The sequence below is a fragment of the Marmota flaviventris genome, chromosome 10 (assembly GCF_047511675.1).
Source record: "Marmota flaviventris isolate mMarFla1 chromosome 10, mMarFla1.hap1, whole genome shotgun sequence".
NCBI classification, from domain to species: Eukaryota; Metazoa; Chordata; class Mammalia; order Rodentia; family Sciuridae; genus Marmota; species Marmota flaviventris.
In genome coordinates, this window is record NC_092507.1 from 108,252,947 (window position 1) to 108,541,304 (window position 288,358).

Genomic DNA, 288,358 nt, shown 5'->3' on the forward strand with positions numbered 1-288,358 from the left:
GTTGTGGCTCAGTGGTAGAGTGTTTGCCTCTCATGTTTGAGTCCCTGGGTTCAATCCCCGGCAACACATATAAAAATAAAATAAAAATAGTTAAAAAAAAGACAGGAGGAATTTCTGACTGAAGAGATACAGGAGTTAAGAGAAAAAGAACACGGAGTTGTATGATAGGATTTGAGGTTGATAAGATGAAGTAGGGGTAGACTGTGAAGGATATTTGTACGAAGTTAATCTTAGAAAGGTTAAGTATAGGGGTAGCATAGAGAATAAGTCATAAGAGAAATAGACCAATTAGGTCAACTGGAGAAACACTCATTGAATTCTTGCAATTGTCAGGCAGGGAATAGTGAGAGACTTAGTTTGCTAAAACTGTGGGAATTGAGGTGGGAAGGGAAAGATAGAGATAGGAGATATTAAGTATGTTGAATCTGAGTGACTTATTAGATTAGTTAAAGTAGATGGCAAGGGGAAACAGATTCAAGAAAACCCTTGAGTTTTCTAGTTTTGTTAGGAGATAAATGGTAGCAGCATTAACCAAGATAGGAAATCCAGGGGCATTTATTTGGCCAGAAATTTATTTAATTTTTTTATACAAGTACGGACACTTCCAATTACAGTATGCTTGTTCAGTGGGTAATTGGAAATGAAGCTCTAGAACTTACACTAGGGCGAAGTATATAGAATCAATACTCTGACCAGAATTGGGGAAGTAATTGAAGCCATGAATATGCTCAAAATTTCACAGCAAATGAATATGGAAGGTACATGTCAGCTACTTGAGTTCCTGGCTGTCCATGGTCCAAAGGCAGAATCCAGTCCTGTTTCTGAGAGGTGCAGGGAATTCTGGGAAAAGTGAGAACCACATTTGGCAACTGTCAGATCACATCTGCTTTCTGTGGCATGGTTTCCTCACTGACTGACGATCCCAATACATAAATACATGTAACACATCAAACAGACAAATCCACTCTGCTCCGATCTGCCTAAATATTTAGACACAGCCAAGCAGTGACAGAAATTATTAGGAAATTGAAATTCCAATCACTAAAGGTGATCAGTGAAGCAGAGAACAGCTCTCATTTCAATCCAACTCTCATCTTCAGAACTGTGGTTGGTTCGTCACCTCCAGAATGAAGAAAGGACACAGTTCAACACGTGTGGAAGTTTCTCTGTTTGACTGGTCACATCTAGGTCAGCCTTTAATTCTCCTCTGAGAATCTTCTCATAGTATCCCCCCCCCCATGAGAGTAGATTGGGAAAACAAACAAAGGGTAGGGTATAAGTAAAGTTAAAAGAACACAGAGGGGCTGGGATGGTAGCTCAGTGGTAGAGAGCTTGCACATGCAAGGTACTGGGTTCGATCCTCAGTACCACATTAAAAAAAAAATAAAATGAAGATATTATGTCCATCTGCAACTAAAAACGTTTTTAAAAATACAGAATTCAGCATTTAATGTTGGACTAAATTCAAGTCCCAGATCCACTGGTTCCTACCTATAACAAAACCTTTGCAAATCTATTCTTCTCTATAAAATAAGAACACTAAGTCCTGACCTACCTGCCTCCAAAGGGCTCATGGGAGTCAAGAGCTAATGTATGTCTCTAGGTTTTGAACTGTGTTCTCTGGGGCTCTCATCTCTCAGGACCCACAGCTACAAGGACGAACAAGAGGAAGGAATATCTCCTAGAGCAGGGCTCTGCTGCCCCATGCCTGCTACACCAGAGCAGTTGCACTTTTACTTTCTTTGTATACTGAGTTTCCAAAGGAGATGCTGTTTGAAACTATCTGCTTCTAAAACATCCTTGAAAACCACTGACATGAATTAAAGGGCCATACATAAATATAAATTATTATTATGAGGGAGTAAATTCATTGCCCTGGCTGAATAGATGAAGAAGAACAGGTATCTGCAATGAGCTTTTTGGATTATCTATGCACTGCGATTTCTGGTATCCTCTCTTGACCTTGATTATCAGATAATTAAGAATTCATTCTATGTGCATTTTATTATAATAATAATTATAACTTGGCTCCCAGTACCACCCTAAATTACTTCTCCTTCTATAGGACCACAGACTTTTGTTGGTTGCATCTAAGGATGGGTGCTGAGTAATGGGGATTGCTACCCTCTTTCACCCGTCCTAGTTTAATTACAATCCCTCCCTCAGTCTGCTTCCCAGTAAAATTGTTGGGAAGAGGCAGCACCCCAGCTGTTTCCACTGGAGGAACACAATTCAGGAGACTGCCATCCCCCCCTTCAACCTGGAGTTCCTGTGGGAGAACTCAATTTCTCTCAAAGTTTCAGCACATTATTTCACACCATTAGACCAGACTGAATCACAAAAGAGGGTGCCAGGGAAAAGAAACTGAGCCTAGGTTTTCTGCAGGCAGACCATTAATGACTTTGCTCTGGTGTGTCTTAATAGAGTTCCCAGGAGCTCAGGATCTAAATAGTCTGTAGCGCTAATCTTCCCCGTAATGGGGAATAGGGTTGACAAAGGAAAAATTTCAGATCTGTTCTAGTTTTGAAGAGAGGCATAAGTCCTGATCAGGTATGGTGACCCGAGAAGCTGGGGCTAGTTAATTACTATCCACGTGTAGGAATAATATCAGCTACCCATCAGTCCTTTCTTTCCAGCTATAACATCCAAGAAATGATCGTCAGGAATAAAGGGAGCATTTAAGGAAGCTCTTAAATTCTTGATTATCTTAGCCTCTGAAGACTGCAGGGCTTTCAATCAACATCTCTCCAGGCAGAAGCTTCTGTAGTCAACTCACTGTTTCCAAGGTCTGTTTCTGCCTCCTCAGGGATGTGTCACACAGCAGTTTCTCTCTCCTGGAGTGTTGCTTTCTTGAATGCCACCTGGTCATCCAGCCAGGAGACCGAGAGGAAGCACTGCAAATCTTGTCATTTCTATTCACTGGGGAAAAGGGAGGGATGGACTATTCCGTAAGTTCAGGTACAAGACCTCAGTAACTTCTGGTCATCACAGGAGTGTGAGAAAATGTTTGGGTCTCTCACTATGGTAAGCAGCAATATCGTATGTAGGTACAAAAGTGAGATTCTAGAATCTTCTTTTTACCCCAAGCTGGAGTAGGAAAGAGATTCAGAGCCAGCCCTGCTGCCATCTAGGAGGACCACAGAATCCCAGCTCCCATCAGCTTGTATCATAAAAGGGTTGGAGTGAGAACAGTGTCAACTGAAGGATAGGGCCCAAAGAATAGGGTCCAAACTGTCAGACCTCATTTAGGAGCTTCCAGAACCTTACCGGGGAGCACAGGTCCAGCCACTTCCTCAAAGAGTTGAGGAACACCATTGCCACAGGAGCCCAAAACATGATCCATCCAGTTAGAAGTTGCTTTATCATGAAAACTCCAGAGATGTATCATGGCAGGCATGCTGCCCCCAACCTCAAGCCCCAAATGCTCTTAGTTAGAATATTTCTAAGAGCCAAGTGTCTATCATTCAGAAGAGCCCCCTTTGCAGGATGAGCTGAAGAGGAGAAAAGAAACTAAGAAGAAAACTAATACTTGTGGAAAATCGATTTGTATAAGGCCCGGTGATAGTTGCTTTTACAATGAGCACTTTCAAGACTCTTGGCAACCCTGTGGGCTAGTTCTTATTACTCCCCATTTTTTAAGCGAGGAAACTGAGAGTTGGAAAGGACAGGCACAGTGCCCAAGGCAACATCACTAATAAGGGGGTAGAACTGAGATTTTTTTTTCTCTTGGCCATTATATTTAATTAACTAATGACTAAATCTTCTTGGTTCTGCCTCTTAAATAAGCATTAAATTGGTCTCCTCTTTGCCAACTTTATTACCAGGAGCCTCGCTTAGGCCTTCATCAATGTCTTGTCTTGAGCATAGCAATAACCAATTTACTGGTCTGCCTACATGTCTCACTACTACTGCTAATCCCCTTCCTTCCTGACCCCATCAACCCCATCTCATCATCCTCTACACTGGCCATGTTTTGCCCTTACCAGCTAAACTGAACTGTCTTGGTAAAAAATTTTTTTTCTCCTTTAAATCTCAACTTAGAACATCAGCTCCTCTGTGAATCCTGCTCTCACATCACAAGCAGGCTTATACACTCCACCCACAGCATGGTAGTACCCCATGCCCAAGTCTTTCTTAGCAATGTTTACATGGTGTCAAAATTGGCTCCTGAAGAGTGTGTCTGTATTGTCATCGTCTTCTAAGCGCTTTGTGGATAATGACAACCGCCATTCATTTCTCCCTTGCATTTACAGCGTCTTACCCATAGTAGGCACTAAACGAGAACTTGTTGAACAACGCAAATAAATGAATGAGTGAAATTTTTTAAAAATCCACTGAATGAAACTTTAAACAATAGTTATCTGACTCCAAAGCTGTACCAATAAAAGAGTCTTGAATCAATACTAAAACATTAGATTTCTTTTGTAAACACAAAAGGAAGAAGAAAAATAATTATAGAGTACCCTTCGTAGGTAAAATTTGAATTCAAATCAGAAAGTAATATTATTCGCTTCGCTTGCAAAAAGGACACACACAGAACCATGATAAATTATGTTTATGCAATACTTCACAGTTTTCAAAAGATACTTACAGGCTCTATTTCATTTGAACTTCATAGCAAATCGGAGGGGTAAGACAGTAGATGGGTTTTTTTAATCCCCATTTTTCAGATGATGAAGCTGAGGATCAGCCAGGTTAAAGTGACATACCCACAGTCACACAGAGGCAGAGATAGGACAGAACCCATGAATTCTGAGTGCAAGCCCAGAATTCTTTCCTCTTTACCGGGGCACCTCTTGAAGAAGGCTTTGATCATCCCGTGTGAAAATGTACTGTGATTTGCTAGCTTACTGCACTCACAAACTTCTCACATCCCTTCCTGAAAAAGGCAGTAGAGTCCCAGGTATCTGAGGAGGTCAAAAGACTATAGGTGGACAAAGTCCTTCTGAGTCTAGACTTGGTCCTCCCCAACCTTTCTCAGCCTTCCTGGCCAACCGTTGGCACTGTGTTGCAGCTGCTTTTATCCCAAGCTCTAGACACGCCTTTCTGCAGGCTACAGAGGGTAAACATGCCAGGTACAAGCAGGGTGGGAACCCCGGGTGAATGAGGGGAAGTCGAAAGAGGCAGGCACACCCAGGTTCAAATTCCAGCCCTACCTACTTTTCCATACAGTGTTCTGTTCTTCCAGCACAGTGTTGAACATGCTTTTCTTACCCAGTAAATTGCTGTAGTGCCTTTGTCGAAAATCACATGACTATATGCTTGAGCTGTTTATTCTGTTCCAAAGATGGATTTATTGTTTCACCTGATGCCATACTATCTTAATAGCGTACCTTGACACTAAGTCTTGAAGGTAGGTGGTTTAAGTCCTCCAACTTGGTTCTCTTCCTCCTTTCTTTGGGCATCCTAAGTTCTTGCATATAAGTGAAAATCAGTTTGAGATTTTCTTAAAAATTAGAAGGATTATAACTGGAATTACTTTGAATCTATAGATACATATGGGGAGAACTGACATCTTCTCAATATTGAGTCTTCCAGTGCTTAAGTATGGCATGTCTATCCATTTACTTAGGTCTATTAAGTTTTCTCTTGGCTATCTGTTACAGTTTTCTGTGTAGGCACCTTACAATTCTTTTGTTAGATTTATTTCTAAGAATTGTACATTTTTGCTGTTACTGAAAATGGAATTATAGGTTTAATATTTTTTTTTGTCACTTTCCAATTCTACCTAGTAAAAGGAAGATGAATTTACCTTGGTGTTAATAAGTATTAAGCTTCAGAGTCTTTTTGTACAAAGTCACTTTGTAAAACCTTTAGAGGTGGCCTAGAAGTTTTGTAATCATTATTTTCTGTTATTTGTTTAAAGGGCCCCCAATTTGTAAAAATTTCAGGCCACACAAAACTTAGACCCATCCTCTGCCTGATAGTAATGTTCCTGGCATCTCTTAGAGCCTCAGTCTTTTTATTTACAAAGTTGGGATAATGATCTGTACCTGTTAGGGTCATTTTTAATATGGTAAAGTGCCCAAAACAAAATTCATTATTTTAACCACTTTAAGGTGTAAAGTGCATGACATGAAGCACGAACTGTTGTGCAACCATCACTACTATCTAGTTCAAGGATGTTTCGTGACCCCCAAACATCCTATATGTTAAGCAATCACTTCTCACCCCCAACCCCCACACCTTGGTAACCACTAATCTGGATTTGCCTATTCTGTACATTTCGTATCAATAGAGATACACGCTGTGCCCAGCGGCACACACCTCTAATCCCAGCAACTCATGAGGCTGAGGCAGGAAGACTGCAAATTCATGGCCAGCCTGGGAAAGTCAGCAAGGCCTTCAGCAATTTAGTGTCTAAAAATAAAAAATAAAAGATAAACAGGATTGGGGATGTAGCAAAGTGATAAAGTGCCCCCTGGATACAATCCCCAGTACCTAAATAAATAAATAGAGTCATGCATTATGTGTCCTTTTGCATCTGGCTTCTTTGGCATAACATTTTTCAAGGTTCATTCATGTTGTAACATGAATAAATTCTTCAATGTCTTTTTATGGATGGGTGATATTCTGTTGTAATATACCACATTTTGTTTAACTGCTCATCTGTTGATGTTCATTTGGTTACTCCCATTTTTTTGGCTATTATGAATGGTGTTTCTATGAATATTGTGTACACTTTTTTGTTTAGACACCTGTTTCCAGTTCTTTTGGGTACGTATCCAAGAATGGAATTGCTGGGTCATATGCTAATTCTATGTTTAACTTATTGAGGAAACATCAAACTGTTTTTTCTCCTAGGGTTATTTTGAGGATCCAATGAGCCAACACATTTGTAAAGCTTTTAGTATAGTGTCTGGCACATAGCAGAAATTCAATAAATCATTGCTAAAAGATAGAATTCCACACAAGTTATCAGCAATAGAGTACATCTGTTGCAACATGTGTCATATGTTAGAGGGAACAATTAGTCCCCCTCATCTCTTTGTGTGGCAGGGCCTCCATGAGGCTAGCTTTCCAAGCTTCTCTTTCCATTCCCTCCATTACTTCCTCCAGGAAAAGATGCATGATTTACCATCTGGAAGACCAAACTGCACAAGCTCCTGCCAGCCCACTTCACTCTTCCCTTGGGATCTGCATGTCTGTAGAGAGCATGTAATCTAATCTCTACTCTTCCATGCCATATAGTTTTAAGGGGCACATCCCTATAAACAGAGGGACAAGTCTATTCAGCTCGAAGTCAGGCTGGCATGGCAGAGTGGTGGGGAAATTTAATCTGGGGCATAATACCAGCAACTACACTTGCTGATAGATCCAAGCCACCTTCACTAAACACCTTTTTCCATAAGTAGTAAAGATTACATTTGCAATTTACATCTACTGAGCCCCATATGACTTATACAATTGGTTCTGTCGGCAGTGAGGAAGGGATATTATGTATTACCCACTGATGGGCCAAAATCAAACAAAATGCAACAAAATGAAAAAACTTGAACATACCCAGAAAAGTTAACAAGGCTGTTTCTAATACCCAAATTCTTCTACCTGAAATCTAAGTAGGTTAAAAATAAAAGACTTTGAATTGAGATCAAATATAATGAGTGACTGTTTGTCTTTTCCAGAGGTTTTGTTTGTTTGTTTGTTTGTTCTTTGATCTTAGAAAAGTTGGAATTAATACAGAAAGGCGTTTGGCTATTCTGTAGTGGCATTATAGTAAACCTTGATAGAGAAAAACGCATTGTAAGCTTCATTTCAGAGTCCCTATATTTTTAAATTACCAACCTTGAGATGGCATTTGTTTTCATTTTTGCACTTAATAGAGCATAGCATCCCATTCATTGTTTTTTCTCTCTTGGGGTGAGTGTAGAATTGATAAGTAGTGAATGTCTTCTCTTTAATTCAATTCAATAAACATTTATTGAGCACCTGGTATGTGTTAGGCATTGTGCCAGGCATTTGGGGGGAGACCAAGAAGAGTATCCTTCAGTTTCATATGCAATGAACTTTTAGTCCTGTGAACATAAAGGAAAACACTGCTATGTAAATAAATACAAGGCAAATTTTAACTGATCTGGCTTTAAATGGGTTTTAGCCATTTGGTTTAGATGATTAAAATCTAATACATCTCACCAAAGGAAATTGGATTCAGAATTTTATTTCATTACTATTCCCATGCTAGTTATCCTCCCTTCTGTCAGGCTAAATCCCTCTGTCCCTTTGGAAAATGACATATTTTGCAAACATACTCCAGTCTATTCAACTAGCTAATTAGTTTATTTCCTCTATGAACCAACACTTTAAGTGGCTTAATTGTTTAGTTTTTTTTTTTTTTTTAGCTGTATTTATCAGACAGGTAGCAGGCAACATCAGGTTAATGAATAAACAAATTAATGAAAAATTAAAATCCCAGACTAAAACTTAGAAAGCCTGAATTTCAGTTTTATCTTGGATACATCCCTTGGGAATTCTTTTCCTCAAAGTCACATCCCAGGGTTCTGGATCACACTGAATGTATATGTCAGGTGGATTGAAAGGAATGGAAAACAATGACATCCAAAGAATCTGTGTCCAGGCAAACCAGGACACAGACATATCCGTTAGGACTGGCACAGGGACAGTCAAGGCCAATGAGAGTCAGCTGTAGCAAAGCCATTTTGAATGGGGCTATCAAGCCAGACTGCTCAGCCTTGAATGCTGGCTCTCTTCTCCAAGCTGGGTGTCCTTGGGCACGTAAGGTGACTTAGTTTCCTCATCTGTAAAATGAGAGCACATCATGGCATCTGCTTCATAAGATTGTTGTGAATTAACATCTGCAATGTGCTTGTGTCTGGCAGGTAGGTGGTGAGGATTCTGGCCCATCAGCTGAAACACAGATATGACTGTAAAACACTGAAGAAGCCATGAAAATCAGAACCCCCAAAGCCCCCTTTGCATCCCCCAAAGGATGCAAAGAAGGCAGAATGAGGCTGAATGGAGTGAAATAAAAGTATAGGCAGGATGAAGAGAAAAGTATAAGGTAGAAAAGAATAGATGGCAAATGCTTGGCTCAGAGTGAGACAGTGTCCCTACTGCAAGATGTGGAAAGAAAGCACCAGTGCCTTTCTGCTTCCTGTTCTATGTGACCCTATGCAATTCACCTGACCCCTGCCTCCCATCTCTAATTTCTTTCCTGTAAAACAAATGAGAGGCCATGGAGAGTAGTGGTGAAATACCAGCATGGCCACTGACCAGCTAAGCGGGCAAATAGACCTAACATCTAGATATCCTAGTTTCAACTGCTCTGTGAGGATACTAATAGTTCCACTTTATAGGTATTATGGGGTGGGGGGGTGTGTGTTTAATTCGAGAGGTCTCAGGATATTGACTTGTGCATAAAAAGCACTTTACTAACTTCAAATTCACTCCTTCCAATAAATATAAGGGATTATTATGACCTTCAAATTTATTTACTGTTTTTTCATTTAGATAATGTCATGGCCTAAACATTTTCTTTCTGTCTTCATCCAGCTGATTCTTAAAACTAATGGAGAATCTCGGTCAGTAGAGAGATTTGATAGCTTCTCTCTCTCCTCTTTGTGGGCTGACTTCCTTGCTAATTCCCTCCCTCTGGATAGCTGTAAAAGCAAAAACTACTGCCAGGACAGCTCTTATCAAAATATTTTAGCACTTCTGCATCTGGTCCTGGTCATAAAATAGAAGTGAAGAAACACTTATGTAAAGCTTTCAGAGCTGTGAAGGAAAAAGAGAGCTCTTATTTTATTGGCTCTGGTTCATATATCTCCAGGACAGCAGGGGGAAAAAAATAACTTAAAGATTTAAACCAAAAAGGCATTCAGTGAAAGAAAGTTAAAGATATGACATGAGCACCAGCAACTAAGATAAACAAGGGAGGAAAAAAAGAGTGAATGTTGTCTAGTGAATTATCTCTCTCCTGGGCTCAGTTCAGCTCTGTGTACCAAGTCAACTAATGAGCTGGGCCACTTGGAGAACTCAATGATCCATATGCAAATCAGCTTTCTGTGCTCTCCTTCCCACCCTTGTTCAGTGGCTGGCTGGAGTGGCCGAGGGCATCCATATCAGCAAAGTCTCTCAGGTTTGTGCCTACAAACTTCTTCCTCCTATTTGCTTCTGCAAGGTTAGTTCTTTCTGTCCTGGCCATTCTCATGATCACATAGGAAATGGATAGCAGAGACAGGATTCATTTCACATTTATTGGGCATCTAACATGCTCCAGACACTGAACTCAGGGGATCTGGGGAATACAGATAAATAAGACAAAGGCCCTGAACTCAGGGAGTTCTTTCAATGACAGGAGAGACCACTGCAATGTGATGCAGCAAGAATTAACAGGGTGGGATGCCCTGGGTTTTAGTCAGTATTTGTGCTGCTGTGATTAAAAGATCGGTCCAGAACATTTTTAGGGGAGGAAAAGTTTATTTAGGGGCTCATGGTTTTAGAGGTCTCAATCCATAGACAGTAGTCTCCATTCTTCAGGCTCGAGGTGAGGCTGGACATCATGGCAGAGGAGTGTGGCAGAGGGAAACAGCTCCCATGACGATCAGAAAGCAGAGAGGGAGAGACTCCAATCTCCAGATACAAAATATATACCCCAACGCCACGGCCCAATTCCCACCTCCAGCCACACCTCACCACTTCAGTTACTACTCAGTTAATCCCTATCAAGGGATTAATTCACTGATTGGGTTAAGATGCTCATAACCCCACCATTTCTCCTCTGAACTTTGTTGCATTGTCTCACATGTGAGCTTTTGGGGGACACCTCATATCTGAACCATAACATCCTGGGTGCACAGATGAGGTAGGAAAGACAAAAGCCTGAACTCGGCACGTACTCTATCGATTGTCTCCTATAATCTTCAAGACATCTCTTATGGGAGGGGCATGGTTTCTTTTAATCATTGCATAGATTAGGAAACTGAGGCTCGATGTAATTAAGTAATTCAGATCACAAGAGCCAGAATCTAAATCTGACTCCAAAGCCTATGTTCTTTGCAATAATCTTGCTGGTTTTTGTTTTTTGGGTTTTTTTTTGTTTGTTTGTTTTGTTTTGTTTTTGTTTTTTTTTTTTGCGGTTCGGGGGAGGGAGGTGGGTACTGGGGATTGAACTCAGGGGCACTCGACCCACTGAACCACATCCCAGCCCTATTTTGCATTTTATTTAGAGACAGGGTCTCACTAAGTTGCTTAGCATCTCCCCATTGCTGAGGCTGGCTTTGAACTTGCGATCCTCCTGCCTCAGTTCCCAAACCTCCCAATCCCTGCTCTTGCTGTGTTCTAACACAGGATCATAATGCTGGTGGGATTCAGAGAAAGGTAGGTAGAAAACCCCAAGTGAAATTGTGGGTGATTTAATGGCAGAGAGGGACGGTGATTGGGAGGCACGGGGACGGGTGACAGAGAGGTCAGATGAAGGGAGAGACGGAAGCAGTGGTGTTTCAAAGCCTGACTTTACCCACTCTCACATTCAGGAGTTTTGCTGCCTGTTGTTATACCCTTGGTAGCTCAATCCACCATGGAGGAGTATTTATAGGACAGAAATTGGAAAATGTTACAAATCAGGGTCATTTCCCCCCTAGAGAGTCATTTAAGCTGCAGTCCACTGAGAAAAAGGCCTAGGAGGGAGTGTGGATGGTCCTTGAAGCATTTACAAATAGTAGATGTTTTGGGGGGTAAACCAAAGTCTCAAGGCACCCACATCCCATGCATTCACATCCCTCTAGTTCTAGTGATGAAAGATGCGCGTGCTGCTCAGAGACTCTGGTGTGTGGATGCTAATTAGCTTTCCACTTCCCTCTTTCACGTGCTATAGTAACCAGGATTCTTTGAATTGCAAAAAGAGGATTTATTTGCCCAGGCACTGTAGTCAGGAAGTCCAAAAGGAATTGACCTCAGGGATCCTTGAGAGACAAAAGTGCCATCAGTTGTCAGCAGATTTTTTTTCCTCCTCCATTTTTCACATTTTCTTCTGGGTTTTTGCCTTATTCTTTCCAATCGCATATGGGGCTTTCTATGCAGAGTCTTGACTGGGCAAGGAAGGCAAAGTCCCCAGACATGGTCAAGTTTGCATCATCCCAGCTCAGAAGAAAGAGACAACTTCTTTCCAACACCCAACTCTGACCCAGGGCACAACTGCAATAGTTCTGACTTAAGTCATACCCATGTTTAGGCCAATCACTGTGACTGCAGAGTGGGATACCCTGACTGATGAAACTGAGGTACTCACTCCTGATATCAGGGAAAGCACAATTTGGTTTGACTGTCACTCTGGTTTAGAGTCACCAGAAGTGGGGGAAAGTTAAGTCGACCCAACCAAAGATGTTCCTTATTTCTGCTAAACTTATTTTTGGAAGTACTAGAGGTCCTTAGGTCACTTTAAATGAGACACTTAGGTTACATGGAACAAGAATCATTTGACTTTGAGATCATTCTCCATCAGAGTGAATTTCTTTTCTTTTCTTTCTTTCTTTCTTTCATTTTTTTTTTTTTTTTTTTTTTTGGTACCAGGGATTGAACTCAGGGGTACTTAATCACTGAGCCACATCCCATCCCTTTTTTAATATTTTATTTAGAGACAGGGTCTCACTGAGTTGCTTAGGGCCTTGCTAAGTTACTGAGGCTGGCTTTGAACTCATGATTCTCCTACCTCAGCCTCCCGAGCTGCTGAGATTACAGGTATGCACCTTAGAGTGGATTTCTTTTGGATCAAGTCCCCAATCCTTGTAAGGCCTTGGGAGGTCTGGCCATGCCTACAGCTACTCTGCTAGCCTCCTTCCCTTTTGCCCTTTAGCACCACCCCCCCACGGAAATGTGCCCTGCTTTTACTTCAGGCACGTGGCATTCTTTCCTTTTGCAGAAGGGTTGTCCCTTCCTTCTTGTGGCTTTTCAATTGCTGTTCTGCCAGAATGCTCATCGCCTGGGCATTCCCACGGCTAGCACCTTCTCAAAATTCATGTCAAAGGTCACCTTTCAGAAGGACCTTCCTTACCTGCCACGTGTAAACTAGCTTTTGCCCCAACCCAGAACAACTTCTCATCATTCTCCCTTATTTCCGTTTCACTTGTATTTATCACTATCTCATTGATTGCTTTCTTTCTCATTGATTTGCTTCCTTGTTAATTGACTGTCTTGCTCCACTAGAAGATGAGCTTAATCAGAACAGGAGCCGTGTCTGCCTCACTTGCTGATGTGTCTCCTGACCTGAGTACAGTGCCTCCTACATGATAACACTTAATAAACCCTTGTGGAACCAGTGAGTGAGCAGAATGACACAGGTGTGCTGATGCAACCAGCAAGAACGTGAGGCAAGAGAAGATATCCCGGCCTTAGATGACATTAATTCAATTTCATGGATACCTGCTTCCCTCCCAGTCTTCCATCCCCATTTCTTCTGCTCTTAAACAGCTCAAAAGTAAATGAGGACTGGAGTCATGGCTCAGTGGTAGAGCACTCACCTAGCATGTGCGAGGCCCTGGGTTCAATCCTCAGCACCACCTAAAAATAAATAAAATAAAGGTATTGGGTCCAACTACAACTAAGCAATAAATATTAAAAATGAATAAATAAATGAGTGCCAGGTGTGGTAGTATACACCTGTAATCCCATCAGCTCAGGAAGCTAAGGCAGGAGGATCAAGTTCAAAGTTAGCCTCAGCAACTCAGCAAGGCCCTAAGCAACTTAGTGAGACCCTGTCTCAAGAAAATAAAAATATAAATGAACAAATAAATATAAAACAATTAAAAGGGCTGGGGGTGTGGCTCGGTGGTTAAGTGCCCCTGCGTTCAGTTCCTGGTACAAAAAAAATAAAAAATAAATAAAGAGTAAATAATGATCACTTGATCACTTTCTGTCAAATCTAACGATATCTTTTTAGTTTGTCTCATCTTGGTCTCTCTATTGCCCTTGTCACCATTGTCGAATAATTCATTTGATTTTTTCTAATTTCTACAGTTCTGAGATATCTTCTTTCCCCTTCCCACCTCTTGGGCTCTTCTTTATCTCTCCTTGGCTGACTTCACCTTTTCCCATTAATCCCAGTCATCATCCAGGCCTCAGTCCGGTTTTTTTTTGTATCATACAAACACAGACCCGTCCAAAATAAGCTTCTAGAAGCTGAAAGATTTATAGCAACGAGAATTCAGTAAATCAACCAAGAGTAGGAACCAGAATTCACCAGTGCTATTAACATAAGCTTATAATGATTTTTCTAGGAACTTAACTATTTCAATGATTTATATACTAATAAGCACATAATAGGAACATTACAAAGAAGTTATCAATCTAGCCACAAAATCTGGTGTCAGGATATATGATATTAATGCAAAGGAGAAATTCAAATGTGAAGACAAATATTTATGCCTAAAGTTATTCATTACTGTCTTTTCATCATAATAAAATACTTGCAAGGAAAACCAATGTTCAAAAAAGGGGGAGAAATAAGATGCCCTTAAAATCATGATTGTTATGCAGCCATGGTGGCTCACACCTATAAATCCAGGAGGATCACAAGTTCAAGACCAGCCTGGGCAATGCAGTGAGACCCTGTCTCAAAATACATGAAAAAAAAAAAAAAAGTCTGGTCATGTACTTCAGTGATAGAGCACTTGCCTAGCATGTGTGGTCCCTTGGGTTCTATCCTCAGCAATGAAAAAAAAAATCATGAAAGTTTAATATATTTAATGTGTGAGAAAATAATCATGGTATATTGCTAAATAAAAAAACAAAGGACATAGATAATATAATTATATGATGAAAGAGAAAAACAGGGCTATCTTGTTTATGGGTGATTTTCAGCCATGTTAGTAGATATTTTGATACTTTTAAAATATTACCTAAGTTGTCTACAATAAGCAAATGTGATTTATGACACAAATTTTAACATATGACTTTCCTATATTGTAAGTATCTTATGTAGGTTTATTTGCCTGTGTGGATATTTCACAATGTAATTAAAAGCACAGCTTCTGAATATTTGCAAGAACTGTTGTTGTTGTGTCTTTTTGGATTTTTTTAAAAGACAGAATATTCATAAAATTCTGGGGAACTATGCCCAACACAGAGGTCAGGGATGTGTCAGTCATCACAGAGACAGGTAGAATAACAGTAACTACATCAGGGAGTTGTCTATCCACTGCCCAGGGCAGAAGGAAAAAGTAGCAGCTTGAATTCTGTGATCACCTATTAAGTTTCCGTTACTGAAGCTTGGCCTTATTGAATTAGCGCAGGAGATTGTTTGTCAATAGTGGTTTCCTGAGTTTTATAGGCAAGCCTCAGGATGAGAGAACAACCAAAATTTCAGATGATGTGATGGGCATTTAATAGATAAGAAGAGCTGATATGTAGAAAATGGGAGGCTGATTCATATATTGAAATGCATAATTTAATTATTAGAGATAATCAGTAAATCTTTACATCCACTAATGGAATAAAATCAAATTAAATAGTCAGCACAACTCAGGACTTAACAGGCTATGAGGATAATGCAAAACAATAAAGAACAGCAGCTAAGTAAATTGACCATTTCCATTTTTATTAATTGGGGAACTATCTGGTGATCATTTAAATAAAAAGAACTGGGTTTTACAGAAAATACATATTAACCATTCAGATACTTTCTCCAGTAAGATATTTTCATACTGTTATACTATTTTTATTTTCATTCTTTTAATATTAAAAAATAGAGTATCCCTGGGCCTTAATTCTCTCATCTGTAAAATAAAAGTGTTAGAACAATAGTTCTAATAATTCATGCTATGGGAGTGAGACTGTAGGACTTGCAGAAATGTTTTATTCTCTTCACGGAAGTTGCTGTTGACATCAGACTGTGATTATCATTCCTATTTCTGGATTCCACTTTTTTTTAATAAAACAGGATGACTGATAAGTTTTATAGTAAGTAAATATTATTTATCTGAGCTTATAAATTTATCAGTTTCAAAATCACTTTGCTTGTTGGGGAGACTTCAACATTGGGGAAAACTCCATTTTACAGCTTAAATAACAAAGTTTGAAAACAATGGCGTTTCAGGAGCTCTAAGGTTGTACTGTGACTCAGATGCTGACATTTCATCATAAAAGAGTCCCAAGCTTCTAGTTCCAGGAAGCATCAGGTCCAGGCCTCCGCCCGCAGCCAGCTCATCACCTTGAAATGGTACCCTTGAAGGACATTCCCCGCTGCTACTTTTCACTTTTGAAAAATCAAAGGATCTATTGGTCACTTTGCACTTTTAAAACTGTCTCACAAGGAAGAAGTTCAAGCTATATCATTAAATTTTTTTAAAAAAAGCAGGCAACAACAACAACAACAAAATACTTCCATCCCATCTTATAAAAATACACAACTGAATCTAGATAGATAATGCTAGATACAGGCTGTATTGCTTTTATAGAAGCACCAGGCACTACTTGAACCACTTTGTATACACTCACTCATGTTTTGCCCACAATCATCCAATGAAGTAGATAATATCATAATCATTTTCACTTTGCAAATGAGAAATCCAATGCACAGCAATGAACTGTAAAATCTATCTGAGGTCATATAAATGCATAGAAAAGAATTTCTGGAAGTATGTTCTATAAGTGGTAAAATTATGAGTGATGTTTGCTCTTTTGCCTGCATGTAATTTCCAAAAAGAATCTGTGTTACTTATGTGACAAAATAAAAGTCCTCATGCTCATTTTCCCATGCTCTCATTTAAATGAGTCTGAGTAGAAGAAGGCTCAGGATCAGAGATCTGGCTCAGTTTGGGAATAGGACAATGATCCATTAAGATTTGTGGGTAGTTTTCTGCTCTGTGTAACATGGAACAATAGGAATTTTTATTTAGTTGAAAGGAAGAAGTGGTTCTAATAAAACACCCTTGGTAAGAACCTTTGGCCCTAGGGACTTTCTCTCTTTTACTAAGGTTATCTTCAACTTTCCCTACCAGGCTAGGATCACTCTGTCAGCATCAAGCCCCAGATAAAGCCAAGCTTGCAGAATGTGTTCATCCACTTGGCTCCAAGAGAATCAAGGGTCTGGCGCCAGCTCGTTTGGGTATTCTATTGAACTGCTTATTTTTTATTTGTGTTATTAATCTACTTTAAATCTCTGTGTTTCATTTCCCCAGTGAGACTTTAAACTCCTGAATAGCAGTTATGCTGAGAGAAATACTTTCTCGTTTTCCCCAGAATGAGTTAAACATAGGAAGTGTTTGGGAAAATGACAATTGAATGGATTTGAGTATGCATATAATGGTAGATTCCATTCAACTATTATTTTGTGGTAATTGTTTTGTTTTAGATCAATGAGAGCAACACATTGACAATTAGGTTCACCACTTCAAGATAATGTTCCATTCAAAAATGAAGACTTAGGGCTGGGATTGTGGTTCAGTGGTAGAGTGCTCTCCTAGCATGTGTGAGGCCCTGGGTTCGATCCTCAGCACCACATAAAAAATAAATAAATAAAAATAAAGGTATTGTGTCCAACTACAACTAAAAAATAAATATTAAAAAAATGAAGACTTAGAGATAGATACCTAGATATACCTTGAGGTATGCTATGTCTCATTGTAGTGCTATAAACTACCTTTAAGCACCTATTCTAAAAAGGTAGAATCCATTGGTGCATGTTCAATAAATACAGAATGGAAGAATCTTCCATTTGCCTTCCTTCCCTTCCCTTTTCTGAACAACTCAGTCCTAAATCCACCATATAGGACAGAGCAAGACAAACAGACATCCAGATGGGTGGCCTGACCCAAACAGGATGAAGGCCCTGTTGAGGGAAAGAGGCAGCAGTGGTGATGGAAGATTGGCTGCATACAGGGGAGCTGATTGAATACATTCATTAAAAATAATGGGAGCCAAGTTTCTCTCTATCGTAGAAGAGAGTTATAAAGAAGCAAAGTAAAAGGGCCGGAGATGTACCTCAGTGTTAGAGGCTAGCACATATGAGGCCCAGGGCTTGATCCCAAACAACAACAACAACAAAGAAAAAAAAAGGAGAAAACTAGAACAAAGAGTGTGATGTTGAATTGATATTGGGAGTATCAGTGTAAACACATGGAATTTTGTAAATATACATAGACGGGGCAATAAATTTGATATATATCTATGCCAATGCACATACTAACACACATGTGTTATGTACATGTGCACATATATGTTTCCTACCTAAATTGTTTTTTAACTTTGTTATATTTTCAACGCTACATTTAAATTCATCTGGCATTTATTCCCTGTGCTGCATGAGATGGGGTGCCACATTTTTTTTTTTACTAAATTGCCAGCCAATTTCCCCAACACTATTTATTGAATAATTCATCTCTCCCCATTGATCTGAGACACTTCCATTATCATATATTATGCTGACTGCAAACATCTTAGAAAAGCAACCTTGGTCGTCTGTCTCATTAATGATAGAGCACTGCTGACACATCTCTGTTTCTCCTGCTCTGACATCTTGGGTGTCAAGGGCCTGTTTCCAAATGAGGGTCCAAAAGACATCTTAAGCTCAACACTTCCCAAACTCAACCAATCCTGCTTGTCCTCACGAATTCTTGACCTCCATCAGGATCAACCTAACTGCCCAAACTTCCTTTTGTCTGCCTCTGATTCCTGAGCTCTTGCCCCTCTTCTTTCCCTTGTCTCTCTCTGTAGCTCCTCAGTCCTGACTACATCAGTGACAGCTGATTCCTGAATAATAAATAAAAATAACAAATAAGTAAATACAACATAATAATACAGCCTTTCCCATGGCTCTGCAACTCAAAAACCTTCAAGCTGCATGTTATCTTGAACAGCACAGCAGAACATTCAAGCCACTGTGATAGAGCTTCCAGAGGCTCTTTCTTTTACCTGAGTTGCTCAGCTTTCACTCAGAGTAAGCTCTGGTCTTGGAACATGACAAACACTTCCCCAGTTTTGAACTTGTTTGTCTGGTCTGGAAAGCTGTCTCTTCCTGCTGTATCAATCTATTTTTTAAGACCAACTTAAACATAGCCCTCTTCTATGGAAGTTCCAGTTGGGATTCATTATTTGCCACCTGTCTTTTTTGTCTGTGTCGTATCATACTGAAGGTTTTATTATGCCTTGTGCGTAAGTGCTGTGCCTCTTGGTTTTTAGATCTAGATTTTAACCCCTGAGGGCAGAACCACATCTTTTTACCTCTGACCTTTGCCTATAGCTAGAGCCCACTTATTGAGACACCTTGCTGGGTGCTTTTATTCTTTCCCCCTCCCTCTTTCTCTAGTTCCCTTCTTTCCTTCTTTCAACTCTGATTTGGTAAGTGGCAACGCATACCTAGCACTGTTCAAACACTTGGAATACTGGGATAGGCAAAGTCCTTGTCCTCTGCATTCCATAAGGATTCTTATTTAATCCCATCAGGAACCCTGTAACATAAACGCTATTATTTGACTTCAATAAATTATCCCTCAAGAGTGGCTACATATTTGGTAAGTGTCAGAACTGGAATTCAAGTTCAGGTCTGTATGATGGCACTTTTTTCCTAGCATCATGCTTTGCTACAATGTTTGCAAACTGAAAAGAAAGTTTGGCACCTCAAGAGGGTTAAGTAGGATACCTCTTTAGGCGCTAGTAAAGGAAAACAATTATGTGTCACTGTTGAAAAAGCCAGGACCCCCTTTGCTAGGTGCTTAGGAAGTAAATATACTCACCAAACCTTATTCACAAGTTAGGTCTTTAATTCTGAGGGATGATGTTGCTATACTACAGAAAATTGGAAAGAAAGGGAAACACATTAACTGAGGTAGCTGCATATATGAGTTTTTTTTTTTAATCTTCACAAGAACAATGCAAGATAGATACTGCTCTCTTCATTTTCATGGGGTTTTGGTGGGGGGGGGGGACAAACCTAGGGAAGTTTAACTATCCACAGTCACTATGGCTATTTCTGGCATTATTTTTCAATGAAAATTTTATAGACCCATATAGAACTTACATAAATGGAATCATATTTAAAATGTACATGGAGAAGTTATTATTTAAAGGACTCCTATGATGGTAGATTAATTCAGTAAATGGTAAGGGGAAGTACTAATTGCTGTTTTGAGGTTTCAAAAAAAGACAATAAAACTGGAAGGAAGGAAGGAAGGATGGACAGAGGGTGGTTAACAGGTACAGGGATACAGCTGGACAAGAGAAATAACTTCTTTATATTTTTATTTGTTTGCAATTCTGGGGAAAGAACCCAGAGACTTGCATGTGATAGACAAGTGCTCTACCACTAAGCTATGTCCCCAGCTCAGGAATAGCTTCTACTGTTCTATAACATAGTGTGACAACTATAGTTGACAACAATTAATTGAATATTTCAAAATAACTAGTAGAGTAAAAGGAAAGTGACCACAACACTTGGAGCCACCAAGAGATCTTTTTGGGGTGGTGTCTGATTAACAGGAAAGGAAGAGAAAAAAGAGAGAGAGAGAGAGAGCCCAGCAGGAGAGAGTTTTTATAGCCAAAATCTAATGGGGTCTCTGGGTCTGCAAGCTGCCTTGTTGGCGTACAGTGATTGGATCACACAGTAGTTGCTAAGGGTGTCATCTTCTGCCCTCAGGCAGACCAGGCAGGGGCCAGACGTGGGTTTCCATTGCACCAGATGGGTGAAGGTCGAGTGTTCAGCCTTGAGTAGGGTTGAGTGTTCAGCCTTGAGTGGGGTTGAGTGTTCAGACTTGAGGCAAACAAGCGATAAGGAACCAGATGGACGGGGGTCGAGTGTCCAGGCTACCTGCAGCTAACATTCGTTCAGCCTGCTCCGCAACTAACAGAATTTTGAGTGTTCCCAACCCTAAAAAATGACATATTATGTGATGATAGATGTCAATTACCCTGAACTAATCATTGCACATTATATCCATGTATTGAAATGTCATACTGTACCCCATTAATACGGTTACTATGTATCCATTAAAAATACAATTAAAAAAAAACCTGGATCCCTATTTCATTTCTTATATCAAAATAACTTCAAGATCGATCAAATATTTACATGTAAAACATGAAATCACAGACATCCTAGACAAACACATGCATGGGTATCTTTAAGATCTTAGAATGGGTAAGACTTTTTAAAATATAACATGAAATCCAGCAGATATACAGAAAAAAGATTAATAAATTGTTTATATAAAAATTAGAGTTTGTATATCAAGCTTCAGCCCATTAAACCAGTGGAAAACACAAAGGTATTCAATCAATTAAAGTTAGAGAAATGTTTTCTTTGATTCTAGACACTAGTTAGACCTCACCAAATGACTGCATTGGGGTTTGGAGCCAAATCACCATTAGTAATAGAGGACTGTGTGGTTTGGTTGTATTTTCTACTCTTAGACCTTGCTTGACAAACTTGTGTGATGGTAGATACTAAATCAGAAACAGGACTGGGAATCAATGTTCTGTATCCTAGACCATATGTTTCCTGCCAGTGTCAAATTACAACTAATTCACAAGTTAGTACTAGGAGACTTAATATGCAATGCATTATCTCAGGCTTTCAAAATTGAACACATGAATGTAAAAGTAAAGCATTTGGCTAGTTTGATTGCAAAGGCTGACTTGATGAATCTGGGCGACCAGAGCTGCCTGTCACTCCTTCTTGAAGCACAGTGTTATGGTTTGGATGTGAGGTGTCCCCAAAAAGCTCGCGTATGAAACAATGCAAAAAGGTTCACAGGAGAAATTACTGGGTGGTGAAAGTCTTAACCTAATCAGTGAATTAACCCCCTGATAGGAATTAACTGTAACTGAAGGGGTAGGGTGTGGCTGGAGGAGGTGGGAATTGGGGCATGGTTTGGGGTATATATTTTGTATCTGGAGAGTAGAAACTCTCTCTGCTTCTTGATCACCATGATGTGAGCTTCTTCCCTCTTCCACACACTCTTCCATGATATTCAGCCTGGCCTCTAGCCCCAAGGAATGGAGCCCGCCTTCTATGAACTAAGCCCTCAGAAACTGTGAGGCCTCAAACAAACTTTTCTTCCTCTATAATTGTGATGGTTGGGTCCTTTAGTCATAGCAGCAAAAAAAAAGCTGACTAAAACACAGGGTTTTAATCATAAAGAGAGAAGAAATGTAAGAATGCAAAGATAAGTGAAATCTGTTTGAATCTTGGTGGAACTCGATTTTTCTGTGCAAGGTACTACTTGGCTATTTTTAAAAGACATGTGGTCAAAAGGAACCTGTGAAAGAGTTTATGTGACTTTCTTTAGCAAAGTTATGGAATGTATCAACATAGAAAACATTAGGGATGGTTTAGAGATCTATAGGAGAATTATAGTGTATTCTAATTACATTTTTACTTGTAAAGTACATATCATTTATTAAGCTATTGTTTTGGGGAGTTTTGGCTGTTGGGTTTTTTTCTTTCTTTCTTTCTTTTTTTTTTTTTTTTTGTAGTTCTGGGAATCAAATCCAGGGCCTCATACATACTGGCAAGTACTCTACCGCTAAGCTATATCCTCAGTCTTCTATTATTTCTTAAGCATGACAAACATAAACTTATTGGGGATGAGCAATAGAATTTATTTTTATAACTGTGCTTTTATTCTCCATAGTCATTTGAGTTACTGTGTTTTCTAATGAGATTTCAAAAGATGCTGGAGCTTTACATTAGGAAGATTGGTCTGACCCGCCCCAGCCTAGTTACCTTTGCTTTGTGATAGAACCTCAGTGTTTGTGGGGTGTGTGTGTGTGTGTAAAAGAACCAAGGGGTGGGGAGAAGGGCATATAATTAAAAAGCTTGAGCAGGACTGGGATATAGTTCAGTGATAGAGCACTCACCCAGCATATGAGAGGCACTACACACACACACACACACACACACACACTCACACACACAATCAAACAAACAAACAAAAAACACCTGCAACTCTTTGGGCTCTAGCCAGCTTTGTTGTGGGATATCCTTAACTGATCATGGCTCTGGGAAGATGACTCCCCACTTCCAAAAAGATTACTGAGTTTCATAATGCAAGAATGAGCCATGAGACTAAGGAGAAAACAATGAGGGGAGGTACATCCATCATATCTGCAACCTTGAATAAAAAGGCAAGGGAGACATTCCCAAACACACCTCATCGAGGAAGACAGTTTCTAAGTGCCAGCCTCATTAGCAAGCCAAAGAAGGTGCATGCAAACACTCCTAGGGATTCATGCAAACTTTTTTTTCCAAAACCTTCCATCAAAAAAAAAATTAGTTGTAGTTGGACACAATACCTTTATTTATTTCTATATGGTGCTGCAGATTAAACCCAGTGCCTCACACTTGATAGGAAAGCGCCCCACCACTGAGCTACAACCCCAGTCCCTCATGGAAATTCTTAAAAAGTGCAATCTGGGAATGATTGGACTTAGGGCAAATTAGCCAGGGGATGGAGTAAAGGCAAAGTGTGCTCAAAGTCCTTGTAATTTGGGTATAGATGCCGATTAGGCCTTATAGTGAAGTCTGGATAGTTATATTTTAGTGTTCCTTCCAGGATTTTTGTTAATCCTAATATTGTCATGCCTATAATAGAACTAATTATTTCCTCTAAGAGTTATGGTCAACTGGTATTTGGAAATGGCAGTAGTGATATTGTAGGAGGCCAAATGCGAGGAAATGAATGTGGATTCTCAGTGTCAGCAGCTCAGGAGGCTGAGGCAGGAGAATTGCACGTTCAAAGCCAGCCTCAGCAACTCAGCAAGGCTTTAAGCAACTTAACAAGACCCTTTCTCAAAATAAAGAAATAAAAGGACTGGAGATGTTGCTCAGTGGTTAAGTGCTTCTGAGCTCAGTCCTTTTTACCAAAAAAAAAAAAAACAAGAAAGAAAAAGAAAAGAAAAAAAATCTGGTGTTGTAATTTGTATCTGGAATGTCCTTCAAAGACTTATGTGTTAAAGGTGTGGTAGTCTCTCAACCTGTCCTCCTTACCTTCAATAAAATAATGAATTGCTATATAGTCTGAATCTCCTCCTAGATCAAGAATCAGGCATGACCTTGGTAATGGATTGTCCAGTTAATTTAAAACGAGGCAGATCACATGTCAAATGCACAGGAGATCCTGTTCTGGCACAAACAGTGGTAGAGACCCTGAGGGCCAGGGGCAAGACCTGGGTGTGTTTAAGACCAGTGACACCACAAAAATGACAGATATCAGAAGTGAGACAACAACAGCCCCCAGACACAATCCTGACAATAGCTCACACTTATCAATTGCTTAGTAAGGGTCCAGCGTGGCCCAGACCACTTTGCAAGCATTATCTCATTTAGGAAATTGAAGGGGGGTTGTTGGAAAACTTTAGAGTCTTGATATTTGAGGTCGTATGTATCCTAAGGTATATGGTACTTCAATAAGCGTGTTTAAATGTTTGAGAACCCTTGAGCAATCATTGGGGAGCATCACCAATTATAGAACAACACAGGTAAAACTGCGAGGCTGTGAATGAACTAAGAAAAGGAAAAGCTGACTTTTAAAAGCTGGAGACACTAGGATGGAAGATAGTGGATAGAAAAGCATACACCAGGCTCTCTGTGAACGAGCTCTGGAGCAGAACCCTTCACGATTGCTCCAGCTTCCAGCCCAAGAACAGGCTCCAACTCCCTCCAGCTGCTAAGACCAAGGACAGGCACAAGGAAAGCCTAGCCAAATCAGAAGGAGTCACCAGGACCAATTGGCACAGTCACTAACCTACTAGGAAGGTAAAGGTCTGACCTTAGTCCAGGTCTTCTGTGAAGGCCTATAGGTGGCCTCTTGCCAGCGACAGGAGTCACTTGACCAAGAAAAAAAATGTAGGAAAGCGTACCCAGAAAACTGCTGAACAAAACCACCCCTTTTTTATATCCCAAAATTGGAACAAGATTATATCCAAAAAGATTGTGATCAAGAAGAAAAATCCCTCTTTCGGATTCCCAAGGTAATCAAGCATCACAAAGAGATTTTTTTTTTTTTTTAATTGCTGAGGTTGACATTGAACTTGCAATCCTCCTGCCTCAGCCTCCTGAGCAACTGTGATTACAGGCCTGCACCATTGAGCCCAGCACAAAGAGATGTTTCAACAGGAACTTAGAGAGACTGCTTTTGCTAAAAACAGTGTCTCTTCACTTAGGCCTGCCTGCACATGCCCTGTGGGTAACTGAAAGCAGGATAAAGCTTGGCATCTCTGTCATCATTCTATACATCTTCTTTATTTCTGGAGTCTTTTGTGAATGCATGTAGCCATGTTAATCACTTAAGGAATATTCATCTAAAAACTAGTAGTGCAAGGTTTATCAGCCCTCAGTCTGTCTAACCTATCTCATTCCCTTCAAGATTGAGGCAAGATGTGCAGCATCCTGTTTCAGACCCCTAAGGTAGTGCCTCGAAGCCTTCAGTCATTGTCCTGTATCTTCCAGGAAAGTGGAACACATCACTCCACAAGAAGACTGTCCCCCCACCCCCACCTCCCAGGCAGGAACAATCATCCCTTGGAAACTGAATCTCCCACTTCTAGGATCACAGATCTAATAGATAACCATCCTGAGCAACAAGTAGAACACGCCCCCTCAAATAATAAGTACTTCTCCGGAGCCACCTTGCAGAACCAGAACTGAGATAATGATCAATCAGACCACAGTTTGACTAAGACTGCTTAATCGTGCTTACATCTAGCCCCCTGCCCCAGTTCTTCCTCTTTGTAAACCTAAAACTCCCATTGGCATCTCAAAGACAGAGCAGAGATGCTGGATCTCACCTTGCCTTCCCAACCAACATGGCCATATTGATGAAAGTTCTTTTCTGGCTTTTCACCATGACCTTCTCTGTTTTTTTTTTTTTTTTTTTTTTTGGGGGGGGGGCAGGTGAGTGGCCAGCCTGGTTTATTGGAACGCCAAAATCATGCCTCTGTTCTAGGATTCCACTAACAATATTGAAGTGGCACCCCCTTTCTCCACAGAAAAGCCCTCTTCACCATGGCTGATTTTAGGACTGTCAGAAAAAGAGTCCATTGTAGATAAACTTCCTATTTTCGTGTCACCCTGTTTACTTGGCCACAGGCCGAGAAGATACCAGCACTCCAGGTGCTGGACACCCCCTTACTAGTTTTTCATAAACGTATCCAGTATAGTACTTTGTAGAAATGTGCAAACAAGGCCTCTGGCCTTGAGCTGGGCTTCACAGAGATGTCTACATTTTTAAGATAAGTTACAAATGGGCTCCATGGTAACAGCTGGCAGGGGGAGGAAAGAAAGGGGAGAAGAAGCTCTCCCCTTCTCAGGTGTTGTCCTTGAAGAGTTAACATGTCCAGAACAGTGAAAGAAAAAGCTGCTTTTATGTGAACTTCTGCAGACTGTGAACTTCTGAGCTCCTCCCCTTACACACTGGGTATAAAACTCTGAAACTCCCTGAACTCGGGGTTCAAGGGATTGATTGATTACAGCAAAGGCTGTGCCCTCTGAACCTGGCTACAGCCAAATAAAACTGTTTCCTTCTATCTTCAGTGCCTTGCCTCGTTTGTCCCTACAACAATATGACAATATGGACCAAGATAGAAATTGGTCCAATCACAACAGCAATCTCTAGGCATGCGGAGATTTGATGATTTGAGTAGAGTTGAAAAGAAGCAAGGAGGGATTTGGTGTTTGCACAGAGCAGGAGAGTGGATCCCAAGCATTTATTACATCTCCAGCTCTCCCCATGATCTAATTCTGACCCACTCTTCTTCATGAAAATTGGATGCTTTCAGGGATTCTAGCATACATGATTTACCCCTCCCTACTTTGGAAGTGTGAGTATGAGGCTTGAGTTTTCAGAAGTAAGGGGAAAAGGTAGATATGGATAGCAGCAGCCCTGTCCTTGAAGTGGGAAGGGGGACCAAGGAGAAGCCACATGGGTAAGAACTTGCTCCTGTTTATTCAAAGTACTTTCTGCAGACTGTGGGCAGCAGGTTGGTTATCACAGAGATCTGGATTTTCTCCCGACCCACCCCTCCAGACTGAACCCTCAGAAGACAGGAACAGGAAAGGACCAAAGATATTGACTCTTGAGGATATACCAACTGGATTCCCAGGAATCCACTTAGAAATCTTAAGGAAATCCACTGCTGGATGAAAGAGGTTGAGGGGAGTGTAATTCACACAAAAGAAATGTTCCCCTTTCTTCTGAGAATGGGATTGAGTCATCTTCAGGGAAAGTTAGTACATAGCAGAGCTGTATGACTCTTCTCCCTGAAGGGAGAAGTTCACAAAGATAGCATTGCTTGGGATTAATAAACACCTGACTAATAAATATCAAAGTGGTGATATGTCTTGACTTACATGCTTTCTCAACATGATAAGGGGAAGATGAAGCTTAAAAAAAATAGATGTAGCACTGAGTGCTCCACATAGATGAATTAAACTAGTGCACTGTACACAATACTTTCCACAGATTGTCTTCTAGAAGATCAGTGATTATTGGTATCTATTTGAGGAGAGAACTGTCAAAACATTTTGACTAAGGGAATAAAAAGAGATCATGAGCTCAGCGCAGTACTCCCAGTGACTCAGGAGGCTGAGCCAACAGGATCACAAGTTCAAGGTCAGGCTTAGCAACTTAGTGAGGCACTAAAAAACTTGGCAAGACTCTGTCTCAACATACAAAATAAAAAGGGCTGAGGATGTGGCTCAGAGGTTAAATGCCCCTGGGTTCAATCCCCCAAGCCCTCTACCAAAATAAATAAATAAATAAAAAGATCCTGAGCCAGGAACAGTGGTGGGTGCATAGCTGTAAATCCAGCAGCTCAGGAGACTGAGGCAGGAGGATCCCAGTTCAAGGTAAGCCTGGGAAAGTCAGTGAGACCCTGTCCCAAAATAAAAAAATGAAAAGGGTTGGGGATGTAGCTCAGTGGTACAGCACCCCATCACTCCCCCCACAAAAGACCATGAAATAATGGATGAATAATTTCTATTGGAGAAATTGGAGGTGGAATGATTTATCTTTAGGTCTAGAAGCTATTAACAAATAGGCTCTAAAAATAACATACAGATATAGTAGAGGGAACTGGGACCAAAGACAGAGCAGGCCCAGCGGCCTGCTGAGGGGCAGAGCCGCCCCCCACCCCCCTCGCCTGCCAGGTAGGGGAAGGGTGACCACCGACAGAAAAGGCCCAGTGGCCCAGGGCGGGACAGAGCTTCCAATCACTCCTGCAAGGTAGGCGGGCCTGCGACCCACCGGCAGAAGAGGAGCAGTCGCCTGCTGAGAGGCTGAGCCGCCCCCTCCCCCTGCGCCGGCATAGTAGAGGGAACTGGGACCAAAGACAGAGCAGGCCCAGCGGCCTGCTGAGGGGCAGAGCCGCCCCCCACCCCCCTCGCCTGCCAGGTAGGGGAAGGGTGACCACCGACAGAAAAGGCCCAGTGGCCCAGGGCGGGACAGAGCTTCCAATCACTCCTGCAAGGTAGGCGGGCCTGCGACCCACCGGCAGAAGAGGAGCAGTCGCCTGCTGAGAGGCTGAGCCGCCCCCTCCCCCTGCGCCGGCATAGTAGAGGGAACTGGGACCAAAGACAGAGCAGGCCCAGCGGCCTGCTGAGGGGCAGAGCCGCCCCCCACCCCCCTCGCCTGCCAGGTAGGGGAAGGGTGACCACCGACAGAAAAGGCCCAGTGGCCCAGGGCGGGACAGAGCTTCCAATCACTCCTGCAAGGTAGGCGGGCCTGCGACCCACCGGCAGAAGAGGAGCAGTCGCCTGCTGAGAGGCTGAGCCGCCCCCTCCCCCTGCGCCGGCATAGTAGAAGGAACTGGGACCAAAGACAGAGCAGGCCCAGCGGCCTGCTGAGGGGCAGAGCCGCCCCCCACCCCCCTCGCCTGCCAGGTAGGGGAAGGGTGACCACCGACAGAAAAGGCCCAGTGGCCCAGGGCGGGACAGAGCTTCCAATCACTCCTGCAAGGTAGGCGGGCCTGCGGCCCACCGGCAGAAGAGGAGCAGTCGCCTGCTGAGAGGCTGAGCCGCCCCCTCCCCCTGCGCCGGCATAGTAGAGGGAACTGGGACCAAAGACAGAGCAGGCCCAGCGGCCTGCTGTGGGGCAGAGCCGCCCCCCACCCCCCTCGCCTGCCAGGTAGGGGAAGGGTGACCACCGACAGAAAAGGCCCAGTGGCCCAGGGCGGGACAGAGCTTCCAATCACTCCTGCAAGGTAGGCGGGCCTGCGACCCACCGGCAGAAGAGGAGCAGTCGCCTGCTGAGAGGCTGAGCCGCCCCCTCCCCCTGCGCCGGCATAGTAGAGGGAACTGGGACCAAAGACAGAGCAGGCCCAGCGGCCTGCTGAGGGGCAGAGCCGCCCCCCACCCCCCTCGCCTGCCAGGTAGGGGAAGGGTGACCACCGACAGAAAAGGCCCAGTGGCCCAGGGCGGGACAGAGCTTCCAATCACTCCTGCAAGGTAGGCGGGCCTGCGACCCACTGGCAGAAGAGGAGCAGCCGCCTGCTGAGAGGCTGAGCCGCCCCCTCCCCCTGCGCCGGCATAGTAGAGGGAACTGGGACCAAACACAGAGCAGGCCCAGCGGCCTGCTGAGGGGCAGAGCCGCCCCCCACCCCCCTCGCCTGCCAGGTAGGGGAAGGGTGACCACCGACAGAAAAGGCCCAGTGGCCCGCGGCGGGACAGAGCTTCCAATCACTCCTGCAAGGTAGGCGGGCCTGCGACCCACCGGCAGAAGAGGAGCAGCGGCCTGCTGGGAGGCAGAGCCGCCCCCTCCCCCCCGCGCCTGCAAGGTAGTCGGAACTGAGACCACCATCAGAACAGGTCAGACCTGCAACCGAGAGACAGAACAGGCCCAGTGGCCTGAGGAAGGGTAGAGCCGCCCCCCCCCCACACGCCTGCAAAGTAGGCGGACCTGCGACCCACTGGCAGTACAGCCCCAGAGGCCTGCAGAGGGGCAGTGCCGCTGCCTGCGCCTGCAAAGTAGGCAGAACTGCGACCACCGACAGAACAAGCCTAGCGGCCCGCAGAGGGACAGAGCCGCCGCCCGCGCCTGCAAGGACGGCGGACCTGCTACCGACTGGCAGAGCAGGCCCAGCGGCCTGCTGGCGTGGTAGGCACATTGCCCCAATTGGCGGAGGGGCAGAGCCGCCGCCCGTGCCTGCGAGGGAGACTTTGCAACTATACAAGACCAATATAAATATATAGGGGGAAAATTCAATAGCACAACAGTTTCACCAAGAAGAAAGGAACGCGAACAGTATGAAGAGACAAGGAAAGAAAGGACCACAAGCATTGCAGGTCAACTCAACTTTAGAAGAGGTAATAGCGGCAGCTGATGGAATGTCAGATAAAGAATTCAGGATATACATGCTTCAGATGATCTGGAGTCTCAAGGAAGACATCAGACAGCAAAATCAGACAATGAAAGATCACTTCGACAATGAATTACATAAACAAATCCAAGAAGCAAAAGATCAACTATACAGGGAAATAGAGGTTATAAAAAACAAACAAACAGAAATCCTAGAAATGCAGGAAGCAATAAGCCAACTTAAAAACTCAATTGAGAATACTACCAGCAGAGTAGAACACTTAGAAGACAGAACATCAGACAATGAAGATAAAGTATATCAACTTGAAAAGAACATAGACAGCTCAGCAAGACTGTTAAGAAACCATGAGCAGAACATCCAAGAAATATGGGATAACATCAAGAGACCAAATTTAAGAGTCATTGGGATACAGGAAGGAACAGAGTTTCAAACCAAAGGAATGAGCAATCTATTCAATGAAATAATTCGAGAAAACTTCCCAGATTTGAAGAATGAGACAGAACCCCAAATCCTAGAAGCCTACAGGACGCCGAATGTGCAAAATCATAAGAGACCCACACCTAGACACATTATAATGAAGATGCCCAACATACAGAACAAGGAGAGAATTTTAAAAGCTACAAGAGAAAGGAAGCAGATCACATTTAGGGGTAAGCCAATCAGGATAACAGCTGATCTTTCAACACAGACTCTGAAAGCTAGAAGATCCTGGAATAACATATTTCAAACACTGAAAGAAAATGGGTTCCAACCAAGAATTGTGTTTCCAGCGAAATTAAGCTTCAGGATGGAAGATGAAATTAAAACCTTCCACGATAAACAAAAGTTAAAAGAATTTGCAGCTAGAAAACCATCTCTTCAAAACATCCTTGGCAAAACATTACAGGAAGAGGAAATGGAAAATAACAATGAAAACCAACAGTGGGAGGTAGGACACTAAAGGGGGGAAAATAATCAAAGTGGAAAACAAACCATGTTTAGTAACATAAATAAACAAATATGGCTGGAAGAACAACCCATATCTCAATAATAACCCTAAATGTTAATGGCTTAAACTCACCAATTAAGAGACACAGGCTAGTAGAATGGATCACAAAACAAGACCCAACAATATGCTGCCTACAGGAGACGCATTTGATAGGAAAAGACATACATAGGCTGAAGGTGAAAGGTTGGGAAAAATCATATCACTCATATGGACTTCGGAAACAAGCAGGAGTATCCATACTCATATCAAATAAAATAGATTTTAAGCCAAAGTTAATCAAAAGGGATAAAGAGGGACACTACATACTGCTCAAGGGAACCATACACCAACAAGACATAACAATCATAAATATATATGCCCCAAACAATGGTGCAGCTATGTTCATCAAACAAACTCTTCTCAAGTTCAAGAGTCTAATAGACCACCATACAATAATCATGGGAGACTTCAACACACCTCTCTCACCACTGGACAGATCTTCCAAACAAAAGTTGAATAAGGAAACTATAGAACTCAATAACACAATTAATAACCTAGATTTAATTGACATATATAGAATATACCACCCAACATCAAACAGTTACACTTTTTTCTCAGCAGCACATGGATCCTTCTCAAAAATAGATCATATATTATGTCACAGGGAAACTCTTAGACAATACAAAGGAGTAGAGATAATACCATGCATCCTATCTGATCATAATGGAATGGAACTGAAAATCAACGATAAAAGAAGGAAGGAAAAAGAATATATCACTTGGAGAATGAACAATAGGTTACTGAATGATCAATGGGTTATAGAAGACATCAAGGAGGAAATTAAAAAATTCTTAGAGATTAATGAAAACACAGACACAACATATCGGAATCTATGGGACACATTGAAAGCAGTTCTAAGAGGAAAATTCATTGCTTGGAGTTCATTCCTTAAAAAAAGAAAAAACCAACAAATAAATGATCTCATACTTCATCTCAAAATCCTAGAAAAAGAAGAGCAAAACAACAGCAAAAGAAGTAGAAGGCAAGAAATAATTAAAATCAGAGCTGAAATCAATGAAATCGAAACAAAAGAAACAATTGAAAAAATTGACAAAACTAAAAGTTGGTTCTTTGAAAAAATAAACAAAATCGACAGACCCTTAGCCATGCTAGCGAAGAGAAGAAGAGAGAGAACTCAAATCACTAACATACGGGATGAAAGAGGCAATATCACAACAGACACTTCAGAAATACAGAAGATAATCAAAAATTATTTTGAATCCTTATACTCCAATAAATTAGAAGACAGTGAAGGCATAGATAAATTTCTTAAGTCATATGATCTGCCCAGATTGAGTCAGGAGGATATAGACAACCTAAACAGACCAATATCAATTGAGGAAATAGAAGAAACCATCAAAAGACTACCAACTAAGAAAAGCCCAGGACCGGATGGGTATACAGCAGAGTTTTACAAAACCTTTAAAGAGGAACTAATACCAATACTTTTCAAGCTACTTCGGGAAATAGAAAAAGAGGGAGAACTTCCAAATTCATTCTACGAGGCCAACATCACCCTGATACCTAAACCAGACAAAGACACTTCAAAGAAAGAAAACTACAGACCAATATCTCTAATGAACCTAGATGCAAAAATCCTCAATAAAATTCTGGCCACTCGGATACAAAGGCACATCAAAAAAATTGTGCACCATGATCAAGTAGGATTCATCCCTGGGATGCAAGGCTGGTTCAATATAAGGAAATCAATAAACGTTATTCACCACATCAATAGACTTAAAAATAAGAACCATATGATCATCTCGATAGATGCGGAAAAAGCATTCGACAAAGTACAGCATCCCTTTATGTTCAAAACTCTAGAAAAACTAGGGATAACAGGAACATACCTCAATATTGTAAAAGCAATCTATGCTAAGCCTCAGGCTAGCATCATTCTGAATGGAGAAAAATTGAAGGCATTCCCTCTAAAATCTGGAACAAGACAGGGATGCCCTCTCTCACCACTTCTGTTCAACATAGTTCTCGAAACACTGGCCAGAGCAATTAGACAGACGAAAGAAATTAAAGGCATCAAAATAGGAAAAGAAGAACTTAAATTATCACTATTTGCAGATGACATGATTCTATACCTAGCAGACCCAAAAGGGTCTACAAAGAAACTATTAGAGCTAATAAATGAATTCAGCAAAGTGGCAGGATATAAAATCAACACGCATAAATCAAAGGCATTCCTGTATATCAGCGACAAATCCTCTGAAATGGAAATGAGGACAACCACTCCATTCACAATATCTTCAAAAAAAATAAAATACTTGGGAATCAACCTAACAAAAGAGGTGAAAGACTTATACAATGAAAACTACAGAACCCTTAAGAGAGAAATAGAAGAAGATCTTAGAAGATGGAAAAATATACCCTGTTCATGGATAGGCAGAACTAACATCATCAAAATGGCGATATTACCAAAAGTTCTCTATAGGTTTAATGCAATGCCAATCAAAATCCCAACGGCATTTCTTGTAGAAATAGAGAAAGCAATCATGAAATTCATATGGAAAAATAAAAGACCCAGAATAGCAAAAACAATGCTAAGCAGGAAGTGTGAATCAGGCGGTATAGCGATACCAGACTTCAAACTATATTACAGAGCAATAGTAACAAAAACAGCATGGTACTGGTACCAAAACAGGCGGGTGGACCAATGGTACAGAATAGAGGACACAGAAACCAATCCACAAAACTACAACTATCTTATATTTGATAAAGGGTCTAAAAGCATGCAATGGAGGAAGGATAGCATCTTCAACAAATGGTGCTGGGAAAACTGGAAATCCATATGCAACAAAATGAAACTGAATCCCTTTCTCTCGCCATGCACAAAAGTTAATTCAAAATGGATCAAGGAGCTTGATATCAAATCAGAGACGCGCCGTCTGATAGAAGAGAAAGTTGGCTACGATCTACAGTCGGTGGGGTCGGGCTCCAAATTCCTCAATAGGACACCCATAGCACAAAAGTTAATAACTAGAATCAACAAATGGGACTTACTCAAACTAAAAAGTTTTTTCTCAGCAAAAGATACAATAAGAGAGGTAAATAGAGAGCCTACATCCTGGGAACAAATCTTTACTCCTCACACCTCAGATAGAGCCCTAATATCCAGAGTATACAAAGAGCTCAAAAAATTAGACAATAAGAGAACAAACAACCCAATCAACAAATGGGCCAAGGACCTGAACAGACACTTCTCAGAGGAGGACATACAGTCAATCAACAAGTACATGAAAAAATGCTCACCATCTCTAGCAGTCAGAGAAATGCAAATCAAAACCACCCTAAGATACCATCTCACTCCAGTTAGATTGGCAGCCATTATGAAGTCAAACAACAACAAGTGCTGGCGAGGATGTGGGGAAAAGGGTACACTTGTACATTGCTGGTGGGACTGCAAATTGGTGCAGCCAACTTGGAAAGCAGTATGGAGATTTCTTGGAAAGCTGGGAATGGAGCCACCATTTGACCCAGCTATTCCCCTTCTCGGTCTATTCCCTAAAGACCTAAAAAGAGCATGCTACAGGGACACTGCTACATCGATGTTCATAGCAGCACAATTCACAATAGCTAGACTGTGGAACCAACCTAGATGCCCTTCAATGGATGAATGGATAAAAAAAATGTGGCATTTATACACAATGGAGTATTACTCTGCATTAAAAAATGACAAAATCATAGAATTTACAGGGAAATGGATGGCATTAGAGCAGATTATGCTAAGTGAAGCTAGCCAATCCCTAAAAAACAAATGTCTAATGTCTTCTTTGATATAAGGAGAGTAGCTAAGAACAGAGTAGGGTCGAAGAGCATGAGAAGAAGATTAACATTAAACAGGGATGAGAGGTGGGAGGGAAAGGGAGAGAGAAGGGAAAATGCATGGAAATGGAAGGAGACCCTCAGAGGTATACAAAAGTACATACAAGAGGAAGTGAGGGGAAGGGGAAAAATAATACAAGGGGGACAAACGAATGTCAGTAAAGGGGGCAGAGAGAGAAGAGGGGAGGGGAGGGGAGGGGAGGGGAGGGGGGATAGTAGAGGATAGGAAAGACAGCAGAATACAACAGACACTAGTATGGCAATATGTAAATCAATGGATGTGTAACTGACGTGATTCTGCAATCTGTATATGGGGTAAAAATGGGAGCTCATAACCCACTTGAATCAAATTGTGAAATATGATATATCAAGAACTATGTAATGTTTTGAACAGCCAACAATAAAAAATTAAAAAAAAAAATAAATAAAAATAACATACAATGCTATGAAACAAGAAAAATGGCAAAAGCTGATGGAATGACTCTAGGCAGTTTACTTCCCATCACTCTGGTGATAATACCTTTAACATTTTTTTGTTCTATCCTGTGCTTAATGTTTTTCTTTAAATTGGTGTGCATCTCAAACATGTATTTTTAAAGAAGAAATTTTATATCATGATTGTAAAAAGAAAACAATATCACTTGCCATAAATAAGAGGTAACAATATAAACAAGTACTTAGGTAATAAAAACCAAAACAACATTATAAAACTCTAGCTAGATACTATTACGCTAAAGGCTCTCAGCCTGAGGCCTGCTCTTTTTACAAAAGGGAGATTAGGTAGGAATAGGCCTACAAGGACCAAATGGAAATTTTTACTTGAAATAAAGGGTAGGGCTGAGAGAGAGAATTGGAAAGAGAACTCTTCTCACGGTGTGGTTCAAATCCATTTGAAGGCAGTGTCTGGGTACCACTGATAAACATCTCCAGTGTTACTTAGGCCCAAATCATGACTTGAGGGCTACAGAGTGTAGGAAACATAGTTTTTGGACCCTCCTGAATCAAGTAAAATAAAATGGGAAAACAGAGAAAGAAAGTGTTTGAAAAAGTCTTTTTAAAAAAAAATGGGAAAATTAAGATGCAGAAACTAAGTTGGAGCAAAAGACACACAAACACAAGGCAAAACACAGAAATTGAAGGGTAACCTGATGCTTGGGAGGAAAAAGAGCTCATGAACGAAAGAAGCAATTAAAGACTGAAGGGGTACCATATGCGTCACATCCGATTGACACAGCATGAACAGAGAGATGCAGAAAGTCACCCAAACAAGAGCTGAGTCTGTAGGCCACATGGACAGTCATTCATTGACCTCTGTTCTTGAGGGGAAAGAGAGGAGGTGTGAGAGAGTTGGCTGACACCTCTGTTTGTGCCCAGTGAGATCATCACAAGGCTGAACCAGCTGGCTGAAGTAACAGGACCAACTGGCCCGTCAGGTATTTTAGCTACTCTAAAACAAACACATTCTTCTTTTTCCCCTGGGGGAAAAAATGGGAATTTGTCCAGCTGAGTTTTACTTCTCAACCAGTGGTTTTGCATGTGGAATTTGAATTGCCCATCACTTAATTTGTTTTTCTAGAAGGTAATAAAATGTAATTTATAACTGGTAGGTTCAGTGGCCAGGGAGAGTGATAAAATTCCAAACTCAAAGCATTGGTATTCAGTACCTTTAGCTATTCTACTATATAATCTAGTTTACAGCAAAGCAAAGATGGGTCACTTGGGGCTCCTGTAGTTGCCATTTATACCTCAGAAAATAATTCCTAATGATTGGGGCAGGATAAATAAATAGAAGACCAATAAAGTTCAAGGTGAAAGCTATGTTTAGATCACATCAGAAACTACACATACACACATATGCTACCTAACATAAATTGTGTGATGTTGCCTCAAAAATTCCACCATCTGGATATTAGTGACTCAGACATAATTAACAGAAACATATTAATAAAATACTTAATATGTATAATATAAAACATATTTTAGCATTTTATTTTCATAAAGTTAAATCATATTTTTATAATTGTGTATATTATATATTTGTATATCATACATTTTATACATTGTATAATATATTTTTATATATTTTTTATAACTTCAAAATGGTGTTTCTCAAATACTGTTCCAAATATAGCTTTCTGAATTTTCAGTTTCTTTCAATTTGGGTTTGTTCTCACATAAATGGAACAAAATGGGGAAACAAAACTATGATAAGACTTCCTGGATTTTAGCGTACATTTGAAAAAAAGTTCTTTATATGTATGTGCTGTATTATGGTCTGTAGAATATTTTCACATGCATGACTTCTCCCTGCTCATCTTCACCATGACCCAGCGAGGCAGGTGGACTTTGCAGGGGAGTTACAGGCAGCAAGATTAAATGACTAGCTTAAGCACACATAGCCCATAAAATGCAGGTGACATTTAAAATGAGCCGGTGTTGCAGCTGGCATATTCCTAGAGGAAGAGAGGCTGGCTGTTCCCTCTGAGACTTCACAGGTGGCCTTACTTCACTGGATCTCCAGTTGTGGGATCTGTGTCTAGTTTGTCAGTGTCTCAGAGTGTAACTCTCAAAGTCAACTGAAGCATCCAGACCAAACCCATAAGAGACCAAAGTCTAAACCAGAAGGCTGGTCTATTTATTGAGAGCCATTACTGCCCTGTGAACCAGTCAGAATGCAATTGCTGACACCACCGTGTATTCTCTCCCTGCAGGCAGAATTACATGGGATGGCAAACTACAGTCCTGAGACTGAGTGATCCACGTGATGGGAGGAAAGAAGGCAGATGCTGAGGAGTGAACAAGGAGAAAAATCACATGTCTTGATACTTAACAGTGTGCCTTTCATTACTATCATCAGTGACATTATTACCAGTATTTATTATCATCTGTCCTTTTCTAGAAAGGAAGGATTTCAGACCTGAGGAGTTTAATTAACTTGCCCAAGCATTTGTTTGATTTCATTTCTAGGTACTGCTTTTGAGATGGTGTTCTCACCCTTGGGCCAGAGGCCAGCTACTCTAATTACAGCAGAGGAGAGAGGAAGCTTCTCGTCACTTGCAAGGAGCAGGTCCGTCTATGGATTAAAAACCCCCACATTAAGGGCCAGGTAGATGCACCTTAAGTCTTGGCTCCTGACTGACAGCATCATTGAATTTGTTTGTGAATTTATTAAAATGATATCCCCGGAACTGTGGTTTTCTCTACAGGTGCTCTCATGTAATGGAGCCAGATGAGAGGGGGGTTCACAACTTGAATTTCAAATTCTCAAAAAAATGTTTGAGATTCTTCATTAAAAAGCAGCATAAATACTGTATTACTAATATTTAATTTGATGAGCAGTAACAGGGGACCCTTATCCTTTTTCCTTTTGTGATTTCAAAGCTTCCACATTAATTTTTAGAGGCTTAAATATATCATCTCTCCATGACTCCATAGGTTTTAATTATCAAAGCAGCTACATCAGTTTTCACCAAAAGCAGAGTGACCTTATTTTATAACTGAAACAAAGCCCATAGCTTGGTCCCAGCAGCAGGCAGTTAATAGGTCATTCCATAAAGATTTATATAGACTTTGTGGACAGAGGAGAATTTCAAATAGGGTCAGTTAAACTTACGGGCTCACTATTTTTAATCACTTTAGCAAGTTAGGATTTACTACCATTAAAGGCTGTATCCTGGCCAAACAAGGTTTGTTTTCATGAAGACTTCTCCCCCACAAAATCTCAAAACAAAATAAACAACAACAACAAAAACACTGACATTAAACCACTTAGAGAATAGTAAATTCAGCAACTAATTTTAACATTCCTTTGGGGGAAACAAAAATAACCACCAAGTTTTCTTTTGTTTCAGCACGAAGGTGGCTTCACTGTGGACTAGAGAAACAGGCAGTGTTTCATAATTGTGTTTATGCACCTGACATAAGAACATATTCTTCCAAAATGAAAGCAAAACTAGGGCAGAAATAGCTGGGTGTTGGAGGGAGGTGGGCATATGTGTAGGAGAAGGCGAGGAAACTCTTCTATTGTCTTTTAGATTTAGTAATATCAGTATCAACTTATCTTCTAGCTCACTTTGTTGTTTTGAAATTCTCCAGAAAAACAATATGTGATGAAAATGCTCAATTCTGCACCCCATTCCCACACTCACGATCCTCTCCCCAACAGAATCTGTCACCAGTGCCTTTCCTGCGATCCTTTCCTGCGTGTGTTTTCTCTCTGGAATAACAGCTAAATCTGGAAAAGGTCTTGGCCACAGCTCACTGCTTCAGTGACTACCTCAAGGCCAGCTGGGGACTGACAGTCTCAGACCCCGACCAGTTGCCACAGACGCAATTGCTTTGAAAAGCAGATTCTCTTCTGTGCTAACCTCATGCAGAAAAATGAAAATGGGAAATGCAGTGATATTTTATTCAGTTTCCTTCTGCTCATTCTAGGAAATAGAACCAAGGGGATACATGATTGGAACAAGACATGGCTTTTCTTAGCAAATCAACACTCCACATGCAGAATCAGTACAAAATGTGGGTTAGAGAGTTTTCTACAAACACATTAAATGGCCATTCTTCATCTTCCTATCACTGAGGGACTGGGGTGGTGGCACAGGGGGAGGCTGGAGGCTAAATAGGTGACATTTAGAGAATAGGCCTCATTATCCTCATTTTACAACTGACAATCAAACACACATAAGCTTTATAAATTATAATTTTGTCATTACAGACAGAAGTATCCTTTTAAGCATGTTTTGGATGAGCTATGAAAAATGTGATTGTTGTGGTACAGAGATATGTTAATTAAGACTTAGAATTTTCGGTAATGTAGGGTATCCTTTATTGGCATCCAGAGTCCAGAGCGTCTGTCCTCACAGGTGAAGACATGAGAGGCTGCCCCTCAAAATGGGCAAGATCCAAGCCAAAATGGAATGGAAGCAACATCTTGCTACCAAATAGAATGCACATCGTGCAGCCCTGACACAAGGAACGCAAGCCTCTAATAGCCTGCCTTGTTCCTGGCTCTCTTTCCCCCACAAGCTCATACTTTCGGTTAGTGGTTTTTGCACCTGCTTGAGTGGCTGTGTCCCTCAGATGAGCTTGCTGGGGTCGTGTGAGTAAATGAGCAGACAGGAGATCCCTCCTCCCCCGTGTAATCCCACCATGTTGTCACTGCATTCTCTTCACTGTGGGAAGGAAAGATCCTGGCTCCCCACAGCCCAGACATCATGTGAACCAGCAGTAAATACCATCCAGATTTATCAGTCTGAGAGAGATGCTGCTGATCTCAGGGATGACAAGAGCTCAGCCTCGGGGAACCAGACTCCAGAATGGGCATCAGACGGCGGGGGATTCAGGGCGGGACCAGACCTGCCTCATCAGTGGCCCAGAAAGCTGGCATCTTGAGAGGGAGGCAAGTTCCTCTGAGGCTGTCCAATCAATTTGGCTTCCTACTACCCCATTGTTCTAGGGGACATTTCTAAATTTCTGCAGTTGCAATGGCAGCCTTGAGTTTCCTTATCTCTAAAATGAAAATAACTATGTTCTAAAAATTTTAAGAGATAACGTATGTAAATTGCCTTGTGTACAGTAACTCAATAAATGTCAGATATTATCCTCAAAGATAGACATGGATTTTTTTTAAAAAAATTATTAATGTATTTAATTGTTTAGAAAAACAGATTTCATTGTCACATATTCATACAAGCAAATAGTATAGTGTGGTCATATTTGTCCCCTATTATTCTCCCTTACCCCCATCCTCTTTCTCTAATAGACAGACATGGATTTTTCAAATAACAGCTGGTGTGTGGCATGTTTCTTGTGTCTCTGAACCCAGGCTCTTGGGTGGGCAAGTGGAGGGACACTTTTGGCTTGTCTTTAAATTATGTCTTTTATTTCAGTTCTGCAAATGTTGATTTTTGTGTTGGGTTAATTTCTGTGCGATGAAGCTGGCATGAAGGCAAGATGAGCTCCCAGTTGAGCATTTTCCCTTTATACTCTGCCTGGTCTCTACAAGTTGTCTAATGAATATTTATGAATCAGTATTAATACATGTCTACCTGAGAGAATTGCAGAGTAGTAACATCTGACCTTTCATCCTGTCTCCCCTGTTTTCTGGGGTTTCGATAGCAACAATTATGGTTGTAACATCTATTTTTATTAAATAAGGAAAGGGACAAAATTAGGAAAATGAAAGGCTTGGGTGCATTTGGTGGTGCTGCCTTTTTAAACGTGTATTAACTATTAACGTTAACTTTGTTCTGGGCACTCTGCCAGCTGCTTTCCTCATGTTCCATCTTTTAGTCATTGCAAAAACCCACAAGGAAGTTATTTTAGCTTTGCTGAGGATCTAAGAAGTTACGCAGCTCACTTCAAGTTACAGATCTGCAAGTGATAGAGTCCTAATCTATCGATAGCGACAGCTATCTATTCACCTCTCAAAAATTTTTGGAATACCTAATATGTGTTATTCACTTTGCTAGATGCTGAGAGCATAATGGTGAGCAAAGACAGACCCTGTTCTGGTCTTCACAGGGAGGCTGACAAGTTAATAGGCCAATACTCAATGTCAAGGTAGAGAGGATAAGGTGGCATATGTACTCCAGACAGGAAGTACAAAGGCCAGGGGTAGGTAAAAGCAAGAGTCTTCTGGGAATCTGCAAGGAGTATGTTATGGAATTTAGTGCTATATAATAAATAAAGGCACAGGCAGAGTCCTGTGGGCTCTTAGGGGAAGGAGCCACTATCTCTGCCTGGGGAGAGTTAGGTTGAATATGATTTTATATATACATATATATTTAGTTGTAGATGAACACAATACCTTTATTTTCTTTCTGTATTTTTATGTGGTGCTGAGGATGGAACCCAGTGCCTCACACATGGTAAGCAAGCACTCTACCACTGAGCTAATACTGCAGCCCCAGGTTGAACATGATTATATTAGAGAAATTTGTGTTGTCAGACTGATGTTTGGCAAAGGAGTAACAATAGGCTCTGGAGATAGTTATGTTCATTTCTTTGATTAGAGTTTTCCAAAAAGCAATGGAACTCAAGATTTCTCTAGGTTTGTTCCAATTCTTGTGCCCTAACATGAGCTGAGGGGCAGCAATGACCAGATCAAATAAGACATATTATGTGTGTATGTGTGTGTGTGTGTGTGTGTGTGTGTGTACATATGTTAGTATATGATGCATACGGGACCCCAGTGTAAGATCTTGAGTCCCAGAGGAGCAAAACATCCTTTTTTAATAATATCAGTTAACCCTGTAGGCCTAACATCCTGTGACAGACTGTGTTCTTAAGCCATGCAGGTACCAACTCATCAAATCTTCAAAATAACCCTAGGAAGCAGGACCAATTACTTCTAATGCTTCAGAGGAGGAAACCAAGGCACTGAGCTGTCAAGTAAGAGAAGACCCATGCTCACACAATGAGTAGGTCATAAGAGCCTGCCTGTAAACCCAGGGCAGTGTGGTCCTCCAGGCTGTGCTCTTATTTGCCACCCTGTAATCCCTCCTGCCTTGGAAATACACTAGCACTGTCAGAAGTCCTTGAAATCACATATGTAAATTATGAAAGATAAGTTCTGTTCTCTGGCAGTGTATGAATTAAAATCGTATATGGGCAACATTGTGGATAAACCTACCACCACTCACACCTGCCCCAGAGTGTTTGACACTTTACCTTTGCTCAAAGCAGGTGTTGCAAAGGCTGTGACCTTTGGTCGAGCAATCAGCAAAGGCACCTACTCAAACCTGGTGCACTGTTGTGGAAGTGGAGTCGCTGCCAGTAGGGGGTGAGTTTTTTCTCCCATACCTAAATGCTGGCTTCTCCTCAGAGAGATTCAAAAAGGCTCTGCCTAAGGTGGATAAAGCAATGACACAGTGGCAGTCATTTGTTCCCAACAAAGCACCGTAGGGTTCGTTATGTGGACAGGTTCCACCCCAGAGGATTGTAATTTAGTGGTTCACAAAAGGGGCTAGGGCACACAGATTTAAAAGAAATGCCACATGTGATTCTGCTATGCAGAAGGAAGAGAGAACCACTAGAATCGGTGAATCTGTCATTAAGAGAGAACAGTAAAGAATGCCTGACACCATGGTGATGATAATAATAACACATTAAGACAGTTGAATCAGTGAATGATTGCTTCCATAAACCCCTGAAACAAACCCATTTGAGGGTCTAGAGTTCCCAGCTTCTGCTCTGCCGCAGGGTTGTTAAGAGACCCATCTTTTATAGGAAGTGGTGACCTGCCTTAGATTAGTTCTTCTGTGTCTCTCACTCATACTTGACTCTCAACCTTGTGCCCTCTGGTCCATCTTCCCTACAGGCTTTATTCAGAGTCCTCCCTGATGTTCCTTTATCTATACTTAAGCAGTGCATAGTTTGATTGATTACCTCCAATTCCTCAGCTCTGCTGTGCGTGTGTGTGTGTGTGTGTGTGTGTGTGTGTGTATAACTAATTTTTACTGCTATATTCACCTAAGTGATCCTGATGTCCAGCAGCTACTGTGACTACCATTTCCCCTGCTACCTGTGGGATTCACTGATGCAGGAGGTAAGTCAGAAGAGAAATTCAGTTTAGATGCAGAAAATAACTTTGCATGAAATAGCATGACACATATTTGAGGAGCCTTCATTTTCCCCAAATTCATAGAAATAAGATATTGTCTTGTGGAGACACTAGACATTTTGCTGAAAAATAAGAGAAAAAGACCTCTCTTGTTATTAAATTATTATAATGATTAAATTTCTGCTGTGGAAGTGATACAGGTAATTTTGTTTCCTGTTTGTTGCTGAGTCTATCTTCAAATAGAAGATTTGGTGAATCCTTCTGGATAGCATATGTGAATCCTGAGCTTTATTCACATCTATTGGTAAACTGGTTTCTTCCTTCCTTCCTTGTATATACATTTCTAGGAAGCACAAAGATCAGAAGGAAAAACTATCAGCAATATAAAAACAATAACAAAAGAAAACACCCCAAATTTATTACATTTTGGGCTCGCTTAAAAATACAAAGGGCTAAAACTTTATTCTTGTGGTCTGATTTTTTTTCTGTGCTGTTTAAAACCAGTAAATTATTATGATTTTGAAAAATACCAGTAGAGTTGTAGTGCATCCATTCTTCAGCTTACCTTATAGGGAAGAAGAATCCCACAGTATCTTATTAGTAGGACCTCTGTGTTTTTAGCATTTCTTCATTAAGGGTGATATGTCTATATAGCAGATGATAATCAAATAACACTTTGGGTTAGGTAACACAACATGGTGACTGGCCCTAAAGGAGAGGAGCCCACTGTATTATTTTGTTTTCACTGACCTGAATGAAAAGGGACACAATTGAAGGTGATCACAAGTGAAGTTCTGTGATAATGACTCAAAATAAGAAGCAGACTATAGTGTGAGGAATTTAATATAATACGAGACCTCAAATAAGTATTAACTTTAAAAATGAAGTACAAAAAATGTTTTTGTCTTTGAAAAACACATCCAGAGTCACACATATTATTATTGCTCTTTACTACCAGGAAATTTCTGGTCTGCAGATTTTCAAGCAAGTTCCCTTTAATGGTTCCAAATATTTTGTGTCTGTTAGAGCAGTCCTATTCTGGATTAGGCTGAAATTGCGCAGCACATTTAGAACTTTAAAATCTACATCTCATTTGCATTTTGGAATTGCTGTAAATACAAAACTTTAAAATTCATAATTGGAAATCTGTAAGTCCTTTATACCTTTTTCACGCTTGAAGCTACTAAGTAAAGTGACTTTGGAATAATAGCTCCTTAATTTCCAGCATTTGTGCCTCAGTTTGGTTGTATAATATGTGCCCACTCCTTAGCCCAGTACCTACAAAATCATTGTTCTCTGAAGGATAAACACACATTGTAACTCAAACATTGGTTTAAGGTAATGCAACCAGGGAAAGGAAAGGAATGTTTGTGCTGTGAAATTTGAGTGTAAGAATTCACAGGTCAACCTATTGGCCTTACTTTTTTTTTTTTTTTTTTTTTGATGTTGGGGATCGAACCTAGGGACCTGTGCATTTGGCATGTGCTGTACTCTGAGCCACACTCCCAGCCCTGGATTTACTTGTTCTCAATAGCAGTGCGCTCTAATGAGAGTCACAACTTCTTTATTTCTGCAGTTAGTCACATGGGTGTGTGAAAATCCATTATGTATAGAAGTGTGTGAAAATCTGCCATAAAATATAAATAATCTTGAAGGACTAGCATTATTATATGAAAAATGATTATTTAGGACACACACACTTTTCTGGCATTATTAAAGACTTCTCTCAGATTATTGAAGGTTTCCAAAGAAGTTCTTTTGGCAGGGGTTGGGGGGGGATTGGGAATTGAACTCAGAGGCACTCGACCCACATTCCCAGTCCTATTTTGTATTTTATTTAGAGACAGGGTCTTACTGAGTAGCTTAGTGCTTAGCTTTTTGCTGAGGCTGGCTTTGAACTGGTGATCCTTCTGCCTCCGCCTACTGAGCTGCTGGCATTACAGGTGTGCGACTCAGCGCCTGGCTAGAAGTACTTTTTGATGGGTATTTTAAAAAAATCGATAAACCTACTCTTTATATATTAAATATAATTTAACTTTTTAATGAACCAGTTTGTGAAAAGTGAGGGGAGGGGAGTTCAAGGGTTATAATCAGAGAGTGAAAACAATATCTCCTCCTGCCTACCAAAAAGAAAATCTGCTTTTCTTTATTGCCATGCATCAAGTTGTCTAGCAGGATTATGATTGTTATCTTTGATCTCCTCCCCTGCCATCCAATCAACTATGCTATCCAAGTGCTTTTTAAATGCCTGCTCATCTTTGCCAATGGTTCTACTATAGTTCAGGCCATTAATATCATTCTGCTCTGTAGTAGAAATGGTTTTCTAACCAGTTTCTCTGCCTTTATGTAGTCTGACCATCTTGAAGCCCATTCTCCATTTTATAGTCAAAGTTCTAAAACTGGATATCTGATCTAATCATATCTGTGCTTGGAATCCTTTAACGGCTTCCTACAGCTCTCAGGAAAAAAACCTCAATTACTTAATGAGGCCTCCTTAGAGGCTCTTCATGATTCAGTCTCTTGGTTTTTGTCTACTTGATCCAGCTGTTTCTGATTGTCAAAATCTCCCATTCCCATGGTGGGCTTGTCAATCTCTCCTTGCGGGTCTGGTGGTTCTGCTTTCTATAAGTGAAAACCACGTTGTTTAGGTATTTAAAATCTCATGATAATGACCTTATTCATTTCTATCAATATACTTGATTTAAAAGAATATTTTTTGTCTGACATTAATAATGTTCCATTGCCTCTCTTTATGTTAGTATTTTGATAGACTTTTTATCCCATCACATTGCCTTTTGGTAATTTAGTTTTGCATGTCCCTTTCTAACATTATATACCTTGACTATTATTTTAAAACCAAGAAGATCATCACTGTCTTTTACAAATTAATCTAAATCTGTCCTTACTAATATATATTTGGATTTAATTCTATTATTTTATATTGTGTGTATTTTGTTTCCTATACCTTTATTTTCTTTATTCTGCTCTTCTGTTTTCTGTTGAATTATCAGTTTTTTTTTTAATATTAAATTTCTTAAACTCGTGGCCATTCTTTTCTCTTTGCTGCTTTAGAAGCTTTGGGTTAGATTTTAATTAATATAAAATATCTTAAATACAAAATATTCAGATAAAGCCATTGTTTCTAGCCCTCTCTCAAACATGAAAAAGGCCTTAGCTTGCTTTAATTACCCATTTTACACTCACATTTGTATGCTTTTTATTTGTTCTTTTTAGTTATACATGGCAGTACAACATATGTTGGCAGATTATACATACATAGAGTATAATTTACTCTATTTATGATCCCACTCTTGTGGTTGTACATGATATGGAGTTACCCTGGTCATGTATACAAATACAAAGGTAGGAAAGTTATAACCATTTAATTCTACTGATTTTGCACATTTATATATTTTTTGGTGTTAAAAATAGCATAAAAGTGGGTATTTTTTAAAATTCAACTATACATTTTATTAATTTCTTCTTCACCAGTTTCTCTTATCTCCTATGCTTTCCCCCAGGCTTTTATATTTTTTTCCCTTAGTCCGGTTCTTTTGATGTGAGTCTGTGGGTGGTAAACTCTCTTAATTGTTTACAATTGAAAGTGTCTCTTTTACCTTCCTTAAAATGACAGTTTATGTGGAAATCAAATTCGTGGTTTAGAGTATTAATTCAGCACTTCTAAGTTATCATTTATTTGTCTTCTTATTTCTGTTGTCACTTTTGAGAACTCTAGTTACACTATCTTTGCAGATAACCAAAATTTTCCCTTTGATAAATTAAGATTTCATTTTTATCCTATTGTCCCATAATTTCACTGTAATATGATGAAAGTTAGTTTTCCTTATATGTGTAGTACACATAATGTTCTGATGTTTTCATGAGGAACTTTCAGCTTTCTTCTCTTCTCCCTCCTTCTCCTTCTTCCTCAAGCATAGCTTCTCTACTCTTGCAATTTTTCCTTCTGGAATTCCTATTAGATGTATGTTGGAGTCGCTCAACCTAACCCCATGAATATGAAATTTTCTTCCATATTGGAAAATCAGTTTTTCTAAACTCTCCTCTGGTCTGGGTGAATTCTTTAGTACATCCCTTTAACCCGCTACCTTTTCTCTTCAACTTTAGATAGCTCCAGAGACCTTTTAATTTCAGTGACCACATTTTTGTTTTCCGAGATTTCAGTTAGTACTTTTTCATATTTACCTGCTCTTTATTCAGCTTTAATTTGTTCCCTAATTTCTTGTCTTTTAAAAATAAGTATTATACCATCATTTATTGATTTGAGAATGCAAAAATACAAAGTTTATAAATCTTTGTCAGACAGTTCTGTAGTTACTTTTATCTAGAGTAAACTCACGTTCAGAGTGTTCATTTTGATGGTTATCTTTCTTAGTGTGAGATATCTTTATATGTTTGGAATCTAGATCATGGTTAGGTTCATTTTGAGGGGGAATTTTCTATTTGCTTTTTTATCTCTTTTGCTTCAACTGTTTTGTTTTCTTTCTTCTTTTTCTCTCACTTCCTCTGTGCTCACTTCTCCATGTTTAGTAATTTTACCTCCCCAGACCTCCTTTCTAGGATCAGGCCTTGCCTAATGTTGGCACTTTGATGTTCCTACCCCACAGTGATGTTGGGACTACCACAGAATTAGTCAGGTGGTCAGCTGCTTGGCTTGGTTCCTGGTTCCAAGTCTGAGTCTTTGTCCTTCTGCTTCCCAAGCAGTGGGTGGCAGCAGTTATTTTTGACCTTCTTTCAGGAGCTCTTGGCTTCAAGAACTCAGTCTGGCTCCTGTCCTCCACCTCGTTACCTTACACTTTGAGCTTGAGATCCTGGTGGGCCTGTGGCTTCAGCCTGCTAAATACTTTGTGTTTCAGTTCCATTTTGGGGTCCATGGAAGTGTTTATTTTGTCTCTGAGCCTGGTTTTATATATATACATATACATATATATATATATATATATATTTTTTTTTTTTTTGCTTTTCTTTAGATATTTTAGTCATCATTCATTGCTAATTGTGTGAGAATGGATAAAACATGACCAGTGCACCAACTTGAGCAGAAATATTTCTATGAGTACCTCTCTTTTTCTCTCTCTAGCTTCCCTTACAATCTACGTTCTAGCCTATGAACTACTTTCAGTTTCTAGAAGGTCTTCAAGTTGCATGGCCTTCCTTCAAACACCAAGTTTGAATGAAATAAAGCACAGAAAACAAGCAAATGGAGATTTTTTTTAAACAGTCAGCTTTATTACAGATAGCCTAATAAAAAACTAGTTTCTAGATCTGTAACCCAAAAGGACTTGGCAACACTCTCAACCCCTATGGAATATAGCCACCATACAGGAAAATTGGGTCTGCAGAGCAAATATGTACACCAAAATTATTGTCTGTAGCAGACTAGGGCAGAAAGGGAAAAAGAGAAATCTTTAGTACTGGGCCTTTTTGCTAAGTTTACTTCACCCAGTCAAGAACTACTAACTAATGCATGGAACAGTACTCATTAGTCAAGCAACTCCTGAGTGTGAAGAATATTGGTGTAAGGAGCCAGACATGGCACTCCAGTAAAATTTCCTCTTTCCCCCCATGAAAACTTGGGAGTTCCTCTAACAATGCTGTGCACTCTTTTCCTCCCTTAAGTCTTTTCAAAGACTCTTCCCACTTCTTTTCTCTTTGCCAACTCTTACTTATTCTGATGTCTATAATAGAATAATGCCACTCCCGATCTGTGCGGGCAGCTGAACTTAAGGTTGCTCGTGTGAATTTCTTGGGACACCAAATAAAACACAGACACACACTTTACCTTTACACCATGCTTCAGGACAGCTTGTCCGTTCTCGGTTTCAAGCTCCCCAAATGGGAGAGAGAGGAAAAGTCACAAGAGGCTGGCAAGAGAGAGCGAGCATGTTTGGAAGTGCGCTTTTATTGGCGGGGGGGGGGGGGGGGGGACCCTCATTCTTAGAAAGTTCCATCCAAAAAAGGTCAGGAGGGGCAGGGTTACAAAGGACAGGTGAGTGTAATTCGATCCAAGGACAGTAGGACGACATGCCTAGGTCTGAAGACACATCCTCAACTTCCAGGACCGGGGCAATGTCCAGGTCACTATGGTAGTGACAGTCAGAGCCTCTCCACTCTCAGGAAGGAGAATGCAAATCATTCAGAGTGGCTGCCTCCTACAGAATAAGGCTAATATTTACTAAATCTCTATTATCTCATTTAATCCTCACAACAACCTGATGAGGTTGTTTTATTTTAATCTTGTGGATGAAGAAACTGAGGACAAGGAAGATTTCCAAGATCACACAGGTAAATAGTGAAGATAAGATTAAGCCTGAGTTCCTCCAGTCCCAGAGCCCGTGTTCTTTTAGTCATATGCAACTGACTCCCATAATTTTCTCATCTTTGATGCTTACAAGCACAGGATAACATCTGGCAGAGAGTGGATGCTCAATAATATTTAATGAGTGAATATATATAATCAAAGAAACATATTCTCAAGCTAACTGCCCAGAGTGAATTTACAACAACTTTAATATAAGGATTTACAAAGAATATGCATCCTCTTTTGGCACCAGATTCCTCTTTATAAAGGTAGAGATGAGCACCCAAGTTTGAAGGTGTCTGTAGTGGGTGCTAGATTCAATATACCTCTGCTGTCACTTCTGTCTAGCTGTTTCAATTTTAGGTTTATCCCCCTGGTTGTCCAAGCAGACAGTTGTTCTCTACTGTCCACCCTGCTTATGACCCTGGTATAAGCTTGTTCATCAACTGAAAGAATGAGTTACTTCTGGTTCCTGATCATTTACACTTGTAAACCTACTGATGTTTCACATATAGTTACAGACACAGGACCAGCATGCAGAGACATGCTGTGTGTTAGTCAATATTTGTTGTTGCAAGTCATAGAAACTAATTTAAACTGCAAAAATAAATAAATAAATACATAAATATTCATAGGCATTGTTAATCAGCTTTCTGTCACTATAACAAATACCTGAGATAATCAAGTTACAAAGGAAAAAAAAAAAGGCTTAGTTTGGCTTCCAAAGTAAAGGCTACAGACCATGGCCAAGCAAATCCATTGTCTTTTAGTTCTCTGGAGGGGTAGTAGATGGCAATGGCAGGGAGGAGATGGTGAAGTAAAACCACTCTCTTTTTGGCCAGGGAGTGAAAGAGAAAAAGAAGAGACTAGTATCCTACAATCCCTCTTGAAGATTCCTAATGATCTAAAAACCTCTCACTGGGCCTCATCTCTCAACATTTCCACTGTTTCCCAATGGTGCCATGGTCTCAGGATCAGTTCTTTATTATGTGGGTTCTTGGGAGACATTCCAAATCCAAACTATATCATTCTTCCTCTGAGCCCCAAAGCCCATGTCCATCTCATGATACAAAATGCATTCACTCCATCTCCAAGCGTGCCCATAGTCTTAACTCTTTTAGCATTGTTCAAAAGTCCAAATCCAAAGTCTCTTATGAGATTCCAAGGCTAAACTCAGCTATAAGTCCTAATACAAATCAAAAAAACAAGAGACAAGCTTCCCAAACACAATGGCACAGAGTAAACATCACCAAAGTAGCAAGGTGTTGAGGGCCATGGCCGAGTCGGGATGACGCATGGCATTTTTGCCAGAAGTAGTGGTTGAGAGGTGACGCCAGCGAGCCATTAAGATTCGTAATGTTTTGAACAGCCAACAATAAAAAATTAAAAAAAAAAAAAAAAAAGATGATGACTTTTGAGTTCTCGCGGAGTTCCCGTTGAGCTCTCGCAGGGATTCCTGAAGAGTTCCCATTGGTTGGGGAAGTGCCGGAGGAGGGATTTCCGGTTGGTGGTTCCTGGAGGAGCCATGTGGCGTTGGGGAGAGTTCCCGGGGAGCGTGTGTGGAGTGTGCTGGTGGAGTTCAGAAATAAAGTTTGTTCCTGCTTGAGTGGCTCATGATTTGTGTCCAGCCAGACTGCGGCAGCAAGGAAGGATCAGATCAAAACAAGACTGAAACCCAGCAAGATAAACATTAAATCCTACAAGTCAAGTGTCCAGGACACACTGTGTGCAATGTGGACTCCTAAGGACTTGAGCAGCTCCACCCCTGTGGCTTTGTTGGCAGCTCCAGCCCCTGTGACCACTCTCTTGGGTTGACTCTGCCCACTGCCTGAAGCTTTCCTTAGGAGGCATTCTCATATTGCTGGGCTTTCTGTCTTCCTGGAATCTTCAATACAGCTTTGGCTTGGCTCTCACAGCTCCACACATTACCTTACCAGAGGCTGCTTATAGAGATTCCAAACCTGCCACACACTACCTGGCCTCCCAGATTTTCTTTTGACGTTTCAGTGCAAGTCTCCATGACCCAGTAACTCTTGCATTCTGTGTGCCTGCAAATCAGATTCACATGGATGAATGCCAAGGTCTGCCACCAATATGATCTGTATTAGGGCTTGCTTGAACCATGGCTGCTGCAACTTCTGAGGCCTTGCTGGCTGGACATGAGGAAATGAATTCCTAGACACTTTTGGGAACAGAGTGCACTCATAAAAATCCCTTATCCACCCTGGAGCCAAGCACTCAAGGGAGGATGCTTTCTCTTCCTGTGCTCTTCTCTGTTTCATTCGCAGGCATCCTAATCCTGACCTATTAAGATTGGGAAAGGATAGTTCTCCAAAGGAATGCTAGGCACATTTCATGTCTCCATGTTATACAAACACTATCACCAACAAACAATCTATTATTTTGTATAGAGTTAATAAATTTTTTAGAATGTTTTAGAATTTATAATAAGTTTGATCCTTAAATAACAAAATTTGATCCTTAAACAACAAAATGAAAAAAAAATTATATAAATAAGGGAACTCAGTAAGGGATAGAACTAAGTTTGAAATCCATGTATTTTGACTACTAGTTCAATACTCTGTAATTTGTGGTATCTCTTATATATGTGTGAATAGCCTCATTTTGTTAATAAGTTTAAATAGGTAGAATATTTCCCTGAACTAACAGAGTACTGCCTGTGAAAGCAAGATACCATCTAAGTCTTTTGATTATTGAAACAGGTTTATACCTGTAAGTCATTCTGAACTCATTTTATTCGTAATGTAGGTAAAAGCATTACCCCACCATTTTAATTTTTCCAGCTCAAGAGTATGGAGGGATCAGGTCCAAGCAAGCTATTTACTGGAAGAATAAAGTAGAAAGGTTCTAGGTAAGTGGCAGGAAATCCCAGCTGTTGACCTGTGCATGTTCTGTTCTCTAGGTTAGAAAACAACCCTTCTCTTCTAGCTAATCAAAGGCTCAGTTCAGGTGATTCCTGAGCAAGAAAACTTCCCTGACCCAATCCCCACCCACCTCCCCTCACTCTGCTGTCCTGTCAGTGTCCCCATAACCCGTGGCACTATATTCTAACAGTATTCTTCCCATTGTTTTTTAATTGTTAGTGTCATTTATTTCTTCGCACCAGACTGTATGCTCAGTAAGCATGAAGATTCTGTTTTATTTCTCCACATCTCTGGCACATAGTAGATGATTTGTCACATACTAGTCCTTCAACTAATGTGTCTCTTATAAGTAAATGAACCTCAAATACTTTGGTTCAGAGAAGCAACTGAGGTTTTTTTCTTTTTTGGCTTTGCTGACTTTCATGAAACTAACTTTATAAATTCCTTTTGTATTTAAAAATTGTAATTATTAACTCATATTAATTGTATAGATTAGTGGATTTCTCTGAGACATTTCCAAACATGTATATATTATGCTTTATTCAAATCCATCCTCCTTAATCCCTCCTCTTAATGTTCCCTCAGTCCCCTTACCCTTATTAGTCCCTCTTCTACTTTCAGGTCATCTTTTTTGTTTGTACAGATAAATGAAAATGTGATTCTTGTCTTTCTGTGTCTGGCTTATTTAGCTTAATTTGATATCCTCTAGTCCAGTTCATTTTCCTGCAAATGACAGGATTTTATTCTTCTTTATGACTAAATAATACTCCATTGTGTATATATGCCATATTTTCTTTATCCATTCACCACCTAGGTGGATTCCAAAACTTGGCTATTGTGAATAGAGCTTCAATAAAAATTGACATGCAGCTCTTTTGTATGTTGACTTCGTTTCCTTAAATATATACACAGGAGTTGTATAGCTGTATCATATGGTAGTTCTATTTTGAGTTTTTTAAGGAATCTCCATACTGTTTTCACATTGCCTATTCTAATTTACATTTTATCCAACATAATGTAAAGATTCTGTGTTCTCCATATCTGTGCCATCATTTGTTGTTGTTGTTATTATTATTTTTGATAATAGCCATTTTGACTGGGGTGGAATGGAATCTCAATGTAGTTTTGATTTGCATGTCCCTGATGGTTAAAGATGATGAACATTTATTCTTGTGCCCATTGGCCATTTCTATTTCTTCTTTTGAGAAGAAATTCTTCTATTGAGATCTTTAGCCCATTTATTGATTGGATTACTTCATAGCTTTGAGCTATAAATTATCCCTGACCTTTGAGGAAAATGCTTCATAAAGAAACCAAGAGTGGAAGAAGTAGGACTAGAGCCTGGTTCTTCCCCTACATGTTCAGTGGTCATGTCTGATAATTTCTCCTCTAAATCTTCCTTGGACACTTTGGGAACCAATTTAAGCTATGAAGGAAGAGGATAGTAAGTAAATAGTAAATAGTAAGTAAATCAAAAGCCTTTTTTGCTTACAGCTATTTATGTTTTTCTTTCACTCTATGACTTCAGTTTTGCTTAAAACAGGGGCAGACTGTGTGTGTGTGTGTGTGTGTGTGTGTGTATACAAGGTGTTAAAATTATTTTAAAAATGGATGATTCAATGTATGATTAAACCAATATAAGTAACTTTTACATTGCAATACATGAGTGGATTCTGAAATCTGTAGGACTAAATTTTTTGTTAATAATTTAGTAACTCTAATCTCCTACGATATTAACTAATTTATATAGTTTTGTAAAAGGGAAATCACCACTTTATCTGCTACTTTGGAATCCTGTCTGCACCTTTGATCAAAGTATTACTACTCTTTGAAAATGAAATATTCTCTTTAGACCCTCTGAAATGAAATCCTTCTCTGTTATATGTGATTACACAGACACACCAGTTCACACACTGTTTTCTGTTGATTGCTCTCAGAGGGACTGGTGTGTATGTTTACCTAATATGACTAACTTCACCTCTTGAAATCAGACCTTAACTTTTTCAAGTACCAGTTCTTTACATATTTTTAACTTATTTAATTATAAATGTAACATAAAGAGAACACATGGGGGGAAATTATATGTAATATCAGCTATAATTTTTTCAAATATTCTCTTTTATTCCTTTTATGTGCATATTTTTATATACTTATAATTAATGAATGAATTTGCAACTTGCTCTTTTATTTTAACAGTACTGATTCTTTATTCAGTCTTGGCTCTAGAAGAATGTGTGTGTGAGTGCATGTATAAATGGTTCTGATGCTGGTGTAGGAGTATAATAAAATAACTGATGGTATCAATGGCCTTAGAATTGCAGACTACAGTTGGACATCTGCAATAATCACTAATTTAAATAACTGTGCATACTCTCATGATGGAAAAATAATTTTGCAAAACAGGCAAGGGCAAAAAGAGAAAGAGGACTGTATGACCATTGTGATTCTGCAACCTGTACAATCAGAAAAATGAGAAATTATACCCCATTTGATTCAAATGAAAAAAAAAAGAGAAAGAGGGACATATAAGATTTCTTTTAAATTATGAGGTTGAATTTGCAGATGTCACACTTGTCAGCTAGATTATGGAAGGTTTCATATGATTGCTGACGTCAACCTAGATAATATTTACTTTTCAAGGTTTATATAACTTGCTATTTATCAGATCAATATTTATTTCCTCTGAATTTCTCATGGAAAATAATAACCTCAATAGTAGGAAACCAAAGTGTTTCTTTTCCTTTCGCTCTTAGTTTTAACAGTAGAGACTTAAGACACTTTGGGAAGGCACTTTTTTTAACCTATGTCCAAACAAAGCTCACTTTGGATAGGGCACTCTTAAGAGGTGGCCCTTAACATTCTTAGATGTCTTTATTTGGTGAAGCAGGGTCAATGACAATAACTTCTTTTGTCATGTGGTAGGTAGTTAGATATGCAGAGCTTCTAGAAATCCTGCAGACTGGAATGTAATTATGAATTGTGCCATTGAACATGAGACTTTTTTGCTTGATTTTTAATCTAAGGCTGATATTTTTCCCCACCCCTGCTATTTAAGGGCCTCCTCTCAAATCCCCAGTCACCAGTAAGGATGTGTACAGGGAATGACAACTTAATATTGGAATAAAAATCCGAAAGTAATTGGACACGTGTGTGTGTGTGTGTGTGTGTGTGTGTGTATATATATATATATATATATGTCAGAAAACTTTTGGCTAAATCACAACATGGTTCTTCTCAATTACATGGGTAAGAGAACAATCTGTTGTTTTTAAGCCTGAATTAAAACCATACTGTGTTTTGAGTCTTAGCACCTTCAGATTCATCCCTATTAGCTCTTATGGGGAAGGGTGGTGGTAAGGAGCTTGAAGGAGATGACAGGAGAACATGCTCTAGAACTTGAACCATGAGGAAGGTGTTCTCACACGGGGTGGGCAGTGGAGGTAACTGGGTTTCTGAGAAGGGAACCTAACTGGAAGGACAAGGTTGCCATTTTACTTTTAACACAGAACCTGGCACGTGGCTGGTGCTTTCTATGAACTGAGCCTCGGGTGCCCAAAAAACGTGCCCATAGACTGTATGGAAGAAGTTTGAGACCCTTTTCCTGAACCCTGGGGACCAATGGTCTATAACCCCAGACAGGACTTCGACACTGGAAGAGTAAACGTTAACCTCCGCCATGAGCATCCGTCAATCTCAGGACCCCTAGATTCCAGCAAAACCTTGGTCACCTGCCTCGCACCCACTCGCCCCAATGCCGGTCAACCCCACCGGAAGGCGGGGGCAAACTCCGGGTTCCGGAGAAGCTCTCGGTCCAGCGCGGTGGACAACCGTCCGGCTCCCGCCCCCAGATCCCGGCGGCAGGACGCTCCGGGGCGCGGGCGGGCTGGCGGCAGAGCCCGCAGCGGCGCGAGGCCGGAGCGACGGCCCGGCGGGGCGGGGGAGGGGCGGCGGCGGCGCCGGGGCCGGGAGCGTGCGCGCGCACCTCACACTCCGCCGCCCGGGGACGCCCACTCGCCAGTCGGGGCCGGCAGGCCGGTCCGCGCCCCGTCGCCCGCTCCCCCGCCCGACTGCTCTACGGCGTGCGCCCAACGGGTGTCGGCCCCGCGGCGGTTCAGCTCCCTCTGGGCCTACGGAGACAGGGACGAGGCCCGGGCCGCAGCCCCGCCCGCGTGGGAGCGCCGCCTCTCCCGCCGCCGCCAGCGCGAGCGGCTACGAGCTACCGGAGGCAGCGCGGAGGAGGGCCCCGCGGCGGCCGGCGGCCGGGCAGGAAGGAGCCGGAGCCGGAGCCGACCCTCTTCCCGCTGAGGCGCGGTAGCTCCCGCGCGCCCGCGGCCGCCCGCCTCCCCAGGGCGGAGCGAGGAATGAGCAGGCGCCCGCCCCGGGCTCTCGGACCGAGGGCCGGGGCCCGGCTTCCTCCCACGCCGCGGAGGCGCGGGAGTCCGGTCGCTGCGACCGGGCACGGCAGGGGCGGCGGCAGCCTCGCTCGGGGAGCAGGCGCTTGGGTCGACTGAACCGGCCGCGGTGAGGAGGAGGAGGAGCCGGGTGGAGGCGGCCGCCGCGCCTCCCCTCCCCCGCACACGCCGGGGTCGCTCAGTGGCCGCCGGAGGAGGAAGTTCCGCTCCCTGACAGACCGTGCAGCGGCGGCTCCCGGGGCTCAGGTATTGGAGGCGCGATTGCCCTTCGGGCCGACCGTCGAGGGTGCAGCATCGGAGCTGCGCCCGGCGCCCGGAGCCTGCGGGGCGGCGTGGCGAGGCGCGGGCGACCGCCTGCTCCAGCCTGCTGGCTTCACCCGCCGCCGCTGCCTCGGCTTTCCCGCGAGGTGAGATCTTCCTCCCTTTTGGGAGACTTGCGAGGAGACCTGCATTTTCTCTCCCGCCACCGCGAAGGTTAAGAGCCCGTTGAATAGAGACGTCAGAGGAGATTAAGTGGACCTTGCACAACTCCTCGGACCTCGCCAGCCTCCCCTTTGGGGAGGGAGACCACATTTGAGCATCTCACTGGGGTGCGGGGATGGAAGAACCCACCTTGCAGCTTTTCTGCAGTGTGGTTTGCCCGATCTCCTCCCAGGAATGAAGAGGAGACTTCTGATAACCTGATGAAGTCCTCAGAGCCTAATGGCAGGAAGATATCACAGGACATAAAACTAACGATCGTTTGGGAGGCCACCCAGGTTTCCGGATGTAGTTGGACGAGCGTGAAAGAGATACCCTTTTTAAAAAGCACAACACTCCTGTGAAAGGAGAAACATTGAGTTTATTCTTTTTTTTTTTTTTTTTTTTTGGCCAAGATTTTGAAAACGGTTCGATGTCTTGTACATTTGGTGTAAGATGAGAACTTTATAAAGTATTCCGTCCGAGAGCCTAAACGATGACTACCCCAGCCCTGCTGCCCCTGTCTGGACGCCGGATTCCACCTCTGAACCTGGGGCCGCCCTCCTTCCCACATCACAGGGCCACCTTGAGACTTTCCGAGAAGTTTATCCTTCTCCTTATTCTTAGTGCCTTCATCACCCTGTGTTTTGGGGCATTTTTCTTCCTTCCAGACTCTTCCAAACACAAACGCTTTGACCTGGGTTTAGAAGATGTGTTAATTCCTCACGTAGATGCCGGCAAAGGGGCTAAAAACCCTGGAGTCTTCCTGATCCATGGACCTGATGAACATAGACACAGGTTTGTTTATTTCAGAAATTCTGGTGTTCACATTTGGCAGAGCAAGGTACAGTCATTGCATGTAATATGGTGGTGCTTTTTTTTTTTTTTTTCTTTCTTTTTTTCTTTTTGGGCAGTAAAATGTAAAAGAGTCCTAAGAGTTGCATTGCTAGTTTAAAACTGAGTGGAATCGTGGACTGGAAAGATTGCTAGAGTCCCATTTCAAATCCAGCTCCTTTGTTTATTTTTTAATAAGAGTAATGCTTGTGTTCAGTGTTGTTTGATGTTGACAATTGGGAATGGAGGTTTGAAAACAACCTAGAGAAATAATGGCATATGCTGTGCCTACAGTTTATCAAGAACGTATTGCATTCACTCATCATGTCACCATGTGGAATCAGTACATTGACAGCTCCCATGTGTTTGCTCTCCCAAAGGGCTCTAAATCTCTGGCTTACAGTTTAAAACTTAGTAGTGAATCTTAGCTTTGTAAATGACTAACATGGGAAGAATATCCGGAATATAACATGGTAAAAAAAAAAAAAATCCTGCTTTTTGTTATTTTCAGGGACTGTGTGTTGGTGTTTCATATGGAATCAGTTTAGTTAGCTATTATCAAGTCATTCACTTTGGGAATCTTGTGGATAGATTTAGGTTTTTCCCTCCCTCATAATTTATTTTTTTCTCTGATCTTTTTGTTTCAGTATAAGAGATGGACTGTTAAGCCTTAACTATTGGTCAGTTAAGGGGTTCACATTCTTTCAGATCACCAAATATGAAGCGAGCTCTTGGAGATTGTAGCCAAATTAGGATGAATTCAAAGCCTTAGTTACAATCCCTTTAAATCATTTATATATTTTTACTCAAAAGAAGACTTTGGGAAGTAGTTTACTTTTTCTAAACCTATCCCATTTATTTTTGAAAATAATTTTTGAGTATGAAGAAAAGTCACATGCTTGAATTCAGTTTTCAGCTTATGTTAAGTTTTAACTTTTAATCGAGCATGATGATTTTGAAAAAGTGTGAGTCCAAGTTCAATACTTGGGAAAATACACTGTTGTAATGTTGTTTTTCCCGTTTCTTAAACTATTTAATTCATTACTTGATTGATGATTCTTTGACTTTTAGTTGAACCTTTTGGAGTAGTTCTACATTTTTCATACCATTCTTCTATAACTAAGTTATTTGGGGATTTTTGCTATTTTCAACTTTTGTATTCTTGTAGATTGTTTCTTTCATTTTGCTTTTTGTGACTTCGAGAAAAGTCTAATGTGATCTATGAAATGTTACTGAAAAATTAGCAAAGTAGTTTTCCTTGAAGATCTTATTTCCCATTTTATTTATATAAACTATGATGAATGTTTTTAAAATATATATTATTTAGGACTAGCATCCAAGCTCTTTGTCACAGCCATGCATTAACATTATTTTTTATTAACAGTAAGCTGTCATAAACTAAGCGGTTTCCTTTATATTGTGTGATCTAAAAGTTTAAATAAATATGGGCAATTTTCAGTTTAAAACATCACATAGTAGTTGAAATTAAAAATTTGAGTGAAATATATTTGCATTTATTCAGGTTTAAAAAGTTTGCTTAAATTGTATAAGTAAGAATTCTTTAATTTATATAGCCCATGCATACATGTATATATATTCTTGCTATCTAAAATTCCTAGGTTCCTAAATTTGGAGATTGGATGTAGAGTTCTGATGGCAAAGGGTGGTTTGTGACCCAAATTCTGATTTTTGGAGAGTAAGAACTCAGATAGCAAATGATGCATGTGAAAATTTATTGGAATCTTTTTGGTTCTTGAATTTTGGAAAGTGAGAATTTGAATAGAGTTCAGTTAGTGAAGGATCTCTGTATTAGCTTATATATATATATATATATATATATATATATATATATATATAATTTCTGTGGTTATATAATTTTATTTTTTTAGTGTGTTTTTTTATGCTTACTCTCATCTGGAAATGTAGCCCATAGTGATAAAAATTCTGTGAGAAGGAAATGAATTTTAAATTAAGTTTAAAATGTGGAAACACAAAACATCAAATTAATATGTAAATATTAACTTAATTAAAATATTTCAGAAAGATGACATCCCCACAGAATTGGTTGGTACTGGGATCATCCATATTTTGGGTGTGGATAAAAAGCTTAATTTAGAAGGCATAAATTGACAATTTATCTTAATTTTGTGTGTGTGTGGAAGTGTTTGGGGAGAGGCATGAGGAACCTTACTTTAATAAGCATGGTCCTTATTCCTTATTAACAGTACTTAGGAGATACTTCTTGGACTGGTGTTTCTTTACTAATGGATCATTTAGTATAGTAGCTTGATGTTTACTCTCTGGAACACATGGGTTCATACTATAGTTTGCAACTGATTAGATGTGGGATCTTTTTAAACTCTATGCCTAAGTTGTTTCCTCTGTATGACAGTAGCATCTATTTTGTAGGTTGTCATATTGAATCAAATAATACATGCAAAGCACTCAACGTAGTTCCTAGCATTTATTTAATTAACCATACATTTTTAGCTATTATTATCAGTAATCATAATTATAGTTGAATATTTTAATTTGGACTCTGCTTTAAATATTGTATATGTTCCTGAAAAGTTGGGTGTCGTTTGGTTTATATCTTAAAAGTACACTAGAATCTTATTGTCTAAAGGAACATTTTATAACCATACCACTGTTAGCAGCAAATGTATATTGCATGTGAGCTGCCAGGCCCTATTTATATGGAGCTTCCTTATTTAGGAGGGATGATGGGCATTAAATAAATAATGTTGGTTTCGAAGCATAATGAGTGCAGTGAAGTTGTGATCACAGCACATAATGGAGTTAGAGTTACTTAATATATGGAGTGGGAGTACAGGGCAGTGACAATTAGGGAGGCTTCATTGGGAAGCAAGGGCTCAGAAACTTTGAGTAGGAAATCACTAAATGAAGTATAAAGAGGGGAGGGGGGAGGGGAGAAGTGGCCAAAGAGGTGACACTTGTGAGACCCCTAAGGTAAAACAGCTTAAGGTCATTGAGGATCTGCTCAGTGTTAAAGTATGGTTGATGTAGAGAGGGACTGTGTGGGGCCAAGTGAGGAGACTAGATGAGAGGTGTGATTTGGCTTGTGTGCATGTTTTTTGGGCCTCTTTAACATTACAGAAGTTTGAAGTAGTTGCCAGCATTCTCAGATCAGGAGATTTCACATGAAATTCTGGGTTTCTGATTTCTTTTAAAAGATTAGATAGAGGACTGGGTAGCATCCAAGTTTGCATATTCTGATGGTAACTCTCAGCTCAAATCTGGCAGCAACTGCTCCCTCTAGAGGGGCACGTGCTCTTCATTTTATGCCACTCAATTAAGGTGTCAAATAAGTAAATGAAACGAATCAATATTTAACCTGGTTGTTTTTGAGTTTGTAATCCCTAGGCAGTAACCTGGAAGGTTTTCTATTTAGTATTTTGGTCTTTATCACAAGTGTATTAATGGGAAGATATTGATGCAAGGGTATGACATGCTCATTTTATATTTTTTTAAAAAGTAAACAATCTCTTTTGTTCAGGAGGGCAACCAGATAGGAGGGGTTAGGTCACAGAGGATATTGACTTAAACTACAGTGGTGATGTGGGGAGGTGAGAAATTAGTGAAGAAAAGAGATTAATTTAAGAGATGTTAAATTGTTCGGTTTTGTAGAAAGTCGTGGTTGGTGGGAATATGGGGACTGAGGGAGGAGGAGGAGGTAGTCCAGGTTAACTTAGAGGTTTCTGGGTTGTATGGCCATGGGCTATATTTATTTATATTACTTATATTTTATATATCTATGTCATATTTGTACTATATTTAGCACCTGAATTTATTCAATTGATAGTATATTTTTATGAGGAAACAAGTATGTTTCCTTCTGTTAAGTAGTATACAAATAACCCAGAGTTTTCAAACTGTATTTTATATATTATGTATAATATATATTACCACCTTGAAGGTGGTAATGACATGTAATTTGGGTTGATTATGGTCATTTGTAGCATTTGTGACTTAAAGTACCTCATATGGGAATTGGTTATAATATACATCAATGTTGTTGCAATATCATCATAATTTGTGTATGTAAAAGACATAATTATAATTTTCATTTTTGAAAGTGGCATTTGTTTATATAATGGCTTTATATAATAAACTCTGTGTATGTGCATGTGAGTGTATGTGTGTGTTTCAAAAAAAAACTTATTTGAACATCCAGTAAGTTTCCTCTTCTAGTCAGAATTTTGTTAGTCTAAATTGAATATTTGAGGTTCAGGAATATGAGTACCTCTGTTAGTTTCCTCCAAGGGAAGAACATATAGGCTTTGGTGTAAGGAGGACCTAAAGTTGCATCTTGGTTCTACTAATTAGTTAAGTTGCTTTGTTCTAGACATAATTGTTCTAAACCGGGGCTGGCCAACGCAGTAGCTTTTAGTCACCTAAGACTTCTGCATTTTTAAAGTGGCTGGTACAGATTGCACTGAATTTTAGTGAGTTTTTTAAGTTCTTTATACCATGATTTGGAGTTTTGTCTTTTATTACAAGAGTACAGATTTTGTGGCTCCGGAAACTGAGGCAGGAGGATTGCAAAAGCAAGTTGCTAAGCATTTCTGTGATACCCTGTCTCTAAATAAATACACAAAATAGGGCTGGGGATATAGCTCAGTGGTTCAATTCCTGAGTTCAATCCCTGGTACCAAAAAAGGAAAAAAAAAAAAAAAAGTACAGATTTTAAATCTGACTGTTGCAATTTTAGTTTTCATGCCATCTTTCCTTATCTCATTTCTCTTCTGTGCCTTTCCCCCCGCCTCTATCCTGTTCTCAACTTAAGACTTTCTGCTCCTTGGTTTCATTGTTTTATTCTCTAATAAGTCTTTTGGATATTATATTTCCCTTGTAATTTATTGCCCCCACTTGGCTCTTGAGTATTTTCCTATTTCTCTTTACTTAGATTTGAATTATTTACTATTTGTTTATACTTGACATTTGTCAACAACAGAGTGGTGTAGATGCCTTTGCTATATTATTTATTGATTTTTAAATATAGTATTGAGTGAATACCTTTCTAGCTTTGTAGTTGGAGAAAAGTTGATCTTTCAGCTCTCAGTCTGTTTGCCTCTGTTCTGTCGATGATAAGTAGCATTTTTAGTAGTCTCAACTCTTTTGGTACTAGAGTAGGTTTTATGTAATTTCCAAAGTTAGAGTAGAGTTCGCAGGATAGATGGTCACTAAGATTTTTTTTTTTGTCTTGTCCTTCTGTTTGCAGGATAGACAGTCACTAAGATTCTTTTTGTCTTGTCTGTCACCACCCAGATTGTGGTGGTTCTTCCTTTTGTCCTCCCACAAGAACATAGTTAGGTTTGGAATGGACTAAGTGGAAAAGAAAGTTCAACAGTGCTCTGACTGCATAGAGGTCTCTTTTCCATCTTCTCATTGGGACAGACCAGTGACTGAGATAAGGAACAACTGGGATAGTGTAGTAGTTTAGGCTTTCTTTCTTTTCTCTCTCTCTTTTTTTTTTTTTAGTGCTGAACCAAGGGCCTCACGCATGCTAGGCAAGCACTCTGCCACTGTATATCCCCAGTCCATAGTCAGGTATTTTTTGTTCTATGAAGATAAAGTAAGGCTTGGTTTTTGTGAAAGTTATGGGTTAGTGGAGAGTTCTTCCAGATTCTGATGTAAAAATTCATAATGGCTATTGTTTTGATAGTTTTTAGGTTTTTTTTTTTAAACATTATTTTCTGTGCCTTTTGCAAATATTATGATAATCTGGAGGAAGCTGTATTTGAGAACTACTCATTAGATGACATTTCGCATACTCTATATTTAAAGTCAAATTTTGATCCAAAACAAAATAACCATGACTTTGCTATTTTATTTGTTCAGCAGTTTTTTAATAAAATGCCAAATTTATTAGTATGTATTTCATTCTTCTCCTTAGGAATAGACTATTAGTGTGGCATGGTTAAAATGCAAAATGCCAGGGTATAAGTTCTGATTTTCATGTTGGTTATAGTGAGTATTGGATATTCTAGGAATTAACAATATAAAATGCCCATAATAGGTGAACAGTATTTATTGAATGTAGTTAAATAATTCAAGGAAATAAAATTTGTTCAAATAGTTTGTTTACTCTAAAAGCTATAATAGCCTCTATATAATTTCCATTGGATTTCATAAGAAGAGTTGTAGAGTTAGAAATATTTACTTTCTCTTATTTACTAATATTTACTTGGCTCTCTTATTAAAGTATTAATAGTCCAAAATATTAACATTGCTTTGTATTGATTATATAACTTCTATAGCATAGTTTAAGATTTTATTTTTAATCGTCACTTTTTATTGTAAATCTGTACTTTAATATTGTAAATCTGTACTGAAATATTTTGAGTTATTTTTGTTTAATATCGATTCCTAATAGTATATTTTGACCTTCAGCATTCTTGTTAATATAATTTTAGTTATTAATAGCTGAAATAGCCCAAATTCACATATAGATGAATTACTTTAGCTTGCCTGCCATTCTGTAGTCTTTTTTTAAATTAAATGTTTCATATGTATCATCTGTGATTACACATGTAAAGCATTTTATAGTCATTTGCTTACTTATCTGTCTCCCTTAATAGGACATGAATTCTTTTGAGAACAAATGACTATATTTATTTATCTTTGTTTTTCTAATGCTTGAAGTACATTTGATCCTTAATAAAAGTATATTTCTACTGAATAAATATTGTCTGCAGTAAGATGACAGATTCCCTGAGTATAAAAGAATTGCAAGAAAGCATTGAGAGAGAAAATGCAAAAGTAGGAAGAATGATGCCTGAAATTGATAATACAGTCTTTAATAAAGGCCCTTTATACAAAAGAATAACAGATTAGAAATAATTAATTTTGGCCCTATCCATGACAAATTTATTTCTGTAAATGTATCTGAAACATTCTGCATGACCCTACAGTGAATTTCTGCCACTTCAAGAAAAAAGGAAAACAATAGAGAATATGTGATGAGTTTTTCATATATTTAATCCTCTTTAAACTTCATATGAGATCTATAAATTAGGTATCATTGATTTCATTTTTATAGGTATGAATGCTGTAAAATTTTTATAGGTATGAAAAGCTGAGTTGTTCACATTGAAGTTAATTGTCTACTAGGAATCAGTAGTATATGATAAGCATTAATTGATTTTTTAATGGGAAAACGTTATGTTCACTGTTGTTTTGAACATTATAAAAATATTTAACTTATAGTTTGGACTGAATTTACATATTTTTTGGCTAGGAAAATCATTTTGCTACTTTAATTTTCCCTAACTCTGCAAATTCTGTCAGAAAAGTTATTTTTGCTTGCCATTGAATTTTTTCCCATTTTTTTTGATTGGTGCATTATAGTTGTAAATAATGGTGATTATTTGAATTTTTGCTGGAAATTTTTTCCTATTGGAACATGGTTGAAATGAAACCTGAACTGGAGATTCATTATTCAGACTGGGTTTTAGGATTTATCATTCTTTATGATAAATCATCTTGAAAGGTTATGTTTTCCATTGATCTGTCTTGGAATGTAATATGGTCCAGAGGGACGGCATCATTATATATTTAAAAGAACATTGGGTTCAGTGTTAAAGAGTTAGGTAGGGGCTCTAGTTTCAGCCTGGTCCTTTGTTGTTGAAGTGTATTTAGATAAGCTGTTAAATTTTCCTATACCTTAATATCCTTATTTATGAAATGAGGGAATTGATTAAGTCTTTTCTTTCAGTTCATGCATATGAAACAAATAATTTTATGAAATAGGGAACTCTGATGAGTGTGTGGTAATTTAGTTCAACATCACAAATACTGTGAAGATAGAATGTAGTCTACTAAATAGGAATTAATGTCATTTTGTATAAAAATTGTTTCAAAATCATTTTAGAATTACTAAAATTTATATGTTATCTGATTATTTACATAATGAAATTGTACAGATTTAAAAAGTGGAAATGAATGAAAAGACTGTTTATATATTCTTATTTCTCATTAGTTTAAAAGTATAATTTATTAAGCATTTTATTTGCAAGCCTGAAGGTAAAGGGTGTTTTTACAAAAGTGTTTCTAGATATTATTTTGAGCTCTGGTTAGCAAGCATACTTTTTCATTTGTTACCTAACATGTTAGGATAGATTCTGTGGAAAATGGGGTCCTTGAGTAATTGAGGCCTCAGGCCCTGTGGAGACTCATACTACTCCTGAGGCACAATTTTCTTTGATTTAAGACTTTAATTTTCTAACTTTAATATTGAGAGATACCATTAAAAGTGTTCTTTTCTATTCTTCATGTTTTAACAAGAACTTTTTGGATAAGTTATACAAATATGGCATTAATAAACATTTACCTTTTCATGACCTTGATTTTTTTCTTCTCCAGTTAAATAGGCGAAGAAGGTGAACATTAAGTAGTTGTCTTCTCTTGTGAACTCTTATAAATATAAATTAATAGAATTTTCATGAAGAGCAGTGTAGCTATATCAACTAATTTAAAGTGAATATTTTTTTAAAAATTATTATTATTTTATTTGTGGATAGACATAATACATTTATTTATTTATGTGGTGCTGAAGATTGAACCTAATGCCCCATGCATGTGAGGCAAATGCTCTACTACTGAGACACAACCCCAGCCCCTAAAGTGCATATTCTTTAGATTTAATAATTCTTCCAGGAACTTATCCTTGGGAAAGTACATCAGTGCACAAAGAAATGTTCCGGAATATCCCTTGAAGCTGTAACATGACATGTTGTAAATGATCCAAATGTCTGTCAACAGAAGATTAAATAAATGTTCCTGATATGTCAGAGATTTTTTGCTTTGCCGGTTTTAATAGTTTTATAATAGTGTATTTTAATATATCATAGGTTAAGTCCTCTGTGTCATTTTTTAATAAAAGTTGTAAGCATCTATAAAACATCAACAGAAAATTAGTGAAGGTTGATGCACTATTTAGCTTTGTTATATACAAACATTTCCTTATGTTAGCTGAAGATTAACCTTCTTGCTTTCTCAAAGTAAATCTTTATCCTCATTTGGACAGTCATTTTTAGTACATGTTCTTAAACATAATAAATTATCCTACAGGGTTTTTTTTTCCAGCGGCATCTTTGCTGCTTGTGTATGTTAATGTTAGTTTATATTCATTTAGGTTGTTCCACTATATGAGTGAACTTCAAAATATCTGTATGTTCTACTAATGATGGATCATTTTAGGTTTATTTCTTTGCTTTTTCTTTTTTTTTTTTTTCCTCCCTGCAAAACCATTTCTTTACATGTATTCTTAGGCACATGTGTTTTCTGCCAAGTTGCAAACGTAGAATTCATTACTGGATTATAGGTTATGTTCAGCATTGACTCTAAATTTTGTTACTAATAAACCGTGACACTTCAGAGCTATCATTTTCACTGCTACCCATATCTCACAAACCATAGTATTACTAGATTTTAAAACTCTTTGCCAATTTTAGTTTACATTTCCCTAGTTATTAATGAGGTGAGAATTTCTTTTAATATACTTACTGGTTGTTTAGGTTTTTTAATCTCTTAGTTGCTTTTTTACTTTTTTTTTGCTAATTTTTCTCTTGGGTTGTTTTGCTTTTTCCTTATTCATTTGTAGAAATTGCTTCGACATTCTGGATAAATTCTCCTTGCTATAGGTATTTCATTTTTATATTTTGTGTCTTTAGTTTTACGAAAGTTTTAAATTTTAATATAATTGCAACTGTCAATATTTTCTTTTATGGTCTTACTATTTTTTTTCTTTTTTTTTTTAAGGTAGGGAAAATGTTCCAGGAATTATAGTCTCCCATGTTTTTAGTGCTAGTAGTTTAAATTTTTTTTTTTTAATATTTAGGGATTTAATCTATTTGGTATTGATTTTTGTTTATGGTGAATTAGGGACTGAATTTATATTTTTCCACATGGGCATCCATTTGTCTCTGTGTTACTTAACGAAGAGTCTTTCCTTTTCCATGAATTTGTTTTGCCGTTTCTACTATATAATATTTTCCATATATTTCTATGTTTTCTAATCTCTTTGTTCTTTCATATATTTCCTTTTGAACAACATGTTATGTTTTGATAAGGATAGCTTTAGATAAGTTCATATTAGATAAACTGCATTTTTCTGTCTTATTCTTCAAAGTTGTTTTTGACCTTCTTAATTCTTAAGCTCTTTCATAGTATTTTATTTTTATCAGTTAAATCCCCCCCCCAACCCCTTCTTACCCCCCACCCCCAAAACAGGGATTGAACCCAGGGTTTTTAACCAGTGAACCACATCCCTAATACCCCACCCCTCTTTTTTTAATAGCAGAAATGCTCTCATCCTGCCAGTATTTAAATTTTTTTTTTTAGTTATTGATGGACCTTTTTTATTTATTTATATGTGGTGCTGCAAATTGAACCCAGTGCCTCATGTGTGCCAGGCAAGCACTCCACCACTGAGCCATAATCCCAGCCCATTTGAGACAGAGTCATGTTAAGGTGCTTAGGGCCTTGCTAAGTTGCTAAGGCTGGCTTTGAACTTGCCATCCTACTGCCTCAGCCTCACAAGCTGCTGGGATTATAGGTATGTGCCACTGTGCCCAGCTATCAGGTAAAATTTTCTTAATTTAAAATAACCATTTTAAAGTGACTATTTTAGTATATTCACAATATTGTGCAACTATTGAAACAATTTCATCACCTCAAAAGGAAACATCATTTCCATTGATCAATACTCCTCACTCTTTCTCCTCACTACCCCTGCCCTCTTCAGTCCTGGCAACCACTGGTTTAATTTTTGTTTGTATGGATTTTTGTGGTCTGTGTATTGCATGTAAATGGAATCATGTGATGTAAGACCCTTTGTGTCTGAATTTTTTCAGTTAGCATGTTTTTGAGGTTCATATACATTGTTCCATCTCTTTATTTCTTCATTCCTTTTTATGGCAAAATAATATTTCACTTTGTATATATATATATACAGTTTGTTGGTGCAGTCATCTGCTGATGGACATTTGGGTTGTTATCACCTTTTTGACAATGATAAGTAGTGTTGTGAACATGTTCACAAATGGATTTAAATACTTATTTTTAGTTTTATTGGGTGTTTCCCTAGGAGTGGAATTGCTGGATCATATGGTAATTCTTGTTTAACTTTTTGAGAAACTGCCAAACTGTTTTCCACAGCAGATGAACTATTTTTCATTTCTACCAGCAATGTACAAAGATTCTAATTTCCTTTTTTATACCCTCTTTGATACTTGTTATTACCCAGTTTTAAAAATGTTCATTATATCCGTTCCAGGGTTATGAAATGGTATCTCATTGTGGTTCTGACTTGCAAATCCCTAATGACTAATGAGGTGATAACATTTTTCCCCCATGTATTTGCTTGCCATTGTATATCTTTTTTTTTGAGAAATGTCCATTCAAGTTCTTTGTCCATTTTTTGAATTGGGTGGTTTTTCCTTATTGAGTTGTAAGAGTTCTTTATGTCTTTGGGACTATGGATCCTTATTAGATATGTGATTTGCAAGTATTTCTTCCCTTTCTGCTGTCTTTTTACTTTTTTGGGGGGCGGGGGGAGATCACAGGGATTGAACCCAGGGTTGCTTAACCACCTAGCCACATCCAGTTTGTATTTTTTTATTTTGAGACAAGGTCTCACTTAGTTGCTTAAGTGACTTATTAAGTTGCTGAGGCTGGCCTCAAACTTGCAATCCTCTTGCTTCAGCCTCCTGAGCTTCTGGGATGACAGTCCCCATTTTGCAAAAAGAATGGAATCAGAGGACATAATGTTACGTGTAATAAGCCAGGTGAAGTAAAATAAACATTACATATTTTCTCTCTTGTGGAAATTACAAGGAAAGAAAAACAAAAACAAAACCAAAACGACTTGGAAGTAGAAGTGGGACTTTTAGGGAAGGAAAAATAGATTGGGGAGAGGAGGACAAGAGGGTTGTAAGGAGGGTAGATATGATCAAAGCTCTGTATGTATGAGAATGTCACAGTGAAAAACATTAATTTGTACAATTAAAACTCATTAATTAAGAATAATAAAAGAATGCAAGATAATTTTGATGACCATTTTAGAAACTGGTTTCCCCGTTGAATGGATTTGCATGCAACCTTGTTGAAAATCAGTTGGCTATATAGAAGTAGATTTTATTTCTGGACTCTGTTCTGTTCCATTTCTGTTCCATGTCTGTTTTTATACACAATAGTTTTCATTATTGTAACTTTGTAGTAAGTTTTGAAATTGGTAAGTGTGGATATTCTAGCTTTGTTACTCTTTCAGTATTGTTTTGGTTATTTGGGACTGCTGGCAGTCCCTTATGAATTTGAAGGTAGACTTTGAAGTTCTGCAAAGATAGCTGTTGGAATTTTGATAAGGAATTACTCTGAATTTGTGGATTGCTTTGGGTACTATTATCATCTTGACAATATGACCAGAAGAGGTCTTTCTATTATTTAGGCCTTCTTTAGTTTAGTTTCTTTCAGCAGTGATTGTAGTTTTCAGTCTCAAATGTTTCATTACCTTTTTTTATTAAATGTATTCCTAGGTGTGCTACTCTTTTTGCATACTATTGTAAATGTGACTTTTTCTCCCCACATTTTTTAATTGGTCAATTGTAGTTGTACATAATGATGGGATTTGTTGTTACATATTTATACCTGCACACAGTGTAACAGTAGCATTTGTCCAGTATCACTCCTCAGTACTTCCTCCCTCCCTCACTCCCTCCCCAACTCCTTGCCCTTGGTCTCTTTCCTCTGCTGATTTCCCTTTGATTTTCATGAGATCCCTAACCCTCTTGCCCCCACCCCCACCACCCCATTCTTTTTCTTTTTCCTCTCCAGCTTCCACATATGAGATAAAGCATATGATCCTTGACCTGCTTATTTTACTTAACATAATGGTCTCTAGTCCTGTCTGTTTTCCTGCAAATGACAATTTCATTTCTCTTTATGGCTGGATAAAATTCCATTGTGTATATATGCCACATTTTCTTTATCCATTCTTTTGTTGATGGACACCTAGGCTGGTTCCATAGTTCGGCTATTGTGAATTGTGCAAATATGACTTTTAAATCCCCTTTTTGATTTTTCATTTTTGGTATGTAGAAACACAACTAATTTCTGGGTGTTGGTTATATACCCAGCAACTTTGCTCAACTCATTTATTAACTCTAATAGTTATTTTGTAGATTCTGTGGGGTTTTCTATATAATCTGTGAATAATTTTAGTTCTTCCTTTCCAATTTAGAGGCCTTTTTTTCTTGACTGATTACTCTGGTATTAAATAGCAGTGGTAAAAGTGAATATCTGTCTTATTCTTCATCTTAGGAAGAGAATTTGTTGTCAGTCTTTTATTGTTAGGGATAATATTAGCTTCTTTGTGGTGAAGAAGTTTCTTTTTATTTCTGGTTTGTTGAGTATATTTATTATGAAAGGATATAGGATTTTGTCAGATGTTTTTAAAAAATTTATTTGTTTACTTATTTGTGTCAATTCAGATGCTGCTGTGTTTTATTCCCTTCATTGTATTAATGTGTTGCATTACATTTGTTGATTTTCTTATATTGAGTCATTCCTGGATTTCTGGAATAAAGTCCACTTGCTCATGGTGTATAATGCTGTTGGAATCAGTTGCTGGTATTTTAATGAGGATTTTTGCACTTGTAAGAGATTTGTCTTTAGTTTTCCTTTTCTTGGAATGCATTTGGGTGGCTTTGGTGTCAGGATAATAATGGCTCCATAGAATGAATTAGGAAGTGTTCCCTTTTCTTTTATTTTAATGACAAGTTTAAGACTGATTGGTGTTAATTCTTTAAATGTTTGGTGGAGTTCACTTGTGAAGCCTTCTGGTTCAGGGTTTTGCAGAATTTTATTTATGACTTGCAGTCTCCTCAGGTAGATGAACAGGAGGGTTTCTTCCCAGAAGTGACCAAGACAGACTTTTTTAGCCTGTGCTGGAGCACATACCAGTTTTTAACCCAGGTGTATAAATAGAAGAAAACAGTAGACTATGTAGCTGAGTGCCTTGCTAGATGCCAGATCTCTTCCCAGATGCTTGGAAGTGCCTTCTTTTTGAGTATGTAATAGTAAATAGTAATTATGGGCTGGTTGACTACCTTCCTACATGTCACCTTGTTATCTGTGCCATATTCAGAATAACTTGGGGTTTTAAGCATATAGGTGGGATTCTTCTCAGTTTTTTAGTGGTATTGGTAGGTCAGCATTTTCCATTTTATTTTAATTGTATTGCCTTAGCAAGTGCTGGTGGGGCGGGGAGTCAAAAGCCTGGTTTTATTCCTAGAATATTTTCCATTCACAGTATAAGAATTACAGAAAGGAATCTTTTTGATACAAATAGTAGAAATCAACTGTAACACGTGCAAAAAATGTATTTATTGGAAGGATATTGGGTGGCTTTCAGAGTTGAATTTAAAGTCTGGAGAACTAGGTTTAGAAAATAGTTATTAAGTAAAGCCAGACTTCATTAAACAAAGCCAGACAGAACCACAGTGAAGTTTAAGGAATAATTAGGTTCCATTGTCATTGTTGCTAATCACCAAGCACTGGTTATGGCATTGCTACCTCATGACACTGGATACCTCTATTTCCAGAGTGATTTCTGAAATTAAGTTTTAATAATATTGGAAAACCTAGAGAATTCTGGATAGTGATAACATGAATGGAATTCTTAAGATATGAACATAAACTCATCAAGGTAGAAGTAAAGGAGATTCCAGGGTTTAATGTGCATAGTCTGGAAGGTATGAAAATACAGAATCTATTTAGAGGGTGGTCAGAGTTGCATGGGGTATTTTTAAAGGCATCAGGGCTGGTAAGGGAGGCTGGGTCTTTAATTTAAATAGGGATTGCCTAAGAAGAGAAGATAATTTGTTTTCCCATTTTTATAGGCGAAAGGTACACAGCTATGATAGAGTAGAAAAACATTAGAGAACCAGTGTTACTGATCCTAATACATTTCTAGCCTAAAGAAGTAGGAAGGAGACCTGATACTGATCTGTTTGAGTTGCTAGATGCTTTTAAAGATGAAGAAGAATGTGCTTCTGTCCCAGAGTATAATTCCCCCAAAGTGCAAGATAGTCACTCTTTAGAAGTTAAGGTATTTGACATTTAGTTCTATATAGGAGATATTGTTTACATTTTACAGCCCAGCAGACGGAGGTATAGAATTTAACTTGTTCCAGATCATGTAAATTTCAAATTTCTCTGACCCTACAGATCATTAAGCAGAATTCACTGATGTTTATCAGTTAATCTGTAGATTATAGCCTAAGTAAATAAAAGATTATCACTAGACTTTTGAAACATCATCCTTACTCTCAGGGAATCTTAAAACTGGATCCCGATTGGAGCCATTCTTTTTCACCGCAACTTTTTTTTTTTTTTGATTGTCAATGGACATTTATTTATTTATTCATTTATATGTGATGCTGAGAATCAAACCCAGTGCCTCACACATGCTAGGCAAGTGCTCTACCACTGAGCCACAGTCCTAGCCCAACACTGTAACTTAATTGTTTTTTTTTTTTTTAGTTCACTATACAAGATAATTTCCTTTGTGAATTGCACACAGTATTATATTGTATAGATATTTAGTTGTTTCAACACCATTTGTGAAAATGAAGACTTTTTCTGTTGAATTTTCTTTGCACCTTTGTTTAAAACTAAATGACCATATATGAATGAATCTGTTTTTGTACTTAATTGTGCATTTTTATGCTACTACTGCATTGTCTTTTTAACTGTAACTTTATACTAAGTCTTGAAATCAGGTAGCTTAAGCCTCCAGTTTATTTTCTCTTTTAAAAGTTGGCTATTCTTGGTTGCATTTCTATATAAATTTAAAATCATCTTTCTAATTTTTCTGAAAAAGCCTGCTGATACTTTTGTTTGGATTGCATCAAATCTGTAGATTAATTTTGGGAGAATTTTTATCCTAACAGTATCGAGTCTTCAGTTTACAAACATGCTATGTAACTTTTTACTTATTTGGATTTTCTGTAATTTCTTTTCAGCCGTGTTTCATAGTTTTCAACATATAGGTCTTAACACATCTTTCTTAAACTTTTTAAAGCAATTCACATTTTTTAATGCTATTTTAAGTGATATTTTTAAAATTTTGCTTTTTTTTTCCTTTGCTGGTAAATAGAAATACATCTGATTTGTTAATATTGACTGTTGTTCAATGATCTATCTTACAAAACTAACTTACTGTATTTTATGGCTTTGTTTTTTAAATTTTTTTTGTAGATTCCACAGAATTTTTACATAATCATCTTTCCTATCAACGAATACAGCTTTATTCTTTCCTTTGTAATCTACATGCTTTTATTTTATTTTTTTGTGCTCTATTACACTTTCCATAGAGTGTCTGATGTGTTATTGAGTTGATGTGGTGAGAGTGGGTATCTTTCCCTTGGTCTTGATTCTAGCAAGAAATTGTTCTGTTTTTCACCAGTAACTTTGATGTCAGCCATAGATTTTATACAGATGCTTATATCAGTTCACTGGTATTCTTAGTTTGATGAGTTTTTTTTTTTTTTTTTTTAAAGTCGGGTGAATATTTAATTTTTCTCAAGTGTGTTTTCTGCCTCAGTTGGGGTGATGATATTATCATTTTTCTAAGTCTGCTACATTGTTTGATATTTGACTATTAAACACCATTTGGGTCATTGTTTATTATATAATTCCACTAGTGGATTTCTCTGTTCATGAGGGATATTAATTAGTTTCTAATTTTATTTACTCTATCTGTCTGATTCTGTATCAAGGTAAAGTGGTCTCATAAAATGAGTTGGGAAGTTTTCTGAAAGAGTTTCTGTGTAACTGCTATTAATTTTGACCAAAATCATTGGTATACTTCACTAGTGAAATAATATGAACTAGAAGTGGATTTTTTTTTTTTTTGGTGTATATGAGAAAAGTTTTTATACATTCAGTTTTTTAAAATAGATTATAGGCTGTTGACTATTGAGGTAATCTATTTCTTGAGTTTATTTGAATAGGATTTTTTTAAACAAGGGATATAAATTGATGAATTTTGGTATAAAGTTGATATACTTTCTTTCACTTTAATATTTGTCAGATTATAGTTATGTCATTTCTCTCATTCCTAATATTGATAATTTGTGATAATTTCAATGCCATTCACTCAAGAATTGGAAAAAAAAAGTAGAAGGAAAATATGTAAGAATATAAAGGACTTTAACATTATCAACCAGCTTGACCTAATGGATGTTTATGAAGCACTCTACCCAAAAGCAAAATTCATGTTCATATTCAAATGAAGATGTACGTTCATAGACCATTTTGTGGGCCATAAAACAAGTGAAGGACTCAAACAATATAAAGTATGTTCTTTGTTACAATGGAATTAAAATAAAGATCAATGAGATGAAGATACTGAATAATCTCCAGATATCTGGAAATTTAAAACACTTAAAATCATAATTTGACCCAATAATCATGGGTGAAAGAAGTCAAAAGTATAATCAAATGAGTGGTCATTCTTCCAATATATCAACAGCCGCTGAATTGTATGCTTTAAATCAGTAAACAGTATGTGTTGTATAAAATGGTCATCTTTACCCCTACTCTTATGAACTACTGCCTCATATTAATATAGCTGCTCCCACGTTCATAATGAAACATCTTTCTTGAGGTATGCCTTATACAACATAAAATTCACCCTTGTTAAGTATATAGTTAGGTGAGAGCTTCATCTGTCTTCCATAGGCTGATGATTTCCAAATCCTCCTTGTCAGCCTTGTACATCTGAACCTATGTGCATTGTAGACTTTTTAACTTAGCATGTCTCAAGTCATAGTAGTTTGTCTCTCTTTGTCCAAATAACTTTTTTCTTCTTTATTCTCTGTCTAGTTAATGGTACCCCTTTTTTCTAGTCAGTACAGTGAAAAACCTACTATTTTAACTTCTTTTCCCTTTCGTATTTACTAACTTGCCTTAAACTGGTTCTGCCTTTCTGAGGTCTCTGATATTCAGTCCTCCTTCTTCATACCTATTTTAGATACAAATTATTAGGTGATTGTCTTTTTATTTTTTATTTTTTGGAACCCAGGGGCAGTTAAACACCCAGCTCTTTTTTATATTTTATTTTGAAACATGGTCTCACTCATTTGCTTAGGGACTCTCTAAGTTGCTGAGGCTGGCTTTGAACCAACAATCCTCCTGCCTCAGCTTCCCGAACCACTGGGATTATAGGCATGTGCTTGTGCCTGGTGACTATTTTCATTTTTTGCCTGCATGCCTGCTTCTAGTCTTTTTTTTTTTTTTTAATTTTTATTGTTGGTTGTTCAAAACATTACATAGTTCTTGACATATCATATTTCACACTTTGATTCAAGTGGGTTATGAACTCCCATTTTTACCCCGTATACAGATTGCAGAATCACATCGGTTACACATCCACTGTTTTACATATTGCCATACTAGTGTCTGTTGTATTCTGCTGCCTTTCCTATCCTCTACGTTCCCCCCTCCCCTCCCTTACCCTCCTATCTTCTCTCTCTACCCCATCTACTGTAATTCATTTCTTCCCCTTGTTTTTTTTTTTTTTTTCCCTTTCCCCTCACTTCCTCTTGTATGTAATTTTGTATAACCATGAGGGTCTCCTTCCAATTCCATGCAATTTCCCTTCTCTCTCCCTTTCCCTCCCACCTCTCATCCCTGTTTAATGTTAATCTTCTTCTCATGCTGTTCCTCCCTACTCTGTTCTTAGTCACTCTCCTTATATCAAAGAAGACATTTGGCATTTGTTTTTTAGGGATTGGCCAGCTTCACTTAGCATAATCTGCTCTAATGCCATCCATTTCCCTGCAAATTCCATGATTTTGTCATTTTTTAATGCAGAGTAATACTCCATTGTGTATAAATGCCACATTTTTTTTATCCATTCGTCTATTGAAGGGCATCTAGGTTGGTTCCACAGTCTTGCTATTGTGAATTGTGCTGCTATGAACATCGATGTAGCAGTGTCCCTATAGTATGCTCTTTTTAGGTCTTTAGGGAATAGACCGAGAAGGGGAATAGCTGGGTCAAATGGTGGTTCCATTCCCAGCTTTCCAAGAAATCTCCATACTGCTTTCCAAATTGGCTGCACCAATTTGCAGTCCCACCAGCAATGTACAAGTGTACCCTTTTCCCCACATCCTCGCCAGCACTTGTTGTTTGACTTCATAATGGCTGCCAATCTCACTGGAGTGAGATGGTACCATAGGGTGGTTTTGATTTGCATTTCTCTGACTGCTAGAGATGGTGAGCATTTTTTCATGTACTTGTTGATTGATTGTATGTCCTCCTCTGAGAAGTGTCTGTTCAGGTCCTTGGCCCATTTGTTGATTGGGTTATTTGTTTTCTTATTGTTTAATTTTTTTGAGTTCTTTGTATACTCTGGATATTAGGGCTCTATCTGAAGTGTGAGGAGTAAAGATTTGTTCCCAGGGTGTAGGCTCCCTATTTACCTCTCTTATTGTTTCTTTTGCTGAGAAAAAACTTTTTAGTTTGAGTAAGTCCCATTTGTTGATTCTAGTTATTAACTCTTGTGCTATGGGTGTCCTATTGAGGAATTTGGAGCCCGACCCCACAGTATGTAGATCATAGCCAACTTTTTCTTCTATCAGACACTGTGTCTCTGATTTGATATCAAGCTCCTTGATCCATTTTGAGTTAACTTTTGTGCATGGCGAGAGAAAGGGGTTCAGCTTCATTTTGTTGCATATGGATTTCCAGTTTTCCCAGCACCATTTGTTGAAGATGCTATCCTTGCTTCATTGCATGCTTTTAGCCCCTTTATCAAATATAAGATAGTTGTAATTTTGTGGATTGGTTTCTGTGTCCTCTATTTTGTACCATTGGTCCGCCTGCCTGTTTTGGTACCAGTACCATGCTGTTTTTGTTACTATTGCTCTGTAGTACAGTTTGAAGTCTGGTATTGCTATACCGCCTGATTCACACTTCCTGCTTAGAGTTGTTTTTGCTATTTTGGGTCTTTTATTTTTCCATATGAATTTCATGATTGCTTTATCTATTTCTACAAGAAATGCTGTTGGGATTTTGATTGGCATTGCATTGAACCTATAGAGAACTTTTGGTAATATCGCCATTTTGATGATGTTAGTTCTGCCTATCCATGAACAGGGTATGTTTTTCCATGTTCTAAGATCCTCTTCTATTTTTCTCTTTAGGGTTCTGTAGTTTTCATTGTATAAGTCTTTCACCTCTTTTGTTAGGTTGATTCCCAAGTATTTTATTTTTTTTTTGAGGATATTGTGAATGGAGTGGTTGTCCTCATTTCCATTTCAGAAGATTTCTCGCTGATATACAGGAATGCCTTTGATTTATGCGTGTTGATTTTATATCCTGCCACTTTGCTGAATTCATTTATTAGCTCTAATAGTTTCTTTGTAGACCCTTTTGGGTCTTCTAGGGATAGAATCATGTCAGATGCAAATAGTGATAATTTAAGTTCTTCTTTTCCTATTTTTATGCCTTTAATTTCTTTCATCTGTCTAATTGCTCTGGCCAGTGTTTCGAGAACTATGTTGAACAGAAGTGGTAAGAGAGGGCATCCCTGTCTTGTTCCAGATTTTAGAGGGAATGCCTTGAATTTTTCTCCGTTCAGAATGATGCTAGCCTGAGGCTTAGCATAGATAGCTTTTACAATATTGAGGTATGTTCCTGTTATCCCTAGTTTTTCTAGAGTTTTGAACATAAAGGGATGCTGTACTTTGTCAAATGCTTTTTCTGCATCTATCGAGATGATCATATGGTTCTTATCTTTAAGTCTATTGATGTGGTGAATAACATTTATTGATTTCCGTATATTGAACCAGCCTTGCATCCCACGGATGAATCCTACTTGATCATGGTGCACAATTTTTTTGATATGTTTTTGTATCCAATTCGCCAAAATTTTATTGAGGATTTTTGCATCTAGGTTTATTAGAGATATTGGTCTGTAGTTTTCTTTCTTTGAAGTGTCTTTGTCTGGTTTAGGAATCAGGGTGATGTTGGCCTCGTAGAATGAATTTGGAAGTTCTCCCTCTTTTTCTATTTCCTGAAATAGCTTGAAAATTATTGGTATTAGTTCTTCTTTAAAGGTTTTGTAAAACTCTGCTGTATACCCATCCGGTCCTGGGCTTTTCTTAGTTGGTAGTCTTTTGATGGCTTCTTCTATTTCCTCAGTTGATATTGTTCTGTTTAGGTTGTCTATATCCTCCTGACTCAATCTGGGCAGATCATATGACTTAAGAAATTTATTGATGCCTTCATTATCCTCTATTTTATTGGAGTATAAGGATCAAAATAATTTCTAATTATCTTCTGTATTTCTGAAGTGTCTGTTGTGATATTGCCTTTTTCATCCCGTATGCTAGTAATTTGAGTTCTCTCTCTTCTTCTCTTCGTTAGCATGGCTAAGGGTCTGTCGATCTTATTTATTTTTTCAAAGATCCAACTTTTAGTTTTGTCAATTTTTTCAATTATTTCTTTTGTTTCGATTTCATTAATTTCAGCTCTGATTTTAATTATTTCTTGCCTTCTATTTCTTTTGCTGTTGTTATGCTCTTCTTTTTCTATGATTTTGAGATGAAGTGTGAGATAATTTATTTGTTGGTTTTTTTCTTTTTTTAAGGAATGAACTCTAAGCAATGAATTTTCCTCTTAGAACTGCTTTCATTGTGTCCCATAGATTCCGATATGTTGTGTCTGTGTTTTCATTTATCTCTAAGAATTTTTTAATTTCCTCCTTGATGTCTTCTATAACCCATTGATCATTCAGTAACCTATTGTTCATTCTCCAAGTGATGCATGATTTTTCCTTCCTTCTTTTATCGTTGATTTCCAGTTTCATTCCATTGTGATCAGATAAGATGCATGGTATTATCTCTACTCCTTTATAATGTCTAAGAGTTTCCCTGTGACATAATATATGATCTATTTTTGAGAAGGATCTATGTGCTGCTGAGAAAAAAGTGTAACTGCTTGTTGTTGGGTGGTATATTCTATATATGTCAATTAATTCTAGGTTATTAATTGTATTATTGAGTTCTATAGTTTCTTTATTCAACTTTTGTTTGGAAGATCTGTCCAGTGGTGAGAGAGGTGTGTTGAAGTCTCCCATAATTATTGTATGGTGGTCTATTAGACTCTTGAACTTTTGAAGAGTTTGTTTGATGAACATAGCTGCACCATTGTTTGGGGCATATATATTTATGATTGTTATGTCTTGTTGGTGTATGTTTCCCTTGAGCAGTATGTAGTGTCCCTCTTTATCCCTTTTGATTAACTTTGGCTTGAAATCTATTTTATTTGATATGAGTATGGACACTCCTGCTTGTTTCCGAAGTCCATATGAGTGAGATGATTTTTCCCAACCTTTCACCTTCAGTCTATGTATGTCTTTTCCTATCAAATGCGTCTCCTGTAGGCAGCATATTGTTGGATCTTTTTTTTTTTTTTTTGATCCATTCTACTAGCCTGTGTCTCTTAATTGGTGAGTTTAAGCCATTAACATTTAGGGTTATTATTGAGATATGGATTGTTCTTCCAGCCATATTTGTTTATTTATGTTACTTAACATGGTTTGTTTTTCCTCTTTGATTATTTTTTCCCTTTACTGTACTACCTCCCACTGTTGGTTTTCATTGTTATTTTCCATTTCCTCTTCCTGTAATGTTTTGCCGAGGATGTTTTGAAGAGATGGTTTTCTAGCTGCAAATTCTTTTAACTTTTGTTTATCGTGGAAGGTTTTAATTTCATCCTCCATCCTGAAGCTTAATTTCGCTGGATACACAATTCTTGGTTGGAACCCATTTTCTTTCAGCGTTTGAAATATGTTGTTCCAGGATCTTCTAGCTTTCAGAGTCTGTGTTGAAAGATCAGCTGTTATCCTGATTGGTTTACCCCTAAATGTAATCTGCTTCCTTTCTCTTGTAGCTTTTAAAATTCTCTCCTTATTCTCTATGTTGGGCATCTTGATTATAATGTGTCTAGGTGTGGATCTCTTATGATTTTGCACATTCAGCGTCCTGTAGGCTTCTAGGATTTGGGATTCTGTCTCATTCTTCAAGTCTGGAAAGTTTTCTCGTATTATTTCGTTGAACAGATTGCTCATTCCTTTGGTTTGGACCTCTGTACCTTCCTGTATCCCAATGACTCTTAAGTTTGGTCTCTTTATGTTATCCCATATTTCTTGGATGTTCTGCTCATGGTTTCTTAACAGTCTCGCTGAGCTGTCTATGTTCTTTTCAAGTTGAAATACTTTGTCTTCATTGTCTGATATTCTATCTTTTAAGTGTTCTACTCTGCTGGTAGTATTCTCATTTGAGTTTTTAATTTGGTTTATTGCTTCCTGCATTTCTAGGATTTCTGTTTGATTGTTTTTTATAACCTCTATCTCCCTGTATAGTTGATCTTTTGCTTCTTGGATTTGTTTATGTAATTCATTGTCGAAGTGATCTTTCATTGTCTGATTTTGCTGTCTGATGTCTTCCTTGAGACTCCAGATCATCTGAAGCATGTATATCCTGAATTCTTTATCTGACATTCCATCTGCTGCAGATATTACCTCTTCTAAATTTGAGTTGACCTGCATTGCTTGTGGTCCTTTCTTTCCTTATCTTTTCATACTGTTCGTGTTTCTTCCTGCTTGGTGAAACTGTTGTGTTATTGAATTTTCCCCCTATATATTTATATTTCTCTTGTATAGTTGCAAAGTTTCCCTTGCAGGCGCGGGTGGCGGCTGTGCTCCTCCTCCAATTGGGGTGATCTGTCTATCACACTGTCGGGCCTCTGGGCCCCTTCTCCGGGTTGTGTGGTCTGCCTACCTTGCGGGCAACAGCTGGGCCCCTCCTCCAATTGGGGTGATCTGTCTACCACGCTGGCAGGCTGCTGGGCCTGTTCTCCAGGTTGCAGGTCTGCCTACCTTGCAGGCACAGGCGGCGGTGTGCCCCTCCTCCAATTGGGGTGATCTTTCAACTAGGCCGGCAGGCTGCTGGGCCCCTTCTCTGGGACACGCGGTCTGCCTACCTTGCGGGGGGCAGCTGGGCCCTTCCTCCAATTGGGGTGATGTGTCTACCTTGCAGGCGCAGGTGGCGGCTCTGCCCCTCCTCCAATTGCGGTGATGTGTCTACCAGGCCTGCGGGCCGCTGGGCCTGTTCTGTCGGTCCGTCGCAGGTCTCCTGTCTCTAGTCTTGTATCATCTCCCTTCTCTCCTCCACTCCCAAGTCAATTTTGAGGGGGTCCTCTTTTCAAAATTTAAGTACAATTATGACACTTTCAAGTTGAAGTCCTTCAGTGACTTGCTTTTGTCCGTAGAATGCACTGTAAGCTCTCTTCATAATTGAGCTTTTGCTTTCTCTGGTTTCCTTGTTAAGCTTAGCATATCCTACTTTACTGTACCCTCTTCCACCCTACATACTATACTTTAGTGGTTGTATTAAATTAATTTGCTATCTGATATGTTGTATAACTTCTTCATTGCCTTTGTACAATCTGCTTTCTATCCCTAGAATGTCCTAATTTTTGTTATCTGCCTGGCAAACTCCTGTTCTCCCCTTTCTGTTTGAAGATCATGTATTTTTTTCTGCCATTTCTCTCTGTAAATGTGCTTTCCAGTCATACTGGTATGCTTAGAAAATGGCTATTCTTTTTCCATGTATATTTTTCCTTTCCTATGATAGTCACTGTTTTGATTCACACATTTTGTGCCTATTTTATTTATGAGAACCCTTTGAGGAAATAAGGTGTCATATTTTTCTGTGTATTTCCTGCACCAGTTTCAGGGCCCCTCATGTTTGGAATATGATGGTTGATCATCATTGAGTTAAGCTAAAATTAATTTAATAACTTATCACCATTGATTTAAACTGAAATTACTATTAACTCAAATCCTATTAAAGTTCCAGTTAGAATAATCTATGGTTGTTCTCAATGTAAATGAAATCTTTGAGTAGCCAAACAAATGGTCAACCAAACTTTAGAGACAGTGAGTTACTGTTGGTGTCCAGGGGCTGCATTATTAAAATGGAAGCATTTTGGTGTTATATGGGAATCATGTGATCAAAGCAGTTGGATTTAGTGTTGAAAGTTGAGGTTCAGTGGATTTTTCAGTGTTTGACATTGAGTATTTTTTAGACTTTTTTATGTGGCTGACCAATTACCTCTGTTGAGAAATGGTTGTTCTTTTCTATTAAGCTATCTTAAGAATAGTAGGATTCGTTCTTATGAAATGGGGAGCCCAAATGTGATACAGTTTGTGCTGTTCATTCTTACCTACAATCAGTATACTGGAAAACACACGATTTGGCTTAAAATGATAACATTCTGAAAGTTCTTTGTTGTTTATATAACTGTATTATTCTGAGCAGATAGAGTACATTCAGTTGCTGCTGAGAATCATCTTAGGCAGAATTTGTGAACAGTTCCATTATGATAGTTGACATCTTGGTTACCTCCAAGTTTAAGGAGTTATTTCATGACCTTGAAGGTCATGATTAGCATTTCTTTTTGGAAAGGCTTAAATTCCTTCAGACACTTAGCCACCAAGCTCTATAGAATGCTTCTGTTTTAGTGTTTTCTGTACTAGTTGCTGACTGACCTGTAGACATTTCTTAAAACCATTTTTGGCCTATGTTGTATATAGGTAGCTGTTTACATAACTGCTTCTACTGTTTTTATTGTGCTTTCCTGGATTCTCTGAAATTTCTCTTGAATATTATGAAAATATAGGATATTTGAGAAGGTTGTTTAATATCTAGCATTATTTAAAAATTTATGGTATTAGCTGTCATTTATCTTTTAAAAGATCATATTACATTATTGATTCTTTCTTTTTGTTAGCACATAAGGGTAAGGGTAAATTATTCATGAGTTTGGGGGAGTAATAAGAAAAAATTTAGTACAGTCTATAATGGTTGACAATAGTTATCTTAAAGTCCATATGGGCTCACATATTTCTTAAAACTTTAGTCAAAAGAACAAGGCCTGGAACTCTTAGCAAGAGGAAATGGATGTGTAATGGTGTTGGTATTGCCATAGAAGAAAGTAAGTATCAGTGGAAGTTTGAAGACTTGGAATCTAGAAAGATGGGATCCAGTAGGTAGGAAGAGAAGAAATTACATTACTGAGTATATGCTGTCTGCTAGGTAGTTTTGTTCCCTGACTTCTTGCACTCTTATTTATAACTATTCTTTGGCTATTTTGGGTTTTCTCTGTAGAAGTGATATTGCTTGTGACAGAATTTTTTTTAAACTTTCTTTTCCTTATATTTACATATTTTGTTTAATTTTATTGACTAGGACTTATACTACAACCAAATAGAAGCTGTGATGATGAGCATTCTTATTTGTTTCCCTCATTTGGGAGGGAATTGCTTCTGTAGTTTCATTATTAAAAATTATACTTGCTGTCATTTTGAGAAGACATCTTTTATATAGTTAAAATTCTCTTTTTCTTCTTTGCTGTTAGGTTTTGGTATCAGAAATGGTGTGTGTGTTTTTTTTTTCTTTTTTCTTTTTGGCTTGTTTGTTTTTGTTTTTGGTGGTACTAGGAATTGAACTCAAGGCCATTCACATGCTAGACAAAGTACCCTACCACTGAGCTACCTCTCCATTAGTCCTGGGTGTTGAATTTTACCACTGTCTTTGTCAGATTCTATTTTTCTTATTTTACCTATTAGTAGATAAGTTATATTGATAGTATGAAGCATACTGGGAAAAATCCAGTTAGTTTTGATGAATTGTCTTTTTTCTGATTCCTAATATTGCTGATTTGCTTTGCTACAATATTGATTTTTAATTTTGATATTGTGTTCATGAACAAGCTTAGCCCGTGATTTTCCTTTACCATATGAATTATTCAATCTTGTTTGGAGATGTTGAATTGGAGGTATCTGGCAAATATTCAATGGTGATAACCTATGTAGTGTTAGTCATTTGGATCTGGAGTACTTAGTTACCTGATGAAGGCTGAACATATGTGTTTTGATATAATTAAGAAAGTACAGTTGGTTGATGTTAATAGGAGGAGTATGTTGGGGAAGAACAGAAGTGGCCCAGAGAATGGAATACAGTTTTGGTGTTAATTGAAGATGGTAAAGCCAGGTGGTAAGCTTATTGGAAAGGCATGTTTGAGGAAAAGAGAATTTTGAAGAAAGGATAAGCTTAGCTATCAATTTTTCACTGTGGTGTATAGAAGAATTACGTAAGGTCTAGGAAATAGAAACAAGTGTAGTACTCTTTAAAAAGGTATAATGGTGAGAGGAAGGAAGAGGAAAACAGTGAAGGTAGAGTTAGAGGCAGTTAGGAGGGAGGTTTTTATTTATCTACTATTTTTTAATTGTTCTAATTACTTATACATATGACAGCAGATGAATTTTGATTCATTGTACACAAATAAAGCACAACTTTTCATTTCTCTGATTGTACACAATGTAGAGTCACACCATTTCTGCAATCATACATGTACCTAGGGTAATGATGTCCATCTTATTACACCATCTTTCCTACTCCCATATCTACTTATTTTAAAAGAATGAGTGAGACTTCATGTTTCTAGGTGAAGGTTAAAAGTTCTAATTGAAAGTGACTACAAAAGGAAATAGTTTTGCCAAATAAGATCTCAGTGTAATTTTTATGTATCCCTGTGTAATTTAGCATCATTTTTGTTCTTCAGAGTGCCTCCACACATGGTTTATTTAAATATTCTAATTGGACAAGGAAATATATTGGTAGTTCATCCCTGTCAAGTCAACACTCAAAATACTAACTAAAAAGAGCTTCAGGAAAGTAGACCAAATAGGATGGATAATGTCTCAGTTAAGATTAGGTAGGTTACTTATCAATTACAAAAATCACAAAGTAACAGTGGCTTAACCAAGATAGAGGTTAATTTCTGATCAGACACAAAAATTTTGTAGGACAGTATCAACAAGAGAGGCTAATAGTTTTTATTTAGTAGGAACATTTACCTTACAAAACAATTGAGGGCTCTAAGGCTAAGGAAGAAGTAGTATCTATTGGGAGACAGTTATTAATATCTGTGCAATCAGTAAGAGACAATCTCTTACATAAAATTCCTCTCATATAGAAAGCAGCATTTGTATGGTGTTTAAGAAGTCAAAATGCATTTGTTTATATCCAGGCTTTCTACTTTCTAGCTCTGTGACCCTGAACAAGTCACTTAATTTTTCTCTTTGTGCCTTGTTATTTTCACAATAAGAAAAAGAAAGGTTTTTAATAGAGGGTTAAATTAGTACAAGTAATTGGTAAGAGTATTAAATAAGGTAATCTAAGTAATTGACTAAACCAGTTGCCTGGTGTATGTAAGCCATAATTATTAGTTTTGTTGGTGTTTGCCTTTGCATAGTGTGTTTTCCCATCATCAGTGTGTGACAGTGTGCTTGGAATATTGCCAATCTTGATAAACTCACCTAATCCTCAGGGTCCAGAATTTTTACGGGGGCTTCGTTCTGTAGACAATATTGTTTTCTTGTCTAAATTGTTGAACTCAGTCTCTGGATGAACTATGTGACCCAGAGCCTTCGCCCAAAGTTACATTGTTGGTGTTTCTGTCAGAGCTGTCTTCTATCCTAAGACTGTCAGGTGAGGCCAATCCCACTGTGGATAGACAGAGATACTTTATCACATTTGGCAGATTACTTCCCAGAAACCAAAGAAAATAGCCAAACTTTAATTTGGGGAGGGACAGATTCTTTACTACACAGGCAGATAAAAGCACTGATGAAAAAGAAAATAAGAGATGTTTACAGATGAATCTGTTGAAGTTTGTTATTGTTTGGATATAAGGTGTCCCCCCAAAGCTCCTATTGATACAGGAATATACAGAGATGAAATGATTAGACTATGAGAGCTATGACCTAATCATTCAATCCTAGTTTGAATGGACTGACTGGGTGGTAACTGTAGATAGGTGGGGCACAGCTGGAGGAAGTGGGTTACTGGGGAATGCCCTGGAAGGGATGTTCTTCTCTGTGGCCACTTATACCTCCCCTCCACCCCCATGTCTTGACCTCACTATGAGCTGAGCAGCTTTCCTTTGATGGGCCCTACCCCATGACATGCTGCCTCACCTTGGGCCCAGAGCAATGGAGTTGGCCATTGTGGACTGAGAGCTTTGAAACTGTGAGCCCCAAATGAATTTTTCCCCCTCACAGTTGTTCTTGTCAGGTATTTTGGTCATAGTGATGCAAAAGCTGGTTAAAACAAAGTTGTCAAAGTTAAAAATCTGGAAAAGAAAGATAATCTAAGTGAAATAAAGGTTCAAAAGAAATGACCCACCAGGCATGGTGGCAAAAGCCTGTAATCCTGGCTACTCAATTGGCCCAGTCAGGAGGAGCTCAAGTTTGAGTCTTACTTGAAAAACAGTAAGATCTTATCTCAAAATTCAAAAAAAGGAAAAAAGGACCGACCGGTACCCCTGGGTTTCATTCCTAGTACCATCAAGAAGAAGAAGAGAAAAGGGGTGACCCAATTGATGATCTAGAAATTGGCTGTTGAAATGAAATTTGAGGAGCCAGTTGAATGAAGATCAAAATGAAAATAAATTTTTGCAGTATATAATAATACTAATTATACTGTACTATTTATTAAAAAAAAAACAGAAAGAGTTTGAATGTTTTCATCATAAAGAAATGATTAGTATTTGAGGAGATAGGTTTACTCTGATCTGATTAGTGCACAATGTATACACATGTAGAAACAATGAAACATCACATGGTGTCTAATAAATGGGTATAACTTTAATATATTAGCTAGAAATGTTTTAGTGCCACTAAGTGGTTATTTAGAAAAATACTGTTAAGGAAGAAAGGAAATAAAGTGCTTTCTTTCCTGTGACAGTTGGAAGGTTTGCTGTCATCCCTTGTATTTTGGAGGAGAGGTTAGAAGGAGGGTTGAAATAATTAATGACTTAATGTGTGTATAGAATATTACTGAGCTCATTTAGTTACCTTGGATCTCCTAGGTCAGTGGATCCAATGTAAGTGAAAGTAATTAGTAAAAAGCACTATTTAAAAGTGATATAGTCAGGGTAGTATCATCTGTTTTCTTGTCTCTATTGATGAAGGTCCTGATCTTGAAGGTTTTTTTTTTTTTTTTTTTTTTTTTTTTAGTGGTTATGCCAGGTTGCAGAGTGAGTTGGTAGGGCTGGAGCTAAAATGTTTGTCTCCTGACTTTGGGTTAAGTAAAATCCCCCCAGGCCCTTTAATTACAAAATGATTCTTTTTGGAATACAGTTCTCAGGAGTTCTAATTGAATTCCTGAAATTCTGCATTTCCTCTTAAGTACTAGGTGATTGGTCTTTGAACTCTAGTTGATGTTGGTTTTTCTGAAATGGTGAGTATGCTTTCTAGACTCTTAAATAAGTAGTGCTTTTTGAGGGACAAGTGCAAATGTATTTATAGATGGTTTAGATTTTCAACAGGTCTTTGAATAAAACTCTTCACAATATTTCAGTAGTACAAGTTCTGATGGAAAAGTTAAACTGTCAGTTCAATAAAGTGAGATAATATGACTGGAGCTTTTTTCTAGAACATTAAAATTTAATTTTTTTATTTCTATAAAAGTTATATAATTTTTAACACATGTTGCTATTAAGTGTACTTCTTGTGGAGGAACAATTGATTCTAGCATTAACATTTAGTTAATAAAAATAATAAATAGGAAGCTATCACATGGTGGTGTTATTAACACCTAAATGTTACCATATTACCATGTCATGAATTTTAATATGTATTTGAGGGTGCATTTGGATTGCTTACCCTGAAGTCAGATTTTCTATGTATAGCTCTTGATCATTTATAGCCTTATGGTGGTCCATAAATGTTTATCTCATAATCACTTTAGATGAGGGTCTTGAAATCTGTGTTTGTTTGTATTTAATATTTTTGAGTGCCTATTATATTCCAGGTATTGGACTAGATATTGAGGGATACATAAGTAGAGGGCACATTATATAGGATTTTTTAATAGGCCAGAATATAATTCCTAAGGATAAGGGATGAGAGAATGATATAATCAGTGTAATTTCAGAAAGTTCATTAGTTCTGTCATGTAGATTGGCAGAAAAGTGAGTGTTGGGTACTGGAATCAACTATTCCGCTTTGGATTGTGAATTGGAGACCTCAGGTAAGGCAGTTAGATATACTGTTTTGGAGCCTGGGTTAAAAGTCAGATTTGAATAATACTGTTTTTATTATCTGCATATTACCTTTGAGTTCTTACTAACATGTGTACCTTAAAATATGTGTAACTATAACCACAACTTCTGAAATAGTAATTTTTTCTATATTTCTTTTGAAGCTGTTAGTCTGTGAAAGAAGACTATGGTTCAGGAGTTAGTCTCTGTTCTTGTATGATGTGGTTCAGGCCTTGAAGGAGGACTTTTTCAGAAAGTCCTGCTCAGCTCATGCTCTGGGGGGAGGTCATGTGAGCCATATGGTCAGGGCAGAGCCTCTGGAGGTCATAGTGAAGCAGCTGAACTAGAGTAGACTCTAGGTTGTAGGGCTCTCTGGGAGTTTGAACTTGGTTAGCTTGTTTCCAGGGACTCCTGTATTGACCAGTTTTTAAACCACCCAGAAACAAAAGAAAGAGCCCTGAACAGATAACCTATTCTTACCTCTACTTCTTCAGAGAACCAGGGCTCATGGCTCAGTAGGGTTTGAGGGCTCAATAAGGTTTACCAGCCTTTAAGTTTGGGTATCATATGATGAGCTCAGGAGTTATAATCTATCTTTAAAGGTGGCCTTAGAAATTAAAGATGCAATGGGAATGAGTGTTATTCTAGACACAGTGATGTCTGTGCACATATTTTAAAACATGAAACCCTATCAAATCAGAAACACTTCTGATCTCAAGTATTTAGGATAAGGAACACTCGTACAGATCCATAGGTTTTAAATGGACATATTAACTTGGAGTCTGTATTTTCAATGGTAACCAAGGAGGGTTTTAAGTGATCGTGTCCACATCAGTTGAACCATCGCACTATGAAATCTTAGTTCCAAAATTTTAAAGTTTTAGAAGCATATGCTGTACTTACAACAAATGAAATTTATTTTTTTCCCTTTGTATTTTTTCCCCTTTGTCCTTGTATTTATATTTTTGTTCCATCTCTGACACTTAATTCTGTTTTACTTTATCTCCTCCCTTAATTTTTTCACTGCTTTCTGCTTTTTTCATGTACCCATAAGTTACTAACTGCCATTTTCTCTATTCTGACTTAACCTTGAACTTGGAACTTTGTTTCTAGGTTTCCTCTTTCCCTACTATGTAAAGTCCTTACTCTTCAGCAAAGTTCATTTTCTTACTCATATCAAGTTATATTTATCCTATTCTTTTAGGCAAATCTGAGTCTTTCTCACTGATCATTCTTGTCTTTCAATGTCAGGATTAGAAAACAGTGATCAGTTTGATGAGGAACTTTATTCTTGTTTAAAGATTGATTTTCTTAAGAATGCTCACTCTTACCAGTCTTCTTGTTGTTGTTTTTCTTTCCTCCTAGGGAAGAAGAAGAACGTTTGAGAAATAAAATTCGAGCAGACCATGAGAAGGCCCTGGAAGAAGCAAAAGAAAAATTAAGGAAGTCAAAAGAGGAAATACGTGCAGAAATTCAGACAGAGAAAAACAAGGTAGCTCAAGAAATGAAGATAAAAGAGAACAAGCCTCTGCCACCAGTCCCTATTCCAAACCTTGTAGGAATCAGTGGTGGAGAACCAGAAGATAGTGACATAAGAAAGAAAAGGGAAAAAATTAAAGAGGTAATAAGCTGAGATTTGTGACATGGACTGGTTATGGACATGTGTTTACCGGGCTGGTTACAGAAGTGTGTGGATATAAATATATATATTTATACCATCTGTGTTGCCATATTTTGATATTTTTTGTTCTTGGGTCATAGTTGTATTTCAGTTTCTAGGTTGGCAGTAAAGACTAGAGCTCTGTCTCTTTCTTAGTTGATTGTAATATAATTATGTACAATCACAAATTTGATACAAGGTTGTTTTCTTTTCTTTTTTTTTTTTTTTTGGTACAAGGGATTGAACTCAGGGGTACCACTGAGCCACATCCCCAGTCCTGGTTTGTATTTTATTTAGATCCAGGGTCTCATTGAATTGCTTAGCTAATGTCTTGCTGTTGCTGAGGCTGGCTTTGAACTCCTGCTCCTTCTGCCTCTACCTCCCGAACTGGGGGGATTATAGGCATGTGCCTCCGTGCCTGGCACAAGGTTGTTTTGATGGTTTTAGCATTCTCATTGTGTTCAGATATCTTATGAAATTTAGCATTTTATAAATAATATAGAATAGAATCCATTTATAATTTTTCTACAGCATAATCAATTTTAAGTCTTTAGTTATTAAGAATCTTTGCTTGTGCAAATCTTTTCATAAACAAGTAAGCATAATATCAACTATTTTTAAGGCGTTATTATGGTACCTCTAAACTGTACTACACATTAAGAACATATTTCTTCCACAGAGTCTCTATGAATTGAAGAATGGGGAAAGATTTATCTAAAAATTTTTTATATTTATTTAGTCTCAGGGGCCTTTAATTCAACCTATTATTCTAGGACTTACTTACAGATAAAAGAGAGTAACTGAGGGAGGAAAATCCAGTATATTTGAGATGAACTTTGTTGGTTAGAACTTATGATAATTTTGCATGGAGTTTGTACTTGTACAGCCTCTGAAGGAAAAGATTTTGTCAGAATATGATAGTATGGACAATATTTCAGAAAGCTTATTTATCTTAAAATAAAGCATTTAATTTAAATGGCCAAATATCTATTTGCATATATTCTAGTAATGGATATAAAAGGTTTATTAGATATTTTAAAGTTGGACTTATAAATTATTATAAAACCTGGACCTTGATGGAGTGAAAATAGAGCTGTACTCTAATTTTTACCTCATCTTTAGAGGTTTTGTTATATATACAGAGACTGCTTAAGATACTTTCTTTGACAGTGTTGGAGGGAAGAACAGTGATAGATTTTTTTTTAGATGCCACTACAATTTTTTGAAATAACTTTTCATATATATACTAATTTCAGATAAATAACCATGTGTGTTCAGGGGACCCCCAAGGTGACCCTGAGGCTCAGTGAATTGCTAGAAATACAAACAGAATTCATTTTACAGAAATATAACTGATTTTAGTTTGCTGAACTTGTAGCCTGTTAACTTTGCTAAGATCATTTACTGATTCTAGTGGCTCTTTTGTAGATTGCTTAGGATTTTCCTTCTACATAGACATGTCCTATAGGAATAGAAGTACGTTCCCTTTTCCCTTATTTCTCTTTCTTGTCTTTATTGCACTGGCAAGGCCTTCCAGTACATTGTTTGAAAGAAATGCTGAGAAAGAACAAACTTGATTTGTTCCTAACTACAGGTTTAATCATTTAGGGTTTTATTATTACATATGTTGTGTTAGCAGTAGGTTTTTTTGAAGATGCTTTTGTTAGGTTGAAGATGTTTCCTTGTAGTTACAGCTTACTAAATTTCTGTTGTGAATGAGTGTTGAATTTTGTCAAATAGTCTGTATTTTTGTCTATACAGAAATGATCACAATTCCCCCACCCTTTATTTTGTTAATATGGTGAATTATATTAACTATTTTTTTAGTTAAATTAGTCTTCTAGTCTTGGGTTAAACTCTACTTGCTCACGGTATGGTATTTTCCTTATCTATTGCTACTTTTTTAAAAGAATTTTTTTTCTGTGTGAAATATATTGTCCCAGAGTATATTTCTTATAAAGTCTTTGTCTATTTTAGATGTAGGAGCATGCTGCCTGCATTAAACAAATTGGAAAATGTTTTAATGAATAGTATGCTATTAAATGAATAGATTTTTGATACACCATAGCTAGTATTATATAATTCTGCTGATATATAATTAAATACTTTGTTACCGAATTTCTTGAGTTGTAAGAAACTCAGTTCAAACTAACTCATATAAAAATGTTTATTAGCCTAATGAATTTAAACTATGGATTTAGAATTAACTCAATCTAAGTATGTAGATATAATTGTCAGTAGTATGCATTTATCTCTATTTCCTTTTGCTATCTAGTTTTTCCATGATAGGAGAGCTAGTCATTTTCAGCTCCAGGATTCTATATTATATAGGCCTTGTGATCACAAAATGAAAGTCTCCCTGTTTCCCAGTGTCTATAATAGTATGTTTAAAAAGGATATGATTGTCCCTACTTAAGTCACATAACCCAGTCACTCTGTCTAAGGATTGGCAAACTATAACATGTGTGCCAAATTCTAAAAAGCTGCTTGTTTTTGTTTTTTAAACAAACTGTGTTGTTTTGGTTATATATTATCTAGTACTGCTTTTGTGCTACCTCAGCAGAGTAAAGTTTTCTGACTTCTGATTGAAGGGTAAGAAATTTTCTCGCCATGCTGAATTAATTAGAGATAGAAGCAAAGCCCTGTGACTGACACCTCTGATACAATCACAATGAGGGCAGGGTAGCTGTTCTCAAAAGGATTGGCAGTTCTTAAAAGTAAAGAATGCCAAACACCTTGCTCCTCAAGAAAAATTGTTGATTACACATAATTTTTTTCTGTTACATAGATTAACATAGTTATGTATAGATTGAGATTAACATAGTTATGAGTTTTTTCACACTGATACAAGTGTTAATTGAATCATATGCTTATGTAGGGAGACCTAGAAGAATGTATAAGAATATGGTAATAGAACCCTGAATTACATGAAATATAAAAATAATGGTCTGCGAATATTTTAATTTGATGAATTATAATTTTTTCTTCTCAGATGATGAAACATGCCTGGGATAATTATAGGACATATGGATGGGGTCATAACGAACTCAGACCTATTGCAAGGAAAGGACACTCCACTAACATATTTGGTAAATTTACTTTTCTCTAATTAACTGTTTCCATATTTTAAAACAAGATTAATTTTTTTAAAAGTACTTTGTAAAATCTGAGTGTTTCTGTGGAACTGTAAACGTATATTTTTTTGCAAGCATGTCAAGATTTAGTTCTAGTTACTTTGGAATGCTTTGTATTCCAAATACTATTTGTAGTTTTTCTTCTTCAACACAATACCATTTGCGTATGTAGAGGAAGAGGGAAGAGATAGGAAATTCCGTTAGTACTATATACATTGAAAAAAATAAAAGCAATACATCCAGGCTTGGTTGGTAAATTGAGTTATGTTGTAAATTCATAATTCTTAAGGAAAAATTAACAGTTTGTGTGTTAATGGAGGTTTGAGGAAGAGTTGTATTAATCTTGAGTTTTGTTTTTCCTACCTCTTTTTAGCTCAGTTCACTTGTTGAACTTTTCTGTTTGTTGGTTATCCAATTTGACTGAACAGGTTTTATTAAACTCAAGTTTAAGTCTTGAGAATTGTTGATCTACTCCTTTTTGCCTTTACTCCTTAACCCCATTTTAAATGATTTTTGATGTGATGGATTTTTTTTTTTTTTTAAACAATGATAGGTGAAGGCAAGAAAATTTTAATGGGGATCAGAAGGTACTATACTTCTATATTGGTCACATGCAATGAAGTTTCTTTATTAATCAAAGTATATCTTCACAATAATTCAAATGACAGTATTTTTCCTTGTGACACTATGAAAACATTTTTCTTTTTTTATTCCTGAGATTTTTTATTTTTATTTGTTCTTTTTGGTTATATGTGATAGTAGAATATATTTTGAAGTATTTATACAAACATGGACTACTTCTTATTCTAATTAGAATCCCAGTCTTGTGATTGCACATGATGTGGAGATTCACTGTAGTGTAGTTATATATATACATAGGAAAGTTAAGTCAGATTTGTTCCACTGTCTTTTCTATTCCTGTTCCCCCTCCTTCCCTTCATTCTGCTTTATCTAATATACTGAATTTCTGTTCTTCCCCTCTCCCCCTTGTTGTTTGTTAACATCTACATATCAGAGAGAACATTTGACCTTGGGGTTTGGGGATTGGCTTAATAGTCTCCAGATCCATCCATTTTCTGTTAAATGTCATAAAGTTATTTTTTTTTATGGAAACATTTTTTTCTAATGCTGTAATTTGCCTCATAATGTGTGTGTGTATGTGTGTGTGTGTGTGAGAATTACTGGAGATTGAACTCAGGAGAATTCAACCCCTGAGCTATATCCCAAATCCTTTTTTGTTTTTGTTTTTGAAACAAAGAACTTTGGTCTTGCTAAGTTGCTTAAGTCAGGGTTCAAACTTGGGATTCCCCAGCCTCAGTCTCACAGTAACTGAGATTATAGTTGTGCATCATTGTCATTGCTCGTCATCATGTAACTTGTTTTCTGTCAAAAATAAAATGTCTTAAAAATTAATTTTCCCTGGCTTTGAGAGATGATGTGGTAGAAGAGGAAAAAAAATCTCCTTTATGTAGATAATCAGTAACTACCAAGAATCTGATACTATATTTAATTTGGTAGCTGTCATTTAATGAAATAAAGTATATTTCCTTTGCAGAGGTTACGCGTTGAGAAGTTCCCGTTGCTTTGTAGATATCAGAAAATGAGACATTAATGTAAAAAAATACATTATACTTACTGGTTAATTAAATTAAATTCTTCCCTCAAGTATCCCTTTATAATAAGTTCAGTGGTTAATTGAGCCTTTTTAAAGGATTGGAGTTTAAACATGAATTGAAAATAAGAAGTAAATGTTGATTTTCTACTTTTTTCAAACTACATTTCTTAGTACATCTGTTGTATTTTCATGTATCTAATAGGTACTGGTTCTGATATTTTAAAGAAAGAGAAATATTAATTTTATCTCATGGAAAACATATATTGTGTGAAGAAAATTTACAGTGAAATGGTGGAAAAAGCAAAACCACAGTCTGCAGAATTTTCAGTAGTCAAAATTAGGTGTTTTGTCTTTTTTAAACTTTTTTAGTGCTTAATTTTTTTCCAGCCAAATAAGCTAAATGGGAACAGATCCTTGATTATGATCAGTCTTTTGTATGTAGTTGGTTTATTAAAGGATACATTTTTAAAGTTTAAAACTTTGTTTCCTACTTTGTTCCTTCTGCTTATCTCATATTCTCAGTGGTTTGAGAATTTTTATACATCTGTTTTTTTACCCTCCCCCCTTTTAATAAAAAGCCTTAAGGGAAGTGTAGAACTTCTCTGTGCCTCATTTGACATACCCAATTCAGTATACCTGTATTGAACCAGAATCTTAAAAGTTAGCAGAAACTTGTAAAAGTCCATCTTCTATAACATAGGAACATATAAATAGATATGGAAATTTTATTTTAGGCTACAGGGGAAAAATTGACCAAAAACAGGTTCTTTTTCCTAGCTTTGATTATTAAACAATTCTTTCATATTAGTAACTGAAATTAGTGTTCCTCTGACTTCTGTGTAATTCATCCATGGCATCAGAAGATTCTTTATGTGGAGATAATTGAAAATGCATATCAAAATGACTTAAATTAAAAAGGAAATGCAGTCAATTCAATGAAGTCCTGAAACAGACTTGATTCCAACTAAACTTTTTTTCTTTAACTCTTTCTTTTATTTATCTCTTTGTGTTCATATCTTTACCTGGCTTATTAGCGGGATGGTTGCAGCATTTGAAATTTCATGTCTTCATAGTGCTCCATCTGTGGAAAAGAGAACACTGTAGAAAAGAAATAGTTTGGTTTCTTAGATGTTTCAGTGAAAGATTCATTGTTTCATGCTTTTTTTAAAATTGGATCTTGTGCCCATGGTTGAACCATGTGCTATACCTAAAAGGTAAAATATGTTCATTTGGTTTTGCCCAAATAGGACCTGCCCTTGAGGCACATGATTGAGGAGAGTTAGTACTGATACTAATTATTAAACCAGTGATAAGTAGAATGAATTCTTAGTTTTGTTAGGGAAGGGTCTTTTTTGCACATAAAAAAGGAATTTTGAATTGGAAAAGAGTATTCTTTGACTTTGTAATGCTTTTTGAAAGGTACTTTTTATTTTTCATGTGCATTTATGTAGGTATTTAATTAAATTATTTTCATTATTTCTAACTTAACTAGGGTTTGATTTGCTAATATAGTGATGATTTTGGCTTTCTTGTTTTAGAGGGATATTGGTTTGTATTTTTCTTGAAGTGTCTTTGTCTTGCTTTGGTATCAGGTTAATACTGGTCTTATAAAAGAACCAGTATGAAACTGTGAAGCACTTACAGTAATCAAAATAATTTTTAAAAAAAGAAGAGCAGAGCTGAAGAATTTATATCACTTGATTTTATGATTGGCTGTAGAATTCTCATAATGAGGACAGTAGGGTTTTAGTCTAATGTAAACAAAGAGATCAGTGAAACTGATCAACATACATTGTTAAGTGATTTTCAACAAAAATGATAATTCAGTGGGCAAAAGGATAGTCTTTCCCACAAATGGTGCTGGATCAACTTGAGGTGTACTTGGAAAAGTAATGAAATTTGACTCTTTCTTAAACATTGTAGAAAACATATGAGAAAACCTTTGTGACCTTTAAGTAAGTAACTTTTTTTTTCTTTTTAGAATATAGAATACATTAACTATAAAATTGGAGAGGTATTGGGAACTGAATTAGAACAAATTATATTCCATGCTTTTATAGTTATGTCAAAATGAATCCTATTGTTATGTATACTTAAAACAACAAGTAAAAACATAAAATTCATACCACAAAATAATATCTTCACATATCCATTAAAATGTCTGAAATTTGAAAGACCCAACAGTACCAAATATTGACAAGGATGGTGGAACAACTGGAACTGTCATATTGCTGCTAGGGGTATAAAATTGTGCACTCTGGAAAGCAGTTTGTTAGTTTCTTATAAAGTTAGACTTACCATATTGCCCAACAATTTGACTCCTCACTGTTTTCATCATACAATGAAATCAGATAGTTACTTTATTTTCTTTTTTTTAAAAATTTTAATCTTATTCTATAAACATTTTATGAAAATAAAATATACAGACCAAAAGCACACAAACCACAAATGTGTACAAGCTAATTTAACAAACAGGAAGAGTCAGCAATTTACACTGCTATAGAAGTAGATCACTATCAGTATCTAAAAGCCTACATCCCAGTCACCATTTCCTAAAAAATGGTTATGATTATTCTGACATCTCATTCCATGTATTTTGCCACTTAGTGACATTTCCTTAATAGAATCATGTTGTGCCAATATTGATCTGCACTTTAATTATTCTGCTGAAAAATTGTATTTTTGAAATTTATCTATTTTTATGAGTAGTAACTTTTTTCATTATATTTGCATTTCAAAACATTAGCTGTTATTAGTAATGCTGCTATGAACATACTTGTACATGTTTATTTTTTTCCATTTTTTAAAATTTTTATTATTAGTTGTTCAAAACATTACATAGCTCTTGACATATCATATTTCATACATTTGATTCAAGTGGGTTATGAACTCCCATTTTTACCCCGTATACAGATTGCAGAATCACATCGGTTACACATCCATGTTTTTCCATACTGCCATACTAGTGTCTGTTGTATTCTGTTGCCTTTCCTATCCTCTACTATCCCCCCTCCCCTCCCCTCCCATCTTCTCTCTCTACCCCATCTACTGTACTTCATTTCTCTCCCTTGTTTTTTTTTTTTCCCTTTCCCCTCACTTCCTCTTATATGTAATTTTGTATAACAATGAGGGTCTCCTTCCATTTCCATGTAATTTCCCTTCTCTCTCCCTTTCCTTCCCACCTCTCATCCCTGTTTAATGTTAATCTTCTTCTCATGCTCTTCCTCCCTGCTGTGTTCTTAGTTGTTCTCCTTATATCAAAGAAGACATTTGGCATTTGTTTTTTAGGGATTGGCTAGCTTCACTTAGCATAATCTGCTCTAATTATTTTCCTTAGTAAATTATATTTTTTCATTAATTTGTATACAAAATTTATACATTAGATTTTAAGTCCTTTTTTCCCTATGTTTAATAAAGGTTTATGCAGAATAAGAGGTAGTCAGCCTTAAAATTAAAGTAGAAATTTATTCTATGAAACTTCTGGAATGTGGTACTTTTTAGTGGTTAGCTCTTTGAAAACTTTTCATTTTCTTCTGCTTCCTTTTCTGTTAAGAATTTCTGTTTTTTTTTCCTTTGATAAGTCAAAATAATGCAATATTTTCATAGAAAGATCCCAATTCCATTTGTTTATTTTCCAAATTTGTTAAAACATGAATAAAATGAGCTACTTATAATTATCTTTATTTTTTCTGTATTTATTTGTTGTTGCATTTTTACTCCTTTTGTTTTGTATTTTGTTACTTGCTTTTGAAAAATTAGGTTAGAGGTAGATTTACCATGTGATTCTTTTCAAGGAACCATCTTTAATATATTATTCTGATAGTTTTCTTCATTCTAATTCATTAATTTCTGCCTTTAGCTTTTTCTAATTCTGCTTTGTTTCTCGGATTTATTGTTCTTTCTTACTTGCATGATAAGTTCAATTATTTTCATTTGTTCCTTTATTTTATTATTATTATTTTTTACTCAGGAAAAAAATGTACCATTCACATTTCTTTTTTTTTTAAAGCAAATGACAAAGACCCAGCTTACTAGCTTTTAAAAACTAAGCTAAAAACAATTGTCAAAACTTATACTAAGTTGCCAGCATTCATGCACAACGAGAAAGCCTTCTTAAATTTTTATTCAACTAGAAATGCATTACCATTAATATATTAATATCTTTAATTATAAACTACTGAAAAAAAATCCAGTATACAATCTTGTCCTAGCAGTACTCAAAAGTCAAGACTCACCTTGGATTACATTTATTAAAAAAGAAAAGTGCATATAGATACTATAACAGTTTTAAAAACACACACAAAAAATGGTCCTATCGTGTGGTCCCAACAATAAACTCAAAAGTCTGTGACAAATATGGGCTCAGATGAGCTGTGTATAAATATATTAGATTAGATACAATTATACTGAAAGTTGAGTTTGCTTGAAATCTTAAAAAAAAAGTTCCTGTTAATGTTAAAATGGTGCATGTTATAGTTCAACATTTGTGTAAAATGTGGGCATTGAATTACTTATTATCCAAGTGTAGCACTATTTTTTTTTACCATTTATTGTTAAGGACTGTAACTGACAGTCTTCTTCAGTCTTCTACTCTTTATTGACCATTCTCAACATTTTGTAGTGATTTTTATGCCATTTACTATTTTAATAGAAGTTGATATAGATTTGAAGTTGCCCATCCCACTGCTGCCAAATAATGTTGCAAAGAATGAAGGGGTTGCCCTGTGAACTAGTGACCCAGATGAAGTAAATCTTATATCAAATGAAGAAAATAATCCAGCTCTGAATAATAGAAATCCACTGAAAGCGGAGAAAAATGAGCATGCATCTCAGTTTCTGCTTCCTTGGGGACCCCCGCTTTGGTTCCCAAAGAAGTCTTTAAATCTGTGTTCAAAGAAGTTGAACAAAAATGAGTTTATTACACCAGAAAATTCTCTGAGGACATCATCCGGATTGTGGAATGTGAAACCAAACTAAAACAGAGTATCAAAATGACTTACACCTCCTCCTCCACCATTTAATCCTTCTTAGCTACACTTGTCATAGATGTCCTGTTTTTTAGCATCTGATAATACCTTGTATGCCACAGCTACTTGATTGAATTTTCTCTGTTGCCTTTTTTTCCCCATTTTTTATTGGTGCATTATAGTTGTGCATATGATGGGATTTGTTGTCACATATTCATACATGGACACAATATACCAATATAATTTGGCCAGCACCATTCCCACGCCTTTATTTTCAGAATTTTTATCTGGATGCAACTGTAGTGCCAGTTTCTGATATGTCTTTTTGATATCTTTGGATGAGGCATTGTCTCTGCACTCCATGTTTTAACGTAGTAACCCACCATGTTTTAACAGATTGTTGGAAAAAGTCCCAGGCCACATTGTCCAGTTTAGGACTGGGTAGGGCTGCTGGCTGAGCTTTTCATGGTCTTCAAGGCTGTGCTGGTTTGGTGGCAGCAAAAGTTCTTTTCTTATTTTTTTCCTTTTAAGTGGCACAAAAATTTCAAGTTGTGCCTTTTTCTTTCTAGTTAATTTCCCTAATAATTTTGTATGAATGTTTTATATATTGTGCAATGAATATTTTGCTGCTTTTTTGACTCTGCAATTTTAAGCCTTTTCTTTCTTTCTTTCTTTTTAACCAGTTGAAATCTTCAGTGTTTTAGGTAAAAAATCATAATGCTCATCAGTAATTTCAAGTTAGCTCTTCTCTTCCATGAACTTTTAGCTTGTGACACAAACCTGTCCCTATGGAGATAACCAGATCAATATGGAATAGTGGGATAGAGCTTTTTATTCCTCAAATACTTTAGGAAATGTGCATTATGGGACTAAATTTATAATTAGATAACAGAGAAGCATAATTACCTACAAAAATTGAATGAACAAAATAGTAATTTTAAGGATTTCAAATAGGTTTGATAAATATTTTTGGTTGTATACTAAAATAAAAATACATATTCAAGCAATTGTACAGGAGATAGGGATATGTAGATGATTAAAAATCTTGATAAAATTTTTATCTTGTACAAAGCTGAGCAGCAAGAAAAGTGAAAGGAAATTTCACATGTAACTCAGAAATTACATTCAAGATCAATGTGAAGAGAACTAAATAGGGAAAAAAACACCAAAGAATTTTTCAGAGTGTGTTGGGAGTAGTTGTCTTTTTAGTGAGAAGACATACTTATTGATAAGTGGAAAAAATTATTAGGAACATAGGAGCAAGAAAATGACATGTAAGTTAAGGACAGCTGTCAAAAGAATTAATCTATTAAACCATCAGAAGAAAATAGTTTTTACTCAGTAGAAACTGGGTAAGAGAAATAGAAGATCAAAAGAAAAGTAAGAACGGTAAATGAAAATATGAGCCAAGTAATGTTGAATGCTGGTTCACCAAGAACACCTCTTGATAAGACTAAGTTGGTTAATGTGACAAAATTGTTGATGGTTACTGTAGTTTGGAGATGACTGGGCCTTAGTACTTAGTAGCCTTTCAGAAAGGGAAGGACAGAGATGAGATATTTATTGAGTGTGTTGGAGTAGTTGTCTTTTTAGTGAGAAGACATACTTAAAGGGATTTTCAATGAGGCAGGGCTTCTTGGTTATGGTCAAGTAAGGATCATGTTATAATAGTTTAGGAATATAAAGGAGAATTTGAGGGCAAAGGGTTCTGAGTTTTGGGATGTAAATCATCATTTGATATTTTCTGTTGAAGACTTAATAGGTTTTTCAGTAATTTTCTGGAATGAACCATAAATCATTTTTTTTCGTGGCGTTAATCTTTCTGGATAAGAGTATCCCATGGAACAATAATCTTATGTTGTTGAATAGTAAAGCCATGTTAATGTAGGCAATGAACTGTGCGAATGATTTCCATTCTTTGAGGACAGAGAAAATTGCATTTGTGGGCTTGGAGAGCACGCCTTCACTCTCTTTTATTTATGGTTTTATTACACTACTAGATTTGTTTTGCTAGCATTTTATTTAGGATTTTTGCAATTATATTCATTAATAAGAGAGACCTGTTTTGTTCTCCTATGTTTTTTTTTTAATTTTTTATTGTTGGTTGTTCAAAACATTACAAATTTCTTGACATATCATATTCCACACTTTGATTCAAGTGGGTTATGAACTCCCACCTTCACCCCATACACAGATTGCAGAATCACATCAGTTACACATCCATTGATTTACATATTGCCATACTAGTGTCTGTTGTGCTCCACTGCCTTTCCCATCCTCCACCATCCCCCCTCCCCTCCCCTCCCCTCCTCTCTCTCTACCCCCTCCACTGTATAACCCTTTACTCAAACTAAAAAGTTTTTTCTCAGCAAAAGAAACAATAAGAGAGGTAAATAGGGAGCCTACACCCTGGGAACAAATCTTTACTCCTCACACTTCAGATAGAGCCCTAATATCCAGAGTATACAAAGAACTCAAAAAATTAGACAATAAGAGAACAAACAACCCAATCAACAAATGGGCCAAGGACCTGAACAGACACTTCTCAGAGGAGGACATACAGTCAATCAACAAGTACATGAAAAAATGCTCACCATCTCTAGCAGTCAGAGAAATGCAAATCAAAACCACCCTAAGATACCATCTCACTCCAGTAAGATTGGCAGCCATTAGGAAGTCAAACAACAACAAGTGCTGGCGAGGATGTGGGGAAAAGGGTACACTTGTACATTGCTGGTGGGACTGCAAATTGGTGCAGCCAATTTGGAAAGCAGTATGGAGATTTCTTGGAAAGCTGGGAATGGAACCACCATTTGACCCAGCTATTCCCCTTCTTGGTCTATTCCCTAAAGACCTAAAAAGAGCATGCTACAGGGACACTGCTACATCGATGTTCATAGCAGCACAATTCACAATAACAAGACTGTGGAACCAACCTAGATGCCCTTCAATAGACGAATGGATAAAAAAAAATGTGGCATTTATACACAATGGAGTATTACTCTGCATTAAAAAATGACAAAATCATAGAATTTGCAGGGAAATGGATGGCATTAGAGCAGATTATGCTAAGTGAAGCTAGCCAATCCCTAAAAAACAAATGCCAAATGTCTTCTTTGATATAAGGAGAGTAACTAAGAACAGAGTAGGGACGAAGAGCATGAGAAGAAGATTAACATTTAACAGGGATGAGAGGTGGGAGGGAAAGGGAGAGAGAAGGGAAATTGCTTGGAAATGGAAGGAGACTCTCCTATGTTTTTAAAATCTAGTTTTAGTGTTAGGCTGGCTTTGTTGAATTAATTCATCTCTCCTTCCCTCTCTCTCTGAAACATTTTTTTTTTTTTTTTTGTTCAGGATTTTCTCTTTGTTATGGACAGGTTTTATTTTTAAATTTTCTCTAGCTCATATTTCGTTATTTTTTTTAGTATGATTTAACTGGCTTTTGATTACCAAGGGTTGTTATATTTCTATTCCACTATGGTTATCTAGCCTTGTTACACATTTTATTATTGTTTTAAATATGTTTTGCATTTTCTGACGATTTGAACCAGATGTGCATGGTTGTGTTATGACTTAGCTCTCATCTTGAACAACACTTGCCTTTTAAAATTAATCCTCCTTTTTCTTTTCTTCTTTTTCCTATCTCAGTTAAGTAGATAGGTATCTTATATTCTGACCAGACAAAAATTAAGGAGAATTATATTTTCAGTTTCCCTTTATTTTTCTATTAGTTATCAACGTGCCATCTTCAGTAAAATATTGTAAACTATATTATCTATTCTAAGCGAATGGTGAACAGTCTTGGGTATTCTGTTTTGGTCCTTATAGTCTTTAATTTACTTTTAATATATACATGTAAAATAAAATAGACCTAATATGAAGGGGATCTTTTAATGAATTATTTCCCCTCCCCCAATATAGGAAGTTCACAGATGGGTGCTACTATAGTAGATGCTTTGGATACCCTTTATATCATGGGACTTCATGATGAATTTCTAGATGGACAAAGATGGATTGAAGACAACCTTGATTTCAGTGTGGTGAGTATACAATTGATAATTAATCTCCTAGGTTGACTAGGAAAAGGCATATTTTTCTTTGCTATAGAACATAGCAGAATATTTGTATTTTTCCAAAATTCATATATTGAAACCTAATCATTAATGATGGAGCCCTTGGGAGGTGATTGAGACATCAGGATAAAGCCCTCCTGAATGAAATTAGTGCCCTTATAAAATAAGCCCCTGGAGAGCTGCCTTGCCCCTTGGACACAGTTAGAAGGTACCATCTATGAATCAGAAAGTGGGCACTCACCAGACACTGAATCTCTGACATCTATATCTTGGACTTCCAGAACTGTGAATTTCTGTTGTTTATTAGCTACTCAGTTTATAGTGTTTTGTTATAGTGGTGCCAGTGGTCTGTGAGGCTAAGCATGATAGTAGCAGTTTAAAGAAATGTTAATACTAAGTCCTCTTTCTTCTTTGGGGATCATCAGCTGTTACTTATTTTTTGCATAAAATACACACCTTTTGGTAGCATCTTTTTTTTTTTTTTACTTTTCTTGCCCTTATCATTTGAGGTATTGTGTAAGTGTGTTAGAGCAATAATTGGAGTGGGGAAAACAATGAATTAGATACATCAGGAAATTAAAAAGTGCTTTGTAAATAATAAGTGGGTTTTGGGTTTCTTTTTTCTTTAGAAAATATTTAATGATTTGGTACAACTCTAAGTTGTTATAATCAGGCTTACATGCATCCTTCCAATACTTTGCCTAGCACAATTAATTCTAGCTATGTGGCTCAGGAATTTTATTTATTCTTTTTAAACTTATGATAAAATAGTTATCTTATTGTAATATTATGAGGATTATTTGACATAATCTGATACATTTTGGATGCTTAGTGAAAAATCATTATTTTCATAAGACCAGTACCTAAAAGGCATGTGGGCTGTTTTGTCATATTCGCTGTTATATTCCATGATATTTCCATGTGTTTGCTGTGTTCCTTTTGACTCTAGTGTCCTTCACTTCTTCTCTTATGTTTTTCTCTGTGACACTCATTGATAGTTAAATTGTGATTTAAATCAATATTTATTTCCTTTCTAATGATTTTCCTTGTGCTAACCAGAAAAAACTGTTTATCTTCTATTATGTTATTCTAACATTAAAAATGCTGGATCTATTTATTGACATATCTTAATTAGAATAATTTTATTATCTGTTAGGTTTAGGTTTGGCTATGGGTGGCAGAAAAACCTAAAATAAAATAACTAAAACAAGATGTTTATTTCTATTTCATGCAAGTCAGATACTGAGATGAAAAGTTCAGGGCTGCTTTGGATAGCTCCTTGGATCATCAAGATCTTAGGATCCTTTGTCTCAATTGCTCTATTAAATTCAGTATATATATAGCTTTGACCTCATTGGTATGAGATGGCTTCATAAGATCCAGGATCTTATCTACCTTCCAGATGGCATAAAGAAAGAAAAGCGAGGATAGATATGTAACTAATCTTTCAGAATACTTCTTGGGAGTTGGTTACTCTATTTTTGTGTCCATGCTGTTGGGTAGATTTTACTCATATGGTTCCATCTAACTACACAAAAGTTGAGAAATGTCGTGTTTTTTTTTCCCCCTTTGTAGCTAGGCAGATTTTTTTTTTTTTGTATATCTAGTATATAAAATTCCTACTATAAGGCCATAAGGATATATAGGAGATACGTGTGTGTATACATGCATATATGTGTGTGTGTATGTGTGTGTGTGTTTATTTTGTTTTGTTTTGTACCAGAGATTGAACCCAGTGCAATCAATCACTAATCTATATCCCCAGTCCTATTTTGTATTTTGTTTAAAAACAGTGTATCACTGAGTTGCTTAGCGCCTTGCTGTTGCGGAGGCTGGCTTTGAACTCATGATCCTCCTAGAGCTGCTGGGATTATAGGTGTGTGCCACCATGCCTGGCCAGCATATATTTTTTATTCCAAACCTTTTAAAGTTTTGCTTTTGTGTTTTATCTTTAATCCATATGGATTTTTTTTTGTATGTAGTACAAATAGGCAACTATCAAGTGATATTAGCACCATTCATTTATACATAAATAACACCCTACTATTTATGTATGCCATTATTAGTCATATGTTGGTCATATTAATTTGTTCTTTTCCATTGTCTGTTTTACTTATCCCTTCTTCAATACTAAACTATCATAATATTTTTATAAGAAGTTAATATCTGTATCTGAATCATAATATCTAATCTTGGTCTGTGAGGAAATTATTTTAGTTCTCATTTTTTTCTTTTAAGTTCTGGAAACGTCTCTTGAAATTTTGATGAGGATTGCATTTAATTTATAGTTTAATTTGAAGAGAATTGACATCTGTGTAATGTCAAATACTCCTGTTCATTTACATGGCAGCTTTATTATGTCTGATAATTTCCTTGAAAGATCATTGTACCAGTCAGGCTCGAAAAGGAAGCAGAACTATACCATTTTTTTTTTTTTTCAAATAGAGAATTTTTTTGTTTAGAATTGCTAGCCAAGTAATGGGGAACTAAAAAGGGAAAAAGTATTATGGTGTCTCCAGAAGTAGTAATTACAGGAAGCAGCTAACACATGTGGCTCTCTGAGAACTGTGGGAAGAGTTTGGAATCATTAAAATTTAGTAGCTTGAAACCTGAGGAGCCAGTACCCAGAGCTGCTCAGATGTGGCTGGTCTTTAGGAACTCTTAAAAGACTCTCTTGATGGTGAAACTCTGGCCTCTGAGGAGGATACCCTGTAAGTGCTTGGTATGTTTTACCAAGTGAGGGGTGGCCAAATGCCTGTAATCTTAGTAGCTCGGGATCAGGAGCCTGAGGCAGGAGGATTGGAGTTCAAAGCCAGACTCAGCAAGTTAGGGAGGCCCTAAGTAACTCAGTAAGACCCTGTCTCTAAATGAAATATAAAAAAAAGCACTGGGGATGTGGCTCAGTGGTTAAGTGCCTCTGGGTTCAATCACTGGTACCAAAAAAGAAAAAAAAAAAAAAGAAAGAAAGAAAAGAAAAATAGGCACAGTGAGATTGGTTTGGGGATGTGTGTATATGACAGGATAATGCCTTGGAACCAACTGCCACTACTAGGGTGAAGAATCATGGCTTGTGTGATGCTGTTAGAAACTAGAAGTAAACAGGAAGGAGTAAGTCCCTTCTTCTTCCTCTAGTCTTGTATTTTGTTTTTATAATTGCCTAATGGTAGAGCCTAAACAGGAACCAGCTGGTGAAAGAGAAATCTATTTTCATTTCCTTTATATCAAAGTTAAAGAAGAATGAATTTGAACCTGAGAGAAAATAGTTGATGGTATAGTTGTTTTCTGTCCCTTTATTTTTAACCTATATCCTTATGTTTTAGCTAATTTGCACAGTGTGTATTTGAATTTTGTTATCTTTATGCAGTCTTTTATTTTAACAATTAAATTTGAAATATTTACATTTATTATGATAAAATATAATTAGGGTTGGGTTTTCCATCTTTGTTTTGCTACTTACATTACAGTATTATACTTTTCATTTAATTTTATTTTCTGTTGTCTTTTCATAATTTGAATTAAATTGCTTTTTTTAAAAAATTATTTTTTAGGTTTAGGTGGATACAATATTTTTATTTTATTTTTATGTGATGCTGAGGATTGAATTCAGTGCTTCATGCATGCTAGGTGAGCAATATACCACTGAGCCACAATCCCAGCCCTAAATTACTTTTTTGTCCCTTTTCCTCAACTAGATTGACATTAGACTTTCCACTTCCATCCATTTTGGGGTTACCCTTTAAATTTTACTACTTATCAAAGGTTGAAATTAATCAATTTTTTAATCCTTCTGTAGGACATAAGAATCTTCGAATGCAGCTCAACTCCTTCTTATGTGTAATTGTTTATTTGGTCCCAATTTATATTTCAAACTGCAGATTAAGTAATGATAAAATAGGTAATTTATCATTAATGCCTCTTCTACAACAGACAGTGTTCTGAATTCTGTGGATATGTAATTAACAGAAACAGAATCTTGCCAGTTCCAGTGGCACATCGCTGTAATCCCAGCAGCTCCGGAGGCTGAGGCAGGAAATTCACAAGTTCAAAGCCAGCCTCAGCATCTTAACGAGGCCCTATGCAACTTAGCAAGACTCTGTCTTTAAATAAATATAGAAAAGGGCTGAGGATGTGGCTCAGTGGTTAAGTGCCCCTGGGCTCAGTCTTTGGTACCCCCAAAAACTAATAAACAAAAAAACCCAAAATGGAATCATCTCTTTCTTGGTTTTACATTCTGGTGTTGGGAGAAAAGCAGTAAATAGTTATTTAAATTATGTATGGTTATGTCAGAAAGTAGAAAGTGCTGTGAAGAATGATAAACAAGAGTAGATAGAATTAGAGTAAGTAGTGGTGGGGCATTGCTATTTGACCTGGGGTGGCTATTGAAGAGCTGTTTGATAAGATGGTATTTCTGAAATGAGACCCAAGGGAAGTCCTGTGCATGTGGGTAAAAGGACCTCTGTTAATAGATATAGCTGAGGATAGAATGAGAGCTCAGTTATTTTCTCAGTCTTTTAGAGTGGGATGGTTCCATTGTCATCAACTTCTGTACTATTGTAAAGTATGCTCATCAGTCTAAATTTTAACAGTAATCTTTCTTTTCCTCCCATGTTTCTGTATTTTCTTTTACGTTTTGTGTGTGTGTGTGTGTGTGTGTGTGTGTGAGTGTGTGTTATACTGTGAATTGAACCCAGGGGTACGCTTCTACTGACCTACTTTCCAACCGTTTTTATTTTTAAAAATTTTGAGATAGGGTCTTGCTAGTCGCCCAGGTGGCCTCCAACTTGTGACCCTCCTGCCTTAGGCTCCTGAATAGATAAGATTAGAGGCATGTGCCACTGGGCCTGGCTTCATTGTGTTGTTCTATAATTATATTACCATGTGTCTATGTTATTATTTTTTAAAGGAGTCACAGTGTTTCATAAAGCTGAGGATTTATGTTTTTATCAATGTTAAAAGATTTTCAGTTATTACTCCTTTCAATAATGTCTCTCTCACATTTCTCCCTTCTTTCCTTCCAGAACTTCTTTTATCTTCTGTCTAGAGAAGGTCAAGATAGGAATTTTATAAGTGGTTATAAATAATTAGATGATAATAAATGTTAATTGGGGAACTAATGCAGAGTAAAGGATATTAGTGATGGATGATTACAACATTTTATATTGGGTGGTCAGCAAAAGTTTCTGATGTAACATTTGTTGACATCTGTAGAAAGTGATAGAGTGAGTGATTTATCTAGATGAAGGGAAAGCACCCAGACAAGAAGGTAACAAATGTAGAAAACTCAAGATTGGCAGTTCTGAGAATACCAGGTAGGCCTATATAGTGAAACTGAATCAAAGGAGTTATGCTAGGAGAGATGTCAGAAAAGTTGTGGGGATGAGCATATTGATATTTATTTACTCTAAGTGTAACCAGAAGCCATTGTGTAGTGACCTAACTCTAAGATTTAAAATGCCCACTCTAGCTATATGGTACTGAGTGGAGTGTAGGAAGTAGGACATGGATGAAAGCAAGGAAAATGATTTGAGGGTTCTTGTTGCAGTTCCAGTGAGTGTTGGAGGCTCTTCCTCCCTGTATTTAGTAATGTCTGCTGTATGCCCTGCAGTATGCTAAATTTTGGGAGTACATGAATTAACATTAGTCCTTTGCAGTCTTGTTAGGAAAAAATTACATTGTATTATCATAGTTCTATATTGGAAAACTATATTTATGTTAGCAAGCAGTGTGTTCTGCCTGTGAATGTCAGAAAAACTTCAGAGTAATCCATTTTTCCCTTTAATTTTTTATTTTATTTACTTATTTAAATTTTTAAAAATATTTATGTGTGTGTGTGTGTGAGTGTTGTTTTAGTTGTAGTTGGACACAATACCTTTGTTTTATTTGTTTATGAGGTGCTGAGGATCGAACCCAGGGCTTTGCACACACTAGGCAAGTGCTCTACCACTGAGCCACGACCCCAGCCCTTTAATTTTTTAAATTAATTATCCATGTTATTATTTTTATATGAGTCACATATACTCTGGATTCTTTGGTTATACTCTTTGCCAGTTTTACTTTTCTTTCCAGGTGTTAGAATTTTTCTAGCAGCATAGCCATACTTATAGACTCTGTCTATCTAGTCCATTACATATGTATATGTAATTAATATTGTTATATTTGTGCCAAATATCCTTCAGTTTGTTTGCTTTTTAATTTTAAGATTTTTATTCTTATAATTTGTTGTGTTAGGGATATTTCATGTCTATTATAAATTTGTTATGAAAACTACTGATTTTATACTTGCATAGTACCTGATTTCATAAGGAGATTTATGAATTATAGTATTCAATTCTTTCTTCAATTTCTTTGTTTTTTGATATTTATAAATAATTTGTTTTTCATTTTGATATATATTGCAATGTGAATATATACATGAATTTCTTACCTGTTACACCAAGTTTTCTCAGCATTATTATTTTGGTAATCCACAATTTCATCATTTTTTGGTGCCTCGTTTAACATTTCATTAAGTTACTATATATACATTAGGAAAATAATTAAAATTCATGAGAAGAGATAGAAATAAAAATTGTGGTGTAGTGATTAGAACAGAAATAAAGGGATTAGTAAGGAGAATGATGTTCAATACTCCAAGATCTAGTATTCAAGAGAGACTTGAAAGAGGAAGGGACAATAGTCAACAGAATTGAATATCTTGGTAATTTTACAGTAAGGTACATGGAAATGGTCCATTGGTTTCAGCAATTAGAAGTTATGTAATAGAGGAGTTTAAAAAAGATTAACAAATGGAAGATGAGATTGCAGTTTCAGAGAAGTAAAGATAGAGAAAGTGAAAACACATTCTTATAGACTGTTAGAAACACATGAATGTTTTGAAAGCTGTAAAGCAATATGTATATGTGACTATTTTCAATATGTTTTCACAGAATTCAGAAGTATCTGTGTTTGAAGTTAACATTCGATTTATTGGAGGCCTGCTTGCAGCATATTACCTTTCAGGAGAAGAGGTGAGTAAAGTTAAGTAATAAATACATTGTTTTGTGGGGAGGGGTTATGAATGGAATTTAATCAAATGAAAGACTTCCCTAGCAGCATGTTGTTTTTTAAAAAACTTGAATATTATTGAACTCATCTAAAGGTTTGCCAAAAGAACTAGATGCTTCAGGTGGAAATGTTCCTTAGAATGATAATTTTTCTGTTTTTGAGAATCTCAGTAAAATATAATTTTATCACAGATTCTAGCTTTATTTAGATCAAGTGTCCTTTACAAAAGTCATCTTTCTCTAGGATTTTGCCATTATAATTAATTGCATGGTTCAACAATTGGGAAAAGAAACCAAGAACAAAATTAAGGAATAAATCAGGAAGAATTTAATACAGATGCTCCTAATACCAAATATTAATTATTAAAACTTATTGTTTGGAAATTAAATGCAAATTTATTCATAAGATATTTTTAAATTTAAGAAAATTCATCTTTGGTTACGTATGTATATTGTAAAGACATATTTCTATTTATGTTGTCTTTGGGGTTGCTTGTTAATTTTTGCTGTGAACTTTAGTTATTTTTAGAATTTTTTTCCTCCGGTGTGGCTTCTAGATTTTGATTCTTAAAAAACTTTCCCTGTATCTTGAGTTATAAAATAAAATTTCCCATTTTGACTTTATATGCTTATATTTAAATATTTGTCTCTGTGTGCTTGTGAGTGAGCTATTCATGTACTGCTGTTTTTTAAGAAGAAATGTGTTTGAAGATGCTGGTATTTAGTATTTAATATATAAATCATTTAGTATGTAATTTTACTGTAAAATTTTATTATGCAACTTGGATATACCTCCAATTTACATTTCCTTAGAACACTTCAGTTCAGATTTAATAGAATAGAAAAAAGTGACTTGTACTTGGTCCAAGAAGTTTTCAAAGTGTGTATTAGAATCACATAGGGTGGTTTTTATGAATGAAGGTCCAAGCTCTGTCCACAGGACTGATGTAGTGGTTTTAGTATAGAGAACACAATTACGTTTTTTTGGGTAAGTATTCTTTGATAAATGTGATTTTGCAAATGGTGGTTCTGTATTTTGTGAACCTCTGATCTAGCTTATGAATAAAATCATTGTAAATTAATTAACTAGGATTTCGAAATCAGTTTTATCAAGGTACATTCACATACAGTTAAAGTTACCTATTTTAGAATATAATCTGTGAGCTTCGACAGTGTATATGGTTGTAACCACCAACAAAAATAAGATACAGAATTTGATCTTAGAAAATTTCCCTATACCATTTTATAGTAACTTTACCATTTACTGTCAGCCTCTTTTATAAGATTTTTTTACTATTTCCATATGGTGTTCATTATTATGGCTTTATGGAAAATCTTGAAATCAGGGTGTATGTGTTCTTTTAACTATTGTTTTGTCTATTTTAGTTACTTTAGCTTTTTATATAAACTTTAGAATCAGCTTGCTGTTAAAGATCCTCCTATTGTTTTTATAGGAATTATAACTTTAGAGACAATAAACATCTTAACAACATTGAGTGTTCTAATCCATGAATATGGTATATCTTTTCGTTTGGTTATTTAAAAATTTTTCTCCATTGGTGTTTCTAATTTTTAGCATATAAATGGACCTTGCACATATTTTGATATTTAACTGAATGTTTCTAATAATAGTGTATATTTTCAGTTTCCATTTGTTTATTATAAATGTATATAAATCCTATTTATTTTAAACATCTTTTAATAAAGACTTAAATTATTAACTGTTTCAGGACATCTTAGTTCTCTTTAGATAACTTTCTGATGCTATATCATTGTTGAAAAATTGTGGTAGATGTGTATTAAACAAGATTTGCCCTTTTTAAGTGTACAGTTGCACTTAAAAAAAATTCAGATTGTTGTTTAATATATAATGAGTTTTACATTGACCTTGTACCCTGAGATTTTTCTAACTTCATTAATTTTAATAGCTTTTACATAGATTTTAATGGATTCTTAGGAATTTTCATTGTAAATAATTAAATCATTACTAAAGAGGTGAGTTTATTTTTCCACAGAGAAGAATTTTCTTTGCTTTGCTTTAGTGCATTACCTAGGACTTCCATTACAAAGTTGAATAGGAGTTGTGAGAGTGAGCATCCTTGCCTGGTTCCGGAATCAGGGGAAAAGCATTTAGTCTTTCACTATTAAGCATAATGTTTGCTATAAGTATTTTGTAGATACCCTTTATCATCTTCTGGAAGTTTCATTATATTCTTAATTTACTGATAATTCTTATCATGAATGGATGTTGGATGTTATAAAAAATGGCTATAATAAAATAATTATATAATAGTTCTTTTTCCAGTCTATTGATATGGTGAATTATATTGGTTACTTTTTAAATATCAAACCAGTCTTGCATTGTTTTGCTAAAAAAAACCCTACTTGGTTATGGTATATTATTTTTATATATCACTGGATTTGGTTTAATACTACATTGTTTAGAATTTTTTGCATCTGTGTTCATGTGGATATCTGTAATCTTTTAATACCTTTGTGTGTGTGTTTGCAGTAGATATGTGGAAGCTAATAAACAATAAGGGGAAAGGGGAAGAATGGAGTTAAGTAGATTAGACAAAGGGGAATGAAGAGAAGGATGGGATAGAAAAAGGAAAGACAGTGGAATGAATCTGACATTATTTTCTTATGTAAAATATGAATACACCACAGTGAATCTCACATTGTATACATCCACAAAAATGGGGTCCTATAGAATAAGACATATTTCATGTTTATATAATTATATCAAAATGGATTCTATTATCATGTATAACTAAAAAGAATCAATTTAAACAATAAGAAATAAAGAAAAAGAATGTAAAAGTAACAAACTTCCTGTGGTGGGGGAAGAGTAACACTGCCCTTAAAATGAATTGCCAAGTGTTTGCTCTTTTATCTCTAGAAGTTTGTATATAATTGGCATTATGTTTTTCCTTAAATGTTTGAGTTGTGTGATACAACTTCCCAGTGAGGCAACTTGGGAGTTGTTTTTCTAAACTACCAGGAATTGAACCTTATGTACATACATAATTGAGTACATTGTTGTTATTATTTTTAAGTATTATCTGTAGAGCAAGAAAAATAAAAGTTTTTAATTTTACTGATTTATTTTCTGATTCTCTCCTTTATGTAGATCCAAATTTCTGACCTATATAATCTTATTTCTGAAGATTATTTTAACATTTATACCAAAGCAGCCTTCTGGCAACGTATTATCTTTCTTTTCTTTACTAGAGAAAGTGCTAAAGTAAATAAAACAGAAAAATAATTTGAATATGACATTTTTCTGATATTTAATGGGCAATAAATTCCTTTATTTCAGTATGAACCAGAAAATTACTTGTGATTTATAATCTAACAAAGTGCTTTCTTGTAGTAAGGAAATATGTAACTATAAATAAAAACATGTTACATGCACTCTGTTCTCTGGTATAAGGAACCAAGTGAGAGTTACATGCCATTCTAACAAAGTGTTCCTCTCTCCTATTGATTTATTAATATTATAGATGTGAAGTTTTATCATTTTATTTTCTCAAAAAGCACTAGTTATATTAAATATTCACAGGTTAAAAACCTTGATGATTTAGTATTTTACTTGATGCCAGCTTCAAATTTATGGCATTTCTTTAACAGGATTGTCTCTGTTCATGTTTTATAATAGTTATCAAAATGGTGTTCCTTCCTACGATAACATGATTTATGTGGATAACAGTACCAGAAATCTGTCAGTTAAAATATAGAAGTTGTTATGTGGAGTTTAATATATAATCACAGATAATAAAAACAAAAGAAACAACAGCAGTAAAATTTTTCTTTACCAAAATGCAAATGTACTATGTTGCTTGTAGGTAAGATCATTCAGGGATATTATCCCTGAACTATGTAAGTTTTTAACTTAAAGTCCTCTTAGTGAAGTTATGAATAAAGAAAACAATTTTAGACTGCTAATTTTTTCAGTCTTAATACCAGAAATTATTGCCCTTTTTGGCATTAATTCTCAGTTTAATTTTGGAAAGCCTGATTTCACTCCAGAAATTAATATTCCCATTGAAAATTTGACCTCTTAATTTTTTTTGCAGGTGTTCTGGTAGTTAGGCAAAACATTTCACTAAGTTCTGGTGACTTAGAAAATATTTTAAAATTTATTCTCTTAACATTTTTTCTTAAATGTGTGAGGTCCTACTACTTTTGTACATATTTATGTTTAAAGTCAAAATGTCTTCCCCAAGTCATAGTTGATGGTTTTGGTTATTATTACTGATGTGATGAATTTATCGCTACCATGGAAGTAGAAATTTGAGGGTAAAATGTGGGATAGAAGAGTACCACAGAAAAGAAGCCCCAAGTGCTGCATATAACTGCCCATTTATTTGGCTAACCCTGTACTATGTGTGAGTGGGAGAAACACTGAGCATCCTAGCCATCACTAAAGGAACTGAACACCTATTGCAGCTTCTTCCTGCTGTAAGGAGAGACAGTTGTATTTTGAGTTAGAGTGCCTCATAAAACAAAAAATGGTGTAAGAGAATATAACAGAATCAATAGTCTCTGAAGAATATCAATCACAGTGACCAATACAATTCAAAATTACTCAGTGTATGAAAACAACAAGGGACAATGTGGCCCATACATTTTTAAAAAGTCAATGGTAACCTGTCTTGAAGTAACCCAGATATTGAATTGGCTGAAAAGGATTTTATATCAGCTTCTACAAAGTATTTTTGAAATGACTGTATAGATGAAAAATCTAAGCAGAAATGAAGTCTGTGACAAAGAATAACATTGGAAATTTTAGAAATGAAAATTCAGTATCTGAAATAAAAGATTTATTGTTTAATAACATCATTGGAAATGGTAATAGTAAACTTGAAGATAGATTTAAATTATTTAGTGTGAAGAGAACGAAATCGTTAAAAAAGTGAACATAGCTTTAGAAACTTGTGAGACAATATTTAAAAAGTCTAGCATACATACAATTTGGAGTCCTAGATGGAGAGAGAAAATGCCTGGAAAATTTTTTGAAGAAACAAGGGCCATATTTGTAGGTATAGTAGTGTACCTCTGTAATCCTAGAAACTCAAGAGGTTCAGTCAGGATTACAAGTTCAAGGCCAGCCTCAGCAACTGAGCCCCTGTTCCAAATAATAAGAAAGGGTTAGGGATGTAGCTCAGTGAAAAAAAATCACACCTTTGTTCAGTCTCAGTACCTGGAACAAAGGTGGACATGATTTACCCATATTTGATGACAAACCTGAATTTCAAGAGGTAGATTCTTAACATGATATATACCAACCATACCTAGGCATATTGGTCAAATAGCTGAAAAGCAAATACAAAAAGATAACTTTGAAAAACATACAGGGAAAACTAGTACTCATCAGAAACCACAGAGATTTTTTTTTTTTTTAATGTCTTTAAGTTTACATCCTTCTTTTAAAGCAAAAAATAATACTTTATATTGGGGTTATATAAATATAGTACATTATAGGTGTGGAATAAAAGGAGGAGGAAGACATGAACTTATACAGTTGTAAGGTTTTACAGTTTACAGGAAGTCTTATGGTATTACTCTAAGTAGACTCTGACAAATTAAAGGATTTGTTTGAATCCCTAGAGCAAACACTGAACAAAATAATGCAAACATGTATAGCTCGCAGCAATAAATAAACTGGAATTATAGAAAATATTCATTCACATAAACAGAAAGGAAGAAGGGACTAAAGGGACCAAAAGAAAAAAAAAATGGAGATGACAAACAGAAAACAAAGGAGAACTGGGAGTTTCATTCAGTGGTAGAATGTATGCCTAGCATGTGCAATGGACTGGGTTAGAACTCCAGCACCAGAAAAAGTTAAAATACATATACATACATACATACATCTATGCCCAATAATATCAACACTACCTTTACATTTTAGTTTAAGGTAAAAGTAGTCAAGATGGGCCTAATAAAAGCAAGATCTAACTATGCTGTATTTGTAAGAGAGCTTCTTTAGACAGAGTATAAGAGTTTGAAAGTAAATGGATGAAAAAAATGATTCAAAATATATAAATGGTAAGCACAGAAAGTCTGGAGTGACTGTATCAATATCAGACAAAGTAAATTTCAAGATAAAAATATTACTGGATAATGATAAAAAGTTTAATTCATTAGGAAAGTTTGTAATATGAATGTGTAGGCCTCTGCTTACAGAGCTCTGAAGTGCAGAAATAAAAAAAAGGACAGGTTTCATTTAATTGTGATTGCCTTTAAAAAAGGGATGATGGTGCACATCTGTACTCCCAGGACTCAGGAGGCTGAGGCAGGAGATTGCAAATTAGATGACAGCCTTGACAATTTAGCAAGACCTTGTCTAAAAATGCAAAATAAAAAGGGCTGGGGATGTAGCTCAGTGGTAGGCACCTAGGGTTCAATCCATAGTACCAGAAAAAAAGAAAAAGGCAATTACAAAAGATGTAGCAATCTTTCAACATTTCTTTCATAGTAACTTGTTAGGACAAGTAGATAGAAAGAAGTAGTGTTGTAGTTGTCCCAAATGACACTCTTAAATGAATGTCATTATCTTAAATGAATTGATATTTTATTGAACACTCTATAAACTGTAGAATACATGTTCTTTTCAAGTGCACATGATGTATTTATCAAGATAAATCATAGGTTGGACTGTAAAACAAGTTTCAATCAATTAAAAATGTTTGAAATAATATTGGATATATTATTGGACCACAGTGGGACTAAGTTAGGAATCAATGATAGTCATCAATAAAACGTTCAAATATTTGAAAGTTAACAACACACTTCTAGGTAATAAATATATCAAGTATGTGATCACAAGGGAAATTGAAAATATTACAAAGTTGATTTATGGAAAGTATCAACAAAATCGATAAGCTCTTTTAGCTAAATTGATAAGACAGATCACCAATATTAAGAACAAATGATAGGTCCATTGTCAAGCTATCATTGCAAATTCCATACACATTAAAGCATAGTAATGGATTTTATTTTTTGCAAAAAATTTGAACAACTGAGACAATGGACAAATTTTCTTAAAAATGATTTTATCAAGATTAACTTAAAGTAAAAAATATGAATAACCTCCTGTATAGTATTATTTGAATTCATAATAAAACTTATAAAATTAATTCCAAGGTAAATAATTTTATTGATTAGTTCTGTCAGATAAGAGGTAAAAGACCCCCATCAATCTTCCATAAATTCTTTAAGTAACCAGAGGAACAGGGAGCATATCTCAGTTCTTCTGAGGCCAGTGTAACACTAATACCATAACATGAAATATCAGCCAAGAAAGAGAAAATTGCAGACCAGTATACCTTGTGAACACATAGTTCTGAGCAAACTATCAGTAAAGCATAACCAGTAAGAATATGATTATATATATATATAGTTATATTTATACATATGTATATATTTTATGTATGTGTATATATACCTACATTTACTCCATATATAAATCTTACAATTTGATTTTATCCTAGTAGAGCAATATTGGGTTAACATTTGAAAAAGCAGTGAATGTAATTTACCATATTAATTGACAAAAGAAAAATTATGTAATTTTTGTGGTTAATTCACTAAAAACATTTGATAAATCAACCCATTAGTGTTTAAAACTGAGTAAATTAGTACTAGGAGTTTCTTTCCCCCCCCCCCCCCATTCTGATAAGAGACACCTACAAAAATTTTACAGCAAATCATATCCTGATTAATTTTTTTTATTCAAGGATTGAAAATAAAGAGGTCCATTCTTACTACTTATATTTATCATTATACTGGAGGCTCTAGCATTGCAATAAAAAAAGAAAGAGACTGTGGTTTCGCTATTTTTTTTGTAGATTCCTTTAGATTTTCTAGATATACAATTATGTCATCTGCAAATAAAGACAATTTTACTTACTCTCCTTCCTGTCTAATCTCTATGTAGTGGTAAAAACCATCACAGTACCGATTCACTGTAGACTTTGCTGCACACACATTGTGGTTTGGATTGATGGTCCCACTGATATTGTAAACTGTTCTTCACAGTTTCTAGACACTTGACATGAGGTATTGAATGAATTCTCCACCATCTGTGGTCCCTAGCTGCTTCTCTCCGCCTAATTTGTATACTTCTCAGTTGCAAAACTAAGGTCATATTCACTTACTGCCTTAGCTGCAGAGGAGGCTTAGAAAAGTGATTATATGGCATTTGCAGCTTCTTTAAGTTCATAAGATAGAATGGGGTTTCTTTTTTATCAGGCAGGTAGAATGACAGTTCCTATAAAAAGTAGAGGAGTACTTTCTAAAACTTTATTTCCCCTGAGCAGCATTTTTGAAGACTGTCTTTTCTCTAATGCATGTTCTTCTCCCCTTTTTTGAAAATCAGTTGACTGTAGATCTGTGGGCTTCAGGGCTCTCTATTCTCTTTAGTTGGTATATGCTTCTGTTTTTCTGGTGATAGTATGCTACTTTGATTACTATAGCTTTTTTTTTTTTTTTGAAGTCAGGTAATACAATGCCTCTTTTTTTTTCCCCCTCAAGATGTTTTTTTTTTTTTTTTTTTTTTTTTTATTGTTCCTTCTTTACAAACTTTTGATTTTTTTTTTTTTTTGGTAGTTCTGTGAAGAATGTCACTGGTATTTTGAAAGGAATTGCATCGAACCTGTGATCACTTTGGGCAGTATAGATAGTAAACAATATTAATTTTTCTAATCCATGAACACAGGATGTCCTCCCCCTACCCCATTCCCCCCCCCCTTTTTTTTTTGCGTGTGTGTGTGTATGTATGTATATCTTCAATTATTTTAATCAATATCTGGTAAAATTTATTCCTAGGTGGTAGTGGTGGTGGTTGTTAACCATTGTAAATATTGACTAGAGATATAAATTTGGGAGTCCAGGTGCTGTGTACCTGATAATTGAAAACAAAGACCTTAAAGTGATATCTTTAAACTACTGAGGTAAAAATGGCTGCCAACCCAGAATTTTATAATAGCCAGAGTATCTTTCAAGAGGGAGAATGTAAGATACAGTAAAGAGGTATACACATAAAAATAAAGACATATGAAATTGTCTGGGGAGACAATTTAGGGTAGGAAGAGAAGGGGACATAGAATCAGGCCTTAAGAAGCACAACATTCGAGGCCAAATAGAGGAAAAATTTAGTGACTGTAAAAATTAATGTTAAGTAATGCAAATTGAAAGCATGTGTATGTGGTCAAGAACATGGACTCTCAAGTTGGACTGCCTAGGTTTAAATTCAGACTAACCATTTACTAGCTTTATGACTTTCGGACACATGTTATTTTTTCACTTTATACCTCAGTTTCTAAGACAGTAAAATGTGAGAGTCTGGGGAAATTTTTTGTATAGTTTTCTGTCCTCTGCAGTACACAAAGTTATGCTTGAAAAGGGTTTTGAATGGATATGGAGTATCTCCCACATTCATAAGCAAAGAAATGGATATAAAAATAACAATAGAATATTTTTTCAACATCAGATTAGTAGAATAGAAAATTAGAAAACTTTGTGTTGTGAGTGGGAAACAGCCACTCACAAATTGCTGATGGGAGTATAAATTAGTAAAACATGTATGGAGGACAAATTGATAATAACTTATCACAATTGCCAATGCACATGCTAGTTTATATATTTCTACTTTGAAATTGCCCATAGCCACATAGTGATACATCACATAGCTACATAGTGTAGAAACAAATTAAATGTTCATCAGTAGGAGTCTGATGAAATAAATTGCAATATATACATACTAAAGGAAATTCTGCGGCCACTAAAGAGAACAAGGTGGTAGTCTTTTGTGGACTGATTTAAAAAGATCTCCAAGGTACAACAGTGAGGGAAGGAAATAAGTTCACAATATGATAATCTGTGGTGGAGATTCTGTGCATGAAAATGCAACAGAATTTATTTTTCAAGGAGGGCTCAGACTTAAAGTATTTGATGTTTGTAATGGTTAAGAACCATGCATACCATGGAACTGGTTAAATACAAAATATTTACTAGATATTTAAGAAGCTGGTAACTGGTTGAATTATAGAAGGAACTGTGTGGTTGAGGGGCAGAACTGTATAATTATTTCTACTTTTGAAATTTACTAGATTTTATGTTATTTGCCTGTGTTGCATGTTAAAATATAATGTTTTAAATTAGCTGTTCTGTTGTCTTAATCTTATCAAACTATTTTTCTGAAATAGAAAGTACAAATCAGTTAAACGACTGGGGTCTGTCAGGAAACTGAGGCAGTGCACAGACAACCCTCGCCTCCTTCAAGCCCTAATTCTTTTGATCAGTTCAGAAAGATTTCAGACATATTGCTAAGAGTAACAGGCATGAGTTTATTAGAAGGGATAGGGAAAAAGAGGATATGCTTGCTCTAGGGAGAGAGTAGATCCTCTCAGAGAGGGGAGGAACAGTGTGCCTCTCCTGACTTCCAGTTTTATTGGGGGTTCCAAGAAAGTTTTCAGAGAGTCCTAACCAGATCTACCTCTTGACCTATGATCAACAGCAGGATGATATCAGACTTTTAAGTTCCTACTACCATAACAACTCTCAGTCACTTTGGCCCATGCTAACCAGTTCTAATTGGAACCTGTTCTTACAGATTTTATGGTTAGTAGAAATTATCCTTATTTCCTTGAGTTGTGGGATCTGCTCTGTATTAGGAGTCACAAAAGTTCCTGGGCTTCTCTTATTGGCATTATTTCAGTCCTGCATTTCCTGTGCAGATAACAGGTAGTTTTCCTGAGGTATGTAACATGTCAGTTTAAGCCAGAAGGGGCTGAAGATAAATTGCTTTTTAAAAGAAAACGTGGGGTCAGCATGGTGGGCCCAATTAATAGAATTATTAACATGTAATTTTAAATATTTAAAATTGTATATAAAATATGTAATTTGGGGGGAGTGTTCCCCCCAATCCTTCTTAGCCTTTATTACTTTTTGTATTCTTAATGATTTTGCAGAACATCTTAATGTTTGTCCACTTGTACAATGTTTCCTACCCTGAATAATTTTGGGATGCTTGGTTTAATATAATCTCAAATCAAAACTTTTATCTGTTTCAGGCTGTCAACTACTAGTTATTTGGAGATCAAAATTATTTGGCATCAGTGAGAAAGTAGTATCCTAAATAATTCATCAATTTGGAATTGTTTTGAAAGAGGATAGGCTTAAGGAATATAGGAGAACACGCCACTTTTCCTACTAGAACATTCTGAAACAGTCTTAGTTTAGAGTGTCTGAGTCAGTAGTGTTCAGAATAGAGTACCCAAATCTATTTATTAGAATATGCTAAGCAAATAATAGAAATTTTACCTTATACTTCTTGATAATAGTATATGTTTTTAAAAGTTCAGAAATCACTGATATTACGTTTTTTTTTGTTTGTTTGTTTGTTTGTTTTTAACTTTGGGAACCAAAAAAGCAGCAAGTGGGACTGAAGGTTGAAAATTGGAATGTGAACTCAAATTTTTTTTTTCCTTTTATAACATGATTAGGTCTTAATGGAAAATGTTGAAATAGAAACGTGTTTATAGTAATCCAAGGCCAGTTATCCAAATTGGATTACATCTTTCTTTTACTTCTGTTTTAATTTTAATTTATCATCGAAATTAAGTTTGAATATCTTGAATGAAAATTTTACAGCCTCATTTTTTTTTCTGTTTTCTTTTTCTTTTGGTAATGGTGCTCAAACCCCAGGGCACTTTCCCACTGAAGCTACAACCTCAGTCCTTTTGGGTTTTATGTTGAGACGGGGTCTCACTAAGTGGTTTAGAGCCTTCCTTGTTGCTGGAATTATAGGCATGGGCTACCATTCCCTGCCATAGCCTAATGTTTTAGATTTTTTTTCCAGCTAAAAATAGAGATAATATTGATACCTGACCTGTATCTTTCTTTTCAATTAATTGTAGTTTTAGGGTTTTCCATGCTGCGTACCTTTCCTCAGTTTGCAAACATTTTCTCTGATTAAAATAGTCTCCATGATAACAATAGGTTGCCCTCCGCCCCATGGACCTAATACATTGTGGAATGCATACTGTGAGAAATAACAATTTGCAAATACTTATTGGTGTCTGTAACTTGTGATCATTCATATTTTTGTCTTAGATATTCAAGATTAAAGCAGTACAGTTGGCTGAAAAACTCCTACCTGCTTTTAACACACCTACTGGGATTCCCTGGGCCATGGTGAATCTGAAAAGGTAAATTCTATTTTATTGGTTATTTCTATTCTGGAAGATTAAATTAACAGATTTTTTTGTTTATTTGTTTTTACCTGATTAGTCTTAGAAATTTCTTATGATCTTCTCCCACCATGCTTTTCAAGACATAAATTGTTTTTCTTTGCTTTTTAAATATATGTCCTTCACTTTAAAACAGGTCACCTGCTCTAACTTCATTCCACTTTCTACTACTTGTTTCTCTCAGATTTTTTTTCCTTATGTATATGGTTACATAATATTTATTGTTCATTTCCATTTAGTGCTGTAATAGATTCAAAATACATTTTCTCTTTTTCTTTTTACATATCACATGCTTTTTTCTGAGTCAAAATGGAAAACAGTGTGCCTAGAAATTGGTTTTTCTATTGTTGACTCATATTAATAGTAAAACTACACCTAATTCATGATGTTGGCTGAAGGGTCTTTATTATTTATGTTCTTCTTTTGGGGGTGGGTACTGGGGATATAACCCAGAGGTGCTTTACAACTGAGCTATGTCCCTAGTCCTTTTCATTTTTTATTTTGAGCAGAGTCTTGCTAAGTTGCTGAGGATCTAAGTTACTGAGGCTGGTCTTGGACTTGAAATCCTCCTGCCTCAGTGTCCTGAGTCACTGGGATTACAGGCTTGTGCCACCACACCTGGCAATAATATCTACACTCTTGAAAATCAAAGTAAACTCTAAAGGATTATTCTTTGCAATCTATTTCATTCTAAAACACTACCTTTTACTTAGAAATAGACAAAATGTCTTCTTCATATAACTTTCAAACAAAGGTACAAAATTAAAATTTGAATGATGTTAACATTTTAACTGGTGTTTAAATTATTCATGCTGACTGAAATTTTTGCTGCTCATTTCCAAGTAATATTTATTTTAATGTTGAAGTTTATAAATTATGTGAAAATTTGACAGTTGATCCCCTTTTATCCAAGCTCTTTAGAATAAATGTTAGGAACATTTATTTTTCTCCAGGTGTGAATCTGTGAATTTATTTGAAAAAATAATCTATTTTAGTCATTTCTTTTTAATGAAGAACTGATGATAGAGTTTAAATTTACATTAAGAATCAGCATTTAAATAATGAACTTTATATCTAAATTTACTATTATTTAATTTTATGTACTATACATAATGTAGATTACTTCCTTTGTGAGAGAAGTGCTGACTAGAGTTCCAGAGCAATCTCTCTTGAAAGAACGTAGCCAAATGATGTACACACACTTCTCTTTTCCTTAGCTTCATCATAGATTTTCTGATATTTCCTTCAGTAACTTTACAGAATCATGCAGACTTCTTAGATAATAATTAAAACTTAATTCTGAAAGAAGAAAGACTTTTTTTTTTTTTTGCTACATAGAAAAAAAGAACTGAAAAATAAAGATGAAATTGTAAAACTTCAAATTTAAGATTGAGAATAAAGTAGAAAAGTTTTCAAGGACTGTCGGGGTTTTTAGCACGCCCCCCCCCCCTCCTTTCCCTCCTGACCTGCGGGAGAGATTGGGGGAGCATGCCCTGACCAGGATGAACCAAGAAAGGTCCACTGGCCTCCCGCACCCAGCCCTCCCTTGCAGGAGAACAATCAGAAGCGCCAGGGAGAACAGTCAAAGCGGGATCTCGTTTATTGAGAAAACACACACAGCTAATATAATGTACAGGAACCAATCAGGGTAAAGGTCAGCAGGGGGGGAGAATTTATATCTACACCTATCCTACAGGCAGTAATGGGAGACACGAGCTGTCCATGAGGGCAGAAGGGTTCTGAGCCTATCCTAAAGGTGATCCGATGCCTTCTGGCTAATCGCTAGGTGCTCTCTTAGCCACATGTGGCCCCAGGACTGGGAAGCGGATAGCAGCCAGCAAGTTAGGTTTCCTCTTTTCTGATGCAACATGTCCCACGTTACATCATGCCCTACAAAGGACCCTGTCATGAGCATTTTATAAGTTTAATTTTCATTTAGTTTCTTTGTATATATTTATATAAATGATTTACTTAAGTTTATGTTTCATAAAATTTGTTATTTCCCTACTTTTAAGTTATTTTCCCCCCTTTTGGATGGGATCTGATCATTTCCAACATGGCCTTCCCACATTCTTGCTGCTCAAAACCCAACCCGTGGTAACAATATGATATAGCATACAGAAACTCAAACATATATACCTGGCAGGGCTTTTTTTTTTTTTTTCAAGAGCTTATTTGAATGCTTGATTTCCCACTTCTTATTTTCTTATTCAGTGATACTCTTTTCAAAATACTCTTCCAGGTCATCTAAACCTTTCTGTTGAATAATACATAGTGAGACCTGGAATAGTTTCATTCATTTATATATCAGTGGCATTTGTTTCCATTATTTTCGTTCTATCATAAATACTGCTTGGATAGCATCCTGTTAAGATCCTTGTGTTAGTGGGCATTTTATTTCTCTAGAAATGATTCTCAAGAATATGATTGCTGGGTCAGATGTCTTTTTTGATTTTTTTGGTACAGATTCCCAGGTTTGGGTTTATCAGATCAAAGGTATACATATGTTTAAATTTAATGAATACTGCTGAAATATTTTCCAAATAGGCTGTAGTACATCATTTTTCTACCACCAGTGTGTGGGAGCATCCAAATGTTTGCAGATATCAGTATTTTAGTAAATTTGATGAACTAGTGGTTGAAAAATGTTACTCATTGTTATTTTAATTTGTATTTTCTGACTAGTGAATTTGATCATCCTTATAAATTTATTGGACATTTAAATTTACTTTTTTGTGAGTTGTCTTTTTCTAATTAATTTGTAAAGTTATTTGTAGATTGTAAAATTTCTGTCTCTCTGCCTTACTGTTATCGGTATAATATTTTTTCATTTATATATTTAAAATTTTCCCACATTCAGATATACTTTCTATAACTTTTTGGGTTTTTGATCTTATCTGAAGAGATTTTCTTTATTTTTTGTATTCTTTTGAATTCCTATGAAAGCTTTTGACATATGGCTTTAATTGTTTTTTTTCAAGTATGATGTTAGTTGTACAGTCTTTATCAGTGCCTTTATCAGATTGAGGAACTTGTCTCTTCCTATTTCACTGAGAGTTTGCTAATTTGCTTTGTAAATCATGAAAGAGTGTTGAATGTGGCCAGATACATTTTCTTTATCTAGAGAAATAACCATAAGTTTTTTTGCCTTTATTAGTATGGTAAATTACTTGTAAAATTTTCATATGGTAAGTCAATCTTGAATTCCTTGGGTATTTCTTGGCCATAATATATTATTGTCTTTATATTTTGCAATATTTGATTTTCTAGCACTTTTTGAAACTATCTGTTTCTGTAGTGATAACCCCTTCATTTATTACTTTATGAAACTATGTTTATGATGAATTTTGGTAAGAAATTTACTTTTTAGTGCTACTTTTGATAGGTTTTTATGTTATTTGGCCTTATAAAATAAAATGGAATTAGTCTCACCTTCTTCTGAAATATTTATGTTATACTGGTGTTACTTCTTCCCTAAAGTTTCTTTTCTTTTATCTTTTTTTGGTACCAGGGATTAAACCTAAGGGCACTTAACCACTGAGCCACATACCCAGCCCTCCTGGTTGTTTTGTTTTTTTTTTTTACTATTCATATTTAGAGACAGGGTCTTGCTCAGTTGCTTAAAGCCTCTCTTAAGTTGCTGAGACTGGCTTTGAACTCAGGATCCTCCTGCCTCAACCTCCTGAGCTGGTGGGATTACAGGTGTGCATCCCCATGCCTGGCCTCTTCCCTAAATAGTTGATGGATTCACTTATGTAACTGTCTGGGTCAGAAATTTCCTTTGTGAGATTTTTTCCCCCATGAGTATTCTTTTTTTAATGTAATTTTTTAATTTATATATGGCAGTAGGATGCATTACAAATCTTATTACATATATAGAGCACAATTTTTCATATCTCTGATTGTATACATAATATATTCACACCAATTTGTGTCTTCATACATGTACTTTAGATAGTAATGATCATCACATTCCACCATCATTAGTTACCCCATGCCCCACCCCTTTCCCCTCCAACTTCTCTGCCCTATCTAGAGATCTTCTATTTCTCCCATGCTCCTGCCTCTATCCCACTATGAATCAGCCTCCTTATATCAAAAAAAAAAAAAAAAAAAAAAATCGGCATATTTTTGGGGGATTGGCTAACTTAGCATTATGTGAGAAGATTTTTAATAATTCATTTAAAAAATAAATGTATTTATATATATATGACAATTCAGATTTTATTTTCATTTTCTGTCACTTTTACTTAATTATATTTTTAAGAAATTTCTCCATTTCATCTAAATTATTTAGTTCCTGTTACTTTATTATGCCTGATGTGTTTGTAGGTTCTGTAGTAAATAATCCCTTCATTTATTACTGATACAATGCTCTTAATTGGTATTCTCTTTTTATTTTGATCAATCTAACTAGGCATTTATCCATTTTATTATTATTTTTAAAGGGGTACTTTTTGTCTTCACTGATTTTTCACTTGATTGTCTTTTCTGTTTCATTGATTTCTGCTTTATTTCTCTTATTCCCTTCCCTTTCCTTACTTGGAGTTACTTTATTCTTTTTAGCTTTTTACATTGGAAACAGGTAATTAACTTTAGACGTTTTCTTCCTTATAAGCTATTATTTTCCTATAAAGCTATACGTTTTCCTCTAAGGAAAGAATTTTAATGTATCACTTTTCATTATCATTCAGTTTAAAATATTTTAAAATTTCTCGGTGAGTTTTTCCTTGATGAATCAGTAGTTTATAATTGTATTGTTTAATTGCCCTGCTTTTGTTTTTTTACAGAGATCTTATTTAGTTTTTAATTCAGTTTCATTGTGCTCACATAGAACTCTTGAATTTGAACCTTGAACATTTTTTGCAACTTATTTATGGCTCAATATATGGCCTTTTGGGGGGGGTGAATACACTTGAAAAGAAGGTGTGTTCTACCTACAATGTGTATAATGTTTTACATATATCAGGTATCACTTCAGGTGATTTATGGTATTGTTCAGGTTCTCTGGGTGTGTCTTGATTTTGTTTAATTTTTGTGTGATTGTTCTATGAATAGCTGAGATGATGTGTGTTAAAATATTCCAAGTGTGATTGTTTAATTGTCTGTTTCTGGCAAACTTTGTGTTTATGAACTTTGATATACATATTTATGATATACTTTTCTGGTGGTTAGCTCATTTTATCATTAATGATGTGTCCTTCATCTCTGGTAATATTTTTCTCTTAATACTTATCAAATTTAATGTAGCTGTTCTACCCTTACATTATCTATGATTTTTTAACCTGTGTTTCAATTATAGTATTTCTTTTGGAGATAGTATGTAATTGGATTTTGCTTTTGGTATCTTATATGACAATATCTACCCTTTGGTTGAAATGTCTAGTACATTAACATTAATGCAATTACTGATACAGTAAAGTTCTGTTTTTTCTTCCTGTCTTTTCTTGACTTCCTTATGTATTTTAGAATTCTGTTTTAGTTTATTAATTTCCCCTATTAATTTTGTTAGTGATTACTACTCTAGCAACCATTAAATGTATGTATACATATATATGTAAGTGTATATATACTGATTCCTTTAGCAACCATGATATATACATACACACAGATATATATATATATATATACACACACACACACACACACACACACACACTGTGATTCCTTTAGCAGCCTAAAAAAGTTAATATATAATTAATTTATCTGTTAAGTTAGAATTAATGTTGTAATATTGTGCTGTTTAATAATACTGGAGACACATTGAAACTATGCCTCTCCATATACATCTTCCCTCCCATTGCTTATATGGTATACTATAAATCTCAAAATACATTTTTAAAATATTAGCTTTGAATTAAAGATAATATTTATTTATTTCAATGAAATTAAAAGGGGAGGAAATATTCTAATATCTAGATGTTTAATATATCCATTTATCTGTTCTTCATTCCTTTTTGAAGATCAGGGTTTTCATCTGGTATTACTTCACTTAATCTTGAAGACTTTGTTTTAGCATTTCCTACAGTGCTTGTCCATTGGGATGTATTCCTATAATTTTCTTTGTTTGAAAAAGTATTTTGCATTCATTTTAAAAGGATATGTTCAATGTATATAAAATTCTGGTTTGATTTTTGTTTGTTTCCTTGCACTTTAAAGATGTTATTTCTGTCTGTCTTAGCTTTCATTGTTTCTGATCAGTGAGAATTTGAATTGTTGTCTTTTTTATATAAAGTGTTTTTTTCCCCTCTTAATGCTTTATTTCTTCTTTATTTGATTCTCAGAAGTTTAATTAAGATGTGCTCCAGCATGGTTCTATTATTTTTTGTTCCCCACTCTTTATTTCCTTCTGAAATTTTTATATAAAAGAATTTTTATTACTGTTCCACATTTTTCAAAGCTCTTGTTTGTGGCTGTCAATACTGTTTTCTTTGTTCTTCAGATTGAATAATTTCCATTGGTTTATCTTCATGTTCACTTACTATTTTCTATATTATTCTAACTTGCTCTTAAGCCCATCCAGTGAATTTTTAAAGATTTTTATTTGAGTTTTTCTAGTTCAATAATGATTTCTTTTTTTTTTTTCATAGCTTTGATCTAGAATTTATTATGGTATAAAAAGGAAGATAGAAATTGATCTTTTTTCTTAAAGATGTTTGGATTACTGCATGGATATTACTTATGAAGCAATCTCGCTCAGTGAAATTTTAATTTTATGTAAATATAATAAAATATAAAAGGTATTTCCATATACATATGAATCCATTTTCCAGACTGTCTTCTTTCGCATCATTTTGGTTAGCTGGACCTGGTTGCACACCTCTATAATATAGCGACTTGGGAGGCTGAGGCAGGAGGATTGCAAGACCAGCCTCAGAAACTTAGTGAGGTCCTAAACAACTTAGCAAAACTTTGTCTTAAAATAAAATATAAAAAGGACTCAGGGTGTGACTCAGTGGTTAAAAATTCTGGGTTCAATCTTCAGTACCCCCAAAACAAACAAAAACCCAAATAAGCAAAATTAGTGTGTTTATTTTAACTCTACTTTATGAATTTAATTATAACATTGTAATAACTTTTGTGTCTGATACTAGAAGTTCTTTCAGTACCCTGTTTTTTCAGAATTTTCTTAGTTCTTACATATTTATTCTTTTTATATAAAGTTTAGAATTATTTGGCCTAGTTTTTTTTCTGTTATATTTTAGTTGGATTTGCATTAAATTTAGATATTAATTTAGGGAACATTATTATATTACATTTCTTTCTTTTAATAAGTTATGCCTTTTTAAGTATTTAAATTTTGTATCAATTCAGGTATAGCTTTATTTTACATAGTTTCTGAACATTTCTTAAACGTGTTTAATAACCTGTATTATATTTATTGTTTTTCTTTTACTTAATAACCAGAGGAAAAGATGGAGAATGCTTTTATGTATTTAATGTAGGAGTTCAAAGGCTTTCTAAATGTGATTCAAAGCCCGGAAGTTGTATAGCTTTTATTAAACCAAAGATTTAATGAAATATTAGAGATTTTCCACTAAAATCAAGACAGTACATTTTTTTGCAAAGGTCATAAAAGTGTAACAAAATAGGAAAAATGAATAAAGAATGGATTGGAGGCAAAACTATAATTAATTTTAGATCATATGATTGCTTTCCTGGAAAACATATGTTTTAATTTATAAAATTAAAATCAGAAACAAGTAGAATAAAATAGCCAAATGGGAAGTAACAAAAATCTTTCTGAACACCAGTAACGTTGAATGGACGTTCCTGAAGGGTCATGTCTTAGTGAAGAACTAAATTAGCCACAGAATAAACATAACTGTATGTCTATGACAGCATATCCCAAAACACAATTCTTGAAACAACTGAACAGCCTAGAAGTTATTTAACTGCCTTTCAAGAGAAAATTGAGCACAGAATTGAGCATTCATTGTTGGGGGAAACCTGGAGGTAGAAGCAATGGCAGAAAAACTATTTGAAGAAGCAGTGTCTACATTTTTTCCAAATTTGAGTGAACAATATAAACCTGCAGACTCTAACACTTGATGAAACTTAGCAGGATACCTATAAAGAAATTTAGCAGGATAAACAGAAAGATAACAGTCTTTCATGAAAATTAATGAAAGGAAAAAACATCGAAGACCAGCCAGAGGAAAAATTACATTATACACAGGAAAACAAAAATAGAAGTATTGCTTTCTTTTTATCAGAAGCAGTATAATCCCCAAAACAATGGGCATGCATCTTTTCTTTCTTTTTCAAATTCCTGGCATCCAAGTGATTCTTCCTCCTCAGCCTCCTGAATATCTGGGACTAACAGGTATGCACCTCTGTTCCTGTTATTAGAATGCATTTTATAATACATTGAGAGAAAAGTCAATCTAAAATTACATGACCCTTAATAACATTCTTCAAAATGAAGATGAAATTAAGCCATTTTTAGGCAAATGAAATCATAGGGAATTTGTTGCCAGCAGGTTTCTGTTAGTAGGAATGTTAAAGGAAATTTTTAATGACATAAAAATGGAAAGACAGATCTGTAAAAAGAAATGAGAAGCAGTGGAAATGGTAAATAGTCAAATGAATATAAAAGGTTTATTTTTTCTAGGTTAGTCTTAGAATTTTCTTCTAAAGGTAATTAAAGCAAAAGTAATAACTTGCTATTATTTAAAATAATCGTGTGGTCTATAATATATAAGTAGAAGAAAAGGTATGACCACAGTAGCACAAAGGATTGTATGCAGATTGCATTGCAAGTTCAGATGCTTTTCAACTCATAATGGGGTTACATACTGATAAACCCATCATAGGTCAAAAATGCATTTAATGTACCTAACATATCAAATGTTATGGCTTAACAACAGAATACACAGTCTTAAGAGTATCAACTTTTTATTCTTGTAATTGAATGGCTGACTGGCATCTGGTTCACTGCCACTTCCCAGCATCTCCAGAGAGTGTAGGAGGCCAAGTTACGAGTGACTGAGTTACACTCCACAGCTGGGTGCTGAGGTGCTCAATCACAGAAATGGGTTTGTCTTGCTACAGCCCCATGGGTGAAGCTGTGCTCACCTGTTCCTTTGTAATATAACCCCTTGCCCTTTTTAGGATAGAATCTTCCATGGAAGTGCCTTGTGTGTGTCCCCTCCTCTTACTGTGCCCTTGGGTGTGGCCTACCCAGGTGTCAGTCAACCTGCTGACAGTGGACATCATGAAGATAGACTCAGTCCCCTAAAACTTGACCCCTTGCCTCATTTGAATAGCTTCTCCTCAATAAAAGGGGTCAGCACGTGTTCTAGCTCTCTCTCTCTTTCTGCGGACCCTTAAGGTCAGAGGATCCGTCACAGCAACCCCAAAGAAAAAGGTATTTGTGTCTCTTGTATGGTTATTTCGTGCAGCCCAGTTAGCCCAGTTCAACTAGAGTGACCCCTGAGCCTTTTAGTCGTGAGAACAGAAACCTGGCAAGAGAGTTTGTCTGTTTGTGACTGTCTGTATGTCATAGACATACATACAGATAGCCCAGGAAAAGATCAAAATTCAAAGTATGATTTTTACTGATCCTATATTGTTTTTGTAACATTATAAAGTAAAAAAAAAAAAAATGTAAGTTCAGCAGGGTGTAGTGGCACATACCTATAATCCTGGTGCCAGGAGGATCACAAGTTCAAAGCCAGCCTCAGGAACTTTAGTGAGGCCCTAAGCAACTTAGTGAGACCTTGTCTCAGAATAAAAAATAAGAAGCGCTGGGGATGTGAGTAGTTAAACACCCCTTAGTTCAATTCCTGGTACAAAAAAAAAAAAAAAAAAAAAACTATCAAAAAAATTGTAAGTTGAACTGTTTATTGTAAGTCATGGTGTTGTAGTATTTTTTCATTATATGGAAATAGTGTAATAGTTGATTATATATTGTATAAATTAACAGTCAGTGCTGTAATCCCTAAAGCAGCCATACACACAGTAAAAGTCTCAGTAGAGAAATTGAAATACTAAAAAAATAGTCAATATTGGATAAGAAAAGTAAAGAATTGATCGGGAAAATTGAAAACAAAAGGCTAGATAGTATACTTATGTTGTGATGTGAAGTTGTATAGTCACTTTGGAAAACAGTTTAGCAGTTTTGTATAAAGTTAAAATAGAATTAGCATAGGATTAAGAAATTATCCTTCTAAGGTATTTATATGCCCAAGAGAAATTAAAATAAACGTCCATTCAAAGGTTGTTTGTAACAACCTTATTCATAATAGCCCAGAACCATGAACAATCCAAATTGTGTATCAAAAGGTGCATAGCTCAGTAGTTATTATAGTCATATCATGGAACACCAGTTAGCAATAAAAAGAATTAAACTATTGGGTAATACAGCAATATAGATGGATCTCAAAGACATATTGAGCAAAAGATCTAGTCTTAAAAAAAAAGTAAAGTGTGAGGATGTTCATAGTGGATTTTTGCATGTAAATTATACCCCAATATTGTTTATTTAAAAGGAAAATTAAACCAGATTCTAGGTGTGGCTATAGGGATGATATAATAAAAAAGCAAAAGCAACAGCAACAACAAAATAACATGAACTAATAATTGAAAGACAACTTTAAGTTTAAAAATATATTTAGAAAATATGTTTGAAAAAATATAGAGTTAAGGGCTGGGTTTGTAGCTCAGCGGTGAAGCACTTGCCTTGCATGTGTAAAGCACTCAGTTCAATCATCAGAACCAAAAAAATAATCCTCAGAACATAAAAAAATAAAATAAAATAAAGGTAGTGTGTCCGTCTACAACTAAAAAATATTTCTTAAAAAATAGGATTAAAATTAGAAACGACCAAGAGACATTTAAAATTATGTTAAATACTATTGTAAGAAGCAGTTCAAATTATGCTTAAATAGTCACAAAGTTTTCCAAAAGGGTAGATGAAAATATGACCATAGACTGGCTTTCAGATCAGGATGTTATTGGGAAAGAGACAAAACTTAGACATAAGTCTTTATATTTTGGGGGGTATACTTTGAATTTTATGTCTTCTGAATATATTATCTCCCTAATTTAAATGAAAATAAAACAAAAGTCAGATTTCATATTATTTTAAAATAAAGTTGTTACATTCTGTCAAACAGGGAATTTTTTTTTTAAATTTTAAAAATTTTGCCTTCTGTTGTAGATCAGGTGAGAAGTAGTTCATTCTTACATTGTAGTTTTACTTGTAGACAAGTTTATCGTTATCTGTCAAAAGCCTCTAAAACTTTATATTACTTTTGACACAGCATTTTACCCTAAGGAAATAAGAGAGGTGTGGGCTAAGGAAGACATATACAAAACCATATTTTTCATAGCATATTTCCTAAAAACAAAAGATATAGGTTAAACTTCCTAAGTATAGATTAAACCTCCAGTGGGAAGGACAAACAACTCAGTACTTTTTTTTCGTACTCTAAAAGATAATATGCTGCCCTGTAAGTTATATCATAGGGAAAATAATTAATTTATACTAGAAAAATGTAAAAATCAGGTTATGATATCTTATAAGGGAGAACATACAACATGTTAGTCATAAGTATACAATTTAAGAATGAAAGTGCTAAAATATTTAAAATTATTTATTTTTACAGTATTTAATGATAAATTTGTTTTATTTTTACTAGATGTACTGTGAAACAGTTCTATTTAAAAACTATTTTCCAAATATTCAAATTGGAATAATTTCTTAAAAAAAAAACAAGTACACCTTCATGTATGTTTATAGAATTTTAAAATTATTAATATCTATGACCTTTGTCTGCTTTTATTTGAGAAGGTATTTCCTGAACAGTTGCTTATATCAAATTCTGCTTAACTGCCAGGTATTCTAAATTCTAAAAGTTTGCATATTAAAATGTGTAACTATTTTGAACCACTTATTTTTAAAAATGCATCCTTTTACTTTCATTCAGAATGCCTTCTACAAGTACTGTATATTTTTACATTGAAAATAAGACTTCTGCTTTTAGTTGTTTTTTTTTTTAAATAATTTTTCCAATTTAGTTAATCCAAAATCATGGGGCTTCTTCATTTCATCGATGTCTAGAATTTAAATACGTCTAATTGAAAATAAGAGCTCCATCAAATCATTATTTTGTAGGTCAAGATATTGCAACTTAAACTTACACATTGTTTGAGTGCTTTAATTTATTAGTTCATACTTTGTTTTGGAACAACTTTTAACATCAATTGTTTGCAAACTTCTTTTCTGATAACCACATTTCACTAGAAGCTTTGTTCTTTGAATATACCAGAGAAATATTTTCAATGGACTTTGGACAAAATATAATTCAAATTTATTATCAAAATAATGAGTATGATTGTAGGACACTTAGATTTACCTTGAAAATTATTAAAAGTTTATCAAACATTTCTAAAATTCTGTTGTTGGTAATCAGCCAAGAGAGAAATCATGTTTTTTACTTATTTTATTGTTATTCATTGTAAATGTATTCATGTACTTATTATGTATAAAAACATATGTACATTTAGATATCTATACTTCTTATTTTGATCATCTGAAAAATCATAACAAGCAGAAATTATTATTTACTTGGTTTTTGGCAGCTTTTTTATATTTGGAACTTTTCTGTCCTTGACAGTTTTATTTCTTGTTCTTGAAGATTTCCTTATTTTTCTGAGTTGTTATTTTCTCAGCGCTGTGTGTATGAAATTTAATATTTTAGACTCTTCTTGTGAGACATTATATAAAATAAAAGATGACAAACCTTGTATATAATTTAATATTTTGAAAGGTATTTCAGTGTATTGTGACTGAAGCTTAACTTCATGACTTTTGCCAGAAAGTTTCGACAGAGAAGGGTAAATTGTTGAACTTCCTGGGCTATATTTGACAACACTGCAATTTATTCACTACACCAAGACCTAGCTAATCTTTCTAAATGGTATGTTTTTCTTCCTAAAGCATTATGCTCAGTTATCCATGACCTTTTATCACACTTAAAATGAAAATTCTGAAATTGTACCAGAGCCTACAGAATTCTTATGGAGTTTAGATTATACTAACTCTCTAACCTCATCCTATATCATTGACTTTCTTACTTTCTGAGCTCTAGCCACACTAGTCCCCCTTAATTTCCATCAGCCCCATTGCCATTACCTTTGCTGTTTCCCCTCCTAGGAATTCTCTTCTTCCAGATCTATTCATGAGTATCTCCTTCTCATTCAGGTCTTAGTTCAGACTGATTCATTTCAGAAATATGTTGTCTTTCATCTAACATGCTTTCTTTCTTAGTAAATTTTTCAGATTTCTATTTTCTTATTTAATTTTCTTTATAACAACTGTAACTATTTAAATGATCTTTTTTTATTGTGGAAGCATGAATAAACTTGACATAGGTTTACCAGTGTCTCTCCCACAGTATAGTAGGCACTTATTATTTGTGAGATGAATGACTGTCCTGTGTAGTTACTGTATTTATATGCTTTCTTTGGTTTAGCCTATAGTCATTAAAACTACATTAGTGATATTGGCCTTCCATAATTTAAAGATATTATAAAAATAATATTTAACAATGAAGGAACTTTAAGCAAGGTACTGATATGTTCTGGTATAGATTTTGATGTTTTAGCACTGATCAATAAAATATAAAGGATATTGAATTCTCATTTTACATCCATTTATCCAGAAGACAAATGGATGTAAAATGAGAAAATATTGATAATTTTACTTCTAAAAGTAAGAAAAGACCCCATAGAATGGTTTAGAATTCTAGTAAGAAGAATCCATGAACTCTACTGCTTGAATAATTAATCTAGACTTCCATTTCTAACCATGGAAGGGCTTTTATCAGACTACCTTCTTACCAAAAGCAAACATAAAAACTAGAAGTATATAAGACCAAATTGATTGAAGATTTCAGAGAACAACTAACTCAATTCTTGAAGTGACTATGATCTTAAGTTCATCTCTATACTGGCGTTTTTTCCTAAGGGATTGTTCCCGTCAATGGAATAGGGCAGTAGAGGCCAAACTCAAACTGATAGTCTATTATTATTATTATTATTATTATTATAATTATTATTATATATGGCAGCAGAATGCATTTGGATTCATTGTACACAATTTACAGTACAACTTTACATTTCTATGGTTGTACACGATGTAGCGTTGCACCTTATATGCAGTCATACATGTACCTAGGATAATGATGTCCGTCTCATTCCATCATCTTTCCTACCCCCATTTCCCTTCCCCACCCCTCCCCTGCTTCCCCTTTGCCCCATCAAAGTTCTTCCATTTTTCCCATGTTCCCCCCATTATGGATCAGCATCCACTTATCAGAGAGAACATTCGGCCTTTGATTTTTTTGGGGATTGGCTGGCTTCACTTAGCATAATATTCTCTAATTCTATCCATTTACCTGCAAATGTCATAATTTTATTCTTTTTTAATGCTGAGTAATATTCCATTATGTAAGTCAGGTTTTGTAACTGCTAAAATGACTGAGACATGATGACATTTTCTCAGACAGGAAGGGCTTAAGAAAAACTCAAAAAATTTCTTAGAAATTTTCCTCATGTCATTGGTGACTCTGTGTATGTATGACTGTCAAGACTCAATGAATCACAACAGAAAATTACAGAAGACAAAATGACTAAAGAAAGAGTTTAATAGTCATACCATACTGAGGAGCCCAGAGATTAGTGTTTACATCTGCTAAGGTGAAGAAACCTTGGTAAAGATAACTTGAGATCTCAGGGCAACTATATAAAAGGTAGAGGTAAATGTGAAATAGATTACCATAAAGCTTGAAACCAAGGTAATCTGCCTGTATTCAAACTGCATTTCAGGAGAAATTTAACCTTTTAAAAAGATAATGTCATCTAAGCTGGGTATGGTGGCACATGCAAGGAATCCTAGCAGGAAGATTTTGAGTTCAAAGCCAGCCTCAGCAAAAGCAAGGCGCTAAGCAATTCAGTGAGACCTCATCTCTAAATAAATACAAAATAGGACTGGGGATCTGGCTCAATGGTTGAGTGCCCCTGAGTTCAATCCCAGGTACCACCCCACCCCCCCCCCCCAAAAAAAAAAAAAAAAAACCCATCATCTAAAGTCTCTATAATTTTTCTCTTATATGATAATGTTTCAAATAAAAAATTATAGAGCAGGCTGGGAAAAAAGGGCAGGAACATATCCTAGAGATTGTTTCTACAAAACTGAAATACACTGAAATTTATTTTCTTTAAGTTTATATGATAAACTTAATAAAATATTGGAAATATTTCTAGGGACCATCAATAGGGTATTGATTAAATAAATTACATCTATTTATATAATGTGATAGACGTTACTCAAGCACTGTCAGTATTTGGAGCAGGATAGTTCTTTATGGTATGATAATGTTCTAACCATTTAGGACGTTTTATACCTTTGGTCCTCTTGTCGTAAATGCAAGTTGTACACTTACAGTTTGAGACAAGTTGAAATGCACACATGGTTATATGGCCCTGGGATGGGATATTTCAACGGAGAATCAACAATATCATTGAATTCTGTGCAGATCAAAAAGAAACCAAGGAGGAGAAAGCTGTGATAACAGAAGGACCATGAAGGTGCATTGTAGAATAAAATGCAAGATACAGAGGAGTTAGTATAGTTGGCTATATTTGTTCTAGGAAAAGAGGAAAATATGAATATATATTTAGATTGCTTATATATGCATGAAAATTTGAATTGATATGTAATGAAAGTTATTGTGGAGCCTGGCAGTGTGAAAGGAGTTGAGACTAGATAAAATATATTTAATGTATACTTTTTTATAATTTTAAAACGTGGATGTATTACCTATACAAAATTTTTAGTCATCAGAGTTTTAGATATAAATTAACTGTTGTTAGATATAATACTTTTTACGGGATTTATTTAAAATTCATGTATTCATTAGATTTTTTTGTTGTTATTGTTGTTGTCCCCCTTCCCCCAATCTTTTCCTTTCATTCAGTGGAGTAGGGCGAAACTGGGGCTGGGCATCTGCAGGTAGCAGTATTCTGGCTGAATTTGGTACACTACATATGGAATTTGTCCACCTCAGCTACTTGACCGGGGACCTGGTTTACTATAAAAAGGTTAGTTTTCTTTCTTTTTTTGTTTGTTATAAAAGACTTCTTTAAAATTTGTTCAAAGACTTGATTAGTGCTTAATATGTTTATCAGGGCTCTGGATATTATTATTTTTTCTTTTTACCTTAAACATAGCTTTTCAATTTAAAACATTTAAAATATTTATTATTATTTTAAAAGTTTTTAAAAATACAAAAATTTATTGTCATTTCAATTGTGCTGAAGTTCTTAGCCAGCATGGTAAGATAAGAAAAATGAACAAAAGGTTTAAGAATTGAAAAGGAAGAAAGAACATACTGATTATTCACAGATTACATGGTTATCTATTATATAGATATATACTATATTAAGGTAGTCTAAATTTTTCTTTTTGGGGGAGCGGGGTAGGAAGGGTAAATGGATTGAACCCAGGGCATTGCACATGTTTATGCACTTTGCCACAGAGCCGTATCTTCAACCTGAACAGTCTTTTTCAATGACTAAACCAAGAGCTTAATGTGGGTTTATTTTTTGTATAAAAGACTTATATCGACATTAAAAGTCAACAATATTTCTCTGAACCAGCTACAAAAGGGAAGAAAATGTCATTTTATAAAAAGATGCCTTATGATGATAGCAACAAAAGTATGTTTCCCACAAAAAGTAAAGTTCGATACTTTATTAAATGACATTGGAGAAGACTTAAATAAGTGAGAGTAGGATCACAGACTGATGGTTAATACTTCTTTGGACTGCAAGTAATGTGCGAGAAGCTAGACAAATAACAAAGAATTTTACAGACAAGCTATGTTTGTGTCTGCAAACTTGGGCAAGAAAAGAGAATCCGTGACAGATATTCTGTCCTGAGCAGTGAGTGCTGCATTGAAAATCACAGTTGACTAGGGGAAAGCAAAGGGCATAAAAACATATTTACATCTGGACTCTTGTCTAGTCTTATATGAAAGCTTTCTTGTGAATAGCTGAGTCAAGAAAAATAGTAATGAGTAGTTCATCAACAAAGAACAAGTACAAAATTTATACAAAAATCTTCCAGAATAAAAGAATGAAATGCACATGAGAAATACTGGCCAAAAAATATTTATCAGAGAATAGCAGTCGAAAATTCTGAGCAAACATTACCATAGCAAAGAGATAAGACCTCATTTGTATAGAACAGAATATGTAGTTACAAGTGCTCAGAGAAGATAAGATGTGATATCAGTAACAAAGTATAAGATAGAATTATTACCAAAATGAAGGCCAAAATGGAAACAATGCAAAGAAAGACAGGGTTCAAAATATAGCAAAGAAAAAAAAAAGAAGTCAAAATTGAGAAAAGTTAATGTATAGAAATTAAAAAGAAAGGAAATGATAGGGAAAAGAGGCTAAGATAATTCAATATTATACATAATTTTCAGATAACAAAAAGTTGCTAGTTTTCTCATGTTACATAATATCCTTCAGAACTATCTAAAACTGGTTCATGGAATTATTCAGATTGAAATTATTATACATAATGGTGCTTTCAAATATGAAAGGACACAGGAAATATAGACAGCGTTTTTGAACCTATTCCTAAAGCTATTTGATGATGACATTCAGCCAAATAAGAAATGATGGAAGACCTTGCAGAGAAAGGATTAGAATTATGCCCAAATCCAGAAAAAGCAAGTATGTGCAAGGTCCTGTGAAAAATAGAATGTTTTCCCAACCAGTTAGAAATAATTAATACCAGCCAGATACCCATAAAATATAAACATAATATTCTCAAATAAAGAATACTAGAAATAAAGCACCTTTACTGCTGTATTGTTTAAACACTCCCCCAGCCAAAGCACTTATAAAATCCAACCAATCTAGAAATAAATAAAAATAAATCCCTGGAGAATCTCTAGCCTCTTAATATATTTTGTGATTTAATTTCCCCCTTAACCTCTTGGAGATCCCTTAGGAATTGGAATTTTAGGAATTTAGGGATATGTACTATGGGGCCAGTATTTAAAGTTAAACCATTTGGTTTTACTTCATTGTTTTTTTTTTTAATTCATTAAATTCAAATTAATGTAATACTTTCTAATGTTTTGCCTCCATTTCTATGAAATTATTAATGTTCTCATGTTAAATATGTACATATTAAATATGTCTGGAATGATATTTATCAACAGTGTTTCTGATGTCTATTTCTGGACAGTAGAATGTAGAAATTTAAAATGGTATCACAGGGCTGACAATGTGTAGTTCAGTAGTAGAGTAATTGCATAGCATACAAGGGACCCAGGGTTATATTCCAATACCACTTACATATATACATCAGTGTGTGTGTGTGTGTGTGTGTGTGTGTGTACATACATATATGTGTGTGTGTGTATATATATGTATATAAGTAAATAATTATATACTTAAAAATTATTTCTATCTGAGCTACTTTTCTTTGTATCACTTTTATTATTGCTTGATTTTTAAAATAACAATCTTGTAAGAATAATGAGTCATTTAAGAAATAGCAGGCTTTCCTGACCATCACACACACAAAAAGCAGGGAGTGGGTTATAGGTTCTTAAATGACAGAAAAAAAAAAAGAAAAAGGAAGAAAGAAAACAAAGACTAGACTAATACCAAACCTTGATAACCTTTATTTTTGTTCATTACATTCTTAATTTTAAATTATTTTGCTTAGGTCATGCATATTCGGAAACTACTTCAGCAAATGGATCGTCCAAATGGCCTTTATCCAAATTATTTGAACCCAAGAACAGGGCGCTGGGGTCAGTGTAAGTATTTCTAGTATAACTGATATTTTGTTAAGAGGTTAATTGTCTGAAAACTCATGCTTGATGTAGTGAAAGGTACACTGTAAGAATTAGAACCCTCAGTTCATGTCTAACTCTGTGACCTATTAGTGCTGTTAACTTTGATGAGTTTCTAATCACAAAGCTTGTTTTCTTCTCGTAAAATGCAAACATTAATAACCTGTCCCACAAAAATATTTTAATTCATGTATTTTAAGTACTTTGCTAAAATACTGTGTGGCAGTTTGAAGGGTCATACTTACTATTAGCACATCTTTGAGCACCGCTTGAAAGGATTTTGAAACACAAATAAGTTAAACTAGGAAAGGAGGCAGTTTCTCTTGGACAAACAATGTGTAATTTAAGGAAAAGATATCATGACATCCATAATTTACTGAGCTCTGTGCCAAGTTTTTGGATGTAACTAAAGGTGGGGAAAGAATATTACTGGGCTTGACATGAATTTAGGGAGCTCCCAGCCTTAGCAGAATACACTTAGAAGTAGTTGGAATATGATATGATAATGATAAATGTTGCAGTAGAGGAATATACCAGTTGTTAATGTGAAACTGTGATAGAAGTGATTCCTCTGCCTGACAGTTTCATGTTTGTTTTGGGTGGTGCTGATTTTTATTATTAGAGCTTTAGAATATTTCTTTAAAGGAACTAATTTTTTTGGAAGGAGGGTGGGGTACCAGGGATTGAACACAGGGGCACTCGATCACTGAGCCACATCCTATTTTGTATTTTATTTAGAGACAGGGTCTCACAGAGTTGCTTAGTGCCTCACTTTTGCTGAAGCTGGCTTTGAACTTGTGATCCTCCTACCTCAGCCTCCAGAGCCACTGGGATTACAGGCATGCACCATGGCCCTGGGCAGGAACTGATTTTTAAAAAATAATAAATAATGAATATTCATGTGGAATTGTGGAACTTAAGGAATGTTAACAATTATGGATTTACCAATGTTGTTCTCTTTAAAAAGAGTCTATTTTAAAACTAAAACCATAGAAGTTGCAACTTCACTCCTAATAAAACATTTGAGTTATTTTTGAGACTAATAAAATCATAATGAAGTAATAAGAGTCAAAAATAACAATCATAGCAATCATTATTAAATTTTATGTATTGAAACACTCGTAAATTTGCTAGTGAAAAACTTTGCCAATATGAGTATAAAGAGTGGGAAAATTTTTGCCTCAGAATTGTCTTTTAGGCTCCTTTTTAGGAGTTTATTGTAATTTTGTGAAAGACAGGCAGATTGGTCCATATAGGTCTTTCAGAGACTAGATCTCACTTTTTTGGTACTACTTCTTTATTGTTGTTATAACTGAGGATTGAACGTGGGGCGCTCTACCATAGACGTGTACCCCAAGCCCTTTTTATTTTTTTGTTTTGAGACAGGATCCTAGATTACTGAGACTGGTATCAAACTTGGGATCTTCCTGCTTCAATATCCTAAGTTGCTGGAATTATAAGTTTTTGGTACTTCTACATACTTTTTCTCTATCCAAAAATTCTTTGCATATAGCTCACTTTTCTCTTCATTTTGAAAATAAGGTCTAATTCCTGGGCTGAATGGAAATTATATTATCTGAGAAAGCAAAATCTTAAAAGCCACATTTCTAAATATAAGAGTGCAGTCTTTTTCTAAAATATAAAAGTGGCACACACCTGTGATCCCAGCTGTTTGGGAGGATAAGAAAGGAGAATCACAAATTTCAGGTCTCAAAATAAAAAATAAAAAGGAGTGACGAAAAAGCAAAGGCACGAGTGGTGTGACTGTACTTTGTGTACAATCAGAGACATGAAAATTCATGCTCTATATGTGTAATATAAATTGAATCTCATTCTGCTGTCATATATAACAAATTAGAATAAATAAAAAATAAATAAATAAAAAGGACTGGGTGATTGATTGATTCAATGGATTCAATTCCCAGTACTGCAATAAATAATTAAATAATAAATAAATGAAAGAAAAAATGCAGTTTTTGTGTTCCCACATAAAAGTGATTGGATTGAATTGGATCTCTACTTGGTATCTACTTGGTAGATTTTGTTGTAAGTTTTTATCCCTTAGAATTGTATTGAGATTGGAAATATTCTAACATTGGAGAAAAATATGACTAGTTTCTGCCTTATACCATATGCCAGTATATATTCTATGTAGCATAACTATTTAAATGTATAAAATGAAACAAACAAACAAATGGTTGAACATATAACCAGGAAAACTTTCTAAGCATATCACTTAAAGCAGAAACAAAGGTGTCTATTTTACAATATATAAATGTTAACCTACATTTCATAACAAATAAAAGGCAAGTTATGAACTAAAGAAATATTTAAACATATTTGGAAAACAAAGTATTCATATCCTTTCTTTATTAAAAACTTTTAGAGGATCATAAGCAAAGAAAAATTAATTCTTAAAAACAAACACAAATGGACAATAAACAAATATTCATATTTAATCCCAAGAATAGTGTTAGTAAAAATAAGTAGTAGTTGGAAATAATGTAATGTGACAACATCTGTTTCTGTACAGACTACTGCTTCTACACTAGTATTTACAAAGCCTGTAATACTTGTAGCATCTCTGGACTGGTCCCCAGAGATCTTTGTCTCTTCTATTTCACCATGCCCATAAGCAAATCAATGCAGCTTTAACATCTATACATTAACGTTTATTTACTTTAACTAACTCAGGAGTTATTTATAATAGTGACAATTTTAAACATTTTAAAACAACTTTTGTCCAACAGAATTTGCTATGATGAGCAAAGTGTTCTGTATTTCTTTTGACCCATATAATAGTCACTAGCCAGACAGGGTTATAAGCACTTGCTGTCTTGTGAGCACTGTTTGGAACTTTATTTTTTATTGTATTTACTTTCAATTAATTTAAATTTAAATAGCTTTTTGTGCCTAATGCACTGCCATTGGACATTGGTATTTTTTTAACATTCTTTTTTTTGGCGGGGTGGGGGGCGGTTATTCAGGATCGAACTTGGGCACTGAATCACTGAACCACATCCCCAGCCCTATTTTTTATTTTATTTAGAGACTTTAATATGTTTGGTTAAATAAAAATTTTGGTTCCTCCATATACACAGCCATTAAAATTTGTAGTATACTTGACATGGATAAATATAACAAATCTAGAAAGACATTTAGAAAGAGAGAAAAGAATTACTTTAATAATAGAAAGTAGAATGTTCTATTTCTTCTGAATGTTTGTTTTTATTTTCTCCTTTTTGTTTTCCTAGTTATCCAAATTTGATAGTAAACATTAATTACTTTTGAAGTAGGGTTAAAAATATTTTAAAATAAAAACCAGGATGCCTTTATTTACAAAAAAAAATATTAAGATACTGGAAAAAATAAATTACAATTTGAGAATTGCTAGCCTTTAAATGAACAACAGTATAGTATAAATTAGCATCTCAATTATTGAAAAGATAACTTTTTTCCTTCAACATTGTTGAGAAAACATGAAAAAGAATGAAGTTGAACCCTTACCTTATGCCATTTACAAAAATTATCTCAAAATAGATTTTAAAAACCCTAAATTTAAGAGCCTAAACTTTAAATCTCTTAGAATTCTTAGTGGCAAATCTTCATTTCTTTTGATTTATCAGTGGACTCTTTATTATGACAAACAGATAACAATAGTTTTTTAAAAAGATAAATTAGATTTTATTATATTTAAGAACTTTTGTGCACCAAATGATACAATCATGAGAGTAAAAGACCACTCACAGAATGAGAATATTTGAAAATTGTGTATTTGATGAGGGAACACGTAAAATATATATATATATATATATATATGAATATATAAAGAAGCCCTACAACTAAACAGGAATATGATGATACAATCGAAAAACAGACAAAGAACTTGGAAAGTCATTTCTTCAAAGTACATATGCAAATGGAAAATAAGTTCATGAAAAAATGGTTATTATTATTAATTATTAGGAAAATGCAAATCAAAACCACAGTGTACCACTTTACATCTACCCAGATGGCTATAATCCAAAGAAGAGAATATACGTACTGGGAAAGATGTGGAAAAATTGGAACCCTTGTCGTTGCTGGTGGAAAAATGATGTGTTGTAGCCACTTGTGAAAACTATTTGGCAGTTCCTCAAAAAGTTAAACATAGAATTACCATGTGAATGCAATTCAATTTCTACATATATATTCAAGTGATTTGAAAACAAAGATTCAAACAGATACTTCTGAGCTAATATCCATAGCGACATTATTCACAATAGCTAAGAGGTGAAAACAGTTTGTGATGGTCTGAATGTGGTTTGTCCCCCTAGAGGTTTATGTACTAGAAACTTGGTACTGAGTGGTTGTGTTGAGGTTTTGGAACCTTTATGAGGTAAGGGGCTAGATCAAGGTAATTGGAGGGTTGTGCCCTCAGAGGGGATTCTTATTGGTCTTGTGGAGTGAGTGAGTTCTTGTGGATTGTTATAAAGCAAAGCTATTCCACATGCTTGGTCCTTTCTGCATATGGCTGGTTATCCTTGTTCTCTACCATGTTGTGTTATAGCCAGAAGTCCCTCACTAGAAAAAATGTTGGCATGTTGATCTTGAATCTCCAAAACTGTAAGCTAAATAAACCTTTTTTCTTCATAAGTACCTAGCTTCAGGTATTTTGTTACAGCAGCAGAAAAATGGACTGATACATAGCCCAGGTATCCAATAGTGAATGGATTAAAAATTATATACATAGTGGAATATTACTTAACTATTAAAAGGAACGAAACTCTGAATCATGTCACAACATAAATAAACCTTGAAAATAGCCATAAAAAGACAAATATTGTACGATTCTACTGTCACATATCTAGAGTAGTCACATTCATAGAGCCTAGCAGAGGCTTGAGAGAGAGAGAGGAATGGAGAGTTACTACTACAGAGTTCCTCTCTCTGGTCACAGAAAAGTTTTGGAAATATGTAGTGGTTATGGTTATACATCACTATGAATGTAACTAATGCCACTCAAAGATACACTTAAAAATAGTTAAAATTCCAACTTTTATGTATAATTTACAATAAAAATTCCATTCAGTAAAGATAACTCATGTTCCTTTATTTTTCCCTACAAACTAAATTCAAATTACTTTTTGATGTGTTCACTCTCAGCAGTTATTAATTTTGAAAATGTTATAGAAAGAGCTATTCATTGGTTATTTTGGCAAAGGTTTTTAAAATCCTAGGGAGCTGCCCTGATATTGCTTTAGCAGCTGCAGTCCTTACTAAATTGTCCAATTTGTCCTTTTTAATGTTTTTGTATATTTTATATCAGCTTCTGAAAAGTATATCAAATTCCATTATTATCTTTGAGCAGTATACATCTGTCATATCTATAAATAGACTGCAAAACAAACATTTAATTGAACTGAAATTTAACAATTCAGCATTGGCTAACTGTATTATAATTAGAGTAATGATAATGTCTGACATGCACATAGCAATCACAGAGAGTAATTACCAGTAATTACCTTCAGGAAAAGTACTTGGCAACAGATATAAAAGAATATAGTAAGGAACCTAGAGTTAAAGGCAAAGTTCTTTTTCTTTTTTACTTTGGTTTTTTTCCCCCACAAGTTTCCTAAGTACAATGCTTAACCTATGCCAGTTGATGGTTAAAGTGAAGAAAATATAAAGAATTAGTTGTTATAATTCACTAATGTTTTTTGCTCCCAAGTTTAAAATTGTGGAAAAATAAGAATGGGTATATTATTTGGAGTTAGAAGACTAATCCTGGCTTTCCTGATTACTAAATTAGATAAAATATTGAACTTCTCTATGCCTCTGTTTCTTCTTTTGGCTGAAAGTTTTTAGAAGGATGATCATGCGGATCATATTTGTAAGGTAATATATTTGAAAATGCTTTAATATTAGCTTTTATTCTAAAATTTCCTGTATGAATATTTCAAAAAGTAGCTTCTGTTAGAATCTTTCCATCATTAACTGTATGACACGCTGAAATAGAAGTGAATTATTGATATTTAGGAGTGCTTTAAAATACATTATCAATTTGTGAAAATCAAAAGGACCTTGGAGTGAAATCAGACTTGACATGTAGGTAGTCACGGTTCAGTGGTTCAAATAAGAACATCAGGCTGCTGGGTGATAAACTCTATAGTTATCTTGGCTTTCAGGCTTCTACATACAATCTTCTCCCGGACCAATTCCTAGAAGCGCTTGAGTGAACTTGTCAGGAAGGAGGAGGGACTGAGACTAAGTTTTGTAAACTAAGTAAGTTACCACTAAGTCTGTCAACCCTAACAATTATTAAGAGATACAGAAAACATTTTCCCCCACCATAATGCTAACACTTGACTTTCCCCTGCCCTTTCCTCCTTTATTCATTTTTATTTAAAATTCTCTTCATATATTGTTTTCTTTTCTACTCATTTGTTAATCCTTTCTTAGGTCTACAATGTATCTAAGAATAGATGCCTGAAACAAGATACAAAAAAGAAAGAAAGAAAGCCCCACCACCACCACCACCACCACCACCCGCCATTATCTTAATGACTCTTACTTATAAATATGTTGTGTCAGGGCTGTTTTGCCTGTTTTTCTACTTCTATTTATACCTTTAAAGAGACACCTCCTGACTACAAAGATTAGCTCTTGATACTTCTTATACCTTCCTAACCATTGAGTTACAAATTATCATTTTATACTGTTATTTCCTGATCTAAATATTTTTTCTTCATTCAGTCTCTATCACATTTATTTAAGTGTAAATTTAGTAAATAAAACTGTATCTTTTAGTTTTTGCACTGTTCAGTAACAATTCCCTATTTTTTTAAATAAAAGTTATTATGTTATGAACATAACATAAGAATGATATGAATAGGGAAGTAATTTACTGTGGAAGAATTTGGTTGATTCTGTTCTTGGTCTTTCCTGGTTTAAATATGTAGAGAGAGTGGATATGTGAAATGATAAGAATATATGGATTCCACAAAAGCATATCTCAGTGAAAGTATTAGAGGTAAAATTAGTGTTGAATTAGTAGCCTTCTAATCAAGCAGTTTCTATCATTTAAGGAGTTGGTATAAGAAATTGTAAATACAGGATTAGATTATGTATAGGCAATCCTTCAGAGTGATTGGGTTCTTCTACTGTTTTTTCTTTCTTTCTTTTTTTTTTTTTTAGAGAGAGAGAATTTTAATATTTATTTTTTAGTTTTCGGTGGACACAACATCTTTGTTGGTATGTGGTGCTGAGGATCGAACCCGGGCCGCACGCATGCCAGGCGAGCGCGCTACCGCTTGAGCCACATCCCCAGCCCTCTTCTACTGTTTTAACATTATTGGAATGGGTCTGGCCTACTCACCTTACTTATATAAACTTTCCCCACTATTGTATAAACTACAGTAAAATAATGATCTATTCTTATCAAACAGATACTGTGTTCCCATGATAAAGGTAGTTATTTCAATACAAATGTTTACAAGGAATAAATATCATCAGTATTTTCTTTGTTGAAATACACTGTACAGGAAAGAGAAATGACTTCTTGGTCTTCAGTAGCATTCTTTTACGTTAATGTAATTTCACATGGTCTCTAAATCAAGATCGACAGAATTCTTGCTTGACATATATTTTTGGTTGTTGTATATTTTATTTTGAGTGGAGGTAATTGATTATTTTTTACAAGAAAATGTAATATTCTCTCTACTACTTAATAATAAGGTTAATTTTAATATGATTCATTACTGTTACTTTTCCAATTTCCGTTCTTCCTTCTTAGAGAATATATACTCTGTTAAAGGTTAAATAGTTAAGGCACATACCATCAGGTTTCATTTTCAGAAACTTGACAAGAAACAATCAGGTTTTAAGAAAACTCCAACGAGGAAACAATTACTTTTATTCTGACAAAACTGTCTATAAATTAAGTAAAACAAAAGACCTTAAAGCAAGAAGGTCTACTAGAAAGTTATCATAATAAGCATGTGGATCCAAGGTAGTTATATGTGAGAATGGTAACCATCCTAGCTTTTTATCCTCTTCTTTTTACCATTCATCCTTCACTAAGTCTTAGCAGTTATATTTTCAAAATATTATTTTCCTCATTTTAGTTGTCACTTTTTCTATTTATAATACCTTCCTCCTTATTTATGTTCTCTTATCAATAAATTTGTACCTATTTGATTAAAATAGAAAAAGAAAATTTAAATGAAGTCTTCAAATTCAGTAGTCTCCAACAGAAAACTATCTGATAGGTGTATATCTTGGCTTTTTTTTTTTTTTTTTTTTTTTTTGCTATGTGTTAAAGGCTTGGCTCTCAGCTTGATGCTGTAGGAAGGTAGTAGAAGTCTTTATGAAGCAGTCCAGTGGGAGGTTTTAGATCATTAGTCTGTGCCCTCAAAAGGGAACTTGTGGAACTTGGATTTCTTGTGATCTTTCTTTCCTTCTTTTGTTTTCTGGCCACCATGAGGTAAGCAGCTTGCTCCATTACACATTCCCTGCTGTGATTGCTGCCTTGTCACAGGTCCAAAGACAATGGAACAATAATGGACTCAAATCTCCAAAATTGTGAGCCAAAATAAGCCTTTTCTTTTTATAAGCTGATTGTCTCAGATATTTGATATAATAGCAGCCGGCTAATGCATTCATTAAAAAATTAATATCAGTTTTGTTTTGGTGCTAAAGTTATAGGATAGGTTTTCTCTCATTTACAGTATTTTTGCATTCATGAATTGCACAAATTCTTACTGAACTACCAATTAACAACTACTGTTGTAGATACTGGGTGTATAGATATGAACAAATAGACAATGACCTTAAATTAACCCGTTTTTTCCTTCATTCCAGATGTGGAACACCTATAAAAACTTAAGTAGAATAACAAATATTCCACTTATGATAACATTGAATAATATTTGGGTATATATTATGTTTGCAGAATTGAAAACTTGGGACTTAATGGGTTAATACCTTTGTAGAACTTGTGTTCTACAGAAGAAACATACAATAAACAAACATATAATGTGTTGTCATCTAATGATTAAGAATTTTACCACAACTCTTCTGGTCATAGTCACGAAGATTCTCCATATTGCTGAATATAGTGGGGTCAATTCTTAGGTCTTATCTTTCTGAATTCATCAGCATCTCAATTTCAGTTTCCTTGAAGTACTTTTGGTTTCTACAATAACATATTGTTTTGCTTTTTTTTTTGTCTTTTTTAACTACCTTCAGTTTTCTTAACATTTGTTTTTCTTTACTCCTACTGTCTTGGAATGCTTTAAAGCTTAGTCCGCTTCTCTGTCTTCACCCTAGTATCATGATTTTAAATGCTGTCTATTACACAACATGATAGATCTCAAATTTAGAACTCCTGTCCCCACCTTGTCCTTGCTCTTTATACTCAGATATCCAATTATCTATTGGACATCTTTACTTAAAATCTTATAGACATCTCAAACTTAATATAACTGAGCTCTTTATAATTCTTTCCACCTCATCACTTGTTATTCCTCCAGCCTTTCTCATTTCAGTTAATGGTAGCTCCATTCTTGCTTATGCCATGTATCTTGGTGTCATCCTTTATGTCATACTCAACCTCCAGTTCCTCAGCAAATTCTATTCTTTTTGCCCTTGTAACATACCTGGAATATAATTGTCACTATCCTGAGGCAGTTACCATCTCTTGCCTGGATTATTGTAACAGCATTCTAATTGGTCTTCCTATTTCCAACCACTCCCCTCACCCCCAGTCTATTCTTAAAACAGGAGCTAGTAATTGTAACAATATAAGTCACATTGTGCCACTTTGTATAATTCTCCAGTGGCTTTCTATCTTATTTGGAGTAGAAATCAAAGGCCTTATGAACCCTTTTTGATCTAGCTTTTATATCTCTTCTCCCTTATTTATTCTGTTCCAACTGCCTTGGCCTACTCTCAGCCCTTGAGTCCACAGGCACATTTTTCCCACACAGCTATTATTATACCTTCTGTTCCCTCTGCTTAGAATAATCTTCCTAGAGATATTCACATGCTTTCTTTATTCAGATTTTTTTTTTACTTAAAAATTAACTTGTTAATGAAAGTTTTTCCTGGTCACTTTATCTAAAAAATCTATAGTACTATGATCCCCAAATATCCAAATATATACTTTATATGTCCCTTCCAAGAACACAGAATCGAAAGTCAGAATATCTGGGGTATGAATCCTGTATCTGCTACATTCTAGCTTTGTGACCTGCAGATTATACTTGGTACCTGAGTATCCTTATCTGTACAATGGGATAATAATAGAACATACCTCATAAAGTTACTGTGAAGATTAGGTATTTTAATATATATATATAGTCCTCAAAATAGTATCTGTTACATATGACTATATAATTGCTTGCTTTTCTTAGTATCAGTAATACTTACTAACCACGTGTGCAGGAAGCCATCCATGATTTACATGAGGGTCTTCTCTCCGTATGGTAGCCGGGGAGATTTAGGTTTGGCATTGCAAACTATCCATGGCTCTCCCTCTGCAATAGATTGCCCGATACACATGACCTTTATCTCCTTTCTGCTAGGAAGATATCTCATAGTAGCTCTGTCTGATCACTTGCCCATCCTGCCCCTGCTTTTGAAATTATTTTCTGTGTCCTGTAATTTTTTCATCCTTCTATTTTTTCCTAGCTTTTATTTCTCAGCCACCCCATTCCACCAAGGGAAACCCCATTTCCACCACCTGTGCCAGACTTGGGCAGGACATGTGTTTTGCATCTCTCCATACTTTTTACTACCACTATTTATTTTACTCATTACTTTATTTATCTTGCTTGTTTTTCATCTCTCATAGCAAAATACAAGACACTTAAAGGCAGACAGTTTTCTCAGTTTTGTTCAACGCTATATCCCACGTGCTTAGAACAGTGCCTAGCACATTGAGTGTACTTGATAAATATATTGATCCATCTGTAGATTTTTAAATGACGGTGATTCTCTCATCTTCTCATCTTTTGTTGTTGTTGTTATTGTTGTTGTTGTACAGCTTCATTATTTCTTTATGAAGTGATTTTTAAAGAGTCTTTCTTTTGTGTGTGTGTGTCTTCATACATGTACTTTGGATAATGATGTTCATCACATTTCACCATCGTTATTAACCCCCTGCTCCCTCTCTTCCCCTTCCACCCCTCTATCCTATCTAGAGTTTGTCTATTTCTCCCATGCTCCCCATTCCTACCCCACTATGAATCAGACTTCTTAGAGAAAACATTCGGCATTTGTTTTTTTCTTTTTTTTTTTTTGGAATTGGCTAATTTCACTTAGCATTCTCTTTTCCAACTCCATCCATTTACCTGCAAATGCCATGATTTTATTCTCTTTCATTGCTGAGTAATATTCCATTGTGTATATATGCCACATTTTTTTATCCATTCCTCTATTAGAGGGCATCTAGGTTGGTTCCACAGTTTAGCTATTGTGAATTGTGCTGCTGTAAACATTGATGTGGCTGTGTCCCTATAAGTATGCTGTTTTTTAAGTCCATTGGGTATAGACCTAGGAAAGGAATAACTGGATCAAATGGTGGTTCCATTTCAAGTTTTCCAAGGAATCTCCATACTGCTTTCCATATTGGCTGCACCAGTTTGCCCTCCCACCAGCAATGTATGAGTGTGCCTTTTTCTCCACATCCTTGCCAACACTTATTGTTGTTTGTCTTCAACAATAAGTGACATGAGGGAGATGAAATCTTAGAGTAGTTTTGATTTGCATTTCTCTAATTGCTAGAGATGATGAACATTTTTTCATATATTTGTTGATTGATTGTATATCCTCATCTTGTAAAAATGTTACCTTTTACTTACTTACTAACTTTTGTATCATGTTTTTATATACATGTCATATTTCTAAGTGCTTTACACTTACTGATTTGTTGGATTTGCAAGTTAATATATAGCCTTATGAGATAGGTACTAGTTTTTATTCCCTTTATATATATGGGGAAAAATGAAATACAAAGAAAGTAGTTTGTATAAAGTTATACTTCTAGCAAGTAACAGCAGAGCCCTAGGGTTCAGACTTAGGCAATCTGGCTGCAGAGCTCAAGCTCTTACTCACCGCCCTGTCCTACCTCCCGTGACTTTTGTAACACCACTCTCTCCTCATCCTTTTGCTTGTATGCTGACCTATTCTCAGTGTCTCTTGTGCTCCCCCCCCCCCCCCCCCGCAACTTATTCTTGAATTTTTCATATTTTCTAAAATACTATTTATGTCCATTGATCACTCTGTGTGTTCTCCTAGTAAACTCCCTTGGCTCCATTCCATTTTATATATTGATAGATATCAAATGAATACCCCCAAATTAGCTCTTCTCTGGATCACCACATATCTGACTGCTTGTTTGTCATATCCATGTAGATGTCCACTAGCACTTCACATTTAACATGCCCCAAATTCAGATGCCTTCCACTCCAAGCCATTTTCCCCCTCCAGTATTCCCAGTTTCAGTGAAGAGCACCACTTGTTCACTCATTTGCTCTAGTTAGAAATCTAGGTATCATCTATAGTTTTTTCCTCTTTCCTTTCACTAAACACCTGGTAGATGTCAAACTAAAAGAATATAACAGAGCCAGACAGGATTATTAAATTATTTTAGGAATTATCAATAAGCGTTCAAATGCTAAGAGGTCAGTTCAATTGAATGATAAATATTAGAAATAAACTAAGAAGGAGATGACTCTGAGAGGGAAGCTGTAGGAGATAGGGTCCAGAGCCAGGATTATATACCATGTAAAACAGACAGTTCTCCCTCTATAACAAGCAAAGGAAACAGATAAATTGACAGGTAGGGATATAGAAAATTAAAAGATATGAGGATTTTGCCCCTTCGCCCACCAAGTGGTCTGTATTTTCTCTATGAATTAGAGGGGACTTTGAAGAAGAGATTTCAAATACTTGCTTTAGTTAATGGGAAAAAGGAACACTAATTAAGACATCATAGAAAAGGTGATAGGCACTGTTGAGGTTCTTGTTGATGGTGAACTTTGGGCTTAGAGGAGACTGACAGCTCATTTGATACAAAGTTGGTATTTTATTGGTTGAACACAATAGAAGAACAAATGGAGCAAAGGTCTTAAATGTTTGGATGAGAGGAATTACCTGTTGTTTTCTTTCCTAACCAGCCTAGACTACATAGGATCCTAAGTAATATAAGAAAAACTGTGTGCATTTATCCTTCTGTTTCTTCTGTTCAGCAAATTCCCAAACTTGCATCAGCCCAGCCATCGACTTTTTCCCATTCATGTGCAGTCAACTGAGCATTGCGGTTGATAATCATTAATTAAAATTGTCAATTAAAAATTACAATAAATGTATAGCTTCTATTCCAGTTGGATCACTAGTATCTGTTGACAATTCTTTTATTTTGATCAGTTTACTTTCCTGTTCTTTGTTTGCCTTCTTCTGTATAAACCTTTTATATCTCCTCAACTCTCTTTTGACTATTTTCAATTTAGGGGGCAATTTTAGTTCAGTATATGTTTAGTAAAAAAGTATTTACATGCATTTTTAAAAGTTTGGGAGTTTATATTTTTAAAAACTGAATTAAAATAAGTTAAATTTATTGGGTTACTAATAGGTTTGGGTTAACTCCAAAACCTTTTTGAATTTTGTTTATTATATTAAAAATTGTTTTTATCAATGTACAGTTGACATACAATAAAGTGTATATATTAAAATGTATTATTTGATAAATTTTGAAATCTGTATATACCTGTGAGAACCTCACAACAATCAAAATAAGGAACACCTATCATATTCTTTTGTGTTCCCTTCATCAGTCTCCTCTTCACCCTCTCTAGGAAACCATCCATCTGCTTTTTATATTTGTTTTTTGTGTGGCTTCTGTAATTCAGCATGATTATTTTGAGATTCATTCGTGTTGTATATCAGTGGTTCTCAGTAGAATTCTTTTGTGTGGAATACCAGTTTGTATCTATCTGCACACTGGTTGATCAACAGTTGCGTTTGCTTTCCTACCCACCCTCCCCACCTCTTTTGGTCTGTTACAACCATAGCTGCTGTGATCATTTATGTACAAAATGTCACAGGTTCTCATTTCCCTGAGTAAGTACCTAGGAGTATAGTTGATGTATATGTTTAACTTTTTAAGGAACTGCCAAATTATTTTTCAAAGTGGGTGTGTCATTTTGCATTTCCTTCAGTAGTGTTCCTCTACATACTCCCAACGGTCTTTTAATTTTAGTTATTTATGTATGTAGTGGCAACTCATTCTAGTTTTAATTAGCACTTCCAAAATGACTAATAATATTAAACAACTTTTCATTTATTTACCTTCTTTGGTGAATTGTTCGATCAAATCTCTTGCCCATTGTCCATTAAGATAATGGATTGTTTATTTTCTTAATTGCTAAGTTCTCAGATTTTAGTACATATTTTAGATGCAGGTCCTTTTTTAGATATATTCTTGGCAAATATTTTTTCCCGGCCTACGACTTGTCTTTTCATTCTCCTAATGAAAGCACTGAAGAGCAAAATAATCTAATTATGAAGTCCATTTTTATCAATTTGATTTTTCATGATTTTGTTTTTTGGTGTCATATCTAAGAATTCTTTGCCTAACCCTTTGTAAACTTCGTAAGATTTCTTCTAAAAGTTTATAGATATAGATTTTATGTTTTGGCCTGTGATTAGTTTTGAGTTGATTTTTGTATAAGACTCAAAGTTTATTTTTGTGTATGTATATCTGATTATTTCAATACCATTTTTAGAATAGCCTTTCTTTTCTTCACTGTATTACCTTTGTACCTTTGTTAAAAATCACTTGTATTATAGGTATGGGTATATTTTAGGGTTCTATTCTATTCTGTTGATTTGTTTTACTATGCCAGTGCCATAGTGGTTTAATTAGTATAGCTTTATTGAAAGTCTTAAAATAATGCAGTGGTTGACGTAGTGAACCAACCTCTAATTTTCTTGTTTTTAAAATTGTTTTTGCTACCTAGGCTCTTTGAATTTTCATGTTTGTTTTATTTTATTATTTATTTTTCTTATCATCATCATTATTTATAGTACTTGGGGTTGGACCCAGGGCTTTACTCATGTCAGGCAAGTGCTCTACCACTGAGCCACATTCCCAGCCCTTCCATATTAATTTCAGATTCATCTTGCCAATCTGTAGAAGTCTTCTGGGAATTTTTTTTTTTTTGTGTGTGTGTGTGTGTGTGTGTGATTATATTGAATAGATAGGTCAATTCGGGGAGAATTGACATGTTCATAACTACTAATTCTTCCAGTCCACAAGCAAAGTATATCTATCTCTACATTTATTTGGTATTTCTTTATAATTCCTCAAAAATATTTTGTACCTTTGAAGGCACAGGTCTTATATGTTTTGTCAGATTTCTCTGTAAATATGCTATATTTTATGCTCTTATAAGTGATTTTACATTTAAATATTTTGTAGCTAATTTATAGAAATAAATTGATCTTAATATAATAAGCTTTTATCTGCAGCTTGCTGAACTTATTATAGTAACTGTAAATTCCACTAAATTTTCTATACGCATGATCATGTTATATCTAAATAAAGACAGTTTTACTTCTTTGTTTCCAATATGGATGCTAATGTTGAAGAAAAGTAGTGAAAGTGAATATTCTTGTCTTGTTCCTGATCTTTGGAAGAAAGCATCCAGTCTTTCATCATTAAGTATGATGGTAGCTGTGGGCTGTATCTGTTTGTTTGATCAGGCGTGATTGTCGAATTTTGTTACATGCTGTTTCTGCCTCTTTCTTTGTTTGTTAATGTGTTGGTCACCTTTATGTTGTTGTGATCAAAAATACCTGACAAGATCAAATTAGAGGAAGAAAAGTGGACCCACAGTTTCAGAGGTTTAGTCCCTGGTCAACTGATTCCGTAGTTTTAGGCCCATGGTGAGGCAGAACACATGGCACAATAGAGGAAAATTGCTCTTTTCATGGCTGCTGGAAAACAGAGAGAGTGGTGAAGGGGCTATAGGAAAGATGAATCCTTCCAGTGATGGATTACATACCTCCAGTGATGTACCTCCTCAAGCCATGCTGCATCTGCCTATTGTTAACACCGAGTCAGTCCATTAAACTAGATGGACAACTGTTATAATCTAATCATTTTACCTCCAAATATTCCTGTGTTAATACAGGAGCTTTTGAGGGAATCATCATACTCAAACCATAATATTCTGTTCCTGTTCCCCAAAATCTCACGTTCATCTTACAATAAAAAATGCATCCAAGAATTCTCATAGTCGTAAGTGTTCCAGTGTTACCCAAAAGTCCAAGTTCAAAGTCTCCTCTGAAGCTCAAGGCAAACTCTTGACTGTGAGCCCCTATAAAAATTAAAATCAGGTTATACATATGTAGTATATGAGACATAGGAAGAAGAAATGAGACCAAAGCAAAATCTAAACCCAATGTGGCAAACATTTTTCATAGCTCCACCTCTGGCATCAAAGACACAATGTGGCAAGGTGTTTTCTCCAAAATAACTTAGGCATCCCTCCCTTTTGGCCTTGTCAGTTGCAGTGTTAGCTTGACTTTCTCTGCAGCCAGCAGCTTTCCTAAGTAGAGAGTCCATATTATTATCATCTCTTAATTCCTGAGGTCCCCATTCCAGCTTTGACTTCACCTTCACAGCTTCACACATTGTCCTCTCAAGGGTGGCCTGCAGGGATTCCAACCCTACTACACTTTTCCTGGCCTCCCAGGCCTTCCTTATTGATGAAAGCCTCCATGAACCCTACTAATGTAGCATCCTGCATTTCTACCCCAACTCAGTAGCATCATGTGGAAGATGCAGCTGGGATGACAAAACAACTTGCTAGACCCTCTGTACAAGCAGGGTTCCTTCACTGTTTCTTCTCAAAGAATTTTTACACTGGGCATAGTGGCACATGCCTATTATCCCAGCAACTTGGAAGGGTAGGGCAGAAGGATTACAAATTCAACACCAACCTAAGCAACTTGGCAAGACTCTATCTAAATAAATAAGTAAATACAAGGGGCTGGGGTTGTGGCTCAGTACTTAAACACTGATAGGTTCAATTCCCAGCACCAAAAAAAAAAAAAAGAAGAAGAAAATTTTCTTTACAGGTATATCTTTGAGGCTGCAATGAGTGTGGTCTTGCCAGTTCCTGAGACACTCTCAAGGCATCTTTCCTATTGTCTCTGTGCAAAATACTTAACACCTGTTTAGTGCCCATAATCATTTCAACAATCATACCTTCCTTGGCCTCAGTTTTACACACTTTTTAGGCCAAACTGCAAGTTTTTAAAATGTATCTGTCATGTTTTCCACCCCCGGTTCTCAAAGTAAACTTGGCTGAAAGCCAATAACAATATCCGTGTCACTGCCTAAATGCTGTGCTGCCTTAAAATAGCCACCACCAAATCAATTAATTAGCCCATTGCCTTTAAATTTGGCCTCAGAAAGTCTAAGGACATGGGCAAAATGTAGACTAAGTTCTTTGCCAGAATATTGCATGAATGGCCTCTAATCCACTTTCCAGGAGAATCCTTGTTCTCCACTGAAACCTCACAGTCTTTACTGCCCTGCATTCCTATCAGTATTCTGGTTTTCTGAATCACCACCAGAATTACCTGTTAAGCTCCACTTACATCATTTTAAGTCTTCTTTATCCTGCGTCTCCAAGCTTTTCCAAACTCTTCCCACAAACCAGTTCCAAGGGCTTCTATACCATATGGTCAGATTAGTCATAGCAGTGACCTCACTTCTTGATGTCAATTTTTGTGTTGGTCAGCTTTTCATCACTGTGACCAAAATACCTCACAAGAGCAACTTGGAGGAGGAAAAGTTTATTTTGGACTCACGGTTTCAGAAGTTCAGTCCACAGTCAGCTGGTTCCATCCCTCTGGAGCATCATGACCAAAGGGCAGAGGAAAGCTACTTGGCTCATGGTGACAAGGATGTTGAGAGATAGGGGAAGGGACCACAGGAAAGATGAGCCCTTCCTGAGCATGCCCCCAGTGAGACTTCCTCCAACCATGCCCCTCCTGCCTACAGTTACCACCCAGTTAGTACATTCAAATTAGAATGGACTGATTAGGCTATAGGTCTCATGTCTAATCATTTTGATACTTAAAGTGGGGTCCTTGTCCCTGATGCTAATCCAATACAGGACCAAGACGTCGAGGAAGAGGAAAAGTTGTATTGCTTTGCTAGCAGAAGAGAAAGGCAACAGATTCACATCACAGACTGCCAGTTAAGTTACTAGAGGGAACAGAGGGTTTTTAAGGGGGGTATATCAGGGCTGTTTTCCAGATATTATCAGTAGAAATAATCAATGTTCAAATTTATCCTTAAGAAAAGCTGTTTCCCCATTGGCAGGTCCAGAATTTTTTTTTTTTTTTTTATGTTCAGGTAGGCAGTAAATAGAAGGACAGATAACTTAGATTTAAGACATGAAGAATGTTAATCTTGTTTTCCTTGCAGTTAGGGACAGAAAGAGGGAAAGGGGAAAGGAAAAAAATAAAAGTCAATTTTAAAATAAGCTGCCAGTGGTCGAGTATCAAGATTTACATTCAAAACATAAAGTGGACTTCTGTTTCGTAAAAAAAGACCCCTGTAACAATTTCACTCTTGAATATTCCTACATTAACAGAGGAGCTTTGTGTGGGTGCCTGATATCCAAACTGTAACAGATAATACAGTGAATTAATTAATTTTGAATATTTAATCTGTATTGCATTCCTAGTATAAAGCACACTTAACTAATTATGTTATCTTTTTAATATTTTGTGGGATTTGATTTTGTTAAATGAGAGATATTATGCTATAGAATTTTTTTTTTTTTTGTATTTGCCTTATTTTGATAAGGTCATTATAATGACATCATAGAATTAGTTGTGAAGCATGCTTTCACCCTCAGATTTTTGGTGAGAGTTTGTGCAGAACCAATACTGTTTCTTCTTTAGTGTTTAGTATAATTTACCAGTATAACCGTGTGACCTGGAGTTCTCTTTTGGGAGAGTTTTTAACTTCTTTGGCAGAGAAAGTATTGTTCAGTTTATCTCTTTCTTGAGTGAGTTTTGGTAATTTCTGTCTTTCATAGAATTTTTCCATTTTGTCCAATTTTCCTAATTTATTGATATGAAGTTGTTTATAATTTATTTCCTTATTAGTATCTACAGAATTTTTCTTTGATTTTTGCCCTAACCTTTATTATTTGCTTTCTTTTTATGTTGCTTTGGACTTAATTTGCTCTTCCTTTTTTAGTTTTTTCAGGTTAAAGCTAAATCCTTCCCAGCCATTTTATTTATTTATTTTTTTTTTATTTGGAGACAGGGTCTCATTAAGAGATCTTGCTAAATTAGGGCCTTGCTAGATTACCTTGGCTGGTCTCAAACTTAGTATCTCTTCCTCTCAGCCTTCTGAGTCACTGGGATTTACAGGCATGTGTCGCTACACCTGGTGAATCTTCAGGTTCTTGATAAGAACTTTTCTCTTACCTAATAGTTTCATATATTAATTTCTCCCTAAGTACTACTTTAGTAGCATCCCACAAATTTTAGTATATTATGTTTTCGTTTTCATGTGAGTTTATAACTGTCATCAAATTTGGAAAGTCTTTGGCCAATATTTCTTCTAATAAATTTTATTTTTTCTTCAGAGATTCTGCATAGCTTACTGATTCCTTCTCTCTTTTTTAACTTTTTTTGTGGTATTAGGGATTGAACCCAGGGCCTTGCAGATAATAAGCAAGCACTCTACCACTGACCTAAAACCCAACCCTACTTTTTTTCTGTTTGTTTTTTTAATAGTTTTTATCACAAGCTTTCAAGTTCACTCATCTTTTCTAATGCATTGTGTAATCTACCTTTAGTACCAGCCAGTATATTAAAAACAAACAAACAAACAAAAAACTTCTTGACAGGGCTGGGGTTGTAGCTCAGTGGTAGAGCTCTTGCCTAGCATGTGTGAAGCACTGGGTTCGACTCTCAGCACCCCAAACAAATAAAATAAAGATCCAACCAAATACAGTAAAAAAAAAAAGAATTGCTGAGGCTTTTAAAAAAAACTCTGACATTGTAGTTTTTATCTTTAGAAGTTCAGTTTGAATCTTTTTTGTATCTTCCTTGTTACTTAACTTTTTGAGCACATGTGATGTAGTTATAACTGTTTTAATGTTCCTCTCTGATAATTGAACCATCTGTGTCAGTTCTGGATCAGTTTTGACTGAAATCTTAATCTTACTGTGGGTTGTTTTTCCTGGTAGATGTCACACACTGTAAATTTTATCTTCCTGGGTGCTGGATATTTCATTATGAACTTGTGGTTCAAAGAGATTCTGTGTGCTACTGCGTCTTGAATATCTCATTCTTTTCTACTAGGTGATTGTTTTCTCCTTTAGGTTCTGAGAACAACTTTTCTGGTAGTTTTTTTGTTGTTCGTCTTCATACCTCTTTCTCTCACTCCCACTGAGATGACCTTGCTTCTTAAAGTGAAAGATGAGGCTGGGGATATAGCTTCATGGTACACAGCTTACCTAACATGCTTAAGGCTGTGAGTTGAATCTCCAGCACCCCCCAAAATAAAGAGAAAGATAAAAGGAGGATGTAGAGAAAGAAGAGGAAAGGGAAGAAAGGAAATGAATCTAACTCAGGAAATCTCTTTATAAATTAATTTATTTACTTTGTTTCACCTGTTTTTTCTGATCTCAGAGAATGCAGCATCCAATGTACGGACTAGTGTTTGTCCTTTGAACTATGTTCTGGATATCATCTTTTTTGGTGTTCTTATTTAATTATGCTACATATTAAATTTTATGATTCTTTTCTCACTTGCTGTCTTTTTAGATGCTATTGCCCACTTCTGATGAATGTTCTACATCTCTTCTTATGATAAAGTCTTTTGCAGTATTAGTTTAATATTTATTGATATAGTTCATGTTTTTTCCTATTTCTGTTCACTTCTCAATGAATCATTGCCTTTTGGGTTCTGCTTCCCACAACCCCTTTAAAAGTAATTTCTTCTGTTTTCTGTTGACTGTCCTGTAAACTAGTCAAAAAAAGACAGTATATTAGTTAGCTATTGCTACACAACACAAACTAGCATGGCCCCATTTGGGAAGACTCAGCTGTGCTTCATGTGATCTTCATCATCTATGAGAATGTGTCACAGCTTACTTCTTTACTTAGCAGTAGCAGAATCCCCAAAAAGAAGTTGGAACATGCAAGGCTTCTTGAGGGTTAAGCTGGAAACTGGCACACTGTTAGATTTTACTACATTCATTTAAACAAAGCAAGATACAGGTTGTTTGCTAATCTTCTTTTATTGCTGTGACCAAATAATTGACAATAACAAAACTTAACAGAAGAAAGATTTATTTTGGTTAAGGTTTCAGTGGTCTCAGTCCGTGGTTGGCTGACTCCATTTTTCTGGGTCTATAGTGAGGCAGAACATCCTCGTGGAAGTGCATGGTGGAGGAAAGCTTCTTTGCTTATGACAGTTAGGAAGCGTAGTGTGAGACAGAAGCAGAAAAAGAAGAGGTTTGGGGAAAAGATAACTCTTCCAGGGAATGACCACAGTGTCCTACTTCCTCTAACTAGGTCCTACCTCCCAGTAGTCCATACACCTAGGTCAGAGCCCTCATGGTCCAATCATTGCTTAAAATCTCTATATCTGAACCTTGCTGCATTGGAGACGATGACTTCAACACATGAGCTATTGAGGGACATTCCAGATCCAAACCATATCACAAGTCCAGTTCAATTTCAAGGACTGGGAATTTATTTCATATTCTTCTTCATGCAGCTTTTTAAATATTTATATTCCTAGGAATACCTACTTCTTACCCTTTCCATTTTGCTTCTCAAGCCTTATCACTTTCTTCTTCTATTATGAACTATGTCCTATAATATTGATGAGATCCAAATTGAGCAAACTGAGGCAGGCCTGTGACCTGTTTTGTATTTTACATTTTTAAAGGATTATTTAAGCACATATCATCAGCACACATCATCATCAACAACAACAACACAAAACAGGAATATGCAACAGAGGCTATATGTTAGCTGGCCTTTTATAGGACCCCCCGGCCCCGGTTTAATCCAGTATTTCATTATTGCTCTTCTTTGGGCTTTAAACTTGTATCGCCACATGTTGTACAGGATATTTGTGCCTGAGTATATTACAGGTACCCTAGACTCCATAGATACAGAACTGAGTTTAGTATTAAAATTTTCTCTTCTTGATTTCTTGTCTTGCCCGCATTCTATCTGGTAGAACCTGTGTTAGAAACCTGACAGTTTGACCTAGGTGCTGTGGGGTATATGAAGACACAAGTAGGTTATGGTTTAGCAGAGAATCTACTTGTCTTTAAGGCAATTCAGACTTCTTAGCCTGTTAAATAAGACTTTTCAGATTCGTTTTCTACTTTTTTTCTGATTGAGTTTTCAGTTAAAAATAGGTATATTAAAATATTATTTGTCAATTTTTTAATGTAATTTTACTGGTTTTGCTTTAAAGATTTATTTTTTCTCTTAGGACACTCAGCTTTCTGTTACTATAATAAAATACCTAAGAGAATTAGCTTATAAAGAGGAAAGGTTTATTTTGTATCAGTTTTGTAGATCCTAGTTCATGACTCATTGGACTCATTGCTTTGGGCCAGTGTGGCCCAGAACATCGTGGTGAGAGCACATGTTTACTTCATGTGAGCAAAAAAAGAGGGAAGAGATCAGGGTCCCACAGTGCCCTTCAAGATTATGCCAACCATTGACTTAACACCTCCCCAGGCCCTACCTTTTTAAGGTTTCACTGCTTCCCAGTTTGTGTTAACTTTTATGATTTTTATTATTATAAAATGTTTTGTATCTTAGAATTTAGTATCTTAAATATAACTTAACCTGTAAACCCATTATCATATATGGCCATAATTATAAAATTATTAACTGTAAATGTGTTGGGTATTTAAAGCTATTAGAAATTTAGTTGTTGATTTCTGATATGGTACAAGATTTAAAGAAAGGGATCATATTGTAGCCCTGTCTTCTCCAGGTGTCTTCCAATATACCAAATCACTTTGAATTAGAGACTCAGAAGCCTACCTTAGGTAAAAACAAAGTAGAACAGCATTAAGTTAACAAATCTTAGTGAAAAGTAAACAACCACTTTATATGAAGATCAGAACCTTATAAAACAAATCTGTGGTGCTAGAGATCAGAAAAATGACTATCTTTTGGGATTGAGTCATTGACTGAAGGCCATGTGAAGGAGGAAACTGGAAATTTTCTATATGTTTTTACTTGGTAGTGGTTTTACTGGTGTAAACATATAAAAATTCATTAGCATGTACACTTAAGATTTCACAAAAAAAATAAGAAGCATTTGAGCTGCAAGCTTTTTAAGGTATATGTGAATTACTGGGTTATTAGCAGATGTATTGCTGAAGGTAATTTACCCATTTATTATTTTCTACAAGATATGGTTTTTAGTTATATATAGTTACATGTATTCAGTTAATATAATTAAGTATATAAAGTTAAAATTTAAGGATTCCTTCTTTAAAAATAATTATTTTATAGCTGTTTTTTCAGATCCTTTCTATATCTATGCTAACATTCTTTAAGCATATAAATCAAATATTTAGTGTTGTCAAACTGTATTATTCTGCTCCCTCCCCACCACTCAATAGCATATGGATATCATACAGAGTTAGAATACAGATGAGCCTGATTCTTTTTAATGACTGTATAGGTCTCTATAGTATGTTCATATTGCAATTTATTTAGCAACTTTAGGTTTAGTTTTTAACTAATGGAAGTAATTCTGTGATCAGCTGTTTTATTTTTCACATCTGTATTTATATTTTTCTGTGAATATTGTTAAAGGATAATTCCAGAACTAGAATTTCTAGATTACATTTTATTTATTTATTTTTATGTGGTGCTGAGGATCGAACCCACTGCCTCATGTGCTAGGCAAGAGCTCTACTACTGAGCTACAATCCCAACCCTCTGGGTTACATTTTGATAGCTACCACAAAATTGCCCTTCAGTCCCAACAGCTGTGAACCATAGTTCTTATCAACATTGAGTTTTATTAATCTTTGAAAATGTTTGTGGTTCTGACAACAGTGGAATCTCATTTTTATAAAATGCTTTTCTTTCTTTTTTTTTTTTTTTTTTATTCTTTCCCTCCGCCCCCCATTCTTTTTTGGTACTGGGAATTGAGCCCAGTATACTTTACCACTGATCTACATCCCTTGTCCTTTATTTATTTATTTTTTGAGACAGAGTTTTGCTAAATTTCTGAGACTGGTCTCTGAGGTGATCTCCCTCCCTCAGCTTCCTGAGTTGCTGGGAGTATAGGGTATGTGATTTCTTGTATGGATTATTTTTTGTTTATTGTGTGTATCCTGTTTCAGTTTGCCTCATTTTTTGTCAGAGGTCTTTGTTTAGGGGAATCACCTTTTTCCTGTTACATACATTGCAAATATTTTCTTCCATTTAATTCTTTAATCTTGTGGACTTACTTGTATTTTGCTTGTATCATATGAAGATATAAGCTTGTCCTTTATGGGCTTTCTCATTTTGAATTTGCTTAAATCATTTACTTAGGAAGACCAGATGTGTTCTTATATTTTCATCTGGTTCACTTGTAGTTTTACTCTGAAATTATTAATTAACCACAAATTTAATTTGTAAGACAAAGATACATATTAACATACATTTTTCCCAAAATGGGAGTCATTTTTTCTCATAAACCACTAAATGGTCTATCCTTTACTTATAATTTAAAAAAACAAGTGAATATGAGCAAATTGAAGGGTTATAAAAAATGTAATATTTTTCTTGCATGAAAATGCAAGGAGGGTGTTGAGTTTTGAGACAAAGTTTAAGAATGTAGGACAGAGTTTGGTGAAAGTCAGGGATGAAAGAGTGTGGTTGCCTCAGGAACTATTGTACTAAATGAGATAGGATTAAAAGAATAGATGGCCATAAAAAAAGAACTATACCTAGGATAAACATATATATATATATATATATATATATATATATATATATATATTTATCCTAGGTATAATTATATATATATTAATAGTTGTATAGACAGTAATTAAGGATGGCAATTTCACAGCTAATTTTGCAGAGTTGTATTATAAAGGAACTTTTGAGTTTTTAAAAAATTGACATATTTTAATTTACTGTCTGGCCCAGGACTCACCATTAATCATCATATAAAAAAATATTAAAGAGTGACCTCTTTTGGGTTAACATCAAATTTAAGGATATCTCTCATATTTAATGTAGCTTTATATTTAAAGCTATTAATATACATAAGGTAATTATTTGAATTTATGTGAAAGTTTGGATGTATGACAAGGTATAAAAGTAATTCAAGACAAAGGCTCCTAAATATGTAAAATATCAGATCCAGAGGAAATGATTTTCTAGAAACCTGGATACATGTATAGAGAGGAGTTATTATGCTATATTCTTTTTTTTTAAGTAGTTGGGCACAATACCTTTATTTTATTTATTTATTATATGTGGTGTTCAGGATCGAACCGAGGGCCTCACATGTTCTAGACCAGCGCTCTACCGCTAAGCCACAATCCCAGTCCCTTATGCTATATTCTTACTGGACAAAATTTGAAGTTTGTTGGAAATATAATGTTTAAATTGATCTGTAAAACAGTCATTATGATTGAAAAATAGTACTTTGCCTTCCGTTTTTCTCTTTACTTCATCTGTATCCTTCTCTTTTCTTTCTTTCTGTTTTTTTTTTTTTTTTTTTTTACAGATCATACATCAGTTGGTGGTCTGGGCGACAGTTTCTATGAATACTTACTGAAAGCTTGGTTGATGTCAGATAAAACAGATCATGAAGCAAGGAAGATGTATGATGATGCTATTGAGGTGATTATTTTCAGAATATTTTCCTGCTTAACATATTGAATGTACAATTATTTGATAGTGACTCAAAAAATAGTATTTTATTATATGCTTTCAGGAATAACCATTTTGTTATGCATTCAGGAAATAAATATGTAAACATTTTATTATGTGCATTTACTATAGAGCTTTTTAGTGTTTTAATAGCAAATCCTTATACCAAGTGTTCTTTTATCTGTAACATTTTAGAGAAATTGAAGGTTAGTATAGATACTTTGGGAGAATTTATTTTAGTTTAGTTAACATCTATAAGACTGGAAAAACTTATGACTTCACATTTATTTCCATAAACATTTCTTCTTGGGGGGCGGGTGGAGTAAACTCAAGGGCACCTGGCCACTGAGCCACATCCCCAGCCCTGTGAGACAGGGTCTCATTGAGTTGCTTAGTGCTTCCCTTTTGTGGAAGCTGGCTTTGAGCTCCAGGTCCTCCTGCCTCAGCCTCCCAAACCACTGGGATTACAGGTGTGCGCCACTGCACCCAGCTTAAACATTTCTTCTTTAAATGACTGTTTAAACCTATATGCTGAGATCCTTGTGAGTAAATAATTATAATATCACACTTATATAAGTACTTTCCATGTGCCAAGCACTGTTCTAGCCCTCACTTTGTATATGAGGACCTTAAGGCACCATGAGGTTAATGTTGAAGGTCATATACTGGTAAGTTATGGAGCCTGGAACTGAACAGTCTGGTTGCAGAGCTCGTTCTCTTCGTCACTTGTTTCATACTTGTATAATTTCATACTTCAGTGTTGTGATCTAGTGTTGAAATTTAGAACAAGTCATTCTAGGGAGCATTTATATGGGAAATTTCCAGGCAAAAATTGTGAAATTAAAAAATGTGTTAACCATTTAATAAGTTCCTGGCTTTCAGATCTATTAAAAACCCACATCTTTCTAATGATTTTAATTACTTTTTGTGTATTTTGTATAATCACACCATTCTGAGATAATCAGTGATCAGTTTTCAGCATTGTAGTTTTTTAACTTAAAGCAAGGCTCTTATTACTCATTTTATATCCTTATTTTTAAGGACCTAATACCCTTCATTTGCTGTTTGAAATACACAGGAGTTGACCTTAATGTGTGTAACATAGTGTTTTACCCATTAAAGTCACTCAATGAATGGTTGTGGAAGGATTAACTAAAAAAGTGAGACAAATTAAGGTGTAATCAAGAATTTAAATTTTTATATGTTACTTCTAAAAAATTTTATGAAGTCTTAAATTTTTGAAAAGTTGGAGAGTTTCGCTCTTTGTTGGCACGATTAAAAAAAACTGGATATTTTTATGATTCAAGAATAATCATTAACTAGGAAGAATTATTTAAGACTATTCTTAGGATCATAGTACTAGAAATAGCCCTTTTTCATTTCCACTAAACTTCAGGTTCCTTTGAAGGCAGAGACTAATTTGTTTGTCATTATCTCAGCATGAAGCATACTAACCAAAACATGAAAAATGTCCAATATATGATAAATGTATGACTGAATTTAATATTTTTATTTTTAAAATATGACATGTCATTTACCATGTAATATCATCTTTTCTTCATAATTGGCTGTTTCTTGTAATAATCTAAAACCATTTTCTTCTTTTTTTCTTAATTCTTACCTAAATGACCACAAAATTATTTCATATTTGTTATTACCTTTTTAATTGTATATACTTTGAAAGAAGTAATAATCATTTTGAAAGTTAATCTTATAATTTAAAATTATTTTCATCTACATTAGGTGTTTTATAAATGTTTCTGTATTTGTTTTCTATGTCCTATTTTTATTAGTTCTTAAGTCTGGAATGGACTCCTACTGAGTAATTGCTTAATAAAAATTGGTCACCTTTTTTTTTTTGAGCCATGATCTCAAGTTTGTAATTTCTTCAGTGTCAGTTTATCTTTAATAACTGTTCATTCTGTAAGGAGACAGAGTATATATAAATTGTAAAATAAAAAACATATTAAATGCATGCAAGAGATAGGTATGGCACTTATTTTTAAATTTATTCAAATTTGAAATAAATCATTTCTAAAATTTGTCTTTCTGAGCTATTCTATTTAGATTCTTTCCATCTGTATCTTAACCTCCTCTACCCTTACAAATTCCCATATCCTTGGTTCCTGTATCTTAATTTTCTTAATCACAGCTTTTATACTTTGATCAAATTTATGTTTTGTCATTAATTTTTAAAGGTGAACAAAATGTGATTTTTCGAAAGTCCTTTGGAACATGACATAATGCCAATATTAGTGACAATTTAACACATTTTAATTGAAGAGCAATAATGTTACTAACTGCCATTCAGCAGTTTGGTATTTTATTTAAGTTGCATTCTTAGGTATTTGTCATATTTTTAGAAGAAGGCCATACAAACAATTTTACAAATCCAAAAGTAAATTACTGGTGAAAGCTTATACTAACCTAACCTATTTCTGTAGTCCTAGTAAATTCATGAAGTTATGTTTGGATATCTTTTAATTATAACATGATAAAATTTATATTGTAGTCAACAGAAATGACAAACTGTCAAAAAACACTATGTAAAAATGTATAAACCAAAACATGGATTATTATTAGGCATTGGTGGAGTAACTTTAATGCAGAAAACCTGCTAGTATCATGAGGTCCACAAGGATGAAAAACATTGCCCCTTCATTTAAAAGATTAATCTTTTTTTATATGTGCTTCAGAGTATTATGATCAAAAGAAAACAACAACCACAACAACAAAGCTTATAATCTACTCTTAGTTCTTTAGCATTTTGGTTATCAGCTGTGTCTCACTCCCCTAACAGGTCAAATACAACTATTAAGAGCATTATTCATTTATTAAATTATTTACTTACTAAACTTTTAGTGAGTGCAGAGTACATTATAGACCTTCTGGAGTATAAGATGATGAAAAAGGCATAGCCTTCCCCTGCAATTTTATAAAACTTATATATTATTGCCAAGAATACAGAATACATTTTTACCAAGTTAATTTGTTATTCAGATGGTCACAGAACAGTACACAATTAAAATGAGAATTCTTCAAAGAAATATTTCTTTGTTTCATCAGAAAGTGGAGTCATTAATCATATACAATTATTTCTACCAAATAGAACTGAATTAATGCAATTTCTTATACTTTTCCATAGAAATGCCTCTAAACAACAACAGAAAATTAATCCCTAGCCTTCCTTGCAAAGTTTGAGATCATAGTCCAAAGGAACAAAGTGCTTAAAAACTTCACTTTAAAATGAAATGTGATTTTTATATTCTAATTCTTTGTATATTTCAGTTTGGTGTAAAATATTTCCCTCACTGTCCCCATGTCTTTTTAGAAAAACTGATATTCCATAAGGATGGACTCTTTATTATGTGTCCTCTCATCCATGACGCAATATCCCAGACAGATGCCTAAGTTTGAGAGTAAAGGACAAGTAAGGGATAAATATTTAACTTTCAACTAGTTTTGAAAGCCTTGTAATGTGTTAGGTGGCTTACCTAATGGTGCCTTTTTAAAGTATTTTTCCAAGTGACATGGTTGCATGGAAAATGAAGAACCATTTTAACTAATTATTAAAATCATTTTTTTATTAACTTGGATATTCTTCCTGTTCAGATTTTGTTATATGAAATAGAAATGATACAACCTTTTTGGTGTAGGTTCTCATTACAATCAGTTGACTGATTATTATTAATTTCATTTAGCCCCAAAGACAAAGGTGTAATGGTTAATATTATATATAAAGGAACTCTTTTCAGCCAACTCTCACCTCTCCCACTCTTTTTGTTTGTTTTTAATTCTTTTTAGTTATACATAACAGTAGGGTATTCTACATATTATACATACATGAAGTATATCATTCTAATAAGGATTCCCATTCTGTCTTACAGAAGTGATTATAGAATATTTGTTACAAGTTGTGTTCAATTTGGTTACTCCTTCCAAAACTTATTATAAATTATGTCTTTCAATGTGGGAAAACTACTGCTTTATAGATTATTATATTGCAATCATTTTATGATAGCCAGAAATATATATTTGAGCTAATAGATTGCTTTTAGAATTTTGAATATCTGTTCTTTTTTACAGGCTATAGAAAAACACCTTATTAAGAAGTCCCGGGGTGGTCTTATCTTTATTGGAGAATGGAAGAATGGACACTTGGAAAAGAAGATGGGACATTTGGCTTGCTTTGCTGGGGGAATGTTTGCACTAGGAGCAGATGGTTCCAGAAAGGATAAAGCTGGTCATTATTTAGAGTTAGGGGCAGAAATTGCACGTACATGTCATGAGTCTTATGACAGAACTGGTAAGAATATTAATAAAACTAATTACTGGTCTAAAATAACATCTAAGTTAAAAAGTATATTTTGAAATTAGAAAATATATAGGTACTTTTCATTTCAAAATAGTTTACAAATAACACAGTAAATCATTCTATTAAGAACTTTAATTTTAATTTCAGAAATGTGTTTCTGCATTATTTTATAAAATTCAAAATTCAAGATTTTGAACTAATTGTTTTAAAGACAAGAGAGTGTGTGGGGGTGTAAGGAACAGCATTATTCATTTTAATATAAGAATCTATTTTAGCCATTCATTTCAGAGTCAATAAACCAGTTACTCAAAAGAACATAAGAAATGACTGATTTCAAGGTTATCCTGTCTTACCTATATACTTGTGAAAATAGGAATAACCAAAAGAGAATAGTAGTTATCTTGGATGTGTAATTGGTATTAGGTAGCTTGTCTTTTACATAATTTGCCAAACATTTTTTGGAGTTTTGTGCCTTTAACTAAAAAGACATTCCTTTGGGAAAATGTGTAATATTTTCTGAACTTCAGTTTCTTTACTTGGAATGTGAAACGATGGTCTTAATGGTGACAAAAATTGGCTTTTGGGGAGGTGAAAAAATTTTTTTTTCCTGTTTTGTAGAATAGATTATGCATAGTCATAAATAGACATTGAGTATATATTTGCTATCAAATTTCCATGGAAGGAAAAAGCAATTTTTTTTTAAGCCTAAAATGGCTCATTGAGAGTCCAGTAATGAAAAGGGGTTGAGAAATACTGGACTAGAACCCCACAGTTTTCTTTAGCTTTAAAAATGTATATTTCTATAAAAAAAATAAGTAATGGGCTGAAAGCCTAAAACCTCGTAATTTCTCTTTGATTTCAGAAGTGGAATTGTTGCTTTTATAAAATAACTGAATTTCTGCTTTAAGATTAATTTGTCATTAGGTACCATGACACAAATATGATTATTGGCTTAAAATTTATCCTAGTTCATAAATCTGTCAGGTTATTTTTATATAGTAAGAAATTAAAATTATGGTGAAATTGATCTTCAGTTCTCTCATTAACTAATAAGTGGTTCCATTTCTTTAAAAAATATATATATATGTATGTATGTATGTATGTATATATTAAACTCAGGAGGACATTGAAGCAATATTAGTTTTGGGTAGTTTCAAATTGGTATATGATACAAAATAAGTGATTTGTTATAAATAAAAGGTAAATTAAGTCATGTTGATAATATGGAGTATCATTATATACTTAAATTTTATACTTAAATTACATATTTACAATTGTTTACTTAAATTTTAGGATATATATACTAAAGCTGGTAAAACATTGAGGACCAGAATGGATATTCAGTGTGTATATTAGGACCCATGATAATTAGGCTTATGGTTGTACGGATTTTGACCATAAATAAAAAAATAGATCTAAAATAGAATTTAATATAGCAAACCTACCAAAAATATGAGAGCATAATTGTTATAATTAATTAAGGAACACCCATTACATGAAGAACCTTATCTGAATGCTTATAAGTTCAAGTGTGAACAAGATATATCCCCTACCCTAGAGAAATTCATAAACTACCAGAGGTACAAAAGGATTCCCTTATAATTCTAACATTTACATTTTATAACAACATTGCTGATTCTTCTTCTGATTGTCATTTTCACATTGCAAGTTGAACCTGTGACCCTCTTTGTCATGCTATAACCAGAAAAGATTACTATTTAATTTGTGTCCTGTATTTTCAGGTCTTTCAATGTTTTTACTTGTCTTTAATCTTAATTTAGATCCTTTAATTAAAAGGTGTAATTCTACTAAGTATAATTTTGCTAACTTCCCAGCAGGTTATTATATCCTCTGCTATATTTTCTTGCAGCTCTGCTATAATTTTTGGCTACCACATTTAAAAATACCCATCTACTTCTCCTTCATTATTTCAGCTAAATTCCCCATACTGTAATTATTGCCTTGGGATGTCACTTTCATCTGTTGTTGGAATTAGAATTAATATTAATTCCGATTTAGTAATCTTAATTCATTCCACCATTTGGTGAACATGGACTATTTTAATAGTTACTGAGTTTGTGGAAACATTACTGAATCTGTTTATGACACCTAGCATGAAACTTGGTGGTTTCAAACATTATCTACATGGCATACTAGGTTAGTTATTAATATATCATTTCAGTTTATTCTGAGGCATAATGCAGGACTGGTTCCAAACCTAATATTAGACTTCTAAAATATAATACTTTCTTTTTCTAGGTTTCTGGATTTTTTAAAAAACTCCTGAACATCAGTAAAATATCAGCTATTAGATTTAATTTAGTTCATATAGAAGTTTAGTAAACTATCTTCTCTAGATTTTATGCTGTCACAGTTGAAGAGAAATTTTTTAATCTATTTAGATCCATATCACATGGAATATTAGACATATTTGAAGAGTTTCTATAACTGTTCCTTATAATAAGAGAGAATAATACAGGAAAATAGTTTCTTTCCTTACTCTTTGCTCATCTGATTGTAGTCAGATTACATGTCCTAGAATATTCCTTATATTTATTATTAGTGTTGAATTTTTTTGTTATTCACTCAATTGTGCTTATTTTTTCCAAATCTCTAGATTCTCCCCAACTTGGAAGATGTGTATGAATTGCTTTTTTCCATGACTTTATAAAATAATTTTTGCCCTCTTAAACTTCCCTATATATATTTTTTGGCTTTATACGGATTTTCATCATATTTGCTATTTTGCTCTGATTTTTAGTTTTGCAAATCTCTTATTTGCCTACAGTATATAAATACTTGAAGTTTTGTATCTTGAAGTTTTGTATTTTCATCCAGGCACTAAATTATTTTTTGTTTTTACTCCGTTGGTACTTGCTTGGTTATTTTCCTTTTAGAAACAAAATATCAAATGTAAAAGGGGAATTTAAGATTCGGGTGTAGTGGCCTATGCCTATAACCCCACTTGATCGGGAGGCTAAAGTAGGAAGATCGAGAGTTCAAGCAACATAGCAAGATCTTGTCCCAAAAAGTGGGGAGATTGAAAGCCAGCCTGAATAACTTGTTGAGGCCCTGAGCAACTTAGCGAAGCCCTGTCTCCAAATAAAAATTTTTAAAAAAAAAAAGGGCTGGGAATGTGGCTCAGTGGTTAAGCATTCCTGGGTTCAATTCCTGGTTCCTGTTCCCCACCCAAAAACAAGGAAAAAAAAAAAAGTGAGGAGAGATTTAAGATGGAGAATAGCAATTAAGCACAAGATAGAATGTTATGATAGAATGTTATCTTTAAAAATAGTACAAAATAAATAATACCCTCAGAATTGTGCAACCCATAATTTGGCCAAAATAATGGATGGGATATGTATATAATATAGGCTTATCAATTTTTATAGGACAAATCTGTTATCTTTCTAATATGCTGATTTTTGTGAAGTTAGCAATAAGCAAATAGTAATTTTCAGTGGGAAGCTTAAAATACATGTGACTTTTTTTTTTTTTGCAGTTCAGGTGGTTTTATCACCATAATTATAGAATTTATTATCTGAAGTTAGGTATTGGCTTTATTTTGTTATCTAATTTAAATTTAGCCTTAATATTCACTTTTAAAAATCTGATTATCTCTAGTACCAATAGTTTTTTTATTTTTTTAAATTTATATATGACAGCAGAAGGTATTACAATTCCTATTATACATATACAGAACAACTTTCATATCTCTGGTTGTATACAAAAGATATTCACACCAATTCATGTCTTCATACATGTATTTTGGATAATAATGATCATCATATTCCACCATCATTTATAACCCCATGCCCCCTCCCTTTCCCTCCCACCCCTCTGCCCTATCTAGAATTCGTCTATTCTTCCCATGCTCCCCCTCCCTATCCCACTATGAATCAGCCTCCCTATATCAAAGAAAACATTTGGCATTTGGTTTTATGGGATTGGCTGACTTCACTTAGCATTATCTTCTCTAACTCCATCTATTTACCTACAGATGCCATGATTTTATTCTTTTATTGCTGAGTAATATTCCATTGAGTATATATACCACATTTTTTTAATCCATTCATCTATTGAAGGGCATCTAGGTTGGTTCCAGAGTTTAGCTATTATGAATTGTGCTGCTATAACCAATGATGTGGCTGTGTCCCTGTAGTATGCTGTTTTTAAGTCCTTTGGGTATAGACTGAGGAGAGGGATAGCTGGGTAAAATGGTGGTTCCATTCCCAATTTTCCAAGAAGTCTCCATACTGTTTTCCATATTGGCTGCATCAGTTTGCAGTCCCACCAGCAGTGTATAAGTATACCTTTTTCCCCACATCCTCGCCAACACTTATTGCTGTTTGTCTTCATAATAGCTGCCATTCTGACTGAAGTGAGGTGAAATCTTCAGAGTAGTTTTGATTTGCATTTCTCTAATTGCTAGAGATGATGAATATTTTTTCATATATTTGTTGATTGATTGTATATCATCTTCTGAGAAGTGTCTCTTCAGGTCCTTGGCCCATGTTTTGATTGGGTTATTTGTTTTTCTCGTGCTTAGCTTTTTGAGTTCTTTATATACCCTAGAGATTAATGCTCTATCTGATGTGTGAGGGGTAAAGATTTGCTCCTAAGATGTAGGCTTTCTATTCGCATCACAGATTGTTTCTTTTGCTGAGAAGAAACTTTTTAGTTTGAGTCCATCCCATTTATTGATTCTTGATTTTAATCCTTGTGTTAGAGGTGTCTTATTAAGAAAATTGGGGCCTAATCTCTCATGATGGAGATTAGGGCCTACTTTTTATTCTATTAGATGCAGAGTGTCTGGTTTTATTTCTAAGTCCTTGATCCATCTTGAATGGAGTTTTGTGCATGGTGAGAGAGAGGGGTTTAATTTCATTTTGTTGCATGTGGATTTCCAGTTTTCCCAGCACCATTTGTTGAAGAGGCTATCTTTTCTCCAATGCATGTTCTTGGCACCTTTGTCTAATATAAGATAATTGTAATCTTGTGGGTTAGTCTCTGTGGCCTCTATTCTGTACCATTGGTCTGACAATCTGTTTTGGTGCCAATACCATGCTGTTTTTGTTACTGTTGCTCTGTAGTATAGTTTAAGGTCTGGTATAGTGATGCCACCTGCTTCACTATTCCTGCTAAAGATTGCTTTAGCTATTCTGGGTCTGTTATTTTTCCAGATAAATTTCATGATTGCTTTTTCTATTTCTATGAGGAATGTCATTGGGATATTGATAGGAATTGCATTAAATCTGTATAGTGCTTTTAGAAGTATGGTCATTTTGATAATGTTAATTCTGCCTATACAAGAGCAAGGTAGACCTTTTTGTCTTCTAAGGTCTTCTTTGACTTCTTTCTTTAGGGTTCTGTAATTTTCATTATATAGATCTTTCGCCTCTTCCGTTAAGTTGATTCTCAAGTATTTTATTTTATTTTGAGGCTATTGTAAATGTGGTAGTTTTCCTCGTTTCCACTTCTGAGGATTTATCACTGATATACAGAAAGGCTTTTGATTTATGGGTGTTGATTGTATATCCTGATACTTTGCTGAATTCATTTCCTAGTTCTAGAAGTTTTCTGGTGGAACTTTTAGGGTCTTCTAGGTATAGAATCATATCATCAGCAAATCGTGCCAGTTTGAGTTCTTCTTTTCTTATGTGTATTCCTTTAATTTCTTTCTTTTGCCCTGGCCAGTGTTTCAAGAACTATGTTAAATAAAAGTGGTGAAAGAGGGCATCCCTGTCTTGTTCTAGTTTTTAGAGGAAATGCCTTCAATTTTTCTCCATTTAGAATGATGTTGGCTATCTGGGGTTTAGCACAGATAGCCTTTATGATGTTGAGATATGTTCCTGTTGTCTCTAATTTTTTCTAGTGTTTTGAACATAAAGTGGTGCTGTATTTTGTCAAATGCTTTTTCTGCATCTGTTGAGATGATCATATGAATTCTTATCTTTAAGTCCATTGATATGAGGAATTACATTTATTGATTTCCGTATGTTGAACCAACCTTGCATCAATGGGATGAATCTCACTTGATCATGGTGCATGATCTTTTTGATATTTTTTTACATTTGATTTGCCAGAATTTTATTGAGAATTTTTGCATCTATGTTCATTAGAGATATTGGTCTGAAGTACTGGTATTAGTTCTTCTTTAAAGGTCTTGTAGAACTCGGCTGTGTATCCATCTGGTTCTGGGCTTTTCTTGGTTGTTGACTTTTGATGACATCTGCTGTTTCGTCACTTGAAATTGATCTGTTTAAATTGTGTATATCATTCTGATTCAATTTAGGTAGATTATATGACTCTAGAAATTTATCAATGCCTTCGATATTTTCTATTTTATTGGAGTACAAGTTTTCAAAATAATTTCTAATTATCTTCTGTATTTCTGTAGAGTCTGTCATGATATTTCCTTTTTCATCACGTATGTTAGTAATTTGAGTTTTCTCTCTCCTTCTCTTTGTTAGCATGGCTAAGAGTTTGTCGATTTTATTTATTTTTTCAAAGAACCAATTTTGTGTCTTGTCAGTTTTTTTTAATTGTTTTGTTTGTTTGTTTTCAATTTCACTGATTTCAATTATTTCCTGTTTTCTGCTTTGGGGGTTGATTTGTTCTTTTTCTGAGACTTTGAGATGTAATGTTAGGTCATTTATTTGTTGACTTTTTCTTCTTCGAAGGAATGAACTCCATGCAGTGAACTTTCCTCTTAGAATTGTTTTCATAGTGTCCCAGAGATTTTGATATGTTTTATCTGTGTTCTCATTCATCTCTAAAAATTTTGTAATCTCCTCCTTGATGTCTTGTGCGACCCATTGTTCATTCAGTAGCATATTATTTAGTCTTCAGGTGTTGGAGTGGATTTTATTTCTGATTTTATCATTGATTTCTAATTTTATTCCATTATGATCTGATAGAATGCAGGGTAGTATCTCTACTTTTTTTAATATTTGCTAGGAGTTGCTTTGTGGCATAGTATATGGTCTGTTTTAGAGAAGGACCCATGTGCTGCTGAGAAGAAAGTGTATTCTCTTGTTGAAGTATGAAATATTCTTTATATGTCAGTTAAGTCTAAGTTATTGATTATATTATTGCATTCTATAGTTTCTTTGTTCAGCTTTTGTTTGGAAGATCTATCTAGTGATGAAAGAGGTGTGTTAACGTCACCCAGAATTATTGTGTTGTGGTCTATTTGACTCTTGAACTTCAGAAGAGTTTGTTTGATGAACGTAGGTGATCCATTGTTTGGGGCATATATATTTATGATTGTGGAGTCTTATTCGTGTATAGTTCCCTTGAGCGGTATGTAGTGTTCTTCTTTATCTTTTTTGATTGATTTTAGTTTGAAGTCTAGTTTATTTGATATGAGGATGGAAACCCCTGCTTGCTTCTGCAGTCTATGTGAGTGATATGATTTTTCCCAACCCTTCACCTTCAGTCTGTGGATGTCTTTTTCTATTAGATGAGTCTCTTGGAGGCAGCATATTGTTGGGTCTTTTTTTTATTATTATTTTATCAAATCTGCTAGTCTATGTCTTTTGATTGGTGAGTTTAGGCCGTTAACATTCAGGGTTATTATTGAGACATGATTTTTATTCCCAGCCATTTTTGTTTATTTTCGGTATTTATTGTGACTTGTTTTCTCCTCTTGATTAGATTTTCCTTTAGTGTAATCCCTCTCTCTGCTGATTTTCATCATTGTTTTTCATTTTCTCTTCTTGGATTATTTTGCTGAGGATGTTTTGTAGTGCAGGCTTTCTAGTTGTAAATTCTTTCTTAACTTTTGTTTATCATAAAGGTTTTTATTTCATCATCAAATCTAAAGCTTAGTTTTGCTAGATTAAGATTCTTGGTTGGCATCCATTTTCTTTCAAAGCTTGATATATGTTCTTCCACAATTTCCTGGCTTTGAGGGTCTGGGTTGAAAAATCTGCTGATATATAAATTGGTCTCTCTCTATATGTGATCTGATTCCTCTCTCTTGCAGCTTTTAAGATTCTATCCTTATTCTGTATGCTAGGCATTTTCATTATAATGTGCCTTGGTGTAGCTCTGTTGTAATTTTGTACATATGGTGTCCTGTAAGCTTCTTGAATTTGGTTTTCCAATTCGTTCTTCATGCTTGGGAAATTTTCTGATATTATTTCATTGAAGGGATTGTGCATTCCTTTGGTTTGAAACTCTTTGCCTTTTTCCATCCCAATAACTCTTAGATTTGGTCTTTTGATGCTGTCCCATAATTCTTGGATGTTCTGTTCATGGTTTCTAACTTTCTTCACTGTGTGATCAACTTTATTTTCCAGATTGTATACTTTGTCTTAATTATCTGACGTTCTTTCTTTTAAATGATCTAGTCTGTTGATTATGCTTTCTATTGAGTTTTTTATTTGGATTATTGTATTCTTCATTTCAAGGATTTCTGACTGGTTTGTTTTCAGAGTCTCTAGCTCTCTCGAAGTAATCTTTTGCTACCTCTATTTGCTCTCTTATCTCATTGTTGGAGTGATCAGTTGTTGCTCATTTAGGTCATTTTTCATTCACAGATCATTTTAATTATGAACCTTCTGAAGTCCTTCTCTGACATTTCATAAACTTTGCTGTCCATGGATTCTGTTATTATAGTGTCCTGGTTTTGGGGGGGTCACTTTCCTTCCTTGTTTTTTTATGTTGTCTATGTGTCTTTCCTCCTTGCAGATATTACAGTTATATTCCTTATATTCTTGTAGTACCCGTGCAGATTGCCTGTACCTCATCTTGATGTTGGGCTTCCAGACCCTGCTGGTGTCCCTCAATGAATGCTACTGCATCCTGGATCTGGGTCCTGTGCAAGTTGGTGTAGGTGGATCCAAGCCACTGGGCTTGACCTCCCTGGTAGTCTGCTGGTCAGAAGGAGTGGTCCCAGCAGAGGCTAGGCTCTGGCGGGTGCCAGCCCCACTGTGTGAAGGGTGGACCCAGCCTGCTGTGAGCCTGGGACCTGCACAGGCCGGTGTAGGTGGATCTGGGCCTGGGCTGCAGGACTGGACCTCACATGGTAGTCTGATGGTCAGAAGGGGTGGTCCTGTGCCAGAGGCTAGGCTCTGGCGAGTGTCTGTCCCCTGGGGGAGGGATGAACCAGGGCTACTTAGAGCCTGGGTTCCTCGCGGGCTGGAGTGTAGTAGTACAAAATAGTTTTTGAGGAGGGAAAAAACACAAGAAATCCACACCAAAGGAAAGCTTATTAGTTTGATATAGTTTCACTTAATTATTTTTGCTTTTGTTGTCTTCATTTTTGTGTGACATCCAAAATATCATTTCCAAAGATGGTATCATGGTACTTTTCCCTATTTTCAGGAATTCTACAGTTTCAAGTCTTCCTTATCTTTAAGTCTGTAATCCATTTTGAATTCATATTGTGTGTGGTAAAAGGATTCATTTTGTTCTTTTTCATTGAATATCCACTTTTCCCAGCACTACTAATTGAAGAGACTATCCTTTCGCCATTTGTGTTCTTGGTGGCCTGTAAAAACAATTCTTGATTCTATATACTTGGGTGTTTCTGGGCTCTCTGTTCTGTTTCGTTGATCTATGTGCCTGTTTTATGATAATGTCTCAGAATACAGAAAAGGCATTTTACAATGTTCAGCATCCTTTCATAATTAAATCTCTCAACAAAATGGCATAGAAAGAAATTTCTTCAACATATTAAAGACCAAGTATGAAAAGCCCATACCTAACTTTTCTCTAAGATTTGGTACAAAGCAAGAATGCATTTCCTGCTACTTTTGTCCCACCTAGTACTGGAAATACTAGTGAGCTCAAACAAACAAGAAAAAGAAAGAAAAGACATCTAAATTAGAAAGGAAGAAGTAAAAATTTTCCTGTTTGCAAATGACCTGATCTTACAGGTAGAAAACCTTAAAGATGCTCCCTCCCCACAAACACCTGATAAAATTAATTAATGAATTTAGTAAAGTAGCAGGACACAAAATCATATGTCAGTTTTTTCTTTACATTTCTTTATACTAATAACAGTCTATGAAAGAAATAGAGAAAATAATCCTGTTTATGATAGCATCAAAAATAATCAAATACTTGAATTAATTTAACCAAAGAAGTAAAAGATCTGTGTGCTTTAAGCTATAAAACATAAATTGAAGCAGATGAAAATGGACATATCATGTGTTCATGGGTTGGAAAAGAATTAATATGATTAAAATGTCCAGCAATCTATAGCTTCTGTGCAATCCCTACCAAAATTCCTGTGGCATTTTTCACAGAAATTGAAAAGTCAATTATGAAATTCTTGTAGTACCACAAAAGGCCCTCAATAGCCAAAGCAATCTTTTTGTTGTGGTGGTTGTGGTTGCTCATCTATTTGTTTTGTTTTGTTGGTACCAGGGATGAAACCCAGGAGGTTTAACCACTTAACCACTAAGCCACATCCCCAGCCTTATTTATTTATTGAGGCAGGGTCCTGCTAAGTTTATTAGGGCCTTGCTAAGTTGTTTAGGCTAATCTCGAACATGCAATTCTCCTGCCTCAGCTTCCCAAGTTGCTAGGATTGTAGACATGTACCACTGTGCCTGGCTAGCCAAAGCATTCTTTTTTAAAAAAATTACTTATTTCTTATTTGTTCTATGTAGTTATACATGACAGTAGAAATCATTTTGATACATCTTATATAGATCAAGTATAATTTCTCATTCTTCTGTTTGTACATGATGTAGAATCACACCCGTCTTATAGTTATCTATGTATGTAGGATAATAATATCTGATTCGTTCTACTATCGTTTCTATACCCATATCCTCTTCCTTCCCTTCACTCCCCTCTATCTAATCTAAAGTAACTGTATTCTTCCCTAGCTTTCCCCCTTATTGTGAATTAACATCCTCATATTAGAGAAAACGTTCAGCCTTTGTTTTTTGGGGATTGGCTTATTTCACTTAGCATGAGATTCCCCAGCTCCAACTATTTACTGGCAAATGCCCCAGCTCCAACTATTTACTGGCAAATGCTCAGTAATATTCCATCATATATATATATATATATATATATATATATATATCACATTTTCTTTATCCATTCATCTGTTGAAGGGCACCTAGGTTGGTTTCATAGTTTAACTATTGTGAGTGGAGCTGCTATAAACATTAATGTGGCTGCATCACTGTAATATGCTGATTTTAAGTCCATTGGGTATAAACCAAGGAGTAGGATAACTGGATTAAATGGTGGTTCCATTCTAAGTTTTCTGAGGAATCTCCATACCATGCTTTCTATAATGGTTGCACCAATTTGCATTTCCACCAGCAGTTTATTAGTGTACCTTTTTCCCCACATCCTTGCCATTCTTGAGAAAGGAAAAAAAAAAGTTGGAAGCATCATATTTTCTAATGTCAAATTAAATTACAAAGCTGTGGTAACCAAAACAGTGAGATATTGGTATAAAAACAAACATACAGACTTTAATCACCATTTTAAAAAACACATATTAAATGCCAAATCATATTTCATCCTATACCAGACTTTAACAATAAGCTGGATAAAAGTAGGGGTTTTTTCCCCAAAATAGTGATAATTTTTTTATTACCCCTTTGAGGAGCCGGTTAAAACTTCATATGCACACAGTTTTGCTTATAATTTCAAAGGCTTTTTGAAACACTCTATTTTTTTTTTTTTTGCAACACTCTATTTTCTAAGCCTACCATAGTTTTCATGTCCCTCAGGTTAAGAAATTCCTGCTTGAGTTTTACTCTAGTTCTCCAAGACTTGTCAGTAACAAAATGTGGTTATTAATTCTTCTGGATCATGTTTTGATTTTAAAGAACTAACTGCTGTTACTACAGTGGTTTTGATTTCTTTTTTATTTTTTTTAGGGGGTTTAGGAGTACATAAGAAAGGTCTGCTTTCACCTCCTTTGAGTTGTGATTATTTGGAGCATACATTACCACTTTTGTAAGGCTGAAATTTGGCCATTGCTAGAGTATTATTTTATTTATGTTCTGTCTCCATAGTAGTTCTTGTGCTATACTTTATATATAAAAAAAGAGAGAAAAATGTTATTATTTCTCAAAAGAGGTAAAACTTCTCCAAAGAGGTAAAACTCTTGAAACTTTTAACTTTTGCCATCAGTACAACCTAATAACCAGAAAGAAAGGTGGGAGTGGAAAGTTGTAGTTGTGTTATGACTCCAGCATCTCAATGGAAGATGACTTTATACTGCCCAGGTTTAGAATCGTAGGTGTGATTAGGAAGAGGTCTGTCTTAATCCATTTTGTGTTTTTATAACAGAATACTTAAGATGGGGTAATTTATAAGAACAGACATTTATTTTATAATTTATTATAAAATTTATTAGACATTTATTTTATATTTTAAAATTTATTAAAATTTATTAGACATTTATTTTATATTTTAAAATTTATTAGACATTTATTTTATATTTTATTATTCTGGCTACTAGAAAGTCAAAACAAGGAAATAGCATTTGGAGATATAGTGAGGGGTCTGCTTGCTGCATTTTTACATGGAAGAACATGGAAAGAAGAGTTAAACAAATGTTGTAGGAATGAATATTTATAAATCTGTTACAAGAAAATCAAATTTGGATCTTTTAAAGTGACTCATTTTGCACAACAGCAACAATAAAAATAAAACAAACATTTCTTCAAATCCCAGTCTTTTGGTGGGAGGGAAAAAAGCTCTTGCAAAGAACACAGTGGTTTATTTGGTTCATTTACTTTATCTATTTATTTTTGTCATGTTACAGCATTAAAGCTAGGTCCTGAATCATTCAAGTTTGATGGTGCAGTGGAGGCTGTGGCTGTCCGACAGGCTGAAAAGTATTATATCCTCCGACCAGAAGTAATTGAAACCTATTGGTACCTATGGCGATTTACTCATGATCCAAGATACAGGCAGTGGGGCTGGGAAGCAGCACTGGTAAATAAGCCAACATTTTATTTTATCTGTAAGAATATGAAACCAAGCCCTCTTATAGTGCCATGTATTCTTATCTGTGTTAACCTCAGTTTGAGAAACTATAGTATGATTTTTATTTTTCTAATGAAGAAACTATTAGTTCATTTAAATTTCTTGAGCAGTAGATAAAACCTTGAAATCCTGTTTTATTTTCTAGTGAGAGTAGTTTCCTGCCAGTATTTACTTACTATCCTTATTGAATAATATAGGAATTATTTAAAAGGCAATTTTCCAATATAATTGTTATATAAGTAATTTAATTTTTACATGTCCTCTTAATGCTTAACCACCGGAGGGGGGAAAAGTCATAAAATTAATCAAGTGTATAACTTGGGTAGATGACCCCGTTCATTTTACCTTGAGATATGAAAGATACCTAATAGATCACATGAAGGATCAGTAAATTTTTTTAAATTTTCTAGGTTGAAAAATAAACTATGTATATTTAAAATTAGGAAATTTTAATTATAAGTTAAAGAAGCAAATGATTTACTCTTAAAATACTAGACTTTCAGGAAACCTCATGGCTATCAGTACCTGGGGAAGAAAAAAATTAGACTTTTATAAAAATATAGCTTATTCCTGGAGTGGGGGATGTTTTATTCTCTGAGATTCACTAGTTATGATGAATAGTATTAATTGTGAATATTTATATTCAGACAAATTAACTTAAACTTGTAATCTGATAAAATGACTAATGAACATCCGAGGCAAGATAAGGAATGCTAGTAAATTGCCCAACCAAGAATGTGCAAGGTGTATTTTAGGGCAGAATGTACACTGATTTATGTACAGAAAACATTCCACAGTGGCAAAGTTGGAGCCCTTATGTGTCAAATCAAGGGTACTTCATTTAGTTGTTCAGGAATAAGACACAAAAACATACATACACACACCCTCACTAAGTTTTGTTAATCACTTTCTTATGTTTTCATATGCAAAGTAATGATAAAAAGTTGTTTGGTAATCTAAAAAGTCCTTCAGATCTTCTTTTTTTCCCTCACTATTTTTTATTTTAAGAATCTGGGGGCTGGGGATATAGCTCAATTGATAGAGTGCTTGCCTGGCATGCACAAGGCCCTGGGTTCAATCCCCAGAACAGAGAGGGAGGGAGGGAAGGGAAGGGAAGGGAAGGAAGGAAGGATGGATCTGTTATAGAACTACTAAAAGTTTTTAAAGGGTTAGGGACTACTTAAAGCTTTTTTTCATTGGGGAACAACAAAGCAAAGGGATCTGATTATAATTCACACATTGATGAATCTAGGAATAGGGTGATATCTTAAACTAAGGTAAAACACTTAAGGGTCTTTTGTCATTCAGGTTTGGGTAATCCTTTGGACAGGAGAGTGTTAGAAGGAAGGTAGTTTCACAGAGCAGAAACAGGCACAGCACTTATTGATGCTGCTTTCCCCTGGCCCCATGAGTCCAAGATTAGGTAGGTAGTACAGCTCTACCAGCAGGTCCTGCCACAGCTGAGAGGACAGCCAAACTGTTGTCACAGTGGTTAGGGAATAGGCACTCATACACATTTATACACTCCCATGCACATACACTTATTTTGTTAGTGGTGGCTTACTAGTGCTTGCATAGGTAGGTAAAGTAGTTCTGTAATGAGTCTATTTGACTTGAATGTTTCCTAATATTTAATGATTCTTATTTAGAAAAACGAGGGAGATGTTTCTCAATCATGTGGAATGGGGAGTTGGGTAAAAAGTGATGGTGGATACACATCTTATCATTAGGAAATGCTATATAATAAATTATTCTTTTCCTAAAGTCCTTTTTTCCTGTGTGTTATCTTAAAGTATGGCCCCACATTTACCTGTTAGAAGAGGTTTGACAGGATTCAACTTTAGCCTACAGCTGTCCAAATTTGAATTATAGGAGTTAGGATTTTACTTTTATAGACTATATAGACACATACAGATTCAAAGTGTAATCTGTCAAGAACAAGAACAAAACAACTATGCTACAAATTAAGGTTTGGAAAGTGTGCCATGATGAGAACTGGAAAAATAGAGGCAAAGAGGAAGCTTCATAACTTAAAAAGAATTTCTTTGTGCATCATAATTGGCCCCTCCTATTGGAGGTGAAGAAAGTAAAGAGAAGGTGTAATTGGACAATAGTGATGAGTCTGTCTTCTGAAGCCTTAGCTGTTTTGTTTACATATTCAGTCTTCTAAACTGGAATAAATTATACATGGAAACTTTCTCTCAGGAAATGACTCTAAATGGTTTAAGGATTAGTCACACCTCCCTCCTGTTCCTCAGTATTCCTAAATAGCTGTGGTAGTTCATATAGTCCTGAAGATATGATCATTGTGGGATCCAGTACTTAAAAACTCTTGAATTTGAAATGTTTAAAATATTGATAGGTATAAGGAAAAAAACCCAGCTGTAATCAAAATGGAACAATAAAATGGAACAAGTTGACTATAGTCTTTTCAGTGTTAATTAACTTTTTATTAGAAAAGAAGACCAGAAGAGAAAGAAAAATTGCAAGACTAGGAATAAGCCATGGTAGCCATGATTAAATAAGAGGAGAGTTAGATAGAACAAAGAATGAAAAGAACCATAAATAATTCCAACTTTTCACAAACAGTTTAATTCTGTACGTGATATACCTGCATAAGCAAGATATTTGATTGCTTTGAATTAGAAGTAGAATTGTGAACAGATAGCATTTGATTGGATTGAATTCAGAATTCAGTTTTATTTAGGCATGTTCATGGATGCAAAAGGAGATAAAAATTTAGAATCTTAATTTCCAGCCAAGCAATAAAGCACATTAGTTAATATTATAGAGCAAATTACTCTGCTTAGTTTTTCCATCTGAAAAGTGAAGCTATCAAACTCAGGGTTGTTGTGAAATTTAAATGTTGGTGCCTTCAGCACATAGTAAGTACTTCATGTTAGCCCTTAAATTTTAAGTATTATATAGAAGGTATATAGATGAGCTTTCTGCTAGTTTGTATCGAAATCATAGTTTGTATCTAAATCATACAATGTCTGGCAAGAATTTATTTGCAGTGAATATATACTAGTAAATCTCTTATTAATATTACTATAGAAAGCTCCTAAGAAATACTTTAATATATTATGGACTATTGTTTGTTCTTGGAAGTGATAAAATTTAAATTCGTAATTTGAGTTCACGCTGACCTCTAATTTTCCAAGAATGAGAAATTTCCATTTGATAATGTATTATTTTTAGGCTGAATATATTATTAATTAATTAAAGAATAATTAATATTGTCAAATTTTTATACAGATTTTTAGGAACTTTTGATTTTGATTCTTAGCCTTCAAAATTTGAAATTATGTGGAATTGTTTCTCTTATTGATTTCGTTTACAGGCTATTGAAAAGTACTGCCGGGTCAGTGGTGGATTTTCTGGAGTCAAGGATGTATATTCCTCTACTCCTACACATGATGATGTACAGCAGAGCTTCTTTCTTGCTGAAACATTAAAGTGAGTAAATACTTTTAAAATGCTTTTAAAAAGTAAATTTATCTTCTAACCAGTATATCAAAACACAGAAATCTTACATATTAAGCAGTAAGGTAATTACAGTGTTTTGATATATATATCATGTAATGTTTAAATGAGGTTAAACATATCTGTGTCTTCAGATATTTGTCAGTTCTTTGTGGTGACAATTTTCAAAATCCTTTCTTCTTTTTGAAATATACAATACATTATTGTTATCTATAATGATGCTATTGTACTATATATACACCAGAACTTCTTTCTTCTGTCCAGCTGTAATTTAGTACTCTTTGATCAAGTTCTGTCCCTCTCTCTTACCCCTAGTCTCTCATAGCCTCTGGTAACCACCATTCTATTCTCAACATCTATGTGATTAACTTTTTTAGATTTTACATATGAATGAAATTACATGATCCTTGTCTTTCTGTGCCCGGCTTATTTCCTTTAATATAATGATCTTTGCTTCTGTCTGTGTTACAAATAACAGGATCTCATTGTTTTTTTATGGCTGAAGAGTATTCCATTGTGAACCACATTTTCTTTATCCATTCATTAAAAATTTTTATTGTATATTAGTTGTATGATTGCTAGATGATGCATTAGGACTGTGTGATATGTTACACTAAATTTTATTATGAATATCTTTTTATGTAATTGGGTCCATTAACCTTCACCTACATCTCAAGAAGAATGACTTAGACCATAAGGCAGATATTTTATCAAATATGTAATTACTACCTTTATTTTTTTGTTGTTGTTGTTGTTCTTAGTTCTTTAGAGTGCATTACAATCACTTGGAAGGCTTCTTAAAACACAGATAAATAAATGGGCTCATACCCATAGAATTTTAGTAAATCTGGGGTGGAGTCTAAGAATTTACGTTTCTGACAAGCTCCTGGTGATACTGATGGTGCTGATCCTGGGACCACACCCGACCTCTCTGCTATAGCTAATTAAATTTTAGGAATAATCATGAAGTTTTGATGGTACCAAATGATATAAAGCCATAGTCAACCATTTCCCAAAGAGGGTTTTCATAAAGATACACATAAAAGGAATAATGGAGGGTGGGGGGGAGATAATTTTTGACGTATACTCAAAATCCCAGATAGAAAACTCTGTAAACCACCATAGGAGAAGGTGGAAACCTTAAGCCTTACTTTGCTAAAGACTTGAGAGATTTCTTGAATATTAAATTTATAAAATATTTATATCTAAATATTTTGAGAGGAGATTTAGTTAATTAGTGAATATTTTAGGTGAATTGTTAGTATAATGAATATACAACAGCCTGATTTTTATGTAAGGGGAAGAATTATACAAGAAAGGAAGACCTTTGAATAGTCTCTATTAACATGAAAATGCTTGAAGATATTTATTGAATCTTGATTGTTTTCTAAAAATAGGTAAATGCTATCACTCTACCAAATTTCTCCAGTTGCAATAAAAAGAAATATGTTCTTTGGCAATGGTTTTCATTACTCCAGGAATTGTTAGTTCACTGGTCTTATTGAAATAGCAGTTATTCAAAAACCCTTTAAGCTAAAAGATGCCAAGGAACCAAGATTCCTGGGAATATTTCTGTAAGCAGCAGTCTGTGACTGTCTACTGAGTATATTCTATTTGGATTCTCAATAGTTTTATTTATGTGGATGTGTATCACTTACTAGCATTAATCAATTCCTCTTAAATAAAACTTTGAAAGAAGCTAGGCATGCATGCCTGTAATCCCAGCAGCTCCAGAGTCAGAGGCAAGAGGATCACAAGTTCAAAACCAGCCTCAGCAATTTAGCAAGACCCTAAGCAACTTAGGGAGACCCTGTCTCAAAAGAACAAATAAAAGGATGTGGCTTAATGTTAATCACCCTTAAGGTTAAATCTCTGGTATAAAACGAAACACAACAAAATTTGAGAATGTGTTATTTTATATCTGTTTCTCAGTACCCGACTTCTATTCATCTAAATCTTTCATGTAATTAGGTTTTTATTGACTCTTAGCACAGTTGTTGTATATTTATTTGAAGTTCTGACAGAAAAAAAATTATATATGTTAAGGATTCATTTCAACCACTTTTTTTGAGTTCATATATATCAGGCATTAAATGACTAAGAGTAGAAATCAGAAGTCAAGTCTTTTCATTAAATTTATTATTAAAGAGAGGTAGCATAAGACCAAGTTTACCACCACAGCTTGTCTGCTTTCTCCAACACTGTAGTCTCTGTGCCAGAAAGTATGTCTGTATATCTGTAGGTCTTGCTTGTATAGTTTTTTCCTCTCTCTCTTAAAAATTGAAACTTTGAATATAATGGCAAAGTTCTGGAAAGTTATGTAAGAGTATGTCAAACATCTTAAATGCAGTCTTTCACTGCTAGTGACAGGAATATGTTCTGAGAAATACATTGTTGTGCAAATATCATAAAATGTACTTACATAAACCTAGGTTGTATAGCCTACTACACATCTAGGCAATATGGGATAGCCATAATTTATTAAAAATATTTTTCTCTCTTCAATAGTAAATTAGCCTGAGATTACTGTAACAATTTTTACTTTCTAAGTTTAATTTTTCAAAACATTTTTACTATTTTGTGATAATATTTAGCTTAAAGCACACATTGTATAGCTGTACAAAGTATTGGGACTTTTTACTGTTCTTATCATGTAAGCTTTTCCATTGTATACCACATTTTTTCTATTTTAAAATTTTTATTTTATTTTATTTTATTTCAAAAACTGTTTTGTAAAAAACTAGGAAACAAGCATACAATAGCCTGGGCCTACCCAGGTCAGTATTGTCATCCACTGTCCCACTGGCAGGTCTTCAGGGACAGCAATGCACATGGAACTGTCATCTTCTATGATAATAGTACTTTCCTCTGGAATCCCCCTGAAGGAGCTGCCTGAGGCTGTTTTATAGTTATCTTTCTATGTAGGAGGAATATAGTTAATACATAAACCAGTAATGTAGTCACTTATTATCAAATGTTATGTACTGTACGTAATTGTATGTGCTGTATTTTTATATAGCTGAAAGTACAGTAGGTTTTTTACACCAACATCACCACAAATATGAGTAATACATTATACTATGACTATCTCACTAGGCAGTCGGAATTTTTCAGCTCTATTATAGTATTATGGGAGTACTGTTATATATGTGATCCATTGTTGACCAAAATATTGTTATGTGGTATGACACTATGATCAGCTATAGAAAAGGATTTATGTACAAGACATTTACTGCTGTTACAAAAATAAGAGTTATTACATGTTCAGTAACAGTTGAATGGTTAAATAAATTGTTACATCCGCAGTAGATGTTACTATGGAGACAATAGCAGTTGTTTATAAGGCTTTTCACAGTAGCAGATAGGATATTAAGTGCATGTATATATACACACACATACATGCATACACACATATATGTAAAATACATAGGTGAAAATGTTTCTAGGATTTCAGAATATAAAGATGTGAACTGAAGATCATAATGTGTTCTAATAATAAAAAATGTGAACTGTGGGTTGGCTTAATTGGCTTTTTCAAAGAATGCTTTTTGGTTTTGCTTTATATTTTAAATAAATGAATTTATTGTCTACTTATAAAAATATAATAAAGCTGGATCCCTGATAAACATCAAACTCATTTTATATAGAACAAAGCTTTAAATATAAAAAAGGAAAGAAAATCATGAAAAAAAATGGATTCCCCCCTCCCCCAGTGCTGGGGATTAACATGACATGATATAAAAATCAAGAAACCATAGAAGAAAAGATAAAATTTTAATTGCATAAAAGTAGAAAACTTCTACAACAAGAAAAGAACATTAAATAAAGTAAAGAGCCGGATGTGGTGGCACACACCTGTAATTCTAGCAGCTCCAGAGGCTCAGGCAGGAGGATCACAAGTTCAAAGCCAGTCTCAGCAACTTAGTGAGGCTTTAAGCAAAGTAAAACTTTAAAAGGGGTTGGGATGTGGTTCAGTGGCTAAATGCCTCTGAGTTCAATTCCTGGCATCAAAAACAAAAGACAAACACTGGATAAACAGTGGATTACTTAGAACAGGGAGAGAATGGAAGAGATGGAGGAAACCTAATAATCAGATACCATGTTTTACTGTCAGAAGACTTAAAATTTGAAAAACACCCGTGTTCTGGTGTTGGAAAAATAGAGTTGAGAGTGTGTTGTTTAGTATGGGAGTGAAATTGTTGGAAAAGAACCTATTGAAATATTGAGTGTACATTAATTTTGCTCCTGTGGATCAACTCCTACCACTTATCCTATAGGTATATTCTCCCAATTAAGAAAGATAAATGTAGAAAGGTGTATTTCATTTCATTGATGTTAATATTTTTTGCTCTTATATTGAATAATTAAGATTTAATGCCATTTTTCCCTTTTCAGTCACATCTTCAGAACTTATCATTTTAAGGCAAATTGTATAAACATCTGTCCCCTCTGGTAAAGAAATCTCATTTCCTAAAGATAATTATTAAACCAGTTCTTGATGTATTTTTTGGAAGTTTTCTGGGTATATACAAACATAAAAGTATGTGTTCGTATGTCCTCTTAATGACCTTTTATTTTTTTGCCATAGATAGGATTATATACACCTATTGTTCTAACACTTGTATTTTTCATCTTAATTTATACCTAGAGAAAATTTCCACATTATCACATATAAATCCACTGAGGAATGTATCATAATTTATACTTATAATTAGTACCCTGTTATTAAATATATAAGTTGGTTCTAGATGTTTGCTGTTATAAACGATATTGCAGGAATGCCTGTCTATCTCTGTCTATGCTGCTTCCTGTGTGAATATAAATACTGATTAGATTTCTAGAAATAAATGTCTGTTTCAAAAGGCATATGCATTTGAATTATGGTAACTTTAATTAAATAGAATTAACCAAGAGTGGTAACTATTCACAAAACTTGTTACACATAGACAGCTCTGGAAGTTCATGGGGAGAAAATGGTGTTTAGAAAATTAATTTAAAATGGCTAGAATCAAGAGGGTACACTGAGAAGTACTCAAAATACTTAGGTGTGGTACCTGATAACATGAGGTAAGGTTTGAATAGTTAGCTTAAAAAAAAAAAAGTCAGAATTTTTTTAAAGTCAGTATTAAAGTTTTTAAAATCTCAAGTGACTTAAACTCACTCACGATTCAAATGACAGAATAAATTACTCAGGTCTTTTTTTCTATAGGTAAAATGTTATTCTTAGGATTAGTGTGATAAAATTTTAGCATTTAATCACCCTTTAAACCATCCTTAGAAGTGGATCCTTTATTCTATCTCTTTGGTCTTTAAGTAGATCTGTTTCTTTATCTACTAAATTAATGATCACCAAAATATAGAAAAGATACAGTGTAATATATGGAGCAGTTCACCCAACACATGCTTATTGTTTAGTGCCTAATAAGTGCCAGCTTGTATATCATGTGCTGGGGATGTGTCCTGAGTATATCAGGAATATCCTGACATCAAGGAACTCACAATCTAAGTCTCACGCACACTCTTCCTAACATATAATTGCTATATGTTTTGAGAGTCTGCCTGTAAAAATACACCCTATGTATGTTATCTGTGCTTGCCATCATTGTCTCCCTTTGCCCTGCTTTATTTCTCTTCTTAGCACTATCATCACCTGATATAGGTTTGCCTGTTTTGTCTCTACTAGCACATTGTGTGCTTCAAAACAACAGTGTTTTCATTTTAACTCCTGATCTTCTCAGCACTTAGCACATGGCACTCAGTAAATAAGTGTTGGATTTGTCAAATCAGCTCTGTTATGCAAGGGAAAAAAGGCTATTTGCCTCTCCATTCTGGCTACTCTTAAGTAGTAGTTTTTAATGGTGTAGTTTGTCATTTTCAATTGTATTTTTAAGGCATTCTTTATCATCCTATGTAAAATTTAAATTTCTCCTTTAGTCCCTATCTTTTTCCCCACTTTGCTTCATTGCACCTATCTTCTAACATGCCATATAATTTTCTTAAACATTCCACAACTAGAGTACAATTTACAAGATTTTGTAAAGATTGGTTACTCTATCATATGTCATCCACAGTGGTGCTACACATATAATACATGTTTCAATATTAAATAATTTGTCAAATAAAGGATTGAGTCATTTGATTCCAAGAGAGACATCTGAATAAATGGCAGTTTTATAAGATCTTACAAAAGTAAGAGTGGGAATAAGAAAATAATAGAACTATGTAATTTCCTGATAGAGTCTTAGGGTTTCAGAATTCATTTAGTGCCAATCGGTGGTAATAATGGACTAAGGAATTGACAAAGCAAGAAGAAAGGGCAAGGTGTGAAAACTGGAGGAGTCAGGGCTGTACAGCTGAAGGTTCAGATGTCTACATGAAGAAAAAGCAGAAATGGTACAAATTAATAGTTTTTGTTAGAAGTTACACAAAATTGGTGACTTGAAAAGTTGTTTTCAGATTTGAGTATATGTCAGAATCACCTGGAAAGATTCTTAAACCATGGATTGCTGGGCTCCATTGACAGAGTTTCTTATTAATGAGTCTAGGATGGGGCTTGAGAAGTAGCATTTCTAACAAGTTCCTAAGTGATGCTATTGCTTCTAATCTGGGAGAATCACTCCTTGAGAACCATTAGCATCTGTGGCTCTGTTGTAAAACATTTATGGATGCAATTAGGGATTAAGAGATTAACTCTATGGATACAGAAGCTAGCACACCAGAAAGGTAGGCAAATTTTGCATAACTGCTATATTCACGTGGTCTGGTCTCTTTGAATAGATATGCTGGAGGAACAGAACTACTCATATTTCCTCTCTATCACTGTAGGTTTAATACCTCTTAGGACCTGACATAGTACAATCCAAATATTTGGCACTGGGGTGGGCACACACATACAAACCCAATGGGTTTTATGTCTGTCATTTCATTATAAGCATTTTTTCAGTTTCAAAAATGCTTTGAAATATCCTTGCCAGTTTCTTTCGCTACAGTAGAGGGAGCTACAACCTAAATTGTAATACAACAAGGTTATTTTGCTTTTCCATTTTTGTCCATTAGTCTTTTTTTTTTAAAGGTTTTAAAATCAGATTTATTGAAGTATTTTAAGTGTATACGTCATTGTATTTTGACATACACATAAGCCTGGAGAACTGCCACCTCAGTTAAGTTAGTTGTGTGCTGTATGATCACATTTTCGTCAACATTTGAACACGTGTCCAACAGTGGTTCCTTAAGATTATATCACCTGGCTGCATTGTGGATATCTTAGTTTATGTTCAGTACACTCTTAATGTTCACACAACAAAAAAATCATGTAAGTGCATTTCTCAAAACACAAGTGAAATGTGACTACGTATGGAAGATTTCCATATACAGTGTAAGTTATCTCTTATAAAATTTCATGTAGTTTGAATCATTTGGGGATAATATTTTCAGAGTAATCCATGTTACATTTATTAGTAATTCATTTTTTCTGTTGATAAGTAGTAGTCTGTTTTTTGTGCATATATATTTTGTTTGTTTACTCACATGTTTTTGAAAGAAATCAGGGGAAAAAATGGTTTGTTTCTTGACCATTTGACTATATTTAAATATCTTGTACTTAATTTTTTCTTTGTAATTATGTTTTCCCTTAAAATAACTAAATTTCATCTAATCTTCTATTGTTAACAAAGTGATTATCAAATAGTTGGCTAATAAAGAAAATTCTAAATGGTTTTCATCTGGTGCTTTTAATGCAGAATGTCATAACTAAAAAGCTAGAGTGGTTATGAAAAAAGACTGAAATGATTTTAAATGATACATGAGATATTATTAGGCAAAGTAAAATGGAAAGTCACTTTGTGAAAAGAAAGATCCAGCTGGAGAAAGTATCTTTAAAAACATACTAAGAAAACTAGAGTGCACCAAAGTACATTCACTGAAAGTAACGCGAAATAGGATTTTAGAATCAAAACCAGGGAATTAACATGGATGAACTTTGAGGACATTATGCCAAATGAAATATTAGTCACAAAAGGATAAATACTATATGATTCTACTTATATAAGGTATCTAAAGTAGTCAAAGTGATAGAAACAGTTACTAGTGACTTAGGAAAGGCAAAAAGGAAAGATATTAAAGGGTATAGAATTACAGTTTTTAGATTTAAAAGTTTTAGAGGTATGTCTCAGAAAAGTATGGATTATATACTGTTGAAGTGTGCACTTAAAAATGTTATGTGTTGTTACCACAGTGAAAAAACACCAGGGAAGCAATGACATGCTGAAAAGGGAATCATAAGATAAAATGCAAAATGCCCACACTATAACTCCAGCCTCGTCTCCTAGCCCCTTCAATTCTACTTTTTTCCTTCTCTAAAATTCTCTCTCTTCTGTTCTGCTTTTTCTATCATTCCTAAAATATTGACTACCAAATCACACTTGTGGTTGTACCTTCATGTATAACTTATTACAAGGTGTGCAGTAATTTAATATAACAGATTATATTCCTGGTAAACAAATAGGGTGAAAATGAAACTTAGAGACCCAAAGGAAGGAAAGCATTTTTTTTTTTCTTTTTTGGTGGTACTGAGAATTGAACCCAGGACTGCTATAACACTGAGCTACATCCCCAATTGTTTTTAATTTTTTTTATTTTTGAGATAGGTTATTGCTAAGCTGCTGAAGGTCTCATTAAATACCCAAGGCTGGCCTCAAATTTACCATCCTGCCTCAACCTCCCTAGTCTTCTGGATTATAGGCATCCCTAGCTAATAATTTGTTTTTAACAAGTGAATATAGTTGGATTGAAGAAAATGTTGATGAATTTAATGTCCATTTTAACAAAATTCTAGAAGTCATATAATGATGACTTCAGTGAACTGATCATGAAGAGTCAGAAAGGGTTTCTAAGAAAATGTTCTTGGTGGACTGACTCTGTTTTGAGGGGGTTAATAATAGAAATGAGGACAGGGAGTCCATGAGACAATTACATTCAGCAAATTATTTGGTAAAGTCTCCTGAAGTGCATAAGCAGGACTTCTGCTAACTCCAAAGATGCAACCAGATTGCACTCTTCCACCTGAAGTCAACAGAAAAACTATATATATGAAGTAGTGGGTTTCAAAACACTGCACGGAGACAATGAAAGATAGGGATCCCTGAGAGAAGGAAAACAAAGAAGGTGAGCCCTATGGCCCAAATAACTGTCTCCATAGAGTTTCCAGGACTTGGTTGGGAGGCAGGGAGGACAACTTGAGGTAGAGCACGGCCACTTCCCTTAGGAGGACAGTACCAGAGGGGTGAAAGTGGCTTAAAGAACTCAAGGGAACACCCTTGAATATTCAGCAGAGTGCCCCTCAACACTAAGGAACCTCCCTGAGGTGAGGGAAGAATTATCTGAAAACAGAAAAGGGAAAATCAATTCAAGTATTACTAAAGTGGGATGGTTCTACCTCAGTAGTGGGAAGTAATGGTGCTTTGGATCTACACAATAATGAAAGCAACACCTAAAAGTATCAAACTGTTTTCCAAATAACCCAATAACATCCCATAACAAAACATAAAAAAATTTATAGGAATATAAAATATCTAGCACCTAACAAAGGAAAATCAACAATGTGTATCATTCAGCCAGAAAGTTTTCCATTTATGCAGAGGCTGGAAGATATGGCCAATAATGAGAAGACACAATAGAAACTTAGAACTGATACAGATGTTGAAATTGGCATTGATATTATAATGGTTATAATTACGTTTCATATATTCAGAAAGTTAAGACATAGAAGACATAAAAAAAAATCAAACTTCTTGAATCAAAAACTACAATGTCTGAGTTGAAAATACATTGGATATGATTAATAGCACATTAGACATTTCAGAAGTAAAAATTAGTGAACTTAAAAAATATGCGAGTAGAAACTGCCTAAAAGGAAACAAGAGAAAAACAAAAGAAACTTATAAAAATGAAAAGAATGTTAGTAAGCTATGTGACATCTTGAAGTGGTTTAAAATATATGATACTGGAGTTTTCAAAGGGAAGGACAAAGATGATAGACCAAAAATATTTGAAGAAATAATGGCCAAACTTTTTCAAAACTCATAATATAATAATAATCTACATACCTTCAGATAATCTACATACCTTCAGATCCAAGAAGCTTAACAAACCCCAAGCATAAGAAACATGCAGAAAACCCCACCAAGGTTCATTATATCAATTATTCAAAATGAGTGATAAAGAAAAATCTTAAAAGCAACCAGAGGGGGGCGGGAACAAGTTAGATGAAAAGGAGCATATATAAGAATGACAGCAGGGTAATAATGGTGAAATTTTGTAAATCTCCTCTAGTAAAAGAAATTGAAGGGCTTGGAGTAGTTTTACAGAAGATCTTTATATTGTGGCAGCTTACGAATTTGGTAAAAACAAAACTATTTGTCACCTAGGATTGATTGAGAGTGCTGAAGAAACAAAAATGTATCATATAATGACAATAACAACAACAAAAGCAACAAGGAAGCTTATCTGATTACCCAATGAAATACACAATAAAAAACCAGAAGGTGCCCACATGAACTAGAACTACCTGAGTTTGAAAAATCCTTGGCAGCAAATAGCAATGAGTACTAGAGAAAATATAAATTATTTGTATTTTTCACATTATTCTTAGAAAATCATCATTTAAATCACTTTTCCAAGTATATATTCAGTAATTAAAAAGAGATTGGGATATATTAGATTTATATAACAAATAAGGAAAAAGTAAGACCTGAAAGGATCAAACTGTTTTCAAGTAACTCAGCTACTTTTACCTTTGGAGAATGATTTCCCCTCACAGAGAATGTAGCCCAGCCTTTATACTTCATCATTTTAAAAAAATGCATCAAATCTTAACACAAGAAACAAAGTTGATAAAAATAAAATAATAGAGGAGAAATATTTTTTAATGATGGTAGAGTTCTCGTTGGAAGCAAAAATCAGTATTTCTTATGAATATAGATACAAAAGATGTAAACAAGATTTTGACAAGTCAGATTTAACGGCATGTTAAATAGAGAATACATCATGACAGAGTAAGTTTATCCTAGCTATGGAGGGTTAACATTTGAAAATCAAGGAATGAGCTAAAAAAGAAAAACCATATGACCCCCTTCAATAGATGCAGAAAAATCCTTTAACAAAATTCAATATCTACTTCTGATAAACTTTCTGAGCTAATAGGGAATAGAAGGAAACCTTGTCAGTCTGATAAAGGACATATATGAAAACCTACAGCTAGCATCATTCTGAAAAACTGAATGTGTTCCATTCTCCCTAAGATCAGGAACAATACAAGGATATCTCTTCACTTCTGCCTAGTATTGTATAGGAGGTTGTAGCCAGTGCAGTGTGGACCAATCTGAAAAAGAAAGACATCCAGACTAGAAAGGAAAAAGTGAAACTATCTTTTTTTTCATTGGGAATATGGTAATCCATGCAGACAATCCTATGAAATTTATCCCCAAAATTACTAGATTAAGTGAATTTAGCAAGGTTGCAGATAGGAGATCAGTATATTCAAATGAATTGTGTATACCAACAATGAACAATCAGAAATTGAAACTAAGAAGGAATATCATTTATAATAGCATAAAGATAATGGGATATTTGGGACATGGGGGTAGGAAAGATGGTGGAATGAGGTGGACTTCATTACCCTAGGAGTAAATCTTAATAAAACATGTGTGAGACGTACATACTGGAAATTATTGCTAAGAGATATAAAGAAGACCTAAAAGAATATTCATGGTTCTGAAGGGTTGATGTTGTTAATTCTCCTCAAATTAATTTTAGATTCTGCAATTCTATTCAAAATTCCAACAGTCTTTTTTTTTAATAGAAATTGACAAGCTGTTTTTAAACTTCTTATGGAAATGCAGAGGACCTAGGATAACCAAAACAAATTATAAAAAGAACAAAGTTAAAAGCCTAATGCTACCTAATTTCAAGACTTATTATTCAGCTGTGATAATCAAAATAGTGTGACACATCAGGGGAACAGAATATTGAGTTCACGATTGTGGGTTCAGGAATACCATACCTATGGTCATCTGATGTTTGACCAAAGCACAAAGGTAATGCAATGAAAAAGGAAAGACTTGGCTACAAAAGGTGCAGGAACAACTGGATTTCTGTATTTATATATATAAAAATCAACTCACAGTGGGTCACAGTCCTAAATTTAAAGCCTAAATATGTACAACTTAGAAGAAAACATAGGAGGAAGTCCATAAAAAAAAATTAGTGGTTAGATTTAAAATTTAAATTGTCTACTCTTTGAAAGATATTACTAAGAGAATGAAAACACAAGCCACACACTGAGGAAATCTTTGCAAATCTTATATCTGATAAAAGACTTGCATTAAGAATACATGGAAAATCTCAAATTTCACCTGTAATATAACAAGCAGTCCAATTGAAAATTGGGTTTTAAGAGTATTGCTTGTTGGATTTTACAATAAGATTAAGAGAAGCCATGCAACCCAGCTATCCCATTCCAAATCAGCATACTGTAGTGATAAATAAATATCAATATGTACAGAAACGCAGTACAAAATAGCCAAGATGTAGAACCAGCCTACATGTCTATCAACAGATGAATAGGTAAAACAAATGTGGTATGTGTACACAGTGCAAACTCAGCCCTAAAGAAGAATGAAATTGTCATTTGCTGGTAAATGAATGGAACTGGAAAACATCATCATGCCAGTCTCAGAAAGTCAAGAGTCAAATGTTTTCTCTTTCATGTGGAAACTAGAGAGAAAGGAAAGAAGAAAAAAAAAAAAAAGAATAAAAAAGTTGTCTCAAAAATGGAAAGGAGACCCAAGAGTAGATGAAGGATATAGAAAGGGAGGGAGGACATGGGAAGAAGAGTGATCAAATTATGTGCATATATGAATATGTCATAACCCATCCCATTGTTATGCATAATTATAATGCACCAATAAAAAAAAACATTTAAAAAAAGCACCTGACATTTTTTAGCACCAATCTGATCAAAAGGAATGGGTGCCACACCAAGAACACTAAAAGCTTGGCCCTCTGGTCTCTGTAGAGTAAGCAGAACATGTAGAGTCTTTTGCTGTGTCCAACCAAATCTCTTAGTTCCAACTTCTCTACCTCCAACCTGGTCAGCAAATCTCTCAAGCAGGTCTAGTGATCCAGGGTTGAAGAGGGAGATAGGAAGCACAGTTAACTCTTCATTCCAGCTTTATCAGTTATAAAGTTTATGCGCTGTTCTTGTTTACCTCAGTGTTGTGTTTTTACTCTTATCCAGAACTGTAACCATAATCCAAGAAGATACTGATATGCCTATTTTAAAAATAAAGAAATTCTTTACTGAAACTTTGTAAGACCTAGCTAGTTACTGCTAAGATCAAGAGTTAGAATTCAGATTTTCTGACTTTATAGTGTTTTTGGTTTTGGTTTTGGTTTGGTTTGGTATGGTTTGGTTTTTATCAGGTGCTGGGATTCAACCGAGGCCTTACACATGTTAAATAAGTGCTCTGCCACTGAACCACACCCCCAGCCTGACACTTTGATGACATGATCTACCCCCCAAATTAGGATTCATAGAGGATTTTTTCTGTTATTATAGATAAGGATCATTGTTTTTGTTGACTCATTTTTAATTTTTAAGTGACTACTGTGGCTTGCAGTTCCATGGAGAAGTCAAGACCCTTGTCTTCATGTGCATAGTGCTCTCATCCATTAAGGGCAATTATTAAACCTCCTGCAAATCCAAAATGTGTATGAAACTTAACAGCTTGCAGTACCAAGAACTGTGAAAACTACAACATTAACATATTAGGAGTAGTATAAGTCCTTTCTGTATCCAAACACTATAATTATTTCTCTCAGTGTTCATTACTAAGTGTGAACTAATTTCTGTCTCCGTGAGCTCTGTAAGCTGTCAAAACATGATTGGTATTATGTGTGATTTTTAAAAGAATGTCTTTGAAAAATTATGAATTTGTTTTATGTGCTACAGACAGATATGTGGAATTTTCCTTAAAACCCATTATTTCAGCAGATCTAGTTGTACATCTTACTGGATTTTCTTATGCTCTAATTTGAAGCACATTCTTTTTGTGTTTTATATCATCTGTGTAACTGAGGTTTATTTCTATAATGTGTTTTTCATCAAAGATTCTCAAAATAAGTTATTGGTTCTTTCTGCTGTTGTGACTGAGTTCACTTGGTCTTCTGGCTGAATTCTAATTGAAGCTCATTTCTCCCCCTTTTATTTTCAGATATTTGTATCTGCTCTTTTCTGGTGATGACCTTTTACCTTTAGACCACTGGGTGTTTAACACAGAAGCTCACCCTCTGCCTGTGTTACATTTAGCCAACATCACACTTTCAGGTAATCCTGCTGTTCGATGAAAGCAGCTCCAGAATGAACAGTCTTACCTGTGTTTTGTTTACATGGACCACTACAGAAACTAGCTTGGAGAGGCGGCTTTTGAAAATCTGGACCTCTAAGTCAACATGACAGGGTGAAACTTCCCCACAAGACTTTTCAACTTGTAGATATATCAACTTTGAAATTATTCCATTTTATACCTGACCAAAACATGTTCTGGTACATGTAGGACAGAGACCTGATGTGCTTTGATTCTTAATGAGATGGTCACACAAGAAGCAATGCCCATTACTGCTATATTACAAGAGCAAGCCAAGGACATAGAGCACCTTGCAGGAATTAGAGATGGCTTTTGGAACCAATTATATAATTTGTTTCCTCTCACAGTGGAGCAGCTTTCAAATCAGATATTTACACATTGATTATCCCTTTTTCTCCATTTTAATAATGGAATAAACTAAGATAAACAAAAACAAAAGAACAGTGTAACTGCATCAGTAGCAAGAAGACTCAAAAAAGAAACAGAAGTACCTATCCCTGTCTGAATTTTGAAGTTCCCCATTGGATGAACAGACTGGCAACCATTTCAATCCCAATGTTTTCATTGAAATTTCTTGGTTAAATTTAATTTTTCCTGGGGCATGATCTCACAAAGAATACTCTTCAAGTCTTTTTCTCTATCTGGTATCACTGAAATTGCTATTTATCATAACCACTACTTATGAGCCTGGGTTTGGGATTTTGTGCATGTAGTTCAGTCTAGTGTTGGTAGCATGACAAAAAGAGATGGAAGTGCCAGTGTGTTGCCTTGACACCTGTTCTTAGAGAAATTTTTGGTTTTGTTGGTAAGAAATTATTCTTCTAAACCAACACATCTACCAACTAAATTTTATTCACTTTAATCTCAGAGTCAGTCAGCTTACAACTTTACGTGGCTTGACAAAATTCACTCTAATATTATGCAGCTCTGAATTTGCTATGTTACTTTTACAATTTAGAAAAACAAAAACAAAACACAGTGAAACTCCTTAAATGTTCTATCAGGAATGGGGACAGGGGACCCTTTATTTATTATTTCATCAAATGAGTGAGCTGTTCACAAATATTTTTGTTTTTTTTAGTTTTTCCAAGAATATTTATAGACTCCAAAGAGTTAATCAGAATAACTTCAAAATAATTTTTGGTGAAAAGAGTGTAATTAGTAATATTACACTGAAATTGGGATATATCTAAAGGTCTTTCTTTTACTATTAGTAGATTTTGCATTGATTAAAAAAAAAAAACTATTTCTTTATATATTGGCAGAAGAAACAAATTTTATCAAGAATTATATAGTATAAGGTAAATATTAATACTTATAAATTTTCTGTCCCTTGAATTTCTGTGACAGTGCAAGACACTTTTTTCCTCTTGATTTTATATATTTTCCACTGACATTAATAAAAGTTGGAAACAATATTATTAGTATTTACTCTGAATATTTTATGAAACAAGTTTGTACAGGAAGTCCACCTTGGAATTCTGAAAGCTTATTCCTTATTCAGTAGCTTGACTTTTTAACCCTCTAATTAGCATGTAGTATATTTAAATTGGGAAAAAATTTAATAAATTAATTAAACATTTTCTAAGGGTGATCATTTTATACCACAATCATCAGACAATCCTCATAGTTCAGCCAATGATTCATAAATGATAGCCATTCCAAAATTGTTTAGTGTACATAGAAAATAAGGATGTAGAGCCAGTTATATTAAGTTTCTAAGAGGGTTAAATTTATTATCTTTTACTATTTGAAAACTTAAAAGTTCTTGCAAAGGGTAGATGACGTAATTTTAGAAGAGAAAGGGAGTATTTGATTCTCAGAAAAAATTAGCCTTCCTCCTAAAATTAGCACAAGCCCACTTATGAGTCACTGAAAAAAAGTAAAAATCTTGAGTTGGCAAAGACCCCGCATATGTGTGCAGATAGCAGCAATCTCCCCTGCCCCTCCCCCTTCTTTCTAGAAGAGTGCAGAGTAAAGGGACCATGCTGACTCCCTAGGTACTCCTCACCAGAGAAGACAGAACCCCTAACCCAAGTGCCCTATATTACTTGGATGACTGGAGTTTAAGAGAAGGCAAGGAAGTGTATAAGCAGAGCCAGTTCCGTTACAAAGAATTTGAGAGGGACCATGGAAGGGTCTTCTTCACCACTCCCTACCTTCTTTGTGATGATAAGTCTAGAGCTTACAACAGTGCTTTTTCTTCTCTGAATACCAAAGGCAATTAAAGTCAGATACAAATGACTTGCCAGTGTCATGTTTTGTTTTTGTTAAAGATTTTGTAAATAACTTCCACTGAGATCAATCTTTACCCCATATTTTGCTTAGTTTCCAAGAGTATTCTTTACTCTCTTCTGTCCTTATTGCCCTTTGCATTTTGTAGATTTTATTACTCAGGTTCAGAACTCATTACATTTATAAGACCTCCTGCAAAGATCCCAGAAATGTTCCTTTTCAGGTGCCTCCTCAAAGAGCTGACCCCTCACTTTGTGCCTGTGGCACAGTTGTGCAGAACAGCTAGATGGGTTGGTACATAAAAAAAGAAAAGAAACAGAGATATTGGACACCTTCTACATTTATCTCTCTTTATCTTAGAATCACACTTTTTGGTTCAAACCAGATTTTTTGTTTTGTTTTATTGTTTTCTATTCAACCAGTTGAAGTTGTTAAAACCAAGGGAATGGGCCCTAACCAAAAAGAGTCTCAGTGCAGAAAAATAAGTCCCCAGTCAGGGGGTTGTTACTTTCTGGTGGGTTGCACATGTTATGTCTAATGCCAACTCATTCCTGTCTTTGAGCAGATGTGTCACTATGTGAAATCTTATCAACCTCTCACCTTCTCCATTCTCCATTGCCAAAGTATTTTATCAAAACTCAAAATTTGTTCATAAAAGATTACGCTTGCCATTCTCATTATAATGCAGTTTATCCTTAAGCCTGAGTTTATTTGAATGAATGCATGAGTAAATGAGAGAATGAGTGGGAACTTGGGACAGAGTACTGAATATGTGCCAGCATTGTGTCTGGCACTTCCAAGCATTATAACATTTTGTGTGATTCTAGTGGCATTTTCTGTATGAGAGTAGATAATACCATTTTAAGTGTTTTCCAATATGAATCATGTTACAAAATCCTTAATTTTATATTTCATTTAAATTAAAGAGGAAAAGAAAGGTTTATAATATATTTTAAACAATGTGTTACTATATAATACTAACAACTATAATTGTAGCTAATAACTAAAGTCTTGGAAAATATCAAAGAAATATTTGATTTCTGATGCAATTTTGACTAAAATATTTACTTTAGAAATAAATAAAAACATTCTTATTTTGCTATATCACTATAATTACATAATTAAAATCAATATTTTATAGAAGTGCTGGTTATTTTATATTCAAAGGTTTTGTCACTTCATTCATGGGTAAAACTTGTAGGTGTAAATTGTCTTTGCTCTGGTATGCTTCCTACTAGTGGTAGTACCCATGTTCTTAAATATAAAGAAAAATATACTAAGATATTTCTTAAGTTCCAAGTAATGGTTCCTAGTAATACTATTTGGAGTTCTTACTTTTCTTTAGGTTCCTTTACTCTGAAATTGGCTAGCTTCTTAGGCAGTCTTTACATAAATATGTACACATATCCATAAATACAGTTATAAAGATTTTTAATACTGTCAGTTACACATACAGTTGTAACTTGTTTTGGCCTCACAGATTATCAGCAGAATCTTTAAGTAACCACAGATGATACGGAATTATTTTCATCCACTTATCTGTTTCAAGAATTGTGATGAAGATGATTTTCTGCTACTTCAGCTCATTCAGATCATGATGGAGATGTTCTTTTTTGATTCATATGTAGTTGAGAAGCTTTTCTGTAAAGGGCCACATAATAAATACTCGAGGCTATGTAATCCATAAAGTCTCTTTTATTACTTAATGCTGCAGTTGAAGTGTGAAAGCAGCTATAGATAATATGTAAATGAATGGTGGTAGCTGTGTTCTAATAAAGCATTACTTACAGAAACAGATGGAGGGCTGGATTTGGCCTGTGGGTCATAGTTGCTGGCCCTGATCCCAAGCCTAATTTGTGTAAGACCATCTAACCTTTGGTCTGTATCTTTTCTATGTGTTTTGACCTATATATTATTCATTTTTAAAGCAAAAAGATGTGTGTATGTTCACTTGTCTGTGTTTTGTTACCCAAAGCTGTATCTTTCATTGTCTTTACTCTTCTGGAGTCTGTTCAGGTTTCAAGATAATATGACTATACTCAAGAGGCGGAATGGGGTGGGGAGTATGCTATCAACCATTATCTTCACTTGTTATTTTAATGCCATATGTCCAGATTCCCTATGTAGAAAAGGTATGTGTGGCATAAAAATACTCTTTTCTTTGAAGTTCCGCCTATTCGTTGACCCTTGGACCAGGATTGCTGGAGCTGCAGAAATGTATCCACTTGAGTACTCAGAACAAAAATATGATAGAATTCCTAATCTTGGTGCTGCAGAAACTAATCTTTTGAAAATTTTTAGGCAACAGAAAATGGGTTATGTGCCTCATTTAAGGGTATTACTCCTGTTACCTCGAGAACAGCCTGAGTTTGAGGAGTATGGAGAAAAATGTATCTAAAAGAAGTGCTTTCTTCCATCCTTGTATACCTCTCCACAGTACCTTTCCAAGTCACTAACACTATTTCAGAATATCAGTATGCATCATTTTTCAATTAAAGCATTCCCCAGCTTCAACTTTATACTTCCACTACTTAACAGCTAATCTATTTCAAACTTGGTTTGAGCCCAGCAATTGAAGAACTCATAAAATTGCTCACAAAATTACATAACATTATATTAACTAGCCACATACGTTCAATATACCAATCATCCTGACAGATAATAGATTTTTTACTGAAAGTTTATTAAATATTTCACTTTTTTTTTTAATTCTAGGGGAGGGAAAGATGATTCAGACTGAAAGAGCACAGAGATGTCTCTCTTCTGCATTATAAATATGCTGCCCTTTCAGGTCCATCCTACTATAAGGTTGCTTCAGCTCAGCGTGAATGTAAATTTGATACTAAAACACATACACCCACATACATTCATATTAATATGCACAGGCTTTTAAACAATTTCAAATATCTTGCAGCTATTTGAATGCTACAGAATTCTGTTGCAAATTGCATACCAGAAATTTTCATGAAGATAAGCTTAGCTCTTTGGGAAAAATTATTTTTTTAGAAAATTTAGGGATTAGTTTTTGCTGGATTAATTGAAATGCCCCAAATTTTAATTACTGGTTTTGAAAATTGAAATGCTATTCTTTAATCTTTCTGTTGTCAAATTCACTGATAAACTTGTTCCTTAAACTAATAAGTGGGGTAAGTATAACCTCCTAAATTGGAACCCACTGGCTGCCCCTGAATTGGTTTCCAATCATGTCCTCCATAATGTGATTTTTACAAATCAAAGGTAATATTGTATATTAAAGATCAAATAAAGATGTTCTTTAAGTGAAAAGTCTTTGTTTACCTTTCATTTTTACCCACTGGTAACAGTCAATCTTCCTGTATAAAGAAGAGCAACTTCAGGTTTTATAATAACTGGCAGTCCTTAGTATCTCACATTCCAAGATTATTTCTTTTGGCTCAGCCAGTTTTCACATCCCTTGATATTATAGAAAGATGAAGAGAGCTTTCTGGAAGGGTAATTTGTTTGTTTGTTTGATACCAGGAATTGAACTCAGACACTTGGCCACTGAGCCACATCCCCAAGCCGTATTTTGTATTTAGAGACAGGGTCTCACTGAGTTGCTTAGGACCTTGCTTTTGCTGAGGCTGGCTTTAAACTCGCGATCCTCCTTACTCAGCCTCCTGAGCTTCTGGGCTTACAGGCATGCAACAGGTTTTAAGAAAACAAACTTTAGACCTATGTGGCAGCCTTATAGTATTCCTATGTGTGTTGTTCCTAAAGCTTTGTTTAGTCCAGCCTCTGAGATCACCAAGCTTAAAAAATGTCTCTATTACTGGACCTTATCCTGTCACATTAAAATCTGATCTAGCTCTGCCAATGTAGATCTTGGACAAATACAGAATAAGGGGCATAAGGTGGTTTAGTCTAACAATACTGTCAAAGCACAGGATATTTCAAACTCTGTATCCACAAAGCATCAAAGTTTTGATAAAACCTGAAGTAGCAACCGGTATACATTTTTGAGGTCTGATTCTTTCTAGTACTCTGAATTTCAACTTGATCAAAATTTTAGACTAGGAAATTACATTGTGGATGTACCAAAATCAGTTATGGATTTAAATTTTGAGGAACACCTAAAGCAGAACCAGTTAAGAATAAAAGAATATGGATCTTTTAAGTGAACATAATCTGTGAAAACCTGGACCTCTCTCTGCTAGATACCTCAAATTTACATAATTTCATTGGGTTACAAAGGAGTGTCAACATGCAAACAACTTCCATGTTAAGAATGGGTTTCAAAGTGAGTGAGCCTGTACCATAACTTGTCGGATGGTCTAATACAAATTTCACTTAATTTTTTAAATTGGAAACATATATTACATGAAATCAACTATTTTGACCACTTTAAAGTATACAATTCCGCATTTATTATATTGACAGTGTTGTGCAATCATTGCCAGTATCTATTTCCAAAATGTTTTCATCATTTCAAACAGGAACTTCTCTTTGAGTAATAATTCCCTTTTCCTCCCTCCTCTCAACCCCCGGTAATCTCTATTCTACTTTCTAAGATAAGTCCCTCCAAGTCTCAGGCTGGCCAGTATTTTGTCACCCACCTCTCTAGTCAGTTGTCCTTTGACTGTAAAGGAGTAAGTTGCTGCCTAGATCCACTCCACCATCTGTCTTCTACTTTCTAAGATAAATTTCTTAACCCCACTGAGTCTCAATTTTCTGGTAGAGGAGAGATAATATAGAATTCTTAGACTGAAAGTTCATGTGCCTAGCCCAGATGAAGTCCACAACTTCAGTTGTTTTTAATTATTTTTGTTGGCTGCAGGTTAGAATGATCATTCTTACATAGAAAGAAAAAACAAAGGGAAAGGCCAAGAAAACCATCAGTTCTACCTCAAATTTAATGAATGTAAGTGCATTGATGATGCATACGAACCAAGCAATTTTAAAACTTGTAGAATTGACTTTTGCTAGAGATACAGCAAAAACAAAAGCTTCAAAGTTAATACAGGTTATTTTTGTGGGATAAGGATATAAGAGACTCCATATATAACTTTTTGTACAAAGTTTTATTGAGGCATGATTTACATAAAATGTTTCTATTGCAAGTACACAATTCAGTGATTTCTAGTAAGTTTATAAGATGTTACCATCCCACAATTTATAAAGGTAGATAAATAAATGCTTAGAAATTGGGTTTTTGAGTTACATGGTATACTATATATACTTTTTTGAAAAAATATATATACCACACTGTCTTCAGAGGGACTGCTTTTACATTCCTACTAGCAATGCATGAATATACACGTACCACATACCCACTAATGTTTGCTACTGTATCTTTTTACTGCCTGCTTTTTTTTATTATAGTCATTCTAATGGGTATGAAGTTGTATTTCAGTTGAGTTTTAATTTGCTTTTCTGTAATGACTGATATTGACCATCTATGCTATGAGCCAGTGTACATGTATTTGATTGTCTATTCAAATATTTTGTTCATTTTCAGCTTTTACTGAGTTTAAGAGTTATTTACATATTTTACATTTATTTTACTAAGATGGCTATTTGTCTTTAGCTTTTTTTTTTTTTTTTTTTTTTTTTGGTACTAGGGATTGATACCACTGAGCCACATCCACAGCCCTTTTCGTTTTATTGATTGATTGATTGATTGATTGATTGAGATGTGGGCTCACCAAGTTGCCTAAGGTCTTGCTTAATTGCAGAGGCTGGCTTTGAACTCCCAATCCTGCCTCAGACTCCAGTGCCACTTGGGATTATAGGTGTATACCACCACACCCACCTGTCTTTAGTTTTAAATGGTATTTTAGGAAGTGCAAAAGATTTTAATTTTTTGAGGAAGTATAGTTAATCAGTGTTTTCTTTTATGGACTATGCTTTCCTAGCTAATACAAGGTTCACCAAGAGTTTAAACTTGTTTTCTTCTAAAAGTTCTGTAGTTTTAGTTCTTACATTGAGGTCTATAATCCATTTTGAGTTAATTTCTCATGTGTGATAGAGATCTGATGGCAGTATTGTATGCAGGTATCCAATTATCACATGTGTTTTATTGAAAAGACTATCCTTTTCATTTGAAATTGTTCTGGCCCCTTTGTGAAATATCAATTGATCATTAATGTGATCTGGACCCTTAATTCTGTTCCGTTGATGTATGTCTTTCCTATTGGGGTACCATGTTATGTTAGTAATAGATTAAGAGCAGTGGTTCTCAACCAAGGGATGAGTTTGCCTTTCCTCCCTCCAGAGACATTTAGCAATATCTGAAGACATTTTTATGTCATGACTGGGGGAGGAGAAATTACTACAGCATCTAGTGGGGTAGAAGTTCAGAACAGAGATGGTTTTTATCAGCTACTTTTTTTCTGAAAATTGGTCACTCCCATCTCTTTGCACAGCTTATAATTTTTGGTTGAAAGCTGAGCATTTTAGAAAAACCTTTTGTAACCCTCTGGATTCTGATCTGATCTTCCTAACCCAGAAAGGTGGTGGTTGCTGCTATTTTTGTTTGGGGGGGTTTGTTTGTTCAGTGATTTGCCTGGACTTACTCTGTGGAGGTTATCTCAATACATAGTGTGCAATCACTGATACCTTTGCTCAGTTTTGTACTTTTAAGATCCTGTGTGCATTTTTAAGCCTGGCTTCCTAGGAGCCAGCACTGTGGCAGCATAGCTTAGTGTTCTTTCAGAGGCTGGACCCAAATGCCTTTAGCCAGTGCACTGCTTCTCCGCTTTACCTGTGGGTCCATGTGTGGATGGAGAACACGCTCAAGATTTAGTTACATGTCTTCCCCAGCTTCTAATCTCCAGGCCCTTTCCTGTGTTTTCTGTCTATCTCCAAGGGCTTGTGCTCAGTCGGGAATGTGTGGAGGTAGCTAGAGTTTTCAGTGTCTCCTGAATGTATGCTCAACCTTGCTCTTGCCTGCAGTTTTGCAAGCCACCAAGGATATGAGGCAAGGAGACATGATTATCTCATTCCACTCTCTCCCTGTTAAATTTCTGACTTGTATGCCAATGTATTGCTTTGTCTGCCAACATATTGCTTGCCTCAACCAGAACCACAACCTCACACTGGCTACATTGACCTTTCCTATTCATTTGCTATTGAGATTGTATCTGTTTTATGTTTTGTGTTTTGTTTTTGCTGGGGATCAAACCCAGGGCTTGTGCCTATGCAAGCACTCTACCACTGAGTTACATCCCTGACCTGCATCTGTCTGTAACTATGCCCAGCAGCATGGTATTTTTCTGTGCTTTGTTCAAGATCAAATCACCCCCTCTTAGCTTGGCCTGTCCTGGTAGAATTGCCTTGCTGATGGAGCTGAAAGGGGAAGGGAGCAGCCCTGGGCCAAAACACCACAGATGCACTGTTCTTACTCAAGGTTCAGTAGTTTTTGTTTTGTTTTTGTTTTTTAAGAAATAACATCCCAATTTGTTATATGTCTTTAGCAAAATTTTTAGAATCCTAAAGTGACTTTTTAGTTTTTTTTAATGTGTTATTTCATACCTTTGGAGGGGGAAGAATTTCTTGAACTCTAAAGATTAGCTCATTTTTTCCTATTCTCACAACTAAAACTTTCACAAGACCCTTCTGTGGCTTCCCCATCTTTGGTTTTCCACATTTGCATATCCATACTTCTTGTTCATAACTCATGCTATTCTTGCATTTTGTCATATATTACACTCATTTGTGAACACATCTTTATCTCCTCTACTAGATTGTTAGCTGCTTCATAGTATGCTAGTTATCTTTTTATTATTTTTAAATGTTTATTTAATAGACACCCCAATTCTTAGAGCCCTGTGCTCTTTCCACCAGCCCTGGCGGCCCCACTGAAGGGTAATCACAGTCCATTTCTCGTGATCTGAGTTTTCTGTCAACAAAAACTTTATCAAAACCATTATCACCAAAAAAAAGCCTATTATAAAGGGGCATGGATTGAGACCTTTCTCTGCAAATATAGGAAATACACAATGCCGCTGGTGCATAGGTGGTCTGGAAGACCTAGTGGAAAGAAGAGTGATCCTTGACTAGTGAGGAAGTTCACTAGTGCTTGATCTCTGACTGTGAGGCCTTAGGCACATTGTTCACCTTCTCTCTACCTCAGTTTGTTTCCTATAAAATAGGGCGAGACTAGAAGATCTGAATGTGATTCTTGATATAATATGGTTGTTAGTTCCACAATTTATTGAAATTTCAAAGCTTTAGTAGGCCTCTTGTATATAGAAGTCAAAATAAAATCTATCCTCAAATAGAGACTGTCCTGCTTAATACTGTGGTTGAGTACTGTCATCAAGATATGCTTCAATATTACAAGGGTAGGGTCCTAATCAAGCTTAGCTTAGAAGTGGGAGGAGAGAGAATAATTAGGAAGTAAACAGAAACTGGATCTGAATTTTAAAAGGTGGTCAAATTTGAAGATAAGAGGAAAGAGATATTTGATAAGGCAAATTCACCTGAAGAAACAGGAATTTGAGATTCAGAGCACAGGTAGGAAGACTGGCCTTGAACTTGAGAAGGGGAAAACATAAAACAGTCCTCTCATGCAGTCCCTTGTCAGGCTCTGGGACTGCATTTTCCTTGACCAAGGGGAAGGGAAGAAATAGGGGACCCAACCAAGATCCTCAAGGGTGGGGATGAGGGTAGTTTTCCTTTCTGAAAGTTGGGTTCAGTCCTCTACTAGTATCAAGGAGTCCATGAGATAGAAAGAATGAATGTCAAGAAGAGACTAAGGGACTTGATTATCCATAGTTTACTATGATTCAAAAATACTAAAAAAATTCCAGAATGAGAAAACTTATAATTTTTAAATTACATGCCATTCCGAATACCATGTTGAAATCTCCCTGTTCTGCTGTGTCCTGACCAGCATATGAGTCATTACTTGGTCCCACATTCCTTGTAGACATTAACAACTCAGCCACTCAGTAATCCTTTCAGGTATCCTATTAGCTGTCACAGTATCACAGTGTATTTAAGTAACCCTTATTTTATTTGTCCCAGAGTGCAAGGAAGTGATGGTAACAGTTTAGCTGTGCCAAAGAGGAGCTATGAAGTGCTTCCTTTAAGTGAAAAAGCAAAATGCTCACCACTTCATAAGGGTTTGGGAAATCTCTATTTTGAGGTTGCTAAGAACTATGATAAATTATTGTTAATATCTTATTGAGTCTAATTTATAATCAAACTTTGTCATGAGTGTGTAGAGGGAAAAAATCATCGTTCAGTACTATCTGTAGTATCAGCATTTAATGGGGGTCTTGGGCTGTATGGCCTGTGGATAAGGGGGAGGGGCTGCTGTAGTTTCAAACAGTTCAGCCGAAAGAATTCAGAAATTACAGAAGCCTATAATCTCAATTTTTTTTTTTTTTATCTTCAACTTGTTGAAGCCTAGAAAGCTAGGCAAGCAGTGAAAACCCTTGAGTTTTTTATACATCACGACATTGGCTGGTGGGAGGGTGCCATTGCTCTTTGTTGCTCAGGCAAACCTGCTACATCAAGAGTTTTCTAGCCCTACAGCAGCGTCAGCATGGGATTCTGATGAAATGTGTCCCAAACAGATGACAAATACTTCCTAAAAAAGACTTTTCCTTTTCTCTCAAAACATGGCTACCCTTCCTTTAAAGGCTTTGAGCTTTGTACAAGTTATTAGAAGATTAAAAATATAGGGACTAGGGTTGTGGCTCAGCGGTAGAGTGCTCACCTAGCTGGTGCAAGGTGCTGGGTTCGATCCTCAGCACCACACAAAAATAAATAAAGGGATTGTGTCCAACTACAACTGAAAAATAAATATTTTAAAAATTAATGTATAATATCAGAAGGTAGACTAAGAAAAGTTCTAATTTGAACCCTACACATGATTTTAGCTCGCATAGAACAACTAGGTTGTGGAGTGTGTGTGTGTGTGTGTGTGTGGCATTGCTGGAGTTCAAACCCAGGCCTTAGAGCATGCTAGGCAAGTTCTCTACCATTGAACTATACCCTCAGCCCATGGAAGAGTATATTTAATGACAAATAAAGTTGTAATTGCTCATAGTCTTTGTTGTTAATACAATTCTTGTTGAGTCCTTTGGGAATTATTTTTTTCTGTATAGATTTATGGAACATCTGCTCTGTGCCAAGGAGAGTGCAAGGCACAGGAAATAGAGCCAGCCATGCTGCCTAACTTATGGAGATTCTGTGCTAGAATAGGGCATAGGCAAGACAAAAAGTATGTTTTGCTAGTAAAGATACGTACAAAATGTTTAGGGCACAGAAGAGAAGAGTAGAAAGCAAGGGGATATGACAGCAAATTAATTAGTAGTGAAGAGTGTGATCGAAACTCTTCCCCATCTACAAAGCAGAGGAAGTGAGTTTGCCTAAGCAAAAATGAGGTTTAGGGACTGGAGTGGAATGTTTTGAAGTGGCAAAGGCCTACAGTGGAGAAGGAATCCAAACCATCCTCATTCAAGCTTTCAGAGAGGAAATATTCATTTGACTAAAATTTGAGGGATGAGAAGTCTGTTGAATGTGGCAGGTATCTGGCTGCAACCACACAGGGAAGACACTAGGAAAAGGAAACATTCAAGGCAAGGAGGTGAAGCAGGCACTGCAGTGCACAGCAGCCAGTCCTTCCAGGGAGGGCTGTAGTTGGAGGGGCACAGCAGGGTGAGCTGGGGCAGAGTAGGAGCCCAGGAGAGCAGAGGTAACAGGATTCCAGTCACTCAAGACCGTTGTCTCTGGAAAGGGGTTTGGCTCTTATCTTGAGTGAGGTAAAGGCCTCCTGGCATGATCATCCCTGTTTTCGAAGGGTAGCTCTGGCTTCCATGTAGAGGACAGAGTGTAGGAGAGTCACAGCAGGAGAGGGGAGACCATCTACAAGACTGCTGAAATAATACAGCTGAGGAGGAGTGACAATAGTAGTGAAAGTGGGACAGAGATCGGGTCTGTATTTTGAAGGCAAAGCTAACATGATTGTATATGGGTAAGAAAGAGAAAAGTCAAGGTTGGACTCCAAACCTTTTGACCCGAGAAACTGGAGGAATGGGAATTCCTGTTTACTGAATGGGGAGGATTAAGATTTAAGAGAAGTGCAGTGAGGGATTTGTCCGTGAACATGCCAGTTTATCATTTCCTATTAGATGTCTGACTCATTAGTGCTCAGCCCTGTAGACTTATTGGGATGACTGAGAGACGGTTGGTAAAGATGGAGAAAAGAAATGATCCAACGGCTGAGCCCTGAGGCCCTCCAATGTTCAGACGTCCATGGGTGAGAAGGAAGCAGCAAGGAGACTAAAGAGCAGCTGGAGAGGTGGGAGGAGAACCCAGAAACCAAGAAGGAGGTGAGCCACCACCTCCCTGAGAGATGGAGTAAAATGAGTCCAAGAATGGACTGGATTTAGCAACATGATGCTGAGTGACCTTGACAAAAGCGCTTCTGTGGGATGGCAGGGACAAAAGCCAAACCAGGGAAGGTTCAAAGGAAGTGGAAGCCGAGGCAGAGACAAGAGTAACATCTCTGTGCAGGAGTTTTGTTACAGGAGGTGACCAGATCCAGGGGTCCTGCGACCTAAAGGAACACCCCTGACAGGTAGCACTGCGACCGGGTTCTGTTCCCATGGGAGAGATCCCTAGAGAGGGAAAGGCCCATGCTATAGGAGAGGGTGGATGTCCATGGGGATGTGACGGGCACAGCCTACACAGCCTGTGGGAGTCACCATCGCTCGCTGTGGGAGTCACCATCACTGGCTGTGGGAGTTGCAGCTGAGAGAGCGAAGAAGAGCATGTGGGAGCTCTCCTCAGGCTCTGCTTTCCCGGTGACAGGAGGAGGTACATTATCAGGAATAGAAAGGGGCAAAGAGGTGAGGGTTTAGGGACAGAGGAAGAGAGAATGTAAAGGATAAGGAATGTGGGAGTCTGAAGGACCAGGGAAGCGGCCTCAGTTTTACCATCTGTCACAATGGACTTGCTACCAACCCTCCCACCACTGACAGCTTAGAAAGCCAAATGAAAGTTTAAAAAGAAATAAAAATCATTTTTTAAAGCACTGAAGAACTAAAACCTTGTAAAGGATCATCACACCAAAACCTAGGAGGCGTGAACCTGAAGTAGTAAGCCCAGCTTTCCAGGCCACCTTTGATCCAGGGGCATTTGCTAATGAGATAGAATATCTGGGACACTGGGTTCTGGAGCTGCACCTTAAGGGGAGCATGGAGATCAGTCACCCACTGGATTCCCACCTGCAATTCCACATGTGCTTTTAGGCCACAAGGGCAAGAATAAAACAGTCTCTGCCTTACAACATAGTGGGCTTGCGGAAGCGGGTGCAGTTTGCGGTCCCCGAAGGCCCAAGTGTATGTGCCCATGTAACCTGGAGACTGGACCATATGTGCCATCTCATCCACCTTGAGAAATAGCTCTGTGTCAAAAGGAGAGAATATTACTTCCTTCATCACTGAAAAAAAGAGAAGTAATCAAAAGGAGAGGACCCTAGATGAGGAAGGAAAAGAAGACAGGCTTAGGGTGGAGAGGCAGGGGGTCACCCAGGGCTACTGCATGCAGACTCCAGACCCTCCCCAGCTCCACTGTGCTAACCTGTAGCAGCAGGAAGCTGCATGGCACAGTGACTTCAGCCAGCACCCACCGTCTTGTATAGGACCCTGAACTTCAGAGGACAGGACACACCCTCCAGCATAACCTACCTGCCCCTCTGAGCTCTGGCCAATTCTGCTTGGTTTTTCTAACCTCATCATCCATTACTCCCTATTTCATAACTCAAACTGTACCCAGAACCAAAATGGGCAGCTTAGCTTGCTAATGTATAAGAGAAATAAAAGGGGTCATAGGGACAATTCTTTGTACACTTGTGGGTATACATGCGGGATAAGGAGGGGCTGTGGTGAGGCAGATATCGCTTGTATGTAAGAGTATGCAAGTGTATGTGGGTACACATTTCACTTTGTGCAACCAGAGAGGGGTTATATGATTGAGTGCAAGCCGAGAGTGACCCCCATCCAGGTGCTGGAATTCCTGCCGAGCTCAGCTGATGGGGGCAACAGAAACCCTCACACTTCTGTGCTTAGTAAAGGGCCTTTCAAGGCAGAAAGGGCAAGACTGTAGGTAGCCAGCTCACCCTGGCCTGCATGCAGGGCCCTAGGCAGCACTGACCTCCTTTGCCTAGTAAAGATAGGCAGCAGTGTTCTTCAGTGCAAAGAGCAAAACAACTCTGGTTACTCAAGCAAAAGAGACTCATGAGAAGGTTATTTGGGAACTCAGCCAAAGGCTGGAGGCCTAGGCTTGGGAATTGAGTACAGCCCAGGCACTCAGGAAGCCAGGCCACAGAACCCTTGGGCAAAAGCCCCTGCCTGCATTGTTGGCCCCACCCCATACCCACCCGTTCTCAGCAGCCCCTTTCTTGCTGCCTATGCAGGGTGTGAAGCTGTTTTATTTGAGCAGTGAGAAGGATCCAGTTGCTAACTCTGGCTGCCCAGGAGAGGGAGCTTTCTGCCCACTAAGGCTCATTTAGAAAGCAAAATCCCTGAAACATAGAAGGCAGTTTCAGGGCTGGCCAGCAGCAACAACCCCGACAAAGACAAGCATTCCTTGTGCAGTCACACGTAGGGTTCAAGCTCCAGGCCTGTTGTATATTCACTGTGAGACCCTGAGCCACACATATGACTTCTCTAAGCCTCAATTTTCTCCTCTGAAAGTGGGATGATAATACACCTCCTACCAGTGATTGTGGAGATTAGATAGATTGTCCACATGCCTCCTTAGACAAGGCCACTTGAGGTTCAGACCTCCCCTCCTTCCCGACTATGCTGTTGGACAGGAGTCAGGACAGAGGGTGCAGGACCTCGCTCAGTCTCCCTGCTCCGCCCCAGCCTCACTCACCTCCCAGCCTACCGCCTTGTGCAGCTGTAGAAAGTAGTTGCGACACATCCTGTGACGATTATAAATCCCTCTACCATTTAGGCTCTTGTCATTCAGCTTCACAATAATACCCTTGTGTTCCAGGCCCTTCTAAAAATGCCAGGGACTCTGCTAATCACATCATAAACAACGTCTCATGCTGTCCTCATCACAAACCGTGAGTTAGGTCTTGGCCTTGCTCCCACTTTCAGATGAGCCTCAGAGGCTGGGTGGCTTCCCATGGGTTCCTTGGAATAAAGAACATGGGCTCCTACCCACTGGGCAACCCACCCCTCAGAACAGCCAACAGTCAGCCCGTGGGCCCAGCCCTGGCCACTGCAGCTTACAATCAAAAGCCGACCTTTCCTGAGGCCAGTGTCCACTCGAGAAATTACAGGGATCCTGCCCTTCCCTCCAGAGGTGGGTGGGCTGCTTCTTCCACACTTCCACAATGGTCTGAGCTTGTTACCTGGGCTAGATAAGTCCAGTTGGAGCTCTCGGCTGCCCACCAGGGTCTGTACCTGACCGGATCTCGGAAGCCTGGCCAGCCTTCTGCCCACGGCTCACAGGAAGGAGCACGAGGGGAGGTACAATCAAAGAAGCGTGGCCCTGAAGTCACTCTGCCCTAGATAGGGCCCCGGAGCCATGCAGGACCAGCTCTTACCAGTGTTGTCCTTGGTGCACTCTCTAAAGACACAGAGGAGAGGACTGCAGCCTCCTGGGGCTTGATGAGGATGTTCCCTTGAAAATGGCATCAGTGCGATGTGATTTCAGTTAGTCCCCTCTGGGCATACACGGCCCAGAGCTCTTCAGATCAAGTACTGGGAAATGGCAGCCCTGCATACCGAGGACAGAGAAGCAGAGCACACCTGTCTCAGATGGAGAGGGCTTGGTGTGTTTCACTTTACCCCTTTAATGAAATGTTTCTAAGAACAAAAGGAAACATTCTGAGGGGTTGGTACTTTTCCCCTTGGCAATCATCCGTGATTTGCGGACACTGGTGTTCCTTGCTTACTCTATTTCTGTTCTTCCTCTACCCACATTCTCTGTCAGCCCAGCTGGGGTAGAAGGCCTACATCACCTGTGCACACTCTCCTCCCATGGCTTGTCCTGTGGTAGTGGGGCCCAGGGAGGCGGCCCGGGGAGCTTTAGCGGCCTTGCTTAGCCAGAGCTCCCAGGTGTGGCTCAGGGACTAGCAGAGTGTCTCAGAAGGTAAAAGCAGAGAGTGGGGAGTATTCCTCAGCCTCTCCAGGAACCACTGGGTGTCACATGGAAAACTAGTTGAAACGGTTCTTAGTTTTTTCACCCACATTGGCGAGTAGAAGATGCAAAAGACAAGAGTTCACCACAGCCACAGAGAAAGGCTTCCCAGTTTCATCTTCTTGGTTTTAAGGACCACCAGCTCCTCCTCTAGGAAGCCAGAACTTTTTAATCTAGCTTGAAGCAGTTCTGGAGACCATCAGTAAGAAACAACAACAAAGTGAAAACAAAAAACAGAGAAGGAGAGGCTTTTTTCAAAAATTCATCCTTAAAATGTTTATTTACAAAGCATATTCCATAATCTTTAGTGCTGAGTTACAAAGATTTAGTTCTATATAGCCCCTGTCACTAGGAGCTGTCAGTATATTGTCACTTCTGCTTTGCCATCAATCTGCTTTGAATCAGGAAAATTGCTCTGGAAAAGGCTGCATTTCATTTAGCCCTTTTGTCAATAATTTTTAAATCTGGTTCAGGTTGGTGACAATGACCCAACTAACATTAGGCTAAAGACATTTCAGCTGGAGTTAGTGTGGCTCGTATGGATTTATTTCAATGGGTCAACCTCAAGGGAGCATCCGTCTATGGCAGGTGAGGGCATTGGCACTGGGGGCCCAGGAGTAAAAGACATACACTGCTGTGGTCTCTGTGCTCAAGGAGATCAGAGTCTATACAACTCATAGTACAAGGTATGATCAGAGTCATCAAAAAGGCCTTTCATGGAGTGGGCAGAGAGCTGGAGATCAGGAAGCTTCATGAAGAAGGTAGTATTGTAGAGTCAAACAGCCTTCCTCAGTTTCAACCCTTTCTATGCACATATCCTATGCATTATTTCTCTTGCTAACTTATTCATTCATTCATGTAATCATTCATTCAGTTGTTCACCAAATATTTATGAAGTCTTAGGATGTCCCAGGCACAGTGCTAGACATGGGGGATACACTGGTAAGACAGAGCTCCAATCTGTGTACTTTCCATCAGGGTGTGGATGGAGGACAGATGCTGACAAACAAATAAGAAAATATAATGTCAATGATGGTGAGTACTGTAAACAAAAGAAAGATGGGCTGAAGGGGACAAGTAGTGGATGAAGATAGGGAAGGTGTGCGTGTCCGATTTTAAATATAGCGTGAAGGAGGCTCTCACTGAGGTGGAGACATTTGAACAAAGATCTTAGTGGAGGGACACAGTGAGCCATGGAGCTGTGGACAAAGAGTTTTGCAGACAGAGGGAATGGCGAGCACAAAGGCCCTGAGTTACAAACATGTCTGATGGCCACGGTGACAGGGCATAGTGAATGAGCAAGAGAAGGAATGAACTTGGGTGAAAAGACAAGCAGGGCCAGATCACCAAGGACCAGGGTGGGAGTTTGGATTTGATTCTAAGGGTGGTCAGAGCCACTGGAGACTTTGACCTGGAAGTCCCATGATCTGATTTATGATCACTTTAGAAGTATAGGGTATAGAACAGAATCAAGGAGGTCAATAAGAGAAGCCAAGAGAATTTGTGGAATAGTTTCATTTTAAGAAATAAAAAATAGAGTTGGCATTTCTGATGTAATGAAATTAGCTGGAGGAATAAGGCTGGGGAGTGGAACTTCAGGGGCTCAACTTTGGACATGTCAGGTAGCTGAGGGGACAGATGGAGCAGGTGGTAGGCAATAGGGATATCTGAAGCTCAAATTCAGGGGATAGTCAAAAATTCCCTCATCACCTGGAAGGCAAGTTATATGAGTATAATAGCATGATATACAGGAAGTCATCACACTCTCCTTTGCTAGAGTAACATCAGTGGAACTGTGGGGGCGAGGACAGTGAATATACATTATTCTTTCAAAAGAATGAGTGTTTGGCTTTGTTAATTCTATTTTTCTTTGTTTTCTACTTCATTAATTTCTATCCTTCATTATTTGATTCTGTCAACTTTTTTCAGAGGTTTGTGTTCTTTTTCTAATTTAGGGTAGGATAAAGAATTAATTTTTTGCTTTTCTTCTTTTGTAACACAGGTTTTTAAGAGTATAAAAATGTCAAATATCACATTCACTGCCTTCCACAAATTTTGACATCCAGTGATTTGACAATCATTTAGTTCGAAATCTTTTAAATTTTTCATTTTGAATTCTTTTTGGACCCTGCCTCGTTTCTTACCTTAAAGAAGGAGGCAATTACAAAGATGGGTTTACTGCAGAAAACCAATGAAGAGGACAGGCAGACATGAATAATAAGCAAATGGAAATGTTAGGAATGAAAACTATAACCACTGAATGGAAAACAGTCAATATATTTTTAAAGAGACCAGACACACTGAAAGAGAACACACCCAGAATGCAACAAAGATGTCCATGGTAGTCAGCTTCCCATTGCTGTGAAAAATACCTGAGATAAACTTCTTAGAAGGAATAAAGTCTTTATTTTGGCTTACAGTTGCAGAGGTTTCTGTCCATGGTTGGAGGCCCCATCACTTTGGGCATGTGGTGAGGGAGAACATCATGGCAGGGAGCACTTGGTGGAACAAAGTGTCTCACCTCATGGTGGATGGGAAGCAAAGAAAACAAGAAAGAAGCTGGGTCCCAATATCCCCCTCAAAGCCACGCCCCCAATGACCTAACTTCCTTCCCTTAAGCCTCACCTTTTAAAGGTTCCACCACCTCTTAATGGTACCTCAGGCTGGCAGCCAAGCCCTTAACTTTTGGACCTTGGGGAGGCATTTAAGATTCAAACCATGACAAAATGTAAGAATAAGAAAAAAATGATAGAGAAAAGGAAGCCAAGATAGAAGAAGATGTGACACATCTGATTGGAGTTCTGAAAGGAGAAATAGAATGGAGGGAAGGTACTGTTTAGGGAGATTCTAAACATGTTTAAAAACACATGTGAATCCTCAAATCCAGCAAGCATAATCATGTCCTAAATGGGAAAAATAAAAAGAAGACCATGCCTATATACACTGTGGTGAAAAGGAAAAAAGTCAAGACAGAGGGAAGACCTGAGAGCAGCCAGAAAGAAAATATAGATCACTTACAAAGGACATTAGGATGATAGTCTCCTCTCCTCCCAACACTATGAAGTGTTGGGAAAAAATGGCTGCTAACGTAGAATTGTGTACCCGGGAAAAGAATTGTGTGATAATATTGATGAAATATTTATAGGAAACCAAATCCAGGGCCTTTACTACCAATAGAACTTTACCAAAAGATAAACTTCAAGGAAGAAAATGATGCCAACAGCATGGGATCATATGAAAGAAACTAAATGGTAACTCTCAATAAATGCAAGCATTTTTTGTTGGGTTAAAAAGTCAGAAATAAAATATTTTAAATGATACTATGAGTTCAGAGGTGCTAAATTCTAAGAAAGGGATGAACATCCAGATTACTTTTAAGATTTAGGATAAAGACTTCTTAGGTAAAATTGGAAGGTGACCACCAATAGAATCGAAATAGCATGCAAACATCCCCAAATCTGTAGAGAGAGAAAGGGGGAAAAAATATAGGAAATAACTTGCTAATTTTTATAAAAGGCAAGAATGAGGAAAGACAGAAATTTTCTGGTTAAAATAAAACAGTGATGTGCATAAATGATATGCATGAATAGCACCTCACTGTCTACCATGTAATAGTACTGATGTGCTATTTTGCGCATTTATGTATTATTCGAGGCATAAATAAATACAAGGATGTGGAACTCTCACCCCCACAGAGGATTTGACACAGAGAGACATATGTCTCTCTGGGATCCACTCTGGCAGGGAGGGTACTCTCTGGAGAACAAGATGGAAGGTAGTTATAGTACTTGGAGGCTTCTCCAAGGTCTGCGCTAGATGTGAGGAGGATCTGAGAGAGGCTGAGGAATGATGGAGGACAGGCAAGATGGGCAGGGGAGAAGAAAAACCCATCAGTCTTCCTGAGGTGAAGACAAAAGCTGTGCTCTTCATGTTAAAATGCCACCCAGACTTCTGGTCTCAACTTATAAGTCCTTCCACTCAACCCAGGTCAGAATTGTGAACCCAACGTCAAGGGCTTGGGAAGAGCAAGGGCCTGACCTTTGCCCACATTCAAGTGACACTGGCAGGACTCCAGTCTCTGGGCCTTCTCTTCCTGCTGTTGAGGGAGGTGGTTGTCATTGTGAGGCTCTGCTCCCTCAGAAAGTAGGGGAAGAGAGAAGAGAAAAGCAGCACAGCCTACGTGAGATTCACCAGCCTTGTGTTACTGCAGTGGAAACAACTTCTCCCACTCAAATAGAGCTTGGTTGGTTTCAGATCCCACTTTCAGAACTCACAGGTTCATCATCCCTCACTAGATGAGGGGCAGCTCTCCTTTTGTTAGGCTGGGCAGGCATCATTTCCCCCAATTCTTTTGACTGAAAAAGAGACAAGGACTTAGAGTTGATGTGAGTGGCCCCAGATCACTGGATGGCAAAAGCTGAGAATGGAAACCCACTGTGGGAACAGTTGCTGCCTTTGCTGTCAGGCCTGAACTGGTTTTGGTGAGAAGCAGGAGTCAGTAGAACAGAAATCAGCCAACTCCAGTCTGTATTTCCATCCCCGCACCCACCCACTGCTCTCTCATTTTTATGTACAGAGTTTTGTTTTTTTCCAAAACATAAGAAAATTTTTGAAACCAATATAACAGCCTGCTTTTAGATTTTAACAGATTTTTCAAATTTAAGCTGAAAGAGAAAGTTCCTGGGGAAAAAGGCCAACACCTAAATAATAGTGCTCCTAAAAGAGATATAGAAGCAGAAATGAAATCCAAGAAAAGGTTTAGGTACCATAAAAACATGAACATCCACATTGAATTCACTAAGAAGAGGCCCTGGTAAAGATTCCATCACAAAGAATGAGAATATCTGAAGCCGTGACATTCTATCAACAGTGTCGCTGTGGCTTGAATGTATCTCCCAGAGCTCATGTGTTGGAATTTTATATTCAGCCATACTTGGGAGCATCCTCTGCATGCTATGCACCATTTCTTAGGGGGTCTTCTAGTAATGCAGAAGTGTAAACCAAGAAAGAAGAAAACCTGGAATTCAGGAAACAAGAGTTCCACCTTAACAGCAGGAAGAAAACCTCAAATGATGGTGAAAGGAGATTTTAGGATGCAAGCTATGCACCAGGTGAGCGCTGGCAATCAGTCCAGAGTGGCCCAGATCAGATGCTCCAGGAAGTTGAAAGTGATAGAAAACCCCCACGCACTTGAACTATCAAGAGGAGTTTCAGATGGGTAAGTGAGAGCTCAGGTTGTTATTAGTGAGAATTGTATGGAAAACTGTGCCAGTACAAATTCTGAGCATCTTCTAGCTACTCCTGCAGCTGGGCCCACTAGCCATTCCCTTCACTTCTGGTGTTAGATGAAACACTACAGCACGGGGTTGAGATCTGGTATCCCAGCGGGCAGTCCATCGGGGCTGGCTAATGTAATCTGTAAGTGCAAGGGAATAAAGTCACACAGGACAGATTTAGCCAAATGAGAAACCAGACCTGAGGAGATACGTCACTTTCCGTCTTCTCTTCTATGGAGCACTGAGGCCTGGCTTCTCGGCAGCCCATCTGGAGAAGTCTCAGGTGCCCCAGGGACCCTGTAGGAAGCAGCAGCCGTGTGTGGTAGAGCAACATTCTGCATTGCTCCTTTCCTTACCTGCATTCCTTTTTCCTCTCCTCACTGACCTGGGTTTGCAACTCCCAAATAAAGTAACAGCTCTTCAATTTGTGCTTCAGTCTCTCCTTTTTGGAGCATCTGGGCTGAGGTTAAAACTAAGCAAATAATTAAACAAGAAACTTGAAGGAAAACTAAAATAATTCAAGAAAGGAAAACTAAGAATAGTACATGGCTCTGCCCTTAATAGCATCTAGTCATGACCTAAATACTAAGTATCCAGCAAAAATTGAGACACAGCTGTCCTGGAAGGATAGTCTATGTGGAAGTCGTGCTTAAGGAGTGCTAAATCCTCATGTTCCCTCCTGACAAGCCAATCAGATCAAAAAAATTTGAAAAAGTGAAAATTAGAAAAACTGATAGAATTGAAAATGATTGTTGTCTTGGGAAAGAGACGAAGGGAATTGGAGATAATTCTTCATTTTCAAGGCATACTGAATCATTGAATCTTCTACCATGGACACTTATAACATTGATTTTATTCTATTTTATTTTATTTTACTTTTTTGGTAACCAGGGATTGAACTCAGAGGTGCTTAACCACTGAGCCACATCCCCAGCCCTTTTTTATATTTTATTTAGAGGCAGGGCCTCACTAAGTTGCTGAGGCTGGCTTGGAACTCACAATCCTCCTGCCTCAGCCTCCTAAGACACTAGGGTGACAGGTGTGCATCCACTGAGCCACATCCCCAGCCCTTTTTTATATTTTATTTAGAGGCAGGGCCTCACTAAGTTGCTGAGGCTGGCTTGGAACTCACAATCCTCCTGCCTCAGCCTCCTAAGACACTAGGGTGACAGGTGTGCATCACTGAGCCCGGCTTATGACATTGATTTTAAAAGACACATATCAAATGCTAGTTGTGATGAAGTCATCTGGTTTAATTGTAAACTTCAAAGACAAATTAAGAAGGATGAAGGATTTGTCTCTGTGTCTTCTATTCTATACAGTGATGCAGCCACATCAATGTTTATAGCAGCTCAACTCACAACAGCTAAACTATGGAACCAACCTAGGTGCCCTTCAACAGATGAATACATTAAAAAAACATGATGAATGTTTTCTCTAATATGCTGGTGCTAATTCATAGTGGGGTGTGTAGGAAGAATAGAGGTAAAAGGAAGGGAAGGGAAGGGAGGGGGTCTGGGGGTAGGAAAGATAGTAGAATGAATCAGACATTATTCCCTGTGTGCATATATAACTACATGACCAGTGGGATTCTACATGATGTACAACCAGAAGAATGAGAAATTATACTCCATCTATATATGATGTAGCAAAATGCATTCTACTGTCATGTATAATTAATTAAAATAAAATTAAAAAAATAAATAAGAAGAAGGATGAAGTAACGTAGGGTTTTCTGCAATGACCGTGCTACTTACACCCCCTTAGTGCCATGAGAGCCTTCTAGTTGCTCTGCAGCCTCTCCACCATGGGTTGTTGTCAGCCTCTCTGTTTAGCCTCCGGCACTGTCTTTTTCACTGGTGTGCAGTGGTGTCTCCTTGTGGTTTAAATTTGCATTTTTCCTGATGACTAATGAGGTGAGGCACTCCGTCATGGACTCAGGGGCTTACTGGCCATTTGTACGTCTTCTTTTGTTTTCTTTTTAATTGATTTCTTTGATTTGGTCATTTTGTATATATTGGATCCAAGTCCTTTGTCCATTTTTTTGTGTTGCAGACATTGTCTCCCAGCCTTGACTTGCGTATTTTTTTTTTCTGTGATGATTTTCACTTAACAAAATTTTATTTGGCTCCAATCTCATTTACACTTTTTTTCCTTGAATGGTCGCTATTTTGAGTCCTCTCTAGGAAATCATTTCCTTTTCCAAGGTCATAGAGACTTTATTCAGTGGTTTTTTTCTAGTCACTTCGTGGCTTTCACGTTGACGGCCACGGACCACTTGCTGAAGTGATCTTCTTTCCTGACCACTGTGGTTCCAACACCCCTCCAAAACTCAAGCCGACGTTTCGCTGGCGTTGTAACAGGTGAGAGCCTCTAAGAGATAAGCAAGTTGGGGGCGGGGGGACCATCCTCATGGCTGGACCCATGCTGCTGTCTCAGGAGGGGGTCAGTTACCTCAAGAGCCAGTCTGTCTCCTGTGCTCCCTTGCCTTCTCTGCCACGCCATGACACAGCAAGAAGGCCCTCATCAGATGCAGCCCCTTGATCTTGGATTTCCCAGCCTCCAGAACTGTAAGAAATAATCACTTTTTAATTTATCCAGTCCATAGTATTATGTTACAGTAGCAGAGAAAGGCCTAAGGTGCTTTGATGAATGCTCCACGCTATGGAACCAATGACTGCAAACTTACTCAACATACATGGATTACCTCACAGTTTCTGTGGGTCAGGGGTCCAGACACAGGCTGGCTGGGCCCCCTCCCCTTAGGGTCTCCAGAGGCTAGAATCTTCCGGGCTGCATTGTTTCCCAGAGCTCAGGATCTTCTCCCCAGCTCCAAGGTTGTTGAGAGGATTTAGTGACCACTGAAAGGCTGAGGCCCTACTTCCCTGCTGGCTGTCAGCCAGAGGCTCCTCTGGGCTTCTAGAGTCCCCTGCAGGTCCTTGCCATATACCCAGCTCCCTCATCCCATCTGCCTTCTACATGAAGTCTTGGGTGATGCCGTGTGGTCACAACAGTGAGGACCATCATCTTGGCCATACTCTGTTGGTTAGAAATAAACCATAGGTCCTGCCCTGTCCCACACCCGCAAAAGGAGGGGGTTTCATCGTGTGCAGGACCAGGGGGCAGAGACCACAAGACATTCAGAATTCTGCCTACCACACCCATCCCATTCGCTCTGTGATTCAGTGATTCTCCTCCTAAGTGTTTGTTTACCCAAAAGAAATAAAAACATGTCCGCGCAAAACAAACAAACAAACAAAAAAGTACACAAATGGTCATAGCAGCTTTGTGAAAGATAAGGAATAGCCAGGCAAGGTGGTGTATATCTGTAATCCCAGCAACTGGGGAGGCTGAGGCAGGAGGATTCAAAATTCAAAGCCAGCCTGGAAAATGTAATGAGATCCTGTCCAAAAATAATAAATGGTGAGGGGGAATCAGATCGGTGGTTGCTTAGGAAAAGGAATTAACTGGCAAGGAGCACCAGGCAACTTTCTGGATTAATGGAAGTACTCTGAGTCTTGATATGCATTCATCAAAATGGAGAAGTTTGGGATTCATTGTATGTAAATTATACCTCAGTCAAAACAAACCCCAGCCAGGCTCCTTAGCCCACACCCATAAGCCAGTGACTCCAGAGGCTGAGGCGGGAGGATCACAAGTTTGAGGCCAACCTCTCCAATATAGCAAGACCTTGTCTAAAATAATAAAAAGGGCTGGGGATGTAGTTCAGTGGTTAAAGTTCCTCTGGATCCAATTCCTAGTACCAAAAATAAACAAACAAACTATATATATATATATATATATATATATATATATATATATATATATATATATATATATATATATATATATTTTTTTTTTTTTTTTCCCCAAAGCCTGGATATATTGGGGTAGGGATATTTAACCTTCCACGTGCATCAGAATTTGCTTATTAAAAGTGCAGCTCCCTAGGCCCCATCCCAACCTGATGCAGGCTGTCTGCCCAGGTGCCTGGTGGGGATCTGCATTTTTAAGAAACAGCCCAGGCTCTTCTGGCCTCTGGCCCTGGACCCGATTGGGAGAAACCCGGGACAGCCGCCTTCCCTCCCTCCCTGCTTTCCTCCGAACAGGGGGCAGGGAAAGCCTCAGGACTAACCCCCGAACCTGAGCAGAGAGCAGGCAGGGACAGCTTGTCCGCCTCCGCCTGGACCCTGGGGCCCCGGGACCCCTCACCCCCTGGCTGTGCGTTAGGAAGGGGAACTCTCAGGTGGAGCCTTCCCGGGGAGAAGGCCAGTGTGCGCTCCTGTGCTGGGCCACAGGCTGCAGAGGAGGGCTGCGCCTCCCCTTTGCTTGTGGGCAGCCCCAGGCCCCGGGTGCAGGCTCCGCTGAGGGTCAGCTCAGCTCTGCTGCAGCTGGGCCGGGTGCCCCGCAGGTCTCAGGGTGGAGTGCGGCGGGGACTTCATCTCCGGAGCCTCGAGGCTTCCAGGGGCTTCCCAGCAGCACTTTTGCTGTGGCCTAGATGAGGTGTTACTGCCGTGGTGCATGGGAGAGTTCCCGTGCCACCTCCCCCAGGGCACCGCCATCTTTTCAGAACCCTATGGTAAACAGCATGAGGGCTGTGGGTCCTGGTGTCCATCTGTAGTCATGGTGAGACCAGAAGTGTTTATGAGCCCCGGGCAGGTGCTGTGAGCCAGGGAGCCAGCTCCAGCGCTCACCCCTCACCCCAAGGCCACTCTTGGCAGCAGATGTAAGGCTTCCACCTGCCCCAGGGGATGGCTCTGCCCTGCACCCTGCAGGTATTGAGCTGCTGCCAACTCTGGCAGCCAAGCCAGATCAGAGGCCAAGAACAGACGAGGGGGAGGGTCAGAGTGACTTGAAAGCAGTCTTTATTATAAGAGCTTCCTAGGTGCCAGCAAAAAGCCTCATGGTTTCTCAGGCCCAGGCTGGTGCCCAGAATGGTATTGCACAGTCCCACGTGTGAGGATTATGTTAGACCAGGAGGCGCCAACCACACAACAGGAGAAAGACCATGTTCAAGGCACCTATGAAGTGCCAGGTGCCCTACCAGGTGCTTTATGTGCACTATCTATAAGCACCCAAACAGCTCTGCAATGTAGGCCTTGTTCTGTCTTGCAGATGAGACACCAGGGCTCAGAGAGGTTAAGTAATTGGCCAAAAGGCACACAGCATGAGTAGGAGATCAAGGCTCCATGTACCTTCAAAGCTCCATGGCTCTCCATTTAACATTCCACAGAAGAGATGTTGAAAAACACCAGTTGGTGCAGAAGTTCCCCAGGAAAATTGTTCCTGAGTCTGTCTGCTGTCAGATCACTGCCATGAGTCTGGGCTCAAAGCCAAACAGCAGCACCTGGAAAACTGTGGCAAATGGCCTTTACCACCATTGTCACTGTCATTGTCAACAAAGAATGAAACCCTTGCACATCTCTCCTTTTACTTGAACTTGTGACATCCTGAGAAGTAGGTGTCAGTTCTTCAGACGGACAAGAGGCTCCTGGAGCAAGCCTTTCTATGAGCTATCTTTGGACCACAGAGCCCTGGGGGCAGCAGCCTCGCGGATGGGGTGGAAGGCTGTGGAGCAGGCTACCCATCCTGGCCAACTAGGGGTCCCTGCCAAGTATTTGTGGGTGTGCGTCCTCACCCAGGTGAGGGAGGAAGAGGCCAGGCCGAGCAGATTACTGAGCATTTGAGCTCAGCCTCAGAACAGCAAATATTGATTCAAGAAGCTGCCCAGAGGAGCTGACATTTTTATAGTCAACAAATAAAAGGGAGCCCCTCCCAGCCCCCCTTAGTCAAAGGCTTTTCTCCTGCAGCTGCTGGGGTTCATTTGTGACATCTGCGCCTGAGAAGAAGAGGAAGAGCCGGTGGGAAATGTCCACAGGGGCCTGGCTGATGTCATCGCTTGTCCTTTAGAGGGAAGGGGGAGCCCAGACACCCCGGGTGGGACCTTGGGGAACTGGCCAGCCTGGCAGGTGCCAGAGTCCCTTGGGGCAGAGCAGAACTTGGCACTGGAGCCCCTGGAGACAACGGATCCGCCTCTGACCCGCAGCTTCCTCCTGTGGTGGCTCTCGGGCTGCGGGCACAGGGCAGCAGTTCAGGATCTGTCGTTCCTGGGTAAGGGGCCTGAGGCCCCCCAGAGAGAAAATCCTCTCCAAGGTAAACAGCGAGAGAACAGTGAGGTCTGTCCAGCTCCTGTGCTTCAAGGGGAAAGGGAGCGTCCTTGCTCACCTTGCTACTAAGCTGGAAAGGAGAGGGTATTATCTGTGCACGGCCATCCCTCTCCTCTGGGTTCGGCCCACGAGACCCACTTCTTGGCATTTACACTCTGCCTTTGTGCTGTCCTCCAGCAGGTCCCTTCCCTGGGCACCTTGGGGACACAACACATGGTTCTTGGCCTGGTTCACCTGTGGCCTTTGCAGGAGATCCTCCTAACCTCCTCCCACCCTCACCCTCGCCTGGGCAGGCAGACATCTCGGCTTCTCCCAAAGCACAGGGTTGCCTCCGGTCTCATGGCACTTGTGCTGTTTCGCCCCACGTGAACCATTCTTTGAATCTCTTTGAGTCCTCCTGAGCCGATTGCTTCAGCCAGAGGCTGATCCATTTCTCTTGTCCCCCACCCAAAGCCTAGAAAAGCACCCCGTACTTGGCAGGTGCTCCGTCAGTGTTTGTGGAACTGAATTAGAACAACCCAGGACCTGTGGCCGAGAAACCAGAGTTGCAGATTCAGCTGCTGCTAGGCCAGGCCAGAGAGCTGGCCAAGCCACGGGCAGGCTCTGCGGCAGGAGGGAGCAGGAACTTGACCAGTTGCTGCTGTCCTCGCCCAGCCAGCCCTCTGTTCACCCATCCACCCAGCGCCCAGGGGTTGAGCTTCTATTGTGCATCTGGTCCTTGTTGGGTGGTAGAAAGGTGACGGCAAGAGGCCCACAGCCCTGGACGCTGCCTGGGGATCTTGGACCACACCAGACTTTCCGCTCCAGGACGGGTCTACAGTCAGCCGCTGTGAGCTGCAGCTCTGGGGGCCGGGACTCTGGGCTTCATGAAATGCAGGGCAGCTCTTCCAGGACTGGCCCCTGGAGAACCGTGTGGCCAGCAGCAGTGTCCTCAGTTCTGTTCCCCTGTAGACACGTGGCAGGACTAGCAGTCCTGGCCCCTTGTGGTCGGGGGAATCCCCGGAGCTAGTGCCAGGCAGCAGTGGCACAGCTCGCCCTCAGCTGGCCTACGGTTGGCATGCTTAATTGCCTGCCTGAGTCCCTTGAGGGTTCCTTTTCCCCAGCAGGCAGTCCAGCACCACGAGGTCCCTCAGGGACTGCGGTAGGACAGTTCTGCTCCATTCCACACGAGGCCCCCATATCTGGCTGTGCCTGAGGCAGTACCCCATTGGTCGCCAGGTCTCAGACAGCAGGAAGGGGACTGGGATCGAGGGCCTGCAGCCAGCAGCTTACCTTTAGGAAGGTGACCAGGAATATTAACGCTCAGAGCTATTAGCCTGACCTTTGTCTCATGGCTACACCTACGACCATGGAGCGGGGACCTCCGCAGTATTCTGACTAGGCAGCAGGGTGGGGTGTGCCTGGGTGGGGTGTGCCTGGCAAAGCTCAGCAAAACTCCTCATTAAAGTAAAAAGGGAAATGGATACCGGGGATGGACGGTCAGTGGCCTTCAATGTTCTCACTTACCAACTCACTGTAAATAAAATTCCCCCACAGGCTCTGACTGCTCAAGCCCACCCCCCCCACACATACAGGCCAGGTGGAGCTGTGGACCCACTCTCTCCCCCATCAACCTTCCAGCTCAGAGTGACCTTGGGCAAAACACTGCTCTTCCCAAGGCTTCCTTTTCCTTATCTGGAAAAGCAGAGTTCAGCCAGCTGATCACTGAAGTTCCTTCAGCACTGACATTTGATGGTCACGGCCGAGCCATTTCACCCCTCTTGGCTTCAATTTCCTCATTCATAAAGCAGAGATGAAGACACTTCTGACCTCAGAGCATTGTCATGAGATTATCTAGGGTCACGCCTGACATATAAGAAATAATAACTGTTTGCTATAAATCAAAATAACGCAGGTTCCATCTGTCAATCCCTTAGAAAAAACGTCGGCTGCCATCACTCATACTGAGGCCTAAGTCAGGATCAGCAAATAATTGGCACGAGAGCCATCATCATGTCCCTTCTGTCACAGACATCACGAATCAATCAGGATGTTCTCCACAGGGAGGCAGGATTCAGGCTCTGGGTCCAGCGTCATGGAAGCCCCCACCCGTCAATCCAAGATGGCAGTCCCTCCCCTAGAAAGCCTTTCTGGTTCAAACGCAGGCAAGTTGGGGGAAAAGTTAGTACAGCTTATCCACACTGTCATCCTGGCCCTTATTGAACCATGTTTTAATTCTCGTTGTGCTTGTTGGTTGTGAGTTCCATGAAACAGCGATCACACTCGGTCTCTCTGCTGCCTAGTCAGAACACTGCGGAGGTCTAGACCATGAATTCTAGATCCTGTGGTTGGCATCTAGGGGAGATGTTAGGGGACAAGCTGTAAACTATGGGACCACTTTGAAGGGGCGTGTGTTTCCTGCCTCTTGAAGCCACTGCAGAATCGGTGGGCCACGTTTCCCCTGCAGGGGTGGCTGGAGAGGGAATAAGGCCCACAGATATGGGGGCCTCCAAGACTGCTGTGAGGGAGCCCTCCTGCCCCGGGGCCCAGGGTGTCTGCCTCACCTCAGGCTCCAGGAGAAGGGCAGCTTCCTTAGCAACTAATGGGCCTCAGGGAGCTCAGGTACCTGCTTTCTGCTGTCACACACAGCATCACCTTGGTGACAGAGTGGAAAATGGGAGATGGGGTAAGGTGGGGACAGCTGCCATCTGTCTGGTCGCCCATGGAGGTACTCACTGCTGGGGCTCAGGCAGGTGTGGGGGCGGCAGGTACCACACCGTCCTGGGAGGATCCTGATGAGCTGCGTGGGGTGCTCGCAGAGGCAGCTTGAGAGCCAGCTCCCAGGGTTCTGGCTCATGGCTGGAATCAGCCCAGTGTGGGTCTGCGAGGTACAGGAGAGTCGGAGAAGCATGAGGGCACCAGGAGCACTGTGTGTGTGTGTCCCACAGCCACCCTTTGCCCTGAAATGCCAGAATCAGGATGAAGCCAAGAGGGGCACCTCACTAAGGACTCCCTTGGCCACCTCACCAATTATTGTAGCCATTTTCTAGAAAAGGAAACTGAGACTCAGGAAGGTTGAATGACTTCCGAAGGTCACGTCACTTGGAAACTATTTGTGATCCCTGAAGCATAGGGCTCATCTCATTGTCCTGAAGGCCCCCACAGCAAGCATCCAATGATTCTCTGACAAGTCCTTGTTCCATTCTCCTGCAGCAGACGTGGAATCCAATGGAGAAGAGCTAAGGTTTTTTAAATATTAAAGTGTTTCTGTTCATGAGCTCAGGTGATCCAAACAGCACCTGGCCAGGTGCTAGGGATTAAGATAGGGGCAAGCCATAGGCCCTGTTAAGTACCATTTACAGGAGGTCACCGGTTAGGCTGAGCTCCTGCCCTAAGCCCAACAGACCAGACCACAGCGGAGTCTGTGGCGCTGCGATTCCACACCCCAAGCCGAGAAACAGAGATATTTATCTGACCTTCCAAGAAATCAGGAGACGGAGAGAGAGAATAGCCAAATCTCCAGACAAGCCAGTTTTAGCCAGCCCGATAAGGAAATCCCCTCTGCTTTAACCTTTACAACGAAAGCAACTTTGAAATGATCAATCTGCTTTTTCTTCTGTTTCTGTTTTCCTCATCCCTTTTTCTGTCAATAAAGTCAAACTTGTCTGCTCAGCTCATCAGAAAGGAATGAGCTTTTACCTGACTCTAAAATCACAAATAAAAGCCAATTCAGATCATTAAACTAAATGTATTACAATTTTGTCTTTCAACAATTCTGACCTCCAGAACTGTGGGTCTGGAGATGAACTAAAGCTACCGGATAGAGGCACCTAAGAGCATTGACAGTGATGAGTTGGTGACATCTCCACTGGCATTGTGGATAAATAACAACAATAATAACACAGGTGCACCTGTCACGTAGAGAGAATGTGGGCTCCCCCTCACTCCTACCATGTCTGCCACCAACCTTCTCTGGGTTCCTTCAGAGCCATTTACTCCTTTCAGGAGGATTGGGGTTGTCACATCAGGAACACAAAGGAAAGAAAACCATCATGCAGATTTTTGACTTTCAAAAAAGTTCTAAAGGCCCCTTTCAGAGGCAATAGGTTTTAGAGTCAAAATTTTTGATTTACAATATTAAGAGATGCAGACAGCCTTCACTTAAGATTATTCCACTTTGTGATGGTGTGAAAACCACTATGCATTCATTAGGAACAGTGCTTTGAATTTTGCATTTTGGTCTTCACCTGGGCTGGCGACGTGTGGGCAGACACTCTCTCCAGATGCTAGGCAACGGCAGCCATCTGCAGTTCCGGGTCAGCCACATCATAAGAGTAAATGACCAGTACTGTCCAGCACTCCGTGTTGCTAAGCTAGGATAGTCCTCAGTGCTGAATCCAATGGTTTGGCCTAAAGTTGCCTCCACACATTCTTTTAAGTTTGGCCTGCTGGTTTTTCTGAACTCAGTGAACTATAACCTAACTTGATGTGTGGACAGACTGTAACCTATTCTTTGTAACAACTTGCTGAGTCTTAGCCAATCACAAGCAGCCACAGTTCAAACTTTGTTCAAAAAAGACACAAACAATCTGTAACCAGTTGGTCTGTTTCTGAACCTTGCTTCCATTTCCAGTACTTCACTTCCTTTTCTCTGGCTATAAATAAAACCTACCCTGATGGTGGGGCACAACATTTGTAACCAGTTTTTGATCAGGACTGCTACCTGATTCTAGAACTGTAAATGTAGTCAATTAAAATCTGCCGAACTAGTTGGCTGTGATATTCTCTTTTAAAAATAGGTTAAGTGTGTTAAATGTATTAAATGCATTTTTTTAATATTTATTTTTTGTAGTCGTAGTTAGACACAATAACTTTATTTTTATGTGGTGCTGAGGATCAAACCCAGGGCTTTGCACATACGAGGCGAGCACTCTACCGCTGAGCCATAACTCCAGTCCTGCATTTTTAATTCACCGTATTTTCCATGTACAGTGGGTTTATCTGGATGTAACCCCATCATATAGTGAGTGGCATCTGATATTAAGAGGAAAGAAGGGTTTTGTGTGTGTGTGTGTGTGTGTGTGTGTGTGCTAATACAGCTTGACCTCACTCACTTGTTTGACACATTTATTCAGAACCTATTTTGTGTCACATACACACTGTTCTGGATACTAAGGCTATTGTTTCTCCATCTGTATAGACAAGAACAGGTTAGGATTCAGTTTGCCGCAGGAGGGATTGGGGTGACGTGCTTTGAGAGTTTGGGATGGAGGTAAAGTTGAGATGCAGAAGGAAAAAGTGGAGTGAGTGGGGTCTCCCAGGCCTGGGGTCTTTAGGAAGGAGAGGAGATCAGTGTGAGGGACATTGCCCAGTACAGGCTCTCTAGTGGACATTGCCCAATTGAGCCTCCATGGTGACTGTGCCATGGACTGGTACAATCTCTGGATGGCCTGCTGAGTCCAGGACCACCAAGAAGGGAGGTGCCCTTTCAGACCTCCTGACGTGGCTCAGGTGCTCTGACTGCATGACAATACCTCTTTTTTAATAACCAGGACACCCATAAACCACCGCTTCCCAGAGGGATGGGACCCAGGATGGCCAGAGAGACCATCTTTTGGTGGAATTGAAGAGAAACAGTCCAGAATTTCCCTCTCGGCTGGGACAGGATTGGTCACACATCCAGATTGGTACTATCCAATTTACACCTATTACACTTCCCTATCCCAGCCACACTGCCATGGGCTCATGATGCTCCCTGCCTTTGTGACCTAGGTACTGCCACTTTACCTTTACAGACGGGAAGTTTAAGCTCCAAGGGCTTGATTCCCTTGCCCAAGGTCATATGGTGCCGAGGGTCAAAGCTGAGATTCAATCACTAATCATCAGATTCCAGAGGTCTGACTCCCTGATGGCGTCTCAGAATGCTCCTTGTCAACATTCCAGTGAACTGCAGAGGAGAAGGGAGGTTTGTTGACGACAGAACCAGCATCCAAAACGTTCTTGTTGAACTGGAGTTCATCTAACAAGATGATGTTTAAAAGGGATAAAAGTGAACCTGAGTTAGGTTCCACAAATCCCAACTATAGAAACTATAGAAAACAAAAATCAATGCCAGACCCACAGCGGAACAGCAGCATGAGGTCAACATGTCAAGGACTGTCTCTCTTGACAGCTGCTGCTGAGTAGGGAGCCCCTTGGTCCCCTCAACTGAGAAACATGGCTCACAGCACCACTTTGCACTGTGCTTTTGAAAGCACGCGTCTAGATCTGCTCCTTGCAGCCTCTCCCAGATGAGGTTAAAGTAACAAATGAGATCCGAGGCATGGTGGGACGGACTTGCCTCCATTTGCACAGCTGCACAGGGGTGGCGTGTGGATTTGAATCCATGTCTGGATAGGTTGGGCACTTTGAACAATGTCTGCCTGGCTTGTGCCACAGGGCTGTGAAGAGGGGTGCAGCCTTATAGTCTGAGAACCTGCTGGGAGAAGAGGGGGGTGCTGTGCCAATGTGAGGTGTGGTTCTAGCCAGTGCTGATGGCAATCGAGTGGTCTGGGAGAGTCACATCCCCACCTACTTCCCCTGAGCTTTATGTTTTAACCTGTGGTCCCTGATCAGCCGTCTAGCCTCTTCAAGCTGTGTGCTCCTGCTTGTTAACACGGGAAGGCTAGGCCTTAATTCAGGGAACTGGGAGCCCTTTTGCAGAGTGCTTACTGGGTGGCCTGCACTTGGCTACCCTCAGGTCCACCATGGTTCACTTGAGGCCCACAACAATCCTGTGGGTTAGGTGTGGTCACCCCATTTCACAGAGGAGGGAAGGAGGCACAAGAGCTGGCTTAGGGCCTGGCTTAGGGTTTCCATTCAAATTTATGTCTGTTGTTATTCTTCAAAGAGATTCTGAAAGGCTCTGTGGTCTTGTCATGGGTACGTACCCTTAAACATTTTCCTTATATTCAATACTTGTTCCTATTTTATTTTAAAATATCAGCAAAGCTACAGTGGTTCAAACATGCACAGAAAGTTGCGTGCACTTTTCTGTTTATTTCCTTGAGGGAGATTCCTGGAAGTAGAATTGCTAGGTCAAAGGGTACGCACTCATTTACAGGTCTGGGTATGTGTTGCCAGGCAGCTTTCCCCAGTAAAGGGAGGCTGAAATACCCAACGGGAAGTGTTGGAGGCACTGCAAATCATGATCAAGAGCTTATATATCCTATATATTTTGTTCATCTCTATATATGAAATATTTATAATTTTTTTCAAACGCTAGCTATAATTGTTCGTGCTATTTTCCTCAAAAGACTAGAACACTAAAAACAACATTTATTGACCTGGGGTTGTGGCTCGGTGGTAGACCTCTTGCTTAGCATCTCTGAGGCACTGGGTGCGATCCTCAGCACCACATAAAAAATAAATAAAGATATTGTGTCCATCTACAACTAAAAAATAAAAATTAAAAAATAGCATTCATTTCAAAAGTTATAGTAAGTGATATATTTGTTGTTTGATTTGAGATTTTATTGGTGACCCACCACTGGGATTTTACATGTTAATGATGAGTATGCCCATTTGGGTAGTGGGAACCAAGAAACTAAAGCACAAAAAGTAATCTGCCTGAGGTCACACAGCAAGCAGGTGGTAGATGAAGGTGAGTTGGACTCTGCAGGCCACGCTGTCATCCACTCATGGCACTCTGTGCTGTCTCGCTGAGGGGCAGCAGGTTCTCTGGTCAACTAGTCTTGAGTTTCTGGTAAACTCTCGTGAGGACAGCACTCGATAGGAGCCTCAACAACACTTGAGATAATCTAATGAAGAGCTGGTGTCCACCAGAGGAGTTGAGATTTAAAAAAAAAATAGATAACCATGGTCTTTATCCACCTTCCTTTTATAAAGGGTGACATTTCCTTGTACCTCTTCCCTGTGCTACCTAGACGGATGAGAACTAAGAATCCTGTGGCCACTCCTCTGGTTCCTGCTCAGTGGCACCCAGCCCATCTTCCTCCCTCTTCAGCCAGAACAAGGAGCAGGCCTGAGACCCGGGGCCTGCCTGGGGCAGCACTGTGCTCGCCTGCTGGGTGTGTACGCAAGGGCTCTTCAAGGTGTTGGAGAAAGGGCCAGATGTGAGCATGGGTGAATGGTGAATGGGCCCATCAATGAAGAGCTCAAAGCCAGTTTCCCCACTCATTCCTTGGACTGTAAGCTCTGTGAGAGCCGGGGCCCACCACCTTGTCCACCACAGTGTCCCTAGGGTCCACTTCTGTGACACCTGGTGGGTAGTGGAGAAATATTGGCCAAATGAACGCAATAGGTGCTGTGTGATTGTCAAACACAGGAATCAAGTACTTGGTTTTTTGGGTTTTTTTGTTTTTGTTTTTTTGGAGTTAGGAAAATAAAGTCAGAAGAAGAGAAAGTCAGATGGAGGAAATAGCAGTGAAAGGAAGTGAGGAGAGATGCTGAGCGTGGGGACAGGATGACAGAGGGAAACCTAGAGGCATCAGAGTCTGTCTGCCAAAGTAGGGCAAGAGGACACACCAGGCCGGAGGAGGAACACGGGCCAGAGAGTGAGACTGTGCTGCAGGGTGAGGGTCCCTGGTGGAGAAATGGACTAGAGGCCTGATGGGGTGCCCTTGTGGCAGATGCGCCAGGACACCCGCAGGTCTTACTAAAATGGGACTTCTGGGTCCCACTCTCAGAATTTCTGATTCAGCGGAATCTGCATGTTTAACCAGTCCTGCAGACAGAAGCACAGCTCCCAGTTCAGGCTTCCTGCCCGCCCTAGGGCGCCCTGACACTCCATCCCAGGTTGTGTCCCGGGGCTCTGGGACATCAAAGCCGGGAGCTACTCCTGGATTCCTGCCACTTGCCAGCCAGTGCAGTCCGCTTTCCTCCACAGGACACAGGCTCCTTGTGAGAGCACACAGGGGAAACGAAGTGCCAAGCACACCCTCAGGCCGGGACACAGAGAGGTGCTGCCCCAGGAGGCCCACTTGCTGAAATCAAGGTGGGCTTCTGTCCCTGTCTCAGGCTGCCTACGACAGCCCTCTTCAGATGGCAGCAGTGGGTCTGGGCTGGGGAAGAGCCAAGAGGCAGGCTTTGAAATGGAGAGTCCCTCTATCAGCAAATTCCTGAGGGATGTTGGACAAAACGTAGGCATTTCACATGCTTAGGATGAGAGAATGAAGCCAAATGCTGGTCCCAGAAAGGCTGGGCCCCTGCGACACAGAACTCCATAACTGCCCTTAACTCCTTGTCTGCCACAAAGACTGAAGTCCCCCTCTAGCTGTGGGGCTGGGGCACAGGTCTCATGGAAGACCTAGGACACCTGGCTGAGACCAAGAAGAGTGCTTTGGCAGAATAAGTATGACAGCCAGAGACGGGAGTTGTGGGTTCAATTCTACCTCCCTCTGCAGCTTAGGAGCCAGGTGAATTTTCTCTGAAATTAGAAAACTGTATCTGTAAAACCAAGACACCAAAATTTCCAATTCTACAGGTTTACCATGCCAATATATGAGGATGAAGAGCATATGCAAGGTTTGGGTGCCCTGATGATTGTGTTTCAGACCAGGGCAGTCCCAGCCAGGATGAGTTCCTGGGTGGCAGGTGTGTGAAGGGGCTCATGCCATTGCTCTTACTAGCCCGCCCAGGAAACCAGGCTGTAAACCCAGCAGGACTACAGTGTGAGGCTGGCTGAGCTGCCTTGTGATCTAAGGGCTTCCTGCCAGCAGATGGTATGACAGATTCTAACCACTTGGGCCTCCTGTGGCCCTGCATGCCAGAGGCCTGAAGCTTACAATTGCTCTCAAGACCCTATAGGCCAAGCCTGCCCTGATCCTCCTTCAGATACTGGGGCTGGGGGTGTGCATCAGGCATTCCATTGACTGATGGTTCTCAAATTTGGGGGTACATTAGAATCACCTGGAATTGTTGTTAAAATACAGATGTCTTGGCCCCAGCCCCCAGAGTTTCTGACTCAGTAGGTCTGAGGTGGGGCCCAGGAATCTGCGTTTCTCACCAGTTCCCAGGTGATCCACACTTTGAGAAACACTATGAGGTCCTGTCAGCCATTTCCCCAATTCTGCACAAAAGGTGCTGAAGCCTGCATCATTCACACCAGACGTTAACAGAGAGGGGCTCTGGGGGCCTCCGCACTGCTGCTGCATGTCGTGTAGCTCCATGTGGAGCCACACCCTTCCCTTCCACTGTTCCTTCCCAAACCACCTCTGCTTCCTTAGCCGTCTCCTTGGGAGGAATGGCCAACCTGGACAGCATTTCCAGGGGCTCCTTGCCCAGTGGAAAGAAACTCTCAGCCTCTGCTCCCTTGGCTTCTGGGGCTCCACGGAGCCTACGTCCTTGGCTGGGCCCAAGGTGCTTCCCTCAGAACCACTGCTGTCCTCACAAGGCCTCTTTTCCTCAGGAGCCTCCCTTCTGCGTCTCTTTTCCTGCCTGTGTCCCCCATACCCGACTCTCACTAGCCTGGGCCTTTATCTTGCTTGATTCTCTGTGTGGCTACGGCATGTTATCTGGGAATTTCCTCGAGCATCGAGAAGGGGACAACAAGTGAAGGGACAGGGCCAAAGGCTCAGGAATGCATTTGACCTGGTGGGAAAGACTTGCCACCTGCAGGTCCAGCACCAAAGTACACATGAAGCAATTATTTAACAAAGGGAAAGGCAATCAGGGAGCTCAATAAATATTTGTTGACTAAGGGAACACAAAAGCTACTTTCCATGATGCACATTCAAGCACACTCAGGAAAGAGCACTTTGGTTCTGTGAGAGCCCTGTAGGTATGCATGGAAAGCCCTTGATGTTTTCACCCCGCATGGGGAATTGGAATCCCCTGAGAAGGACATTTTTAGGTAGGATTTTTTTTTTTCTGAAATCTGTTAGTGTCCTAGTCTCCCGAATACACCCACAAAGCATCTCGGGGACAACACATTTATTTCTTTTTCCTTCCACTACACTGGGAATTGAACCCAGGGGTACTCTACCACTGAGCTACATCCCAGCCCTTTTATTTTGAGACGGGGTCTCACTAAGCTGCCCAGGCCGACCTAGAATTTGAGTTCTTCCTGTCTCAGCCTCCTGACTTGCTGGAATGACAAGCTTGTGCCATCATGGCCCAGCTTGGGGGTAATGTATTTCAGAAGCACTGGGGTAAGGAAACATAAGCTGGTCTTTATACTAAGGGCTTCTCTGAGCCTAAAGGGAGGAGACCATTCTGAGGTTCTTAGACCACAAGAACTATGGATCTAAGCCCAGCTGCCCAGCTACCTAGAGATTTAGGTTTACTGGGTGTGGTCTGGGAACTGGGGGTAGATGCAAGTGGCTCCTCTCAACTTGGTGGCTCCAGCATTGTGCCAAAGAAGGAGGGGATTTCCTTTCTGTCCAGGCTTCTACCAGCAAGGCTACAGAGAGGCACCAGCATCCTGGACTCCTACAGAGATGCCGGGGCCTTGAAGGTAGCTGCCAAGGGGGACCATGAGTAGCCTGATGACATGGGGTCAAAGGTCTCCCTGTACACACACACACACACACACACACACACACACACACACACCCCGAGTGGGTGTGTGAGCTTTGCAGCTCCAGGCCAGAGGAAACAGTCATTCTGGAGGAAGATTTTAGCAGGAATATGAGCAAACAAGTGGATCAGTGTTTGGAGGGGATGTTCCCGGTACCCTTCACTCCTGTACTGATCCTGCCTAGACACAGGATGGGCTGCACCCTGATCACCCTGGGGCAGGAGGTCAGGAACACAGAACAGGGTGAGAATCACCAATTAGAGGGCCAGCTAGAAAGTAGAACCCTCCAGAAAGGCAATGCCACCAGATCCTCCCCCTTCCCATCTTCCTGGCAGACAGTGAGCTTTGTCTTGTTTGATGACCTGCATCCTCTAAGGACTCCATCAAGGCAGGGTGGAGGAGGGTGAAGCAATGGAGGAGAGAGAGCTCGACTAGCCCTGGCCCCCAAGGGAGAGGAGTAAGCAGCCAAGGAGGACAACTGTCCCTGGCAAGTGAAGCTCATGGCTCCCGGTCCCACCAGAACATGTCCCTCTCCTAGAAGGACATTTTCTGGGAACAGAAGTTTTCTGAGATTCTTCAGTTGGATGTCCCACTCACCTTTTTGTGGTCAAAGGGGAAGGTGTGTGAAATCCCTCCTCACCCGTTGGTCTTGAACGGGTCAACATCAAGACTCCTTTAGCTCTCTCCCTGGTGGGCGTCACCCAGGGAACAGGGCCACGGCTCTGCTCCAGTGGAGCAGCCCGGGCAGGAGAGGAGGGTGTGATTTCAGACTTGGGTTCCCTTGACTCTGAGCGATCAGGTTCATCTTGAGGCTAGAGGGGAAGTAGAATGGGGTGAGGGGATGAGGGTCCCATTGCTCTGGAGAGAAGTTCAGATTCAGGAAGGAGTGGGGCGGGAGCAACACAGAGACGAAAACTAAATGGAGAACCTCCAGTATCCCGAGAAAGCTCCCACCAGCCCAAGAACTCTAGTACCTCGGTCAATAGTCATCCAGTGGGAGATTCCCTGGCCCCCCAGTAGTCAGTGGATGTGTGGCTGAGTTCCCTTTCTTTATGTCCTCCTAGGCCACCCTCCATAGGAACAGTGTGACTGCAGGTTAGACCTGTCCATCATAGCAGTCCGTAGTCCTTGAGACCACCTGGGAGCTTTGTTCCCATTTTTCTGTCACCATGTGGGCCAACCCTTACCCCAGTATGTTCTCATACCTACCTCCTTGGCTGTCCCCTTTCCTACACCAATCCCACTGCCATCAACCCCCACCACACCCACACACTCCGTCACCAGTCTGCTCCCATGCTGAAGTCTTGGCAGACAGCTCCCAAGCTTTCAAAAGTGAATGAATGTTGAAGAAAGTTCCGTGCCAGTGGGGTGGAGGGACAAATTTTCCTGTGTCCACTGGGTAGGAGTCTCTAGGTTCTTGCTGAGGAGATGAAAACACCTTGCTGGAGAGAAATGAATGAAGTCAGATATCACCTGTCCCTTGCTTTCCCCTGCAGCAGTGTTGGCCGCAGAGGACCACATTTGTCTAAACACGACTGTGTTTCCTAAGGCCCTGGCCTGCAACCAGGAAGCCCGATGTATCACCACTTCAGGCTACCCTTCCATTCTTAGTGTCCCTCATTGCTTCAGCTTCTGGTCTTCCTAAGCCACAGTCTCCCTGGCAGACAGTCAGTGGTGACATGTCTAACAACCCACAAGGACTGTTATGAAATGAAACTGTTCCCTGGAGTCATTATGCAATCAGATAATCCATCCACTCTTGGCCCACCTACAAGGTAACTGATCCAGGTACTGTTCTGGCTTGGGCAAGGCTGCTGGGATGGTTCAGCTCGCCCGATCTGATGTCAATCCTGGTTTCCAGGTTCCTATAGACATGTTGGGTCAAATTATTATGCAGAATAGAGGGGAGGGTGGTACTCTCTTGCTAGGAAACTGGGGTTACATTGAGTTTTTCCCTGTTTCCTCACAAGGCGGGGTCCTAAAAACATAATCAGTAAGTCTAGAAAAGGCTCCCTGTGTTCAAACAGCTTCCTTGTGGCATGTTGAGTCTGGGATTCTGGGCTCAGCCTGTGCCCAGCTGAGCCTGACATCTTGAGAGCCAGGATCTTTCAATTCTCTCCTCTGAATCATGCAGCAGGGATAGGACCTGCCTACCTTCTTCAGAGTTTCTGGGAGGTAGTGTGTTTGCTAGGTCCATCAAGATCCTGGACACTCCTGCATCACAGAGATGCATGGGGAGGTGTCAATCAGATCATAAACTCTGAGAGCTACCCCTTTAAGAGATCAGTGGATCCCTACCTCAGCCCAAGAAGATGGCCACGATTGGGAGGACCATCGCCAGAGAGATAGGAAAACCCTAGGCCAAACTCCTTGCCTGGCATTGTACCCTGTTTCTGATTATGGAAATTTTCTGGGAGAATGGAATTTGCAGGAAAAGTCTCCAAACCCTGCAAATTCCATTCAGAGTGACTGCACATGGGCCGTGTGTATGCAAAGAGGCTCTCTAGGACCAAAGTTGGGGCAGTAAAACAGAAGGACACCAAGCAGTGTATGAGTCAGGCTGGTGGGCAGTACCAGCTTCTCAACAGCTGACCAGGGAGGTGCCGGGAGAGCTCGGAGCCAGTGAGCTCTCAGCACCAAGATGCCCAGAGGTAGGACCGCGCGGAAACCTAAGCCTGAGCTTCTGCTCTTCTGCATAAAGCCCTCATTCTGCATAAAACTCCTCCTCATTGTCCTCAGAAGGGCATGGCTGGGGCTCACCCCCCTCCTTCCCACCCTCTCAGCCAGAGCCACACTCACACCCCTCTGCTCCTCCCTCAGACCTGCTGCTGTCACCACAGGAGCCTCTGTAGGTACTGCTCCCTCCTTCTAGAATCATCTTCCTGCTCCTCTTTGCTTATTACCTCCCACTCTTCCTACAGGCTTCCTTGGCCAGGTCAAATCCTCTTCCCACAAGTACCATGATGTCTTTTAGGAAATATTTCTTACAGCTGCAATTTTTCTCACTGTGTGCTATCCAGTCAATGTCTGTGTCCCTAACTGAGCAGCATAGCTTCATGATGACCTGGACTTTGCTTCCCAGAGTATCCCCAGGGCCAAACACTCAGCTAGTGCTATTGAGTGGATGGAGAGAGGGAAGGAGGGAAGGAGGGAAGGGAGGAAGGGAGAAAGGGAGGGAGGGAGGGAGGGAGGAAGGAAGGAAGGAAGGAAGGAAGGAAGGAAGGAAGGAAGGAAGGAAGGAAGGAAGGAAGATTGTTTTTCACTTTGTATGTTGCCAGCCTTGGTGCTGAAGTGAAACAGCCCCCAGTCCAAACAAATCATTGACTAAACTCAAGATCATAGGCTTTGGCCAACTCAGCCCTTAATCCTAGGGTGGGAAGGGATGATATTATTCCTCCAAAAGCTGCGATCCTGGCATTTTGGGCCTGGCTTAATCCTTTCCTTTCCATCCAGGATAGTCTGGCCTGGAAACTCAGGTACTTCAGAGGCCCACAGAAGAAATGGAGGGACTTTGAGTTTGCTAATTGTTCACTCGTGACCTTGGGAAGTCCTTAAACTTTGACATACTTGGTTGCCTCATCTGACCCCCTTACCAGGCTGCTACTGCAATGGAACGTGATCACATAAGCCAGAAAACACCAATCGCCCATGGATGTAGGGGCGGTGGTATGGTCACGTGGCTGAGGCGGATTGCAGGGACAGGGGCATACAGTACTTGGGTGCACATAAAGTCTCCAAACTCCTCTCTGTTAGTGCTCCCTTTGGCCTCTGGACCTTTCTTTGGGCTGTCCCTCCCTTTGTCCACAAGCCCCTATCGGGCTTCCTATTGTCTTTGGGCCTGGGGGAAGAAGAGCTCCCTCCTGCTAGAGCTCTAGGCCTATCCCCTGGCTCCCAACCAAGACAGCCCCTTTTAGCTCCCATGGCCCCACTCACCCCCAGGGAGTGTTTTTCCTTATAGTAGCTCCATCTTCCCTTCATCTCTGAGGTGGTGCTTACTATGGAATCAAAAAAGACTCTTTCCCTGACTGTCAGTTCTGACACAGAGCCGTGGGCAAGGACTCCAAGTCTCCGTGAATTGGTTTTCTCATCTGGAAAAATGAAGACCCAGGGCTCCTTGCAGACCGTTGTGAAGACGCAACCATGACATCTGTGAAATGTGTGCCTGACACCTGGCATTTGCTCAAGAAATGTGGTGTTTCTTCTCTTCTAGAAATCTCTCTCTTCCTCATGGCTCTGCTCTCCAGAGTTTCCAAAGCTGTGCTGCCTAAATCTCCAGAGGCAAACATAGATAACAGGCATGTGCGGCCTCTGCCAGTCGACCTCATTTAATTTCCTGAGTTGCTCAATAGGTTTTTCTACCTTCCTTCCCTGCCCCTGGAAATGGAGAAGGCTGACAGCGTCCAGGCTCAGCCCTGCTGGGTACATGCCAGGCAAGACCCTTCAGTGTGAGGGAGCCCAGAACCTTTGAGAGTGTGGAACTAGACACTACCAGAAGTGGATCTGGAGCAACCAAGAGCATCTGCCCCTAGTGTCCCCTCCTCATGCGTCTCCCAGGAATCGCTGAACCCTGGAGTTAGGGTCATCATAGCCGAAATCCACAGTGAGCTTAGCTGGCCCCACTCCTTGAGCTCAGGGGACACCTACTGCCACAGACAGCTTCAAGTCCTTTAGTATGATTCAGTTTAAACCAACGTAATTCAATTCTACCCATTGAGAACCAAGCACCTCCTCGGTACCAGGCACTGAGGGAGGATGTGGAGATGCAGGAACGAGAGAGCACTATCCCTCCAGAGGCTTCCAGCGTAACTGGGAGATGGTGGCCAACAAGCTCCATCTGCAAGCTGAGTTCACTATTTTAAAGTGCACTGTTCAATGAATCTGGACAAGTACATACGATCATGGATCCACCACCACAGCTGAGATATAGAACTTGCTCACCACCCCGACCAGCACCCTTGGTCATCCACATGCTGGCTCCTTGGTCTTCACATCCCCAGCAGAATTCATTCCCCTCTGCTCTGCTTCATCTCTTCTGGGTATTTCCTACCACCATGCAGAGCAGGAACCCAGCGGAGCAGTGAGTCTGTTCTGTTCCCTGGGAGGTTCCTGGGGCTTAGTTGTGGCGCTCATGGGAAAGAGGACGGAGATGGGACGGCTGGAGCTGTGGGAACACTGGGGAAGCACAATGCCCCACTCTACCTGGGGAAAAGGACACAGGGGACAGGGAGTAGGGAGGGGAGGAAAGCATGCCGTCCGAGAATCAGAGGCCGCAGTTGTAGGCTGAGAAGGGCAGGGACAGAGGTTGCTGAGAAGTGGCAGAGAGGCCATCAGAGGCAGGCTGGGTCAGCTGGAGGGCTGGGAGGGCCAGGAGTGTCTCCTGCATTTGATCCTACCTCACTGCCCAAAGCCGCCTCCTGCAGAGGACATGGTCTGATTCACATGCTAACAGGGACTGTCTGGGCACATGTTGGAGGAGGAGAGGGTTAGACTTGAAGAGGATGCACACCAGGCAGGCAGGGATGATGGCTGAGGCTGAGGCTGGACTGGGGTGGCGGGTCAGAGAGGGGACTCACGTGAGGACAGATAGTCAGCGGCAGCAGGTGGTATGTGTGTGTGTGTGTGTGTGTGTGTGTGTGTGTGTGTGTGTGTGGTGGGGGAGGGGTCCATTGTCCTGGGGTTGGTCTGGGAGGCCAGAACAGCAAACAGACTTGGAGCTGCTGCCCACCAGCTGTGCTGCCCGGGTAGGAGGGTCCCGAGGGAGCCAGGTCTCTATCTGGGCAGTACTGGTGTCCTTTGGGGATGGAGTTTCATCCTGGCAAGAATCCTCACTCGACAGCTCCCCTACTGGACTGTTTTCTCATCCAGAGGAGGAGATTAAGTAGGTAGGGTAGTGTCATGACTGGTTCCGTCTCCTCTGGGGCTGCTACCTGGCTGTTCCAGTTTAGAAGTGCCAACCTCTCAGCCCCAGCCACACGGTGCTTTTCACTCTTGGGAGCGCTGTTGCCTCAGATCTCCACTCTGCCAGGACCCCTCATTCAATCAGGAGCCCATGGTGACTTCTGAGTCCCAACAGGGGTTTCCATCTGACTCTCCCCTTCCTAAGGGTGGGCATGTCCTGGCACCTCCGTGGAGCTGGGAGATGCTCGGGACCTTGTCCTGGTGTCCCTCTTAATGTCTAGCCCACGGGGCTTGGGCTGGGACGTCACATTTGCTTTCCCAGGAGGCCATGCAGGGTTCGTCCAAAGAGGCTTTTCTGGTTGGGGCTGTTGCCAGCGCCCACTGCAGCACAGCACGACTGGGCGTCCTCCCAGGGCCAAGCTCTGTGTTTGGGATGTATTCCCTGCCCTGAGTAGAGAAAGGGAAGATGTCACATGAGCCAACAAACCACAGCACAGAGAGCTGTATAGATCAGGGCACCACAAGGGGGTGTGATGGACTGTGGAGGGGGTGTTCAGGGAAAGCCTCCTGGAGGAGGAGGCATTCAAGCTGGGTTTTGAAGGATAAGTAGGAGTTTACTCCTGACGCCGAGAGAAGGTTGGTAGGTATTCCAGACAGAAGGAATGGCCTCTGCAGGGTCTGGGAGGACTGAAGGATCATGGTAGATTCGGAGCTATGACCACAAATCCTCGCTGGGTTCCTGGGGTGACCAAGAGCGGCTCCAGGGAGCAGGGTGTTCATTTGGGAGAACAGCGTGGGTGACACTGTACCAGCTGCTTTGAGGCCTCAAGGTGTCAGATCAGCATGGCCTAGAGTTCACCCTGCCATCCTGTCCCCGTGTCCTTCCCTTCTCTTCTGTTCACTCCTCCGCTTCTCTTTGGCTGGCCTGTTCTGCGATAACCTGGTAGTGGCTGTAAGGTGCGGTAGGACTTTCTCTACCATGCAGCAGGGCCCAGAGAGGTGGAGTGAGAAGAAGAATCCCAGGAGGCAGTTTATGTCTAGGACAGGTGGGGACCCATCTCCACTATGAGGAGAAACAGGGAAGAAAGGGCAAACCCCCTCCCTGCTCACTGATCAGCATGTGGAGCTTAGGGCGAGCCTCCATCTTAGAGGGCATCTGGGTACCACTGGTCAGAGACAGGCAGAGACGATGGGGCAGAGAAAAATAGAGTGATCCTAAGATAAGATGAAGGTTCAGTTGGGAATGCCTGACCCTGGGGAGCTGAAGGGGGCTCCGAATGCAATGTGGGGGCCAGGAGCCACATGGCGGGACCAAGCCTGTAGCCTGTAGCTGGACATTCTTCCACTGACCCCTTGGGAAGGCTAGAGCTTATGTGTGTGTGGTGGGGGAAACAAGCTCAATCACTTTGGAGAGGGGAGTATATGACATTTTTTAGTGGCTTCCTGTGTTAGTCAGCTTTCTATCCCTATGATAAAATGCCTGAGAAAATCAACTTAGAGGAGGAAAGATTTATTTTGCTCAGAGGTCATTTGGTCCCATTGTTTCTGTTATGTGGCAAGGCAGAACATCATGGGAGAGGGGAAGGATCTGGTGGAGCAGAGCTGCTCACTTCTTGGCAAACAGGAAAGAGAGAGAGAGAGAGAGAAGAAGAAGAAGAAGAAGAAGAAGAAGGAGGAGGAGGAGGAGGAGGAGGAGGAGGAGGAGGAGGAGGAGGAGGAAGGGGCCAAGGACAAGATATACTACCCTTCCACGGCATGCCCTCCAGTGACCTACCTCTTCCTACTAGACCCCACCCTCTAAGGTTTCCACCACCTCCAATAGCACCACTAGCTGGAGACCAGGACTTCCACACATGAACCAGTGGGGGACATTCCAGATCCAAACCAAAGCAGCACCGATGGCTTGGCGGATGTGAGAAACCTAATATTTTACATTATACCTAACATTTACTTAGAGCTTGCCGTGTGCCAGGCACTGAACTGTGTGTTTTGAAGACTTTGCCGCACTTAGTCCTCATCCCACCTCTGCATGGGAGGCGCTGCCTCCCTATTTTACAGACAGGAAGCACATTGTGGGGAAGTTATGGAACGCAGCCAAGACCAAGGAGCTGTAAGTGTGGAGCAACTGGGAGGTGTGCTCCAAACCACTGCAGGGCACGTCGCCGTCCCCGGGCACTGGGCTGTGCCTACACTGCCTATCGGTCCTGCCCCCCTTTTCCGTCCGACTGCTCCCCTTTTCACTGTGGCAAACTTAGCGCTGGAGACGGCGGACTGGGTCATTGTTGTGGGTGGGCAGGGAGAACGAGCCGCTCTGAGCTGAGCCCATTCTGCCCTCTCTGCTGCTCTGGCCGAGCCGAGGCCAGGGTCTGGGCATCTGTAAGTTGGGTTCGCCCTCCTGGGGCTGAGAAGCCACCGGAGCTGAGTCACAGAGGATTTCCTGGAGATTAACCATCTTCTGAGGTCCAGGGTACCTGGATGTGGTTGAGGCAGTTGGCTCTTCCAGCCAGGCACTAATCCCAGCGAAATACTTGGTATTTCCAGTCATTCCGGCTGGAATTAAACTTAAATCAAGTCCAAAAAGGCGCAGCCAGGAGAATGTGAGCAAATCCGCCAAAGAAGCCAGGCATCCGGCCTGCCCTAGTGTCTCGGACACCAGCCTCGCCTCTCAGGAGCAGGGGCAGGAGGAGCGAGAACAGAACCCAAGCCTGGTCCTTCCAGGCCTCCGGCTTTGTCCCCGCCCTCCCACCACGTGGCTGATAACAGGCCTCTTAGCCGGGTAGGAAGTGTGAAGTAGCCAGGGTCAGAAGGTCTGACATGGAATCCTCCTCTGCTAATGTGACAAGTCCTCTACCAGGTGACACAACTATATTTGGTGGCAGAGAAGCCGCGCAGGCTTATCGGGTGGGAACAAGGCACTGGAGCCAGCACGCCTGAATGTCATTCCACCACCCACTGCGTGGCCACTAACTGGGGAACCCTGCTGTGCCTCAGTTTCCACCTTTGGACCACAGGGATGATAACAGGCACCTCTTTGTGGGGGTTGTGAGTATTCAGTGGGTTGATATGTATGGAACTGGCCTGGCACGTTGTGAGCACTTTGTGCCAGCCATTGTCATTCTCTGGGCTTCACCTACAGGAGGGGCTGGGGTGGGAGTGCACCAACAAGGACACTCCTGATTCTGGTGCCCACCAGCTGCGGGTGCAGTGTGAGGCTCCACGGCGAGGGAGGGCCTGCTCTTGGGAAGCCACTTACACCCCAGGGGAGGAAATGGCTGGACAGACAGCACCCCATGTCCCACAAGCCACTCCCTCATCCAGAGGCAAGGCACTTAAGGGGTGTGTATGTGTACTTGTGCATGTGTGTGTAAGTGTGCAGGGTAGATGTGTGCATGTATGTGTATGATGGGTGACAAACCCAGGCCTGGATGAAAGAACGCTGTCCTGAGAATTAGTGTCTGGAAAAGGGAGAGTTCCCCTCCCCTTTCTCCTCAGCCATCTTCAGGAGCCTGGTTAACATCATCCTCCCCTACCTTTTGGATTGTAAATGACTCCCCTAGGAATCTAACTTGTCCTTGGAAGTAGAAAATTCATGACACCAAATAGCCAATAAAGGCTGTGAGAACTGGTGATGGGTGCTCAGAATGTGGAGTTTTGTTTTCCTCTTGGCCCACTGGCGTGAAATAAAGTTGGGAGTTCTCCTCTCCAAGTGCTGCTTGCTGCTTCTCCACGAGACCGTTTCCCCGCAACATGTGGGCATATGTTTATATGTGTGCGCCTGTGCACACGGACATACGTGTACGTTCGTGTGCATGTCTGTATACGTACATATGCATATATGTATGTGTAAAGTGCAAGTGTTTGTGTGTACACGTGAGTGCATGTGTTTGCACATATGTGTGTGCATGGGTTTGTGTGTGTGTTAGCATGTGTGCATATATGCACATCCCTGCAAATGCATGTAGGGTTATGTGTGTGCACACGCATGCGTACATGTATGGGGGTGTGTATAATGTGTTTCTGGGGGAGAGCAGAGGCCATCCACTTTGGGTTCTTTGTGGGAGTGCAGATGGGAATGGACCCCTTCCCTCTGCGTCTCATGCCTGGACCTGAAACTGTCTGGGCCATGAAGGAGGATGGAGAAGGGGGAGGTGAGAAGTAAGGAGAGAAGCAAAGGTGTTGGAACCCAAGAGAAGCAAAGGTGTTGGAACCCAGCAGGATGAAGCTGGAGAAGCTGAAGAAGGTGAGGAAGGCAAGGTGCCTTCGAAGCTCTGGGCTCCTGCACCACAGACAGGGAGATAATGCTCAGAGAGTTCGTGTCACCTGCCTCGGGTCACAGTGGACAAACCAGAGATCAAGTGTGGGTCCCTCTGAGCCCCAGGCTTCCTGGACTGGAGAAACACTGAAAGGCAATAGGTCCCTGGGCTCTCACTCTGCCCAGCTCCATGAGTAGAAGGTCCATGGACCCTCGGGTGAGGGAGGCTGCCAGCAATGGGGCAGGAGAAGCCGGCGTCAGGCGTAGAAGAGAGACTCTGAAGTGTTCCGTGGCAATGCCCAGGCCTGGGATATGGGAGGAACTGTTGAGCAGAAGAGAGCCCAGGGCTCCAGGAGGGCAGGGACAGTGAGGTGGACATAAAGGGGCCTCAGCCTAGACCCCAGGCTATCTATTTATATTCTAGTTCTGTTCTAAGGTGCATACCTTTGGGCAAGTCCAGTTACCTTCCTAAGCCTCAGTTTGCACGTCTGAAAAATAGGGCCACTACTTCCTATGAGACAGGGAGAAGCAGTGTAGAGTTTTTTGTTTGTTTGTTTGTTTACCTCAAGACAGAACTGTGACCTTGACCCTTAGCAGCCGTGTACTTTGGGATGCTTATTCTCAGTTTTCTCCTACGTGAAATGGGGATGATGACAGTCCCTCCCTCATAGGGTTGGGTTTGAAGATCGACTCAAATAAAACTAAAATAAATAAAATAACTAAAAACACTCAGAACACCACCTGGGGCAAAGAAAGGGCCAGTGATGTCACCAATATTAACAATATGATTGCTATTATTTTATAAGATGGCTACCAGAATAAGCGTCTAAAAGGAGATCACCCTCACACAGTGCTGACTGCTACACTCTAGAAAGACCCGTTGGAAGGGAGGTAGATTGCTTCAGAGTTTGCAGTTACTCGGACCCTCCTTCCTTTTGAGAGTAACATGCATCCTCAGCCCATGGTCATTAGACTTGACCACGTGACCAGCGTCACTCCACAGATTATGAAAGGAAGTGACCTACATCAGGTCTCAGCAGAAGCTTTAACACTATTATTCTCGCTTTTCCTTCTGCCATCGGAATGGACTGATCCGGGTGGGGCAGCTCCTGCATTGTATCTGGGTCTTGGCAAGAGAAACCATGGGACAGAGTGACCGGAGCCTCCACTGATACCCTCCAATATGTGACGCCCACAAAAAAAAAAAAAAACAAATGTTCACTGTTGACCATCTCTGGGATTTGGGGGTTCTCGTTACCACCGCCAGACAGCACAAACCAGTGTCTCCAAGGAGGTGTCCCATGATCCACTGGAGAGAAGAGGAGTCGAGTTTTGACAGTTGGGGTCAAGGGGTCAAGGGAGGATTGGAATAGCTAAAGCACATACGTGCACAGCACAGGAAACCCTCCACGTTGCCTGTCCGTCATTTCCATAAGTCCTTGCAATGCTTGAATACTTAGCAGCTCCCTGGAGATGGCTAGCTGTCCCCTGGGGTCTCCTCACCCCATACCTCTGCCCCAGGAGTTCTCCTCTTGCTCCTGGCCTTCATTTCTGGATCAGCTCATTGAGAAACGCCAAGAAGTCCTTTGCATTGGCCTTGATTTTGTTTGCGTTCACTTGTGCCATCCTGTTATGAACAAGAAGGAAGCAGGCCAGCATCGGCCCCTTCCACAGTCCAAGGGAAACACTTCCTGGCCTCCGGTTGGCTGTGGTTCCCTTCCCGTGGGTCTTCTTCCCAGAGCCAGGTCTATAAACTTGGGGAGCAAGTGGTTTGCCGCCAGGCTCTGCCCAGCCCAGAAGTGGTTTTCCTCACAGGGGACCCAGGAAGGAGGGGCTGACGACTCTGCTGCCCTCCGGTCCAGCAGTCTCCGCAAGTGGTCACGGCAGGCCTGGCAAACACCACCCTCTTGCTCTTTAAAAGAGGGGGCTGCTCATACATTCTGACTTACTGGGCCGGGAAGGTTTCCACTTGGAGTGATTTCTATGCAGGAGGCAGAGCAAACATCTGGCTGTACGGTTCCCTTTCTCCCTGCCAGCCGCCCCACTCAGGGATTCCGAGCATTTATTCCATCACTTCTGCATTTTCTTTCCATACCATCTACTGCACTTGGCAGCTTTGATCATCCCTCCCATCCTGGGAGCCATTCAGAGCCACTCTCCCCCTCGTGTCTGCTTCTGGCCCGGAAAAGAATTTTCCTGTGGTTGTCTGTGGCCGCGGTCCTGTGATTCACCACCCCCTGCACGCGGGTTCTCACTGCACTAGGATTTTCTGAGCAAATCGTGGTCCAGTGTGGTGGCTCGGGGTAAGTGTCACAGAAGGCCTTGGAGAAGCTGCTTCTGGAACCCAGCAGCACCTCCCTCCCCAGCTCACAGCAGTGTGTGCTTTGTCACTGTGCTCACTGCCTTCAAGATGCCAGTACCAGAGGCATATAGTGGGACAGCCTTGGGGACTGCTGACTGAATGTGTGCAGAAGGGCTGAAGCTTGGCCACCTCAGCAGCACGGAGGGGACTGGCCTCTTGGTTCCTCACTGTCCAGCCCATGGAAATTTGTGGCCCCTCAGAAACCAGCACCCTTTCTCTCCTGCTCCCCTGCTGTCCGCATCCTCTGTGTGACTCAGTTTCTCTTGGTCCCAGGCTCTGTCTTTTCTTCCCTCCGCCTCATCCCTGCTTGTGGACAACAGCCAGAGCTTTGTAGCTTCTGCTGACTGCCATCTCTCCTGGGTCCTCTCAGCTCCACCCTCCTTTCTCCATCTGTTGCTCGACACACTCTAGGCCTCCAATGGCTCCTCACAGGTGCCCTGTCACCTCTGAGTAGAGTCCCCCCAGTTCCATCTACCTCTCACTCAAGTGCTGACTCAACAACTCCAGTTCCTCTTCAAGTCACCCCTCCCTTCCAAGTTGTTTGTGTTTCAGGCCAAATGGTGGTCCTTGCCCGGGGTTTATCCTGCACTGATTTCCATCTTGTCTCACCTCGGTGGGGCTGACGCTTGGGAAGAGCCACTGCAGAATGGGGGACATGCCACTAATGGTGTCCTCTCCCTGTGCTCCAGCCTCTGCAGATGCAGGGAGGAATGAGACAGGAGCTCTGTGTCTGGTGAACGAATCAGACAGGAACTCTGGAATGGTTCAAGAATAACAGCAGTACTTATGAAATTGGCTTATGTCATGCCTTTGTTTAAAACCCACCAGCGGTTTACACTTGTATCCAGAGTTGTATCAGGCCTTCTGGGTGGCTTGTAAGAGCCTGCACCATCCAGGCCCTACTGACTTCTTAAACTTTCTCTCAAACCACATTTCCCCCATCCCATGCTACTAGATCACCCTGGCTTTTAGTTCCTCAAAGACACCAAACATTGTCTCTTAGCTAATCTATGAGCTCTGTATAACAGGAACTGCATTTCCACAGTGCTTGAAAGAATATTAGCACATTTTGGGGCTCAAGTAATATTTTTTGAGTGTCTGAGTGAGGAATGGAAACACGAATATGAATGGAGGTATGCTATGGTTTGAAGGTGATTTGTCCTCCAAAGGTTCATGTGTTGGTCCCCAGTGTGGTGGTACTGAGAGGTGGTAGGACCTTTAAGGTTGGGTCTGGTGGGAGATCACAAGACTTCCTTCCTCTCCCTGGCTCCCTGTCTTGTATAGTGATCTTTTCCTCTGTCATGCATGATGGCCATTGTGGTTCCACCTGCCAGGAGGTCATGCAGCCAGGATGGCCCTTTGCAGAGTCAGAGCAACACCGATGGGACTTTCAGCCTTCCAAACTGTATGCTGAATAAACCTTTGTTCCTAAGTATTTTTATAATGAGGTATTTTATTACAGTAATGAACAACAGTTTAATACAAAGTGAGAAATCACTGGGTATATATCAGGGACAGGGAAGAGGTAGGCATGGTCAGATTAAGGGAGTTAGAAGGCAGTGGTAGAAGATCAGGCCAGAGGGAGTTTGGATCAGCCTATGAGGACTTGAATGCCCTGTCTGAAGCCTGACTTTGACCCTTGCAGTGAAGGTTTGGAAAGTCTTGCTAAGGAAGGGGCATGAATGGTTCAGGAGAATTTAGCACCCACCAACAGGGCAGACTGAAGAAGTTGGAAGCTGGAAGACAGGTTGGGAGGCTTTGGAAATACTCTAAGCTTGGCTAATGAGTCAGGTGGACTAGGGTGGGGCTGGTGAGAATGGACAGGAGCAGAGGCCTCAGAGGAACTAGCAGGACTTTTTGGCAGACTGGAGAAGGAATAAAGTCCAGGAATGGAGATTTAGGGTATCAGAGTCCATGATGGTTAATTTTATGTATCAGCTTGACTGGGCTAAGGGATACCCAGGTGGCTAGTAAGAGTGTTTCTGGGTGTGTTGTGAAGGGGTTTCCAGAAAAGGTACACATTTTAATCAGTAATGTGGGCAGGCATCATCTAACCCTTTGAGAGCCTGAGTAGAACATGAAGGCAGAGGGAAGATAAATCCTTTCTCTTCTTGAGCTGAGGGATCTTCTTCTGTCCTGAGACATCGGTGCTCTTGGTTCCTGGGCCTCTGGACTCTGGAACTTACACTAGCAACACCCCTGGTTCTCAAGCCTCTGACTCTGACTGGATCAAACCACTAATTTTCCTAGTTCCTGTAGATCAGGAGCTCCTTCCTAGGGCTTCTTGGCTCCACAGTCATATCAAGCCTTCTGTGTGGCTTGTAAGAGTCTGCACAGTCCACAGGATATATATATCTCTCCTGTTGGTTCTATTTCTCTGGAGAACCCAAACTAATACAGGGTCTCTCCATGGGTGTCACATCCTGGCCTCCTCTAGAGGGGCAGGAGAATGGCAAGACCCTGAGATCTCGGTAGAACCCGGAACAGGGGCAGATTTTCAGACCAAGATAACAGATTAGGGCCAGATCAGCTTGGCCAGCCTTACCATCCAACAGCTCTGTCACCAGCTTGCTGAATTGGTTCATCACCTCTGTATCTGTTTCCTTATGTAATGGAAATAAACAATGGCCCTTGTTGTGATGAGTCCCCAAGATAACGCAGGTAGAAGGCTTAACATGCAGCCAGTTAAAAATAAGCAACTCTTTTGGAATTAATATTATTAATGAAATAATAATATAATACAAGCCAGAGATGTGGAAGAATTCATGCTTGCAGGTTTAGGCATAAGAGCTCAATTACAGAATAAAGGTCCTCAAGACTATGAGCTTGGTCTGGAAAATACTCCTAGCTTCCATCTGGGCTCTTAGCAGGGTTGCTAAGCCCCTCGGTGGGGACCAAGGCAGCTGAAGGCTGCTTTTCAAGTGGGAATGGCTAAAGGGTTTGGTGGATTAAGCCTATAGCTACTGAACTTGACTCTTCTATAAGGAGTTGGGAACAGAAGTCATAGAATTAGTGTGGCACATTGCTGCCAGGGGCCCTGTTCTGAGTGATTGTCTTTCTACTCCTTGGTAATGCTTCTGATGAAACATGATGGGAGGCAGCCGTTGAAGCCACTGCCCATGGTATGGCCTCAGGTTTGGCTGAAGAGTCTAGGCACCCCAGTGCTTCCTGTCTTCAGGCTAAGACAGGTGAGGACAAACAGCATGTTGAATGACCCAGGTGGTAGTTTTTATTGCAGGAGATGTTTTTCTGGTTGTTCTCTAAGGGAAGCATTTTTTCATGCCTCTGCTGAGCATTTCTGCTTCCCAATGGTTTCTAGAATGTGAGCTCACCTCACTGTGGGTACCAGATCATCATTACATTGTACTTGTATGACGCCAGCATTTGGAAAGGGAGTTCCCAGTTCTGACTCAGACCAAGCCAAGAGCAAGCCCAGACCCTGCTACTTCTAAGCAGTGGAATCTTGAGCTATTCCTGAACTTCCCTAGACTATCTGAACATCCAAAACACAGAGATAATGTTTGTCAAGGTCTTAGTTTGAAAGTCCCGTAAATGTTAACTGGTTATTTAAATTCACCAAAAAAAAAAAAAAATCCTTACATATATGATCACATGCCACATACAGATGAAGTGATAATGATGAGGCAGTTCTTCTGATCCTTTTAGAGAGGGAGCCAAGATTCCCTCTCTTGTTAAATTGAAGTAAACTTGACCTAAACGGGCCCCTGTAGTTGAGTGACAGTTTGGTCCAAAGTAGTTTGGACAAATTAGTTTGGTTCAAAGTAGCTCAATGTGTAAACAAACTGTAACCTCACTTAAGAATATATCCTTGTAACCAAGCACTAAATCTCAGCCAATCACAGCCTTCTAAGTGAGCAGCCATGTCCATATAAAGCAAATTCTGACTTTAGCCAATCAGGTTGTTTTTATGTGTCACTTCTTTTTCTCTGGCTGTAAATACAACCTGTACATGTAGTGGGTGTACACAGCAGGATAGTGAACCCTCTTTGTCTGGAATGGTGCCTGGTTCTAGAAACTTTTTCTTACTCAAGTAAGCTTTGTTAAATTGAACTGACCTTTTTTTTTTTTTTTTTCTCTTTGTCAACAGAGGTTATGTGGTGGCTAAATGGCACATAATCCCAGATCTTTCTACTCTGTGCACTCTTCTCTATGTTGGGGTTTCTCAAAGCATTTCTCTGGTTGATGAAGATTCTGCTTTATAAAGTATGAGGAGGGCTCAAGAAGTGATTATTTCAACAGTCAAACCCAAGGAGCATTTCTAAAGCTGGTACTCGACTGGAGGAAGCTCTGGGCACCTCCTGAGCACCTAGTAGAGACCATTACTCCTAAGTCCTTCAGGTTTAAAAGCCACAAAACAGGTTAGACTGTGTAAACACTGGAAACTTCTCAGAGGAGAGATCTGCTTCTCTCCCAGCCTCAGCATTAAGCTCCAAGGACAGAGGTAGAAAGGGATGAGCCCCAGCTGCCCAGGGGCTGCCCGGAGGACACTCCTGCCCTCACAAAGACATTGCTGTTCCATAGCAGCCAGCTCCGGAGCCACACTGCCTGGGTTTGAATCCTAATTCCTTGGCTTACTAGCCCTGTGGCTCTACTAAGCTGTGTAATCTCTCGTTCTTCAATTTTTCCATATGAAATGATAGATCCTACCTCCAGAAAACAGCCCTTAAAAATTATCAGTTACTATTCTAAATATGACTAGGCAGCCTCCCTCATTTCCAGCTGCTATTTCTCCAGATTCAGCCAGGAAGAAATAGGCACAAGGGTGAGTGTTGAAATGAAGCAAATTCAACAATAGCTTCAAGCCAGCTCTGCTTGAAAGGCCCTGTAATCCCCCCACATCAGTGTGACAGTGGACACACTGAGGCAGGCCAGATAAAGGGACATGCTACTTTTGGGGGCCAGGCCTCCACCCTCTGACTGACATTGCCACGTGCCATCTTGGAAATGGTGACTGCTCAGAAGTCAGTCCTGCTGTCCTGGACGTGAGCATGTACACAGGGCAGGGATACGGCAGTGGCACGGTTACATGACTACTCGCCTGCCTCCCCAGAGCTGTCCCCTCTGTCTGATGCCAGATAAATCAGGACTCTTGTCAGCACAGTGGCAAAAGACGTAGTAGGTCAGGCTGCTACTTGGTGGTTTATAACCAAACAAGCGGGTGCACAGAGGAGCTGTCCACTCTTCCTCTCGCTGTTTTGGCGTCAGGAAAAGTTGGCTAATGTTCTCGGTTCTGGAAAGTACGTCCTCATCTTGGGCTTTCTCCATTACCACCAACCCTGCTCTGCTTGGATGGCTGCCCTGAAGAATTTGTTCAGTGCAAAACAAATAAAAACGTATTTTATATTGGATCATTGGCAGCAGGGTGGGTTCTAACGAGCTTGTTAAAACTAGAACCGGGAGCAAGTGTCATTCCATGGAACCCAGAGGGCTCACTCTCTTCCGGGCCATAAATAGATTATAGGCCAGAAAGGTCATAGAACAAGGGGTAAACCCCTATGGTGTGAAGGAAAATCCCAAAGAAGAGAAGCAACTTGTTCAAGGTCATGTAGCAAATTAAAGAAAGCCAAGACTGGAACCCTCATTTCTGAACCTCTGTCTACCCAGAACCCCCAGATGTTTTTGTTTTGTTTTGTTTTGTGGCATAGATATAATTCTTGGATGTTTTCCAGAGTTTAGGCTCAATGAGGTAGAGGCTGAAGCTGAGTTCTAATAGTTAGAAATGCCTATTTATGGACTCTCAAATATGATCATAGTTATTATCCTTAAGGACAACAGAGCTCTGAAAGATTTTAAAGTAACTTTCTAATCTTCAAAGATTAAATTTTATTTAATGGAGTTAGAGAGTTTCCAGATGCTTGGTTTCTATTTGTCATCTTCAAACATTAACCTATATAAAATGAGCCAAGAAATGGATTAGTACCGTCTCCCAATGAGCCACACATTGGACCACATAGACTATCCCATTTCTCCAATGGCTGGATGCTGGTTCTTGGAGTACCTCTTGAGAAACCAGAAGTCGAAGACTAAGAGTGCTCATGGTAGCTGTGTGAGGCATCTGTACAACTGTGATGTCAATGTCGGGGGCATGCTAACCCTAACCCTAACCCTAACCCTAACCCCCACTAAGGGTTGTTCTGCTTAGGATTCAGGACAGGTGGACTGTGCAAACAGGCTTGTGGAACACTGTAGGTATGTCCAATTGAAAGAAAAAGCGTGTGAGTGTGCCTGAGGGGTGTGCAAAGGTTGGCTTCTTCATCAATGAAAATTCTAAATGGAGCAGCCTAAGTTGGAACTTCTTCACAGCATAACATTCATTCCTATAAACCTGGCTTTTGACCAGGGCAGACTATCACCAGTGCCCCACTCCTTTTCAGAGTCATAATAATCACAACAAAACTAGTTATCAGCATGCATTAAGAGCAGAACCTCACATTATTTATTCTTCCTAATGGCCCAGTGAGGGTGACATTCTTATTCCCACTTCTCAGAATAGAAAACTGAGGCACGGAGAGATTAAAGAGTTTGCCAAAGTTCACACAGACAGCAAGTGGCAGAGCTGGGCTGTGTACCTACCCAGACCCTCATGATACCAAAACCTTTCTCTTAGACTAGGTTCTTAATGTGTGGTCAGAACCACCAGGGATGCTCTTCAAAATAAAATATTTCCAGGGCTGGGGATGTAGCTCACCAGTGGAGTGCTGGTCTAACCTGGGTGAGGCTCTGAGTTTGATCCCCAACCCTGAAACAAACAAACAAACAAACACATCTTTTGAGTCCCACACCAGAGCTGCAGAGTAGGAGCCTCTGGGGTTGGGACATGGGAATGTACCTTTTTTAACAAGTGCCCCAGGTCTTCCAATGGTCTCAAAGTTTGAAGAACAATGTTCTAAATTAAGGAAACAATTGAATGCCTGCAGATGGAGAACCATCTCTTAGCCTTTCAGATCAAGACCCAGAGAGGGCTGGGGGTATAGCTCAGTTGGTAGAGTGCTGGCCTCACAAGAGCAAAGCCCTGGGTTCAATTCCCAGCACCACAGAGAAAGGACTCCTTCCCTGGGAGTTTGGCACTGATTACGATCTGAGAGACGCCCCTTCTCTCCAGGGGACACACACCAGAACTGAGGTCACACACCAGAAGTGATCTGACACTGCAGACGAGACATTCCCCCCCTTCCAGGGGACAGCCTCCTTGGTTTAGGACTGCTGTTCAGATACAGTGCAATGACCAGAGTGTCTGTCACCCACTTAGAGTGGGTCATTCCCCTCCTGCTGTGACTTTGGGTTTTCCAAGCTGTTCCAGCCCCAACTCATATTCCCCAATCAGCAAGAGCTCGCCCAGGTCTACATGGTTATGAGCTAGATGATTCAGAACACGGTCCCAGGAAACCTGCACCCCCGGAGGCCAGGCCACAGGAGGCAGCTCACCCTCTGCTTTAGCTAATTGGGCACAGTTAGGGCCAAAGTGGTTACAAAACCTTCTCAGTACGATCTACAAGCACCAGGCCTGTGATTATTTTAGACTCTTGCAGACAAAAACAAACCCTTTGGGAGACAGGCTATGACAGCTCACAGGCTAGAAGAGCATAATAATTCCTTTTGTTTGGGGAATGTCACCAGCTAGATTGGAGAAGATCTTTGGCCTGGGATGGTTTGGGTCAAAATAAAACAATGAGAAAGAAGGGAGGAAGACACCCTTGGCAAGAAGCTGAAGTCTAGTGATAGCTGCATAATCCTGCTGCTTATAGATAAAGATGTGTCACTTTTGCCTGCTGTCCCTGTAGCTGATGGCCCAGTCCAACTGTGAGGCCTCAGGTTCTTGGCTTCCCTTCTGCAGAGGGAAGTTTCCCTTGGGTGCTCCTTGGAGACCTGTAACCTCTCGGAGCTCTTTGATCCCACTTCTGTGTCCTCAGCTGAAAACATTTGGCCCAGGGAGAGCTAACCTGGAAACTGCCAGTAAGAAAGTGCATGTCCAAATAAAGTTGCAGGTGCCAACTGCCCCATGGGATTCTCCTGTAGGAGTTTGAATTTTAGATAGTAAAGGAGCTGGTCATTTATGGTGGGAGGCAAATCTAGAAAAGAGAGTAGTCAAGTCTCATTAATTATCATAAATCATTAATATGGTTGGCCACGGTGGCGCATGCCTGTAATTCCTGTGATTCAGGAGGTTGAGGCAAGAGAATTGCAAGTTCAAGTCCAGCCTCAGCAACTTAGTGAGGGAGGCCCTAAGCAACTTAGCAAGACCTGTCTCAAAAAAAGTAGAAAGGACTGGGGATGTAACTCAGTGTAAAAAATCCCTGGGTTCAATTCCAATACCAAAAAGAAAAAGAAAGAAAGAAAGAAGGAAATCATTAATATGCTGCTGCGAGGGCAATGAGAAAACTGGGTCCCTAGGACTGACATAATTCATTTGATTCATTTTAGTTCCCAAATTAGGTCCTAGGCATTGAGAGGCTGGTTTTCCTTTGTCCCATTGAGACTTCTCTCTCCTTATCACCCCATCAACTTTAAAAAAAAAAAAAAAGGTAATTTCCCAAAGCCAGCTGTAAGGGCTTATTTTGTTGCAAACCAAGGTAGAGCTCTTTCGAGTTCTGTTCCTCTTTGCAGTGGTGGCTGGTGGCTTCAGGTTCCAAAAAAGGAAAGAAAACCCGTTATTCATGAGGAAACAGATATTCATGAGGCACTGTGATGTGACGGACACTTTCATACATCACATGGGTTATTTGGTAGAATCCTCACAGTCACCTGAGACAGGGAAGGTGATTCCAATTTAGTGGATGAGGAACCTGAGCCCAGCAGAATGACACATTATCTTTGACTCTCAAATCCACATTCTTTGCAAGCTTAGCCCTGCTCTTTAGGTACAGTGTATGAGATGATCGATGTGGACTTGCCCTATGTTTCTCTGCTATAATCTCTATGCTGAAAAAACAAAACCAAAATTGACCTCAATGTCTTCCCTTGGGCCTCTGGAGACCACCTGGCAGCCAGTTCTTATAATATTTCGGAAGGCAGAGCAGCCTCCCACTGTGGATGAATGAGCACTGGCTGGTCAGGGTCCCTTTGTCCTCAGTGAGAGGGTCTCCCAAGAGTCACCTGCTTCAGTTCCACTCTATCAAGAGCAGCATAGCAGGCCAGAAAGGGTCCTGAAGATCTTCTGGAACATTCTCTTCTTTTTTAGGACATTTGCAAGGAGGGAAACCTCTTGGATAATAACTGGCTGACTTTTTTCTAAAACTTCCTGCTTGCCACCTAACAGTACACAAATTAGCTCACTTAATCTTCCCAACATGCTGATGGGAGAGGTCTCCTCATTATCATCATTTTATTATCTTGAGATAAGGAAGTTGAGGCTTACCGAGGTAGAATAACTCACCCAGAGGGACAGGCAGAGTAGGGATTTGAACCCAGCTAGTCTGATATGGGAGTCTGTGCTCTCCATCCCTGTGGGCATCGAGGCCAGGCCCTAGACTTGTTGCATGTGTTCTGCTGCAGAGAACTAGAATACAAGGTGGCTTAAGTGATCATCATGACCCCCTTGGGGCTGTCCTTTCAGGTCTCCACTCCTCTGCACTTGAGAAACATCAGCTGTGGTGGCTAAAATTTCTGTTGTCCCCTGCATAGGTTTATTTGGAAAGAAAAATCAAACCATTATAGAAAATCCTGCATGGAAGGTGGGGTAGGGGGACTCTGAGCCAAGGAAAACTTTATTTGGAAGGTCAACTTGAGTGTGAATTAAGAAATCAGGATTGTCCTTAAATTGTCAAGATTTCACACTTTCTGTTTGATTGACATGACAACCCTACTTTGTCCTTTATGTTACAGTATTTGAATTGCAACAGTAATTATTTAATCACATCAGATGTTCTGGTTACTAAGTATCATTAAAAAATTGTTAAAGTAGCTTAAACATTTACAGGGAGTTGTAGGTTCCTGGAAAAAGGTTTGGTGGCAGTGTGGCCTTCTGGTATGGTTGTCCTTGTGTCTTTGGCTCTGCCCTTGTTAGTGTGTAGACTCCATCATGCGCTGTCTTCGCTCAGACATTAAGACAACAGCCCGACTACTTCTACACATCGCCCCGTAGAGACTAAGATGAGCATTCTTGGCTTCTCTTCCTCCAAACACTGAGTATAAGCAGGAGATGCCTGCTCATCTTGAATGGTCATAGCGCAAGGGGATGGACCTAAGCCATCAATTACACTGATGGACTTAGGCCAGTGAGGCCTTGCCTCTGGGGCTGGGCTGTGGATTCTACTCAGGCAACATGGTGACTCTCCAGTTAGAGAAAAGGATGTTGTGCACTAGCCTAGAATGTCAAGTATGTGCATTTTTCTATTTTCATTTTTAAGTAAGGAGCACCAACTATTTTATACCACCTAGTGTTAGAGAATAGCCTTTACCCATAATTAACTAAAGTTCATTTGCTAAACTTTTTAATATCCATTAGTTAAAGAGCAATTACTATAATTTACCCCCCATTTCTTAGACTGAAACAACTAGGGCATGCTGTCAACCTGAGAAATACAAAGGCTTAAACTTCCAGAAGATGTACAAATGTTGCTGGTTCAGTCTTTGAAAGGGCAAATTAAATGTTTTCAATTCCCCTGGAGGATTTCTAAACCTAACCTGATTCAGGTGTGGCCAGGGCTCTGAGAAGACAAGGGGGCCATCGTGGCAGCCAGAGGCAAGAAGTCCACAGCCCACCTGGAGCCGTCTTTGTCAAAGCCAAGAAAATGGGCCAGCTGACCCTTGTGGGCCCCTTAGGGTGCTATAATTTTCTAGCACTTCATCTGCTCTTTATTCTCCTGTGATTTATGTTAAGGAAACTAACGGTGATAAATTTGATTACATAATCAAATGGTATCTCTCCACTCTCAATCCCCACAGGAAAAGAGAGAATGTAGCAGTTTTCACACTTTTAGATCTTGGGATCTTTTTATATTCTTAAAAATTATTGAGGCCACAAAGAGAGGTTTTTTTTTTTTTTTCTTTTTGTTTTTTAAATGTAAGTCACATCTACTGTCATTTCCCATACTGGAGATTCAAACTGAGAAAGTTTTGAAACAGAAGAGCACACGACACATGTTCCACTGGCCTCAGACTGATGACAGCACCTGTCACACAGCCCTGGAAAACTCCATCATATACTTGTGAGAGAACGAGAATTCAAAAGGCACATGATGACTGAGTGTTATTGTGGGCATAGTTTTGATCCTGGGCCCAGTGTAGGAGCACACAGATTTTTGAGAAAATGGGCTTTTGAATCAGACGGTCTTGGGTTCAGATTCCAGTTTTACACCAACTAGCTGTGTGCACCTGAACAACTAATTTCCCCCTTCCTCGTCTCAGCCTCTTCAGCTACAAAATGGGAATAATCATATGACCTACCTCCTGGGTCTGGTGGGAGATGAAGTAATTGAAATACCTTGAAAGAACTTATAACAGCGCTAATGTATAAATATCTACTAATATTAGATTTTATTGATAAATAATGATTAGCATAGACTCTCATGCCTTCCTTTCTTAGTTGTTTCTGTTGTAATAACTAAACACTAAGAACTCAGTCAATTATAAACAACAGAAGTTTATTTAGACCATATTTCTGGAAGTTAGGAAGTCCAAGATCAAGGGACTACATTGGGTAAGGGCTTTCTTCCTGTATCACAACCTAGTGGAACGCATCACATGTTGTGTGTGTGTGTGTGTGTGTGTGTGTACACGCTAAAGGGGGGGCATTTTTGGTAACTGATCTGCTCTTGAGATAAGGGCCTTAATCTGTTCATGAGGGCAGTACCCTCGAGGATCCTATCATCTCTTAAAGATCCCATTTCTCTTGATAGTTGCATAGAGATTATTTCCAACATATGGATTTGGGGGGCACATATACAGACCATAGAACTTCCTCATAGGGCTTACTCCTTCTGCCTGGTTTGTGGATCTCTGTGTTGTGCCCCTTTAGTCGTCTATGGGGCTATAAGCTCCTAGAGGTCAGTGGCTGTCTGTCTTCTCTGATTCCCTCTTGCTATCTGGCACCAAATCTTACACCAAGGAGGAGCCCACATTTACTGAATAACTGACTCTGCTTCAAATAGAAAATCCAAGCCCGTAGTCAGGCTTCCTAACTCAAAGTGTTGAGGGCAACATCACCAAGCAAGAGTTCACTGCACTCATTTGGTGTGGTCAAAGGGAGAACCAATTGAAGAGAGAGCATTGCCTTTTCTAGATTTGGAAATTCAAAAATGATTTGTCACACTCATAAATGCACACAGTGATCATGTGGGGCAGCCTCCACTTGCCCATGCAGGCCATCTCTTCAACATCTAAGCACTTTTTCCTTTGCAGTACTGGGGATTAAACTCAGGGCCTTGTACATGCTAGGTAAGAAGCACTCTACCACAGAGCCACATGTCCAGCCCTTCCAAGCCTCTAACTTCTTGCTAGGTCTAGGAAGGCTGCACCAACCTGACTTCTGGTTGAGATTGGCCAATGGGAAGCACAGGCAGAAAATCAGGTGTTTTATATGGCTCCCTCCCTGCTGGAGGTTAATGGTGGAGCTAAATTCTCTATCCCAAGGTCAAATCTCTTGTCAGGTAGCCCTCTCCCAGCTACAGTGACCCTCAGGTTCTGGTAACTCCTCTCATACCTTCAAACATAGTGTGGAAACAGCTCCCAATTTGCTGCCAATACTATGGGGGCTACCTGTCCTGTTTCCCTTAACTTTTCCCTTTAATAAGCTCTTCTCAGTAACACTGTTCCAGAGTGCCATCCATTTCCTCAAGGACCCTGCTAAGTAGGAATAGAACATTCATATGTGCACAAGTGTGGAAGTACTAACACCAAACTATCACAATTATCGCTGTGAGATGGGTCATCATTTATTCTTTCCTTTTGCATCTCTGCATTTTCTGATTTTTCTACAATGCAATGTGTTATTTATGTAAAAATAATTGGTGAAGAAGTAAAAGTTCACAGATTTTTTTAAAAATATCCAATTGTTTGCATGAGTATCAGGCTCAGACTCAGGAGAATAGATGCCTTCGGGTCCAGATCCTTTGGGGACAGATCTGGGCCCTGATCTACTTTGATGGAAAGAAACTGAAGACATTGGACATTCATCCCTAGCTCAGATGTCACCAGGATTAATGAGATACATAAGTCTGCAGCTTGGAATTCTTAACATGATTAAAAAGAAAATAAGGAGCCCATTATGATTCCTAGGCTTTAGAAAGTCCTTTAACCTTGGCTGCCTGAATCTCGCTGCTGGGCAGACTATGCAATAACCACCACACCAGGCACAGAGAAGCCCAAGAAGGCCAGTCTACCACAAGGAGGGAGAGCCGGCCAGCCTGGCAGTCCCGATGTTTTAGTATGCTAAAATCAATTCAGCTGAGCATGTGGTAAATGCAAATCCCAAGGCTCTACACCCAGAGCTTCTGATTCAGTGGGGCTGAGATTGGGTCTAGGAATCTGCATTTTAAAGAAACTGTCTCACTGGCTTGGTGTTGCACATCTGTAATCCCAGTGACTCAGGAGGGCGAGGCAGGAGGGTTGCAACTACAAGGTCAGCCTGGGCAACTTAGTGAGACCTTGTCTCAAAATTAAAAGAAAAAAAAGGCAGGTGGGGTGGGGCTGAGGATGTACCTCAGTGGTAACCCCAGAGTTCAACCCCTAGTACCAACAAATACAAATAAAGAAGCTCAAAAAAAATAAATAAAAGAAAGAAGATGGACTTTCCTCACTGCACACACACACACACACACACACACAATGAGGATCAGAGGTGTCTCCGCCACAAATTTTGGCTCCAAGTCCTGCCTCTCATCCCTAAGGCTCAGTGAGCAGAGGAAGGGGAGAAGGGGAAGAGGAGGAGGTGAACCAGGTGGCCCCGAGGGACAGCAGGGAAGGCCTAAGCCAACCTTGTCATCACTCAGGAGGAAACCCACAAGCAGGACACTGAACCCCGCCTGGGCGATTAGTGCTCCGGAAACCACGGGGACCCACTGGAGGCTTTAGACTGATGCCGTGTTCTTTTCCATTTCTCCTCTGGTTACATTGATCCTGTACTTTTGCTGATGTTGTGACAGTCTAATTATAGTCTTCTCGGCTGCTGAGCAAACAGTCGTCCCCTCTCGGTAAATCTGCCTGTTACACAAGCGCCAGCTCTGGGACACTGTCATTATGTGCAGCCAACCCCATGATGTGCCCTGGGCGGCACAGCCTTGCACCCTTTAGTTCCTTGACACTCGGTGGTTGGAGCTGGAAGCACTGGAAATGAGCCAAGCCGGGTCCGTTTTTCTTTTTTTTTAACCAATGGGGAAACTGAGGCCCAAAGCAATAAAGTGACCGATACTACACACAGCTAGGGACTTGAGGGAGGGGTGGTTATCCAAGACACCTTTTTTCTTCTCCTTTCCTTCCTTTCAATTTCTTTGCTTTCCTTTCTTCTTCTTCTTCTTTTTTTTTTTTTTTCTTTTTCCATCAGACAAATACCAAGTGCCTATTCTAAGAATTTTGAAGAGGAAAAATGTTGCCTGGCTAAGAGCAGAGCGTATGGCAGGGTGGGGCCAGCTGGATGGCCTCCATCCGAGAAGCTTCTCAAGAATCCATTTTTCCTGGCCCTCGGACTTGTAGCTTCAGAACCTTGCCTGTGTCTGGGTCCCAGGGCTAGGTGGATTAAAGGATGCTAATTTGCTCACACAGTGTTCACAAGAGATTGAGGTATGAGACTGGAGGGGAAATGGCGCGTGTTCTGGCTATCTGGCCTTGGAACCGCCTTCCTCTGTTTGGAGAATCCTCTGTCTTAAGAGGCAGAGCCCAATTCCCAAGGTGAAAATGGAAGCGAGCAGATAATCTTTCCCAGGCTTCTTTGCAGCCAGGGCTTGGGTGCTCCATCTGGGCCCTGCTGATAAGATGTACCCCACCACCTCAAATTTTGAATCAGAAATATGGAGACAAACAGACTGAATATAGAGTGGTGGTGGCAATGGTGATGGGGACAATTGCATTTAGTCTCCAGAGGCAGCAGCTGCTGGCCAATGTCTTTGGTGACATCAAGGTATTTTCCTGTACCAGTACACAATATGATTTTTAGGCCATGTTCCTCACAGCAGAATCAATTGGCCATGTTGTCCAGCAATCCTGCTAATTCTGTGGGCTCCCCAATGCCATTTAAATAAATTCTATTTTGTGTAAATCAGCAAGAGTTGTTTTTGATTGTTTGCAACCAAAAATCCAGGCTGGATTGGAAGCCCAATGTATAAACTGAGAACTACACCTGTAAGGTGTTAGCCATTCCTGGCAATGGGGCATCCACCTTCTTCTGACAAGCTACATGGGAACAGCAGGGGTCTGTCCCCAACAGGAACAGACTCCAGTGTTGAGTTTCAGGCACTGGGATGGGTTGGTGAGAAACACATCCTGGACCTAAATATGTGGCAGCTTTCGAGTGGATCCAGGGCTTGGTCCCAGCAAGTGAAACGATCAATTAACTATGTACACTGGTGGATTCCCTTTTCCCAGAAGGGAGGTTTGAAAAGCATTAATCCTCAGATAAGACATCTGGAGCCCTAGAAGTGAAGGCAGCCACAGCAAGGGATTGAGCATTCACCCTCCTCTGCTCTCATTGGACTTGTTTGCCAAGCTGTCCTGATAGTAACATGAGAAAAGGGTACCAGACTGGCAGAGAGATGGACGTTGTGGATGAGGCCACTGCTCTTATGTGTATTCACTGCCTCATTTGATTGGCGCATAACTCCATGAAGCAGGTAGGCTGACATTACCATCTCCATTTTTGAAAGCTGAGACTCACAGAGGTTAAGCCATTTGTCCAAGGTTACATTTTGGCTGGGACAAAGATACAAGCTGTTGGATTCAACAGGGATACAACACCAGGGAAAGGAATCCAGAAACACACAGGTGGGAGGGATAAGTCAGCACTGCTTATCTTTGGCATCCTCTCTTCTCTGGAAGTGCTACCACCTTCCCTCTTTCTGGGTCCCCACCATGACTATGCCCCCTTTACGCTGCCCTGTACAGTGTCTCCTCTGACACACTATGCTTGAGCCAGCCACTACAGCCAAGCACAAGATGCAGCCCATTCCCACCCCCATTCTATCCAATCTGACCAGTCCCAGGTTCTATTAATCATGGACTTTGCTCCAAATAAAACTTAACACCTTCTTACTCCAAAACTAGTTTTTTATTTTTTCCCCCTAACACCCAAGAAAAATATTGGCCTGAAGAAGCCAGAGAGGAAACGGATTTATTGGTGAGTTCTAGGTGGTCACTAGAAATCCAAGTCATATTTTCACTCCCCCAGAGACTCACTAGGATGTAGACAAAGCCACTGTGGAGGTTTTAAAATAGGTCCAAAATGCTTTGATGTTACTTTGTTTCTTGATCTGTATGCCAGTAACACAGGTTTGTTCAGTTTGTGAAAATTCACTGAGCTGTGCTTTTATGAGCTGTGTACTTCTACTCTGTGTATATGCAGATAAAAATTGTACCTGAAATCAATATAAAAACTATGTTTAGCAGAGGGCATTTGAATAAATGTTTATAATGGTGATCCACCATTCAAGACTTGAGAAACTGATGAATTAGGGGAAAACTAAGCACTACACAAAAGGTGTTTCTTGCCTGACAAAAGAACAGCAGAAATTCTTTGCTTCACTATAAGATTTCAAATAAAATATTGAGACATGAATATTTTTCAGAGTCATTGCTACAAAGAAGGCAAACTTGCATTTTAATGAATTTTGATCAATGATCAATTGATCAATTTTGATCAATGAATTTTGATCCTCTGGTTCCTCTCCTTCAGCTTTCCCAAGCATCAATCAATAAATTACTAAGAATACAACAACAACAAAAGTCTTTAAACCATTTTGATTGGATAGGCTATAGCAAAGGATTGGAATCTGGCAAGGAAGCACCAACAATCTTGGAAGTATAGTTTTAATATCTGGTTCCATGCCCAATGAGCAGGACCTGGTAACTTCCTAGATTTCTTCCAGCTGCAGGATGCCATAGTTTTATAAGGTAGAGAGAAGACAGTATATTTTTTTTTAAAAAAAGGTGAAAACAATTCTTAAAAAGTCAAGTAATACCCCAGGAATAAAAAAGAAGCAAGGGAAAAATATACACATGTATGAATATAAGAAATTTCTTTGCTGCTTCTTAGTTCTCCCTTCTTCCTCACCAGAGTTATCTAATTTTTTTTTTTCAGGGAGTTGAACAAAATTTCATCTAAGCCAAAATGGAACTAAAACATGCAAGATCAAATTTTAGGTTAAGAATTTCTGCCCTTCCTTGAGGCTACCTGTGCAAATGGCATCCAGGAGGCAATGAAAAAGTAGAAGCAGTCTAAAAGACAATGTAATTATTTTCATTTATTTTTCATTGTGATTGGAAGTTTATGGAAGGATGGTTGTTACTTGCACAAAGCTTTATAGGCAACAAAAGTTAAAACAAGTTTTTACGAGAAAACAGATTATCTTTATGACCTTAGGATAGGCAGGGATTTCTTAAACAGGACTCAAAATGCAAGTTATAAAAGATAAGCAATAAATTGGACTTACTTAAAATCAAGGATTTCCGTTCATCAAAAGATAATATTAAAATAACAAAAAGGAGGTCACAGATTCGAGAAGGTATTTGTAATAGATATATTAGACAAAGAACCATCCAGGGTATGGGGTCATTAAGACAGACAACTCTCCACAAATGCACAAAAGCTTTGAACAGACACTTCACTAAAAGCATATCAAAATGGCCAAAAAGCATCTAAAAAGTTGCTCAACAATCAGGGAAATGAAAAATTTAGATCACAATGAAATATGCATCCCCTTTTTAGATTAAAAATTGGTCAGTACCAATACTGGAACAACCAGCCAACTCACATCACTAGTAGAAGATAAATAAAAGTTGTAATAAACAACATTGGCTACTATTGGGCATAAATAGCCCTTATATACACTTTATATCAAGTACTTAACCAACTAATACCTTTCCAAGTATTTTTTTTTTTTTTTACTTAATACTTATATAACCCTACAAAGCTGTCTCATTCTTGGTTCCATTCTACAGATAGGAAATGGCAGTATATAAAGAGTTAATGACTTGTCCAAGATCTCACAGATGTGAATGAAGATCTCCACTCAAGTTAGTCTGAATTCAGAATCTGGGCGGTCAACCCCTTGCTACGGAATGGACGGACGGTGTCCTGGCCCCGCCTGCATGTTATATAACGTACACGACTAAGCCCTGTGGCATTCTGAGCAGGGCAAAAGCTATGGTGGTGGCCAGGATTGGTGATGGATTCCCTGAGGCTCCTAAGCCCCACTAACTGCACACAGGTGAGTGGCTCCCTGATGCCAAAGAACCACCAACTGCGCGCTTTCCCCAAGACCACTTTTTCACCTCCAGCCAATTTGCTTGGGGAATCATGAAGCTCCCCGGTGCCCAGAAACTCTGCAGTTTTTCCCCGAACTTCACAGACACGCCGGAGGTCGGCGTGAGCGTCTGGCTAGTTCCTTACTTTTGCAGCCAAGGAGAAGCAGTGCGAAAATTCCCAGAACCGAAGAAAAACAGGTCTGCGAAGGAGCAGGAAAAGCCACGGCGGGAAGGTGAAGGTTTACACTAAAGGAATAGCAGCAGAAAAGAATTAAGAGGACAACAGAAAGAGAGGCGTCCCGGGAACCACCAAGTTCAAGCCCGGTTAACACGGCCCCTCTCTATTGCGCCTGCGCGGTGCTACCTCCCTTCCCACCCCGCCCCTTCCCGCCGCCGAAGATTTACTCGTCTCTCGGCAACCATTCAGCCGAGCAGCCAATCAGAGGGCTCCGTCCGCCCTGCCCAGCCGTCAGCTCCCCAGCGGAAGGATCCCGAGGGGCAGGCTCCGCCTCGCCCCGCCACTGGCTCCCTCGGGAGGGCCGGCCTTGGGGCGGGGGCGGGGGCAGGGGCGGGGGCGGCGGGCGGGGGCGTGGTCAGGCCGAATAAGAACGGAGGGGGCGGCGGCTGGACGGCTCACTCGGTGCCACTGCCTGGGGGCTGTAGTGACCGCGCCGCTCCTCCGGGGGGCTGCCCACGCCAAGGACCAGCCTCTGTTGCCTTCTCTTCCACCTCCCAGGTGAGTACACGGTTTCCTCCTCCAAAGGTGCTAGGATGCAGCGGCGGGCTTCGAGGGTCTTTTCCCCCTCAACGGTGCTCCAGGACAGGAGGGGAGGTGCGGACAGGTGCCCAGACCTAGTGCTCCTGTACCCTCCTGCTCCCGCGAAGAATGCCCCGTCCTTTACGCACCGCGCTCCCCAGAGCCAGAGAAGCTCCGAGAGCGCTAAAACTTTTCCGAGACTGCGCCCCGGGCTTGGCAAACTTTAGCAAGTTCCTGCTCCAGGAGTCCCGCGGGCTGCGCGCTGGCCCGGCGCAGGCGGAGCGGCTGGGGAGCAAATGATGGGCGCCTTCAGCTCCTTCCTTGCCAAGATCAGACAACGCCCCCTACCACCCTTTGCTGGCTGGCGCTCCCTCGGGCTTGCCTCTGCGCTCCCGCGGACTCGTACGCCTCCTCTGAGCCGTCGGCCGAGAGTGAATTCGAATCCGGCGGTTTTAACAGGCGCAGTTGGAGACGCAGCGGTCTGGGACTTGCATCTGGCCGGGCAGGGGAGGGGTGCTTCCTAGGCTCGGTTCCAAGGCCTGAGTTTTAAGGAAAGGTCAGAGATCCTTCCTTAAATGTTCTTGGACTCAACCCACTTGAATGTGGACACCGCGAAAGCAGTAAAGGGATCCAAGCGAGTGACTTCGGCACCGCGCGTCTCTCAGAAAGTTCTCGAGAATACGGTGTCTATGAAACCTGGTTCCTCCCCTTTTGGGAATGAAACTTGCTTACCGCCTAGGCTAAAAGCCATGGCGAGTCAGTTGACTCGGATAGCGGTGCCGACGGTGGCACCGAGGCGCGGCTGTCCCGGGAGGTGTCGCATTCAGCGAAACCCTTTCGCACAAGTCGCCAGGCCGGAGGAGCCGAGTGGGAGGGGAGTAGGAGGAAGATGAGGAATTTGAAGAGCACAGGTTGGTAGCCTGTGTACCTAAACGGAATACGCCGGCGGGCGAGGAAACCGAAGGGTGCCCCCCCCTCCAAGAGAGGGAGGGCTCCAGGGGAGATGCCTGGCGAGTTTCCCTTGAGAAAGCAAGACATTGCAACTGTTAGAGGTGGACCATTTCAGCCCGCTGGTTGTGCTTTAAAAAAAAAAAATTTTTTTTTGTTTACTTTTACTTTTTATTTATTTATTTTTATGCAGAGGAAGCCTTCTGCAGGGCCCTAATTCCTTGTCTTAAGGGGAACCTGCTTCCTTCTTAATTTTTTTTAAATTAGTTATTGATAGAACTTTATTTTATTTATTTCTTTATGAGGTGCTGATAATCGAGCCCAGTGCTTCACGCATGCTAGGCAAGCGCGTTACCACTGAGCCACAACCCCAGCCCCTTTTATAATAATTATTATGTTTTTAAAAGATGGAGGTATCACATGCATACAGTGAAGTAGGTAAAGTGCTCTTACAGTAAACTTTTATCCAGACCTTGTATGTAATCCTTTGCATTGTGACAAATATTTGGTAGAAGGATTAGGAGACTGAACCATCCTAGGAAATAAAGTTAGAACTATTAAATCCTTCTAAAAAAGACCGGCCGGCTGCCCCAGCTGCCTTGCAGTGGGATGAGGGTGGCCATTGTTGGCCACACCAACCTTTCAACCTGAATAACTTGGCAAGGCAGCAAGTCAGGAAGCAAGCCAGGCTGCGGATAGGGTAGTAGGAGAGCTTACCAAGAATTGTACTGTGCCTTAAATCCCCAGAGGTATTATTGAGGGATTGAGATCTGTCCCATTAGACCCTGCAGTTGAAGTGGGTGGGGCTTAGCAATGCTGACTTGGCTTTCTGGAAAGCTGTGTGAGCTGGACCAGCATGGGTTCTATTCTTTGACATTCTTGCTTATGAAAATGGTAAACTTAGTATCTCTGAAGTCAGCTCTTAATTCAGATAAATGAAACCTTGTCTCTTAAGGTAGCCCATAGTTTTAGAGTACATATATTCTCAATAATTTTTTAGAAAGGAGATTTGATATATTGTATATAATTGTTCAGGTAGCTGCAAGGAGTGTCCCATAAAACATCAAAGTTTTTTAAAAAAAAATTTTTCCTGCTAGGATACCCCTATATTGTTACCAAACAAAAGTTCATAACTTTTTAAGTTACTTTAGTGTGTTACATAGAACTAACAGCCACACTCTTCATGCTGTTTCTTCCACAATACCTGCCTTGTATCCAGAGATTAAATTCCTGTAACTCTGAAGGAAAGGATTTGGCTCTGGGCCTCTTGGTCAGAATTAGTATGACTTAGTTCAGCACCAGGGGCTCTCCCTACTTAATGTCTTCAGACTTAAGCGGCCTCCCCCACCTACCCCTATCTCCCAGTAGTGCACACACTTAGCCCACATCCCCCATTGTTCAAGGCCAGGGCAGATTATGTACATCTTGCACTGCCCATCAGAGAACAGAGAATTCCTCCTACTTCTGAAAGTCCAAGGAACAGCTCAGCAATAAAGATAACTTAAAAGTGGACTGTGGTGCCCTTGTTCTCACAGTACCATTAACCGGACACATTTGATACAAAATTGGAAAACTTTTTTTTTCCTCCTGCTCCAGTAAGTAGTACCTTATCTTCATCTTTCCTCTTTGATATGTTGTATTTGTGGATTGAGCCACTAAAGGCCAACTTGAGAGCTCTGAATGGATGTGTTAAATCATTTTGCATTACCAGGAAGCCCCAAACTAGGTGCCTGAGTTAAGTTAAACTTTGTTGGTGTTTCTTGGTCTCCTATCTGCCTCTGGATGGTATCTGTTATTTTGTGAGCAGGTGTGGGTGTTTGGGGGTTAAGAGGGAGCAAGGCAGAGTCTGAGGTACTACTTGGGCTAAGACATTATTCTGAATAGATAAGTTGTGCTCCTTTTTCTCATTGCCACTAAGGTAAATGGCAATATAGAAAAATGCCTCCTGACATCTTAGTGTTTTAACCGTGGTACACTAAATTAGCTCAAATCCTATTATGGTGAAGCCAGCTCCTTCAAGGATGTGATAGTGTGTTTAAAGTTCCTTGGACATATCAGTAGAGCTGATCTCTTAATAACATTTCCAGGATCTAAGGTTTCTCCAACTTTTTTTTTTTTACTACATACATTATAAAGAAGCTTATATTTAGAATGTAATGGTTTATAAAAGAAGCATCTTTATATAACCTATGTTAGTAAACTTTATGAATTGTTTCGAATTAATAGAATTTGTTCAGCTGGCCCCTGTGGCTCGTTCTAGAACTGTTTGCAGAACTTCTTGGAACAACAGGAAAAAACCAATATGAAGAAATAATTGCTGACGTTAAGCAACTCTCCGAGTAGGATGTTTTTTAGTTCCAGAGCATTTAAGAGTCTTGGTCACTAAACCGCGCAGAGTGCTCATTTCTTGGATAACAGTGATTGAGTCAGTAAGTAGTTAAGTGCTTCCTGGGTAGAGCCTCATGCCAGGTACTGAGGAGACCAAGGGAACTGTGTATAAAAAAGCCTGGGGAATTACCCTGGATTCAGGAGAAGCTGGGTTGGCTGTTTTTAAGAACTCAGTTTTCTCAGCCCCTGGCATGTGGGCTCTGTGCTCAGTAGCAGAGTCCCTTTTGCTTGTTGAGAAGGTGGCCTTACACACAGGATGCACTCCTTTTGTGTGGATACACATTCTGGTGAAGGTCAGCTGGCATTCCTTGCAAAAATGGAGAGAAACTCAAAGTGGGTTCTCTCCTGGTGGCCAAGGTGCTGAATGCTGCTTTCTGGATTAAAAGCTCCTGACCTCAAATGCAGGGCAAATCTCAGGGTCTTCTTTTAAATGGGGGCCTCAGGGTGCAGGTTTGGAGCTGAGGGGCAGTGACTACCAACTCAACAACAGCTGCAACTCCTAAGCCACTCCCGTTTGGTGCCCTTAAGCACTTTCCACACTTCCCACACTCCCAACACCAGCCCCACAGGGCTCGCTCAGCCTTTCTCTCTCCATGTTCGCTCAGTTGCTGGTTCTGCTGATTCTTTTATTTTTTTGTTTCCCGCTGTCATCACTGACCTGGTTTAGGGACCTGTAGACAGCAGCTCAGTGAAAGCAACAGTGTGTCGCCTCTGGCCAATTCCGCGCATGTACCTGGAATGCCAGCATAAGAGCTCCTAGGACCTGCTGTTAGCTCTGACATCCCAGACTCCCTCCCAAGGATCTGTCCCTTTCTGACTATTCTTGGCCTCCTTTGCACAAGTCTTCTCAGCTGACCTGTCTTTTTTTTTGTGGAGTAAGTACTCAGATACTTGACTAAGTGAATACAACTGCTTCCTCACCATACTTTATTTTAATCCAGCTTTGGGCTCCTTGCACAGGTTTCTGACTGATCTTGTCCTGTCTTAGAGTCCTCCTGTCCCACACTCTCCTCTTCAGTACTTCATAGTTTTTCCTTGCATAGTACTTTCTAGTTTTTAAAATTTAATCTTTAATTGAATGAGTACCCAAAGTCCCGTATCTGTCTCCATCTTTACCCTCTGCAAGAGATCTGGAGAAAACCACCCTTCAAGAGCTAGATCTTGAAATCACCCTTGCCATCACCTTGCCAACATGAACCTTGCTTCATGTTGCCCTAAGCTTCTCTCAGCCAGCTTAGCCTTTTCAAGATGGAAGAAGTCACCCTTTGCCTGCCTGGCTGCCCACCCTGCACTCCAAACATAGTTTGCTGAGCCCTGCTTGGCTTGTCACAGTTCAGGATGGGCACCAGGACTGCTGCTGCGGCCTAATCCTGAGTAGTCTTGGGTAGTTCTGTCTTTTACATGGAATAACCACATGGGGCTGCAGTAGGAAGATTGAGCAGAAGGAGAGGTGAAGCAGACACTAATTAGGCTCCTGCTGTGGCTCTAGGTGCTTACCAAATGTTGCTCAGCTAGACACCAGCTCTGCAGATGGGTCCCATGTTTGGGTCCTTCATAGTCTTTATATTCACCTCCTCTCTGCCTCTCAAGCTGCTTCATTGTGGGGAGACCTGGATTCTGGTCCTGACAGAGTCTTTACTTTTTCAGGCTTCAGTTTCTTGATTACAATAAAGACAATAGACTGGACCAGGGCTGCCTGATAGAAATGCGGAAGGCACAATTAACTCTTTAGTAGTCACATACAAGAGTAAATATAAGAAAAATTAATTTAAATAAGATTTATCCCAACATGTCAAATAGAATTATTTTAATATGTAATTAATATAAAATATAAGGGAAATATTTAACATTTCCTTTCTTCATACTGAGTTCTTGAAATCCAGTGTGTGTTTTGCACTTGCAAGCACACTTCTGTTTGGACTTGCTGCATTTTAAGTGCTCCAGAGCCACACATGGCTCATGGCTACTGTGTTGGACAGTGTTGGTCTGGACCATTTGCAAAAAATGTTTCACTCTTGATGGGCACAGTGGTGCCACCTGTAATCCCAGCCGCTTGGGAGGCTAGGAAGGAGGATTGCAGATTCAAAGGCAGCCTCAGCAACTTAGCAAGAGCCTGTCTCAAAATTTAAAAAAAAGGGGGTGGGGGTGGGGTGGGGGGGCTGGGGATGTGGTTCAGTGGTTAAGTGTCCCTGGCTTCAATTCCTGGTACCAAAAAAAAAAAAAAAGTTTCACTCTTACATTCTGGGTTTACATCTTTAGGAAGCAGTGTTAACCCAAGCTAATGGAAGAAGAGTGGGAACTAGAATATTAGCTCTATAAAGGCAAGGATCTTTGTTTCTTGTTTTCTTTTCTTTTAATATTTATTTTTTAGTTTTAGGTGGACACAATATCTCTATTTTTTTTTTATGTGGTGCTGAGTTTCTTGCTTTCTGAGGTAGCATAAGCTCCTAGGACTCAGAACACAGTAGATACTCAGGTGATTAAAAGAATGAAAGGAGATTCAGTTGATGTTCCAATAATCATTCACCCTAGGAGTCATACTGGACACCAAAACACAGGATGTCTGATTCCTAGTCCAGTGCCCTTCTTGTTTTCTTAGAGTTTCTTAGAGAATAACCATAAGGAAAGAGAATTTCACAGAACAGCACATAAAATCTTTTGAGAATGGTAAAGGGTCAGGGCTCAATTTATCAACAACTCAATTTTACCAACAGTCTACTGACAATTAAAATTTGAATGAATATTCAAGAGGGAGTAACTTTTAGGTTAAAGGTATTTATGAGCTATCAATGACAGTCACCCCAGGGAACTATATTCATGGGTTGTACGCCTCCATAGATATAGGGATACCAAAGATGAAGTTATTTGACCACCTCATGTGTCATGGGTGCAGATAAGTACCTCATCTATGTAATTGCTCCTTCACTTTAATCCCACCCTAATTTCTATTACCTAGCACCATTTTAATGTCAGAGGGTCAATATTTCACTCAGGCTGCTGCCATGAGCAGTACATAGAAATCAAATATCTGCTATTCCCAAACCCCTCATGCAACAAAACTGAACGGACTGTTTTTGTAATTAGCATCTGCAATGAAACCGAGGCCAGCTCACACTTAGATATTTGTGAATGCATTTCTATGTGTGTCTGACTGTGATAAGTGCTACATTTGAGGATCTAAGCATTGCTTGTCCCTTTCCTGATAAAGCCCAGGGAGGCTGCTTAGTGACTGGACAGAACTTCTAGCTGACTGAAGTCTTTGTGTTGAACAACTGACAACCATTCAAAGTTCTAAGCTGGAGAGTTAGATGGTAAAAAAAAAAAAATGCCTGTGGAAGCAACCTCTGACAAAACCTGTAGGCTGTCAGCTCTTACACCCTGTGGATTATGACTCGGTCATCGGTGCAGTAAACAGTCTCTAGGAACCTCCTATTTTTCTCAGTCTAGTCCATCTCTGAAATAAAAAGGCCAGTTCTGAGGAGCTCTTCAAATGAATTCAGACCAGTAACATCTGTGATTGAGAAATGTTGGGTAGTGCCAGGCATGGTGGTGCATGCCTGGAATCCTAGAGACTCAAGAGGCTGAGGCAGGAGGATCGCAGGTTCAAAGCCAGACTCAGCAACTTAGTGAGACCCTGTCTCTAAATATATATATATATATATATATATATATATATATATATATATATATATTTATACACACACATATACATACACACACACACACACACACACACACATATGGTTGGGGATGTTGCTCAGTGCTTAAGTGCCCTTTAGTTCAATCCCTGGTACAAAAAAGAAAAGAAAAGAAATGTTGGGGATTACCAGATAGCAGCAAAGGTTATTTCCTGTTCAATTTGTATATGGGAGGGAAAAAAATAAGATGTCTGTGTTCTGACCTTGTTGCTATTTACATTTGCAACAGCTTTAAGATGTCCCTTTCAGTATTTGCACTTCTGAAACATCCCCGTTGGACTATCTGGGCCAGTGTTTTGATTCTGCTTTGTGCTATTTTGCAGCCCCAGCATTAGTTCTTCCAGCGTTATCTCTCCGCCCACACTTGCTTAGGCATCCTATTTTGAAAGTGGTGAAGACACTTTCTGTGTGGAGTCGTCTTTGGGTGGTGTCCCTATGGACAGCCCCGTCACTGATAACCATGCAGAGTAGGTGTGGGCATCAGTGGGAAGTGAGACTCTGTGAAGGTCCCCCAGACTCGAAAGGTCCAGGGCATAGCTAGCGAGGCAGCACACCCTGCCTTGGTTTCAGTCCAGGACTCTGCCGTGGGAATCTAACCAATTCTTTTTGACTCTAGTAAACATCAGGGTGCAGTGACTGGGAGTCTGCTGATAACCCTGAGAAAACAGACTGAGGCCTCCAGCTGAATGGGATGGAGCTGAGAGGGAGAAGGGACCATCTGGGAGGCTCTGTATGTCACCAGCTTAGAAATGTTTTCTCTAGGCACAGCTTTGTGGCTTGCGCATGAGCTGAGGGAGAGTGGGTTGTGGGTATTTGAGTGGGACAATTGTAAAAATAACCTCTGGAGGAAAAATTAACATAGAATATATTCTATTGTCTTTTTCAAAAATAAAACAACATTTTATGTGGTTCTATTGCTTTGGACCATCTGTCATCCAGAGACTTATTCCATGCACATAAAACACATGTGAGTGCCTCTGTTACCTATAACTACTACTACTTCTTCTTCTTCTTCTTCTTCTTCTTCTTATTATTATTATTATTATTATTATTATTATTATTATTTTATACTGGGGATTGAACCCAGGGGCATTTTACCCCTGAGCTACTTCCCCATCCCTTTTCATTTTGAGGCAGAGTCTCATTGAATTGCTTTAGGCTGGCCTTGAACTTGTGATCCTCCTGCCTTGGCATCCTCAGTTACTGGGATTATGGGCATGTGCCACTGCACCCAGCTATCTGTAACTTTTTAGGGTGTTTGGGGGCTGTGGAGGAATCTCTGGCATGTGACCCCCCTCTCTAGTAGTGGGGCCAGGCCTGATAAGGGGCTGGCTGCAGGTGGACAAAAGGTGTCCTCTGCCTGCCCTGGTCCTTGATCATTTCTGGTCTTCACCTCCAAAGAATTCGAGGAATAGGGAAGATTTCTCTTCTGAACACTGAATACCTATTTACCCGAGTTTTTCTCCTTTTTGCCAATTTACCTGCTGTTTGTATATGTGAAGTAGTGTGTCCTGATGTCTATGGTCATCCAAGTGTATAACCTTTCTCTCCTGAGAAAGAATCAGCGTGTCAGACTGTAAGCAGGTGGGGAAAGTGACAGGTGTCCCTTCCCAGGTTTGGCATTTTCAAGTTTGTCTGTCCAGGGCTGTTTCTGTTTTCAGTGTTGCCCCAGCAATCCTTCCTGGGCCATCCTTGGAGTCCTGTGAGTCCCTGCAAACTTACCTCCCTCTTCTCTATAGCTCCCCTTGAGTTACCAGGCTCTTTGATCTAACAGAGTTACCCTCTGGTCTGTAGGGAGTGTCCTGTTCTGTTGCTTTATCAACAGATCAACACTCCTGATCTTCCAGCCACCAGAGCGAATCCCAGGAGCCATTCCTTTATTCTGTGAACAAAGCATGTACCTTAGGTATCAGAATCAGAATCATTCCATTCCTAAAAACCTCTCTATTGTGCCAGGAATTTTTTTTTTCCTCTCAGTGCTTCTCAGGCAAGCTGACCAACTGACTCCTTCCACTTTGGGCTTCTCTCTCTTGTGGACTTGCTTTCTCAAAAATCATTCCCGCCCTGCAACCCAGCCAGCATCGTGGAGTTCCCTTAAAAGTTGGGAGGCCTTCATCTTGCAGCCATTGTTCCTTTAAAACAAACATTACCATTAACAAGTAGCAGGTCTGTCCTTAATTTCAATTCTGATTGCTCCAACCAGTCTAGATATACCCCCCAGATCTGTGAGAGAGCCAGTTTCTGTTCTGAGGGCTGTTAGATACTTCACTTCCACATGCTGCCCTGCCTGTAGCACCTGCTCTGGCCCCACTCCACTCAGGACAACCTAGCCTATCTAGCAAACTTCTGCCCTACCATCTTATTAAATCATCTTCCTATTTTACTTCTGTTTTTTTCCATCTCCTTCTATGAATGCCTGAGCAACTAGCTCTTCTGAAAATCCTCCCTCCTCTCTGAATATATACCTGCCAGAGCTGACGACCTTCTAGCAGCCTCAAATCCTATCTCTGCCGTTTACCAGCCGTGCGTCCTGGGCAGTTCACAATTTGCCTATCTTCTTTGTTCCCAGTTTCCTCATCTGTCAAGGAAGGGATAATGACATTTCCTTTACTGAACTTCTGTAGAAACAAAATGGATTGATCCAGATCGAGTCCTGACAGCCCTGTCTCACTGTGTACCTGGAATGCTACCAAATGCAGCTTAGTGGCCGAACATTAAATCTCACTTGGTGTCCCCTGGCATGGCTTCGGCTATGCAAAGCACCTCTGGAGGGCCCTGCCTTTGCCAGTACCTGATGGGGAGCTTCTGGGGAAGTGGTAAAATTTACCCTGTGAGAAAGGATGTGGGCAGAACTAGAAGATGTTTATGTTATGAAACAACCAATACGTAGCCCTATTGAGAAGTGGGATTTCTCAGACACCACTGCCAACAAATTATCTCCCCTGGGGTCTCCCTGAGGGCCACCTCTAAACCACCATGGCATTTCTTGCTTCACTAGAATCTGCACAAAAGCAAGGAGCGGAGGGCGGCTGTCTCAAGCTTGGTTGTCTTCTACATGGGCAGTGGGGACAGGAGCCAGTGGAATGGTGAAGTACCACAGTCATAGTTCACAGAAGTTTGCTTTTTCTTGTTTTGATTAGGGTCCAATAAGATCTTTGTTCTACAGAAGACTGCTTTAGTAGTGGTAAGAACTGGTCCTCCAGTGCACATGAGGGTTTGTGATGTTCTCACTAGCCTCTCCCCACCTCCCACCCACCATGGCACCAGGGCTTGGTAGAGGGAGTCACCATTTTCAAGAGTGGTCTGGAGCCAAGGACCTGGAGTCAATACACTCTGTCTCTTCTGAACCTTATCAATTTGTTCAAAAGGAACAGTTGTAGCTTCCTCATACTCACTCCTTTTGGGGATTAAATGAGAATCCATGTGAAGTGGCTCATTCAGTAGTTTGCTTTTCTACACCCCTCTACATGCTTCATTTTATAAGTGAATAAGAAATAGGCCTGGGCACACCTATAATCCTAGTGGCTCAGGAGGATCAGGAGTTAGTTCAAAGCCAGCCTTAGCAACTCAGTGAGACATTGTCTAAATAAAATACAAAAAAGGGCTGGGGTTGTGGCTGAGTGGTTGAGTGCCCTTGAGTTCAATCCTTGGTCCAAAAGAAAAAAGAAAAAAGGAAGAAGAAGAAATAGAAATAGGCCTGGAGATGTACCACCCATTCTCTCGACTCACTAAGGAAAGTCAAGCAAGGTTATGATGAAGTCCATTGCCAACCATTCTTACTTCTGCTTAAATTCTCTAGCTTTTTATATGCAATGAAATAATCTTTTGTTGCCTAAAGCATCTTCTGTTGCACATGGGGAGAGGAATCTGTGTAGAAGAGGTGGGAGAGGAAGACCCACAGGCACCCGAGTCCCTCTGGGCCAGGAGTCAGGGCTGGCAGGTGTCTTTGTTCTACACACAGATGTTCCTTACACTGGAGTCTGTGTCCAGGCTTAGTCCACTGCCCATGGATGGCCCCTGCCCTGATCTAGGAAGATCCACATTTTTGAGGTCATATCTAGAATAGTGAAAGGAAATTTTGTCACCAAAGGAATGTTGAAATGTGTGTGTGTTTCTTTTTAAACCTGTAGTAGGGGCAGAAGTAGAGGGTGCTGCACGGTTGCCTCTGGGCTGGATGGAGGGCTTCAGTGCCTTAGAGCCTCCACTCAAGCCTCAGTTTCCCTGAACTTTGGACAATCACTTCTATAGCTTTCATGTTAAATACGACAGACTTAAATATTCCATCTTTAACTGTGTAGGTGTGTCTCCACATGTGCCCAAACCCTTTGTATGATTTCCATGTCTAATGCCAGGCACAGAAGAGAGGAATCAAGGTCAGTAGGAGTCTTATCTCCAATTGGTGCATCTGCCTGTCACTCATGCCCACCTGAGTCCCCTTGCGACTTTGTAGTCTGTCACCCTTGTTTCTGGAGTTAATTGGCGGTCCAAGGATCTACATAAGCTATGTTGCAGAATAGAAATAGCTTTTCTCCCCTACTAAGGCACAAAACATAGGCTTTTAGATCAACCTGCTGTGCACAGTTCTGTCCCAAGCAGTAGGAAATATTAAGTTCGATATCCGCCTTGTGCTCGGGGAGCTTAGTTTAACCTTCTGGCCTAGTTTTTCTCTTCCTTTCCACTTTTGCTGCTCTTTCTGCAAACCTGTTTTCTTCTGATGTGTGTGTATTCTGCATTTCTGCTACAGCC

General features: G+C 38.4%; 2 protein-coding genes and 1 pseudogene across 3 annotated transcripts in view; 2 read left to right on the top strand and 1 right to left on the bottom strand.

Moving 5' to 3' along the window:
• The first annotated feature begins 57,666 nt into the window (after positions 1-57,666).
• Man1a2 (mannosidase alpha class 1A member 2) lies at positions 57,667-210,111 on the top strand. Of its 2 annotated transcripts, XM_027940237.2 has the most exons (14): positions 57,667-58,561; positions 91,169-91,424; positions 94,456-94,552; positions 105,101-105,219; positions 112,179-112,259; positions 124,419-124,513; positions 140,542-140,665; positions 143,316-143,409; positions 169,247-169,362; positions 173,479-173,698; positions 186,459-186,631; positions 190,026-190,141; positions 204,439-204,551; positions 208,307-210,111. In XM_027940237.2, exons 1-14 carry the CDS (start codon positions 58,260-58,262, stop codon positions 208,324-208,326), a joined length of 1,926 nt encoding a protein of 641 aa, XP_027796038.1. In that variant the 5' UTR covers positions 57,667-58,259; the 3' UTR covers positions 208,327-210,111. The 2 variants fall into 2 exon arrangements, with proteins under 2 accessions (XP_027796038.1, XP_071474330.1); XM_071618229.1 differs by having other exon boundaries at positions 57,668-58,561; positions 91,169-91,295; positions 204,439-210,111.
• On the bottom strand, positions 100,743-101,542 carry LOC114096692 (dnaJ homolog subfamily B member 6-like; annotated as a pseudogene).
• Positions 210,112-276,455: 66,344 nt separating the features above from the next.
• Tent5c (terminal nucleotidyltransferase 5C) overlaps positions 276,456-288,358 on the top strand; it is an 18,961-nt gene continuing 7,058 nt past the window's right edge. The window contains exon 1 of the mRNA XM_027940228.2: positions 276,456-276,557. The gene's annotated coding sequence lies outside the window, so the exon portion shown is untranslated. The remainder of the gene's footprint in view (positions 276,558-288,358) is intronic.

Excerpts from the sequence above, each read along its gene's own strand:
- Man1a2 (XM_027940237.2), top strand. The coding sequence starts at position 58,260 with ATGACTACCCCAGCCCTGCTGCCCCTGTCTGGACGCCGGATTCCACCT. Across the intron at positions 91,425-94,455 it reads AAAGGGAAAAAATTAAAGAG|ATGATGAAACATGCCTGGGA; the intron begins GTAATAAGCTGA and ends TTTTCTTCTCAG. Across the intron at positions 124,514-140,541 it reads GCCATGGTGAATCTGAAAAG|TGGAGTAGGGCGAAACTGGG; the intron begins GTAAATTCTATT and ends CCTTTCATTCAG.